Source organism: Coptis chinensis, chromosome 8 (genome assembly GCF_015680905.1).
Source record: "Coptis chinensis isolate HL-2020 chromosome 8, ASM1568090v1, whole genome shotgun sequence".
Classification (NCBI taxonomy): Eukaryota; Viridiplantae; Streptophyta; class Magnoliopsida; order Ranunculales; family Ranunculaceae; genus Coptis; species Coptis chinensis.
The window spans coordinates 6,741,469-6,995,234 of NC_141463.1; the positions used below are offsets into that span (position 1 = coordinate 6,741,469).

General features: G+C 36.8%; 18 protein-coding genes, 7 long non-coding RNA genes and 4 pseudogenes across 39 annotated transcripts; 19 read left to right on the forward strand and 10 right to left on the reverse strand.

Moving 5' to 3' along the window:
- Positions 1-1,061: 1,061 nt before the first annotated feature.
- On the reverse strand, positions 1,062-3,673 carry LOC147479590 (uncharacterized). The gene is made up of 3 exons (XR_015205276.1): positions 3,516-3,673; positions 2,995-3,070; positions 1,062-1,281 (listed from the first exon to the last, which is right to left on the reverse strand). It is a non-coding gene; the product is annotated as an uncharacterized LOC147479590 (long non-coding RNA).
- Positions 3,674-4,085: 412 nt separating this feature from the next.
- On the reverse strand, positions 4,086-7,962 carry LOC147479591 (receptor-like cytoplasmic kinase 176). Of its 2 annotated transcripts, none has more exons than XM_086578284.1 (6): positions 7,043-7,962; positions 5,845-6,113; positions 5,407-5,548; positions 5,179-5,324; positions 4,897-5,044; positions 4,086-4,387 (listed from the first exon to the last, which is right to left on the reverse strand). In XM_086578284.1, exons 1-6 carry the CDS (start codon positions 7,449-7,451, stop codon positions 4,104-4,106), a joined length of 1,398 nt encoding a protein of 465 aa, XP_086434410.1. In that variant the 5' UTR covers positions 7,452-7,962; the 3' UTR covers positions 4,086-4,103. The 2 variants fall into 2 exon arrangements, with proteins under 2 accessions (XP_086434410.1, XP_086434411.1); XM_086578285.1 differs by having other exon boundaries at positions 5,179-5,315; positions 7,043-7,959.
- A 5,982-nt stretch (positions 7,963-13,944) lies between these two features.
- On the forward strand, positions 13,945-18,979 carry LOC147479592 (uncharacterized). Its single transcript, XR_015205940.1, has 3 exons — positions 13,945-14,844; positions 14,965-15,310; positions 18,765-18,979. It is a non-coding gene; the product is annotated as an uncharacterized LOC147479592 (long non-coding RNA).
- Positions 18,980-33,599: 14,620 nt separating this feature from the next.
- LOC147479593 (uncharacterized) lies at positions 33,600-35,365 on the reverse strand. Its single transcript, XR_015205793.1, has 3 exons — positions 34,823-35,365; positions 33,727-33,872; positions 33,600-33,637 (listed from the first exon to the last, which is right to left on the reverse strand). It is a non-coding gene; the product is annotated as an uncharacterized LOC147479593 (long non-coding RNA).
- A 28,406-nt stretch (positions 35,366-63,771) lies between these two features.
- Positions 63,772-64,598, forward strand: LOC147479594 (uncharacterized). Its single transcript, XM_086576692.1, has one exon. The coding sequence runs from the start codon at positions 63,872-63,874 to the stop codon at positions 64,427-64,429; it is 558 nt and encodes a 185-aa protein (XP_086432818.1). The 5' UTR covers positions 63,772-63,871; the 3' UTR covers positions 64,430-64,598.
- Positions 64,599-74,235: 9,637 nt separating this feature from the next.
- LOC147479595 (uncharacterized) lies at positions 74,236-81,500 on the forward strand. The gene is made up of 3 exons (XR_015205225.1): positions 74,236-74,414; positions 80,539-80,723; positions 81,037-81,500. It is a non-coding gene; the product is annotated as an uncharacterized LOC147479595 (long non-coding RNA).
- A 537-nt stretch (positions 81,501-82,037) lies between these two features.
- LOC147479596 (ubiquitin receptor RAD23c-like) lies at positions 82,038-88,479 on the forward strand. Of its 2 annotated transcripts, none has more exons than XM_086580755.1 (12): positions 82,038-82,407; positions 82,979-83,140; positions 84,506-84,559; positions 85,448-85,503; positions 85,625-85,693; positions 85,816-85,993; positions 87,111-87,266; positions 87,381-87,449; positions 87,541-87,588; positions 87,705-87,817; positions 87,908-87,986; positions 88,126-88,479. In XM_086580755.1, exons 1-12 carry the CDS (start codon positions 82,342-82,344, stop codon positions 88,240-88,242), a joined length of 1,167 nt encoding a protein of 388 aa, XP_086436881.1. In that variant the 5' UTR covers positions 82,038-82,341; the 3' UTR covers positions 88,243-88,479. The 2 variants fall into 2 exon arrangements, with proteins under 2 accessions (XP_086436881.1, XP_086436882.1); XM_086580756.1 differs by having other exon boundaries at positions 85,819-85,993.
- A 1,367-nt stretch (positions 88,480-89,846) lies between these two features.
- On the forward strand, positions 89,847-93,064 carry LOC147479597 (protein NRT1/ PTR FAMILY 3.1-like). 2 transcript variants are annotated; one of them, XM_086575437.1, is made up of 5 exons: positions 89,847-90,004; positions 90,322-90,539; positions 90,651-91,210; positions 91,359-91,406; positions 91,598-93,064. In XM_086575437.1, the coding sequence occupies exons 1-5, from the start codon at positions 89,887-89,889 to the stop codon at positions 92,481-92,483; spliced, it is 1,830 nt and encodes a 609-aa protein (XP_086431563.1). In that variant the 5' UTR covers positions 89,847-89,886; the 3' UTR covers positions 92,484-93,064. The 2 variants fall into 2 exon arrangements, with proteins under 2 accessions (XP_086431563.1, XP_086431564.1); XM_086575438.1 differs by lacking the exon at positions 91,359-91,406.
- A 509-nt stretch (positions 93,065-93,573) lies between these two features.
- LOC147479598 (protein NRT1/ PTR FAMILY 3.1-like) lies at positions 93,574-96,423 on the forward strand. The gene is made up of 4 exons (XM_086575439.1): positions 93,574-93,871; positions 94,206-94,423; positions 94,539-95,098; positions 95,405-96,423. The coding sequence occupies exons 1-4, from the start codon at positions 93,778-93,780 to the stop codon at positions 96,288-96,290; spliced, it is 1,758 nt and encodes a 585-aa protein (XP_086431565.1). The 5' UTR covers positions 93,574-93,777; the 3' UTR covers positions 96,291-96,423.
- A 138-nt stretch (positions 96,424-96,561) lies between these two features.
- Positions 96,562-100,152, forward strand: LOC147479599 (protein NRT1/ PTR FAMILY 3.1-like). Its single transcript, XM_086575440.1, has 5 exons — positions 96,562-96,904; positions 96,995-97,135; positions 97,319-97,536; positions 97,762-98,321; positions 99,130-100,152. Exons 2-5 carry the CDS (start codon positions 97,060-97,062, stop codon positions 100,007-100,009), a joined length of 1,734 nt encoding a protein of 577 aa, XP_086431566.1. The 5' UTR covers positions 96,562-96,904; positions 96,995-97,059; the 3' UTR covers positions 100,010-100,152.
- A 1,494-nt stretch (positions 100,153-101,646) lies between these two features.
- Positions 101,647-106,710, reverse strand: LTA2 (2-oxoacid dehydrogenases acyltransferase family protein). Its single transcript, XM_086575441.1, has 5 exons — positions 105,326-106,710; positions 104,968-105,055; positions 104,798-104,868; positions 104,620-104,703; positions 101,647-102,056 (listed from the first exon to the last, which is right to left on the reverse strand). Exons 1-5 carry the CDS (start codon positions 106,478-106,480, stop codon positions 101,952-101,954), a joined length of 1,503 nt encoding a protein of 500 aa, XP_086431567.1. The 5' UTR covers positions 106,481-106,710; the 3' UTR covers positions 101,647-101,951.
- Positions 106,711-108,706: 1,996 nt separating this feature from the next.
- LOC147479601 (protein FAR-RED IMPAIRED RESPONSE 1-like) lies at positions 108,707-114,809 on the reverse strand (annotated as a pseudogene).
- A 1,850-nt stretch (positions 114,810-116,659) lies between these two features.
- LOC147479602 (AT-rich interactive domain protein) lies at positions 116,660-118,212 on the forward strand. The gene is given in 3 exon segments (XM_086581135.1): positions 116,660-117,038; positions 117,041-117,084; positions 117,820-118,212. Coding segments are annotated over 3 exon segments (558 nt in total). The 5' UTR covers positions 116,660-116,698; the 3' UTR covers positions 117,994-118,212.
- LOC147479603 (Bifunctional inhibitor/lipid-transfer protein/seed storage 2S albumin superfamily protein) lies at positions 117,928-120,963 on the reverse strand. Its single transcript, XM_086581134.1, has 3 exons — positions 120,624-120,963; positions 120,265-120,396; positions 117,928-119,727 (listed from the first exon to the last, which is right to left on the reverse strand). The coding sequence occupies exons 1-3, from the start codon at positions 120,961-120,963 to the stop codon at positions 119,579-119,581; spliced, it is 621 nt and encodes a 206-aa protein (XP_086437260.1). The 3' UTR covers positions 117,928-119,578.
- On the forward strand, positions 119,720-125,051 carry LOC147479604 (uncharacterized). The gene is made up of 4 exons (XR_015206595.1): positions 119,720-119,889; positions 119,978-122,157; positions 124,475-124,530; positions 124,626-125,051. It is a non-coding gene; the product is annotated as an uncharacterized LOC147479604 (long non-coding RNA).
- Positions 125,052-125,316: 265 nt separating this feature from the next.
- Positions 125,317-131,464, forward strand: LOC147479605 (serine/threonine-protein kinase PCRK1-like; annotated as a pseudogene). Its single transcript, XR_015206593.1, has 8 exons — positions 125,317-125,562; positions 126,436-127,081; positions 127,631-127,891; positions 128,009-128,131; positions 128,495-129,746; positions 129,853-130,488; positions 130,627-130,708; positions 131,207-131,464. The product of XR_015206593.1 is annotated as a serine/threonine-protein kinase PCRK1-like (transcript).
- A 7,848-nt stretch (positions 131,465-139,312) lies between these two features.
- Positions 139,313-139,912, forward strand: LOC147479606 (Copper transport protein family; the record flags this gene model as incomplete). Its single annotated transcript, XM_086578454.1, has 2 exons — positions 139,313-139,403; positions 139,522-139,912. Coding segments are annotated over 2 exons (267 nt in total), but the record flags the coding sequence as incomplete, so codon positions are not given.
- A 560-nt stretch (positions 139,913-140,472) lies between these two features.
- LOC147479607 (Protein kinase superfamily protein) lies at positions 140,473-151,951 on the forward strand. Its single transcript, XM_086580350.1, has 18 exons — positions 140,473-140,881; positions 141,184-142,289; positions 142,376-142,557; positions 142,747-142,904; positions 143,105-143,173; position 143,931; positions 145,250-145,321; positions 145,538-145,694; positions 145,785-146,076; positions 146,168-146,282; positions 146,408-146,571; positions 146,913-146,987; positions 147,098-147,278; positions 147,421-147,511; positions 147,890-147,957; positions 148,324-148,365; positions 148,465-148,489; positions 150,091-151,951. Exons 1-16 carry the CDS (start codon positions 140,582-140,584, stop codon positions 148,359-148,361), a joined length of 3,069 nt encoding a protein of 1,022 aa, XP_086436476.1. The 5' UTR covers positions 140,473-140,581; the 3' UTR covers positions 148,362-148,365; positions 148,465-148,489; positions 150,091-151,951.
- LOC147479608 (uncharacterized) lies at positions 148,379-150,117 on the reverse strand. The gene is made up of 2 exons (XR_015205896.1): positions 149,985-150,117; positions 148,379-149,828 (listed from the first exon to the last, which is right to left on the reverse strand). It is a non-coding gene; the product is annotated as an uncharacterized LOC147479608 (long non-coding RNA).
- A 617-nt stretch (positions 151,952-152,568) lies between the features above and the next one.
- Positions 152,569-157,092, forward strand: LOC147479609 (cytochrome P450 71AU50-like). 2 transcript variants are annotated; one of them, XM_086580348.1, is made up of 2 exons: positions 152,569-152,688; positions 155,751-157,092. In XM_086580348.1, the coding sequence occupies exons 1-2, from the start codon at positions 152,581-152,583 to the stop codon at positions 156,576-156,578; spliced, it is 936 nt and encodes a 311-aa protein (XP_086436474.1). In that variant the 5' UTR covers positions 152,569-152,580; the 3' UTR covers positions 156,579-157,092. The 2 variants fall into 2 exon arrangements, with proteins under 2 accessions (XP_086436474.1, XP_086436475.1); XM_086580349.1 differs by lacking the exon at positions 152,569-152,688 and adding an exon at positions 153,507-154,737 and having other exon boundaries at positions 155,735-156,784.
- Positions 157,093-158,174: 1,082 nt separating this feature from the next.
- LOC147479610 (cytochrome P450 CYP736A12-like) lies at positions 158,175-160,758 on the forward strand. The gene is made up of 2 exons (XM_086580029.1): positions 158,175-159,159; positions 159,768-160,758. The coding sequence occupies exons 1-2, from the start codon at positions 158,458-158,460 to the stop codon at positions 160,587-160,589; spliced, it is 1,524 nt and encodes a 507-aa protein (XP_086436155.1). The 5' UTR covers positions 158,175-158,457; the 3' UTR covers positions 160,590-160,758.
- A 13,892-nt stretch (positions 160,759-174,650) lies between these two features.
- Positions 174,651-176,918, forward strand: LOC147479611 (cytochrome P450 CYP736A12-like; annotated as a pseudogene). The gene is made up of 2 exons (XR_015204853.1): positions 174,651-175,359; positions 175,713-176,918. The product of XR_015204853.1 is annotated as a cytochrome P450 CYP736A12-like (transcript).
- Positions 176,919-179,619: 2,701 nt separating this feature from the next.
- LOC147479612 (Regulator of Vps4 activity in the MVB pathway protein) lies at positions 179,620-181,803 on the forward strand. Its single transcript, XM_086577936.1, has 5 exons — positions 179,620-179,906; positions 180,067-180,170; positions 180,321-180,492; positions 180,583-180,705; positions 180,800-181,803. Exons 1-5 carry the CDS (start codon positions 179,721-179,723, stop codon positions 181,646-181,648), a joined length of 1,434 nt encoding a protein of 477 aa, XP_086434062.1. The 5' UTR covers positions 179,620-179,720; the 3' UTR covers positions 181,649-181,803.
- Positions 181,804-181,889: 86 nt separating this feature from the next.
- Positions 181,890-183,605, reverse strand: AHP2 (Tat-binding protein 1(Tbp-1)-interacting protein (TBPIP)). The gene is made up of 6 exons (XM_086577937.1): positions 183,440-183,605; positions 183,342-183,367; positions 182,782-183,049; positions 182,576-182,646; positions 182,309-182,497; positions 181,890-182,216 (listed from the first exon to the last, which is right to left on the reverse strand). Exons 1-6 carry the CDS (start codon positions 183,465-183,467, stop codon positions 182,118-182,120), a joined length of 681 nt encoding a protein of 226 aa, XP_086434063.1. The 5' UTR covers positions 183,468-183,605; the 3' UTR covers positions 181,890-182,117.
- Positions 183,606-189,569: 5,964 nt separating this feature from the next.
- On the reverse strand, positions 189,570-190,457 carry LOC147479614 (uncharacterized). The gene has a single exon (XM_086578455.1). It carries the CDS (start codon positions 190,455-190,457, stop codon positions 189,570-189,572), a length of 888 nt encoding a protein of 295 aa, XP_086434581.1.
- Positions 190,458-192,243: 1,786 nt separating this feature from the next.
- Positions 192,244-195,701, forward strand: LOC147479615 (uncharacterized). 2 transcript variants are annotated; one of them, XM_086580937.1, is made up of 5 exons: positions 192,244-192,686; positions 192,798-192,891; positions 194,644-194,685; positions 194,789-194,925; positions 195,126-195,701. In XM_086580937.1, the coding sequence occupies exons 4-5, from the start codon at positions 194,790-194,792 to the stop codon at positions 195,539-195,541; spliced, it is 552 nt and encodes a 183-aa protein (XP_086437063.1). In that variant the 5' UTR covers positions 192,244-192,686; positions 192,798-192,891; positions 194,644-194,685; position 194,789; the 3' UTR covers positions 195,542-195,701. The 2 variants fall into 2 exon arrangements, with proteins under 2 accessions (XP_086437063.1, XP_086437062.1); XM_086580936.1 differs by having other exon boundaries at positions 194,649-194,685.
- A 5,664-nt stretch (positions 195,702-201,365) lies between these two features.
- On the reverse strand, positions 201,366-202,270 carry LOC147479616 (small ribosomal subunit protein cS23-like). The gene is made up of 2 exons (XM_086580959.1): positions 201,971-202,270; positions 201,366-201,783 (listed from the first exon to the last, which is right to left on the reverse strand). The coding sequence occupies exons 1-2, from the start codon at positions 202,223-202,225 to the stop codon at positions 201,502-201,504; spliced, it is 537 nt and encodes a 178-aa protein (XP_086437085.1). The 5' UTR covers positions 202,226-202,270; the 3' UTR covers positions 201,366-201,501.
- A 598-nt stretch (positions 202,271-202,868) lies between these two features.
- LOC147479617 (uncharacterized) lies at positions 202,869-209,171 on the forward strand (annotated as a pseudogene). Its single transcript, XR_015205002.1, has 12 exons — positions 202,869-202,988; positions 203,107-203,516; positions 204,171-204,417; positions 204,704-204,816; positions 205,104-205,183; positions 205,840-205,981; positions 206,152-206,232; positions 207,328-207,432; positions 207,531-207,715; positions 207,909-208,001; positions 208,313-208,452; positions 208,552-209,171. The product of XR_015205002.1 is annotated as an uncharacterized LOC147479617 (transcript).
- Positions 209,172-216,433: 7,262 nt separating this feature from the next.
- Positions 216,434-220,134, forward strand: LOC147479618 (uncharacterized). 7 transcript variants are annotated; one of them, XR_015206615.1, is made up of 9 exons: positions 216,434-216,728; positions 217,238-217,318; positions 217,538-217,629; positions 217,938-217,981; positions 218,731-218,912; positions 219,081-219,166; positions 219,481-219,620; positions 219,713-219,778; positions 219,900-220,134. It is a non-coding gene; the product is annotated as an uncharacterized LOC147479618 (long non-coding RNA). The 7 variants fall into 7 exon arrangements; XR_015206617.1 differs by having other exon boundaries at positions 216,440-216,728; positions 217,538-217,665; XR_015206616.1 differs by having other exon boundaries at positions 216,440-216,728; positions 217,542-217,629.
- Positions 220,135-253,766: the final 33,632 nt, after the last annotated feature.

The window sequence follows — 253,766 nt, forward strand, 5'->3', positions numbered from 1 at the left end:
TCTAAATGATATGTTTCTCAACTTAAAAAACTTAAGGGTTAAATTAGTTAGGGATTTTAAAACATATTAGGGATACCCGATTGCAAGATCCAGCGGTAATGCCTTTTCAAGTGACACGGAAAATAAAAATATTCAGGACATGGAAATCCTGCTAGATGATCTTGGACACTTCCTAGATTCATGAACTCATAGACTAGATGTCGGTGCTGATACTCCTAGCAGTACCCGACCAACCTCACAAGATTGGGATGGCATAGCTGCCCCAGATAGAACTTTCACGGGTATGACTATCATTATTGATCGAGCAATCATAGGATATGAAATACCATCCTGATAGCTTGAAAAGCTTAATATGTAATCAAGAAATGTAAGCGTTTGAAGTATTTAGGAAATCTTAGTAATCAAAATCCATCAGTTCATTACAAAGACAGTACAACTCCTAAAAGTTCATCGTAACATCTAAAACAACAACATACATGCCGAATTGATTCTATTTGAACACATTCGGAAAAACAAGTAGTCATATACTCATGGGTACCCTATACTCATTACTCAAGAGTAGTCTGTTACACTAAGATATACTCACTAACCATGCGCAATCCAATCGTTGTTCCTGCAGAAGCTTTTAGCAGCAATAAGAGTGCTCATAGAGTGTTCATGTATCCTTCCTTTAAACACTAGCCCATCTCTACTTCCCAAATGACACTCAGGGTGGAAACCATTTGTTGCAGATTCTAAATAATATAAACACTACAACAGAACTACCACAAAAAGACACTTTCAAAGCGTCTTTTATGGAGAAAAACCACGCTTTTTGAGTGTCGGATGGTGACCCGTTTATAGGCATGTCTTAATTTTTAAATGACGCTAACCAAAGTGTCTTTTATCTTGGAAAACACACTTGCCACTTGAAAAAAAAACCACTCCTAAGATAGCGTGGTTTTTTTAATAGACACTTATGGGGCGTGGTTTTTTTATTTTAGTTTTTTTAAAAAAAAACAGAAATTCGACCTGGACATTCAGGCTCAGCAGAGCATTCTGAAAAACAATTGATAATGCAATTTCTCAAAAAAAAAAAAAAAAATTCCTGGAAAGTGTAGGCAAAATCTGTCCACGACTCACCATTCCAAAAAATGATACAATCATCAGCTATTCTAGTATATGCAAATCAACAAACAACAAACTAATTGTATATCATTGTACATCATTGACTAATAACTATCAAGTCTTGTATATCCTTGTGTGAGTATAAGATGTCAAGCTAGAAAGTGCCTCAAAGTCCTGCAAGACATAAAAATATACACAGAAGTCAGTAAAGAACTTGAGTAACAACTCCACAACACCAATCATCATGAAACACAATACTCTGGGTTCGCACTTTGGACAAGGTATTTGATAAGACAAGATGTTCAATGTAATCGATAACACTGAGTCAACAAAATATTCTCCCAAAGTGTTCTCATGATGCTAATATTAAGAAAGAGTGAAGTGAGACAAGATGTGTGCCAACTGTAGGAAATTCAGCCATATGTCAGAGAACTGCACAGGAAAACAATATAGCAGAACAGGGGCTGTAAGAGATAAAGAACAATGGAAACAGCAGTGACATAACCAGAAAGTAGTTGTTTGAAGACTGATCACGGTGTGGAACTGTGGGGCACAACACTATCTGAGCATGTGCCTAAATAAGAGCTATTTAGGATCCTTTGTGTTTAGAGACTTGGTCTCTTTCACCCTCATAAAAAGTTCAACTCTATTCCTCTTCATATGACACTGCAATAGGAAACTGCAATTTAATTTCAAATTGAATTTACCTTCTCTAAATATTCATTCACAGAACAGTAGCTCAAGGAGTGCAACTTTGTCCCATACTCCTATAAATTACAGTGTGTATGTTACATAAGATATAGGATCAAAAAAGAAATTTTTTGACCTCTCAAGAACAATTTTGATATAAACATAGGAATTGCATAGAGAACTTCAGTAGGAGAATCCTGCCTAGCAGTTCCTGAAGGTGGTGAAAGTTTCACCGTTCTCATTTACTAAAAAGTGAATTTACAGGAAAAACTTTCTTTGTGCTATCAAACACATCCTTGAAGAAAAGATTTCTCTTCAGTGTTTACTATTGAAGATTTTTCCAATAGTCCATCTCATTTTTATACATTGCTTTTCTTGCCTTAGACTTGGTTCAAAACTTATACTCGTAGCTATATCATATCACCAAAGATGAAGAATTCTAGAAGTCTACAAGAAGAAACCTAAATAGCAGCTGTACAAGTTACAACTTACAAGTAGGCTGAATATGATACAAGCTTCATTGTTAGAATAGAGTTGTCCAAGTATGCTAAGAACTAAACACAGAATAAAGTGATGCCCATAAAACGTCAGGGGATAGCAAAACCAGTGCTCAAATACAACATGGAAGCAATTAAAAACAGAGAATAAGACCATATAAACTTCCATACAGTTAAACATCCCCTGCTAAAGTCATGGATAGAAGATAGAGATCCATGAACATCCATCACATTTAGAGAACCAACTATATAATGTGAATCCAAGACAGGGAGAGCTAAGAAAGAGACCTTTCCCCACCAAGTTAGTGGCTCATATAGTTTCAAGTCATATTGATGCAGGAAACAAGAGATATTATCTACCCTTTATCTGTTCTTACCAGAGAAAATTTCCTTTTATATATCATAACCAGCATATACATCAAGCACCACAGTCCACAGATAAACCATACTATTATAAATTCACATAAAACAAGTTCATACTTTTATTGATTTAGACTAAACTGAAAGAGGGATTACATTTACATAACATGGAAGTATTGCCCCAGAGCACATAAACAAGCCTTATCACCAAACATTCAACAAACCCCAAAAGGGGCATTTCTTAAAATCTCATAAAAGAAGTCCAACAAAGTTCCAAAACTAAAAAACAAACAGATCTGAATATAACCCAAGTAGTATGAACCAAAACAAAAGTATATACCTTTTAGTCAGCTTCTTAAAATACCATCTCTTTATACTTTATCACCTCACAACAGACAATAATCCATCACTCTTCTCTGCCAAAAAAAAAAAAACATAAAAAGTCAGTAAACATATACAATTTAAAAACCAACATAAAACAACCCCTTCTTCCTAAATCAAAAAAACACTAACAAATGTCAAAACAGAGAGACAAACAAAGACTACTAATATGTATGGAAAATTGTGTATCCCCGACTTCCCCACTAGATAGTCCCTCTGATTATTCAAAAGCATCGATTATTTTTTTTAAAATTTTACAAAAGCATCGATTATTCAAAAATACCTAAAATATTTACAAAAGCATCACTCATTCAAAAATATTTCTCAAATCAATGTTAAAATTCAGGTAAATAAGATAACTAAATCAAAATTATTCAAATCAACAAAATCAATGAATTTAACAATTCGATTTGAGGAGAACAGAAAATATAATGATAAAACTAGGGTTTCTAATTAGATTTGAGGAGAATGAAAACTCACCTTATTGAGTAAAACACCTTTGACAACGAAAGAGAGTGGAATCGCCTTAATCTTTTTTCGTAAATCACCTTTGAGTAAATCACCTTTCTGAGAAATGAAAAAAAGAAATGAAATGAAAAAAGAAAAAAGAGTCGGTGGTTTTTATTTCGTTTTGGGCTGTTTATATTGGGCTTTTCTTTTTTAAGTATTTCAAACAAAAAAATAAACGAGACTTTTGTAATATAAACGGCGCTGGTTACGGGTCCAAAGATTCGGCGCTAATATTCGCGTCTTTTAACCTGTCTTTTATTAACCAATCTGGTGTAGTGAAACTAGAGTGAACTAGTGTTACCCCCTACTAGATGAGCCAATTAGGATTTCGCCCCCACTAGATGGGAAATTAGGGTCTACCCCCTAAATACACACAAAAAAAAATCGGTCAACCCACTTTGACTTTTTTTTTGTGTGTATTTAGGGGGAGACCCTAATTGGCTCATCTAGTGGGAGGAGAATCCTAATTGGCTCATCTAGTGGGGGTAATATTGGTTAACCCTATAAACTATATGAACTTTAGATTTACATCCTTCATTCTTTTCTTCTTGTCTGGTGTTATATCAGTTTCTCCAATGCAATCACGACCTTATTCATATCTGGCGGCAGCTTTTCTTTCTTGGATACGCATTGTAAGGCGAGCTTAGCTGCCTTGATGGCTTTTATCTGTGGATATTGACCTTTCAGGCGTCTGTCTAGAACACTTGAACTTTGAACTTCATCTTTTAAGTTAAGATTAGCCCATTCCTTCAACGACCATTGATTTCCAGATAGCTCACCAGATAAAAGCTGAAGAAGAGCAACTCCAAAACTGTGTACATCACTCTGGGCAGTAAGAAGAGCTTCACAACCAAATAAAGAAATCAGTGCATTATAAAAAAAATAAAAATAAAAAATACAGTTAATTAGAAGAATATAATACACGTTCTCTTAGTTTACTTTAAATTTGTATATTCGTGCAATTATACTTTGAAAATTATTGTAAGTTGACTTTAGATCCCATGTGCCCAAAGGTTGTGCTTGATCGAACTTCAAATTTTTTGTGAGAAAAACTTGACATAGTTTTGGAGAATTTTCATAAATAGAACCATGTAAATATTGCAGTTTTATTAACAATTGAGGTAGGTGGGAGAAAGGGCAAGTTTCTTGCCTGAGCCAAGACGGTTTTAGTGACCATGGAATACAAAAATAAATCGAACCATCAGAAATTTTTAATATTCTCATGAAAGTTTTAGTGGCCATTACAAAGAAAAGAAATTTCCAACGAGCAAGGTTTGGTGCCAAACACGGTCTCAGACTCTCAGTTTACTGTTCCTGTTAAAAAAGAGTATACTGTATACGTTGAACATACCTTTAGGACAAGATTGGAATGCGGTAACTCCAGACACAACATCAAAAACTCCATGGACAGACTCCATTAGCCCAATAGAGGAATCGATTTTAGGACGAATTGGACCGTCATCTTCCACCAATGCAAAAGAAATCTTTGCATTATAATTCTGTGATTGAACACAAAACAAAAAGATAATAAAACCAAAGTCACATTATCAACCAAGAAACTAAATGTGTGTGCTTGTCGCCTTATCAGAGAAAAGGCCAAGTGTACGTAATATATGAATTACAAGTACCAGACCTTATCAAGAAGAATATTACAAGTCTTAAAATTTCCATGAATAACATTCGTTTTAGCACAGTGAAGAAAGGCAAGCCCCTTTGCAGCTCCAAGTGCGATCTTCATACGGAGACTCCAAGAAAGTGGTTTCTCTGCATCTGCATAAACTTTAAATCACATCTCATTCATAACCTAAAAAATGAACATAGTGAAATGATCATGAAAACGCTATAGGAATTAAGAACCTACTATGGAGGAGATTCAATTGATCCTGCAAGATTCCTTGACTCGTGAACTCATAGACTAGTAGCCGGTGTGGATCCTCTAAGCAGTAGCCAACCAGCCTCGCCAGATTAGGATGGCGTAACTGGCCCAGATAATTAACTTTTTCCTGCATGGGTATGACAATAACTGCAATCTTAGAACATGAAGATTCTCCCAATAAGGTTGTAGCTACTTTGAGTGCTTCATTTCTACCACGATATGAAGTACTGCTAGAGTAACGATCTAAATATCTACAGTAACATATTCATTGAACCCATTTTACTTGTAGCATTACAAAATATATGATAAGCACCCAAAAAGATATAAAATGAGAACTAGTATTTTTGTGGAGTAGCTTGTTACAATAATACAATTAATAAATGGTACTTACACCATCAAAAAAAAAATACATATGCTACTCACCAACCATGCTTTGTCGTCCAGATATCCTTCCTGAAGGAGCCTTATGACAACAATAGCAATCCCTGCCTCAGGCTCAGTTGCATCTAGTGTGTGTTCATTAATCCACCCTTTAAACACTGGCCCATTTCCATTTCCTAGTAATAATTTGGGGTGAAAATTCTTAGTCGCATTCTCGAGTTGGTTATAGCTGAACCTCTTCAAGTTGGACCATTGCAAAACTTCACCCTCACTCGAATCACAGCTAAGATTTTTTACATCCTTCCTAGCCCCTATCGATGCAAATTAATTGAGCTTAAGTTCAGATTTAATAACGAAGTGGTGAAAATCAGAACATTTGAAGAAAAAATCCTACAAATTTGCCAAATTTGGTAGAGCTGAACTAGCTTACTTAGAAAATACTTCAACCAGAAAGAAAAATAAATCATATAAAGTAGTGAGAAGTTGATGAATAAAGTGCATTCTCTTAAAATTTAGAACTGAACTAGCTTACTTACAAAATACTTCAACCAGAAAGGAAAAAATCATATAAAGTAGTGAGAAGTTGATATGATGAATAAATTAAGTGCACTCTCCTAAAATTTTAAAGATGCATTAGCCTAGCTATAATATAATCAAGTTTTTTTTTCTGAAAGTATAATCAAGTCCTCCTCAACAATAACTGATTTAACCGGCTATCCATTTCAACTGGAAGAAGAAGACTTCAGTTCAGCGGCTTGATTCTCTGTTGGGAGCAAACAATTTTATATGGTTGATGGTCCAACGCCTTGTGGTATTAGGTTATGTGTACTTAATCTTGTTAGGTTCTGTAGTGGAGGAAAATCTCCCTCACTACTCTGTTACCTTCTTGCTTGTATACTTATATTCCAAATATATAAAAAGGAAATGATTTATCCAAAAAAAAATCAATTGTATCAAGGTCTAGCCAGTACGCCTTAGCTTCAGCAAAATTTTGGAAATTAGGAGAACGCGTGCTTCTTGGCAAGATAAGGTGACATGTGTTAAGTTGATCTGTTGATTCTCCTAGCATCTTTAGTTTCCTAAATTCAATTTTTTCAGGGTGATCAACCATTAAATTGAATTAAACCTATTTCAGAATTACAGTCTAAAGACATCTTAGCACTTCAATCAACTATGACACAAGAATTATTTTAAAAAAGTAATAATAATAATAATAAATTAATTAATAAGCGTTTCTCGCCATTGATTGATCCTGGTGCAACCTGTTCCCTTTGCACATACTTTTGCAACGTTCCCAACCAAATTGGTTTTGTCGATCTTATTCTCTTTCCCATAAGTGAATTGACTTGTTTTTCCTTCTTTTTCTTTTGAACTTCATCTATAGGAGTACTACTCACATTCACATCATTTGCTTCTAGTTCGACTGGTGGTTTAACACAAGCAGAACATGCCTCACCGATCACTGAATACAACAACAACACTGTCACCTTTGCCTCGGATCTCTCTTCATCTGTAATAGGCTGTGAAAACTCGAGATTGTGTTCTTGCACTGAGAAAGCGGGCAAGCCATGTACGCTATTATCGGGTGATGAGGTTGAGACTGATTCATCGTCCCTAATGGCATCATAGAAGTAAGTTATATTCGTCATTTGTTCAGTACTTGACTATTTGCAGAATGAGGAAAGTTGGGGAAGGGGCAGGGCAGCCTGCAGAGCTCCAAAGACATCCTATGGAGTGAGGTATACCTGCTTGATTTTGCCGTCAAAGTCTTGAATATCAACATAATTTACGAATAGACTAGAAACTGGACGAGTCAATGATTTTTATTTCTTTTTGCCCGAAGTCCGAACCAACCATTCATTGTGTTTCAATGAATTGTCGCCGAACCCAATTTCCTCACCTGTTCAGTCACCCTCGAGGGACCATTAGCTTAAATGCTTAATCTTTCATGTCTATCCAAGGCTACTGTCTGTCTGTCTTCATTACCTTTACAAACATTAACGGCAAAAAACACTTTAACAGTAAAACAGTTCATGGCTTAAACATAATTGTACAATCTCCCTGACTTACTTTAAACCAATAAAATACAGTGAAAATGAGTGATTTGAAAAAATACTTCTAACTTCTTATAGAGTATAGACAACACTCTAGGCATGGCTTGAATCCAAAACAAGGGAATGATCAATGAGGAATTGTACAAGCTACAAATCAAAGACAAAGATGTGGGCAAATATCGTCAAAGCCGATATTTCAGCCCGTATTTTCAGTACTAACTCGAAATATCGACATAATCTCTCTTAAGTTCATATGTTGGGCAGAAGAAAGAAGAGAAAGGAGGAGAAAGATGGACACGTGGCAGCAAATTATTGGACATAAGTGAAAGAGGATGACTATAAAAGGACTGATTCATGAGAGAGAAGATCTTTTTTTTTTTGGTTGGTAAGCGAGAAAAAAAAAACCTTCTCTTTTCATTCATCTTGAATCTATTCTATCAATCAATTAACACAAATCCCTAGTAAATCGTCTTAGATCACTACATTGGCGCCGTCCGTGCATCAGAAGCTTGAGAGTTTAAGAGTTTGATCTTTCTCTCTTGTGTTGTACGATTCACTGATCAAGTAGTTAGAGTGATTCCTTTTGAGGATTTGCATATAGTTCAAAACATCAACATGCCTCCAAAGAAGATTTCCAGTAGTGAATGTAGTCAATGAATAACACAACTCACAAACACGAGTAACAAGGCGATCTGGAAGCATAATAGAGGAAGAACATGACAAAAGAGTAGAAAATATTCAAGAAGAAGAAGAGATCTCTTTGCAAGGATTGATCAGACGATTACAAGAAGTAGAAAAATAAAACAAGTTACTAGTAAGAGAAAACGAAGAGATGAGAAAGATGCAGCAAGAACGAAACAAAAAGTTAAAGAAGAATCTAGCTCTTTGTCCCCACATGTACAGAAGAGTGTACAATAAGCTATGTCTATAAAAGAAACACAGGGAGTGGCAAAACCACCCCAAATAACAAAAGAAATGATCAAAGAAATGATACTGAAACAATTTGGTGATCAGCTGCATGATAAGGCATTGACACCGATAAGAAAACTGGTTGACGATGTCGGTAGGAATCCATTAAGTAAAGAGATAGAGAGGATGCCTCTTCCTCCAAAGTTTAAGACTCAGAAATGCAATCAGTACGATGACACATCGGATCTAATGGATCATTTATTCGGATATCGACATCAGTATTCAGTTTACCAAGGCGCTGAATATCTCGATTCTTTGCTATGTAAATCCTTTTCTAGTAGAAAGTCAGCCTCTCGATATGCCTACAGAATCAACTAAGCAAGATACAAGTTTGTTCTGACTCAAAAAGAGCAATACATATTCTAACATGGAAAGAGGGAGCACCTTGGTACTGTATGAATACAGTTGGAGCAATATGAGAATTAGTTACTCTTTTGTTAGATGTAAAATTCAGTTGTGTCTACAGAGAGGTGAATAGAAGCACTGACTATCTAGCCAGCTTAACTTCTTCCCTCGATGAACATTTTACATGTAATATCCCTCCTTTTGATCTCATCTTAACAAATATTGTTAAGGAAGATGTAAGTGGAAAGATATACTTGAGATTCTAATACAAGTCTAAGGGTAAGCCTAACCCTATTAACTGTTTCAAAATAAATAAATAAATAATCGCCCTTTTCTTCTAGTCTCAAGGGGAAAGCTTTGAAATGGTTATGTTCTTTGCATGAAGGAACAATTTCTTGCTTCAGAGAGCTAGAAGAGAAAATTTTGACAAACTATGGGCATCAGAGGGTCAAGCCGAAGCAGGTATCAGTTTTGTTTCAATTGAGGCAAGGGAAGAAGGAATCATTAAAAGATTTCTTAGCTCGATTTAAAATCGAAACACAGTCGGTAGAGAATCTGGTCGAATCTAAGATGACGACTATCATGGCATTTCAAATAGGTTTGATACCAACATCAGATATGCATAAATATTTGTTGAGGAAAGAGGTTAAAAGTCTCCAAGAATTATACTATAAAGGGGAGAAAGCTATCTGCGTGAAAGAAAGAATTTTGGCTGCCACAATACAACTTGTACTACAAGTATTAGAATCGACTCAAAAAGAAATGGAGAGTCGAGACTGAGGTGATAATCGAGAATATGCATGACCAGACAAGAAAGGGCCTAGTGAGTCATTTGCAAGAACGGAGTTTCAACCTCCAGCGAAAAAGAGATATGATAGATCATTAAAAGAAGAATTAGATCCAAAGAACTATGTCACCATCAATACCACACCAGAAGATATATTGAGACAAGTGGGTAAGGAAGCTTATGTGCGACATCCACAGTTTACACCCAAAGAATTGGAAGACAAACATTATTGCCAGTTTCACAAAGTCAAGAATCATAAAACAAATAAGTGTTTGCAATTACTAAGGGAAATTGACAAGTTGATGAAGGATGAAAAGCTTCGAGAGTTTAGAGCTGATGCTCGACCAGAAGTATGTAACGGCTATGATCAGCTCCCAAATATGCATTTTATTACCTTTACATTACTGTATTACAAACCTTTTTACGCATAATGAACAGACAATTCATAGCTTTTACTATCTTTTTCAGATTACAGGCCATTTCATACCACTTATCATAAAAACTGCATTTTAGCGCAAAAAAAAGCCTTATTAACGTTTATTATGAAGACTCAAACTACTATCAAAAAGTGCTGAAAAAGTCAAAGTCAAAAGTTAATTACTCAAAACCAGAAAATTGAAAGTCATATCTTTAACTCAAAAAACTGGAGATGGATGACCTTGCTACAAAAGAAGACTTGCTAAAAAACCTAGCTTGCTCAAGAAGATATAGAAAAAGTAAGAAGCAACATAGTGAGGTGTCTTGATTGTAGAAGGAGAGGGCAAATCAATCTTTGGCAAAAGGTGTAATATAAAAGCCAAAAAGTAAGATGAGAGAATGCACCTAAACTTAATCTATGGTCATGTAAGAGTATAGTAGATTTTAATTTCAAGTCCTTTACATTTCAATTTTTTATTGTTTTATTTACTTTTTGTTCTTCAATTTAAGTTTGTTCTTCATACAAGTTTCCATTCAAGTTTGTTATTCAATCATCAATCCAAGTTTGTTCTTCAATACAAGTTTTTCCATTCAAGTTTTTAATCAAGTTTCAATACAAGTTTCCATTCCTTCAAAAACAAGTCATGAATTTTAAGTCTATACTACCTTCTCACCTTCATAAACTCTCATCAATCTATCTCTAAAAATCTATGGTGAACCTCAACTAATCCCTTACCACTATACAACTACTTCAAATGGCGTCACCGTCATGGATTAGAAGAAGTGGATTCATGGTAGAGCTCTAAGGAGAGAAGCAACATTCTACCACCTCCATTTCTTGTTTTTCATTTTTTTCGTCATTTTATTTCGTTTATTTTCAGTACTGATCTATTTTGTTTCAAATCCAGGTACGTAGTTAAACTACTGGAGAGGATCTAGAGCTGCTGATAGAAACCGACAAAACTTCGTAGGAACCGGATGGGCGACCGCCCATTGACCAGTGACCGCCCGGCCACCAGATTGCGACCGCCCAACCACCTCCAGTAACATCGACATAGTTTTTTGATAGTTTAATCTACTTTATCGTGTGGTTTAAACTTTAAACTAAAGATCCGGATTTTTTAATAGAATAGTATAAATTAGTGAACTTTGTTGTAAAAAAATTAAAAAATAAAAAAAATAAAAAAAACAAAAATATCAAAAAAATTAGTTAATATTAGTTATGTTATATTAGGATGAGTTGATCACTTGGTTGAAGTTGTGCAAGTTACCAAGAATTAGAGTTTTCAATTCATTACCTTAGAAAGTTCAAGTGTGCAAGGCGAGTCATAAATTATACACTCGCGCACTTTGAATCAACACTCTAATTACGATTAGCTCTAGTTAATCTATTAAGTATTAGTATTAGTACTAGTTTTACTTTTATGCTTTGGGCCTTTGAAGGCAAAGTTGTATAATTATTAAGAACCCAAACTGTAGGCTTTTTAAGTAGGCTTTTTTATAACCTAAAACAGAGAACACTCGAACGGTCAACGTGGGTGTGTTCTTGGGAACATAGGTGGAAGGCAGTGGAACCACGGCGTGTGATTGGGATTCTTGCCTGGAGCAGTCCGTTAGTTATCTTTTAGGTCTGATTCTTATTGGAATGATGTAATAATGTAGTTTACTTTTTGCATGGCATGAGAACATGGTAGTAAGGACTATTATTAAAAGAGTCTGTTTGATGTTTTGTTTGGACGGGATGATATCTTAATAAAGCAATGGCGGATAATTATTGGGATTATTTTAATTTAAGTTGATTCTTTTATGACATGGCTGTTAGGGTTTTGTATGTGTAGTATCCCCCGTCATAGTCTGGGTTTTTAAACAAGTGAACCTAGTGGCTTTTGAGATATTTATATTTCAAATATTCACTTTGTTATTGTTTAGAAATTCGGGCTGTGACAGCTTGATTCTCAAATCACGTGCCAACCAACGACGCCTTCACCTCAAGCAACGTGTAACCACAGCTTTAGAGGTAAACTCTAAACATCCTCGAAGCCCATGTAAAAGGATACCTTGAGTGTTATGAGCATGCTTATATGATTGTTTGAGTTAAATTTCCATACTATAATTTCAATTCATGCATAAGGCTGAACCCGAACCAAATAACAACCATTGGGAGATCATTACCCAATGTAGATAAGTCGGACGTTGCTTGTTACTTGAGGCCCAACCAAATAGACAAATTAAAATCAATCAACTAGAGCCTAAAGTAGTCACGCTCCTCCAGAAAATGGCAAAAATATAGCCACGAGGATTTAAAGTAATCAGTTACCAAATTTCGGTAGACCAACTACCTTCCTCAATCCCCTCCCTCAAATTCACCGTGAGTGAGTTTCTTGGTAGCACACTACTTTGTGAAGTGATTGCTTACTCTTTTGAGTCGTGTAGTAGATCCATCTTAGTTTTGAGCCCAATTGTTCGTTTGAACATGGCATAGTAATTTATAGACCAAGCTAACATTTTCAAAACTCCAAATTGCAAAAATAAATTTTGATTGTTTGAGCATCCATGGCATCGTTTGCGCATTTTTAGGTAGTTTTGATAATCTTGCTAAAATGCTACGTTCAGGCACTGGAAGGTTTAGCGAGCATAAAACTTACTCACGTAGGAGAGTATGTCGTCCTAGACAATCTCTAAATTCTCGTCCCCCACCTTCTAAGATGGTTGACGAAGTCGTGCAAGCTGAAGAACCTCTCTCAAACTTCTACACACCGTTGTAAAATAGACCTCCATCTTGTATACGACTCACACCACTCATGAGCAATTTTCGCATTCCACCAAACGTGTTCAATCTTCTATCCATCTTGCACGGGTTTGAACACGAGTTACCATACAAACATCTACACCGGATACATAAAGTATGCAATACTTTTCACCATCTGGGCGTCACCAACAATCAAGTGAAGCTACAAGTGTTTCATTTCACTCTAGCTGGTAAAAGTCACGCATGGCTTCTTTCTCAGAAGCCCAATTCTTTCGATACATAGGAAAAGGTTGTGTTTTCCTTCATGAAGAAGTACTTTCCACCGAAGAAAATAGAAGAAGTACGATACAATTCTTTAGACAGAGTCCGACTGAGACATTTTCTAAAGCATGGGATAGATTCTCTGACCTACTTCATTCATGTCCTCCCCATAAACTAGAAAAATCCACTCTTGTCAAATGTTTTTTCAAATGTCTTCTCTAAAGGACATAAAATAACCCTCAACATCATAAGTAATGGTAATTTTTTGGATAGAGATGCAACCGAATCTTTTTTGTTTTCTCCTTTTAGAACTAGGAAGTTGGTACCATAATACCACACCTGTCTTGCTAACCCCAATGACCTAAGATTCTAAGTTGAGTCCTTGAATATTTAGCACATAGTTGGGTTTTGCTAATCTTTAAGCTTTGTATTCTTTCTATAATTGTTTACTAATATTACCAACCCCCCCCCAAAAACTCCATTAAATATTGTTTAGGCTTTGACTTTATTGGGTAAAAGCACATATAATTATGTAGGAATAAGAGGGGAATTCAATTTAGTATTCCATGTCCAAGAGCCTTCGATAGTTTTCTGATGTGCGTCCTCATTCATGAATGAGTTTAGCAGTCATTCATGTTGTTTCACTATTCACACATGGCATGTTGGTTGTCTTTTGATGTATCGAGTGTTCAAAAAGGATTTGTACGTCATGTGGTTAACAATTAAGTTTTTTGTTGTACTATATCTTCAGACTTATGGGTGTTCGTGGCTAATTAGAGATAAAATGGTTGGGAGTGAATTTAGTTTTTGTAGTTTGTACTACATTAGATTTTCTTTGGCAAAAAAAAAAAAAAAAACAAGGGAAAGAAAACCCCCTTTATTAACTAAAGTTCCATTTTCAGTTGCTTTGTATGTTGTTCTTCAACTTGAAGTTAGTGTTCAAATGATGATAGCATCATTTCTTGGCTTACATTTTTTTTTTTTTCTTATTTATTTAGTTCTTTGTTTTCATTGTTGTACTTTATGATATGGAACGTTGGTTTTGCAGCTTTTCTGTTGTGCATTAGGATAATCTGATACTAAGACCAGATACTAACATATTTCTCCTTTATATGTTCTTTCTTTTGATAAATCAGCTGCATTTGTTAGACTATAATTTTTTTAACTATTGAGCAGGTAGAATGGTTGCAATATATATATATATATATATATATATATGATATTCAAACTTGGGGGGTTAGTAATGAAAGTGAGTGTGGTGATTAACCAAGCTCTGGGTACACGACTGATTATATACCCTGGAACTACAAGATTTTAAGAGATAGTATATAGCTGAGAAGATTTGAGTGATTTTCTGTCCCTGAGGTATCAATGGTTCAGTTTATGCTCGAATCATTTGTTCTTTGTGATTGCAAACGACGGAGTTTTTTTAGTTCCTCTCCAGCGAAGTTGTTATTATGGTACTCCCCTTGCTTGTTGTTATGAGTGAAAAGAAGTTAAATTATTGTTGCTTTCATAGCTATTACAATTAATCTATATAATATACATATTTCCTTAGAGTTTTTGGTTTCATTTCTAAGTGATAAGATATGAGGACGCCAAGGAAACATGTGCTGCAATAACTGGTGAAACGACATACATGTTTTCGGTTTGAGTATGAGAACTGAACCGTCGACATAACAACTATTGTTGTACACATCAAATATCAACACAAAGTACGAATTCAACACACTCAACGTGTAGACAATAAATTTTATTCATTGGGCTGATTGTTACGTTGTTTACAACTTTCCCTGATTCTAAAGCCAGGTGTCGGTGTTATTGATGAACCAAGTGGGCCCAATGCCAAACCAGCTTTATTGGAGGTGAGGAGATCGAGGACTTGGAGGGACATTCGTTTGAAAATGATTTTACGATTCGGCGGAGGTAGGTCTATTGGCTTTTAGATTAAGTTTCAACTGTGATTTCGTGTGATTAATCTAAATTTCATAATCACCTAGGTAGATAAGACTTGACCGGAGTTCACCTTCAGAGATCTTGATAAAGTCTTTATATGTAGCTAATACTCTCTGTTGGTGTACAAAGAATCATGTCTCTTTAAGACTATTAATTTGGCGCCCAGATTCAATTATATTGCTTTTTTTTTTTTAAATCTAGATATATGTCACGTTTTGAAGTAGGCTGTTACCGAATCTTTGCATTTAAATAGTGATATATTGCTTACTTCCATTAGACAATGCTCCAATCTTAGTCATTTCAATTAGTTTACTGACCAATCAATGCTTCACGTTGAAGGATCAACCTTCTCTACTCTCTCTGAATTGTAACGTTTCAATGTCTTTTGAATTGCTCATTTCTTATGCTTTAGTGTACACATTACAAAAATATTCCTGGATTCTGTTAAAATTTGGAGTGCAATGTTCAAATTTAATGGTATGCGTTGATCAATCTGTTTTGTGATAATGCAATGACCATTTTCTCTCACCTTCACTTTTTAATTTTTTGTTTTTTCTGCACTCAAGTCTGTACTTCAACACTCTTCCATTGTTTTTCTTCAAAGTGTATGTGTGTGTGTGTGTTTTTATTTTAATCAATAATTTTTGTTGGTGGAGTTTGTCATCATAGTGCTCTTTCTTAAAGATGAATTGGTTTAAGGTATTAACTATGGAGTAGAATTAGATGAAATTGTTGAATTTCACTATGAATCACAAGATTGTGACGTCACACTTTTTTTTTTTTTTTTTTTTCTTAAAGTATAGGGAACTTTCCTATATAACCCTGTTATTAGGTTTCCCTGTCCAAGGAATGTTAATTCCGTTTGATGACTTAATGGCTAAAATGTGTAACTAAACCTTCCGTTATTTTGATTAGTTTATAACGTGTCTACTGTATGTACTTAGTATGGTAAGGTCATGCCAGAACTGAAACTTCAAACGCCATTTTTCTTTCGAACTACTTCTTAGATGAGCATTGTTTGATCAATCAAAATTTGCATCTAATTTTTTATTGAGTGTTGGTTATGACTTTTATGATATTATTGTTTGATTGAATTAAAGTAGTTTACAATGAAATTGACTTAGCATTAATTGAACTAAGACCATAGCGAACTAAAAATGATATGTTTATCATGTTAAGTTCGTGCTGGTTTAATTTCATATCACTATATCCTATTTGTTACTGTTGAAGTTCATTATGTATTGAGTGATATTTTGTTAATCCAATCATTCAAAATTGAATTAGGAAGGCCCTCCTCCTAACCAGTGTAACATTGGTTTATACCTCATTTTGGTTGCGTTTAGTAATTACTAGATTTTGGACCCGGACATACGCCCGAAATCTTTTAAATATTTTGCCTCTTAAAATTGGAATGTCCAATCAATGTTTTCGTAAAAAACACATATATTAAAAAAAAACTTCTATTTCTTCATATTCTTTATCATTTTATACGTAATTGCCATGTTTCCACCATTAACTGTGTGCCAAAAAATTAAATGTGCTCATATACGTGCTCAATGGCATTTATGAAAATTAGTGCTCTAAGAGAGCCATCTAGCTAATTCTCAATAATCTCATTTGAGCTACACCTCCTAATCCAACCACAATAGTATTTATTATTTCTTGGTGTAAGAACCTCCCCTCATGATACTTGAGTTGCCATAAAATGCAATAAGAATCTCCCCTTCTCATGTAGGAAACAAAAAACTTTAGTGAGGAAACTATAAATCTCAAAACCAAGTTTCCTTGGGTGGTAATTTTGTTCAAAACTATAAAATTTTGTTTTGAACAAAGTATAGACTTAACCTACACTCTCAAATGGCTTCCCAAATATATGAACCAATTACTCCATCTATCACTATCACGTAGCTGATCGATTACCATGATCTATAAAGGGAGAGAATACAAAAAATTTGACATATATTTAATAACAAAATATTAATTTAAACTATAAAAGAATCTCTTGCTTTGAGGAAGACACGATCTATATTAATTACTCCACTGGTTGAACTTTGCAGAAGCAACATACTCTCGTCATTCCATTACCCAAGTCATTACGCTATCCCTGAAGTTTGAGGGTGTTGTAATACTTTAATTAGCTATATCATTGAGCATTGAGGCCATGCCATTATTTTTAAGAGTGTGTACGTTCTTAAGGTTCTTAGCATACTAAAAATTTTAAAAGAGAAAAAGTGATTAACTCATTAACGTGGTGACCATCAAACTGTCCATTAAAATTGAGTGACTTCGACATATTGCCAAATGGATATGCTACTATACATTAAGGCGTGCCCAATTAAATGGCGTGACACAATCTGTAACTATCACTCCATTGTACCAATTTACATCACATTAAGCTATATATATATATATATATATATATATATATATATATATATATATATATATATATATATATATATATATAAACTATATAATCATTAATGATGATGTATAACAATAATTTCTTTTTCCTCAAAAGTAACTACTTAAGTTAACTTTTAAAATAATGTGAATAAAAAAATATAATTTATAAAAATAAAAAAAGAAATTTAATAAGTTATGGACTTTGAAATAAATTCAAACCTAATTTTTTCATGTGGTTATTTTAAAAAAAACAGTTATTGGAAGTACCACCATAATGATTAATTACAAAGGACAACCAAAATTTATAGTGAAAAGTATCATTTTGGTTAGGGTCGGGCCTCTAACATTAACCTTTAGTTGTGACATTTAGGAGGAACAGGAAGATAAGACCATGTATCAGCTTCAATATCATAGCACGTACTCTCCCAACTCTTCAGGCTCGTAAGATCCAAAGACAAAAATCATACCTCTTCAGTGAAAGTGGCGTTGCGATTAGTATGTTTTGCTGACTGCATGGGTTTCAATGTGTAGTCCCAAGTTCCTGTACTAACATCCAAAGCAGTCAATAGTTTCGAAAAACATATCTTATAGGGGGTCTGCCCAAGCACCATCAGGCTCAAATTTGCCTCCAATGAAATATAGTCTTGATTTCCATACCACGATCATGTAGCAGTGGAGAAGACAAAAACCAATTGGGTATTCCGATTCACGACCTTTTATCATATGTAGTACTTGTTGTCTTGGAGTTCCATATATAGTCGCTTACTAACCACCAAGTATAGTAGAAATCAGGGTCATATAGTCCTCTATACATACGAAGGCAGATCAGCAGCGTATTCTCATTCTTTGCGGTTGATATTGATTCCCATGTTGATGTAATAACATCCCTTTTCCTTCTCCTTATTACCTAAGAGAATAGACATAGTTTATTTTATGATTTTCTTTATTTTCCATTGTCGATACTAGGATAGTCAAAATTCTTATGAAAGTGCTCTAATTCAACCTCCTCGTGTTGCAGGCCATCTGAAGTTATGCACTTGATTCCACTCGAGCTCCTTCTAGCTTGCTTACGCAAATTTTAGTTAGTTATTTCTCTTCACTCATGTAAATGGATGGAGTAATTAGTTAATTATTGTAACTTTCTTATTTAAACATGCCCCAAGAAGAAATTGTACTGCACATTGTAAGTTTTGAGCTCAATTCAAGATGGACAACTGCATCTTTGTCACTTTCTATTCTAGCTATTTGCGTTGCTAAAATGTAGGACAATATAATGGACATGCAGAACCTACGTTGAATACTTGATAGTATTCACCTCGATCTAGAACCAGCTCAGGTGTCAAACTATGTTGAATTGGTTAAGAAATAACTGATCATATGTGCAAATTTTGTATGTTCATGTATTACAATGAATGTGTGTATGTATATCTATGACAATCTATGACATTGTGCGTGAATGGGTTCTCAACTTACCAAGTTTGAAGCGTTCCCACGTTGAAAACCATATCTACTCTCTCTCCACCAATGACTTGATTCCATGACCTGGTGATTGGAACCAACATTGCTTCCATTAGGCCATGGGGTATTGGGGTCGAGGTAAATAATATCTACTTTCACACAAATATTGATTTTGGAAAGAACACGCACTATTATAATGCTTATAGCTACCTACTTCCAAGAAATTGGGATTGTCTAACTATTTAATTAGATTTGCTTTGAACCACGTGCAAAGCATGTGCATTGTGGATTTTGCTAGTTTAAGTAACAAAAAATCTATTTAGACTCCCTTAATAACTCCCTAGGGACTCCATATCTTAGGTGGCATCCAAATTATATTTCTCTTTCCAAAAATCAAAAAACAAAAATAGAAACAAATAAATAACTAATAACTTACCCAATTAATTAGCTAAAACTCAATATAGTAACAAATAAATAACAAAAAATTAAAGAAAAAACCAACGCCCAAAAAATTCACCTTCTTCATTATCAATCATCTCTATCTTTTTCTTGTTACAAAGTTCCATTTTTATCACTTTAGTTTATATTAATTTTGAATGGAGATTTTTTTTTTGTATGTTCTCTATCTATTGACTTGAACAAATGTATGAAGAAATAAGATAATAGAAGATTAATGTTTTGAATATGAAAATGGTGTGACTTAGGATAAAGATGCAGTAGAAAAGAAAATTAATTAACATTATTCAATATTTTTGGCGTTAAGTAAGATTGTTTCTTTCTTTATTTTATTTTTCAAGAAATTGGTCCCAAGGCCCATTTGCCAGTGAAAATCACTCACAGAACCGGTGTTTTTTTAAAATCACTCTCAATGACAAATTTCAGGTGTAAATAACCCAAAAAATCAATTTTCGAGTGAAAATAACTCGTAAGGACAAATAGTCCGAATTTTCCGATTTTACCCTTTCAGTCGTTTTACTATTAACAATAAGGTTCATACCTTATGTTGATGTATGAACATTAATTGTTCATACCTAAATAGGTTAATGTACTTCATGCAATATGTTGAGGTATGAACAATGATTATTCATAACTCATGTTGAGATATCAAAATGATTGTTCATACTCCAATATGTGTTCTTACGGATTATACATTATGCTGAGGTATGAACATTGATTGTTTATACCCCTAATAGGTATGAACAATGATTGTTCATAGCCCATGTTAGTATGAAATTGTTCACACCCCAAATAAGTATGAACAGTGATTGTTCATACTCCAATAGGTGTTCTTACTGACCATACATTACGTTGAGGTGTGAACAGTGATTGTTCACTGCACCATAACAGCTTTTTGTGACGCCATTTTGGTGTCACAAATAATTTTTGTGACGCCATTTTGGCGTCACAATTTGGCATCATTTTTTTTGTGATGCCATTTTGGCGTCACTAATTTTTGTGACGGTATTTTGGCGTCACAAATTTGTGACGACATTTTGGTGTCACTATTTTTTGTGACGGCATTTTGGCGTCACTAATCTGATTTTAGATTTTAAAAAAATTATTATTATTATTTGCTATTCATAGATATACCCATTTGCTATTCATACATATACCCCTGTAGAACTGGCCAAGACAACAAATTTAAAACAAAATTGCTCCATAAAATGCACAAGTACACCATAATTCCCATTCAAGAGTATAGCATTCATTCTATCACTGTTAAAGTTCTTTAGTCACTAGTAAACACTAAATATTTACATTTTCCAAAAGAAAAATACAATACAAAAAATACATTATATTGAGATTACAACTAGCTAGAAAGAAAATTTTGTTAGAAAATTTCCAAGTTGTTGCAGTATGAAGCACCTCCATTCTCCAAGGCAACAAACAAATGCCATATAGGTTGCCTGTTTCATTTAACAATAGAGTTTAGATATATTCACTACTAAAAAAAAACCTTTTATATAGGCTAAAAATGATATAAAAGACCTATCATATCGGTTTTTCAGTCAACTTCAAACCGATATAAATACCCACAATATAAAAAATGACTAAAACAGATAAACTAGCAAGCTATATAACTACAAAATTAAAAGGCAAGTGAATTAAATAGTTAGTGACAACATGAAAAAACATAATTAACTATTTGGAGAAACTGTTTATATATGCATAAAAACAGATAAAATAAATAAGTTGCAAAAAATAACAATATGTAAAAGAGTTGACTGATTTTATGCATTGTTACCTACGGTTCTAGCTATGTCAATAATGGTACTCAATAAAAAGGAACATGTGAAATTAGATCTGAGTAGATGTAACGCCCCAAATCCCAAACAAATATATACCTAAGATATGTGACTTTTTTTGGAAAATTTTCAGCAAAGTCTCTTCTGTATTATCGACATTTCATAAATATAAAACCTGTCATAACTTGAAAATTTAATAAGAATACATCACAACCAAATATAAAACCTCATACCTCAGTCATAAACCCAACTACTAAATGATATACCGATTCGTAGAACCAGCTACTTAACCATCTCGACCAATACTAATTAAGTCAAGTAACTAATCCTTGAATAAGAAGAGAACTACAAATATACAAACAACATCCCAAGAACCCTAATACACGTCTTAAAATCTGGGTGTGTTATATAGAATATAATGCAAGGCAACCTATTGAGCATTAATGGTTAAAACTTGAAAGCCCGACTATTTGATACAAGTCTTATAACATATGAAAACTACTTCGTAAGGACTTAAGAAGCTGCAAGTCTATAACTAAAAACAAAAATTAACTATTTGATTCTAGATGTTGTGTCCTAGGAAAGCATGCATAGAACCATTCTTTCAAAATAGTTAACAAATTTACTTCTTAAAGGAATCTTGTTTGAATCAAAGAGATTAATGTTAACACTAATTTCAGTTAACATGAAATATCAAATACATCAACACCAAAAAAGATTGCACTTAATAAACGTATTTTTATTCCTAATTGTAACAAACTAGATGCAAAAAATACCGAATCTCAAAAACCTATTTATGTACTAGTGTTAGCCTGGGATTATAGAGGGTTGATCATTCAAAAATAGATAAAATTTTATTACATCCCAACAACACTTCCCAACCAGTAAAATAATTTAGACCAAAATTAACACCCAAATCAAAATAAAGCATACGATAGCACTACATACAAGATGCGATATGGGTGTTGAACCCAAGGATATAATCACCCAATCGACACATTATTTAACAAAATAGTTTAGATAGATTTCTACCTTAAAATGTAACGAGAGATAGTTTAGTTCCGACATTGTTTATGCTAAAGACACTCATCAAGGCCTACTAAACATAAAACATGTCCTTTTTCAACCAACCCTTCCATAACACGACATTAATCAAGAACTAAAAGAGAGATAATAAGAAAAGGGGGAAATTTCAAACCCTAAAGTAAGGCCGAAACAATCAGTAGTCAACAAAGAAGCTCAAACATTCTTTAGCAAGGGACCTGATTTCCGAAACATAAGACATACTTTTTTTTCTTTTTTTCTCTTCAATTTTCATATGTAAGAGAATATAGGACTAACAATAAGTAGTCTTGGAATCAGACACCAATGAAGATACTCCAACTTAATGTAAAAAGACATGCAACATAGGAACATATATAACAAAGACCTGCCTCTTTTGATGCTCAGTAAAGAGTTTTGTGTCTTTGTTCACTTTTCTGAAGCCCTATAAACTCTGCTTAGCTTACATGGCGTTCACCTCCTATGCCCATTGGAGAAATAAGTCCACCCGTGCTCATAAATCCATTACAAGAAATCAAGAATATTTCAAATTCATATGCCTCTAGTTTATTTAGTGGTATTTGCTCAACAATAAATAGTTGTGCAAGAGCCCATGCAAGCTTAAGGACTTCCCTAAACAAAATATTTTATTCATTACCTCTAAGAAAAATAACTAATCGAAAACAGTTCAATGGTTAAAATTTGGACATTAAAATAAATAATACTGTTTTGACAAGGTTTGCCACACCAGTAGGGTCGGAAGTGATCTTTTTCGGAGGAGATTGCAAAGGAGATGGTTGTTGGGGAGAGTTGAGACTGGACTTTAGTTTTGAAGTTGCCTACATACCCAAAGATATTGCTTGGGATCAAGTTTTGATTGCGTAGTTCTGAAAAATGACGAAGGTTGGATTTTATAGGTAGGATTGGTGATAATTACTTTATCGTTCTCCAATATTCCAATCGTGGGATGAAGTTGGAGAATTGGCGGGAGAACTGTCACACGATATGAAGTTGATGGAAGTGAATCTTGAATGTGGACGAAATTGCGGAAGTTGTGGACGAAGTTGTGGAAGTTGTTTGACTCGCAAAACATGTGCGCAATTGATATTAATTTTACGTGTAGGTACGTAGGCTTTGAACATGGGCTCTAAGTGTGGGCTTTATTGTAGATAAGCTCTGAGCGTGGGCTTTTTTATAGATAAGCTCTGAGCGTGGGCTTTTGGAGCTCTGAGCATGAGCTTTATTATAGATAAGCTCTAAGCATGGGCTTTTTTATAGATAAGCTCTGAGCGTGGGCTTTTTGGGCTCTGAGCATGGGCTTTATTATAGATAAGGTCTGAGTGTGGGCTTTTTTACAGATAAGCTCTGAGCGTGGGCTTTTTGGGCTATGAGCATGGGCTTTATTATAGATAAGCTCTGAGCATGGGCTCTAAGTGTGAGTTTGTATTGAATTGGGCTTTTATTGGGCCACATTTGTGGGGGCCGTAACATCGCCCTCTTTTGTTACATGGGCAAAGCCTGTGTGGCAAAGAAGTAATTTTTTTTTGTTTTTGTTTGTTTGTTTTTTTTTTTTTGCAATTTCAATATTGGCTAGTGATGGTAGTTTGGTAAATATAACAGGATTAAAGAAAATAAAATGGTCTATTGGGCTTTGCTAATGTGCCTTTGGATTTTGTTGATCGACTTTACTTAGAGGATCAGCAAAAAAGAAATGAAAAAAATAGCACTCTTTGGCGCACAAGTTCTGAGAAGATTATTTTGAAACCAGCGGCAATTCGATCCCAGAATTCAAAATCGGGGTTCGAAAAAATAGCAGATTGTTCTGAGAAGATTGACTGAAGATGTATTCGAAAAAAATAGCAGATCGTTCGAACTTATTCAGCGGCAATTCTAAGAAGATTGACTGAAGACGTATTCAAAAAAATAGCAGATTGTTCGAACTTTTTCAGCGGCAATTAATAGGATTGGCAACTCATTCCGCGGCATACAGCGACAATTAACATGATTAAATTGGAAGATCGATATATTACGTCGTAGGTCACCTCAAAGGATCGGCAAAAACCAAAAGGTTTCTACCCATCAAGTTGATCGGCACTTCATCAAGTGGCAATTGAGTGATCGGCAAATAAAGATCTTATTCAAATATATAATTTAACCATTCAAAAAGAGATCGACACCAAACTAATTGTCAACAAAACAAACAAAACAAATAGGTCGGTTTGAGTCATTGATTGGGAATTGGATTGGCAAGTTGATTTATTGAGTAACAATTATTCAAACTCTGATCAGCACGTTCAAACAAACTGATCGGTTTGGATATTATCCCTCGGTTTATGAATGTGTTGTTCAAAGTTCAAAGTTCGAACCCAGCAAGTTATTCACTATTTCTGAATAATGTCCAAAGTAATCCGTCGAACCCAGCAATTAAGTTTGAAGATTGCATAATGTCAAAGCAAGTTCGAACCCAGCAAGTTATCCGTCAGTTTGAGTTATTCACTATTCAAAGTTTGAAGTTTTTGAAAGTTTGAAGGATCGGTTTCAAATTTGGTATGAAGGATTTGTTGAAGAAATGTCATTGCATGGATCTCCCTCCACACCACAGCATCTTCAGTACCATGTGGAAAGCTGAAAAACAACTTCAAGCTGAAGTCCAGTGACGGATTGGTGTTCAAAATGGGAGGGTGTTCTTGAGTTCACTGCCTGCCATGAAGGTGCCAGAAGCACACTGGAAGGCCGGAAGGATGCCTTTTTCTGGGGCGGAAGCTACCGAAACGAAAATAAAATTTGTGAAGGTAGAAGGGACTCAAGGTTGAGTTCGAAGAAATGCATGGGGTAGATGAACAAAAGTGGTAGTGGTAACTCCTATGCCATTCATAGCTACATCAGTTCAAAGTGCAAACCCATCAAAGTAGAAGGCCGGATAGTTGTGGTTTCCAAAATCCGTTAGGAATTGGGTATTCACATTAGATCGATATCTTTGATCGGCAAACAAGGCCATAAAGTAGGTCGGGTTTTTGAATGTATTGTTGGTCGGCAACTTGAAGTGGTCGGTCAAGTTTTGAATAAATTTTTTCTAAGTTTAACAATACTAATCGGATGTGGAGAAAGATTTTAATATATAAGTGGCTCAAAGTGTTACATATACTAGATTAGGCTTGCCTCCAAGACCAGCTTCTGCAAAGCTCAGAACTTCTTCAAAAAATTTGCTTCCACAGCGAACCTGTTGTTGGCACCAATGCTGGTGCAACAACTTCTGTCGATGGCACCATTGCTGGTGTGTTGAGTTTAGTATCAACTGTTGTTTGCACTAATGCTGGATTGTCGACTTCTGCGACACCAATGTAGGTGTGTCAATAGAAATATCAACGATTGTTGGTACAAATTCTGAAGCGTCTACTATTGTTGGCACTAATGCTGAAGAGTCAACTTTTGCTGAGGGCACCAATGCTGGTGTGTCAACAGAACTGTTAACTGTGGTCAGCACCAACACCATTGTTGGCTCAACTGTACCTTCTTCATTGCAGCCAAGGATGAGCGGCAATTCTGCAACGCCTGTGCTCATCACTCTAGACATGCAAGCCTTGACAATTGAAGGTTAGATGTTGAATAGTGATTTTTGTTGTATTTACTTATTATTATATATATTATTTTAAATTATTTTGTCTAATATTTCAGATCCAAAGTTATTGTGTTTGGATTATCAACGAAGTGTAGATTTTGTAAAAGTCGTTAATATGTTGAATTCAAAGCTTACAAAGTTAAGTGTGTGTGTGTGTGTGTGTGTGTGTGTGTGTGTGTGTGTGTGTGTGTGTGTGTGTGTGTGTGTGTGTGTTTTGGAATTTCATTTATTTGGTTGCTAAAAAAATTATAGTAACACATTATTTTTTATTTTCTTAGGCGTCGAAGCTTGGGGATTGTGCTAAAGAAATTTTAGAAGCAAAAGAAAATTATAATATTAAAACTAGTGAATATACGAGATTGGGAAATATTTAGAAAGAAAGAGAACTCATCTTTTAGGAGAATGAACGTATGAGAGGAGTACTTATGAGAAATGAAGTAGTTTTGCACGACTATGAGATGAAAATGAATATTATGAAAGCTAAATTGTCTAAACAGAATCAAAAAATTGTTATTCTTAGAGAGCAGAAAGTTTTGAGTGATGAAGTTGAGATAATAAAATGTGAGAAATTAGAATTGTCTAAACGAGTTTGCGAGGCTGAGGAGATTAGAGGAGACTACAAGGTACTATTGGAAGAGAATGTATTTTTGAATAAGGAGTTAGATGAATATCATGAGAAGGTGGAATATTTTAGGGTTGGGTGTGAAGAGAAGCATGATATGATTGAGAAGCATGCAGTTGAAACTAAGAAATCTGGGGTGTTGTTGCGTGAAACATTGGCAAGTGTTGGACTTTGGAAATCGAGAGATTCTGAGAAACGGGAAAAATTGCAACAGCTGTCAGATTATTATACTATGTGCTATAGGAAGTTGGAAGATGTATCACCATCGGATCTAAAAGGTGTTCCAGTTCCAGTGGAGGATAGCATTATGCCGCAACTTCTTGAGTGAAGTTTTTGTTTTTTATTGTTAGGATGATGTGAGGTTAGGTTACGGTTTTTTCTTTCTCGATTATGTTTATTTTTGCACAGTCTCATGATATTTAGATTTTATTTGTTTTTTATTAGATTGGTAATCAGAATAGATCGAAATATAAGGGGTCGGTCAAAAATATATAAGAGTTAGAAATTTTGCCTTGAGGTAGGTCGACAAAATAGATATAAGAATTAAGGATAACATAATTGGGGTGTCGTAGCCCCCATAATGTATTGATAACGTAATTAAATATGGGGTGTCGCCGCCCCCATAATATAATGATAACGTAATGAAATTTGGGGTGTTGTCGCCCCCATAATATAATGATAACGTAATGAAATTTGGGGTGTTGTCGCCCCCAAAGTGTAATGATAACATAATAAAATTTGGGGTGTCACCGTCCCCATAGTGTAATGATAATGAAAGTTGAGGTGACGCCCCCAAATTATAATGATCATATATTGAAAGTTGGGGTGACGCTACCCCCATAGTGTAATGATAACATAATGAAATTTGGGGTGTCACCGCCCCCATAGGGTAATGATAATGAAAGTTTAGGTGACGCCCCCAAATTGTAACGATTATATATTGAAAGTTGGGGTCGCTGCCCCCATAGTGTAATGATAACATAATGAAATTTGGGGTGTCACCGCCCCCATAGTGTAATGATAATAAAAGTTGAGGTGATGCCCCCAGATTGTAATGATTATATATTGAAAGTTGAGGTAACGCCGTACCCATAGTGTAATGATAATAAAATTTGGGATATTTGATCTCTATTAAAACGAAAGATGGATCGAATTTTATTGAATTATGAAATGATTACAATGAATGAAAAATAAACATTCAACGATAAAACTTTTTCAAATGAAAAGCATTCCATAGCTTGGCAAATTTTTCTCCATTGATTCGATGAAGGAAATAAGACCCTTTAGATGTTGGCCTATCAATGATGAACGGTCCTTCCCAATTCTCTGACAGCTTCCCAGATTCAATGAGCTTCTATTTTCGGCTAAGTACCCAATCTTCTGGTTCAAAACTTTTGAGGCAAAGCTTTCTATCATATTTGCGTTTCATGTCTGCCTGATATTTTATTAGACATTGTAAAGCTTCTTCTCGAGTTTTATCAATTGAGTCTGCCACCAAAGTTAGAGCAGCATCATTGTTTCTAGTTTGTACTGCTTCTATTCTTGTAGTTGGTGCAATTAATTTTGTCGGAAGGACAGCATCCATGCCATAAGCTAGGTTGAAAGGGGAAAGAATGCTTTGGAGTGGTGCGATAATCCCAAAGCACTGCTAGCAACTTTTTAACCCAATTTCCTTTTGCTTCATGAAGCTTCTTCTTCAAAGTCGAGAGAATCATCTTATTGGTTGCTTCTGCTTGTCCATTTGCTTGTGGATAATATGGTGCGGAGAAATTATGGTGAATTTTTAGTGAGGTGCAAAATTTGTGAATTTCTTCTGCATCAAATTGTTTACCATTATCAGAGACGATGTTAGATGGAATTCCAAAGCAACAAACAATGTCTTTCCATAAGAAATGTCGTACATCTGTTGCTGAGATGTTGACAAGCGGCTGAGTTTCTACCCATTTAGTGAAATAATCAGTCGCAACTAATAAAAATCGTACACTTCAAGGAGCCTTTGGTAGGGGTCCCACAATATCCAAGCCCCATTTCGTAAAAGGCCAAGGGCTTAGAATTAGGTGGAGTTTCGTTGCTGGAAGTTTGCCCATATTTGCATGTTTTTGACACGGTATGCATTTTTGGGCAAATTCCGCTGAGTGTCTTTGCATGCTAGGCCACCAGTATCCTTGAGTCATGGCTTTATGTGGAAGACTACGTCCCCCATAATGGTTTCCACAAAATCCGGAGTGTATCTCTTCGAGAACTAGATGACCTTGATCTTTGCAAAGACATCTGAGAAGAGGACTGAAATTGTTTGCCTTCCTATAAAGTAGGAGCTTGCCTTTAAAATTTGGAATTATGACAAATTTTCAGGCATCTCTTTTAATTTTGTAGGAAAGTGACGAATCCTGAGGTAGAGTCCCATATTGCAGAAATTCTAAATAAGCATGTCTCCAATCATCTGGTAAAGAATCACCGTCGATAGATTGGAGATCCAAATGTGGTACTTCTGGAGAATTATCTGCTTCATTGGACTCATCTTCCATATCAACATTGCTTTGGTCGGCATCATGTGTGAGTGGAGAATCACTCTCAACACGATGATCAACCAAATCTTGATGGTCGGCTAAATCTTCTTGAGCTGCTTCCTCTGAATGAGATTATGAACTTGTGCCGGCCGATTGAGCTAGCTCTTCTCTCTTTCTTTTCCTTGTTGTCACTACACCAGAAATGACTGAAAACGACGGTTAAATCCGTCCTAAATCGAGATTTGCTACGAGAAATAGTGTCCCAGAGTCCGTCGCGAATAGCCCTGTCGTTAATATTAACGACGGAAAAAAAACGTGATAAATTGAATTAGAATTGCGACGGCTATGAGACAGTATATGCTGTCGTTAAGTTTAAGACACTAGAAACCGTTGTAAATTACCTTTCCACCATAGCTACACATTCTCAAAATTGGGACATGCATTTCCGTCGCATTTTGTTTTTAGGAGTCAATTAACGACATTGTTCCCCGACGTATTAGTTTAAATCTATTTTTTTTAATAATTTTTTTTTCGAATCTATTTTTTCCTAGACACCTGCTGATAATTGTTATCTAATTTGAGATTTCTCAAATTTTAAAATCAATTACACAAAAGCTACGTACTAAAACAACACATTTCAAAAATTAATATATATAATCCATTGATAATAATTTCCAAAATTTACAATATTTTCAAACTTTTGGTTACCAACAACTAAGCTTTTAACGTATCCAAGGCAGAATAAAAACATAATAAAAAAAACAATTTGAAATTTGAAATTTCTATCTTCGTCACCTTTGCACATTTTGTTCTTTCATGTGAATCACACCTTTCGTGAGGGTAAATAGCCTTGAGAGTTTTCTAAAGATAAAACCAACTGGTAGCCCAAACATAGGCAAACAACGTTAACGCGGCAGGAGCATTATCAGTTCAGCGCCACTCCACACAAAGAAATGTAGCTAATTGCTTACCGCCTAAGCAAAGACATTGTCACTGAAGTAAGCACTGCTTCACAACACTAAGCTAATATATACGAGTCTCCCAGCCTTAATAACACTTGCAACATAGAGTAAGCTTCCAACCTTAAATATGAAAAAAACACTCCTTAAAAGAAACATTTATCCGCCTTAACACATGATAAAGCAAAAATTCTCTCTACAAATGGAGTTATATACTTGTATCAAGTGCATGCAATCCAAAAAATCATTATAAATCATGTAGTTTGAAACCTCCATCATGCACCTCATAATCAGTAGACCACATTTCTACATTAGCAAAAAACATAGAGTATACATATACCTCTAGCTAATTAAATTCAAGGAATCGCTAGCCATACGACTTACTTGGAAATAAAGTCTAAAATGGTGGAGTCCCATAAGGAATTCATAACAAAGAAAAGCAAGGGTCATGTTCTCTACCATTTCTGGTGTTAGATAATCTATAGTCCCACATATGGTTTGTCTTTAGTGTGTTGAGTGAACTAACAATCCAACACGTACTAATCTGACCATTGCTTGTTACAAGAACAAATACACAAGTATCTAATTAGAGTACCTTAAAAGAAAGAGCTATACGCATGTAACTTCTTTTATAATTAGGATTGCACAAAGTAAACAATATTATATTAAGGGCAAAGATGAAGAAAATTGAGTTAAATATCATTAGGGGACATACCATACTATATGATGCTAAAAAAATTATAAGATTATTTGAAGTAGAAAGCTTTATATCATTTTGGCCCGACACTAGCAACTTTGGTTCAGCTCAAGATAATCACGTGAACGGTTCTGGAACTTACATACTACAAACAATACTAAACAAATGAATAACAAGATAATGCATGACTGCTCTATTCAGAGTCTACTTCCACTAAGAAGTTTGTTTATTTCATTTCCCTGGGATCCAAAATTTGAAGATATGCAAGGGAGCCTGTGTTTTACTTTTATAACAAACACCATCCGGGTATAAAGGAGGTTTGGAAGAATTCTCTTACCTCGAGGTCAGTAGCATCATCTCCAATCATAACCATCTTCTTGTAGTCATGAGCATGCAAACCATGGCTTCCACATCACTACAATAAAATAACAAACAGTGGATTGATATTTAGTCTACTTGACAAAGTCTTTACCTTCCGTATTTGTTGAACAGCCGTCACTCACCCACCACTTCTAGAAGTGTGCTCATTCTTATCAAATCCACACATTCTAGAGTGAGCACAGTCTTAAACACTTGAAACAAGATTGCATGCATTGTTCCAGTCAAATCTAGTAGTTTAAGCTACGTGTCCAAACTCAAAAGCTATAACAAGTTAAGACACTTTTGTAATTAACCTAGAACTAACACAAATCACTTTTTAAGACACTTTAAAAGTGACTCTTTAAGCCCTTTTTTTAGAAATAGGTATAACAAGTTTCAAATACTCCTACAATAATATACATAAGGTTTTAGCCCTAGTGATGCACAATGAACCTATTAATTCAAAATTGCTCAAAATGAATTTTACTATAATTGTTCGGTATCCCAAAACTATCTTAAGATTCAGATCAGTTCCAAACAAAACCACCATCTAAAAATAAACTACAAACACTATACAAAACACCCAAGAAAAGTTTAAGAAACTCTATTCATTACTAGAAACATTTCCCAAACTAGGTTCATGCACATAAAAGAGTAGGTTTTCTAACCAACTTGTCATTGCTAAAGTTTTTCCTGCATTCTTGCAAATGGTACTCCACTTGATTATTTGAAAACTATGATATGTACACTTCATTTTTCATGTGCAACCCGAAGTCCTAATCTCGGCCTAACTATGAGTAATTATAGCGCAAACTTGGTAAAATTCCTAATTTTCAGCAAACTAAATTTTTTGACGCTATCTTCTAAATAGCACAACTCTTTCCACACGTATCCAAAAATGACAAGGTTTTTTGCGTTTAAAAGCTAACCCACAGACCTTACTCTTACGTGTTTTACAAAAAATCTAACTCTCCTCCTAACTTTATTAAAACTGGGATCAACCACTGCGCAGAAAACTGTTTTCTGACAGACAATTTCTGGCACGCATAATTGTCAAGGTCATTTCTCTTTCCACACTCATCCAAATTGAGTGAGGCTTGCTGCACTGGATAGAAGACTCTATAAGCTTTCATTAGGTTTTGGCCTTACACAAATCTACGAAGTATAGTGTCCTATACACTTCCTACAATACAACCTGTCCAGAATGTGTGTGCCAACAGTTGTTGTATATTGAAGTCAGTTTTCATAATCTTAATCACGAGTATGAACTCAGGTCAAAACACGAGATTGTACCTCTATAAGTCTAGATTCTACTGGTTTTGGAGTCGACACAAAAGAGTAAATTTTTATTTTATTAGATTTTATTACGCATACTGCTCAGTTTCAGTCCCAGTTTCTCAAGGCAAACTTCAGCTTCAATTTCAATATGCAAAACAACTAGATATGAAATTTTACAAAACACGAAAGTTGTAGATATGTGTTCTACAGTAAACAAGCATTGGATTCATATAAAAAAGATCAAAAACGAGTTTTCTATGTTTAAATTACCAAGAACAGTTCTGAAAATGAAAACCCTATAACAAGAATCCAATGAATTCACATCATTCAAAACAGTTACAGGCCTATATAATGCTACTAATCAATCAATAAACACATGGTTTACTCACCAAATTCAGATGCCTAAGAAATCAAAGTGAAAACAAGTGATACACGGCCGCACAACAACACCTCAATTTGAAGTAGAAACACGAAAAACAAAAATTCCATCTCCAAATAACCTTCTTTAATTCTTGATTGTGAAATGAAAAGTTAAAAGAGATAAAGAAGATGAAATCAGACCTCTAAGAACCCTTCTCTCTCTTTTTTTTTTTTTTTTTTTTCACGGTTGACCCCTCCCCTTTTTCTCAAAAAAAAAAAAAAACCAAGTCGGGCCCATCCACCTCTTTTTACTTTCCTATTATGGTATATTATTATAACAGTTTTATCGAGTGACATAACAAACAAATCAACAAGCATTACAAATTTTTTCAACAAGTACGTCAAAATATATAAAAAAGGGGTTTCAAAAAGAGGGTGTTACAGATCCGCTTGCATCTCGGTTGGCTAGATTCATGTCCAATGTGCATCCCCAATACAAAGACAAGTGTTGTGAGGCACTTTCGATAGAAGCAAAAGATAGTGGCAGACTTGCTTCTAACAAAACAATAAATTCCATGATCCATTTATACAAGAAAGTTAAAGACTAAACAAGGCGTGTTGAAAAATATTTGTCTTGACCCTTGTCGATTGAGCGACCTTTAAAAACCTCCTCATGAAGTCATGAACACATATGGGGTTGGAAATGCACATGTTAAACTGTAATATGTTAACAATGGACTTCTCCTGCAAGCAAACAATTTCAAACTTTAAAGCTTAGCAAAACATGAGAACACATTGGTTAATTGAAGGGAACAAACAAATTAAAAATATACCATGTCAAGAACTTCTGCTCTTGTGTAACCCATCTGAAATAATGATCAAGTCCTCCACGACAGGGACACTAACTTCTTCATATTTGCAAGCTAAAGTATAGTTGTAACTCCAACCAACTGAAGCCTCTTCTCTATTGCCTGGCGCTCTAAGAACCAAATTCACTTTTTTGCAATTTTGCCCCAAATTTACAAACTCTTATCAATAATATTCAATATTTAACCCAAAATTATCAAACAATCAATAACAAAATGGATTCACTAGATGAATTTCTTCAAATTACTTCTAATTGGAACCTAGATTGCTTGAAATACACAAAACAAGCATCAACCCAAACAAAATTAACTCTAAACAGAGAACCAAATCGCCGAACTTGCAAATTGATCGCAAGCAAAAACAAAGAAAAATCAAATTGCCATTAAAGACACATGACCGGTGTCGATAAACGTGTCTTTTAATCTTCCATCCGGTATAGTGCCTCCCAAAATAAATTCGCCTAGTAATTTCAGGAATTCCGACATCAAAATTTGTTTCTTAAATTTTTTTTTTATTAGTTCTCTTTCAAATCGGGTATTGGGGAGATGGGATTTCAATGGAAATCGCCTTTAGCTTGGAACTTGCGGAAAGGGAAAAGAAGAAAGATAGAGCGAGGGTTCTCAATTTTTTCTCCGTAAATGAAATAACACTAACAATCATAATCACCATTCCTCCATAATTCCTAAAGTATTACTATACCATTGCATTAGATTCTTGAGTTAAAACTTGCATTTTACAACAAAAATTAACTAGTTTATTCGGAACGAGAAAACAATTTTACTGTTCACGAGATTTGAGGTATAAGCATTATAGATTCAAAATCGGCTCAACAGGAAACAGAAGAGTGCAGAGAAAACTTAAATTGTGTTCATTCCAGCACCAAGTAATTCAATATCAATCAAATTAACATAACCCAAATACCAAAAAATAGATGAATATTTCATACCCATCAAAGAAAAATCGAAATAACAAATATCCATGATAGATTCAACGAACCCCATTTAATTCGTAGTCATAAAACAATAAGAAATGCAAAAGAATGAAGAAAGGAAAGAACTTTACCTCAATTTAGAGAAAGAACTTTGATTTGATCGAAGTTTCAAGTACCCATTTCAGTTTAGTGAACAATAAATCAATTTAACAAACAAAAATCAGTCGAAAATACACAAACTTGAAGCTTTAAAATCATTAAATAAATATTATTTATGTTTTGAGAGAGAGAGCTTACAATTTAACAGAAGCTCACAAGCTCTTTGCTTTGTTGTTCCTTGCCGAAGGTCTGAACGGTTTGTTAGAAGTCACCCCCTTTTTTCTCTCTCTTTCCACTGGTGTTTCTGGCTGTGTTGGTGAAAATAATGAGCGCGAGAATGGAAAATAATGAGTGGCGAGAATGAAAAGGTCGTGAGCCCAAGAAAGAAAAACCAGCCCCACCACCTAAGCGACGAGTTCCAGAACTACCTCTACCGTCGTGTATTTAGTACACTAAAACCCGTTCTCTATTTTAGCTTAGATCAGTACACGACGGTCTAATGCCATATACGACGATTTTTGCAGTCCTACATTAAGGACAGTCATGAGAGTCCTAAGCTGGTGTCGTTTTTCAGCAATTCTGGTGTAGTGTGTTACGACATTTACTTGCTCGAATTCGAAATTCCGAGATGTCGTCTGGAAATAGGTGTATATATATATATATATAAAGTTTTGAACATATTCTTCTATAATAGTTATGCTTGGAAAAGGTTGGAAATCAATATAGATTTTTCTTTCATTGTTAACATCACCTGCGGCAGAGAGATAGGCTAAGGTATCGGCGTGACGATTATCATTGCGAGAGCGCTGGTGAACTACAATAGATTTGAAATGAATGGATAGCTCATGCATTTTTTGGACATATGCAGCCATCCTATCATTTCGAGCAACAAAAGATCCGCCAAATTGATTCGCAACAAGCTTTGAGTCAGTGAATAACTCGATCTTTGTGATAACTCGATCTTTCTCGTCCCCAGGTCAAGTGTTGTTCGCATTGCATAAAGAACCGCTTCATATTCACCTTCATTGTTTGATGCGCAAAATCCGAGGCGAACAGATTTTTCAATTTTCTCGCCATCAGGTCCGATCAAAACACAACCAAGGCCTAAACCTGATTTGTTCTTAGAACCGTTCGTGTGTAGAATCCATAAAGAAGGGTCGGCACTTGTGGATGGATTGGCCGATCCTTGTTGTGGATTAGAAGGAGGTTCCTTAAACTGCTCTTCCATGGTCGGTATGTCATCGACAGGAAAATCAGCCATAAGTGATGTCATTGCGTGGCCTTTCTCAGATGATCGGGCTTTGTAGATAATTTCATAGGCACTCAAATATGTTTCCCATTCTGCTAATCGGCTCGAATCAGCATTTCGAAGAACTTTTCTCAAGGGGTATTCAGTGTAGACATTGATGATACCCCCTTGGAAATAAGGCTTCAATCTTCGTGCACTATGGACAAGTGAGAGAGTTATTTTCTCAATTTGTGAATACCTTGCTTCTGGAGCTGTAAGGGTCTTACTTATGGAGAAAATTGATTGTTCATTTTCATCATCAATGAATAAGACGGCACTCACAGCTATTTCTGATGCTGCCAAAAGAGATGCCAATTGTTTGTCCGGTGGTCGGACTAGCAAGAATTGGCGGTTGTACTAGGTATTCTTTCATTTTCTGAAAAGCTAAGACGTCACACTCATCTGTCCAATGTGGGGATCCCTTAATGGCTTGAAAAAAGGGGTGGAGCTGATCTGAATATTTTGAGATAAATCTACCCAAAGCGGCTATCCTACCCGTAAGTTGTTGGATTTGCTTCTTGGTTTTTGGCGAGAGCATTTCAGTAATTGCACAAATTTGATCAGGATTAGCTTTAATGCCTCGTTTGGTCATAAGATATCCAAGAAATTTACCCAATGCTAACCCAAATGTGCATTTTGATGGATTTAGACGCATTCGAATATGCACCATGCGATCAATTTTTTTTTTGCAAGTGATGAAGGTGGGAAGACTCTTCATGCGACTTGATGACCATATCGTCAATATAAGTTTCCATAAATTTGCGTAAGAAGTCTAAAAATGGTGTATTTATGAATTTTTGATATGTTGCCGGTGCATTTTTTAAACCGAAAGGCATTACCTTATAGCAAAACAAGCTTTAGTCTGTTATGAAAGTTGTAAGTTCTTGTTCATCTTCGGCTAATGCAATTTGATAAAATCCCATTGAAGCATCTATAAAAGAAATTCGTTTAAACCCTGAAGTGGCATCAACCATTTCAGAAATACAAGGCAAGGGATACAGGTGAACAGGACATTTTTTATTGATATCAGCAAAATCAACACGGATTCTAAGTTTCCCATTTTTCTTAGGGACTGCTACTACATTGGATATCCATTTCGGATATAATACAAGCCTAATAAAATTAACACTTAGAAGTTTGTCGATCTCTTCTTTCACTTTAAGCTTTCGATCAAGAGCCATTCGACGAGGCTTCTGATGCACTGGCTTTTGTGTTTTGTCAATATCTAGCCTATGACATGCAAGTGAATGATCCAGGCATTTGTTCAACCGTCCACGCAAACACAGTGCAATTTTTCTTCAAAATCTCAATGAGTTCATCTTGTTCCTTCTTGGAAATTTCCGCAGAAATAAAAGTGGTTTCTTCTTCCTTGTTCCCGATCTGTACTTCGAGAAGCCTGTCGATGGTCGGGGGGGCACCTAAACGCTGCTCCATAGCGTTTACCCGACCAATAGAATTTTGTAATTGTTATTTTACCCTATCGACATTTAGGATGGTGTTGCCCTTGACTTCCGAATCTTTATAATCTTCAAGTACAAACTCATGCCACTTCAAAGTTGCTATCTGATCACTTCAAACTTTGCATACCATACCATCACACCAGAACTTGATAGCCTGATGGAAAGTAGAAACGACAGCTTCCATTGAGTATATCCAATCTCTTCCCAGAATGACATTGTAGAAGGAGTTACAATCCAAGAGAAGAAAATCAATTGTAACTTCCTTGTTCATTAATGTCACCGGAAGAGAGCATCTACCAATTGATTTTGCTCCTGTCCCATCGAAGCCAATGATAGGATTTGGATCGGGAACTATCATTTTCTCGGGGAGATTGAGTCCTTTGTAATAACGCTTGTAGATCACACTTGCCGAACTACCTGTATCGATCATGATTTTCTGCACACGATGAATTCCAACAAAAGCTTATATTACAACAGCATCATAATGAGGATGGTGCACTCCTATCAGATCATTGTCAGTCCAACAGAGAGGTCCTTCCTTATAAGTTTCAGTACCTATACCGTGGAGAAAATCATATCCACTATAAACATAATGGTGGCTGAGATCAGTGATCTTGGAGTGATTGAAATTCTTGTGCTGAGTGTTAGACATTGAATCAACTCTGGCATGACCGACTTTGATTACATTGTGTGTGGTCACGACTAAAGCTTGTTTCGTTTTACCGAGCATGTAATCCTGGAGCATACCCTTCTCGATCAAACCTTGGATTCTACCCCTTAGAGATCGGCATTGTTCAGTTTCATGACCAAAATTATCGTGGAATTTGCACCACAGTGATTTGTCACGTGTAGCCTTGGTATCTTCGAAGAGAGGAAAAGGTGGAGATAAGATATTATTTCCTTTAATCTTCTCATAGATAACAGCATACTTCTCATTGAGAGTGGTAAGCTTTAACTCGGGAAGTTTCTTTTGTTCTTTGTCATTCCATTGTTGTGGCCTACCATCACTCTTGGACTTTTGATCGGTTGTTTGTTGAAACTTCGGTTTTTGACTTTGTTCCTGCAGCTTGCTTATTCGATCCCTATTTCTGTGAACTCGTGCCGATGCATTATCTTCAACTCGAATAAATTGTTGGGTTCGATCAAAAAATTCATAACAAGTTGTTGAGACGTCTTTTACTATAGAGTTGTAAACGTCGTCCCTATCATAATTAATGCCTTTCTTGAAAGCATAAATGACAAGAATATCATATGCATCTGGAATTTCAACAGCCGCTTTCCAAAATCTCGCAACAAACTTACTGAGTTTTTCATTCTTTTGTTGTTTAATACTGAATAGAGAATCAATATTTTTTGGTTCTTTCCAGTTATGACAAAATGCTCGGCAAACTTGTAAGCAAGATCAGTAAAATATTGGATGGATCTTTCTGGAAGCATGTTAAACTATCTCATCGACTCAATTCCAATGAGTGTGGACGGGAATAACTTGCAAAGAAGAGCATCGTTGAAAGTCCATAAGATCATCTTGTTTCTATAATTAACAAGATGCATCAAAGGATCTCCATCAATCTCATCATACTTTTTGAATTCTGGCTGCTTAAAGTCCTTGTGATGAATGGTTGTTTGGATTCGGAGAGAGAAGGGAGAATCGATACCACTCTCTATAGCGAGATTTCGTATTTTGTTTTCTCGTGACTCCTTATCATTAACAGCCTTCGGTATCATCTCATGGAGACGTCGTTCAAAAAATGGAACATTCTCTCGACGATGGTCACGACCGAACTGTGGACGTTTTGGCCAAGATTTCTTCGGAGGAAGTGGAGTGAGTTCTTGTTGACCCGTCCATGCAGGTGAAGGTGACCGAGCCAGTAGTGGAGATCGGTTCATTTGCTTCCTATGGTGAACATCGGGAGAATACAGACAGAGTGTTGGACTGTCACAACCATTTTCTTAACCTGTTACAAGTGAGTCTCTATCTCCATGGCTACCATTGTCAACATACTTTGGCCGACAATGAGCTCTTGGATTGGGACTATAACTTGAGCGACTAGGTTGTGAACTGGAACTGCTTGGTGAATAGTGTTGCTATCGAGATCGGCGTATACTGCTGTTGCGACGAGGACTTGCAGTGGTTTGCCTACCCCTCCTAGAGCTTGGGGTAGGAACTTCATTGGTTTTTCGTTGGTTGGGTAGTCTACCTTGCCGACTTATATGGATATTTTGCCGATCTCCCTTAGTACGATTCGAATCGGCTAAACCGGTTTTCGCCATGAGATCTTTTGTGAGTTGGTGATCCCTCAAAGGGTGGTCGGCATCAAGGTCGATAGAGGAGTTTGTAGATTCTCTTACGATTACAATGGAAAGTGTTGGCTTTCAGCGTTGCACATTCTATTTGCGCGAAGCCTTTTGTAAGTGACTCGCACGGTTTCTCTTAGTGCGGGAGTTTGTACTTGGAGTTTTTGACAGAGATGCTTCAGTGTTCAAACGATCCCAAAAACTTTTTGCCATGGACCCTGAATCATCTTTGAGAAGTTGACGCAGTTGTTTCTTCAGATTGTTATTCTTGCTCTCCAATTGTCGGAGACGACGGTCGACCTGAGTTGATGGATCGGATATATGAATACCCACTCTCTCAGTCGCAGATGGCCAAGGACCATCGGACTTGGAAAGTGAATTCCCAGTAGAAGGGGAGTGCTGAACTTGTGCGGTAAAAGGGAAACTTTCACCATTGTTTATTTTTCGAGAAGCCATTGATGTAAATTTTATTTTGTGGTTGAGGGTAGGAGCATAGACGGTGCCAAATATATTTCGACAAGATTTGCCTAAACACACCAGTTGGGTCGGAAGTGATCTTTTTCGGAAGAGATTGCGAATGAGATGGTTGTTGGGGAGAGTTGAGACTGGACTTCGGTTTTGAAGTTGTCTACGTACCCAAAGATATTGCTTAGGATCAAGTCTCGATTGCGTAGTTCAAAATGACGAAGGTTGGATTTTATAGGTAGGATTGGTGATAGTTACTGCCTCGTTCTCCAATATTCCAATCGTGGGATGAAGTTGGAGAACTATCACACGATATTAAGTTGATGGAAGTGAATCTTGAATGTGGACGAAGTTGTGGAAGTTGTTTGACTCACAAAACATGTGCGCAATTGATATTGATTTTATGTGTAGGTATGTAGGCATTGAGCATAGGCTTTGAACATGGGCTCTGAGTGTGGCCTTTATTGTAGATAAGCTCTGAGCATAGGCTCAGAGTGTGGGCTTTTTTTATAGATAAGCTTTGAGCATGGGCTCTGAGCATAGGCTTTATTATATATAAGCTCTGAGCATGGGCTCAGAGCGTAGGCTTTTTTATAGATAAGCTCTGAGTATGGGCTTTTTAGGCTCTGAGCATGGGCTTTATTATAGATAAGCTCTGAGCATTGGCTCTGAGCGTGGGCTTTTTGGGCTCCGAGCATGGGCTTTATTATAGATAAGTTTTGAGCATGGGCTCTAAGCGTGGGCTTTTTGGGCTCTAAGCATGGGCTTTATTATAGATAAGCTCTGAGTGTGAGTTTGTATTGAATTGGGCTTTTATTGGGCCACATTTGTGAGGGCCGAAACAAGTACGATCCACTAGTCCATTACTACTTGCTTGCAAAAGATGAAATCTTAAGTTAAGAAGGTTTACCCCTTTGGCGAATTCCACCACTATGCGACTTCTATCAAATTGTCGACCATTTAAGCTATATCTTGCATCATTAGCATCGTGCGGATCACTAAATTCATGTACATAAAAGGTAAGAACAAAGAGAAACATAGGAGAAGAAGCTTATAGTTACGTAATGTTCTGCTTAGAGATGCTTGAAACGCAACTACGAGAGAGAGAGCAAAAACACTTACAATAAAGGCGAAATCGTGCTTCAGATCTACATCATGTACTCTGCGAAAACGGTTGCCAAAATAGTAAGGCCATCATGACTTAAGTACCAAAGGCTTTTGATACTTAGCCCTTCACAGAAGAACTAAACACCAAGGGCACCAATAGCAACAACAGGCACTAGCAGGTCCATGGCAGCAGCAGACACCAACAACGACACCAGCAACATCAGGCACCAGCGGTAGCAACAACACCCAACAACAGCGGCAAGCAAGCACATAGTAGCGACACCACTAGTAGTAGCAGTAAGAAGGCACCCAGCAGCGACACCACCAGCAACAGCAGGCACCAGCAGGTTCATGGAAGCAGCAAGCACCATTGGCAACAACAGTACAACACCCAGCAGCAGCAGCAGGCACCACCACCTGCACCACCACACACACTCACACACACACACACACACACACACACACACACACACACACACACACCAGCTAGCAGTACACTCACATTACCACATGCACACACTCACCCACTAGCTAGCAGCACACTCACATCACCACCTGCACGCACTCATGCACTAGCTACCAGTAGCACCTGGAAGCTGAAGTTGCAGCTGCAGCAGTACCTGCAGTAGCAGTCCAGTACCACCACAAAATGATAAATAAGTTTATGCAAGTAAACGGAAAATCCAATCGGCCACTTAAATAAGAAATGATAACATGAACTAATTAATGGTAAACAAGTTGATAAATTAATGGTAAACAAGTTGATAACTAAACAACTTATAAATGACAAGGAAAACATTCATCTCAAGTAGCAATGGCAAAGATACTTATAATGTTTTTCTAAAAGAAAAAAAAAATCATTCAAAGAGCATATAACTAAGATCTTTATTACATCTAATAAACCCCCCGCCAAGAAATCAACACACATCCATAGTTAACTCACCTTAAGAACAATGTCAACACCGTCCAACCACAAAAAGGTTTATCAACCGCATTCAAACATATTAACACCAACAAAATGAATACCAAATCTAAATGATCAGCACATAAAGCAAACATAAATTCAACAATCCCCTAAAAAAGGATCCACTTACAAGTGCTAACACTATTAAAGATCCACTTATATATGTCCCCATGGATACTAGGATGCCCTCATGGGAGGTTAAGTTCTTCTCTCTTTCACATGGGGCATAGGAGAAATGGAACCTGCATGGACTAACCAGTATATGACCCGGGAATTCCAAATCAGTTCTAACTAATGGCAGATGAGTCATAGCAAAAATTCGATGCCAAAAAGAAACAAACCTTCATCCTTTTTTAAGCCTTCTTTTTCCTTTTGCTTTTCAACAAATCAAGTCTACATTTCGTACCCAGTGGAATCATCAATTGATGAGCTAGCATAAAAAGAAATATACATATATACATCAGAGAAGTTTAGAATGACAGCCCATCGTAAATAATCAATGAAGCTTGGAGAATGCCCCTTTTCACATTAATTAAAAATGCCAATAGTTTATGTTAATTCTAGTAATAAAAAAAATTAATTCGGGCATCAAATCAAATGTGCACCTTTTCTTTCCATATCAAATGTTCAACTTAGTGAAAAGACACCCACTCCTAAGAACCACTAGCGCTTTCCTCGCCAGTCAAATCCCAATGTGTTCTTAAAAACTTTAGGCGCAAAACTACCATTGTACTTCCAAACCAACAAGGCGTGAGAGTGCCACTAAATTCTCGGAGTAGAAAGCAAAAAAAAAAGTAGTAAAGTTACAAAATCAGATAGTTTTATTCCCTCGTTGCATTTCGACTTGACAAATAAAAGTTGCAAACATACCGGTTAAGTTGAGAAATGCCTCAGCATCAGCTACATGTTCTCTAGGCATTTGAACTATAAACCAACAACAAAATTCAACATATTAGCCAAAAAAAAATGACATAAGGACGCCACCCCCATCAAACAAAGCCCACGCACTTCCTCTTCTCATTCTTTTATAGATATTTTCTGTTAGGATGAGAGTCATTTGTGATTTCCAAATCCTCTCACTTACATATTCATTGAAATGATGTTCTAAATCAGATTTACCACGCACTTGATGTAGATGACAGAATTCCATTATATATAAACAACGCCAATATGATTAAACCTTCCCGCTATTGTGTGAAACTCGAAACTAACATGAAATTACAAACCCCAAAAATCAATGAATTGCAAACCCCAAAATCAATTTGAGAGAACCAATAAATAACCAAATTGAACGACACTTGTTTTAATTTTCGAGAAATTAAGGGATTTGAAATTAGGGATTGTAACCATAAAATTATTCTAGGGCTTCAAAATTCATATCAACCTGCGAACATGGGATAAATGAGAGAGAGAGAGAGAGAGAGAGTACTTTTGTGGATGTGAGTGTGACTCCTCGCGAATGGAGAAGAAGATGAAGAACACTTTTGTGGGGGGTGGGGGTTGATAACTATAAATGAGTAGTTTACCTACGAAATGAACGATGAATCCAAACGTAAGTAAACTAAACTTTTCCTTTTACGTGTCTATTATCAAAGCTTCTACTCTCAATGCGAATTGCACTAAATGGAGTACGAAGTTCGTTCCACTCCTAGTTCTCTAGCACGGATTGTTTTCTAAGTCTAACTAGTCGCCCTTAAGTCAATGAGAGCTTTACGGGGGTGTTATACTACGATGAAACTAAAATGAGTCTACGTTGAATTTAACTACGAATACTATGGAAATATGCTTGTTTTTAATCTAGATAAAGGATTAGAGGGAATTGAATCCACCTCGAATCCAACTTAATAACCTAGTATAGATTCTTGTATCTCGATTCTCACGCTCTTACTACGAAGAAATTCGAAGTTCTAATCCCTAGTGTTCATGGCATTTCTACCGAAAGTACTAACTAGCATGTGAAGTCGTCCACCCATTCTCATGGCTTAAACACGACCTTCTAGAGTGGAATAGAATCTACAAACAATTCTACACTAACAACTAAGTTTTCATCAAGGCTTCATCAACCCCTCTAATGGAGGTTTTAGCCTTGATTCATTAAACTAACATTTCCCATTGAATCTAAACTAAACATAATATAAAGATTCTAACTTTATGAAATTTAACTAATCTAAATTAAACAATAACAAAAATCTAATTAACAACTAAGCATTGAATAACTAGTAGTAAATGAAATTAGATCTAACAATTGTAATTGACAAATCGAAATTGAATCAAGAACAACTATTTTATTATCTAATTCAAGGGAGAACAATCATTCAATACTAAATTTAAAACAAGAATAAAACTAATTACTTTAATATAAAAACTAGATCCGAACTAAGGTTTAATGGAGGCTAACTAATCTAATTATTTTCTAACCTAACTATCTACCATTAACAAAGACTTAAGCTTTTGTTCTTATACATTCAGATCCAAAATTCGTGCATGGGCTTGGAGCCGGGGTTTGGGCCGAGAATCGGGGCCCAAAACCCAATTCTTTCAAATCAAAAGGCCTCTTCAGCTGCAGTTAACTTCCACAGACTTTTCGTCCACTTCTGCTCCTCTGATTGGGTCAAGGCTTGGACCATTACAAAGCTCTTTCCGAGCCGGTCGTTTTGACATAAGGTATGCCCAATTCGAGGTCTGAGTCCAAAGATACGGCTTTTAAAGTTCTGACTTTTGCTCCTCAGATCTCGCTAAAGTGGTACATTTCACATAATGGACTTTGAAGCCTGAAATGCATAAAAACGCGTAATCGGTGTTAACTCTTACTTATTATTCACATAATTGGTCTAACAAAGATGATTATTAAGGGGTTAAAACTACAGTTTTGGGCTCTTATCAAACCACCCCTTAAACAAAGATTTTGCTTGTCCTCAAGCAAATATGAGAAATTAGAATAAGTGACCAAAAATGGAGTTCTAACTACTCTCGTTTACTGAGTGCGATTGCATTGACCATATGCAACAAGGCCTTAAACCACTAGGAATTCCCTAGTGGACGAAGTTATAGCCTCGTGAGAGTTTTCCGATGAAAGGTACTCACAAACTTCATCTATACTACAACCACTAAGAAAATAAAACTATTGTTTCCTTTATTCATGCTCAACTATCTATACATCTCTATAGCAATTACATAAGAATAACAAGAAAACCCTAAGTTAATATATGCATAATAATCAATCATCTACAATACACATATATACAATTAGTAGTACTATCAAATGTTTAGCGGGGTTGTTTTCGGAGAACTTCGGAATAAGCGTCCTTAAGTAGGTTCTCACAATAATAGTCAAGAAACAACACTCGATTTTTCACTCAAGTTTCATACTCCGGTGTAATGCGGTGGGCACACTTTACCTTACAATCTCCATGACAACAAGGAAGCCGGGTCAATCAAACACATCCGCCACTTACTATCACACTAACCTATTCCTAATCGAGCTAGAGGTCTTTATTAGGTGTTACGGGGGATTAGGAGATGGTTTAAGAAGGAAGAAGAAATGGATATTCAAAAAGGACAAGTCCGAGATAATAGAGTCTTCGTAGTAGTATGTAACTTAGAGAAAACCTTGTTATTTTCTTTTGCTTCTACACTTTGTTTCCATCCCAAATAGTATTTTTTTTTTTTTTTTTTTTTTTTTTTCTCTTGGCTTTTATCCTTTTTATTTTTTTTTTGGTTTTTATTTTATTTCTATTTTTCTTTCTTTTGGATGGAAACTTCTTTTCTTTATTTTCCAAGCAAGTAACAATTTTGTTTACACGAGGTTTTTTTCTTCTTCTTTCTTCACTCATTCTATTCTCGGACTTATTCTAAATTGGGTAGGTTGATTTATTCTCTTTTTTTTTTTTTTTTGTTTTTTGTTTTGTTTTGTAAGGGGTAAAGGAATTGTGGTGTATGGAAGGCTAAAGAAAAGGCTCGAGTGGCGACTAGCGAAAAATAATTCATAGGTTTGAATTTCGGCTATATCGATCCAAAGAGCGCCCTAAATTCTCACTTAGGATATGGTTTAGTGATCAAGCAAGTGGACGTGTGATTTCTCTATCCGATTTTACTTCTCCCTTGTGTCATTTCTCAAATGTTTCGCTCATATAAGGCTTTTTAGGCTATATTCTCACAGATTTGTAGAATAAGTACTCTAGCCTAGATTTCGAGAAACTTACTTGCTAACAATCATAGATACTCATGTAATATATTTATAGATAGATGCAAAGATTATTACCTACGATTAACCTAAGTTTCTAACAATTATTCGATGCAACAGCTATGTGAGACTTCTAGATTGTTAAAAGCATGGAGAAAGAACAATACCAATATTCCTAAGTGTATAGCATAACTTATTTATTTATATTTTTAAATTTTTGAAATTTTTAACTAGAAAACAAATGCATATTATATATATTTATATCCTAGCAGATGTCTTAATTACACGTGTTTCTATGCCCCCCCCCCAAACAAGAAGCATGCTTTGTCCTCAAAGCATTTAAATAAAGAGGGTAGAAAAATACCATGGAAACGCGTGGAAATTCATAAACATCCGCAAAACAAGGTTAGAACGTACTAATATAGGAAATAAAAATTGACGCAACTCTATAAGAGTTCCACCCATTATGGGGTTAATAGAATTAAATTGCTTGGGACATAAGCAGACACTAACAGAAACTAAAACTTACCTCCACTCCCCGACATGCATATTATCTACCCAATAGCATCATGGGTGTTGTATTTTAGCGGCATGGCAAGTCCAAGAACAAATGCTTGCAAGAACCATAAGCGATCCCGAATTACGTGTGATCACCTCAAAAACCAAGCACCATAAGTAGTGCTTTGAAACAAATCTTCGAAGATTGTTCCGTATCAATGTAGGAGATGTCATCTCAAAACTACGCCCGAACAACAGCCGCAAAACAACCGGAAACTACGCCGAAAACCGGGAAAATTTCGGTCCGTAGAAGTCGCGCGGGCGCTTTTTGTATTTTTGATTTCCAGAACTTAGCTGGTCGCGCTGACTAGAAGCGCTGGCGCGCTTTGAGCAAAATTCAGAAAAAAATATACAGATTGCCGAAAAGTTTCGGAGTTGCTGAAAATTGAAAAATGAGATCAAACGTGGGGAGTGAAAGGTGAGTGATGGAAGTTAGGTGTAGTGTGGGTTGTGAGTGTAGAATGAATGAAGTTTATATAAAATCATCTTTGGAATAGATAACACCACCCCCAAACAGTTTGGGAAGGTGGGATCAACATTAACTAATCACGACAATGAAAATAACGACATTATATTAATATTGTCATTCAAACAACATTTCACTACAAAAGTCAAAATTAACTACGGAATGTTAACAACGTAACATCCTATCTACTAAATATATAAAAAACAACATCAAAACAACAAAGAAGGAGAAATCTAGCTACTCTTCAAGGGAGCGAGGTGGGGTAAGAATAGGAATTTAAGTGATCAAGAATGGAAAAACCAAACACACCCCACCCCAAACAAATTTTGAAAACAAGGTTTGTAAAAATTTGTTTTAAAACGGGGGTCTTTTAAAGTCAGATTCCCGAGACTTGCTAGATTACTATTTTTATAGCTTTAAACTTTTTTACTTTTTATGAATTAGGTTTAATATAAAGGAAAACAATAAGCAGTAAAGACATAATTCACACCATAGAAAACATGACTCAAAACCGAAAAACATGCAAGAGTGGAAAAAACGGAATTATGTGAAACGTGGACTTAGGATCCGGTACTTACAGCCACACACTCCATAGGGAGGGCCCGGTTACCTGAATGGTGCACTCAATAATATATTGAAATGAAAGGAAGTGCACCAAACACGAAAATTGAGTCGCTTATAGTCGATACTTTCGAGACTTTATCTAAACATATGTATGAACATGCAGGTTTATCATATATCAACAACCTAAATAGTTGTGGATCATTCCATAAATAAATATCACAGCAAAACATATCCAAACACAATCAAGCACCAAGATTTCCTAGGACACGACCTAGTGGAATGAAAGCCGCCGGATAGACCTATAACATAACCGAAAGCATACACCTTAGGTTTCATCTTTGAACGAGAGGGTGTCCTAGTGAATAAATGTGGAAAAGTGAATGGTTGTGGAAGATATGGTGGATTGGGATAAGTTTTAGAGAAAAAGCATGGAAAAAATGAGGATGTGGGTTTAGCACAAAACTCATTCATGGTGTAGTTAGGGGACCGCCTCAAGTCTGAAAATGAAGGTGTCAAGTGGTTTATCCTTGGAAAGTATTTGTTTACTAGGTGGATTTAAAAAATCATGAAGCTAATGGGAGAAACTAAAGGATCGAAAGTGCAAACTCGAGGTTCCTTTGAAAAGGTGGAGGGTGGAGAATATTGGTGATGGAAGGTGAATGATTCTCAGCTAGCGCTCTCAAGTCCATATCATCAGAAATCTTGATATATGCAAGACATTCCTCAATAGGTGGGTCAAAAGGATCACTGGGATAAAGATTGAAAAATTCATCTTCCGTCATAGCATCAAGTGATGAATGGTTGTTGGCAAGGGGGGACTCGCTGAAGTGGTAAAGAAGTGGTGCAAAAGAGTTGCGAATTCTTCTTCGATTTAAATCTACTACCAGGGAGTCATTGTTAAAGTCGGAATTTCCGAAGGAAAGGAATTTGTTAATCTATTTCTCTGTAAACATGCTTTTGAAGTAATCTTGAGCTAAGCTCTCGATCATGCTAACCTCTCCATGTGTAGATGAATCAGGATATCTTGGTCCTAGTTTTAAAAACATTTACCTCAACGTAAAGATGGCCAAAGGACAAGGACATCGAACCATCGCTGGCAGTTTATGCCGCCGTTGGCGCCAAGAAAGGACGCCCTAAAAATGATAGGTACAGAGTCGTTAGTGACTTCGTGTCGAGGATAACGGTCGGCCGGGTAGTAAAAATTTTGGACTTTAACCAAAGACGCTCTCAACCACACCCTTAGGATACTTAATAGACCGGGTCGACTAATTGCAACGCCATTTTAGTAGGTTGCATCTCCTCTAGACCTATTTGTTTATACAAATAAAATGGGAGTAAGTTAACACTAGCCCCCATGTCTAATAGCCGTCGTCGTGTGAGAATCTCCTAAGGTGCATTATGACAATGGGGATCGACCGTGGTCCTTGTACTTAACAATTCCATTATTTTCGATAAGCGTTGGGAATTGTTCTGCTAAAAAGGCGCCTTTTGGTATATTGGTCTTACGCCAGTAGTACACAACTCCTTAAGAAACTTAGCATGGTGTGGTAGCTTTTAATAGCTTCGAGAAAGGGAAGGTTTATAGTTAGATTTTTGAAACGCTCCTAATCTCCTCATAATTTGTATCCCTAGTTAACATGGCTAATTTTTGGGAAAACGGTGTTTTCTCTATAATTAGCATATGGATCAACAGGATGTTTAACCTTGGCTTTTGTTTCTTAGGTTGTGGTTTAACCGGTACCTCTACAACAGTAGGCTCTTCAGTTTCTATTTCGGTATCTAGTTCGATATCCGGCTTGTAGGAGTATCTTGATGGGGTAACTATAGGCATAGTTACTTTGTTATCAACCACTCTTCCGTAATCCGAGTGGTGATGGCATTTAGCTCACCCACGCTTGTAGTTTCCGCACTAATATTACCGCTTTACCTCAAAGGTCGTGTTTGCCGCTCTAGGGTTGGGTATCGCTTGGCACGAAACACGCCTTTGGTTGGAACTTTCTCTTGGGCTAACCGTTGGTTTAAATTATTAACAGATTGTAGAATGTGTTGGTTAGATTGAGCCATGGTTTGGAAGAGTTGTTGGCTCACTTGTATGAAGGTGTCAAGACGATCCGGTTGTGTGGGTGTAATAGTCACGGGTGGTGTGACTGAACTATCTCGCGTTGATTATTTATAAGCGGATTGTGATAGTTATTATTTCCTAACGATACCTCCATTAGCATTATAATTACTATAACTATATTGACCTTGTGCTTGACCTTTGTCGAGGTTGTGCTTGGTTGTTATAATTATTATAATTACCCCGACCACGCCCTTGTCTGGAGGAGCATGGTTATAAGCGTGTGTTGGCCTAACATGTTGATTATTGTACCACGAAGGTGTGACTTGTTGGTTATTTCTCCAACCGAAGTTGGGATTTTGTCTCCTCGGGCGTTAGGTTCACTATTAATGGAACAAGAATGTTCATAGGCTATAGGGACAATTAGTCGATGCTCGGGACTCAACCGAAACTACATGGATTTGAATTTACATTCATGACGGGGATAGGCTTTTTGTTGTCTGAAAATGGCCTCAACCTTTTTAGTTAGAGATTCGATTAAATTTTTAAGTTCTAGATCGGGTTTAACCTCAAACATATTGGTAGCCTTAATCGTGGAAGAAGAACTAGCGGAGCGGGGAGTAATCGCCACTACCCCCAGTTGTTATTTCGCTTTAGTTTGATCCTCTAAAAATTTGTAAGCCTCATTGGCTCCTTTACTTAGGAAACTACCCCATTCATTATGTCAAGGACTTCTTTATGGTGGTGTAGAAGTCCTTTGAAAAAGGCACGAACTAACGTGTCTTTAGCTAAGTTATGGTGTGGACACTCTATAAGCGGATCGGTGAAACGATTCCAAGCCTCGAAATGATTCATGAGGATTTTGTCCGGAAAAAATGAATCTTGGAAAGCATCTCATCCGTCTTTAGGGGTGGGTAAAATGTTCCATAAACAATTTGAACAAGTTTGGCCCACGAGTCCACGTGAATTAGGCTTTGGGCGCTTAACCAAGACGCCTTATCGGCTAAGGTGAAGGGAAATACCCTCGGTTTAATGTTCCGCACCAACGGTAGGATGATGGAATGTTGTAAGGACTTGTTCAATCCTACGACATGTGTTGGTAAGGTTTTTCATGGTCTAGACCATGGAAAACGGTAACAATTAAATATGTTTGGGGAATTCAAAATCCCGTTGGGTCCGCTAGAACGATGCAAGATTTAGGGCTATCGCTCAAAGCTTTATAAAAAGTCGAGAGAGAGAGTCTCTCTTCTTTCACCATAATATCGGGTGTAGTGTGTGAAATTCTAGATAGGCGTGTTGTATTTATTTCTACCAAAAACAAGCGATTATACTAGAATTAAAACTCCTCGACGGAAGATCGAGGAGTGGAAGAAGGAGTACTGAATGCCTCCTTGCTACGCCGTTTGAATAAGCGTCTTGTTTACGCGTGTTCGGTGTATATAAGAGATTAGAACACCAAAAACTTGACAACTCAAAGTTCGAATCAAACTGTGGAAATCCGAATTTTTCAGCTAAAATGGGCGCCGCTATCTTGGCGCTGGCGCTTCGCTTAATAAATTCGAAGTTCCAAGAACTTAGCTGGTCGCGCTTCTCCTTGGCGGCGCTCGGTGTATTGATGAAATTCCAAGAACATAGCTGCGCTGGTCGCCTCTCTTGAAGCGCCTGGCGCCCGTATTTTTTCCTCGAATTTTTCGACAAAACGAATAACCACAAATGAATCAAACAAGGGTGGGTGGGTTTAATGGGACTTAAAATGACTACTTCTACAAAGAAAACAATGCTAAAGTGCAACTAAGATGACAGCGGCGCCATTTGATAACTATAAATGAGTAGTTTACCTACGAAATGAACGATGAATCCAAACGTAAGTAAACTAAACTTTTCCTTTTACGTGTCTATTATCAAAGCTTCTACTCTCAATGCGAATTGCACTAAATGGAGTACGAAGTTCGTTCCACTCCTAGTTCTCTAGCACGGATTGTTTTCTAAGTCTAACTAGTCGCCCTTAAGTCAATGAGAGCTTTACGAAGGGTGTTATACTACGATGAAACTAAAATGAGTCTACGTTGAATTTAACTACGAATACTATGGAAATATGCTTGTTTTTTAATCTAGATAAAGGATTTGAGGGAATTGAATCCACCTCGAATCCAACTTAATAACCTAGTATAGATTCTTGTATCTCGATTCTCAATTCTTCTGGCAAGAAATTCGAGTTCTAATCCCTAGTGTTCATGGCATTTCTACCGAAGTACTAACTAGCATGTGAAGTCGCCCACCCATTCTCATGGCTTAAACACGACCTTCTAGAGTGGAATAGAATCTACAAACAATTCTACACTAACAACTAAGTTTTCATCAAGGCTTCATCAACCCCTCTAATGGAGGTTTTAGCCTTGATTCATTAAACTAACATTTCCCATTGAATCTAAACTAAACATAATATAAAGATTCTAACTTTATGAAATTTAACTAATCTAAATTAAACAATAACAAAAATCTAATTAACAACTAAGCATTGAATAACTAGTAGTAAATGAAATTAGATCTAACAATTGTAATTGACAAATCGAAATTGAATCAAGAACAACTATTTTATTATCTAATTCAAGGGAGAACAATCATTCAATACTAAATTTAAAACAAGAATAAAACTAATTACTTTAATATAAAAACTAGATCCTGAAACTAAGGTTTAATGGAGGCTAACTAATCTAATTATTTTCTAACCTAACTATCTACCATTAACAAAGACTTAAGCTTTTGTTCTTATACATTCAGATCCAAAATTCGTGCATGGGCTTGGAGCCGGGGTTTGGGCCGAGAATCGGGCCCAAAACCCAATCTTTCGATCAAAAAGGCTCTTCAGCCGCAGTTAACTTCCACAGACTTTTCGTCCACTTTTGCTCCTCTGATTGGGTCAAGGCTTGGACCATTACAAAGCTCTTTCCGAGCCGGTCGTTTTGACATAAGGTATGCCCAATTCAGGTCCGAGTCCAAAGATACGGCTTTTGAAGTTCTCACGACTTTTTTCCCTCGTATCTCGCTAAAGTGGTACATTTCTCACATAATGGACTTTGAAGCCCGAAATGCATAAAAACGCGTAATCGTGTTAACTCTTACTTATTATTCACATAATTGGTCTAACAGTATGATTATTAAGGGGTTAAAACTACAGTTTTGGGCTCTTATCAGGGGTGGTATGGATTGCTTGTTCCTTGCTCTTCTTCAAGAAATTGGAGTTGACGGAAAAGATGAGATCGATAAAATTTTGTTACAAATTTACAAGAGCTGCCCTTTGAAGTTGCATGACCTAACACGTGACTGATTTCTGACGCCAACAAGCCGTTGGTATGTTTTAGAATAAATGCCAAAATTAAATCGCGTAAATTTTTGTATTTTTCTCGCAGCAATTATCAATTTCTTGCGCCAAAACACCGTCACAACATTTCTAACGCCAATATGGCGTCACAATTAGAAAATGCCTAGTGTCACAAATATGTTGTTATGGTGTAGTAGTTCATATGAGCAATGAATGTTCATAGCTCATGTTGAGGTATGAACAGTGATTGTTCATACTCCATTTAGTGTTCTTACTGATCATACATTATGTTGATGTATAAACAGTATGAACAATGAGTGTTCATAACTCATGTTGAGGTTTGTTCATACCCCAAATAAGTATGAACAATCATTGTTCATACTCTAATAGATGTTTTTACTTATCATACATTAATTATATTGAGGTATGAACATTGATTGTTCATATTCATACCCCAAATAGGTATGAACAATGATTGTTCATACTCCAATAAGTGTTCATACTGTTCAAATATCACATAATGTATGATCAGTAAGAACAATAATTGTTCATATGAACAATAAGTGTTCAGCTCATATTGAGGTATGAACAATGATTGTTCATACCATAAATAGTTATGAACAATGATTGTTTATACTCCAATAAGTATTCTTACTGATCATACATTATGTTGAGGTATGAACTTGCATACCTCAACATAATGTATGATCAGAAAAACTCATAAAAATCATACCTATTGCTCATACGAACAGTGAATAATCAGATCGGTATGAACAATATGTTGAGGTATGAACAATGATTATTCATACATTAAATAGGTATGAACAATAATTGTTCATACTATATACAATGAGTCATTTCGATTGGGTTGGACCGCTTATTATTTCGAATTAGGGGTATATTTGACATTTTATCTATCCGAGCCATTTTTAATTTCGCGTCAAGGATATATTTGACCTTTCATATATCCGGTCCTTGGGAGTGAATAAAAAAAAATGTTTTACGAGTTACTTTCTCTCTCCTGAGAGTTTTTCTCTCTTTTTGTTGTGTTAATATTGGTAAGTTTTTTTATTTATTTGTTACTATTTATAGTTTTAATTATTTAATTATGTAAGTTAGTAGTTATTATTTTGTGTTTATGTTTGTTTTTTTATTTTTGGAAAGAGAAAGTGGAATTTGGATGCATGTATGAAATGGAATCCCCAAGAGAGTTATAGAGGGAGTCTGAGTATAAACGCTTTTAAAGAATTAAACAACCACGCGAGAGAGACATGTTAAGGTAAGCGTGTAATTTTGCCTAATACCAAGTCGGTTAATGGTTCAATTCTGAGTGCAATGACATATTGCGAACGGCAACCAATGGTCCAACCTAACCTGTTGATATGGAATACCATCTACTCAATAATCAAGAGTCTATATTCCGTCCATCTTTTTCATACCAATTTTGACAAGTGCAAAACTGTGTCTTATTAGGCAATGCTACGATTCTAGATTTTCCTACTTTTCTTTTTCATTCAACTAAATGTTGGTGAATGAGCATACAAGTCAATTCATGGAGGCAAACGCCATATTCAATGTGTATTAAGAAAATTTGTGATAAACTGGGTGGGAGCCCACTATATTTCTGCATTTTCTATGTCCAAAGTGTCATTTAGCCATATATGTTAAACTTATATCTTAAACTCCAATATGTTTACGGGCCTGTTTAAAAAGGAGTTGCAACTTTAGAGAGTTGCAATTAATTCTCTAATTATTGGGTGTTTCAGCCTATTGATAGAAACTCGCTAATTTACCCAAAATAAACCCAACTCCATTAGTACGTTGCTTTCAAAGACAGCCTTAAATGTATGTGGTTGGGCATACTACTTTTAGCTGTTAGACGTGATCGATCTGTTAAGTGGACCTATTGCGCTGCAAGCATACCCAATAACCCATCGTGATGCGATGATATCACTTGCACCACAGATCAAATGATGAGTTCACTAGATTGGCCTTGGTGTCTTCATAATTCCTTGCATATGGTTGATTCACTTGATTAGTACGTTGGAATTACAGAGAGGCAAGTTCTGGTGCTGATGCACTTGCTAACTTTGCCTATTCACTATCACGTACTAGGGTGGTTACAAATTTCAAATCAGTATGCAGAATCGGAAGATGAGTTCAAAGTTGTCCTGCCACATTACGCAAGAGTATGGAAGAACTATCCCCTTGAGTTTTTGGAAGGTGTTTTAAACAATGATCTTAGACGATGACATGTATGTACTGAACGTGTTGTATGTGTGTGAAAAAATTATAAGCCCTCAAAGTCTCAAACATTTCTATGATTTTAAATTTTGCTTTGTCTCAAACTTTTATTTTGTTTAGTTGTTGAAGCTAATTTTTGGTTTTGTACTTTTGTACCAAGCAAAAACATAACGCCATCACAATCAGTAGTACAGTTCCACACCATATGTTGTGTATTGAAAACAATAATTAGTTGATTTATCAAAGTCTAGTCTTGCACTCGAGCACTTGTTCCACACTTCCACAATGGTCTTTTCCATTGCTACAACTTTTTCTTTTGAAACATTCCAAGGGCTTTCTTTGGGTGATAAAGAAATGTGTACCAGAAACTTCTCGAATGACGAAAAACAAAGCCAGGTCATATTTCCTTTTAAAAAAAAGAACTCTTATCAGACCGACCGATTCTTACGTGTAATCAGCAAACTTTATACGACGATCCTTTTTTTAATGCCATTTACCAATCAATGAATCTCGAAACATGTTTCAGATTTTTTTCGATGTCAATTATGAAAAATCATTTAAAGATTCTCAACCACGAATCTCCAGCTTTATTAGTCCAACCAAACTTATCTGTCTTGAAATCATGAAATACAGGAAAGAAGTTCCTAAATTTAATATTATCAACATAATCACGAATCATTATTTGTATAGAGGATTTTTTTTATCACTTTGAAAGTGCATAAAGGCCAATCTATTTTTAGCGGGAAAGAAAAAATAAAATAAAATAAAAAGAAAAATCTAGAAACAGAATCAAATACGATAGTGTACTTTCAAATTTCAACAGTACATTAAAAGCTTAGCTATGTTAGCTTCTCGCCAAGGCAACGTAGACATGTCGCTATATGAGCCCCGAAATCACGCCATACTGCCCAAATTATCGTGGCAGTCATAGTTTGGTATTTCAGAATTCTAGAAATTTGGAAAAATGAAATTTACAATATTTCGATCGATATCCTGTGAAATTTAAGTGCTAATTGGGAGCAAGTCGCTCCAAAAGCTTATAGCGATTAATTGTATTAATTGCAATTAATTTGAATTAATCACCTTAGAGTATCTCTAGGTGGTGGTAGCATACTCTTCAAATTTGAAGAATCTTGAAGGACAATTTTTATCAAATTTCGACCAAATTCAGGTGGTTACAAATTAAATGGTCAAAAATTCATTTGGGGACCCACATTGCGATTATTAGTAAGCGCGCTTTTCATTGTCGCTAGACGATACGGATATCTTGGCGCCAAGATTTCTAATGTCGCGTCTTCTCGTTTTATTTAATGTCGCGCGACAGTCGGACTTTTGTCATTTTACAAATTTTTTTTCAACTCGACCACTCTAGTTAGTAGGAAAAAATGAGTTCGACGACGAATCCGTCTATAATAACCAAACACGATGGAGTGGTGGAGATGAGGAAGAAAAAACGGTGCATCGTTTGGGATAATCCCAGGTGATCTAGATGATGAACCAACCACTTGTCGAAATCAAGGAGTCAAGTCGACGATCCATTCTTTGCTTCAATATCGCCAAAGTCGATTTTGAATTTCCTCGGGAGGCTATTGATTTCACCCTCTTGGGCCCAAAAACAAGAGATTTCATGATAGGCATGTCTCAAGAGTTGTTCTTGAACAACGGGTATGTATTTTAATTTCATAAATTAGTAGTAGTAGTAGTTAATTTTAGTAGTTCAATACGATATTTTTATTTTTTATTTTTTAATTTTAGTTTCATTTTGCGTTACATCGAGATGTGTGTTATGTATCGGGTTGGTGCACTCCACGTCGCTTTAGGGCGTGGTGGGATGATATTAAGAAAGTCGGTGCACTTGACCATGTTAGAGATGCAATTTTAAACTCCTTTGCTCATCTAGTTGACATCCCTTATAATAAGACCGACATTCGGGGGAGTTATTAATGGTTTAGTTGAGAGATGGTGGGATAGTACACATACTTTTCACTTCCCTCGGGGAGAGTTGGGTTTCACTCCATTAGATTTTTGCATGATATCCGGTTTGAGTATAGGATTAGGTAATCCGTTGAGATGTAGCAATCAATTGAATTCGAGTTGTGCCCAAATGATGACTTTCTTCCCTTGTCGACCGAGGATATATGGCGATCTTTGGTGTTAGGATTTACGGTATCAAGGCTTCATACATTACACCGTTGACTCTTGATTCGAGATTGCGGTTTTGATAGATTATTTGTCACTTGATTCCGGCGATGGTCAAACACATGTTGATGAGTATGTAAGAGCTTTTCGTATGTATTTGATGGGTGTCTTCTTTTTTCCTTCCTCGGTCATTCCACGATTAATTTGGGATATCTAGCTAACTTTGAGCACTTGCATGAGTTAGGCGGTATTGATTTTGGTGGAGCCATATCTCATCATTTGTTGCGTTGTTTAGATAGGGCGCGCCTCGACATCTTGGTGTTGTCGGTGAGTCCCGGATGGGAGGGTTTGTCATTCTCTTAGAGGTATGGTTTTACAGTATTTTAGTCTTTTGCAAATCCTATCCTCACGAGTATACCGATGAGAGGCCTAGGCTCGGGGCTTGGCACGGACCTTGTCGAATAGCGTCGACCGGTGAGATCGGTCATAACATAACTCTCGAACCCCCATCGAGCTTAGCACCCCGTGGCTTCTATTGTTTGGAGGCCTTGGAGGACATCGTGCACATCGGTGAATGACAAATAGATATGCATTGTTCATTTCTCATAGGAGGATGGTATTCACTTGTGGGAGTGATATGGAGTAGTATTTATGGGATAGATGTTACTGGGCCGAATCACACCATACTTTGGTATCCCTCCCGATCCGCTACCCATGTATCGAGGCTAAGGACATGACCTTAGAGCAAGTCATTGAGAGTAGCGTGCATTGGACTTGGCTGTGGGCTTCCGACCTAGTTACATTGCGGACTTATGAAGCGATTACTACCGTTCTTGGTTCGGGGTGTCTATTGGTCATTTGCTCCCAGTGAAGTGGGTCGTCTATGCAACATTCATACGGTTAGCAATTTGGGTGTCGGGCGTGAATTCAGTTAGCCGGCCGTCCGCGACGACGTTTATTCTGGACTGTGCACACATTTGTTCCAAACGGATCCCCTCAATCGAGTGGCCTTGGGTTTTCGGTTTGAAGCGATCCGAATGGCGGACGATTTACCGACCTATTTCTTCTATTGATGCCACTTTCGCGTCGATGCGGTTAGAGCGACCTTGGACATCTATCTCACGGTAATTATTTTTATTGGTTTTGTTTTATTATTTTGGTTTATTATGAAAATGTCAAAATTATTAATGAATAATTATTTCGGATGATCTACATGAGATATGAGACAAGCATTAGTGTAAATGATGGCTTGCGCTCCCTCGATGATTCGCCTGATGTTGAGAGAGAGACTTCTTTCCCGGCTCATGTGGATTATGGCGATTTACAACGCCCTATTGATGAGTTCTGTGGCTCGATTGATCGCACAAGGGGTGAGTTCATCCGCGGCATGGACATGAATGAAAGAGTTCGAAAGACAAGGACGGTCGAGGAGGAGTTCAATTAGGCATATGTAGGATAGTCTAGGAGGTTGTTGTATAACGATTATTATTATGTTGTGTGATTTAGAATTGTTCATTTGATCATTTTGATATGTTGTGTGATTATTATTATGTTGTGTGATATGTTGTGTGGTTATTATTATGTTGTGTGATTTAGAATTTACTTCATTTGATTTAGCAAATGAATTACAATTTTATTAATAGAGCGACAACTAATACATGATTGCAAACACATAAAATAAAAATAAATAAATAAAAGATAACTATTACATATCACCCTTATTATATACTACTAGAGTTACTCTAATTATATAATAAATAAATAAAAGATTACAACAATCAATGTCGGTCACCCCCTAATGCTCCATAGATGCTTTCGACAAGGTTAAACTTTTAAGTCTATCATGCATAGTCTTTGATTGAACTTCGTGGAGTCCCTTCAATGTAGTGTTCCCGAGTAGGTGGAATCTGTGGTTGCCCTTCTGGATCAGGAATGTACCTCCTCATTTCATAATTTTTATTCTTAGCTCCGATTACCATATTGTGCAATATGATACATGCTCTCATAACAGTACCCATTGTCTCCACATGCCATAATTTGCAAGCTTTTGCCAAAATACTAAATTTAGCTTGCAAAACCCCAAAAGCTCTTTCAATATCTTTTCTTGCGACTTCTTGCATCGTTCTCGAACCTTAGTCTTAAGAGCATTAGGGTTTGAAATTGTTTGTATAAATGCGCATAGTCGATAGATACCATCGATAAATAATAACCCATATTATAGTTATGCTGATTTACATCAAAAGAAATAGGTGGAAAGTACCATTGATCCGCGTGCTCAAATCTTGGCGAGTTGTCCAACACGTTGATGTCATTGTGTGATCCCCGCATCCCAAAGAAAGAATGTCATATCCATAGGTCTTGGGTTTAAATGCAATTTCAGCTTCGAGAATAACATATGGTTTTCGAATCGACCATTGTAAGCACCTTGCCATCCAAAGTGACAGTTATGCCATTCCCAATGCATACAATCAATGCTTCCCAACATACCCGCCCATCCACGTGTAGCGTAATGTGCAACAAAAAGCGTTAGATATCTACAATATTTGGCCTTCGCCGTAGACTTTGACCGTTACAATTTGATAATTGTATCACGAAAATGCCTCAACGCTGGTTTCCACTTTGCTTTCGGAAATGTATAATTGATCGTCAAGTTGATCGGACAATCGTGCCATAACCAAGAATACGCCAAAAGTGCGACCACCTTGACCGGAGGATCTATACCGGGTTTACCGGCATTGTTAACTTTAGGCTGAAAAAAACTTAAAATGAATATCTGAATATCGTTGAAGATGTGAAGAAATAAAGATTTTTCATCTGGCGCCGTTTGAAATCCTCTTCTTCGGAAAAGACGGGACGATCGGCGAAGTAATTGTTCTTCAAGATTTCCAAAGTCGAGCATATTTTCTATGTTTAATTTTTCGACCTTTCTTTGAACCACCATGTGGTGCTTTTGAGCATGTACTTGTGCTTGTGCAAGTACGTCAAAGAATGTTTCATAAAGGGGCATGGCGTTAACAAATTCTTCATCAAGACTATCTACCGAGTCTTCCGTTTGGAGGAGATGAAGAAGAAGACGGCGATGAAGATGAAGATGAAGATGAAGAGGCTGAATATCTCATATACTTCATGATCCATTTTTTTCGCAATGTGTGTGTTTGTTTGTTAAGGATTGATGTAAAATGGTTGAGTTGTTTGAATACAAATGTTTGAGTTGAGTGTGTGTAAAATGAAGAAGGAGATGAGTGTAGATATAGAAGGTAGAAATCAGGCCGTTTTTTTGCCCGTTTTTGCTGTTGGAGCAGCGACATTAATGAATTGCATATTTGTACTCTGGGCGCTACGACGAGTTGTAATAATGGCGCTGGGGTTGTGGTCAAAGTCAATAAAGAGTTGCGCGACATTACTATTGTCGCTCCGCATCCGCATCAAATTGCCAAATTTATTAACAAGAATCTTGAACAAGCGGTGATCACGACCACGAATCGACCACCTAGAGTTGGAATTCCGGGAAATTCCGACGCATTTCTTCAAATTTGAAGAATGCGACCACGGATACGTCCACCTAGAGATGCTCTTAGTTAAAGAAGAAATGAATAAGACAAATCACAACAAATGAGTAGGACAAATTTGTTTCCCTGACTTCCTAAACAACTTATCAAAGTCCCATGATTTAGCTTTCTTCTCTTTATAATCACGCACTGATGTACATACTGCTAATCTTTTCTCCTCCTCCCCCCATAAATGATGTCATTCAAGAAAGCTTCTCTCACAATTATGTCGTCACGGATTGTTTTTCTGGTAATGTTCTTCTCTATCACTGCTTCAGCTCAGATTCGTATGTCGAGCTTAGATCCCAAAATCGATCCTTAGACTTAATCGATGTCTTCAAGTTCACGAAAACAGGCCATCTTGAACTCAAACTTCCTCACATCTCTTTATTTTCAGCACAACCTAACAAGACCCTCAATCTTTCAGAAGTTGGATTCTTCTTTACCCCAAAAAACAATAGGTTCTATGGTTAGATGAATAGGACAAATCACTTCTCAGTCTGCTTCCTCCAATCTAATAAATAGGACAAATCACGATTAAGCAGTGCTTTTGTTAGACCGATTTCTCAGAAATTGCCCGATTAAGCGGGACAAATAGGCCAATTTATGGCACCCGCTCAGGCCTCTATTTTTTTTTTTTGGGATTAGTCGAGTGGCACATAGCGCTTATGCGGCGCTTAAACTGCCCATCCAATATCATATTTTAATTTAAACTAATTTTAGAATTATCAATATTTCGATCTTATGTTGTTTTTTTCTGTTTTTTGAAAAACTGAAATATGCGGTGAAATTCCATTTAGAATCGTCAACACTGCATATATTATATCGACACCAAATGAGAAATTGGGAATATATCGAAAACATGATATCATATAATTACTTTATTTCTGTGTCTTTTCGAGATATATAGGATATAAATTTGTGCCCAGGTTCTCCTATAGTCCTATGATCTCAGATCTAGCATTCTAGCATGGAAAAGGCAATCCACGGAAAAAACTATATTTTTTGAATAATTCACAATGATAATTCAGCAAGGACATAGTTTTTGAAATAGATTGATACTTTTTGAGCATGATAAGATTAGCTGACCATAAGAATACTTGACTTTAATCTACCACAAACTTTATTCCAAACATATACCTTCACGTCTTATACAAAGTTTGCCATATACAAAAGGTGTTCAATAAAAAAAATAAATGGCCCTAAAAGTCAATCTATCTCTCGTACTCTCCCATCAAACACTTATAACCCCTCTCAAAGACTTCACAATTCAAGTTTTTGTATATTTCAAATAACAAATCCAAAATCGTAGGCGAATATTTGATTGAATCTTATTAAGTTAGATTACAAATTAAACATTACAAATGTCTGGTAATAATGAAAATAATTTGGTTTGTTATATACATAATAATTACATAAAAACATTAATATAGTTATCACAAATGACATTGTGGAAGGCATTAGCAAGGCAGTGGAACTGGAGTGGAAGCATATATGGGTGGAGTTGGATTATATTGCTGCAGTGAAGTCATTTAATAACAATCAAGTGTATTGGCAAGTGGGAGCGACATGAAGAAAAGTCAAGTATCTAGCCGATTTAGTTCTAATCACTAGCACATAGCGAGAGGTAAATTTTGGAGCAGACATTTATTCTAAAACTGTTATCACCTTTTGCAAAGGGAAAAAAATTGTGGGTACTCTTAATTTTCTACATAGAATTGAAGACCTACTATAAATTTGTAAATTAGCTATCTGTCAGAATGAAGACACAATATATGTATCAACTTTAACTCTTTTTTTGTAACTAGTAATATTTTCTTAATCAATACAATTATCTTTAGCAACATAAAAATAAAAATGCACAACTATATATTCAAACTAGAGAAGAAAATGACATCTGCCGGCAGTTACTTGAAATTAGGTGGTTGAAATTTTGATGATATCGCCACTTAATTTGATATTTGGAAAGTCAAATTAGAAAACGTGAAATTAAAAACCTAAAGAAACCGCTAATACAGATAGGCTTGAGCGAGCCAAGCTAACTAGCTAAGCCAAGTCAAAAGAACCGCAAAAGCCGTGAAAGAGAAGATACAATTAATGGACCACCGGATTTGAAACGTGTTATCAAAAGCAGTTAATAGTTAATACCACCCTAGGAACATGAGACACGAAAAAGATAACAAGAAATTAAAGGCAAGAGCGAGACGTGCGTGATGGCCGAAGCATCCGACCAACACGCGCCTGCCTTCGTTCTTTTCCCATTAAATTAAAACATTTCCAACCGTTACCCCCTCCCCCCACTATATAAACCCCTTCTCTTCTCTTCTCCTTTCTCCACATCACTCTCATTTTCTCTCTCCCCCTCTAAAACTCAAATAAATTCCCTTTACTACTAGCTTTCTCATTTTCCCTTCGTTAAATGGCACAACTTGTTAATGAGAAAAAAAGAGTCCGAGACGATTCGTCCGAATCAGATTCCGACTCAGTTGTAGCAAAGAGATTTCGAGACGATTTACTCGAAATACTCGACGACTCGGAAGTTAACACGGCGACACAAGATCTTGCTTCAGTGATGAAAAGTTTTGAAGAAGAAATTTCTATTCCAAATCCATCTAATAATACAGATCTGACGTCAGAGTCTGGTGAATCTCAACCGGAATTGGGCTACTTATTTGAAGCTTCAGATGATGAACTTGGACTTCCACCTGCTTTTTCCGGCTCTTCTTCTTCTGAAGAAGAAGAGAATTTAAAGAAAGAAGAGAATGATGTGATAAGTGTTCCATCATTTGCCGTTGGATTAGATCAGATCTGGAAATTTGAAGACGAGATTTCAAGTTATGATGAATTTGCTATCTGTGGTGATGAAAATAGTGAGTTTCTGGCTTTGGATGGATTGTTTGATTATTCCGACATGTATAATGGACATTCCGATTTTTCGGATTTTTCATATCGGGTTGAATCACTCCATGCTTTGTAACAAACAATTAAAAATAGCACTCCGAAACGTATGTGTCGTTTCGTGTGACACGTGGTGGGACCCACTGTTTATAAAGTCCGTTGTATATCTCAGGAGAAGTAGATGTAACCAAAGAGAAAATAGATGTAGAAAAAACCAATGAAATCGTGAGAAATTCATTTGTTCTTAATATCTCGTTATTTTGAATTTACTAATTTAGACAGAAATATGCTGGTCACTGATCTAGTGGTCCCACATGCAAAATAATAAGTGGGGCGTCACATCTACAATGAGCATGATCATGATGTCGGGTTTCCTGCATTTATTCCCTGTGGGGCCTGAGTAATTTGAATTTTTTTGGAACCCGAATCACGGTAATACCTAGATTTGGAAATATCTACATAAAGGTCATAAACGTCTAACAGAAGTATCTTTGTTCTGTACTGTACGCCTTACTTTATGGGATGACTTTCACGTGAACTGAATTAAAGGACCGAATCATGTACCTTCTGTCTTTAATAAAATTAAAGGGTGACGCTCTGCCATTCGTACAAGCAATTGCAGCTTTGCACCGTGCAACTTTCTGCTACGCGAACACTGTTCATTGTGTTTTGTGACTTTTGTCTCAACAAATTTTGGATCTGAAACTAGGTTTATGTTAACTATTCCAGAATCTTATGTAGGTTAAAATCTTATTAGTTTTAGTTGGAGTATTTCCTCAAACGCTCAAACATAAAGCAAATTCTTCAATTTCCCCTATATTTAAAGATTTTTTTTTCATACAATTATAATCATTGATTTGTGAATGGATCTAATACATTTACAAATGAACATACAAATTATTGAATGCACAATATTTGATTGATCTAATACATTTACAAGTTAACACACAAATAAAGAAATTATTTTCAAATATTTGATACATATTATCTATTGTTTGAAAAAAAAATCATCTCAGAAATTGCTCAATATTTAATTGGTTTAAAATTAAAATGTGTGAGATAGATGTGCATTTGCAAAGTCCTGAATGAGTTTCTAGGAGGCGCCAGGCGAGCTCTTGTAGTGGGGCAGTGGGGGCTAAGAAAAACTAGCAAAATAGATTTACAAAAAGTTTTGTTTTACTTTGTTTTGTGCACTGAATTAATAACATGTTACATGTGGGTGGGTTCTTATAAATGCATAGGCAATGTCTATTATAAGTTTATAACTAATAAGACCAATACATGTATATGCACTTTTGTATTTTTTGAGTTAAAAATCATGATAAGCTAAATTTATGTGAATGATGTAAATTCAGGGATTTGTAGTCTTGTGGTAGGTTCAATTTGAGAAAGTTGCAACTTGCAGCTCCAACTAGGGATTAATGATCGACATGCAAATTAAAGTCTTTCACAGGACTTGTAAACTACGGATTTGAGCTTAGTGGCAAATTTGAGGAAAAACATGGGCCCTAGGCGGTTGCCTAAATAGCCTTATCTCTGGGCCGACCATGTATGGCACTTGTATTCATAGTACAAAATATGACGATTTGTATCGAGGATTCAGAAAACGGGTGTGATACGTTATACAATTGACTGTAAGTACTGTTGATATTCTCAAAATATCATGATATATTGATATATTCGTGATATTATGGTATTGGAGATATTGGTGATATATGGATGACTTCAACGATTCTGGTTGACCATAACAACTAAATTTATAATTTGCGATTATATTTAGGCTAAATCTACCCTGCGCAAGGCGTATGGTGCGCTGTGAAATCACAGCCACTCATGCCAGGGGTGCGGGTGTATAGGACGGCAGAAGTACTGAATCCAACAGCCCAGATAACCTGCGCACAATACATCTCGCGCACTGAAGAACAGCTCTTATATTTATAGTAAGATATTGGAGATATTTGGATGGTATCAATAGTTTCTAGTTGACAATAATAAACTAAATTTATAACATGTGCGTATGTTTTTAGAGGATTGCTAGCGTCGTGCCTTTTAAAAAAAGACAGCAAATGGTGACTAGATACTTGTAGAAGTTTCATCTTTATTGATATTTCTTGTCCTCATATTTTTTTGATATGGGCTACCACGAGGATATCCCTATAGGGATGAGTGTTCCGAGACCGTTAGATCCGAGATCTAATTTTTCAAAACAAAAAGGAAGAGAGAATATGGGTTTGTTTTTATTTTTTCGGACCGTTGGATCTCGGATCCAAACGGTCTTTAATTTAATGCCCCTATGAGGATATCCCTTAGATTTAACTCTATTTTTTTGGATTTTTTTCTCCCTCTAGCTCCACACCACAACCCCATCTCCACTTACCAATATCAATTATATGGTTAATTTTTAAATTGAAAAAAAGTGTAATCTTCTAATAGTTTGATTGTTTAAACTTGATGAAGAGATTTTCCTTAGTTGTGCTCTTAATATGTTTTGTTTTTGGGATTCAAAACTCACTTAAAATTGCTCAAAATGTAGAAAATTGAAACTTATTGTTTTGGGTATATTGGCTCTTTGATAATTTACATCTCAAATTAGTATGCATCTTTGATTGATGCTACGATTTTATGTTCTCCCTCTAATTTCAAATGAATAAGATTGTAGGTGGAAGTGAGGATTATTTTAGTTATTCTCTTTTTAAAAAAAAAAAATTGATAAGATAAACAAAGAAAACACTTGATTGATCGGAATCCAGCTCGACCGGAGTAATGGATAGCAGTGTTGAGACCAGTTGAGAGTTGGTCAGATTGTTGTTGTGTGAAAGAGGAGAGAAATGAGTCAACTCAAATGATGAAGTGGAGCCTCTTAGAGTTTAGACTATAGGTGAACAAGTAACAATTTCTTGTCTGTTTTGGGTTAGGATGGTCCTACCCTTTAAATGGGCAAGATGCTAGCAATTCTCATGTTTTTAAGCAATATCGATGATATATCCACATATATCAAGATATAACCACAATCTAACAGTAGTTGTCGATATATTTTTCTGATTCCGGTTGATCCCCTCTAATTTCATGCAAGCCTAGGAAATCTGAGCACCTTGTAGAATGTACTTGGAAGAGCACACATATCGTGTATTCACTTTCTGCCAAGTAGTGCATTGTGGTTGAAGTGATGCTTTATGACCACGAACTTTGTCATTACTATTTGAGGACCCGTTCGAACTGGCAATTTTATTCTTCCCGCTGGCTTGGTCGAGCTTCCATTAAAACCGAACAAACTGAATTTTGGAGTCTTTAGATGAGTCTCATTGAGACCCATGCCTATGAATGCTTTCCAAAATAAAATATTAACATAAATACCACAATCCACCAGTACCTTTTGGACATTATATCCATAAATACGCAAAGTGATTAATAGTATATTATCATGTGGTAACATCACCTTAGACATGTCATCTAGTACGAACATAATTGTTCCTGGGATGCTTGCCGATACCAAACTCTGACTCACTAGAATAGGCTCGACATTGACCTCGAGCACTTCTTTTACTATTGAAATCTTTCTTATCTTATCTCTCATGATTTTCTTCTGTGGTATTTCCCCTTTGTGAATCATATTTATTACTCCAAGGGGTTTATCACATATTGTTGCTTCTTCTGCGGGTCTGCCATCAGCTCTAAACTTTTGCAATTTCCCATCCTTCATCAGCCTATCAATCTCCTTTAATATATGCAATCATCTATTAGTCTCATGGTTTTCAATCTTGTAGAATTGACAGAAAAGCCTACCCTTCACCTCCCTGATAGGGTATTTTGGCCAAGTCATGAAATCTTCTTTCGCTATCCTCCTCAGTATATCTTCTGTTGTAGTATTGATGGCGATAAAGTTACTATGCTCTAACTCTTCTTTCAATGTTCTCTCATATTTCCTTATTTGTTGTGGTTGATTATTTCGATTTGTATACTGCTCATGAGGTATTTTGTTATCTGACCTTGAGGAGTCTCGATTCTTGTAAAGTCATGAATTTTATTAAAGGTAAATTAGTAAAAGACACTTGAACCTTAGGGGCGATTATGTACGTGGCCATTCGGATAGACGGTTAGCCTGACGTAATGTAAATTAATTTAACACCAACCGATAAACCAAATTAGTTCCGGAAAACCACTTGAAAAGTTCTAAGATTTCATATAATTGGTTACTTAGAATATACGAAAATTGAAAAGAAGTTAAATAATAAGTGATAAAATAATTCGATATGTAGTAAACTTGTGGGCGCCTAACTAAATAATTTAATAGTCAATAAGAGTCTGTCGCCTGTAAATCCGGAAACTGTAAAACTGGAAATCATTCAACGATAGCATCGCAATTACGGTATCACGTGTGCAAACTTGGGCGTTGCACGCGAGAGCGGGGGATTCAAAACCTTGTTGGATGCTAAATTAGAAGGTAAGGGTAGGATGGTCTTTTGGCTAAAAATTAGACAAAATCGCACCAAACAAAATTATTGCACCCAATTTCTTCAATTCGTTTCTCAACTTAAACCTAGGTGAGAGAAAACCCAATTCTCTCAATTCCCATCGATTAAAACCAACAATTCTTCACACCCAATCCTTAGAAACCGTGAATCCAAGTGTGAAGATTAAAAAAAAAATCGGAATTTCGTCGTATCACATTGAAAGGTGAGTTTAATTTTGTTTCAAATAATTATTTAGACTCGATTTAGATAGCTTGGGATTGTATTGATGGAATTAATTGAATTGGGGGTGATGTACTTCGGCAGTAGCTCGTTTGGAGAAGATAGAGTGGATTGAAATTTGTGGAGTAGAGGGCTAAGGAGCTATTCTACTGATTTGGTAAGGATTACTGTATATTCAATCTATTTTAGAGAATTGATGTTAGTTCTAGGCTTTGTTAAGATCATGTTGAATTATGATTAAGGAGAAAGAACACACACTTGATTTTGATTAGTAGATTAAGGTGAAGTGAATAGTGGAATTTGTTTGTAGTTAGAGTTGGGGAAAATCGTAATCGTTAGTGGAATTGATAGATATGAGTAGTGTGGGCATAAATGCCTGTAGAGACCTGTCAGAGTAACAGTGCTAGAAATGGCATGTAGCGCTGTTGACAGTAGTTAGAGGAAAACATTTACTGAGACCAAATTCGTAGCGTTGAGATTCTTCTCGACTTAAGTTAGATAAGAGTTCTCGTTAGTTATAAATTCTAATGACCAACGTGTATATATGATGTTATAGGAGTAAATACGAGTGGATTCGGTTAAGTGGGCTCGATTCGGTTAAGTGGGCTTGAGGAGAACGGAGCTTGCTAATGTAGAAACCTACATACCAATATATAGCATGCTTATTTTTATGCATGATTTTATTTGTTTAAATTGTTAAGAGATAGTTTGTGTATCAACCATGCATGTATATATGGTATTCATATTTTGCATTTGTATTTTCCCGCGATATAAACTAAATATACGGATAGCTTTTGTGTGAAAAATGAGTTTGCGAAATCTGGGTAGCGGGGGATTAATTTCTTGTGTTAAAAGAGCAAAAACTGGTTTTGGGAAGGGGTTCTCGCCTCTTGTCTCGATGGAGACAGAGATGGATTTTGTAATGTGGGTAAAGATTACCCGGTTGTTTGTAAATATGTGTGAGGTTCTGGATTGTTCCATGGATATAATTTGTTGTTATTTAAGATGATTCGCCGTTTGGGAATCATCGGTTGTCATTTACTATGACTGGCCCATTTGGGAGTCATAGGTTGCATTTACTCGATTGTTGGAAATCCAAGAACTCACACATACAGAACCAGCAATTTTAAAGGAAAACCTAAATATGTAACTATAGTATTTGGAAATAATCGGAATACGAGTATATATATTACTATGCTTATCACGGGGGAATTTAAAAATGAATTGTGAATTCTTATAAAGAAAGAATTGTTGTCGCATTTCCGGATACGGCAGTTCGCTTTAGGATTCTAATTGTGGTGTACACCTTTCGAGGTGGTGGACCATCTTTAAAGGGATGCATCACAGGATGTAGCCCGGGAATTCCTTTTATACTTTTCTAGATAACCATGTTTGTACGTGTCACGCTGTATGGTGCTTAGCTTGTGTGAGGTTACATGTTACCTCGATGAGGTTTAGACGCGAGGAGTGAGAGTTTAGTCCACTCCTGGATGTGTGTCAGGATCCTGAGCAGTCTGCAGTCGTCGAACAGTTGACCACCGTAAGTTAGGTGACAGCCCGTATGGGGGTCGTGGTCACAGGGCCTACCTGAGCCCTAAAAGCTTTGGGGATTTTGTGTGTACGAACACAACAATGGCATTTCAGCTCTCTGCCAGTAAAATCAGGAAAACAATGGTGCATGGTTCACACTGGAAAGTACTGAACCGAGATTGCCTATGACTGGGGCTGAGTACCAGTCGTACCCTCACCATTCTAATAGGATGCAGTGGCCACAATAGTTGTATGATGTTTGTGAAAACTATATTTTGAATATTAACGAAGCATGTCGAAATGATTTATACTATTTAGTGATGTATTATATAGTCACGATATTATTATGGAAACCCTGCATGTTTTAAATGTTTTCTATAAGTAGACTATTTATTGGTTATGTGTGTTTCAATTGGGCATAGTTGTTTGCTCATCCTACATTAACATTTCAGCTGAGCCAATTGCGGAGGAGGTTTTCCCTACCATTAGTGAGGAAGGTTATGGGGATTTGGGCAGATTTTCTTATGCTTAACGAGGGACAAGGTCAAGTTATTTTGTGGTATAGGGTGAAATTAGTTTTTTTTTGTTGTATAGAGAGAGTTTCGCTCATTTTGATGTAATATTTGATGTATTTGAGTAGCAGTTACACTTAAATATTTGGTGGATGTATATACTGTTGTGTATAAGGTTGGTTTTATATAGATATGGTTGTTAAAAGGTTGTAGTATATGATTTCCAGGTTATGACAGGTTTTTTTTTGTATACAAACGTCGATAAAACAAAGGAAACTCTGCCGAAATTTTGTTAGAATTGGGATGGTGTCGGCCTCGAGATTCACTCCTTGTCCTCGGGATGTGTGTTGGGTCTCGGGGCGTGACAATTCTCATGTCGATCACCACTATCTTTATCTCTCTTCCCTGTGTCGGAGACTTGCAATACTGCTTGCACAGTGGCTGCTCTCAAACCCTCTTCTACTCTAATATCTCTGTCCGACCTTATCATACAATTCTTGCAAACTTTTAACTTCTTTCCTCAAAATGTATTTATGCATAAAAGATCCAGGTATCACATCTGTTTGGAAAACCATGACTGCAGTCATCTTAGACTCGTCTAGCCTTTCCACTAATTGAGTTTCGGCCTTGAACCTGGCCAAGAAATCCTTCAATGATTCCTTCTTTCCTTGTTTCAATTGAAATAAGACCGACACTTGTTTTGGCTTCACCCTTTGGTGACCGTAGTTGGTGAGGAATCTTTCTTCAATCTCACAAAACATGAAATGGTTCCCTCAGGAATTGTACAGAACCATTTCAGTGCTTTGCCTTTAAGGCTCGAGGAAAATGATCGACATAGTACAAAATCCCAATACTCGGTACCTTGATATATCGAGAACTGGTGTCGATAGCTAAGCAGATGGTCCATGGGATCAGAAGTCCCATCATACTGATTGAACTTTGGATTCCCTCTCTATATCCTTTTTCAATGGGTTTGACTCACATCGTCTGCTAGCTTCTGTATTGAGGCTAATACCTTTTCCAACAACTGGTCCCCAACTGCCTCTGCATCATCTCCTGCACCATTTCCTTCGTGATTGGCGCTTTTACCTCTTCCTCCTGTATTGTCTTTGGCGTCGGTTTCGCTACCGATTGCACCTCTTCATGGTGGCTTTTCCTCATTTTCTCGACCTGACTCTTCCTTATCACTAGAGTGCCTGAACTTGACGCCTCTCCATTTTTCTCATACATTCCGTATTTTGCACGTTTCTCATTCTCTTCTCTTACAACTTTATTTTCAGCCATTAAAATTTTGTTTTGCTTTTCTAGATCCTCCAACCTTCTCAACAAAGCTTTCAAAGACATCTCTTCTTCATGTATCTCATCTACTTCTTCCATCACTTTACTTGCTGATCGTCTTGCTCTCTCATTCTTAGACGTAACGTGAGAAGTACTTCCTTTATTCACCATCATTGCTTTACTTGTTGAAGTACGCTTTGGAGGCATCTTGATTATCTTCTTCAATACTTCACTGATCTTACCGAAGTTTCTTGAACACAAGCAGTTACTCTTTATCTCAAAACTTCTAATAAAAGGACTCAATCATCAAAGAAAGAAGAAAATAAAGAACAATTTTTTCTTGTCTTTGAATCACAGACAACGCTAATGTAGTGCTCTGAAAATCTATCTAAGATCAATGATCATAAAAGTAAAGAACTAAAGAAGGTTTGATATTGAAATGATAACGAAGTAAGCTTTTGTATTAACCAACAATGGCGGTTACAAGGTTCTCCTTTTCTCTCTACTTTGCTCTGGTTTTACAATTTTTGTGGAATGAATCTAATTGGTCCTCTATCTTCTTCCATCTGGTCTTTATATAGTGCTACAAATATAGTCTTGCTCAATTATTTCCTGTCACGTGTCCCTTATCTTATTCCTCCTCTTTTTCCCACTTTCAACCGCAACATATGAACTCAAGCGCGAAATATCGATATTTATATTGATATTTCGAGTTTAATTACGATATATGGGCTGGAATATTGGGTTGAGGATATTTGCCCACAACAAATGCTGTCACAGATTTTTTGCAAGGAAAGCCATCGAGTATGGGATGGAAATAAAAAATAATACTATCTTGCACTAGTTTTTTGGAATTTTTAGGTAATGTAAATATGTGTTATGCACATAGAAGTGGAAACAAAGTAGCACACATGTTAGCTACCTATGCAGTGGAAAACCCACAGCCCCATAGCTGGACACCTAACCCTCCATTTTGGCTTAAGCGTGCATAAATCAATGTAACACCAACCATGTTTATATGAATAAAATCGAAAATGATGACAAAAAAAAAAAAAAAAAAAAAAAAAAAAAAAAAAAAAACTAATACAAAATTAGGTAAAAGTAGGCAGGTAGCCACGCGTGGGGGTTGTTTGCACTTTTGGTGCACGTTCAATAAAAGAATAAAAGACAATAATATAGCTTTAGGTGGTTGCAAGGAAATTTTGTTCAATTGATTTGCGTTTAATTAGAGTAGGCATGATTTTGTTAGATAAAGTTCAACGGCGCTGTGCTATTAATGCCAACTTTGACAGCCGATACACAAAAATCATTCATTAGTTGGTTAGTTTTTCTTATATATAAGAATAAGACCTACCAATTGTCTTCACATGCCATTGGACTTATGGGATGATTTCAAAATTTCAACTACTCTTTGAGTGTTTGAAAAACATAACATCGCAAAAGGCATTATATGTGCTAGCAACGTATTATGGTTGTACAAGGAAAAAAAGGGGTCAAAAGAAGGACGATCACATTTCTTTCTAGTAAGAATAAGTCAAAACAAAATTTGTTGATCAAAACATGGATTATACTCGAGTTTGCGTGGTTTAGTACATGCATCAATCAAATAGAATAATAGATACAATGAACAATTGATGCATCAAGTTTATATGAAAGATACCCGGCCCATAGACCATAGTTTCAAATCCAAAAATGTCTCCCAAATTCAATTGAACTCACTCAACGCTCCTAATTTATTGGATTGGTTCCGGTGAAGGAATGGATATCCACGCGACTTAACCAAGGCCCAAAATATCCATGTCGGGTCATATTTCGGAGGGCCCAAATTCCGACACATCGATATGGCAGAATACCCACACAAAATTCCAATTTCAATGTCAAAACTCAAAAGTCAAAACTCAGTTTCCAGAAATTCCGACGGAATTTGAAATTTCTGCTTGGTCGAACTCCAGTCGGTGAGAGTCCTTGACTTAAAAATCATCGGGCTCGAAGGAGGTTAGCCAAATTCATACCGGATTTCGCTCGGTTAAACTCTGACAAGCGTCCAATAGAGGTATTAAAATCCTTGTCGTTTTCAGTTTTTTTAATCTTCTAGATATTGTTCTACTTGTAAAAACACAATGAAAACCACTTCTCTTTTTTCTTTGGTGATTAAAGTATACTGTGAATCAGCCAATGCCTAGAACAGAAGATGAGTTAGATAACAAAGAAGAGGTCAGTTGGTCGGATCTTCCAGACCCTCTCATTGCTGATAAAGTGATCAACATTAAGGATTACGTTAGTTTCGGTGCTGTTTGTCATGAATGGCGTTCCGTTTATAGTGATGAAAATAGGGATCATCTCTCTCGTGAACCTCGAGTACTCATGCTTCCTCCGGTTGAATTTGATATAAATTATGGTGATATCTGTTATAAAAACATTACTTAGTTTTTAATATGTATGAAACATGTCTTTGGTTGGGTTTGAACCCATGACCTTTTCTCTTTTACTACACTTAAGTGTGCGACTTTAGTCCCATATTGGAGAAAGAACTTGAGGTTCTTAACATAAGCCTTATGTGATTATGTCTTTCCATGGGTGTAGTGGTAAGAGAGATATAAGGGTGCTCACGCGCCCAGAAGGCCACATGGGTTTAGAGCCCCCCAAACTCGGGGAGCTCCAGAAAACCTTAGTGCGCATGCCCGCATGGGGGTTGCAAATCCCCAAAATTGGGCATCACGTGGGTGCGGGAATGGGCTTGTTTTTGCAAAACTGGTTTTGGGCTTTTTTCTTTCTTTCTTGCATTAGAAAGAAAAATAGTCAAACCACGTTTCTCCTCGTCCACACACGATTTCCTCGATCACATTGCGTGATAAGTGGATCTAGTTAACGTTCATCTTGATCTTTTTCTATAAGATCAACAGTCGAACCACACGGAAGAAAGACCAATTTTTCTTCTCTAATTACAAACTATCTTTTACTTATACTAGTAGTGCGTCTGAGAGTTCCAAGAGCCCACTAGAGTGCTGTCTTGAGGGATCATTGGTCGTTGAATCTTAGGAGGTGTGTGCCAGAGGCCGTCAATGTATATCGGTGGCAATTTCACCTTCAAGACATTGTGATTTTGCAATCGCTCGTTTGCTATTCTTTATAATTTATTGGTTCTTTTTATTCATTATTCTTTGACATCGGTAACAAAGTATACAAACCGGCCCAAACAGCCAGTAATGAATGAATAAATAACCAATAAATTATAGTAGTAGCAACGAACAGTCGAGGATTGTGAAATCACAATGTCCTGAATATGAAATTGCCACCGGTATACGCTGACGACCTCTGGCACACACCTCCTAGGATTCAATGACTAATGATTTCACAAGACAGCACACTCGAGTGGGCTCTTGAAACTCTCAGATGCACTCCAGCATAAGTAAAAGATAGTTTGTAAATTGAGAAGAAAAGTTGGTTTTTCTTCCGTGTCGTTCGACAGTTGATCTTATAGAAAAAGATCAAGATGAACGTTAGCTAGATCAGCTTATCACGCAGTGTGATTGAGGAGATCGTGTGTGGAGGAGAAATTGGTTTGACTATTTCTAATGTAAGAAAGAAAGAAAAAAACACAAAACCAGTTTTGCAAAAACAAGCCCATTCCCACACCCACGTGATGCCCAATTGGGTGGATGTGCGACACCCCCATCGTGCGCGACGTGTGTGGGCACATGCACACTAAGGTTTTTTGGAGCTCCCCAGGGTTTGGGGGGCTCAAAACCCATGTGGGCGCGTGAGCACCCTTATCTCTCTTACCACTACACCTATGCAAAGACATAAGCCTTATAAACATAAGAACCTCAAGTTCTTTCTCCAATATGGGACTAAAGTCCCACACTTAAGTATAGTAAAAGAGAAAAGGTCATGGGTTCAAACCCAACCAAAGACATGTTTCATACATATTAAAAACTAAGTAATATTTTTATAACAATCCCCCACATGTATGAAATTAGAAAATAATATAAGCTGAAGTGCGTTAGAAGTTATGAATGGGCTGAAGGTGTCATAAGGCTTAAACCTTTGCTTAGTGTTAGTCTGTTGGGTCTACTTGTTGACCAGTGAACTAAGTCTTGAATTATCCAACTTTTGTGTAAACTGCGTCAACAGATAACTCACATAACTTTCAAAAATCATCATAGAGTTCCTCGGTTGTGCACATAACGGCCAAGAGTTTCCCAGGTTTCATAAGTGCTACTAGGGACTAGCCTATCCAGTTTCCATAGGAAGTGGCTCCACTTCCTTACTTATATGGGTGTTTCTATCAGGAGTGTATTGTATCACTACACCCTACTAGATCCCAGCTATAGAAAACATTAAGAGTTAAAACTCATCCTTAAGAATATACAGAAGGTACTAGTACATCATAGGGATGGGTACAGAGTTTTCACTTTAGATTGTAGTACCCCCACAAATCACTCGAATAACTTGTTTTCCCATTGAACCTTATTTATGGGATCTCCATTCACTAAGGTTGGGTGACACTTATCCGTGATTTTAACAAACAGGCTTCAGTCTTTAACAGACTTTAACCCCATATCCATATACTAAAAACAAGCTCTCTAGCTAGGCCTTTAGTTAGTGGATCAGCTAAGTTATCTTTTGACCTCACAAAGTCAATAGCAATGATCCCATCTCGTAACATCTGTCACATAGTGTTTTGTCTACGACGTATATGTTGAGACTTTCCATTATAGGAATTATTTTGAACCCTCATAATAGCTGCTTGCCTGCTTGGCTATCATAGTGAATAGAAACAGGTGGAACAGGTTTAGGCCAAATACAGATATCCAACAACAAGTTCATGAGCCACTCTGCCTCCTCACAAGCTTTATCTAAAGCTATAAACTCAAATTCCATAGTGGAATGAGCAATGCAGGTTTACTTGGTAGATTTCCAAGACACTGCACCTCCTGCTAAGGTAAACACATACCCACTTGTGGACTTTAATTCCGTAGAATCAGCAATCTAGTTAGCATCATTGTACCCACCCCTCTAGTACAGTTGGATATCTGCCATAATGAACACCAAAATCTGAAGTATATTTAAGATACCTCAAAACTCTAATAAGAGCTCGGTGTTGTTTGTCATGAATGGCGTTCCGTTTATAGTGATGAAAATAGGGATCATCTCTCTTGTGAACCTCGAGTACTCATGCTTCCTCCTGTTGAATTTGATATAAATTATGGTGATATCCATATATGTCATATTTACAGCCTTAACAAGAATTGGATCTACAATTATCCTTTACCAGTGCCTAGCAAGAAATTTTTCCCTGGTTCTAGCCATGGATGGTTGGTAACAGTTTCTGATTATTTTGAAGTTCATTTGTATAATCCCTTCTTGTTTGTTAACAATGAGATACAGCTTCCACCTTTAACAGCGTTTTAAATTGGTGAAAACGATGTTATTCATGATCTTAACTTCTTGCATAAGGTCGTTTTGTCTGCGAATCCGTTATCAACCTCTACTTGTGTAGTTATGGCAATCTATGGTGCATTCTATTATTCTATAGATTAGCCTTCTTTATGTCTGGGAGTAAAGCTTGGGTGTCTATAGATTGGACTTATCAGCTTGTTGATGATGTTATATGCTGTGAAGGTAGATTTTATGCTGTCAACCATGAAGGACAAGTTTTTGTTTGTAATGTGAATGATCCTAATCACCCTGAGGTAAATAAAATAGCACAGCCTCATGATAAGCTTGGGAAGAAGTATTTGGTTGAATCTTCTGGGGAATTATTGCTAATAGTGAGGCACAAAACTCGTGGCTTTGGCGTCTTCAAGCTGGATAGGAGCACAAAAACATGGATTAAGGTCAAAAATCTTTCAGGGCGGTTGTTGTTTGTAGGCGATAGTTCTTTCTCGTCTCTATCAGTTTCGGATATGCCTGGGTGTAAACCAAATCGTATTTACTTCATGGACGACCACCACAATGGATTTTTAGACCCTAATTTAGAGTGTGTGTGTGCCTCATGACTTTGGAATCTTCAACGTTGAAGATGGGAGCTTTGAACCACTTCTGGTGTCAGTGTCAGAGTATGTTGTTCCAACTCCAATTTGGATCAAGCCTACAGTCTAAAAAGTGGTTAATTAAGATGAATAATATCTGTTCGAGTGTCTTATATGTTTATGTTGTTTTCAATTACTAATTGCTACATGGTTGGGGAAAGATGTAACCTTAAAAAAGTGTTAAATGTAAGCCATAACTTATCACATCCTTAATTCTTTAAGATTGTCAAACTTAATTTGGATAGAATGCTGGTATAACTCCTTGAACTTATCTATGTTCTTTTAGTTCTTCCTTGTGTTTGCATATTTTGAATTCCTTGGTTAGAAAGTGTTTTCACGTACATTTTTTTCCCCTTCTTTTGAATGAATAAATTTAAATGACGAGTGAAGTTGAACGAAGCTATCAGCGATTTGCTGAAAATTACTGTTTATTTATATCTTATGTAATACAACTGTAAATAAACAGTAGTGTATATCATTTTAGCATTATAAGTTTGGTGTAATTATGTTATCACAGTACTTGGTCTATAGTAACTCAGTTGAAAGATCATAACATCTACTAATGGATAATGCTAAAATTTTGTGTGTGTGTGTGTGTGTGTGCGTGAAGGGAAAAGTTGGTGGGGGTTATGGTAGTTCCGATCTTTTCCAAGTGTGTAAAAACAAAATGGCTAGAAATCAGAATTGAAACATTATTTTTTCGCATGTGGGATTGCGGGTCCTGTAAAAGAGAATGTTGAAAGGCTCATGGTTTATTTTGTGATAATGGTGTAATGGTCTGTTACAGATTCACTGGCTGATCCCAGTTGACTAAATGATTCTCCTTTTTTATTCTTCTATGTGATTGGAAGGAGAAATATAGTGTTTTCATCAATGTGAATTCTATATTCAGTTTCTACTATTGAATGCCACTTGTTCTGTATAAATGCAGATGTTCTCCATTTTCATTCTAATTAAACTTCCCAATCCACATAACGTGAATTTGGTTATAGTTCTTAATTTATGAGTTCTGCATTTGTTTTGATGGTTTTCTGAATCTTCAAGCCCCTAATCTGACATGCTGTAGTTTTCACTACTAAGGAGTGCAGAAACTATTAATAAACACCATCGGTTATGGTATTCTTTTTAAAAATGTTTGTCATAAGGATTATAAAGATTATTGTGGAATTTATATGCATTCGTTCTCTTCCCTCCATTATTTTTGTTAAGGCTCTACTGAATATGCATGCTATTAGGCCCCTTGTATTTTGGTTATGTTTCATTGATTCCTTGCAGGCTGTCAGGGTTAATTGTTGATGTTTTTGGAGATTTACCTGTTATAGCATCATCTGCTGCTTGGGTTGAGAATATAAACCAGTAATAGCGTCATGCATGAGTAGAATCGGTGGCATCAATCACGTGAAATGGAGACCTTCAATTGATATTCTAAAGGGAGAAGGATTAGAGTTGTCAGACTTTGATGGCTCCCATTTGTCTCCGTCTCTAGAAAGTAGCAATCCTCTGACATAATTACCAGTTGCAAATTTTCTAGTTGCCCTTTGGAACCTTTAGGCTCTCCTTACTTTTGGTATCAACTCGTGTCATGACATCCCATTCATTCTCCAGGTTTTTTAAATGGAATATCATATTCATCTCATTGGATGGTCAGAACACTGGATTTTATACTAACCAGCAAGATAATGGTCAGTTTATATCCTCAATTGCACAGTGTCAGAATGTCGTTGACATGTGCTGCACTGCTGCTACAGTGGCGGTTTTGCTCTAAATTCAGCAAGTGGCCGTGCTGAAATGTCATTGGTAACAGATTGCTGAGTTTTATTTCCTTCCATGTTATCATATATCTTCAAACTGGCAAGTTATTGTTGTTTACTCAAATGTAGACAGATAAGCCTAGCATGAAAACTTGAAAAGTCTAAGAACAGAAGGACAACGCTCAAAATCTGAAAGATGGCATTCATCTAGTTGATTATAATTCACAGTTAAAAATCAACAGCTTCTGGTATCACCACGAATTATGGAGTTCCAGTATTAAGAAGCTATCTTAACTTGAAAATTATCTACTTTAGTAGACATGCAAAACACATCCAAAACATGGCTAATAGAGAAGTCCTGTTCATAACTAGTATCTCTAATTGTTGTCAGGCATCGGACAGTTCATTGCCTGCTTTGGAGCTTGCATTGGAAATATTGCTCTAAACAACCTAGTTCCGGAGAGAATATCCTTTTTGAGAAAAGATGCAACTGAGTTCACGAAAGAGGTCGTTTCTAGGCAAGAATAATGGGATTTGGTAATTTTGGTATCTCCAAAACTGGCACCTCGGAGAAAGGTATGTTCATGTATTTAAGAACATTTTACTGAGTGTGCTGTTTGGTTTTAAAAAAAATATCGTTTGTTTCACTTCTTTCTGTGAGATGCATATTATTTCAGTTTAGTTGGTGAATCCCACAAAGTGATCATCGATAGCAAATAATTGTTCAGCTAAGCCTCTGAGTCTTCGAGCTGTATTAGCTGCAATTTTCATGCCCCCCCCCCGTGACCCAATATTCGTTAAATATCTCTCTTGCAGGAATTACCTACATCATACTTATTGCTTAATGACTAGTCCATGTTTCGTTTGTTGTTTCTTATATGACCTACAGGGTACGTCCGGAATGTATGGGAACTTAAATTCGTTAGCTATGTAAATAACGAAGAGAGGTGGCCTGCTCGTGACTTGTTCATGTTCAGAAGCTTGGACCCAAAGACAGTCACCATACGGCAGAAGTCTTGTCATACAACACAAGACCTGGCAGTCGCATGGCGAACAATTATGAGTTGGGCCAAATTCAGACCATCGGAGATGCTTTAAACACTCATGACTTGAGCTGATCTCATATGTATAAGATCCTCTTTGATGGACAATGTTCTTACACTAATCAAGTAACTGACTAAGCAAGGGTATCTTTATTTTCTCTGATAAAATGTTATAGGTCATTTGATTCATTCAGTCCAAGAACAAAGATTGTGCAGGCAACCAACCAAAGATCAAGTGTTTGTTTGTGTTAAACTTTAACAGAGTATGCAAACCAAAAGCAGATGCAACATAAGATTCCAACTTCAATGAGTTTTTTTTTTGGATATATTTTATTGAATCTCCCAAATAAATCATACAAGGGTAGTAGGGGACTGGGGACACAAGTGCCCCAATGTTCCTAATCCACAACGGAATCTCAGAATTCCATTAAATATTTCTATTTTTGGGAAAAACAAAGTAACAAACGGTATGGAAATATTAATATATAGGGTCGAAATTTAAATCTTACCACATAGGTCTAAATTAATTGAATATCCAATTTTTTGAGCTATTGAAATTCCCACAACTCCGAAATTTTGAACAATGAATGCACGGCCACACATTGCGCACATTGCGCTACAAGGCCCCAAGCAAACGTTACGTTGCTATTGCTGCTATCCATACTCATTGTAATATCATGAGTAACGCATGCCAACCGAATTATCATTTATTCATTGATTTGGCTATGGTCTTCAATTATGCAATTTTTCAGTTTTCAGAAAATAGAGAAATTCCCACAAATTTTCAAAATTTCACCCGTCGAAATTTCGATAAACACACCGTACCAGAGAATCTAGTTTCTTCCTCGGCACCTAAAAATACACCCTACAAAAAAAAAAATACAATACCGTATCCCGTCCATCTACTACACATCACACCATCCATTATCCTCGAAATCAACAAATCTCCCACCAGATCTAAAATCAACGGTAAACACATCAGGACAACACTCAACCCTAGTTAACACTAAATTGTTTCGCCGTATCTCATATATAAAACTCGAAATACTTACTAGCTTTTAACTTTGCTTGCTCATTAGTTTTTCTTTTTTCTCTCTCCTCATTTTCTTTTGCTGCTCTCCAAAAAGAAACGGAAGAAGAAGAAAAACAAGATGAAGATTAACGTCAAAACTTTGAAAGGCACTCACTTTGAAATCGAAGTAACACCGGAAGACACGGTAATTTTTTTATATTCTCACTCTCTATTTATTTTTTTTTCACTCTATTATTTATTTACTGTCGATTAGGTTTTGTTTTGTTTTTTAGTCTGTGTTATTATTGGCTAAGGATTAGGGTTTTATGTTATTATTAGTTTGGATTGTGAATTTTGTTATAAAGTTTAGATTTTTTGCTATTGATTTATTTAATTGAAGAAGGAAGTGGATGTGGACAAATTAAGTTGATTTGATAGTAATGACTTGTGAAGTTATTAAGTTGATTGTGAAGTTAATGTGTCAGGCATGTTTAGATGATTGAATTGGGTTAAAAAAGAGGTTAAGCTTTTATAATTTATTGAGAGTAATTTGTTTGTTTTAGAGAGGTTATGTTTTTGAGTTAAATAAGTCTTATTGTGTTAATGTATTCGTTTGAGATGAATGTTATGGCTAGTGAAGTGGAACTCCATTTTCTGGCAACTGCAAGCTTTGTGATTATGCAAGTGCTTTAAAAAAGCTTTTTAGTATATACTAGATTTCACACTACTTGTTGCATATGAATTATGTTGTTTAAAACCTCTTATGTTTTATGTAGGTCGCGGATGTAAAGAAAACTATTGAAACTGTTCAAGGCGCAGATGTTTACCCAGCTGCACAACAAATGCTTATTCATCAGGGGAAAGTTCTTAAAGATGGTACAAGTTTGGGTGAAAATAATGTTTCTGAAAACAATTTTCTCGTCATTATGTTGACAAAGGTGCGTCTGCTCTATTACTTGATGTATCCAATATTCCATCATATTTTAGTGCATATAGTGCTGCTCTCAAGGATGAGCTTTCTTCTGTTAGATTCGGTTTTGGGGATATCTTTGTGAGAACTTTTAGTTGGGAATTGATGGCATTGGTGGCAAAAAGAAGGTGTTGAGGACCAAATGATGAGTCGAAAATCATAAAGAAGTTATTAGCCATAGAGGATGTTTTGTCATCTGACTTCCTAATTGATTTCCTTTACTAGCCCAAGCAGAAAAGTTTTGGGATCGAGGTGCAATTCTGGTTTTATCTATATACGTTTAGATTTAAATAGACAAGTCTTTATTACACGTGTTTAGATGTAGTCAATGGGATTCATTTAACTGCAACTGGAAAGGACACACAGAAGCATGGTGCATGATCCATAGTTCCCTTACTTCCTAAAGTCCATATCCAGGGCTTGTTGAAATCTGAAAGGAGTCAATATATAGTTACCAAAGCTGTTTGAGAACCAAAGAGGAAGTCATTTATTGGTTGAAATCAGTGAAAGATGTTGAGAAATGAGAACCAATGTGCTTTAGTAATCCAAGCAATAATACCAGGTTGTTTTATTTTGAGGTTCAAGTTGCAATACTGGTTATATCTTGAATTATTTGGACATAATATTATTAAATCTCTAAGGCCCTAGGCCCCTATCAGTGGTATCCATTTGAATGGAGATGGTACTGGCATTGAGAAGCATGGTGCATGACCCTTATTTTTTATTAGTTGTTTTAATTCTAGATCCAGTGGTTGCACAACGAGAGTAAAATGTTCATACAGGTACTAGCATTGGGAAGTAAATTGTAAATTCACTCTCAGACATCCATGGTCAAGTCTCAACATTTTTGTTCCATTAATTAGAGTCCATCAAAAAATCTGGCAACACTATATTTAGGTTTAATCCATAGTTACTTGTTACTAATGCAAAAAATTAATTATACTCAATGACAGAACACACATAGTTTTGTACTCACTTATGCTCCAAAAATTTATAATAACCTAGTTTTCAGCTTATCCTGTTCTTATAACAGATAAGTGTCCGTCCATTAGATCCTTAGGTAAGGTTGATTTATATACCCTAGGCAGACCTGTTTCGGACTGGTTTCATGACTTTCATTATTAATCTGCATTTAGACTTTTACTTTTCTGGCACTTCCCTGACACTTGGAGAGTCTAGTTACTTACTCGACATCATTCTGTGTTTTTACCAATATGCTAATTGCATACTTATTTTGCACAATAAATGGTTTACAATCATAATGTTGGTTGATATCCTTTTAAAGTTTTAATTATTACTCTACTTCAAACACTATTTTCTTGAATGATTCCAGAACAAGGTTTCATCCGGTGGTGCTTCAACAACAGCAGCTACAACCTCGAATCCGGTACGTGATTTTCGTTGTACATTTTCAATAAATACCAGTTGCTGTTTGCCTGTTTTACATTTATATTGTTGCGTATAATTTTTGGATGAGGTATGAACAGTTGTAATTAACTACTTGTAACAAATGTACTAAGGAACATTATTCAAGGCAAGCTTCTATTCTACCTTATTCTCTTAAAACACATTTTTACTGTGGAGCTAATTGGAATTGCTGTTAGCAGTTCTTATATCAGCTTATCGATTACTTGATTTTTAATGTCACTCAGAGTTGCAATCTACAAGATCTTGCCTTTTGGTACTAAAATAAATGGACATTTTCTTACTGGGCCAAAATTTCTGGCAAGAATAGATAGATAACTTCTGAGATGCAAAGGCCGTGTTTAGATTGTAGGTAGTTGCTTTCCAGTGAAATTGGTTTTGTAAATAATCTGAACTCTGGTAAAGTTATCGCAGTGAGTCAGTGTGCATCAGCAGATGAGTCAACTTTAGGGGACCTATGCCTACATGCTGGATCAGATTAATTATGTCTCTTGGTTTTAGGTCCAATTGCAAACCCATTTGATCGACTGTCTTAAGCCCCCCTTTGAAACTGTGCTTGAGCCAAGTTAAAGTAGATATTCAATCATGCCGAAGTTTAATACACCCAAAAAGTTGTATGCTGAGTTCCTGCTACTTGCTAATGAAGTGAAATGTATTCACGATGTATTGCAGGGAACACATTGAAACTCTACCTGAATGTGTTTGAGGGTGGATTGAATGGATGAATCTTATTTTAAGTCAATTCGTTTGGCTTTTCCTCTGTTTAGTCGGCCAATTGATTTCATTTTTCCATTTTGAACTTTGAGTGGTTGTTTGAAACTAACCTAACAGATTTACTTCTTATGTTTAGGCCACTCCAGCTCCTCCATCAGTACCACCTCAAAGTCCTGTAACAACTGCGACTCCGTGAGTTTCTAGTTTCTTATCACATTTATCAATCATATTCCTTGCAAGTTCTATGAAGATACTTATAATTGTGAATTGAGATACTGATATAAAGATATTACGTTGTGTAACTTGCTTGTAGACCACCATCCGTCCCAGAACCCACTCCTGCTGCAGCTACTCCTGCTCCTGCTGCCACAGTTGCTGCATCGTGAGTGTTTTTCTGTTTGTTGTATTTTATTGTAAATATATAATCAAAAAGAAATTTTCAGCTGTAATGCATATATATTTCATTGACATTTTGATCTGGCTTTTATCAAACCTTTGCTGAAGCAGCACAGAAGATGTCTATGGTCAGGCGGCATCATCTTTTGTTGCAGGAAATAACCGTGAAGGGACCATCCAGCAGATTCTTGACATGGGCGGAGGGACTTGGGACAGGGATATTGTAGAGCGTGCTTTACGTGCAGCTTACAACAACCCAGAGAGAGCTATTGAATATTTATATTCTGTAAGTTGTTCCTTTTTGTTTTATCCCTTTATGCTCTTTGACGTAAGAAATAATTTGGATTGTAAGTACATATTATGTGTTATATATGGATGGGCTTATCCGTTTATGTTCTTTTTGCACTGCCTCATCATATCCTTTGGCATATACGTACATACATTCATACATATTGGATATGGGTTTGTCATAACAGGACTGAGTTTTGATGATCTTATACTTGTTAGCACTAGCTGTTTTAAATTCAAAATGTTCACGTTGCCCTTGTATAATATGGGATCAATGTGCACATGGTTTTTCTTGTACATGGGTGTAACTAGTAGCATCATAAGGCATAAAATTTGGGATCAGATTTCTCCTTTGACAGTTGTACACAAGGCCATAGTGACCCTACAAGGGCAACAAAGTGAACCAAGCACTAATATTTTGTTAAGGGTGTTGCGAATTGATTTCTTTTTCGAAAGGTAGATCAATGCAAAAGTTAAGAGCAACTTGTAAGTTTGGAGAAGGCTGGAATGGTCCAAGCTGACTGATATTTTATGAACATAATCACCATTATAAGAAAATCATCTCCACTCAAGTCTCCACTCTAATCTGGCTGTAATTCATCACGTCGGTTCCTTGTCTACAAATCCCTTTGTAAGCTGATTGGATAGTATCCAAAAGATAATTTTATGGACATTAAGTAAAACAAGATTGAAATTAGTATGCAAAAATTAGAAATATCAGCTACTCATTTTGGTGGTGTTTCTATTTGCCAAATTTGCAGTATAGTTCAAGTCCCACGTGGAGATAAATAAAAGTTTGTACTTCATGCTGGCATGTTGATCTAATTTCCTTTGTTATACATCCGATTGTATGCAGGCACTTGTTTGTTAGTTTTGTTATATCTCTGCTCTCATCTAGAATCATTCAAGTACCGGACTCTTAATTACTGGTCTAGTCCTACGTATGCTTAATCTTTCGGATGTGGGAAGTTTTGTGCACAAGTAACTAAGAGACTCCTGTTTGACATTTTGGGCAACGAATAATTCATTGGGGTTTACACATCCATTTGTTCCGTCTAGTATTATTCGGTTTTTTTTATCTTTTTCTTCTATAAATATGCTCTTTAATGTATCAGGGAATCCCTGAACAAGCAGAAGTCCCACCTGTAATCCGGCCTCCTGCAACTGGGCAAACTACTGCTGCTCCTGCTCAGGCTCCACAGCCAGCACAACAGTTGCCTCCAGCTCCATCCAGTGGTCCCAATGCAAATCCTTTAGATCTCTTCCCACAGGTTTAATTCGTTATGAAAAATTATGTATATGCTTATTTCAGTTATTTGAGTTTTAGGTGCTCCACTGCTTGTAACTATACCTTACCTGAATGAGATTTACTGTGTTGTCAACAGGGCCTTCCGAATGTGGGTTCTAATGCTGCTGGTGCAGGTACCTTGGAATTTCTACGCAATAGTCAGCAGGTACCCGGGTGCTCTCTGTGTCCATCTGTCTCGCTCCCTTACACACATGGATATTAGTAGTCATCTAATTTATTCTTCTTTATCTTTGTAGTTTCAAGCTCTGCGAACTATGGTACAAGCTAATCCCCAAATCTTGCAGGTATTATTATTATTATTATTATTATTTATATTTTAATTTATAAATTCTTGTCGTTTGCTTCTCATTTCCGTCTTTTCTTTATCCCCAAGACTCATAGCTTTTTTGTCTGTTAACAGCCCATGCTTCAAGAGCTAGGAAAACAGAACCCAAACCTAATGAGGCTTATTCAAGAGCATCAGGCTGACTTTCTCCGCCTAATCAACGAACCTGTTGAAGGAGGAGCGGAAGGGTAAGATGTGTTTTTCATAGTATTGCTTGTGCATTTTTCAAAGTCATCCTTGGATGTATATGTTGCTAAGTATGTAGTCTTGTATACCAGCAACGTACTAGGACAGCTTGCTGCAGCAATGCCGCAGTCTGTAACTGTCACACCAGAGGAGCGTGAAGCCATTGAACGTGTAAGTTTTCATTGCATTCATGTATATATTCTATAGAGTTAGTCTGCAACTTTGCATGATTACTAAGTTCTTTATGATCTCAAATGTAGTTTTGATGTAGACAGTCATTTAATATTGACCATCCTTGTACTTGTTACAGTTAGAGGCAATGGGCTTTGACCGTGCTATTGTACTTGAGGTGTTCTTTGCGTGCAATAAGAACGAAGAGTTGGCAGCAAATTATCTTCTCGATCACATCAATGAGTTTGAGGAATGAATGTTATGTGAACCATAGTTGCCCTTTTTTCTTTGTTTTCCATCCCTTTTCTATCGTCTACTTGCTTACTAAATGGTGGGAGGAAACGAGGAATATGTAGTGTGGAGCATGGTAGAGTATTTGAAGGACTATTGGGATGTTTATTTTTCATCCGCTTGTTTTTCCTTTTTTCTAGCTGTCTTATACACTATGCATAAATGTCAGTTGGGAATCCATTAAATGTATATTGTTTCTGCACGAGACCTGTTGGAACATGGGATTTGTTTACCCGCATTTGCATGGGCATGGGTTTGACTTCCAGCCGTTTGGGTTTTATAGGCACTCCTTTAGAGTATCAGTTTCTCATGTGGGTAATATAAGGCTTGTGCTTGGTCTTTGGTCGCTGAATGAAATTTTACCCAACAAGCTAGTCTTTCACATTTGTAGTTTATACCGAGGTCTCATCCTCTTGAAAGCTGTATGTTGCATGCTTGCAATTTTGTTGGATAAGGACTTGAGCCAGTTCTTTCTTTTTCTATCTCGAGAGCATTTTGGACATGAAAAAAACAGAACGAAAGTTGGTCTGCATTTTTAATTTGATTTTCTGAGATGGAGAAAAGTGTTTCTAAAACCCTTATGTTTTTTTGAGGTGGAGAACAGTGTTTCTGGAACCCTTTATCTCCAACTTATCATTGCCTAGTCTTGCTCTTGTTTCCACTCTTGTTATCCCATCTCTTACCACTGGTTGCGAGTTCTAATTATCTTGAACATTTTCTCGCAACTAGCCACATTGTCTTTTTTTATTCGATGCAAATGTGACATCGGATCTAGTTTGGTACTTTGGTGTTCTTTTGATGTAGCTCCACTAAGCATTAGCCAATTTTGTCTGGTAGTTTGAAGAATTGAAAATCTCGTGATTAAAATGAGTCGTCATATCTTCAGGGTGGCACAGTATGTACCAGTTTGTGGCTGCTCTTGGGCCCAACTCATGGCCGGCTTAGAGCAACCTGTGTTGTCTTATGTGAGTGACATGGGATTAAGCGGTAAGCAGCACCACATCATCAGTCGAAAAGAAACACCTGGGAGTGTGGGATGTGAGAACACCACCACTACAATTTGCTTCAGTTTGTTTGAGCTCGGCTTGTTTTAAAACTCGGTCTAAAATACCTTCATGCTCGTATAGTCATATGGCATATTACATGGTCCATAGGCTTGTCTTAAGCACCCACAAGAGTAGGCTGGGCTTTAGTTCAGAAAACTGGTTCGGTCCATTTTGTATAACAAGCAAACGATACCTCATGCCGGTCCCTTTGAAAACTTGATGCTCACATACTCTTCGCCCAGATTCTTCTTGAACGAACACGACTATGTTATATAGGCATTGGGTGAAACAATAGATTTGGTATCTTTTGGTTCATTTAAAATGCTCAAGAGAAAATCCAAAACGTACCCTTTCCAGTTTCCACTTCATCAAATTTTCATATAGGAACTTTATGTTACAAGTCAAAAAGAGTGTAAACTAAGAGAAAGAATGTCGTCTCTTTGTTGTCATTTTGAATTGATTAAACTTTATCTAGTGTAACTTTGTCTATTAACATCTAATGCATCATATGTACGTGGGAGTGTGGAACCATACCATGCATCCTTATATATGTTATATAAATAATGGACTCAAGGAAATCTAAGTGTCAGAAGAATCTTAAAGATACAATGGATGAAAAACGCGATAGTACTGTAGTTGAAAAGAAGAAAGGAGGAGCAAGAACATTACCATTCATCTTTGGTGAGCAATCACAATGCATATTTTACTTGGACGTACTGCTATGTTGCGCCTTAAATACAGTGTTACATGTGCAGCGGTCACAATCATTTGTTTTTGAATCCCCTCCTATCTGCTGTTAACAATTCTTCCATGGCCATTTCAATTTGAAGTTTGATATAGTCTGTGGTCAGATAAATTTACTGGACTGTCATTAATTTCCATTGGACTTATGAGCTTATGTTAAAATATTTTGACAGATTACAGTTTTTGTACAAATTTGTCCGCTGTGCTTTTATCAATCTTATGTTTAAGGATGTTGTTGTCTTTGTTTGGTGTAGCAAATGAGGTTTGTGAGAGACTGGCTGCAGCTGGTTTTTTCTCTAACATGATAAGTTATTTGACACAAGTGCTACACTTGCCATTAACCAAATCAGCCAACATTCTGACCAACTTTGGAGGAACTGCAACTATTACTACATTTGGGGGTGCCTTCTTTGCAGATTCTTACGGTGGAAGATTCTGGACAATCACTGTGGCTTCAGTATTTTACCTAATGGTTATGAACGCTTGACCTGTTTATACAACACATATTATAGTGAGTGTTTATACAGCCTTCAGTTTTAAGGAGATATTAACTTTGGCTTTTACGTAATCTTCATGTGAACAGGGGATGCTAACCTTGACTCTATCAGCATCACTTCCAAAGTTGACACCACCACCTTGTAAAGGAAATGAGGTGTGCATAGAGGCCACAGATCGTCAGTTATCACTCCTCTATGTCTGTCTTGTACTGATGTCGATTGGATCAGGGGGATTACGACCATGTGTAGTAGCATTTGGTGCAGATCAGTTCGATGAATCAGATCCCAAGCAGAAGGCCAAGTCATGGAACTTCTTCAATTGGTACTACATTGTCATGGGATTGTCCTTCCTCGTTGCAATAACTGGGATTGTGTATATACAAGATAATGTTGGATGGGGATGGGGTCTTGGCATACCCACTGTAGTATGGTTTTTCTCTATTGTAACGTTTGTCGGAGGCTATCGGATGTACCGAATCTTGAAGCCTTCTGGGAGTCCCTTCAAGCGCTTGTTGCAAGCACTGGTTGCTGCCATTAAGAAAAGAAACTTGCCTAAGGTTTCTAATCCAGCTTTGTTGTATGAGAATGACGAGCTTGATGCTTCCATTATTGCAAATGGAAAACTCCTTCACACAAAACAAATGAAGTAAGTCAAGATAAAACATACTCTTGTTTTCTTCAGAAAGTACTTTAACTAAGATGTTCATAACAAAGCGATTGTTTAGATTTGGTTCGATCAGACGACATGTACTCCGAAATAATATGCAATATGTCAAAATTCTTGTTATTTTCAGTGCGCTCGAATCACACTCTATCAAACACTACTCCAAAGCAGGAGAACGGTACAAACCTCTGCCCCTTCTATCACACAACCTTAAACAAGGGTGTCAAGGAAAATCAAGGACCGGCAAGGTGCCAACGGTTGTTGAAGTGTGTAGCCGGATAAATATTAAGATGCTAAATCTTCGCCAAACCACACTTGACTTGCCCCACTTAAGATATATTGTATGAACTCTAATACGGCACCATGCAGGTTTCTTGACAAAGCTGCAATCATGACTGATGAAGACAAACTCACTTCTGGAGAACTGAATTTATGGAGAGTAAGCACAGTCCACAGAGTTGAAGAGCTAAAATCAATTCTTCGAATGGGACCTATATGGGCTTCTGGCCTCCTACTCGTAACAGCTTCTGCGAACCAAGGGACTTTCACAATTCAACAAGCTCGAAGCATGGACAGGCACATCACTCCTCACTTTCAGATCCCTCCAGCCTCTATGTCTGTCTTCACGGTTGTGACCATGTTAATAACTGTGTCATTTTACGACCGCGTTTTCATACCAGTCGCTCGCCACTTCACTGGCGTTGATCGAGGCATCTCCTACTTGCACCGCATGACCATTGGTTTCACCATATCAACCATAGCCACCTTCATATCCGGCTTTGTTGAAGTTAAACGAAAGAATGTTGCTGCAGCTAATGGTCTAACTGATTTTCCAAATGCCACCATACCTATCTCAGTGTTATGGCTTGCCCCGCAGTATGTCCTTTATGGCGTGGCTGAAGGCTTCATGTCTGTCGGACACCTTGAATATTTCTTCGATCAGTCACCAGAGAGCATGAGGAGCAGTGCTACTGCATTTTACTTGACAGCGATTGCAGCTGGAAGTTATCTTAGCACATTCATGGTGACACTTGTACACAAATATACTGCAGGACCTAATGGTTCGAATTGGCTTCCAGACTACAATATAAACAAGGGGAAGTTAGAGAACTTCTTTTGGTTGATCACATTCTTGCAGGTTGTGAATCTTGTGTACTACACAATCTGTGTGAAGTACTACACTTTCAAAGCCGTCCAGATTCAATACAAAGGAGGAGAATCAGAAGGCGGAAAGGAGCTTACAGATCGAGTGTAGTTTGATCGGACTATGTTGACCGTTTCGATCTCAATCTATTCCCATATTTCCTTTATTAGTTCAATCAAATATGAAGAGAAAAAAAACGCAACATGTAGTTTTCTCCGATTAAGTGAAAATATCACAATGACAGGATGTAGAAACGTGAAATTTACTAGGAGTACCTAGTATACCAATTCACAAGTTAGATTGAAACATTATTGCAAAAATTGAATTAAATTTGAAGCACGACCACTGGACCACAAATCAGAGATACAAATTTTTCCAGAATCTCCTGAAGATTGAAAGTCTCGGACTAATCTCCATTCGAATGGAATCAACGCGTACTCTCAAAATGGTAGAGGCTTCTAAGCAGTTCGTTTAGTGGATATACATACCATTCTATGTTTCAACAAGGCATTATGTGGCACCATCTCCATCCTCCCCTGCATCAGATTACCCTGTTTACCTGTTTGAAGGACTAATTCGCAGGAGTTGGTGTTTGTTTATTTTAAACAGTTTCTAGCGAGGTTAGAATGTAACATATAGTTGCATGTGTGTGTCAGAACCATTGGGAACATGTTATTTCTTGGTTGTTATCTCATTTAAACCTATTTGCGTGACTGAGGGGGTTTAAGGAGGACTACTGGACTAGTCATTCATTTCTTGTATTTGCAGAATAAACTTGGTTGTGTGAATATTCTTGTAGAAATCACTCTCACAAGAAAGAAATCCCAACCAACACTTGGTGGGATTCAAACTCTCCCATGAGGAGAGAGGTACACAACCAATTGAGCTAGAATCTCTTGTGTGTGTCGATCAAACCTGCACTGCATCACCCTCCTCATGTAGGACAGTTTGCCGATCTATTGTTTCTATCAAGGTCCGTAAGCATGTAGACCCGGCTGTGCTTTCAACTCAGAACACTGGTTTGTTTCATACGTCTACAAGACTACAACCAAACAATCTTTCATGCGGGATTGCCGTGCCTTCGGGGCGCAGATGTTCCTCATTTCACATACTACTCTCCCATTGTTTCTTCAGCACCAGATATAAAATGTATTAGAGACATAAGGGAAATCCAACAAGTATCCTTTTCATCTCAACAAATTGCCATATAGCAACGTTATACTACAAGGAAAACATATATAGTGTAGAACGAAGAAAAATTTGTCGTGTACTTATTGGACATTATTGTGGTCTTGAATTGATCCAAGTCTAATGGTTCCAATATATGAGTATAAAATTACAACAGGCAGCCTTTTGATATGTTAGCGAATAAAGTTGGACTTAATAGAGAAAAATTAAGTATCAGATGAATGCTCAAGGAGAGAAGATGGAGGGAAGTCGCGATAGTATGGTAATCGAAAAGAAGAAGGGAGGGGCAAGAACATTGCCCTTCATCTTCTGTGAGTAACATCTCTATATGTTTCTGACATGGTGCCACGTATCTAGAATATTGTGTTCATTTATATATCTATTGGAAGATAAACTCGTATTTTATAATTACATTTCTTCCTTATTTCAGTTTATTTTGAAATCCGGCCTGTGTATGTATTGATTTCATTCGTATGTGCATCAATTATTGAAAAGCTCTTACTACATTGTTTTGAGGTTATGTTTTGGAAACTCGGACAAAAAAGAAAGATTCCCAAGTTCAACATTTTGATTTCTGACCCATTTACTTGATAATATATAACTTTTTGATCTCATGTATGACATTCTTCGTTTTGTTTGGTGTAGCGAATGAGGTTTGTGAGAGATTGGCTGCCACTGGGTTTTTTGCTAACATGATAAGTTACTTAACACAAGTGCTACACTTGCCATTAACCAAATCAGCCACCATGTTAACCAACTTTGGAGGCACTTCCACTATGTTTACTTTTGCCGGCGCCTTTATCGCAGATACCTACGCAGGACGATTCTGGACTATCACAGTGGCATCAGTCATATACCTAATGGTTGACCTATTTATACTTTTGCAATTTATTGTTCTGTAATTGTTTTGCCCCTGTAGTCATCCCGAAGTTTAATGAAATAATAACTTTGGTTATATATAAAATTTCATGTGAACAGGCAATGGTAAGCTTGACTCTGTCAGCAACCATTCCAGGGTTGACTCCACCTTCTTGTAAGGGAACTGAGGTATGCAATGTGGCCAGTCAGGGTCAATTATCAATCCTATATGTGTGTCTCATACTGTCTGCCATCGGTGCTGGGGGAATACGACCATGTGTAGTAGTATTTGGTGCTGATCAATTCGATGAATCAGATCCCAAACAAAAGACCAAGACATGGAACTTCTTCAATTGGTATTACATTGTCATGGGACTTTCGGTCCTCGTTGCAATCACAGTGATTGTCTATATACAAGATTATGTTGGATGGGGATGGGGTCTTGGTATACCAACAGTAATATGGTTTTTTTCTATAGTATTTTTTGTCTCTGGCTATCGGATGTACCGAACCGTGGAACCCTCTGGGAGTCCCTTCACACGCTTATGTCAGGTGGTTGTAGCTGCGATCAAGAAAAGAAAGTTGCCTAAGGTTTATGATCCAACTTCGTTATATGACAATGATGAGCTTGATGCTTCTATTATTGCAAATGGGAAGCTTCTTCATACAAAGCAATTAAGGTAATTGCAATTAACATACTATAAATATGTGAAAAAACCCAAGTGTGTCCCATAGTAGGGTATTTCTTGAATCAATCAGTAAACAATAGCCTGCAACACATAAAAATTTCTTACCTCTACCCCAATGGTGTCTTCTGTAGTGTTTTCCATGTTTTATTTCTAAAACACGTGAAGGTCAATAAACATTAATTCTCCAAAGTTATTCTTCATCTGTCGATCCAGTGAGTTAGGCAACTTAATAGGACTCAGCCACGCAAGTCTATAATGCTGTCCATTCTTAAGAGTTCTCAATAAGGTCTCATGCAGGTTTCTTGATAAAGCTGCAATTAGGACTGAAAAAGACAAACTCACTTCTGGAGCCCCAAACCTATGGAGGCTAAGCACAGCCCACAGAGTTGAAGAGCTAAAATCAATTCTTCGAATGGGACCTATATGGGCTTCGGGTCTCTTACTCGTAACAGCCTCGGCACAACAAGGAACTTTCACCATTCAACAAGCTAGAACCATGGAGAGGCACATCACTCCCTCTTTTCAAATCCCTCCTGCCTCTATGGCTGTCTTCACCGTTGTGACCATGTTAATAACTGTCACCTTTTACGACCGTGTTTTCATACCAGTGGCTCGTCGCTTCACTGGTGTTGATCGAGGCATCTCTTACTTGCACCGCATGACCATTGGTTTTTTCATATCCACCATAGCCACATTCATCTCTGGCTTTATTGAAATTAAACGCAAGAATGTTGCTGCATCTCATGGTCTAACTGATATTACAAACGCAACCATACCTATTTCAGTCTTCTGGCTTGTCCCACAGTATGCTCTTCATGGCGTGGCCGAAGGATTCGCGTCAGTTGGCCACCTCGAATACTTCTTTGATCAGTCTCCAGAGAGCATGAGGAGCACTGCTACTGCATTTTACTGGACAGCAATTGCAGCTGGCAGTTATCTTAGCTCATTGATGGTGACACTAGTACACAAATATAGCGCCGGTCCTAATGGCACAAATTGGCTGCCAGATTACAATCTCAACAAGGGGAAGTTGGAATACTTTTATTGGTTGACCACACTCTTGCAGGTTGTGAATCTTGTGTACTACCTCATCTGTGTGAAATACTACACTTTCAAATCTGTCCAGATACAGTACAGAGGAGGAGAATCAGAAGAAGGGCAGGAGCTTGTAGAACGAGTGTAGTTTTTCTTTTCATTGGACTAGTTTGAACATACTAAGTTTCTGTACAGAATTTAGTTAAAACAGTTGTTTAAGGTCACAACTCGTGTACATGCACCGGGCTTCCGACGAAACACCTTAAAAGTGAAATTTTACAGCCATGAAGTGTATTAAACCCAGATCCAATCAATGTGCTGCATGCTTGCTTGTCTAGTTCAATGCAAGTTATGCAACCAATTGAAAAATTACCTTATGACTGTCCGCTAGGCGGCGACAATGTTCAACATTATCAGCTGAAATAACAAGTGGTATATTTTTCTGTTTAAATTAACATGTGTAAGGACAAAACCAGCACATATGCAGGTCAACAGCATGGTTGGAGTCAATAGGATATGATGGGGAGTGCGAAGAACCCTATGCTGGATTAGCTCTTACTTCATTAATATAAACAAGCACATGTATAATTTATAGATGAAACTTCGTCTTTGAGCGATAAACAGACGATAAAGAAAGGTTTTGGTACAGGAACGGTATACCTACAAGCTAAGAAATATTGAAAATAAAGAACCTTGTTGCAGTTCAATTTTATCTTGAATTGATTAAATCAAATTTTCTATCACAATAATGTTACATGTAGGGTAAGAGACTATAATATGTGAACACTAGTGAAAACTGCTCATGCTGTTCTACGGCAAACAAAGACGACTGACAGCCTGACCTCGTAACAGGTTATAAATAATGGGCTTGAAGGGAAAACAAAATTTAGTATCCGAAGAATCTGGGAGGATAGTCAATGGAGGAAATTGAAGCCAACCTCAATGTCGTTGTGAAGAAGAAAGGAGGGGCAAGAACACTGCCCTTTATCTTCGGTAAGTCTCAATATCTATCTGGCTGTTTCAGGTGCAATCTACATGCACTACTATTTCCATGTCCAAAGGTCACAATTATTTACTATTTTTCTCAAATATTTCCCTAACAACACCCTTCTAAGAACACTATCTACTGCTTCTTGATCTCACATGTAGCATTCTCATCACTTTTGTTTGTTGTAGCAAATGAGGTTTGTGAGAGATTGGCAATAGCTGGTTTTGGTGCTAACCTGTTCAGTTACTTAACGCAAGTGTTACACTTGCCTTTAACCAAATCAGCGAACATTCTCACCAACTTTGGAGGGTCTACAACTTTGACGATGTTTGTTGGAGCATTCATTGCAGATTCCTACGCTGGACGGTTCTGGACAATTACTGTGGCTTCAGTGATATACCTACTGGTTAGACCTCAATTTCAACCTTCACAGTTAATCGAGTAACAAAACCAAAATATATATAGAAAGACAAATAGCTCTAGGAAATGTCAAGTAATCCCAGTCTGGCAAGTTAATTATCTAAAACTGAATGTTTATTAGAAGCTGATTAAAAGTGGTTCTTCTTTGATTATGTGCTCAGCCTTATTATTCTAATTAAGCTGGTTTTATCTATACTTTTTATGTGAACAGTCAATGATATGCATGACTCTGTCAGCAACCCTTCCAGGCCTGACGCCACCTCCTTGTAAAGGAGATGAGATATGCAAGGAGGCCAATGGGGGTCAGTTATCAGTCTTTTACTTGTGTCTTATACTGGCTTCGATTGGAGCAGGGGGACTACGACCATGCGTTGTCGCATTTGGTGCAGATCAATTCGACGAATCTAATCCTGAGCAAAAGGCTAAACCATGGAACTATTTCAATTGGTACTACATTGTCATGGGATTGTCTATCCTTGTTGCAGTAACTGTGTTTGTGTATATACAAGATCATGTCGGATGGGGATGGGGTATAGGTATACCCACAGTCATATGGTTTTTCTCTATAGTGTTTTTTGTTGGTGGCTATGGGATGTATCGAATGGTGGACCCTGCAGGGAGTCCCTTCACGCGCTTGTTGCAGGTGGTTGTCGCTGCCTTTAGAAAGAGAAAGTTACCCGGGGTTTCTGATCCAACTTTGCTCTATGAAAATGATGAACTCGATGCTTCCATCATTGTAGATGGGAAGCTCCTTCACACAAAGCAACTGAAGTAAGTTAAGACAACAGCCTCCTCAAGTTTGGTTTTACCATTGAGTCCGAATTTGTGAACAGACTTGTCCACAAACAGCACAATTCTATTGGTTAACAGTTTTTTCGGTCAGTTTATCGGACAGTAGGCATAGTTTTTTTGGGCAGCCACTCCACCAATAAGAAGCTGAGGTCTTGTGGACAGCAAACAGTTGCTTGTCCACAAATTTATTCTGTTTTACCATTGCTATATGCTATAGCACATTTTAAAGGAACCACTGGAGTGTTAAATTTTTTCTGGAGATAAAAAGTCGTAAAACTGAATTGCTTTTCTCAACTCTGTCAAGGGACATCTATAATTTGCTGTATTTGAGGGGTTACTGTGGGAAAACACACAAGAAGTTTAGTTTTCCTCATATATCTGACCAAAATGTCCCTATGTCTTTAATTTCCAAATTGTCACTCCATCACTTAAGTTAATATAGTCATCTAACCTGTCCCAATAGAGTGAATCCGATGGTGATTATATATCTTTTTTATCCACCACCCCACTTTCATTTCGATAAAAAAAAAGTTTTGGTTGGTGGTGGCGGAGGTGGAGGTGGTGGCAGGAGTGGATGAAGAAGATACCGTTAGTTACAAATTATAAAAAAATAATAGGTAGGGGTATTTTGGTCAGATAAATGTCTAAATGTATCAAATCATAAAAAATTGAAAGTTCGTGGTATTGAAATTTCATTTAGAAAAAAAAATGAAAATTCGTGGTACTAAATAGTTAAAAACTCACTAATTGTATATCAAGTTTGACAAGGTCTCATACTCTCATGCAGGTTTCTAGATAAAGCTGGAATGCTGACTGAAAAAGACAAACTTCCTACTGGAACACTAAACCTATGGAGAGTAAGTACAGTCCACAGAGTTGAAGAGCTAAAATCCATTCTTCGCATGGCACCTATATGGGCATCCGGACTCCTATATATAACAGCTACTGCACAACAAGGCACTTTTACGATACAACAAGCGCGAACCATGGACAGGCATATCACTCCATCATTTCAAATCCCACCTGCCTCTATGTCTGTGTTCAACACTATCGCCATGTTAATTACTGTCATTCTTTACGACCGAGTTCTCATCCCAGTCGCTCGTCATTTCACTGGTGTTGATCGAGGCATATCCTACTTGCACCGCATGAGCATTGGTTTCGCCATCGCCACCATTGCCACTTTTATTTCTGGGTTTCTTGAAATTAAACGCAAAAATGTTGCTTCAGCTTATCAACTAATTGATTCCCCAAAAGCGATCATACCTATTTCAGTATTCTGGCTCGTCCCACAGTATGTCCTTTATGGTGTGGCTGATGCCTTCATGTCCGTTGGACACCTTGAATACTTCTTCGATCAGTCACCAGAGAGCATAAGGAGCACTGCGACTGCATTCTACTGGGGAGCAGTTGCAGCAGGAAGTTATCTTAGCTCGGTATTGGTGACACTGGTACACAAATATAGTGCTGGTCCTAATGGGTCAAACTGGCTTCAAGACTATAATATTAACAAGGGGAAGTTGGAGTATTTCTACTGGTTGATCACGTTCTTGCAAGTTGTGAATCTTGTCTATTATATGATCTGTGTAAAATACTACACTTTTAAAGCTGTCCAGGTTCAGTACAAAGGAAGAGAATCTGAAGTGCAAAACGAGCGTACAGATTGAGTCTAGTTTCAATTCTCCGATTTAACTAGTTAAGCATCTGAGATTCCAATGTACCCCAGATTGTAGCGAAAATGTAATTAAAGATGTGGAACAGAACCATAATAGGTGCAATTTTCTCATCTAATGAAAAGTACGATTTCTCAGGGTTGGTAGTAGTAATTAGGACGCTTTACATTCTGAACTAGGTTAGCAGCTCCTTCTTGAGCTGCAAGAGCGCAAGACCCTTAAGTGATTTGTGAATCCACATGTCTCCCATAAACCAACCATCTTATAAAACTCCTATATGTACTTAAATTTATAGTAGGTTTCAATTGAAAATGCAAAATGAAAGACCAAAAGACATATGTCTTTGGCTTGACAGTCGAGAGGAAAAGAATGTGAACTACACTATACAAAAATATAGAAGAAAACGACACAATGATAAAGGTATGTCAGTACGTGTTGACTAATGACTATAGCATCAAAGCTCTTTGAGTGTCAAATTCCCTTAGTGGCTGGGCTCGACAAAACCATCTTACGTGCCAAATGGTAGGGCTGGTCATCAAGCCGAGCTGCTCACGAGTAACTCGAGTTCGGCTCATCGAAGGCTCGACTCAAACTCATCCGCGCAAAAGCATGAGTCAAGCTTGAGCTTAATTTAAAACTCATTCTAGATAGCGAGTAACTCGAGTAGCTCGTGAGCTACATACTCGTTCTAGTTCAAGTCAAGCTCGAGTTTTAGTAGCTCATGAGCTACTCGTTACCCAGTATATAATTTATAATTTATACCCAATTATAATTTATAATTTATACCTGTTTTAATGTTTTATACACTTTTTTTTTTCGAGTTTGAGCTCGAGTTCAAGTTCAAACGAGCATAACTGAGCTTGAGCTTGAACTTGAACTCAAGCTCGTATTGCAAAACGAGTCGAGCTCAAGCTACTAGAACAACTGGACGAGTTGAGCTTGAGCCCCATATTAAACTCGAAGTCAAGCTTCTAAAGGTGCGAGTCGAGCTCAAGCATGGCAAAACTCGACTCGGGTAGCTCAATGACCAGCCCTACCACATGGGTACATCAAGTTCGCATATGCTAAGGAACTAACGTTAATGCGCTTTCAAACACTGGAAACTGTGTAGGAATTCCAGATATTTGAAACAGAAGTTGTCAAAAAGGGTTAGGAGATTTGTTGTTGAAGATAGTTTGGGCCTAATATAGAGGCTCTAAATAGAAGAGAAAGTGGTTGTCAAACTATCAGCAGAATCCAAATAGTATAGATATTTATATGTGAAAGGATGACAACACACAGGTTGAAACAACAGACAAGGTAAAAATTCACACAAAGAATCACAAACAGATCTGAGATTTGGAATCCCAACACCTGTCAGCGAGTCGAAATCACCAATAAACAAAAAGTTGCTCAGCTATGGGATCTAGTTAGAAACTCAAAGCTGACTTCGGGAGCCCAAATATGTTTTCAGAAGTCCAAACCACCCAGCTAAAATGATGTATTTAACGTAACAAAACACTATATGATCATACGTTAAACATTCTTGAGCTACGGTTCACACTAATGCAATGAATGAAACAAGAACATATCTCTCCTGGTTTATCAAATGACATATATGAATGAAATGTAAGTATCATAGCACATAGTGATGTTTCTTAAAAAGATTATCCAATTCACCATCATTTTCCAATAAGCTCTTAAAAGTTGTTATTCTGTTTCAAGATTGATGTTCAACAATATGAAAATGAAAAAGAAACTTTGTCCTACTTATTTCGTTTTAAAATCATTAAACTAAATATAAAAAACATCCAACTTTTGAAGAAAAAAAATACCATAGGTAGTACAAACCAGGTACTCGTGACCGTGAAACATCTACTGAATGTAGGAAAGTATATCCAAAAGGAAAATGGGAGATCCAATATCAAGCAGTCCACACCAAGATTAACCCAAGTCGCTACAATGTTAAGCTCTCAGGGTTCTGAATGATCTTAGCAAACGTCTGAAGGAATGATGCCAAGTCAGCTCCGTATACTATTCGGTGATCAGCTGTAACATTGACCTGAAAAAACAATTGGCACGCCAACTTAGTCTAAGTGGAGAAAGATAATGATTCTTGAATCACAAGCTATGCTAGGGAAAATCCCCAAGAAAGATAACATGAAATATACAAACAAAGACTTCCATGCTTATCTCATGTCTTGGGGTGTCAATGAGGATAAAGTCATCGAGGGGTTCAGGTTATATTCTTCAGTCTTGCATACTAATTTCAGACAAATTCACTCGAAATAACAAGACTGTCATTAAAGTAGATAATGGTTCAAAAGAGTGCACTGTTATCACCTTTTTATGAGATGTCATTCGGTGTATTTCTTTAAAGGGCAATCAAAATTCCAGTGTCCAGCAATTATCGATTTTTCTTATTTCATTGCATTCTAGATATTTACTAGACTAAACAATTAACAGAAGTCATAAGAACAGCCTACCATTGGGGATTACACCTTAATTTGTACCTCAAGGCCAGCTCAGCCTTTAGATCCCTCAAGCAGATGATAAACCTTATTAATTCACTTATTATCTCTTTCTCCTCTTCAAGTGTCAATTTTGTTCAAGTGTCAATTTTGTGATTTTTGTCGAGGAAAGGCACACAAATGAAGCAAATTACTGCAGGACTATGGGCCCCAGAATAAAAGAAGAACAAGGAATTGGGTCAAGAGGACCAGGCTTTCAGGATGCCAACTTATAGGTGACACGTCTCTTCTAAAAGGATGTCGTGAGACCCCAAGATGAAATGAGAAAATAAAGCAAAAAGGACGGAAACAGTTATAGGCAACAAGCTATGGTGGTAGTTTGAGCATACCAAAGAGGGAATTCAATGCTCTACCTCTTAAACATTCAGGTTCCATTTCAGATCAAGGAAATGGAGCCTCCTCTCAGAGGAATTCTTAGATGTGAAACTCTTCTTATTGGGTAAGGTATCCAGAGATGTATAAGACAGGCAAAGGAACTTAACTTACCCAAATGTCTTCCAAAACCTAAACCTGCCACCTTACCTCCTTAAAGATGACACCAAGCTTGAAGTGAGGTAGAACCCCCATAACCCCAACCTGAGACCACACCTGAGGAATCTTTTATGTTGTTGTCCCACAAAAAGCCTCTACTTCTAGATCTCAAAATTTTCACCCAGCTATTTGTCATTTTGTCCACTCTCCCAAGCCACAACATACACAGCAGCAATGACATAATGAAACAGAAAACAAAGGATAAATCCCCAACATAAAAGTGTATGATTCCCAATACACCATAAGCTTCAAGTCTAATTTCTCCCAAAGAGACAAAAATAACCTTTGAAAAAGGACTAGCAGTGCCACTTGTGGCGCGCTTTTCCTCTAATGTGTGATTTAACATTTTTTTTTAAATGAAAGGGAAAAAAAAACATTTCCTGTGAATTGTAGATCTTAGTTTCATGTCTGTTGTGTGATTACTAGTTCTACGCTTATGGATTATGGTTTTGATGTCTATATAACAGATGTGACCATCAGAAGAATATATATGTATTCGTCATTTCATTTATTATGATGTTTCAATCTTAAGAAATCTATCCTACAGGTTTTCAATGACACCTTTCATTTCAAATGTAAGAATCACCAACTAGTGAATTACCGATTACCTCAAGTCAAAGAAGAAACCAATCATTTTCCTTCGCTTAAAAGGCAACTAGTTTTGCAAGATTGATGGTTTTGGTTTTTTAGAAATGAATGTGATACAAAGTTACAAGCAAAGATGGAAGCTAAAGTAAACAACTAACAGATATCATCAATAGAAACTTGAAAGATGAGCTCAAATTTATTAACATATTCATGTTCTTATCAATGGTCAGAGGAACTTCATTCAGCAAACTATTATCAGAAAAAAACAATGCATATGCTTATACGTAAAACCAAAAGGTGTGTCCATAGCATTTGAGGCAGCGCAAACCCCTGTCAGTCACTGATATGACCAGATCTAAACCTTCTACCCCTCAGGCTGTCTACTTTCTTTGAGAACAGTAACTTAAAAGAGTGAAAAGGAAGAAGCATGCAGGTATGATTTATATGATAATGAATATAATAGGCACTTCATAACAAGCAGTTTGAGACTATGAGCATCCTCAAATGTATGCAACCAAATTCAATCAACCAGTTCTCAGTACTACGTAGATGATCAATATATACTTAGCCCAAAGGGCAATGACTCCGTCTGCTTAGAAGACAAATACTGAAGTCAACAAGAATCAATAACAATGATCAACTTGGTACATAATTCCTGTGTTTACAGAACCCATACACATCTGCGATCTATTTATCAGCATATAATTGGTGCGGAAACACATTTAACTGTGTAGGTGTTTGATTGCTTTTCATTTAGTGATCTTTTTATGTGTTTAAATATGTGTACAGTTATCTGTTTATGTATGAGAGCACTGTAATGATATCAACATATTTTCACTGTGTCTATGCATAATTATGCTTAGAACTTCAGGGTTGCAGTCATGAATTTCGTCTATTTTCACTCAACCCAAGCCACGTAATTAAGGATGAGTGATGTCCAAAGAGAAAATAAAGAGTAAAAAAACTAGACTTTACCAGCATTTTACTCTTCACACTGAAGAATCCATCTGCACCTGTCACAACTGTAGGTTTTGATGCTCCAACGGCCATGATAGCCCCCTGTACATGTTTCAAGCATACCATGAAAAAGTAAGTAAAACAAGATAATACTATAAAGGTGATGGAGGCAAAGAGACTCTAGCATGTCACTCACTTGGCCTGGTGGAAGAATTGCATCAAATCTGTCCACTCCAAACATCCCCAAATTGGAAAGAGTGAATGTTCCTGAATTTACAATATTACACCCATGCAGTTTCTTAATATCACTGGACAGAAATTGTTACAAAGAAACTGAATGTACAAAGAACCAGATCAGTAAACAACCTGAGTTATACTCGTGGGGCTGAAGTTGCTTTGACCTTGCTTTCTCCACTAGCTCTTTCCATTTTTGAGATAGCAAATAAAGATCCAACTGCAACAACAAGAACAAGTTCTCTCATTCAAGACTAATTAAATTATTTGATGATAATGCAGAGAACACCTTCAATCAATTTAGGTAAATCCAGAAGAGAACGAAGGTTCCCTTTAAGAGTAAGAGCCTCATTTGACAATCAAGCAACAATTCGCTTCAAACTGAACAGTTGCAAAATCTCCTCATTACGAATTACAGTACGAAGCAGATATTAATCATTACAATAGTTTAAAACATAACGATTTAGTAAAGACATTACGTCTTTTATACCTTATCTGCATTTTGAAGAACAGGGGTTATAAGCCCACCGTTGATAGCCACAGCAACCGCAATATTAATACTGGCATTATACGTAAAGCTCTTCCCATCTTTACAGCTAGCATTCACAACTGGATGTTGAGCTAGTGCCATTGCAGCAGCCTTTGCTAGCAATGCAGTCATGGTAACACCCTTAGGGCTTAACCTGATATCATTATTAAACACATTTGAGTTAAAACTCCAAAATTCTAATAACAAACAAATAAAACTCTTACAGCAAAAATGTACCTTCTCATAAAGTGCATCAAGAGCATCTGTCATCACAGGGTACCCAACACGAAAAGCCGGTACTGAAAGACTCTCAATCATATTCTTCGACACTGCAGATTGCATAGTAGTAAAAGGAACAATAGTTGCCCCTGGAATTGGAGGTAGAGTAGCAGCTGCTTTCAGAGCAGCAGGAGTAGGAGTAGGAGTAGGAGTAGGAGAAACTACATTGCTAACACTACTAGTCTTCTTAGACGTAATTCCAGCAGCAGCCTCAACATCCTCAGGAGTAATTCTTCCAAAAGGTCCAGTCCCATTAACAGTCTTAATATCAACCTTATGTTGTTTGGCAAGCTTTTTCGCAAAAGGGGTTGCCACAATTTTCTTTGGTTCGTTACTAACAGGTGCTGGTACAGTAACAGGTGGTGAACTGACCTTGGGCGGTGGCGTAGTAGGTCCGGATGAGGACGATGCAGAGGCTTTGGCTTTGGCTTTGGCTTCCTCGATTTCAGCTTCAGTCTCAGCAAGTAGTCCAATAGGAGCACCGACAGGAGCAGTTTGGCCTTCACCAACAACAATAGCAGCAAGAATACCATCATAAAAAGTCTCAACATCCATATCAGCTTTATCTGATTCAACAACAACAACACTTTCTCCTTTCGATAAAACATCCCCTTCTGATTTAATCCAAGAAACAATCTTTCCTTCCGTCATTGTTGAACTAAGTGCCGGCATGAATATCTCACGGATCTTAGCTTGTATCCTTCGTGGGGGTTTCTTGTTTTGATATTTAATGGAATGTGATGGAAATGGGAGTAAGCCGCCATTTGTTGTTATGGAAGAAGAGAATGAGATGGAAATGGTGGGTGTTGTTTTGTAAACATGGAATGAAGATGCCATTGATTCAAGGAGCTTGTTTTAACGCTCTCTTTTTCCTTTTCTTTTGTGTTATGGGCAAAGAGTGTTGTTGGAATAAAATATGAAGAAGAAATGGGGCGGAGAAGACAATGAATATGAATACGAAGGTGATGAATTGGAGTGTTGTTAGTATCGCCCAATGTTGTGGAAGTTGGGAAAGGGTTCGTTATTTTGGTGCATCCAACTCTATACTTCAGTCCCAGCCTAGAAACTCTGCTTTTTCTTTATTTTTCAAAATGTCAGCTCCACAAAGCCCGATCCTATTTTAAAAGAATTGGCTACCTTGTTGGGTACTTGGGTTGGATCCTGACCTGAGCCGGTTTTAGCTTTAGTTGAGTTAGAGCATTTCTAGGTGGTGGTAGTATCACATGCAGATTTGCTTCCCAAATTTGACAAAACTTTCCTCAAAATCTGACCAACTCTAGGTGGCCGCAAAACTAATACAGAGGGATCTTTGTTAAATGACCTTAGGTCCAAAATACATGGTCACGACCCATCAGGCTCTAATGACCTTATGGGAGAACTTCAAAATTCTTTATTGTGGTAAGTAGCATAAGCTCCTTTTCTTGTTGCACTCATTGTATAACACTCTTCGTTTGTAATTGTGATTATGAACATGCAGATTTATGTTTAGAGCGTCAGAAGTATGGTTGTCTTTTGTGTGTGTGTCAGATCGTATTGCTCCACAATACCCTTTTCTAGCGGGAGAAGCGTCCTGAGGCCGTGGGCGAAAGATTTAATATGGTCTTTTAAGAGTGCCCCTCAAGTTTTTGGTAGTCCGATGCTAGATGGCGTTGTGAATAAATCTTCTCTCGGACAAGGAGATGGTGCTTTGGTTGAAGAATAAACCTCCAATATTTCGGGCCATGTGGGACGATGACCCGTCACGGTTTGTGAGAGGTCGGGGATGTTGCTAATTGACCCAGCCATTTTGTTTTGAAATGATTATTCTATTTATGTTATAACTACCCGTTGTATTGTGGGAGTTGGTAATCATTTCAAAACATCGTCCCTTGTGCTCATCTTCATTCAAATGTATAATTCTAGTTCTCCCTGTAATTTGTATCCATTATTTAGAAGCAATGGTTATTTAGTTTTCCGTTTTTTTGTTCTAATTAGAATATTCGTTTATATAATAAAATTCAGAGGCAATTTTCAATTGCCAATTTCGAGCCAGACTTGTAATGCTAATTGTTTTTTTGGCGAAGTTGGTCTGTTATAGAACAGTAACGCAATATGCTTGTATTTGGTGAAATTGATCAGTTGTTACAGACTGTAGTGCATAGAAAGTTACAGGCTAGAGCTATCATCGCCCCTTTCGGAAGTTTTACAATACAAATTTGAAATCATGGTTATTGACATTACAAATTACAAGCTGCAGTACAATATAGTTTGGACGGTTTCTGACAGTGTGGCTTTAATTTTAATTTCTGACAGTGCAATATCCTTAACTAGGAAGCAACAAATGTAAAAACAGAAATGACGGACTAAGAGAATAAACACTAAGGTTACCTAGAATGAAATATGTTAAGAATCAACAACAATCTTTTTCCAAATAACCAAAGGTCTCTAACATGATTCACAATTCACACATGAGTTCAGTGAAACACAAACAGCTACGACATGGCCAGCAGACCTGTGTCTATCTTCTTAAACTGATACTTAAAATTCTCAACCATGCTAAGAGACAAAACTCAAGTGCAAATAGACAAACTCAAGTGCAAAGAGACAAACTGCTCTCGTTCTTTCCCTATCACACGTACGTCTTCCATACAGTTTTACTTTCGACTAACTCTCATTCTTCATTCATGCCTACTAAATGCTTCCACCAAACTCCATAAGTTCTGCTCCACCAATCATATCCTACGTACCAAGAATATAAATCCAATTCATTGAAACAACTTAAAAAAAAAAAAAAAAAAAAAAAACAACAACAATAAACTATGATAAATAGAAACCTTTAATGGAATGCTTTCTTGTGTCTCGCCCGACTCCATAACTTCCGATCCACCAATTGGGTCCTACATATAACGTAAAATTCATATAAATGCGCAAATAGCTAAAAAAAAAAGTAAAATCATTAAGGTTGTTTGCTAACCTTCTCCAAATCTAAATCATTAATTGTTTTTTCAATTGCGCTCGTCTCTTTCTTCTTCTTTCTTGGTTCATTTTAGTGACTTATTCTCGCTTCCCCTCTTTCTTCTTCTTTTATTGCAACTTTTTAACAGCTTGTTCTACCTTGCTTGTCTTCTGCTTGAAAGGTGGACGACCTGCACCACGAACTAATTGAGGACTACGAATAAGGCCATTATCCTTAGTTGTAGTATGAACATTACCACTAGTTTCACATGCAATAGGCTGATCACTTCCACATGCAATAGGCTGACTACTCGCACATGCTCCTTCGCCTTTCTTTAGTTCATTATTCAAGCCCTTAATCTACTTCATAATAATATTTGTCTTATCTTCATTGTCGGTTGCCAAGTTTGTTGTTTCATAGAAGGCATTACACATCCTATCAAAACGTTCATTCTCAGGGTTTTGCATCCAATCAAAGGAACTGATTTTAACCTTTGTATGACACCTCTTTACATCTTTCCTCCATCGATGAAGAATGTACTTTTCAGGTATATTTTGAATATTTTTCTGAATCAATACGACAATAATGTATTTACATAAGATTCCTCTAAACTCAAACAAGCGACAATTGCACTTGATGTCACTGTCATCTGGGTTAAAGCAAACTGTAAAAGTAAGTTGTAGATTTACCTCTCCAACCATAACATATTCGGAAATTTCATACGCCTCAATGCCACATTCCTTTTTAACCGAAGACACGTCACAGTAGAGCTTCCCCGTTAACTCTTTCTGAAACTCTTTGAATTTTCCAGTTGTATAAGCATCCTGAAATTGTTTCTCAATTTTATAGTGAGTAATACATGTGTCACACCGCGAATTTCGACAGAATTCGGAAAAACATTATTTGTCCCCGACTCTTCGATATCCGAGGTGTGACTCATATCCACTCCCAAAAAACCCATAAAAACGGTTTTAAAATATGTGTGGATAATTAAAACCAATAAAAATTTTAACTTAAACAATGGTCATCTTCATTACCAAAAACAATTTACAAATGAAAATGCAAATAACCTTTTCTCAACCGAAAATCTATATCACCTCAAGGAAAAACAAAACTTATCCCGAGATGCAATGCTAACGCAAAACCACAAACTTGTTCCAATCTTCTTCATCACTAAACCTCATGTCAAGACTTATCAACTATGTTCATTTAATGAACACACCCGATAAGCAAACATGCAAATCGGTTCGATTATAAACAATCTTTGGTGTGAGTAGCCCTAAATATAACATATAATATATATATATATATATATATATATATATATATATATATATATATATATATATATATACACAAAACCATACGGCAGCTTAGTTCCTCCATCGAAGCCTTTTAACTTTCAACGACTAATATAACATCCTTAAGAATAATAATTAAGGTAGGTAGTTCCTCGAAGCGCCTTAACTTCCCACTAACCACACAACAAACTATACACATAATAAATAAGGCATGTAGTTCCTCCATCGAGGTTTTTAGGTTCAACTAAACAAATAACCAAACAAACATATTATATCGTGCACCTCATTTCATGCTCAATCACGCGAGTGGGTCGCTCTCTCCAAGTAATTAGTTTGACCCACCCTTCGCAAAACCATATATGATCATCTATCTACGGATACATCATTAACAAACATATTACCATAATTATATTAATTAAGGTTTTCTTTCGTGTCCCTAAAATCACGTCGTGTCTATGTCTTACCTAGTTTTCCGGCTACCACAATCGCTACCCAACGCCCGAACATGTACATCCACATGCCTCCCCTTATATAATGAACCACTCCGTGGCGTAACCACCCCGGCGGGATGCCGCGACACCGTGTAAATCCTCACACGCGAGCAATTATGTAAGTAATGCCACTATTCGCATAAAATATCGCGCATCATCGTTCTATTTTGCGAACGGAATAATCAAGCCACTATTCGGCTTCGCCAGGGAGGCCATTCGAATTTTATCGAACGCCGGAAGGGCAGCGCCCAAGGCCATTCGGATTAACTGAAACGCCCGGAAGGGCGCCCGAAGGCCATTCGGTCTTAAAGCGCGCGGAAGGGCCAATCACATGAGTTGTGGTAGTCGGGGTTCTAGGATTTTCGTTTCGTAATTTATTCAGTGTCATCGTTAATGACTCATAAACATTCCACTATATCACGTCGCGGTCAATTACCTTATTGCACTAAGCCACGATAATTAGAAATATCTCAATTATATCACCTAACCGCTTTCATACTTTCACGCCAATATATTATTGCACTATACCACACTCCCCCGTGGGCAAATATTCACCAATACTATGCTACCTCATAAGTAGCATCTCACATATATAACAATGGGCGTTTATATACATTCCTCCAAAAATATTACATTAATATATATATCCCAACATATTATATCATGTCACAATGCTTCAACGTGATCGCATACATCTTTATTATAACGTATTAGGAATATAATGTCTCCTAACATATCAATATCGTCACGTGTCAAAAAAAATACACAACATCAAGGTCAAATCTTTCTTAGATAATGACCACCAAATTATACAAGCTTCCATTTTATTTTTATTACTATATGTGTCCATATAATATACACATAAAACGTGAATACAAATAAACGATCCACACCCACAATCAAAGCCCAATATATATGCTTTACACACTACTTCTCACATCAAATCTAAATTAGATAATGACCAACCAAGTTATACAATCTCAACAATATTTTATTACTATATTTATCCATATAATCAAATATGTGAAAAACTGGAAAAGTCAACATTCCCAGTCAACGGTCAAAGTCAACGGTCAACAGCCAAAGTCAACGGTCAACGGTCAAAGGTCAACCCATCATGGTCAAGGTCAAACTCAACATGTCATGGTCAAAGTCAAAGTCAACATGTCCTGGTCAAAGTCAAAGTCAACCGTCAAAGTCAACGGTCGATGGTCAAAGTCAATTCATCATTGTCAAAGTCAAACCGTATGCGTTTCCGGGTGTTCGACGTGTTCGGTCATAGCCGGGGTTCATGGCTAAGGTCAAAGGTGCATGGCTCATGGGCTCATGACCAAGGTCATAGTCCGGACCTAACTGGCCAAGCCCAAACCTTAGAACCCGAAAGTTTAAACATTTAGAGATCCACTTAGATCTATTTTAAGTCCAATGGACTGGTCCCAAACAATATTAGAAACGGGCCCAAAACTTTAGGACCGAATCGAATCGCCCAAACAGCTAATTAGTTTGGCCCAAATCCAGAATAGAACTTCGGCCCACAACTAACACTAAAAAAAATTTCGGTCCAACCACTATTTGAAATTTCGCCAAGCCAATAAAACATTTCGCCCAACAACTTAACTAAAACCGCCAAACCAAACTAATGTTTTGGCCCAAATAACTTAACCCACACCCGGCCCAACCCAAACGACTAAAGCGCAAAGCCCAAATTCGGTCATCTTCCCCATCGGTTCTCCTCCTCCTCCACCAACCAAACCGACCGGCCACCACCACCACTAATCCCTCTTCTCATACATATCGGTTTTACACTAAATCCAAAACCAAACAACATTTGTTAAAACAAAACCCCAAATCCTACAATCCAACCCTCACCCAAAACTAGATCTACAAGATTTTTCTCCGCCATTAATGTTTTTGGAGCTTTGGCCCCCCTTTAAAACCCACTCAACCAACATTCCCACATACATCAACCACCCACCAAATCAAACAAAACCGTTCAAACCATTTTAAAACGATAACAACCAATCCCAATTATCCGCGAAGAATGGCGATGCGCCATTGACAAGTCTTAGGAGCTTCCACCAAGCTTCCCAAAGACCCATTCGGCACAACAATTTCATAAAATGCATACACTACCCCACTTCAACCCATCATCACCTTTCAAACCAAACTTAAAAATAGCAACCCAACCAACAAATTCGTGACCCGACCCAAAATGTGTCATTAACGCCTCCAAGCTTCATCGCCCCAAACTATAATGCTCGACCCTCATCGGTCCAACACTCCACCACGCCCACCTAACCTCATCCAATCAACCAAATAAAATGCAGTTCCAAATCACAACCACTAGTCCAGTTCACAAAAAAAAATAAAAACATAACGATTTATTGATTTCACTTAAAAGCCGCCATTAACGCTTCTGTCGAAAAACCCTTTCGACCAAATTTAAGTTCAGAGTTCAAATGATGTTTCAAAAAATACAGTTTAACCAATATATTTTTAACAACAACGATCTTAACGACAATAACATAAAATGAACCAAAACATAAAATCTAAACTTTTAACGGTATATTGGGTTTATTACGAAAACTATAATCCGGTGAAATAGCAAAATAGCTACTCACCAGATGAAAAATATTTTACAACTTCGAATCCTCCTAGCCCGATTCCTTTTCTCATCTCCCACTCCCACCTCTATACAATCCAAATTTTCATGCTTGATGCCTCCATTTTCATTATTTTATTATCTTTAAAACCCTATTCTCTAGAAAAATGTGCTTATATACTTGGGTCCAAACCCAAGCCCAACCTGATTTTCGGGCCCAAAACCAGGCCCACGTATCCCGAGTCCAATCCGACGAATTTTTAAAATAAATAATTTAATTAATTAATAAATAGAAAAATACCTATTAAAAAATACGGGCGTTACAACATGGGACCCGGGAGTTGAAGGAATTAAAATCTTCTTGGTTTTCTTTCTCAGCCTTGCTCCGTAATGAATTCTCATATTGCTCGACAAATTGTTTCAAAGTAGTCTTCGAATTGACATACCCGTCAAAAAATGCATTCATGCTCTCACTTCTTTGAGTACTTGACATTCCTGCCCAAAAAATATCTTTTACAAACGCAGGAACCCAACGACGACTCTCCTTATACAAACCATCTAACCATCTATTTTCCTTAAGATCATACTTCTCAATAAACTTGTTCCATCTTCCTTCGAATTCGGTGGTTGTTAAGGAATTATAAATAGTTTGTTGCATCGCAAACTTAATTGCCTCGTACTTCTTATGAGCCCGTAATTTTTGAGGTAACTTTTTCATGATGTGTCATATATACCACCTATGGTGTGCATTCGGAAACACAATTTCTATAGCATTTTGCATGGCTTTGTCCTGGTCTGTAATTATTGCATTAGGAGCATGACCACCCATACAACCAAGCCAAGTCTGAAAAACCCAAGAAAAAGTCTTGGTGTCTTCAGGCGATATTAAAGCACAACCTAATAAGATTGATTGGCCGTGATGATTCACACCCACAAAAGGAGCAAACGGCATGGCATGTCATACTTATTAGTTAAGTAAGTTGTGTCAAACGTGATCACATCACCAAAATCCTCATATGCTGCTCTGCTCCTTGCGTCTACCCAAAATAAATTACTTATTCTACCATTGTCATCTAAATCCATGAGGAAGTAGAAGTTAGAATTATCTGCTTGCATTTTTCTAATTTCGTAAGTAGTTACCAACGCAAATATAAACTACAACATCCCCATTGTCAAGCCTTAACCGTCTGGATTTCTCAACATAATTACGACAATCTTTACCTAAATACGGAAGTTTATCAAGTCCACCCGCTTCCACCGCCAAAGAAGAATAGCTTTTGTTTGGGCGAATACACGCTTGATCATTTATCTCAAGTTTTCTTTTGACATCGGTTCAATTTGATTTTTTTCTTATGAAATATATCGGACTTTCCTAGACTCAAACCATGATTATGATCAAGTACTACGGATGTCACCCGCCACTTTCCATTAGAATCTAAAGCAGCTCTAAGCTTCGCATTACATTGGGTTTTGGTAACTGGATGCAATTTGAAAGCATTTCTTGAAGTGCTCTCTGTCTTACCTGATTGAGAACATGTAAAAAACACCCATCGAACCACCCCATCATCTCCTTTCGACGAAGACCTTTTCTTTATTGGAAACCCATTCTCGATTACCGTTGTATTTTAGTGTAATATTCAAACAATCTTCATTAGATGGGGACCTGCAGATCAAACACCATTCCTATTTCTGGATCTCCCACTTTTTCTTCTTGAACAAATTCATTCTCTATACCCACATCAACACCAATTGTATCTTTGAATTCTTTATCATTGATGCCCTCATTCTCATGCATTTCTATACTTATATTGTCAAATTCAGAAATTTCTGGCTCCATTCATGAAAGAAAGAAGTAAAACAATTACAAATAATTAAAACTTGGGTATATTACAATCAATAATAACTTAGGTGTTATTTGGTGCGTTTTTTTTTAGTTTGGAAAAGAAGGGATGGGAGAGGGAGAGAGAGAGCGCGCAAAGGTAAGGGGTTTTTATTGCCCTATTTTATCGTAGAAACGAAAAAAAAAATGGTATGTTTGACTTTTGCTACGTGGACATGACACGTCACCAACCACCTCAATGTGTTGGTTGACTGTGTCGATATTCTGTGTCAGTGTAGTATTATTCATAGAGAGAGGAGAGGCATCGAGTGGTAAGGGGCGTAAGAAGTGAGCTAAATAAATTTTATGTAATATGATATGTTTTGGATCATTTTAGATATTAGATCATAATCATAGATTTTGGATTGCACAATTCTTAATTTATTTAATTTCTTTAATTTCTTAGATTTTGGATAAAAAATCTTAATTTCTTCAATTGCACAATTCTTAATTTTTTAACTTCTATGCACAATTCCTAATTTTTAGAAAAAAAGTGCATCATGTATAATTTTTTTAATGTGTTGGCAAAACCGCGCCATAGAAGCCCACTTAGCAACCCAAGCCCATACGGTGTTGGAAAAACTGTACGATTTTGCCAAAATCGCGTGAGAGATTTGGTACAACACCAAAGCTGAAACCAAATATTGGTCGATTTGGTGTTTGGTTTGGTGTTTTCATCAACATGTGACTCTCCTGAAGTTGAAAAAACACCAAATTGTTGATGAAACAATTTGGCATCAATAATTTGGTATTTGATGCAAGGAAAGTATCACTCTTAGGATAAAAAAATGAGTCCAATGGCTCATTATCCTCAAAAATAAAATGTGAAAAATCGAAACCTGGATGCTAAAGTCAATAGATTTTATTTCTCTCATCATTAAATTCCCTATATATAAAAGGAATTTATATATATAAAGGGGAATTTATGATAGAGAAAAATATCTAATATTTTTTCCTCAAAGAACAATTTCTATTTTTAAGGAATAAGAAGCCACTTTAGCTCTACTTTTAAGGGGATAAAAATTGGAGTCATTGGACTCAATTCTTTAAATATGCTATTAAGGGAAAATAATTAACAATTTTGGTTGACTGGAACGGTGTTAGATTATAATCTTATATCGGGCAAAGATATAGATGTAAGATTAAAATGCAAAGAATGTATAGACTATATGCTGAAAATGCATTGAACTAACCTTTAATTAACTGCACCAAATGCATGCAAATGACAAATAGTTGCAAATGGCATGTGATTGTATTGCATCCGATTATATTGCATCCAATATAACTTACTTGTTTGGATATGGTAAACCCAAGGCAAAATGATGTAAAATATTGTTAGTTACATTATCCCACTATTTTTTCACATCTTATAAACAACAAAATTGGTTTTACAGTGGTTTAAACTTTTATTTATTTTATTTTATAGTGCAATAATTTAGATGAGTGACTTGTTGCATCAACCGCCAACTATTTGCATTTTTTCTACCAAACACTGTTTTGAAAATAAAATAGGGATCTCACGGTTTATCATGGAAATAAAAGTGCAATTAATATTAATATATTTTTTTACTCATACATTAAAAGCGAAAATAAAAATATATGTTTTTTTCAAATCGAACCAAACCGAGGTTCAAAAGCATATAGGCATCTGCTAAGTCGGGATACTTGGAAATCGCCATCGATATTTGCTTTCTAAAGTGGCTTGAACAGGGCCTTGCGCTTTGAATAGAGTTTAAAAGGCCCTAGATGGGGATTATGGGCCTGTTCAATTTGGGCCCAAACTAACCCAGTTTTCACACCCTCTTATCCTCTGATGCCAGTTGGAAAGCAATTCCATCCAATCAAAAATGGCGCTAAACATAGCCATTAACGGTGCTTACACTAGAAACCATTTCTCACTCCACCACAACCAACAACCCCTATACTCAAAAACACCATCTCTTTCTTCTCTAACAAGAAAAACTACACCTTCTCATATAACTACAAATGCAAAGAAGTTATCTTCAAGAACAGGAAGGTTTGATAGCAAAAACAAGAAAGCTGATAGTGGAATCTCTACTACAACTAGACAAGAAGAAGAAGTTTTAAATTTTGAAGATATTGATGATGAAGTTGATGATGGATATTTCTTGCCTGAACTTCCTGGTGATAAGCCTGATCCTTTTGAAGGAAGCCAATGGGATGCTCTTGGTTTTTTGTTCAGTATCTGTGGGCTTTCGGTATCGTCTTCGCGGTAAATGTTCTTCGTTTTTGTGTGATCATTATAGCTGTATGACAAGTTTTCAGATTTCCAATTGCGTCTGTCCTGACAAGGACATGCCTTCCTTCCTTCCTTCAACCACTAAGTGAGAACGCCGATATGATAATGGTTCTTCAGAAAGATAGGGTAGTAACAAAATGTACAAGTTGAAATCGATCATGCTTCATGATAGACAGACATGGGATATCTTTTTCATCCTTTTTCTTAGTCTAAGGTGATGGCATGGAAATTGTTTCCAAGTTACTGCCGTTTCTCTTGGAATTAACAAAAATATTTTTTTGGAAAAGCATAGAGCATGTACATATAAACAGGTCATTTCGCACCTATTAGGTGTATGTGTATGTGTATGTGTTGACTAGAACTGAGATTAGAAATAAAACAATAAGAATTTGCAATACCTCAATTCTTCAGTCGTAGAAAATCTCTAGAATAAATAACAGAGTAAGTAATTCCCATAAGCCGTATGTTGAGTTTGATTTGTCATTCTTGTTGGTGGAGTAGTAGTCTCAAACTATAATCGGAATTGCTAATCTTGCATGATATTGTTAGACATTTATTTGCAAATCCGTGCACGTAGATCTTGGTCAAAATATTTATCCTGCTTGTTTTATTTCCTTTCAATTGTTTACTTTTGACCATGCTAGGTGGTTGCAAAGCCATATAGAAACACTGAAGTTAATAATAGGTTTTCCCTGTTTATTCTGGTAGCTAATTGGTTGTGGGATTGCTGTCGCCACTTACAATGAAGGAGCCACAGACTTTAAGCAGACTCCTGCATTCAAGGAGTCAATCCAATCCCGTGAATTGTTGGAAGAGCCAGAGGCATCCGACGCAGATGTTTTTGAGGCCAATCCTACTGAAGACGCACCCAGTTTAGATTGATCAATTGAGACAGATCCAAACTATATGTTGACCTTCAGTGCTTGAGATGATTCTGGAAAAAAAGTATGCAACTTGAGGTATTCTGAACATGTCTGAATGTACTAGTACTGTCTGTGATATGTAATTACTTCTTTTTTTGTGTTTGTATTGTATTGATGTATGAAAGTTTAGTTATATTTTTCCTTATAAAAGTTCTAAATGTCAAGGTTATTTTATCTATGCCCATCAGATGTTTATGTCCCGTGACCAACCCATGTTGTAGATTGTCATACATAGGATGTAGGTACACCTGTTTGAAGGGTCCTATAGAACCGATACAATCACCTATACAAGAACTTGCCTTTATGAAGTGAATCTGAACACCTTCTCTACACATTTTGATCTTCAGTCATCTTCTAATAATTTCCTGGACTACGTATGATTGTACGGTTGGAAACACCTAAATAATTGTATTGGTGCATGAGATGTTCAAGTTAGATCGCATCGTGGTTCCTTGTACCTTCGTATGTGGACTATGTAAACGACATAGAGGTTGAATTTAGAGGTTCTCCCGACTTGTGTAATTCTTTCTAAACATGATGGTCATTTTCGTTGTGAATCTTTTTGTCATTTAGCTCTATGTGAGTTATATACCATCAGCTGTCCGGACCTTTTCTCAACTTTTCAAAGCCTTTTTTACTTGCAAGGTTGCACCGAAATACACATTACTGGTGTCATCATTATAATTGTTATACATTCAAACATAATGTGATATCAGACCAATCTAAAACACATTTATTATACAGTCTTTCTTCCCCCTTTCGTAGTATTATTACTGAATCGTCTTATCATCCTTACTCCATATTATTCACTCCAGCAAGCTGTATCATGAATGCTGAATGTCAAATCCCTAAGTTATGGCTTTGGTTCCTAGATGCTGGTAAGATGATACTTGCACATCCTTTTAAACCAACCAGTACAGTGGTCTTTTATTACAGTTAATCTGAGACAGTTTCGCGTCTCTAAACTGGTCGTCTTCAAAATTCCACTGATCTATATTTATTCGGATCTTATTTCTCATAATATTCTCAAAACTTTAAAAGTTCTCTTTTGAGCTTATTTGGTTTCTCCCCTGCTTGGTATATTGTAGAAGATCATAGTCTGCAACTTTTGGTATTATGGAATCAAAAGTTGATTACTTTTTGCCACCTGAGGAATGTATGTTGCTGTTGCCTCTTAGCTCGTTGCATTCCCTTCCCATTGTTTAAACCATTTATAAAATAAAAACTTCTTTAAGATTCTTTTGTTGTGTTACTCCGCATAGCTCTCTCAGTCATCCTGCAATCTTTTGTAAAATACTTTGCCAGGTCCTTAGCCTGCATCTTTTGTAATCATCATACATTTAGTGTCCTCTTTTAAAATGCAAAATTTTTGTGTAAATGTATTGCCCATTAGCAATTTAGCATTTGTGGTCATTGTTCAATGAGAAAACATGATATTTGAGTAAGGCCTGAGTGCCAAAGTATAATCACATGATAGTCTGATTGAATTTCAAACAGTTGCACCAGTTAACTAAGAAAAGTTAAAGTCATAACTCATAAGCACACTAGAAGAACAAACTTACAACTCCTAGCATAATAAAAGTTGTGACTGCTGCAACCATTATGCTCCCGTCAGTTTGGAACTTTGCACTGGCACTCTGACTGTTTCCAAATCTGGCTCTTGATGCTGGTGGCAATGCTACTACTGGGGAGACTGAAGATTAAATGGAAGAGCATAAGAAGTTAAGCTTGCTAATATATGTAGATTCATTGGTGTTCGGTTCAATTTCCTAGTGAGAGAGACACTTTGCATAATCAAGGTTTAGCATCAGAGATCTTGATGGACAAGCCAATGTAGCAGGCTGTAGTATATTGTGTATGCCCTCCTGATCGAGTTCCGTTTTGTGCTTCTTTCATTTTATTTTTCTTGGCTATAATAATGATGAATATTATTACTATTACAGTCTGTTAGTATAATTACTGCTACTACTGCAAAATGGAAGATCGAAGATGCTTTTTAACTTTTAAGCACATGGCAGCATGGAATTGGAAACACTGGACGGGGGTTATCTTATTGGAGAATTTCTGTTTAGGTCAGAAAGTTGTAAGATATCAATGTTTGGGTTGTCTTTTGTATTGCTCTTTAGCTTCTTGCTAAAGACTTTGTATTTCCGTTTTCTATAGATCAAATAATTTACTGATCAAATGATAAATCAAATTGTAAGATTTAAAGTTTGTATTGATCACCCACCAGCTGCAGAAGTGTTTTTCTCAGCGCCTATAGGAATTGGAGATTGTAGCATATCACTGGTTGTAGGAGGATTTGTTTCGGCCCCTTTTGAAAATGGAGATTGAGGCGAATCAGGGGCTGTCGAAATCAACCCTGCAGCAAAACCAATAATTTGTTAAGGATGGTGAGATGACACTGTAGAGGAATATTATAAAACATTTCGACTGAAACAATAAATATAAACATCATCTGTAAAAGATGAGCCAACTCCTTGACTGCTACTAAGACTGATATCAACCATCAGGAAAAGTCCATTATTAGAACTCTAAGTACTACACATTTGGTGTTATATGGTAGTAAAGTTGGTAGTTGAGTACCACCTGAGCAAGTAGAGATGTTCATTGCAAGGCTGCAAAGAAGAGGCAGCTGCAGCGCAAGAGTCTGATTTATAGGGAAAGAGATAAACCGGGGATCATTGAGCAAACTGCAGAGGCAGTTGGGCTGCTGATCATAGATGTCAGTGAGACCATCACAGCACATCTGCCCTGGATTTGGCATGGATCCCTGCATGAATGGTGCACAAGATACAAGTGGCAGCAATCGAGGTCCACAGTCCAAGTCAGGAGTTAATGCCAGCGAGTCCGAGTCCTGGGTGTAAGCAGTGGGAGTTAAAATTAGGAGCAATGGTATAAAAGAGAGAATAGAAAAATTAGAAGCCATGGTGTCTGATTCTGGAGAGTACTGGGATTTTTTGTTGTCAAGAGACTAGATTATTAAGTCTTAATGGATGAAGATGCACTCTTAGGGTGTGACTTGCTACATGCCCGTTGCATGTTTTTTTAGTACATCTCTCTCATAACACACACTACCTGTGGAATCCCATTGAGTTTATGTACTAGCGTAACTGACTTGATCCACAAAAAAATTCGTGTTTTCATACAAGCAAAACAATGCTCTGAGTTGCATTTACCAAGATAAAAACTGGGCTCCTCAGTGCCTAAGAGAGATCACTAGAAAAGTGTGATTTTGAGATATACACAGATTCTTGAGATCTAGAAAGGCACATGTCATGTATGGGTGCGTAGCTGCTTTGGAGGGTGTTTGCACCAAAATGTTCATTGAGCTGTATGACTGTATCTTATCCTTTTCTTCTTCTTTTTTTGAGCAAGTATGTTAACCTTATCAATTGAAAAGATATGAGTGCTCATTTTGGATTAGAAAAATGTGACAATTTGGTGGAATGAATATAGTTGAGGTAGCTACTGCTCAAGGAGTCAAGGGAAACACCTAATACACCTTCAAGACAAGGCTTTATTCGTGCAGCATTGGTGGCTAATTAGCATTCCTCGCAGTTTTTTGTTACGGATAATTGGGAGAGCCGGAGAGTAAGAGATGTGGTAAAACAGAGTATATGTACAAATTTTCAAATATTCTTATCGTACAATATTATGTTTATTTTGATATTGAGTATGAACTATGAAGTATGTACTGACTTTAGATGTTGCAGCATAATGTCATCGACACAATGAGTGTAGAATCCATGCCTATTTACCAATTACCATCATAACATCATAACATCATAACGTTGAGTTACAATTGCAAAATTACTAAAGAAATCATTCCTGATCGACCTCCTCATTTTTTTTATTTTGACACACTAACAAGGCAACAATTGTTCTCTGCTCTCTCTCAATAAAACTAATCAATCAATGGCAAACCCAATTAGACAAAGAAAAAACAAATAATTTAAAGAGTGGTGTCTCAAAAGTCAAAACTACCAAAACAATATTAAACCGTTATGAAGTAGCCAATTGGAAAACCACAAGATATTTGTTTATCCCGTAAATCTCTTAATCTGTATTAGTTTCAATCAATTTGCTGCCGCTGCAGTGCAATCCCTAGCTACATAGCCAGGTACTACACAGTTAAAAGTTAAAATAAATTATTCTACTCTATTCTCATAATCTCATGTATGTTTCATGCTATCTATTATCCAAAAATCATATACAACAGTTTTTATACTCTTGATTTCCAAAAACATAGGATCTCTTTTATTTTCAACAACAAACTTCGAATTAAAATCAGAATTATATTGTTTTAACTTATTCTTATCGATCAATCGTATCAGGAATCTGGATCAGACTTTTGTTTGGGCTGTCTTCTTATTCGGGCTAGGCAAATCCCAAACTCCTGACTCGATTCGGGTCACACAGAACTCACTCAGTGAACAATCTTTTATAAAATCTAATTCCCCAATGGCGGGGCCTTTTTCATTAAGCATTTCTTCCGTCGCTCAATTTCCCGCCTTGTTCAAAAACCCAGTTCGGATATGGGTGACGGTTGTACTATGGTGTGATTCCACTTCGTTTAAGTAGCTATCTAAAGATCCTAACTATGAGTAATTGATCCACCAAATCCTAACATTAAGGCATTTTCTGGAACGTTTGGTCGTGGATTCCGTATGAACAGAACTCCATAGTTAAGTGTGCTAAGGTGGGAGTAGTCCAAAATGGAGGACCTCCTGAGAAACTGCTGTTCGGAGTCCGAAAACCCCACATCGTTGGATGTACGCAGTGGCTAAGAGGGAATAGTATTGATGTACGTGGTATGATGAGGCAGGTCATTACAAAATGATATTAGTGTCGAATATGACTAAATCTTAAAGTGGTGGGATTGTGATATCTCTGGGCGTAGCCTCAAGGAAGAGGTATGATGGAAAAACGCCTAGCTCGGGTTTGGGTGACGGGTGCGCCACGGTGTAATCCTACTTTGTTTAGGCGGATGTCCAAAGATCCTGACTATGAGTAATTGATCTTCAAAATCCTAATGTCGAGGCCTTTTCCGGAATGTTTGGTTGTGGATTCCGTGGGAAACTTCACAGTTAAGCGTGCTAGGGGGGAGTAGTCCAAAGATGGATAACCTCCTAAGAAGCTGCTGTCCGAAGTCTAAAAACCCTACATTGTCGGAGGTCCGTAGTAGCTAAATGGGGATAGTATCAACGTGGTAGGATGGGGCGGATTGTTTCAGGGAAGGTAAATTTGTTAGAGCATCTTTAGGAGAGAAACCAATAAAACACCAAATATTTGAACCAAACCAAAAAAACACCAACTAACTTTAGGAGCGATATCAAATAGTTGACATCAAATGACGCGGTTTTGAATAAACCGTGCCGTATAGCCCACGCAATTTTCGCAAAACCGCTCCACAGAAACCCAAGCCCACGCGGTTTTTCAGAAACCATGCAATGTGTCGCACATCAACTTTATTTTTATTATCTTTTTAAATCTCTTGCGCCATTTTCGCAAAACCGTGTGATTGAAGCCCACACTCTAGCCCAAACCCATTTATCGGCGTCAAAGTTTACACAGAAAGAGGAAGAACGGGAAATTTTGGGGTTTCGAGGGGTGTGATGTAGTGTTATGCGAGGTTTGATCTAGTGGTTTAACAATACTAATTCACTTTTTGAGGGTTTTTGCTATAATGCTTTGCAAGGTTTGGTTGAGACAGAGAACTCATTTTCTTTTTTAATCAAATATTGAAGAAAAAAAAAAAGATTTACAGAAAATATATTTAGGCAAAGTGAAATCCAGGAACTCAATTTCTTTTGAAATAGAAATATGTGAACCAAACACAATTGTTTGGAGTTTGGACATATATGCACATTATTGTCCTTGGATTTTTCAAATGTAGCTGATAAAAGTGTAAAGATAAAAATAATAAATAATAAATTAAATGAAAGTAGAAGCAAATAGGGTTAACTAGATTAGCCAATTAAGATTTCCCCCCACTATATAGGAAATTAGGGTCTTCCTCCAAATATATCTAAAAAAAATACACTTTTAATTAGTATTGTCCTTGGATTTTTTATATATATATATATTTAGGGGAAAGACCCTAATTTTCCATCTAGTTGGGAAAAATCCTAAATTGACTGTGGTGGGGGTGGGACGGTGGGTAGTGTAATACTAGTTAACCCGAACAATATATTAGCTTTAATTTTGGTCATATCTATTGTCATTGTTGTGCCTGTTTATGTGCATAGAAGATGATTTACGCACACCTCAATGATCGTTGCAATTATTAGGGTGGGCTTTAACTGTATTAGGTACTAGCTCTTGGATTCATATAGATAACCACTATCGGCTGTTTGTATGTAAAATGTACGAGGAGGAGGATGAGTTGCCAAACCATAGATATCATTCAGTGCTTCTAACCATTCTGTTTGGTGCAGCTTCGGAGCTTCCCAAATATGTTGGCTATGTAAAATCCTTCTCATTGTGTAGCACGGTAAGATTGTGCATATATGTATCTTTTTAATCTGATTTTTGCGATTATATTTTCGAAGAAAGTTTGTGTTCACGTTTGATGTTGTTCACATGCAGATGGATCCTGGTTTCCAGTTTCAATACAATCACTATAAAATAATATGGTGATGTAACAAGTTCCAGATGGCTGCAGATCAATATAAGTATGTAACAAGTTGCAACTAAAATAATATGGGAATGTGAGTTGTGTCATCAATGATGCATGAGATGGCTTGTGAAATAACTTAACTGATATTAGTGAAGGCAGATCGAGGTCAATGAGAAACCTATCGCCTTCAATTGAGTAGTCATTAACATTTTTGATTAGGCAGGGAGTTGATCGATGTTTCTCCAAGGAACTTAATGTACAGTGTAATAATATCCCATAGTCATCTCCAAGATGGTAGAGGATGGCATGCTGGTAGAGGAGAAGTCTTTTCGAGTTATTATTGTTTTCACAAGATTGGTGTCTTCTTACATGTAGCAGTCAGAAGTTGGTACCAACTTCCGTTAAGTATTTTTTTATTAGAAGACGTGCGGATTATTGCTACAGTTATGGAAAATTAGCAGGCGGCAGGAGCTGTTGCTCACACCTTTTTTGAATAGATAAATTTCATTTAGACTTCCTAAAGCAAAGGATTAGCAGCTACTCGTTCTTGGCCGATAAAATATCGTGTTTTACCGAATTCGAAATGTCGCGTAATGCCTAGAATCTTACATATTCGGGTGTCTCATTATGGAGTGTCATTTTCAGCTGACGCATGCATACTCTTTGAAATCTCAGAAGGACAACACCTCAAAACCGTCTGTCAACTACTTCGAAAACAAGTCCATCATTTTTAAATGTGGTATAATAATAAGAAACTGAACCTTTCTCACCAATACATGTATCCATCTTCCGTCTGCCCTTGCCTAGTCAGCAGCCCATCAATTAAATAATAATAATAATTCCTTCCTCTCATTTCATTTCCCAGCAAAACCCGGAGCGGAGTTTATAGCTGCACTGACAAGTCAGGTTAGAAATAAGATGAATTGGTTTGGATTGCTAAATTTATTGACTGTTTGATTGAATTCGATTCTTTGGATTGTTTCTTCTAGTTTTATGTTGAATTTGATTATATGCAAGGAGCTCCTAGAGTAGAGTAGAGGCTTATGAATGGCAAAAGCAATCGTTTGAACAAATAATGAGCCAGGGTGAATGTGAGGAGGAAATGTAAAACAAATTGGATGTAAAAGGAAAACCAACTTTTAAGGGTTATAGTGTCCTATGGCCTCAAGGCGTGCTGAGACATGCCTAACCACTGATTATATGTAATTTAATTTTCTTATGTTCTGCAGCTATTTGTTTAGCAAAACTGAAAACTTTCATATTTCGTTGGTTTGGGTATAAGAAGGAAGAATTGTACTTCTTCTTTCAGTTTTACAGACAACAGGCCAGATGTAATACTAGATCATTTGTTTGTGTTAAATTACCAATTTCTCCGTAAACTCGAACTTATGTGAAGGGTCAATTCTATTCATATATGAGAGGAGGTCTCGGGGACATGTGAAGGACTGGACATCCTCACATGTCAATACTCTCCCTTAACAAGTGGTTATTGTTTTTATTTTTACAACATTTCAACCTGGTGGTAGGAGTTGAACCCGAGACCTTTTAGAAACCAGAGGTTCTGATACCATGTTAAATTGTCAATTTCTCTATAAGCTCGAACTTATGTGAAGGGTCAATTCTATTCATATATGAGAGGTCTCGGGGACATGTGAAGGACTGGACATCTTCACATGTCAACAGTTTGTTTGTTTTCTATAATTGTAAATGGTTGTGTATGTTGAATGTTCAATGCTCTATCAATGTTTTAACATTCATCAGTATCTCTATTCTTTTCAGGTACTTCTTCTTCTTCTTCGCTCGGGGCCCATTTCGCTGCTATATGCTAGTATTTATATATGGATAGTTCCAAGCAAGGTGGTCGATCTATTCTGTTATGTTGAACATTCCCTCCTCATCCAAATGACCTGATCCATTAGCCAATTTCTTTGTCCCTTTCCTTTTCTTGTTTCTACGCATCCCTTTTCTTCAAGTAAACAAAAATGAAGTGCTTTCATTTTTCAAATGGAGAAAAAAGAGATGATAGGAATAACAATGAAGATGGAACAAGCTTCTCAGCTGTTTCTAGGTTTTCCAAAGTCTCATGGGCTCGTTCTCTCAGTGTTGCTTCCAAAGGCATTGGCACTGCTGTACGTTCCGAATCTGATTATTATTCCAACACCAGCACCGCACCAGCAGAGACCTGCTTTCGACTCGGGCCGCATTTCATGACTTCTTGTCTCAGAGGAGAGCTAATCATCTGCGCATCTTTGCCTTCTCTGAGTTGAAATCCGCCACCAGAGGGTTTAGTCGGGGTTTGATGATTGGGGAAGGTGGCTTTGGTTGTGTCTACAAAGGTGTTGTCGCTGTTTCTGCTGATGATGCTGCCTCTGCCCCCTCTAAGATGGATGTTGCCGTCAAGCAGTTGAATCGCAACGGATTACAGGCAAGTAACTTCTCTTTTCTACACTCACCCCGATCCCCCTTTTATCAGTTCTTTCTTTTTTGTATCTTACCGTATATATGAGAAAGTCTTTGATTATAATTTTAGGCTGAGTCAGTAGGTATGAATTGTGCGACAATTTTATCATTTCATTGTTGTTGCTAATTTGAGAATCCTCTTGTAATAAGGTTTTTGTTTTACCAACAATGGCCGATTGAGTTCAATAAATTGGATTAAGAAAATCAGAATAGCATAGTGTGAAGAAAATAAATTGAGCAAATGGATGAAATTAAATTGGCAAAACAACATTTTGACAGGAAGCACCCTTTCACCTAGATTGAAGCCAAGATCTACTCAAAAGAAACAGAAACAACCAACCTCATGTAACTTGTTTATCACATAATATTATCTTTTTTAGTTTAGATTCTCACCAACTAATCCAATATGTGCTTATAATTTTATGTACCTTCTCTGTCTTTTATCTAAGCAGTCTGGTTTGTGTTTTTTAATTTGTCTAATAGTTTCTTTGTTATTTTAATTTCTAGTTTTCAGGGGCATAAAGAATGGATTACAGAAGTGAATTGTTTGGGTGTAGTAAAGCATCCAAATCTTGTCAAATTAGTGGGATATTGTGCTGAAGATGATGAGAGGGGTATTCAACGGCTTTTGGTATATGAGCTTATGCCTAATAAAAGCTTAGAGGATCATCTTCTTACTCGAGTACCACATCCACTTCCATGGCCAATGAGATTAAAAATTGTTTATGACGCTGCCCGTGGTTTAGCATATCTTCACGAAGAGATGGATTTTCAGGTGGGTTTTTGGAATCTACATGTTTGTATCAGATGTCTGTACTGTAGTATTTGATTTTCTTTTATTGTACCTTTCAACAGTTTTTCTGGCTTTTAATTTTGTTGTCTGTTAATGAAGCTTATATTTCGAGACTTTAAAACGTCAAACATCCTCTTGGACGAGGATTTCAATGCAAAGCTCTCAGACTTTGGATTAGCTAGGCAGGGACCATCAGAAGGACTTGGCCATGTTTCAACATCAGTAAGCTTTGTGACTTGTTATTTTACAATTGAATTGTTAGTATAATACAATCTCCTTGTTAATGTAGGAAATTCCTTGCAAGGGAAATAATATTACCTTATGTGCATGGTCTTAGGTCGGCATAGCATTAGTCAACCCTCCCTCCCTTTTTGCTCAGGGGAAATGAGTGGGAATAAATTCCATTTTGGTGAAGATCTCCTTGGTAAGGGTAGGGGTTACATTGTAATGGTTTTGGACCCACCCTCTCTTCTCTGTGCTGTGGAACAGCTCTCTACTGTTCCATGTTATATGTTGTACTAGTCACCATACTACTGTGCTAGTGCTGTGTCAGTATGTTTACTTCATTTTATTAATTTGAAACAGGTTGTGGGCACAGTAGGATATGCAGCTCCAGAGTATGTTCAAACAGGTAGGCTGACCACCAAGAGTGACGTATGGAGCTTTGGAGTGGTTCTCTACGAGCTCATAACAGGAAGACGTTCTGTGGATAGAAATTTACCGAGGAATGAGCAGAAACTATTGGAATGGGTGAAACCGTATGTATCAGGCCCAAAAGGATCCATGTGATTATGGACCCACTACTTGAAGGACGGTATTGCAGAAAATCAGCTCAGAAGCTTGTAGGGCTTGCTAACAAGTGTTTAATGAAGCAACCAAATTCCCGTCCTAAAATGAGCGAGGTGGTTGAGATTCTAGGACAGATTATTAGTGAGACGGCGTCGTCATCAGATGTTGCCGTTTCTCAGCCCATTGAAGAAGTTGAGACTGCAAAGCAAAAGGAAGACAATGTGCTCAATACGGACTCAACAAAACAAGGGAGTAGTTATCGGAGAGTTGTATTTGATCTAAAAAGAAATTGTCAGTTTAAGAAATAGATCTAGTGGCAGATTAGATTGGAGAAATTGGGCTCCTGTGGTGAGGACTTGGTGATAAGGGTTGTAAGTGAAGAAGAAGTGGGGTCCGTATCTTGTTTCTGGTAATGGCAAATATATGCTTTCAGTTGCAATCGAGGTGTTATTCATATTCTGCTTGAGAAGCTTTACTGTTGATAATTGATATGAAGGGATATGTGTGCCATTGCTGGGTGGGTATCCCTATTGTTATATTTGCGAAGTTTTGTAATTTGTCTTGCAATTTTTCGCGTTGTGGCATGGATGCTATATATTCAGTTACCTTTTCAGGGCTCCCTCCTCTGCTTCTATTGTTCTGTTCCATGTCAAGCATCATTTATTATGAAAAATACTTCCCTCAACCAGGCCCTTGGGGTTGAGGAAGCCCTCAACTGCCCTCTAATAACTACCGCGTGAACGTAGAGAAGCAGGAAAACTACTGAAGGGATTTAACCATATTCAATTTTTGAAATCCCAGGTAACACAAGTAGTCCATCTTTTACCCTTTTACCCTTTCACCCTTATCTTCTACCTCAATGATTAATTTGTCCTCTGGAAACCACAGTAACTAACTCACTCTACTAAACATCTCTTGCCAAACATCTGCACGAAATCGCTTTACAACCTATGACAATTGCCACAAAGTTGCCTGCATTTGGTTGTGCCATGGGTCATAGGAAACAAGATACAGTATACGGGTCACGTTTTCTTTGTGTTGACTACAGGTGGTACATGCCCCAGAATTTACATATGACGCCAGTTTTGAGCGTCTAGAAAATCAGATATATTTGTCATGCTTACTCTTTATTTCTGTAATGTAATTATATGTAGGTGATCTTGCAATTCCCCTCATTAGCGAAAAAAAGATCTTGTAATTCCCCTTCATTTCATTGGTGCTCAAATTTCCACAACAGTGATTTCGTACAGCTGACTCTGGGAGATTACAACTTTTGTCAAGGCATGCTGACATACTCCAGAAGGAATTTGATATCCAGTGGGACATTGTACGTTTTTGCTCTAAATTGTCACTTTGCTAGTTGGTCTTGTAAGGAATCTACCCATAATAAAATGGAAAACAAGATAACCTGTGAAAGTGTTCATCATAATGTGGTGTTGTGGGGCTAGCTTGGGAAAATCTTTCTCAACTCACTTGAGCATTTTTTATCCTTTAATTTGTGCACTAAATAGCGCGCAACAGCAACTAAAAAGTTGAGAATGCTCAATCAATCTGGTCATTTAAATGCTTCTTTTGACCCTTTCTTCTCTTTTGGTTGGTGAAATGAAAAGTGAGGTCCAACTAACAGTCTAAGGATATAGGATTTAAATTTCTACATGTCTAATACTAGGATGCTAGATAACAAGGAGAAGAGGGTTGGTAGTTTTGGGATCAAGAAGTCTTCTTCAAAGAGCTTACTACTTCCTGCAACAACAAGTTTAGCATCAATTGAATCATTATCAATGCCCCAAGTTAGTCATTCATATCTCTTTATTGGTGTCACCTTTCTTCTTGTATGCCTTATTTTTTCCAAATGATCTGCTATTTTATCAGAATCTTACTTCTTGTTATATAAAACTTCTCAGACTTGTGTTTTGTATTGGGAACAGGTTCATGAGATTGTTCTTTCAGCTGACTTACGATGTGTTGAGTGTCAAAAGAAAGTAGCCGCCGTGATTTCTAGAACGACTGGTAAACTTCTATTGACTGAGATTATATTGTTGCTATATATGGATATGAATTGAATAAGCGCTCAAAGAGTGAAAGCTCGACTAAGAATTTCAAGATCATAGAGTTAGAGGAAGCCTATGGAAAAGTAAGATTATGTAGTTGAAATTTGGGAATAAAATAGTCGGACTTGTTGGAAACCTGAATGATCTGAAGGTTGTCTTCAACAGGATTCAACTTATTAATAGATACAAATTCCAACAAGTCCAGCAAATCCCAAATGGATTGGCAGCACTTGTAACTAGGATCCATATAGACTTGAAACAAAAAAGCAGTTTCCCTTATGGACGTCGTCTCTAAAGTCTAAACTAAAACTTAAACCCCTGTAGATCATCCTTAATAAGTTTGCTTATAGTAGAATGCATCGTTGTTCTTCTACTAAATAAAATTAGATCCTATTACAATGTTACAATTATTGGCGAAATCAAATAACTGTGGTATCTGTGGTTTTTAATTGAGCAGGGGCAGAGTCTGTGATAGTGGATATATTGGAGAAGAAAGTCACACTAACATATAGAACTGGGATGAAAGAATCATCCAACCAAGTGGTTTCCATTAACAGGACCACGCCTTTGAAAATTATCAAGAACTTCTTGTACATGGTTAAGAGTTGAGTATACTGTATTAGAGTCTCTTGGTTTGTTTGGATCCGTAAAAAATGCTGTACTAAAGATCTACAGAGTAAATCTCAAAATATACTGTGTTTAATTTGCTGGGTAATATGTGCACTATGCATCATCTCGTATAAGCCTAGCCACACTTTCCCTGGATTGCTCCTCTGTGGGAACCATGTGCTAGATCCAAGATTGTTGTCTGCTTCAGCACAAAAATCACAGACTAAAGGAATGGTAAGGGAGGACCTCAACAGAGCTAAGTTATGAACTCGATCAGTGTCCGCAAGTGCTAAGAGCCACCACACGCTATGCGGCAGACCAGGCCAAAACAATATCCCATATTTTGGTTTTCATAATTAATCTTATATGTAGAATTTGGATAGGGGATATTGCATTCTTTGGTCATTCAGTGCCTAGAGATAAAAATCTTTCCATGAAAGAGAAGTGAGGTTCAATTTGTTGGACAATGTTGCAGAACATCTACATCACATCGCTTTTAGTATGTTGAATCTTTTATCCTTTTTGTAGATTCAAAATTTTGCAATAATAGATAGAATGTGGCTTGGGAGCTACAACCAATAAGTCGCTCAACTATAACTGTGTGTATCACTATATTTGTACCCCACAAACGACCATCGACCGTCATTGGATACCACTATAGTACCGCCCACTAATGGGCGGCATATATTCGTTGTACATTAGTGCAGCATACCTATGTTGCCACTAGTGGCCTACATACGGCTGCCCACAAAGATGGCACAATAAGCTAAATATAGCAGGTTCAGATTTAAATACATATTTGTCAAGATATGCTTTCACATTGAGTTTTTGGAAAAAATTTACATAATTAGGGAAAATATTATAACAATTAAAGAAATTATATTTCTTAGTCAATAAAACTTAACTTATTGCTTATCTATAAATACCCTATTTCATTTCAACAAAGAACTACGGACACGGATACTTGATTATAGTAAACACTTTGGATATGTAGGCAGCGTATAACCATCACCATGGTTCAATCTCTCACATACCACAAACGACTCTCCTTACAGATTCATTAGTGTGTTCGGGTGATTTATTGTCTGAACAATAACAATCAATGCTACAAGAGTTATTCATGATGTGATTGTTGGAGTTATCCCTCACATGAGGAAGAAGGAGAAAAACATTACTGTTCGTGTGAAGAGGTGTAAGCGCGCGCATGTGCTCAAATTGGTCGTGACCAAGACGCGCTCGAGCCTTTGCCGTGAAAAAGAAGATATTTTTTTTTCAGCCTCTCATAAAACATGTCTACTGGAAGTCTTGAATAGAAACCCAATTTTGAGAGCAATCAAAATTGAGAGAAAACTCTTGTAAAGATAAAAACTTGTAAGGAGAGAGGAGTGATCTAGTAAGTTGGAGAGACTTGAGAGGAGTGATTGTAATCTTCCTTCCCATACTTATAAAAGGATTAACTCTTATAGAAGTAGACATCATTGGCCAAACCACGGTACATCTTTGTATTGTGGTATGTTTTACTTGCTTTATATTTCTATTGCTTGTTTATGATAGTTATATCCATAGTTTAAGTTGTGGTTGTTGGTTGTAGTGATTTTTTTATTTTATTTTATTTATTGAAGTAGTAGATTGTCCAAGTGCAAGCTATCTTAGTGGGGATCGGTTGATATCGTTTTCCCCAACAAGTGGTATCAGAGCCATGTTGGATTAAGCCCAACAAGGTTGTTATCCAAATCTTGCCAAGAAGGTGTTTGATAAAATTCCTGAGAGGAGGTTTGAGTTGAAATAACTTGTAGAGATGGACCATTCTGTAAACACTCGCATGACTAGTCTGAATAGAGCTAACTACATTATTTGGAAAGCCAAGATGGAAGACTTGCTCTATTGCAATGACTTGGCACGACCCATTGAGAATGGAGAAGTAAAACCAAACACAATAGTGGCGGCTGAGTGGAGCAAGCTTGACATAAAAACAATTGGGTACATTCGACAGTGGATTGATGACAGTGTCTTCCATTATGTATCCCAATAGACTACCACTTTTGGCTTGTGGAAGAAACTCGAAGACCTCTATAAGAGGAAGTCGGCTTGGAACAAAGTACTACTCATTAAAAAGTTTGCTAACACGAGGTACAAAGAAGGTTCTTCGATGTCTGAGCATCTTAATGAAGTATAAAATATCATCAATCAGTTGCATTTGATGAAAATTGATATGGGTGACGAAGTTGAGGCTTTATTCATATTAAACTCTCTATCCGACAATTGGGAGACGTTAGTAGTTTCTCTTAATGGAGCCGCTAAGGATGGAATCATTTATATGGAGATGGCTACCGGGGCATTGTTGAATGAGGAGACAATAAGGGGTTCATGAAGTATCTCCTCTCACTCAGAGATCCTTGTCACATAGAAGCGGGGAAAAGATAAGAGCAGAAAATCATTTCATTCTAAGGTGATGACAAAAGCAAATCTAGAACTTATGAGGCAGAGAGACAATGTTACTATTGTGCCACCAAGGGTTATTTCAGGTATGAGTATAGAACACTGAAGAGGGATGAGTATAATAACTGTGTACATGAAGACATAGTAAAGAGGAACTGAATCACAGGCAGAGATACTACCGCACTAGTCGACGATGATCTAGTGGGAATTCTGTCAGATTGTGATGAGTACTGTGTTAGTACCTCATGCCATGATACAGAGTGGGTGATAGATACATGAGCATCCTATCACGTCACACCGCACAGGAGATTCTTCACTACCTACAGCTGTGGTGAATTTGGTGAGGTAAAGATGGGTAATAGTGGCGTCTCGAAGATTATAGGCATTGGGGATGTTCATGTAAAAACTAATGTTGGCTGCACCTTGACACTCAAGGATGTAAGACATATCCCTGACATTCGGCTAAGCCTAATTTCCACTGGGAAGTTAGATGATGATGACTTTTTAAACTCATTTGGTAACGGGGTATGAAAATTGAGCAGAGATTCCATTGTAGTAGCCAAAGGAAAGAAAATTTGTTCGCTTTACAAGACACAGGATAGTTTGTGTAAAACATAGTTAAATGTGGCACAAGAAGAAGCTTCCTCCGAACTATGGCATAAGGGAGAAAAAAGCATGGAAGTTATTGCCAAGCAAATTAAAAGGTTTTTCCAAACATAAAGGTACACTTTTAAATAGATGTACTCATTGTTTGGTTGGAAAGCAACACAGGGTGTCTTTCCAAAGATTCCTTTCTCACAGAAAAGGACAATGTCCTCGAAGCTAGTACACGCACTTATATGTGGTCCTATGAAAGTAAAGTCCCACGAGGGAGTTTTGTACTTCTTGACTTTCATTGATGATGCGTCAAGAAAGATATGGGAATATAGTTTGAAGACCAAGGATGAAGTACTTGGCATGTTCAAGACTTTCCATAGCATGGTGGAAAGAGAGACATGGTAGCCTTTGAAGTGTATTCGCTCAGATAATAGGGGTGAGTATATTGGGCCGTTTGAAGAGTATTGCAAGAGTCATGGGATTCGTCATGAGCAGATCGTTCCCAAGACACCGCAACATAATGGTATAACTGAGAGGATAAACCGTGCCATTGTAGAGATGATGAGATGCATGTTGCCTCACTCTAAGTTACCTAGGAGTTACTAGGTAGAAGCAATGCGTGCAACTGTACATGTGATCAATCTATCGCCTTCGAAGCCTCTGAATAGTGATTATCCAGAGAGAGTATGGTCAAACAGAGATGTTGATTATGGATACTTGAGGGTATTTGGGTGCAGGGCATTTGTTCATATTCCAAAAGATGAGAGATCCAAGCTTGATGACAAAGCTAAGCAGTGCATTTTTATGGGTTATGGGGATGAAAAATTTGGCTACAAACTTTATGATCCGATCAACAATAAGGTAATCCGAAGTCAAGATGTTGTGTTATTGGAAGACCAAACCATAGCAGACTTTGAGAATGGTAAGAAGCTAGAAGCTTTCATTGATAATCTTGTTGATTTAGAACCAAAAGTTTCTACTGTGGAACGTGCAGAAGGCATTGAGAATGCAGAGAACCATGGGTTTGAAGCTCATGATGATGATCCTATAACTCATAATGGGATAGAACCTATTGATATAGAAGATGCAGATGAAGTGCATGAACCACCACCTGAGCAAGATGGAATGCATCCTCCTGAGCCACAAGAAGATGGGGTAAGGAGATCCGACAGAGAGAGACAAGCTTCAACCAGGTATCCACCACATACGTATGTTTTACTATCTGATGGTGGAGAACATATGTACTATCAAGAGGCTCTTGAAGGTAAAGACAAAGAAAAGTCGTTGAAGGCTATGCATGATGAGATGGATTCTTTGCATAAGAATCACATTTATGACTTAGTTGAGAAATCGGAAAGAAGAAAGGTTCCAAAGAATAAGTGGATCTACAAAGTCAAGCATGAGGAAAATAATTCATACCCAAGGCACAAAGCTCACCTTGTTGTGAAGGGATTCGATCAAAGGAAAGATATTGACTATGATGAAATTTTCTCTCCTATAGTTAAAATGACTTCTATCAGGGTGGTATTGGGTCTGACCGCAAGTATAAACCTAGAGGTTGAGTAACTAGATGTCAAGACAATTTTTCTTCATAAAGATCTTGAATAAGATGTCTACATGGACCAGCTATAGGGGTTTGAGGTCAAAGGCAAGGATCACCTAGTATGCAAGCTGAAAAAAAGCTTGTATGGGTTGAAGCAGACACCGAGACAGTGATACATATAGTTTGATTCCTTTATGGTGAAGCATGGCTATATGAAATCCGCTTCCAATCATTATGTGTTTGTTTAGAAATTTCCATATGGGAATTTCATAGTGCTCTTGTTGTATATGGATGATATGTTGATAGTTGGCCAAAACATCAACAAGATATCCAAGCTAAAGAAAGACCTTGAGTAAGTCATTTGAGATGAAGGATTTGGGTAAAGCAAAGCATATACTTGAGATACGGATCACTCGTGATAGAAAGAGTGGGAAATTGTGGCTTTCTCAAGAAAGCTACATTGAGAAAGTGTTGAAGAGATTCAACATGGATCAAGCGAAGCTGATCAGTTGTCCACTTGGTGGCTAGTTCTGCATGACCAAAGATATGTGTCTAAAGGGTGAGCATGAGCAGAGTCAAATGGAAAAGATTTCTTATGCATCCGCAGTGGGCATCTTGATATGATGTATGTAATGGTGTGTACAAGACCATATATTGCTTTCGTCGTTGGTGTTGTAAGTCGTTTTCTGTCAAATCTGGGTAAGGAGCATTGAGAATATGTTAATTAAGTGGATATTGAGATATCTCAAGGGAACTTCCAAAGCGTGCTTGTGTTATGGTGGAAGTAAGACCTTGATTGAAAGCTACACAAATGCAGACATGGCAGGTGATGTTGACTCGATGAAGTCCGCCTCCGGTTATCTGATTACTTTTGCAGGGGGAGCAGTTTCTTGGCAATTTAAGTTGCAGAAGTGTGTTGCCCTCTCCACTATAAAAGCCAAGTATATTGCAGCCATAGAGTGTTGCAAAGAGATGTTATGGATGAAAATGTTCTTCTATGAATATGGATGAAAAACAATTTGTAGTTCTATGTGATAGTCAGAGCGCCATCCATTTGAGCAAAAATCTGAGTTTTCATTCTGATCCAAGCACATACATGTGCGTTATCATTGGATTAGAGAAGTTCTCGAAGACAAGCATTTGTACATTAAGAAGATCTATACCGACAAGAGCGGGTCGGATATGATAACCAAAGTCTTACTGAAAGGTAAGTTTGATGTTTGTTGTGCTATCGCCGGAATGGTAACACACTCCTCTTGTTGATTTGTGAATGCATGGAGGTATCCCCTCTCACTGTTCGGGAGGGGGAGATTGTTGGAGTTATCCCTCACATGAGGAAGAAGATAGTTTTTCTTTTAGCCTCTTACGAAACATGTCTACTATAAGTCTTGAATAGAAACCCAATTTTGAGAGCAATCAAAATTAAGAGAAAATCCTTGCAAAGAGAAAAACTTGTAAGGATAGAGGAGTGATATAGTAAGTTAGAGAGACTTGAGAGGAGTGATTGTAATCTTTCTTCCCATATTTATAAAAGAATTAGCTCTTGTGAAAGTAGGCATCATTAGCCGAACCACGGTATATATTTGTGTTGTGGTATGTTTTACTTGCTTTATATTTCTATTGTTTGTTTGGGATAGTTATATTCATAGTTTAGGTTGTGGTTGTTGGTTGTAGTGAAAGATTAGATTTTTTTTTATTAGAGTAGTAAATTGTCCAAGTGCAAGCTATTTTAGTGGGGATCGATTGGTATCGTTTTCCCTAATAATGATGCCCTTGCCAGTTAACGTATGTATTCTTCGTGCTTTAATTAAATCATATTGTTTAATTACCCAGTGGTACTTACATGAGATCCTCAAATCTCATAATAGAAACAATGCAAACAACCATTACCATAGTGTTAATTCCTTTAACTTCCAAGATAGTTCCGTGCATTGAAAGTTTTTTGTTCTTGAAGACATGAATGTTCCTTGTTTTCTAGATGACCCAGATCACAACATAATGGAGCAAGTGTCATACCTTGTTGCCAAAGTTATTCCCACTTCTCCTTCTCCATCGTTGTAGGAGATTTTGGACCCTGATATAAAATGTAGAGTTCTTTTTTTTAGGATACTTTATTCTATCGTGCACCCTATGCGCCAAATGCACATGACAGTGTTCGGGGATTTACTTATTATACGATAGGTGATATGTATATTTCCGAAATGTATAAAAGATTAGATTTTAAATCATTTTGTAGGTGAAATTGTGGGTGTTTTAGTTTTCATACTTATTTAAGGTCTTTATTTAAGGTTTTTTTAGGAGCCAGACTATATATATATCGCCTTGGCTAGAGTGACATCTTTATAATGACATCTTTATTGTACATCCTATCAAAAAGTGCATTTCAACAATGAGTTAGTGGCTGATTTTTTGTAGATATATTCTACCCACCATGGATTATATCTCTACAAAAAATTAGTTCAATCCAAGACGTATATATATATACAAAAAGTTATTAGTCATAAGTAATCCAGACCAAGGTTTTTTTCTAAATAAAATTAATTAAAAAGAGAAAAGATCGGAGAACATTTATATTCAATGGTTCAATTCATTGTTGCTTACACCGTCACACGCTTTAGTGTTTTTACGCCGTTTCTCAGTAATTAACCAAAGCAGCCTGTTTTACACCGATGGTTAACCATAGGGCATTAGGAGTCAGATGATGGACCACATATGGACTACAGTCTACACATGCAAGGACCCAGGAGGTAACTTGATTTTGGTTTGCCTTTGTTATTGGCTTATTCCCTAGACTAGAAGAGGTGACAAACAAGGAAGAAACGTTAAGAATATTCTCCCCTACCAAGTACCAACACCATCCAATCTCATATTCCATATTAGCAATCTCCTTTAGGCAATCCAAAACTTCAAGCCTACAGCATTTCATCCTACTATCTAATGAGCAATCGTATATAATCAACAATTTCCTTAGGGGATTACATATAACCAATCATCAGGTGCTCAAAATTGGCCGCTAGTCGGCTTCATGAAACCTGAGAAGGCAAGCTCCAACTATCCAATACATTTTCATCTCATTTATTACCGTGAGGAAGCTCTCGTGGAATAATCATTCGAACACGGAATATCGTGACGGACTCTTTAGGAACATCAAGATATGGAAATACTTGTGATTATTTGATATCCTGACGTTCCATAAAAAGTCCCAACTTTCGATGATGATTATTCCACACGGGTGCCACTTTAGAATTCACAATACTACTTCTAAAAGGACCTTTTCATATATTTCCAAGCAAAAGTAAACATCCGATGTGTATTCCGTCCGTGCGTATGTAAAAATGCATTCATTAGTGTCACTTATGTTTTGATTATTTGTAATCATTGCAGTTGTGTTGCATGGTGATGAGAATAAACATTGACTGCAGTGGTTGTTACAGGAAAATAAGAAGAATACTTCTTAATATGCAAGGTATATAAGCCTGATTAGTAATGCAGAACAACTTTATTCTTATTTGTGTTCTCCTGAATTCTCTCATTTTCGGTGTTTAATTTATGTATGTATTTGTTTTTCTTTTTCATGAACTAAGAGTTGGAGACTCATCTAATAGAGAAGGCACAGTCCAGAGTAAGCGTATGTGGAAAATTTAGTCCTCAAGACGTTGCCATAACCATAAGGAAAAAGATGAATCGCCGAGTGGAGATCTTAGAAATTCGAGAGAGTGGCAACGGCGATGGTGATCACAAGTCCATGGTTAATACTTAGATACTAGGGTTGGTCTTTTCTTTGTGGATATATATTGCTTCCAAATACCATGAAATATTTTAAAAAGCTTGGTATTGAAGGATAGTTTGAGTTATTTGTAGAACTAAACTGTTCGTGAGTCATGACAATTTAAGAGGTGTAAATATTTGTTCGGATTGTACTCTGAGAAGTTTCTAAGTAGGAAGAAAAAACTTGGTAACCTTCAACTTACAAAATTGATCAATTTTGAACTCAATTTTAAGTACTACATACAAGATATATTTTGCCAGCTCGAAAGTTGTCATGAAGAGGTAAACATAACAAATGAAGAGCTTATGTCCAGCATTGTTTTTTGGTTAAACATCAAGTGCGCCTAGCTAGGTTGGACCCTGTGAAAGTTTGGGTGAGAAATTTGAGATCAGGTGCATTGGTGAGAATTTCACTTTGATCCTCTAGACTGGTACTAATCTTGTATTGCTATTCCGAAAGCCGATAGCATAAATGTGGAATACATATAATGTAAATCTCAAACTCACATCCCAAAAATATCTTCGAACGACACACATCTTCAAATTGAGAGACAAGACACACAAGCTACTTTCATTCAATAATAATTACCCAACACATTTTATTAGTGTAACTGGCTAGGTTTCAATGAAACAGTTTATTTGAACTTCATCCAACGCCAATAGTAACCGTACGTGAGTTATGTTTTAAGTGGGCCCCACTCTATTCCACGTCATCAAAACTGGTAAAAGAGTAATAATTTGACCTTTTTTTTTTTTTTCTTTATCTACAAATAGTTAAACTTTTTTCATTAAAGAAAAGAAAATCTCGAAAACAAAAAATTGAGAGAGAGAAAAAAAAAAATTGATTACGAAACCCTAACCCTAGAAAAATTAGCCATGATGGGAGAAGAAATTCGGAAAAAGCATCGTAGAAATTCTGATGATGGAATTGAAGAAGGTACGAAACGTAGAAAACACAGTCATCATCGTAGTAGTAGTAGTAGTCATCGACGTCATCATCACCGTCGTCATCGAAAGAGTAAACATGAGAAAGAAGAAGAAAAAATTGTACCGGTTGTTATTGATGATAATGATGATAAAGAGGAAGGTGAGATTCTTGAAGAAGAAGAAGAAGATAAGAAAGTGGAATCTGATGCTGAATCTGGTGAAATTAAGCCTGGAGAACAATTCAATCCGGTATATTTCGTCCCCGTGTTTTATCGGTTGAATTTTAATTGAATTGTTGGGAGAATGAGTTTGAGGCATGTTTAGATTAAAAGGATATAAATATATGTTTGTGATGATTGGTTTGATATGCATTTTGTTTTTATTTATTTAATAGGGTTTTCTGTTGGACTAAACAGTGTGTTAGATAGGGCGTTTTTTTGAAGAGTGAACGGGCCTATTAATTAGTAAGACCTACTTACATGTTTTATATAACTGAAAAAAATATGCAGAATTTTGGATTAATGTTGTTGTTATGTTACTTCATTTTACAGAGAGACAGTTCTTCTGGTAAAGCTGAAGATGAGATTGAGCGTAGAGATGTTTTAGTGGAAAATGATATCGTGTTTAAATCACCTGCTAATAGGAGAGACTTGGAATCTGGTGATAAGGATTATTATGAAACTGACGAAGCTGATGACAAGGATTATGAGTCAGTGGAGCTTAAGGAGAAGAAACGGGAGAAGCGGCACAAAGATAGAACATCTAGCCGTGTCAATTGGGACATCGAATACAAATCTCGTAAAGATGTTCTGAGGACAGAAGGAGGCTTGGACTCTTCTACTCATTTGGAAATACAATCAGAATCTGCTCATGGTAGGTCGAGGTCTCCAGTTTATAGAAAAGATGTTGATGTTGAAGACCTTGAGTTAGCAAGACATAGTTCGAGGAAGCATTCAGAACCAGTGGACATTGAAAGAAACAGTGTTGGACATCGAAGGAAATCAATGCCCCCCGAGGACAGAGTGGAAGACAAGTACGCAACTGTTGTGCACTCTCCATATCATGATAGATACCACGAAGATCGCCATGTTAGGAAGAGAACAAGGTCTCCTGTTCATGTGAGAGACAGAAGATCTCGTTCCAGAAGTCATCTACAGGATGATAAATTTCACAGGGAATTGGATGGCAAGTCTCTCAGAGATAGCAGTGGTCGAGCAAATCTGTTGGGTTCGAGAGAAAAGGCCAGGCACGAGTTTGATCTTCAAAGAGGTAGAAATGACAGGGATGACAGGCATGGAAGCAGAGATTGGGTGAGGGATAGGGAAAAAGAACGAAGTAGTAGCTATAGCAGAAATGGTAGGAGAGAGGACAGGCATAGCAGTTGGGATCCTCGTGACAGGGAGAGGGAGAGGGGGAGAGAAAGGGATAGAGACAGGCATAGGGATAGAGATATTGATCAAGATAGGCGCAGTGATAGGTCGAGAGATAGAAACAGGAGGAGAGTGCGTGAGGATCTATATCAGGATGGCTATAGGGATTCTAGGCGTTCGAAACAAAGTGAGGCAGAACATAACCATGACAGGAGGTCAAATCATCTGTCTGAGGTATCTAACAATGCACATCAGGACTTGGAATTGCATGAAGACAAATTAAAAAGGTACGTATTTATTCCTTTCTTTATAGGAGACTTAATTGTTAAACTTACTCTAAGAAACTGTTTTTGGCTATTACCTATGTGTTTAGAGATGAAGATGAGCAAGAAGACAATGAGGAAATGGTTGAATTTAATCTTGCTGCAGAGGAAGAGGAAGATGTTGAAAGAATTAAGGAAGAGAGCAGAAAAAGAAGGGAAGCCATCCTTGAAAAATATAGACAACAACAGTTGCAGAAACAGTGTGAACGCAGTTCTGAAGAGTCAGGAATAGGTGTGTCTTAATTATGTTAAGTTCCTTTTTTTATCTATTGTACTTGGAAGTCAATTTTTATGGTTTTATGTGATTTAGTTCATATTTTCAGCACAAATTTAATAACATTCAACAACTTTTGACAGAGGAGAAGGATATGTTAACTGTTGACACTCCAAGAAAGCAGTCTTCTCCTCCGAAAAGTATCAGTCAGTTCTGATCCTGATGGTGTCATTAGTAGGAATAATGGTTTGGATGGATATGATGCTGACCCCGTGTTTTCTGTTGGCAAATCGCCTATCCAAAACAGACCTGCAGCTTTTGAGCGGAATCCTGGTGCTGGGGGTCTAGGTGCTGGTACACCAAAGGTTGGTGCATATTTTCCTGTTTCTTGTAGGTTCTTTTGTACCTATCTATTATTCATTAAATTGTGGACAGTTGAGATTGAATTTACATGTATCTAAAGACATTCTGTTCATTTAATGTATACTGTATATGTCTTGTAAATTGTAATACACACACACATATATACATATATGTTTTTTATAGCTTGTGTTAATTTGTGCAGAGCGAAAGATCGGGAGATATGTTCTGTGATGACATTTTTGGAGAATCACCCGCTAGTGTTCGTAGAACGGTAATATTAACGATTTTGCTCACTCCTTTCTTTCATTCCAAATTTTAGAGTTTGTTTTAGTGAAAAGTCATGTATTGTAATAGTGTCACCTTCTTCTGCTCTGAGTGATTTATTGTCCTCACATTTTCAGACTCCCGAAATGAAATTATAGTCAATGCATCTGCATCTACTCCTTAGTAGCTTTAAGTTTTTGTGAAACCTTGCACTGCTTTTAGATATTATGACCTAGGAAGCATATTAAATATACGAAGGTTAAATAGCATCTGTGCAGAACTGCAGATTGCTGTTCATCATGAGTGATACAGACAATTTTGATGAAGTCATATAATCATTTGGATCATTGTGTTTTGCGTGCTCATATATGGCATTTGATTGGCTTTGTTTGGGGCATTAAAATTCTTTTTAAAAGTGCTTTCTGGAATGTTTTTCTACTTTATTTTTATTTGACAATCATAACTTGAGAAATGGCTCATATTCCTTTTCAATGGCGGACCTCAGCCTTCCATTGGAGAGTATATTATTCATTAATCACTACTCCTTTGGTCCCCAAGGGCATGGGGATCTTCTCTTACTACTGAGAGGATGACCTTGAAAAGCCTGATTCTATGGTTACGTGGTCACGGTATTGAAGACTTTTGTGACTCTCTTTGCTCTCTTCCAAAGGCAGCTGTTTGTTGAGGATGTAATTGGTGGAAGGAACATCAAACATTTTGAAGGGGTCTCAAGGGCTTACACAAAGTTCGTTGCTGACATCAAGGGTTCAACAGACTAATGGCACTTTGGGAGGTTATGAGGAACATCCTACTGGAGTCCCTTCATATGATTATAGAGGCTTATTAAAAAATGGTTAGGCCTTCTTGTTTTCCTCAACGGATCAACCTATATAACTATTGCAGGTCCTGTCGTTGTAACTAAAAGATTGTTTTACTGAAAAAAAGGATTACTACTGGGAAACAACTAAAAGCATTTGCACAAGTGCTAAAATTATATTGTTAATCGGAATGAGTTTACTGAGATAATTAATGCAAAGTTCAGGGGTATAGCAAGATGTCCAGTGACTAATCAAATTAGACATATAAAGTAGTTGAAAAAAGAACGAACACAAGTAGGAAAAGAAAACAGACACAACAAGAAACTAGCATTGGAGCAATTATATTATAGGTGAACAACTTCAACACTCTCAACATTATCACAGACACATACACTGCTCGGCATCCCCTCAGCACTTCTGTATTCTTTAATGATACGTGTTCGATGTTTGCCAATAGAAAGAAAGTGTAGAGATCAATACCATTGTTAGCATGTGTACCTCCTTTGATTTGGTCAACCCGCAGCCATAACCTGTGCACTCTCTTCTTGGCTCGGACCCCTGGTGCCCTACTCACATGTTAGAGCATCTGGAGATCCTGTCTTTAACCTGCGTTTATTGAGGAAGCCAGTATAGAGATCAAGGTGACTTTATGATATTTGATCTGAGCTAGTCTGCTTGTCAAGAGTGTACAGGTCTCGGTCCGATGATTTTTCATTAACTGACTTTGTTGGTTGTGTTTGTTTGATTTGTTTTTGATTCAGATCATCTGAGTTCCTCTGCACTCTTTCTCCTCCAATAATATATGATAAGTGATGCCCAAGTAGTGCCAACCTCTTAGGTTCCCTAGATTTTTGGTACCCAAAAGCTTCTGTATATACTTTCTGTTAGTTAAGAAAGAAAATATTAGTGTTGTTGAAGTAGGTTGCTTTATATTTGAAATTTAAAATTTACAAAAATGCAGCGTATCGAAGACCAAGTTCTCTTTTTCTTGGTATGTTACAATTGTAGCTGACTTCTTTTTGAGCTCTACATGGAAGCGAGTTTTTTTCTCCTGCATTACCAACCCAAAAGGCCAAAACATATCTTTTAAAATGTTAATGTGATCACTCAATTTAGTGTCAATGGATCTTGTACATTTTAAAAAATCTCTGCTGAGAAGACTATATTTGTCTGTTAGTGTGTGTGTGTGTGCCTGAAGCAAAATGAAAATTTGGATTCCTGTTTCCTTTTTTTTTTGTTTTTCTGAGCTTTTATTCGTCTTCCAGGGGAAAGGGAAGGCCTGCAAGTTGAAAGGAATGGCCTCAATGATAATTGGGATGATGCAGAAGGGTACTACAGTAAGTTTCTGTCAGATCTCTTGCTGTAATAATGTAATATCATTGTTTAGTTCACACACAGTTGGTCTCAATTTCTCAAGTGGCTTCTCTTCACTGCTTTTTGCATTGATTGATTAGAGCCTCCTGATTATTTTGTGCATTTTGCCTTTTCTTGGTGCTGTAAGTTTCTTCTGATCATCTTTCCTTGATGGTGGTATTTACAATATGTACTCACAGGCTATCGATTTGGAGAAGTACTTGATGGCAGATATGAGGTTATTGCAGCTCATGGCAAAGGCGTTTTTTCAACTGTAGTTCGTGCAAAAGATCTTAGGGCCGGGAAGGGTGAACCTGAAGAAGTAGCAATAAAGATTATCCGTAATAATGACACTATGTGAGCTCTCTCTCTCTCTCTCTCTCTCTCTGTATTCATTATTCATCCCCTTCTGGTTACATAAAAATTAACTTCTGTGCTAACATAAAGGTACAAGGCCGGATTGGAAGAGCTGGTCATACTGAAGAAGCTAGCTGGTGCAGATCCTGAGGACAGACGTCATTGTGTTCGTTTTATTTCAAGTTTCAAGTATCGTAATCATCTTTGCTTAGTTTTTGAATCTCTTCATATGAATCTTCGTGAGGTTCTCAAAAAGTTTGGTCGTAATATTGGCCTTAAGCTGACTGCTGTGAGGGCATATGCAAAGCAGCTTTTTATTGCATTGAAGCATCTTAGAAACTGTGGTGTTCTGCACTGTGATATAAAGCCGGACAATATGCTGGTAGATTCACCTTTCTTTGTATTGTTTCATAGGTGCTTGCATATTGTTGCAAATTTTGGACTGGCTTCTCACTGTTTTTTTATTTAAACAGGTTAATGAGGCAAAAAATGTGCTGAAACTTTGTGACTTTGGAAATGCTATGTTTGCTGGAAAGAATGAGATAACACCCTATCTCGTGAGCCGATTTTATAGGGCCCCTGAAATAAGTATGTCCCACTCTTTTTTGTTTACATCTTTAGGAAATATATGTCTTACTTGAATTGATTTTCACTGCTCAGCCTTATGTGATTTTTAATTAAATCAGCTCGTACTTGTGTTTTTGTTACCACAGTACTTGGCTTGACTTATGATCATCCCATGGATATTTGGTCTGTTGGTTGCTGTCTATATGAGCTCTATTCAGGGAAGGTCTTATTTCCTGGGCCATCAAACAATGACATGCTTCGTCTCCACATGGAGTTAAAGGGTCCTTTTCCAAAGAAGATGCTCCGGAAGGTCAGTTTCTTTGTTGCATGAAGTTTAGTAAGTCGCCTTTGTGTTGTTTGGAGCTTTTAGGATAGCATATCTTGTAGAGAGTTTAAGTGGCAGTTTTTTTAATGCCAAGCACTATCCGCTTGTTGGAATTGAGTAAGAGTTGGTTGGTTTAAGCTTTAAACATTAATTTCGCTCATGAATCACACTGTCCGGACCGGTTATAGCATATTCTCTAGGCTTTTTTGGAGGATTACTTGAAGTTTAAAAGCATGGAATGGGATTTATCATAAGCTTACAATGTTTGCATCTTTCATGTTTTTCCTGATCATTCCCATCAGTTATAATTTGTTAATATATTGCAGGGAGGATTTACAGATCAGCATTTTGATCACGATTTGAATTTTTACGCTACGGAAGAGGACCCTGTTACAAAGAAGGTGATCACTTTCAGTACTGCACTACAGCAATTACATTTAGTGTTTTTTGGAGCATGAAGACACAAATAAAGTAATTTTGCATTGATTTAGCCTTTTCTCATTTGTTGCAGGCCGTAAAGAGGTTGCTTCTTAACATAAAACCAAAAGATATTGGTACTATAATAACAGGCTCTCCTGGTGAGGATACCAAGATGCTAGCTAATTTTAAAGACCTTCTAGAAAGAGTATTCGTATTGGATCCAGAGAAGAGAATGACCGTATCTCAAGCGTTGAGTCACCCTTTCATCACTGGCAAGTGAACAAAGATGCTGATTTCTTGACTCAAGACATGCTGTTGAGCTAGATACATGTACATTATGATATTTTTATAATCATCTCTCTAATCATTGGGCATTTATCTGTCTTATTCGTCGCTGAACTGACCCAAGAGCAGTGGATACATTTTATGGCGCGGATGGAAGGCTGATGATGTTTTGCCTGGAGACCTTGGCAGTTCTTTCAGTGGGATGTGATCTGTTTCTATTGTAAGACAACTCGCCAAAGGCGTTTTTATCTCTTGTAATCATTCTTGATGATTGAGATTAAAACTTCTTTCCTTAGAATTTTATTTGTATGGTTCTTGGACACGAGTTCTAACAGTTATCTCAGGTCCTTGATACCAGAGAAGTATTGAAATGTGTCACTGATTTGAATCAGTTTTAATTGTCAATGTAAAATAATGATGCTTCTGAACTATTGGAATTATGGTTCGAGTATTATGCATTTTCATCTCTGTTTGAAGTTCTTTACTTAGTTGCATGCGTATTGCATTTCTGTTTCATTTCCAAATTATTATTCTGCATTGCCTCTTCCTTTACAAGGTGGTTGGATCCTGGAAAATCTAATGCTTTATTTCCTATCAGGGTTTCTTCCAGTGCTATGAGGCAACCATTTCAGTGCTTTAGATGCTTAAAAGGCAACCAAACTGAAGGTACCCTGGTTTGTTTATTGGGCAGTTTTATATGTGACCCTTGCACCTATATGATATTAGACTTTAGAAAAAGAGTAACAATTTGGCGGTAACTAGCAGACAACTGTTTTAAAAATCACTGTCAATCTTCAAGTGGGAAACTGTAGTAATGATGTCAAGTCAGGTTGTCTATTTGCATCAGTCTGTGCCTATGTTGTTGTTGTTGTTGTTGTTTTTAAAAAAATGAAGTTTGTTTTACTTAAGCTTTTGTTTTGGGATTATATGTAAATAATTTGTGTCATATTTCTTTGTACACCTTATAAGTTGTTTATATAACAAATAATTGTGTCTGATCCCTGCTTTGGTGGTTCTGGAGGATTTGCGTAGGGGGTGAATGGTTGGAGTTATTGTACTGGAAGTTATAAGCCGGTGAGCTCTCCCCTCAGTTAATATTACTTGCAATATGTTTGAACCTTGACCTTTTACAAGTAGAATATGTATTGACTTAACCTTTTATCTGTTTTTTAGGTTATTTTCTCATGTCTGCAACTCTGTAAGTGCTATTTATTTTTCCTTATCAGTGATCCGCTTTTGCCCATTGTGCTCTGGTCCACTAATTACTTGTTAGTTTCTACATAGATGTAAGGCATGCCAATTTCGTTTTTTGGTTGTGATATGTTATATTATATTTATCTGTATTATAAAATTTTGTTTTTGCGTGTATTATTCTGGGTTACCCATTAGGTGACTTGAGTAATCATTGTCTGGTATAAACGTTGTCAATTGATGCCATTAGCGGCTTAGTGGGTTTACCTAGGTACTGGAGGTTGACTGTTTGGTGTGCTTGTTAAATCTGTAACTTTGTAAACTTTTGTCACTCATAATTTGTACTAGAACAGGGGTTGAATGAGGGAGTTGGTAGGTGCTTCTGCCACCCAAATTCAAGCAAAAAATGCATAGAGGCAAAATTTTGGCAGTTCTTAAATGGCAGCAAATTTTTTACCTGGTTTGCAGCTCCTTTGATTGGGATTTTGGTAGTAGAGGCACCCACCAAACCTTATTCACACCTTTTTCACCTGCCCAAGCCCTTTATTTATCCCCTGATTAGTGAAGATTCTCTCATGAAAAAGTTTCCAAATTGACAGGGTAAACAAGCACATCCCCACTCATTACTTTTGGTTTCATTTACTTGAGGCCTTTGAGGGTCCTGTATATATTAACGAGGCAGATCTCCTCCCACACCTCTTTTTGTGTTTTTCGTAGTTTGGTGAGACTCCTTTTGCATTTTGCATCTGTGAGAAAGCACAAAATGCGTAGATCTTGTTGAATGTAACATCTAATAATAAGGCTTAAAGAAAATGATTAATGTACAATTGAATGAAAGAAAATAAGAGTAAATAGATACAATTGTACTTGTTGAATGTAACATCTAATAATAAGGCTTAAAGAAAATGATTAATGTACAATTGTATGAAAGAAAATAAGAGTAAATAGATGCAATTGTACGAGTATTTTTTTTTTGGGATAAATCAGCATCTTATCCTTGTTCCTTTATTTTTAAAATTTTGTGTATCATCATGTATTGTCAGTGTGTCAATAGTGGGTCCTGTGTTGTCAAAGGCTCCGCCTGGGCGCTGCTTGGGTTGCTAAGGCGGCAGGTTTTCAACTCCAACGCCTTGCCTACCAGAGGCAGTGGCGGCATTTTGTTGGGTGGGAAAGGCGTTTAAGAAATGAAAAAAAGTTTAAAGAAAAAAAAGGCTCAACAAAAGGAACTTAAAAAGAAGCCCAAACGGAAGCCTGCATTGTAATTAAAATTCTTTTATTCTAAAATCTAAACCCTTCTCTCCCAAACTCCTGAGCTATGCAAAGTATGCATGATTTATATTTAGAATCTTTTAGTATTACCCCCCTACTAGATGAGGCAATTAGGATTTACCCCAACTAGATGGGGAAATTAGGTCCCCCAATTTTGACTCCATCTAGTTGGGGAAATCCTAATTGGCTCATCTAGTAAGGGGGTAATACTAGTTAACCCTTATATTTATCACTCTGTATGATATTATTTGAAACTTTAAGGTTTGTAACGTCTTTGTGTGTGTGGGGACTATTGGTTGAGTCCAAGGTGTTCTGAAATTGGTCTACCGCCTTTCGCAGCATATCCCTGGTCACATCCAAATGCTACCATATTTACATTTGTAGGGCAACTTGTGCTCATGATGAACTGTCCATGACAAACTAAAGTAAATTCAGGATGGATATTTGTATCTTTAGCATTTCATCATTAATATAATTCTGTTTTAGCTTCTCCAAAAATAAAGGAAAAAGAAAAAAGCATTCTGGTCCATCTTCTATGCTATATTAAATGATTTTTGCAACTGGGGTTGTAGATTTTCCATTTTCAAATGGCATACAAGTCCTTCTCTTGGATTTGTGTATGTTAATTGTTGTACTTCAGATATGACAGTATGACACTGAGTTTGTAGTGGTATTCTGAACTGCATGTTTCTGAGGTAGAATCTACAGATATTGATATTTGAAAACGCATTTGTGTCATTTTTGCATTGTTGTGTTATCTATTTATCTAATAGTATTCCAGTTAAGAGAGTTCTGACTAATACAGTTTTTCTACGGAGCTTTTGTATATATATAATTGCTAGGGTTTGCTGAGGAAGTGTATTTTTTTTAGAGCCTGATGAGCATGCATCTTAGATAAACGCATTATATGTCCTTATATAGAAAAAATTTAATGCCATTCAATCAAATTAAATCAGAGAACGAACGTAACAACAATAGGTCTTAGTTATCTACTAGGTGAGACTAACCTATTATATATTTGTGCATGTACAAGAAGATTAGAACTGTTGAAACATTTAGCATAATGAAAAATTTGCACACAGAAAAGTAGAATAGTGGAAGAAGACTGAAATTGCATAGTGACTAGCCTGGCCCATGTAAATTATTATCCTGTACGTAGTTCATTAAAAACATAGAAGTTGTGTTAGATATGGTTGACAATAGGCTCCAAGGATTATGTGTATGGTTGGCGGTGCTTAGTGAAATATCGAGATTAACATGCGTGTACTCATGGGCTATATAAGGCTACAGGTTGTATAACTGAACGACTGAGCTGACAGCCAGGGAGCTCATAATTGCTCCAGGTGGGTTTCTTAGCCTATATTCTTGTTCAAACCGAGCCTTTAGGATTACCTTTAACTAGGCAGTGTACCCAGTTGGTACTGGTAGTAGATACAGGTAATTTGAACCATCTTTTGATAGACCTGCACGCCATGGGTAAGGATTTACTATATTCCCTTTTCCTGTTCACGACTTGATTTCTGAGTAAGAACAACCTGAACCTTTGTTTTTGAAGGTTCATCTAGGGATGTCCTGTTGTGATTTATGTTGGGGTAGCTCAGTGCAACTCTAAAGTGTTGCTTCAGAGTGTTTTGTTAATTGGAATATGTGTGCATTGCCCCCCCCCCCCACACACAAATGCTGAGTACCATCCGTTAGGCTTTCTCAACCCAAGTTGCAACATAATCACAGTTGTGTTCCTGTCGTGGAAGTTTTCGGCGAGCATCATTTCCTGTTTTGATTGACAAGAGATGTGATCGCTGGATTCTGGCAATGACACTTGGCGTTCATAAGAAAGGAACATGTGCTTGTCATCAGCAAGGGTATTATATGTATGTTTTGAGATGGCCCAAACTGTATATGAAGTTAGTATGGAAACTAAACGTTAGAAAATCAATGTGATTGAAAGCAAAGTCCTGTTTAATGAAATTGTTGAAAAAAATGTGCCAAATGCATGTATTTATGATCAAATGTTTACCAATGGCGAGAAAATTGTTAGTTAGCTGATGAGGGATCCCGTTATTTCAAACTGATTACTTGTACGTGAATACGTGATTCTTGGAAGAAAATTCGCTTTCAAAGGTGTAATCAACTTGGCACCTTCTTGTACATTTAATGTTATAGCCGGTATTTTTAATTTAATGGTGATTAACTTGAGCTCTTTTTTGGGTTTTCCTATCGGTTTGTTTTGCTTTTATTTGGCTGCTTTGGTTTTACATTTTCATTTTGTTGCTGCTGGTATTGCATTGTAGTCGTAGTCTTAATGCTATTAGCTCCTTCACGACAAATTAGCTCATTGTCCTAGCTAACCACCCACACAGGAGCTACCCATGCGAACTTTGAGTGTTAGTAAACTACTACATTTTGGGGAGTACTTTCTAATTTGGAAACGTTTCTCTTCATTCCTATAAAACAAAGAAAAAAAAGAGAAAGAGAAGGAAACAGAGTGTTATAATATGCATATGCTCTCTCTCGCCTACCTGCAGTTAGTATTTGATGTTCTTCCACAGAACCAATTTCTTTACGGGAGTATGGATGCATTTCCAATCCTGAAAATTACATAATTTAGTGTTCCATATTAGCCGAAATTGTGCAACTTAAGAGTTACTTGACAACTCCAAGGTTGAGTTCTTCTAGGCTTCTGGCCCGTGAGAGAGAACAGATAGCTATAATTTTGTTGAGTCAATATAGATCACATCTGAGTGACGATTCGTGGTTGTTAACTTGGTATCAGCGCTATGAATTGCTCATCGATGGCGCAAGTATTTGGAAAGATATTTGGAATCAAGAATGATGGTTTCAAAGAAACCATGCATTCATGAAGGTGCAAGGCTGGCAGGTGAAGGTTATTTCCATTTAGCTGGTTATTTATCTCTAATTGGAGCACTTGATCTTCAGGTAATTTCCCCTACCACATTTCCTGGGAGGCTTGAACAATGAAACATGCAAGAAAACACTAGCTAAGGGTACTTCATGGATTAATCTAGCATGCCTATAAAGTGAACAGATAATTATGGCCGGCAAACTTATGAGCGGGGTGGTTGGATACTTGGATTAATGTCATATGTCGTGTAGGGATGAAATGATCAATTCAGTAACTGGTTAGGAATTAAGCTTGAATTTCATACGAATCTAACACTGTTTTCCATAGCACTCCAATAACTCCTAAGTAACGGAATGAAATTAATGTTAGCGCCAAAGACTGTAGGTAAGTAACGAATCTAACACTGTTTTCCATAGCACTCCAATACCGGCAATACGCAGTTAGTTTTGGTGGGGCTTTAAATGTGGCGTATTTTTTCGTTTTTGATTTCGTTTTGGGTGTTGTTGACTTTTATTCTGTCCGGAATCAAATAGAGCACGTAAGCTAAGCAGTTAAAATCGCGATTAAGCGGTGGTTGAGCTATGTGTTTCTCTGATTTCTCAGAATGTGTTTCTCCAATTTCTCAGTTCTTACTCATTGGGTGATTTAGTTAGTAATGTTAGACCGACCCACTTATTTGACCAACGTTTTGGACCTATAATATGTCAAAAGTCTTAATTATTGATTTACATAGAGATACACAAATCAACGTTATTCAAATAGTAAGTCGCAATAGTAAGTCTAAAAAGTAAATCTGTGTACTCCGATTTAATCGGTCATATCGAAAACGAGAAAAGAACATCGTTGATTTTCTGGCTTGATTTTGATGCGCGATTAGTTGTAGCACGATAGGTTCCAGAAAATATTGAGACAGAGCAACAAAACCAGATCTATATTGAAGAGATTTTTTTGCTCACATGTCCGATGCTAACAGTGCTTTGAAGTTTTAATATCAAAGCAGGATATGCTCACAGGTCCGATGCTCACAAATACATTGAAATTGCACTATTAATATTACTTGAGAATAAATAAGTGATAACATGTATAGATAAGAACGAGAGTAAATGAAGATATTGTATATTTATATTTAATAGTATAAAACCAATTAAATTACCGATTAATCGCATATCACTCCTACACCCGGTTAACATATGAACCCCCTATGTGTGTGTTGTTTATATCTCTACCTCGGACTTGGGACACTTTTTAACTCATCATTGCATGTGCAGAATATATAATGCCAAATCCATATATAATACTTTGATATAGTCATATACTGCTTTGAATATAACGTTAAAATATCATAGAAAAATATATATATAATGTTAAGTTTCGTCAATGTATAGCTCTTGAATGAAGTCTTCTCTCCTCCCTCTTCAAATGCATCAAATAATGGTGTATGAGATTGCTGCCCTCTTCTTTGCTTTCCTGGCTGGCTTGTGGTCTCTATCATATCTTTTTAGTCCATTAAGATCAAAGAAAAATGGTTCATTAGGCCTTCCTCCTGGTCCAGTGGGACTTCCTCTACTTGGCCACCTTCATATGTTGGGTGATCTCCCTCACCATAGCCTACATAAGCTAGCTATGAAATATGGTCCAATTGTGTTCATACGCCTTGGTCTTGTCCCAGCAGTTGTCGTCTCATCTCCTGAATGGGCCGAGTCAATCCTTAAGACTCACGATTCAGTTTTCGCTAGTCGGCCTAAAATACAAGCAGCTGAGTGCATGTCTTATGGACAGAAAAATTTGGTGTTTGCAGAATATGGTCCATATTGGCGAAACATTCGCAAATTGTGCACCATAGAGCTGCTTAGCAGTTCCAAGGTTGAGTTGTTTAGGCCCATGAGGAGAGAAGAATTGGTTAATTTTGTTGAAACGATAAAGATTGCAGCTAAATCACGCTCTGTTATTGATGTTAGTTCCAAGGTTGAATCACTCATTGAAGACATGTCATACCGAATGATTTTTGGACTTAAGGATGATAAGTTTAACCTCAGGTCATGCCTCCAACAAGCTGTCAGTATCACTGGAGCTTTCAATCTGGCTGATTTTATCCCTTACCTTAGACATTTGATCTTCAAGAAGTATTTGTATATCTTCATCAATTTAGAACAATACGTGAGATCCATTTTAAATTGTGGTAACGGTGGTCCTTGTCTCCATATGTTTGAAGTATGGATTTGATTGTCTAAGAATCGCGATCTGTTAGTGAAACCAAGGCCCAAAATATAACATCTATTAGGCCTCAGGCATATCCGAAAATGAAGTTTTTTGTGTGGATACTTTCTAAAAGGACATGCCATAAAATAGTTTTCTAAAATTATAAAGGATAATAAAGCGAATAATACCGATTTTTGAATGATCCAACCTTGCGGAAGGTTTAATTAAATGTATATTGGGTTGGATATAATTGCTTCTTTTTCTAATTATTCGGAATTATAAGGTTTGGCTTAAATAAAATGACATTTGTATTATTTTTTCATTAAATAAAATTGTAAAAATAAAAATAAAAAGGTTATATACTTATATATCAAAATTTTAAATGTAAAATATATAGCCAATTTTAAAGAAATATATTAAATGGATTATACCCGAGTTAAAACACGTGATATATCGTTATTTTTACCGTTATTGCGTTTTATTGGACCCCAATATTTAAAAGTATTATTGTTGAAAATTTTGAATCTTAGCCCAAAATTAATAATTGACGTGATCGAACTTTTGAAGTTAACATATTTGTGGAATTTACTAGCTATGGGGCAGTTTATATAGTGTCTTGAATAACTTTTTAACATTTATTAACTTGGTTCGTGGGCAGTTTATATACGATATAATATAAGCTGTGCACGACACTATATAAGCTGCTCAAAATACCATATAACATGTCCGTTAACTGGCAGTCCGTTGAAGAGAAAGCCAGCTTATAGATATTATAACCATTTGTACAATCCTTTTGCGCCAAAAAGTGTTTCTAAACACCACAATATATAAATTTGTGTTAGTATAGGTAGTATTATATTATGGTTCAAATAAAAACAACTTAAGAAGTGTTTTTTCTTCCAATCCGTATGCTCTTATTAGAACGTTCCTTCTCCAGGGTTTTGGTCGCCGCATGAAGGCTGTTAATATGGTGTTGGATGGATTTTTGGAGAAGATCATCGATGAACATGTACAAGATGCAAAAGAACTACATGGAACACATAGGGACTTCATCGACGTGATGCTATCCTTGATAGAATCTAATAATACATGGGAGTTGCACCTAGGGCGAGACCATATCAAAGCAATCATGGTGGACATGCTTGCCGGAACAATGGATACTTCAAGTACTGCAATTGAATGGGTCATTGCCGAACTTCTAAAGAACCCGCGTGCTATGAAACTAGTTCAAGAAGAATTACAAATTGTCGTTGGCTTGGATAGAATAGTTGAGGAAGCAGATTTGATTAAATTAGACTATCTGAAAATGGTGATTAAGGAAAGCATGAGGCTTCATCCAGTAGCCCCATTGCTTGTTCCTCATGAGTCCATTGAAGACATAACAATCAAGGGATACTTTATACCAAAGAGTTCTAGAGTGCTTATAAATACTTGGGCAATAGGAAGGGACCCCAATGTATGGTCAAGTAATGCTGAAGAGTTCTTTCCCGAGAGGTTCATTGGTACCAACATTGATTTTCAAGGACGTGATTTTCGTTTTCTACCGTTTGGATCAGGCCGTAGGAAATGCCCAGGGATGCAGTTAGGCTCAACGGTGGTTGAATTAGTACTTGCTCAATTGGTTCACTGCTTTAATTTAGAGCTTCCGGGTGGTATGTCACCTAATGATCTAGAGATGACGGAAAAATTTGGTCTAACATTGCCAAGAGCTAACCATCTTTTTGCAGTCCCAACTTATCGCCTACGCGTCAACTTTGGAGCGTAGGGCAGTCCAGTATGGACTGTGGAGTATGCACTCTCGCTTTGTTTCGACTCTTGTATAACAGCTTGGTTACTTATTTTTCAGATTCTGTTTCTGCATCTAACGTTTTATACAGTGTATTGGTCAGAAGCTAGAATCATGTTACTATGGTGTTTTAATCGTTATCATATCTCAGAAATACTAAAAGTTGTAGAATAATTTTGAGATCAGTGTAGTTATTTTCATGCTTTTCTTGTGGAGTATTTGGTATCAGTTTCTAAATGACCAAGGGAAGTGAGGTGCTTGAGTAGGCACGAGCCGCAAGCTCGAGATTTGATTCCTCCGATCCCCACAACAATCAGAAGAAATATCAACTAGCAACTGAATCAGGATTCAGGAAATCTCCTGAATTTGTGCTTGTATTTTAAGGCAAGTATTTTGTGGTTGTAGGTTTGAGATTGTAATTAACTTGGTTCTTGTATATAGTTTCCTCTCTTCACTCTCTTGTTATCAAATAATGGGTACTTGGATTGTTGCACTTTTAACTGTGTTGCTCTGTGGTATATGGTCTCTTTTATACATCTTTAACTCCTTGAGAGCCGAAAAATGCAAAAAGTGTTCGTTGGGTCTCCCCCCTAGTCCAAAAAGGTGACTCTAATTGGCCACCTTCACGTGTTCGGTGATCTCCCTACAATATTATGCAAAAATTGGCCGAGAAGGCAAGAAATTCCATGTTATTAATTGAAATATCCATGTTATTAATTGAAAAAAAAAACATATTTTAGAGTACTAAAAACTGTTGATAAGTTTTTAAATTAGTATGGTTCATTCTTGCTTTTTCGTTGAACTGTACTGGTGCACACTAACAGTTTCATAATGGTAAGATGATATTATTGACAACTTGAGAATGAATTTAAACTGAAGGAAGAGTACTTCTACAGTGCCAATGCTTGCTTAAGGTTGTGAACAGATCTGATATAGAATTCCATCCAATTCCAACTCGCCATAGTTTGTTAGTCTTCTCCCAGCCATGGTCGTCTCATCCCCTGATGAATTCGTCGAGTTGTTACTCTAGATGTGGAACCTTGTGGACGATATTGCCCAAATATTTTCAAATGGTGCAACTCTGAGTTGCTTAATAACTCTTTAAGGTTAAGTTCTTTATGCCCCTGAGGAGAGAACATATAGTTAATTTCGTTCGTAAGACTACATCTGAGTGACGATCCTTGGTTGGAATCAGTGCTAAGGTTGAATTGCTCATACATAGATCAAATGATATTCGTACTCAGCAAGAATCATAGTTTCTAGAAGGTGTGAGCTGAGGTTGGCAGGTGCTTTAAGTTTATTGGCTGAAAAAATACCTTATGTTGGAGCACTTTATCTTGGAGTAAGAACACATTATCCAAGGTAAGTTCTTGGAGCTAGTAGTTAGTATTATACCTTACCGATGGATAAGAAAATCCTTTTGCACTCCACATGTTTTAGTGAATTTTATATTAGAATGCATTCTTTTTTTTCTTATGGCTAGCTTCTTGTAAATTTTAATTTCTTTTTTTGGTTTTATTTTCGTTGCTTTGTGGTTGTTGTCTTGTATTCGTCGGTGGTGTCGTTGTCTTAATTGCTGATCCAGGAATTAACAAAAAAAACAAGATATTCTAGAAAGATATATATTATGTAAAGAGACTAAGAGAGAGTGATTTGTAGCCCCATGTTTTGCTTCTTATATATCAACTAAATCGTGCGTTTTTAACTTATTGTTATTGCATCATGTGCAAAAATGGTTGAGTCAATATCAAATTTCCATATATAGTTTACTTGTATGTTTCTAAGACCATATACTGTTAAGTTTCGTCAATATATAGCTCTAGAGTAAAGTATCCTCTCTAGTCTCTTCCCTTTTCAGATGTATCAAATAATGGGATCTGAGATTGCTGCTCTCTTCTTTGCTTTCCTTGCTGGATTATGGTCTCTGTCATATCTTTTCAGTTCATTAAGAGCAAAGAAAAATGGTTTATTAGGCCTTCCTCCTGGTCCATTGGGACTTCCTCTACTTGGCCACCTTCATATGTTGGGTGATCTCCCTCACCACAGCCTACATAAGCTAGCTATGAAATATGGTCCAATTGTGTCCATACGCCTTGGTCTTATCCCAGCAATAGTCGTCTCATCCCCTGAATGGGCCGAGTTATTCCTTAAGACTCACGATTCAGTTTTCGCTAGTCGGCCTAAAATACAAGCAGCTGAGTGCATGTCTTATGGACAGAAAAATCTGGCGTTTGCAGAATATGGTCCATATTGGCGAAACATTCGCAAATTGTGCACCTTACAGCTGCTTAGCAGTTCCAAGGTTGAGTTGTTTAGGCCCATGAGGAGAGAAGAGTTGGTTAATTTTGTTGAAACAATAAAGATTGCAGCCAAGTCAAGCTCTGTGATTGATGTCAGTTCCAAGGTTGAATCACTCATCGAAGAAATGACACACCGAATGATTTTTGGACTTAAGGATGATAAGTACAACCTCAAGTCAAGCCTCCAACAAAGTTTGAGTATCGCTGGAGCTTTCAATCTGGCTGATTTTTTCCCTTACCTTCGAGCATTTGATCTTCAAGTAAGTAATCGAATTAGAACAATACGCGAGATTCATCTTTCATTATTTTGGTAATGGTAGCAGTTAATTTCTCCAGATGTTTGAAGTATGAGTTTTTTGTTTTCTTGGGGTTAAGGCAGACCCCTACCTGTCTCATTAAAACATAGTAAATTACATACCTTCTCTAAAGTATGAGTTTGATTGTGTACAGTTTTATGCTTTGTTAATGTAAACAAGGCCCAAAGTATCTACCGAGCATCAAGGCAAAAATGAAAAGGAAAAAAAAACGCAAAATTTGGTGTACATACACTGAAAAATTAATTAGCATGTCATACATTTTATTTGTAAGTACTAATCTCAGTTAATGTGACGTGTGATTGGGAGTTCAAAATTCAAATACATTTGTGTTTATTAAGATCCCAGCCATAAAACTATCTCTTTTGATATTAAGCTTCATAATCCCCAGGTTTTTCTTTAGTAAAAAGCAAATGCCTCAAGGAGCACAACATATCATTAAAGTTGTGTTAGTGTAGGTAAATTTATGGTTCAAGGAACAATCCATTTGTTAAGAATTGTTTTTTTCTTCCAATCCATGCTGTTATAGAACATAAGAAAATTCCTTTTTCCAGGGTTTTGGTCGCCGTATGAAGGCTATTAATATAGTGTTGGATGGATTTTTGGAGAAGATCATTGATGAACATGTACAAGATGCAAAAGAACTACATGGAACACATAGGGACTTCATCGACGTGATGCTATCCTTGATGGAATCTAATAATGCACGGGATTTGCACCTAGGGCGAGACCATATCAAAGCAATCACGGTGGACATGCTTGCCGCAACAATGGATACTTCAAGTACTGCAATTGAATGGGTCATTGCCGAACTTCTAAAGAACCCGCGTGTTATGAAACTAGTTCAAGAAGAATTACAAATTGTCGTTGGCTTGGATAGAATAGTTGAGGAAGCAGATTTGATTAAATTGGACTATCTGAAAATGGTGATCAAGGAAAGCATGAGGCTTCATCCAGTAGCCCCATTGCTTATTCCTCACGAATCCATTGAAGACATAACAATCAAAGGATACTTTATACCAAAGAAGTCTAGGGTCCTTATAAACACTTGGGCAATAGGAAGGGACCCCAATGTTTGGTCTAGCAATGCTGAAGAGTTCTGTCCTGAGAGGTTCATTGGTACCAACATTGATTTTCAAGGACAAGATTTTCGTTTTCTACCGTTTGGATCTGGTCGTAGGAAGTGCCCAGGGATGCAATTAGGTTCAACGGTGGTTGAATTAGTACTTGCTCAATTGGTTCACTGCTTTAATTTAGAGCTTCCGAATGGTATGTCACCTGATGATCTAGACATGACCGAAAAATTTGGTCTGTCATTACCAAGAGCTAATCATCTAATGGCAGTCCCAACTTATCGTCTGATCATCAACGTATGAGTGTAGGCCGGGCCACTATGCAGTCTCTATGCTTTGGCTAGCTATTGTATAACAATTTGGTTACTTATTTTCCAGCTTCTATTTTAGCATGTAAAGTTACATAGAGTGCACTGGTCGGAAGCCAGAATCATGTTGGTTTGGAATTTTATTAAATGTTTTCGTGCTGTTATTGGTATCTGTTTCAAAATGACCAAGAAAATGATGCAGTACTTGGTGAGCGCCTATGGTTTGCTTTCACTTGATGGGTGGGGTTCCTTTACAAGTTATAGGCGTGCGTTATAGGTTGTTTTTGATACGTGTTAAATGTTATTTGCGAGTTATTTGCTTTAGGTAGTTTGTGGTCCTTTTGAAGTTGTGATCAACTCAAAAAGTTATTTTGTCATGTCCTCATAAGGCCAACTTAGCGTTTTGAGAACACATTTTTCATTAGGGATCCCTTTTCATTATTAGCATTATTACTAGCATATTAAGCATTACGTGGCTATTTTCCAAACTTCTTCAAATTAAATATGATAGGGCCCATCGATGTGACAAAAAAACAACAAAAACTGTAACGTAGAGCCCATGATGTTGAAAAAAAAAATTCCTCTTTTAAAATAATGAAATTACAATTTTGCCTATATAAAATCTAAAAAATATATATTAAACAATGAAATTACCAAAATACCTCTGTGTCTAATTTTTTTTGACATAGAGTGCCCACATATGAGGACAATTTCAAAATAAAATTACAAAAAAAAAACACATGTAAAATTACCTTTTACCCCTTCCAAAAGTCAAAAATATATATTAAAAATTAAAAATGTGAAATGTCGAAATTACCCCTACATCCACACACAATCACTCTTCATCAAACCCCCATATTTTTTTCTATATAGTAAAGATTACTATTCTCAATCAACGCTTGGTTAAATATTGATTATTTATCATAGTTTCTTGGTTAAAGAACAATATTTAGGTTGTTTGAGAGCTAACGTCGTGTTTTCATATATTATAAAAGCAAGGCACTAGACTACTAGAGTAACAACCAACTCAATCGTGAGCTTATATGGAGATAGTGAGTCCTTAAGACAACATTTTGCTTCTTATAGACAAATCGGAAGAAATTTAAACTAGCAACTAATGAACTATTTGTGGACTACATGTTGTAAACAAGGTTATGTAATCGAATAGAAACAAGAAGGATAGAGGAAGAATGGACTATCAAGGTGTGTGAATACACTGCCTTTAAGAAGAGATTTCGCCCCCTCAGATAGTGTAAGGCTTCACAGACATCTCTACTCATAGGATTCAATAACAGAAGTAGACTAAGATACACTTCAATAGGCTACTGTCTAAAACAACAACACAATTCTCTCTGGAGGAAGAAGAGAAAGAAAATGTTTTTGGGTTTCTTAATTGAGTCATTAGATCTAGACATGAGTCATGTTTATATAGAGATCAAAGGTTTGTTTTTGTTTCTAATATAATATTAGAAGCCTACTATAATAAGGAATTCAAAACTTGCTCAAGAAACAAAACTAGTTTTGGGGATTGGCTAAGCTCACTAACATATCACACATGAGAAGCCCAAGCTCAAGCCCAAGCCCAAGCTCACTAACATATCACCCGACAAAGTTAGTGGTAGCTTACCAATGTGGGACTATCACACACACATAAAGTAGGAGGGAACATTCTTTGTTCTACTTCTCCACTTTGTATGCACAAGTAGTTTGAAATACACGAAGGGAAATTCCAATGACAATCCACCATTATTTCAAAATATTTATAGTCCTCTACTATTTTGGAATATAATATGACAAAAGGGTTAATGAAGTGCCTAAGATAATCGAAATTACAGTGTATAAAATACTGGTGTTTTACGGGTTTGAACCAGTCATAGAGCAACAAATCATATCTTACGTGAAAGTGGTAGATTAAAATCTTTGAACCAACATTCCCTTGTACCGAGATAGAGGACATACACCCACACTGCTCTTTCATTGTATTGTTTGTTCTGAAGTGTTGCTCTTTTTGGCATTGCTCTACTTTTGCTACATGAATGCTCTAGAATACTTGCTCAAATATCCATAAGAACCGACCCAATTCTACATTCACATGGGTGAATTTCCATCAGGTGTACATTGCAGTTTAAATACACCACCTTATTAAAATATGGGCTATGAAATCTAATAAGAGTTAAAGAACTCGTCCTTACTCATTACAATTCTAGTTATACAATGTATACTATAGTATAGTACCATCTCGTCATAGGGTGGGACGTCTCTTAAATAAATAAGACAATAGTACTTGTAATGACCTGGAATTTTACCTAAGGGTAATACTGCCATTTTACGTGTTAGTTTAGTGCTACTATAGGTAAGTTCAGATTGACGATATTTATTTGGTTATGTAATAGTATTCGACTTATCTTGTTATAATTGGTTTTTGATGTGAACTTGTGTAGTTGAATTTGACACGAATAAATTGTTAAATGTTTTACCCAATTAGTTGATGTGTAGTTATTATTTAGTGTGAATTTATTGTAGGCCATTAATTGGAATCCGGTTGGTGGAGGTTTAATATTTATATATTTGGCTAAGTTTGATATGGACTTGGATAGTTGTTTGAATTGGACCGGTTAAATTTTTAGACTTGCCATTTTATTGGGCATTTTCTATTAACATTAGCATGTTCTATTATTGGGCTTGTCTTATTATATTGGCATTGTTTTGTTACTTGGGGTTATGTTATTATATGGGCTTGTTCATATATATTGGGTAATGGGTTGGGGTGATCATAGTACAAAATATCCCGATATATCATGATATTTGGGGATATCTATCTAGATTTCAAAAAAAGATATATAAATATCACGATATGTTAAGAGATATATATCATTTGCAAATATCGGCGATATTTTGACGATATTTGCAAATATTTTGCGATATTTTTGTGTATATAACAATTTTATTTAATATTTACCATTATATTTTAAATAAATATAAATAATGTATCATGATATATCAAGAAATATCCACAATATCCACGATATTTGTTGATATTTTGGATATATCCACGATATTTGCATGTGAAACAATATCAAATATCTCCAAAGAGAGGGATATATCCACGATACATATCTAGAAATTGAATATCGATAAATACTCATATCCTGATATTTTGTACTATGGGGGTGATAAGGATCTAATTTTAGTAATTGGTTAGAACATGAAACATGTTGAATAGGCAAGTATGCCTCTTGCTTATATTTAAGCATGACCTGGGGAGAAAAATGAGGAAGGTGGCGGGGAAAATAAAAAGGGAACTGATTGATCAATCTCTCTCATTCTTAGTTCGAAATTTTTCCATGTGTTATAGTACCATGTTGTATAGAAACCGGTAAAAACTGTGAGTTGACTCGCGAGTTAATTCGAACCGCATAGAAATCGAGTTGACTCATTGGAAAAATCGGAAATTATGAAAACCGGAATAAATCGCATGCGATTTGTTTCCAAATCGTAAATCACGAAGTTAACTCTTAAATCTTACAATTTAAAATCTAAATAAAAGATGAAGAAGAAGTAAAATGAGAAAGAAGTTAGTAATCAAGGTACCTATTTACAACCCCATCACTTTCAAAAATATAAGCACATGAGGCACTTGAGAGAGCAGAAATGGAGAAGAGAGAGGCATAGAGATCGAAAGTGGTCGAGTGCTTGAACTGGAGAGAGAGAGGCGAGAGCAGATCGAACCAGAGAGAGAGGCAGAACTATTGAAGAAGAAGACTCCTGATTGTTTTATTTTCTAAGCCCAAGTGGGCATTTTTAATTGGTACTAGTTTGTAGGCTCGTGCATACACACTAGTTCTTTTGAAAACATTTAGATTTTTTTTAGAAAATTGGGACTATTGTCTTAGTTGCTAACCCGTTTTAATTTTCTAACAAATTATTTTTAATGAATTTTTAATTAAGTTTTAAAAAACTATTTTTTCAATTGGGAGAGACATTCTGTTTTAATAGGAGAAGGATTTCCGCTTTAATTAAAAGTGTTATAATTTGTTTTAATAGGAGATGACGTGGAATTTTAATAGAGCTCAAAAAATACTCCTTGTGGGAGTTTTAATATTAAGATATAGATTTGGACTTGTAACTTAAATGTTTAATTGGACTTTTATATATATATTTTTATTTTGGACAGACCTTTTATAAACAATTTCAGCCAAAAAAACTTGGAATATTGTTTTAAACCGTGCAACAATTACAAACCAAACCTTTTTTTATTGGGCCTACTTTAAAGGTTTATAAGTAACATGATTTTAAAACTTCATTCATGTATGAGTTTCTAATCATACATATATTTTTTGAAGTCTAAAATATTTGGAGAAAAAAATCTTACGATTTACGATACGGTTTAAGATTTAATCTGACTCTTAACCTCTACGGTTTAAGATACGAGTTACGATTCTACAACATTGTATAGTACTGTTTTCGGAAATAATTCCAACCTAATGGACAATTCTAGTTACTGTAGGGAGGGGGTTTAATTAGCTTAATTTTTGAACTCATGTTAATTGTGGTGCTGGTTGGTAGTATGTACGCTAGGTGGGAGGGATATTCAAGAACTGATCGATTGGAATGGTTATGTGAAACCATTTAGGAAAGCACCCACCTAAGAGCATCTTTAGGAGAGCTACCAAAAACACCACAATTTTGAACAAAAAAAACACCAAACCAAAAAAACACCAAGCAATTTTAGGAGCAACATCAAATTTTTCGACATCAAACTACGCGGTTTTAGATAAACCGCGCCATATAGCCCACACGGTTTTGCCAAAACCGTGCAGTTTTTCAGAAACCCACTGCGCGGTTTTCCAGAAACCGCATGCTATAACTATTTAACCCTCTTGGTCATGCGAGGTTCTCTTCATTTTTCATGTTCCCTCTCATCTAAACTCATCTCCTTGAGCAAAAAAAAAATAATAAAAAAATAAAAATACTACCAAAACTCTTGACGATTTTTCAATGGATCATTCATCTTCTTCTGATTTTTCATCGAGCTTGAGCTCAAACTCTTCAAATGATAACACTATAGTTAAAACTCATAAATTAGTGGCTATTGCTCTACCTTTGGTTCGACATCGTCTGAGTTTATTGACGCAAGAAGCGGAGTCTTCTTATAGACCACATGGTGGTTCGAAGAAATGAAGAAAATGTAAGAATCGTTAGTACGAGGCAACACTGGCTCGTATAAATGCTAACTACTTCGGCGCAAATCCTATATTTTGTGACCACGACTTCCGACGCCGATTTCGTATGGGTCCGTCATTATTTACTCGTATTTTCAATCATCTTAATCATAATGTACCATATTTTCAACAAAAAGTTAATAGTGCGGGTAAGTTTGGGATTAACCCAAAAATAAAAGTAATTGTTGCTATACGAATGCTTACTTATGGGACTGCAGCTGATCTAGTAGATGATATATTACATATTGCTGAGTCAACTGTTCATGAATGCATGCGCTATTTCTGTGATGGAATTATTAGAATTTTTGGAGGTGAATACTTGCGCAAACCAAATGCTGTAGATATTCAACGTTTGCTTAAAGAGTCTGAGGAATGTGGATGGCTTGGAATGCTAAGAAGCATTGATTGCATGCACTGGCAATGGAAGAATTGCCCATCCGCGTGGCAAGGGTCTCACACTGGCCATAAGCATAAACCAACAGTGATTTTGGAGGCAGTTTCCGATCGTGACGCGTGGATTTGGCATGTTTTTTTTGGAATGGCGGGTTCTCACAATGATCTTAATGTGCTTGACCGCTCACAAATATTTGATGATATAGTCAATGATGAAGCTATTCCTTGTAACTACACTGTGAATGGCCATCATTATGATATGAGCTATTACTTGGCTGACGGTATTTATCCTAATTATGCCACCTTGATTCAAACGATTGCTAAATCGACTATTGCACAAGACAAACATTTTGCAAAGAAGCAAGAAGATGCTAGAAAAGACATAGAACGGGCGTTTGGTATATTACAATCGCGTTGGGCTATTTTAGTGAATCCGTACATGTTATGGTATTTGGAGAACATGGCTACTGTTATGAGGGCTTGCATCATTTTACACAATATGATTGTGGAAGATGAACGCGAAACGAATATCCCGCAGTATATTCCTGATTTGGAAATACCAAGTAGAGAAGGTGCATCTGAAGATCAACGCCAATTTGTTCTATCTCGTTGGGCATCTGGCATCGAGAGGGTTCGTTCAAAAGTTGTTCATGATAGATTGAAGAATGACTTGGTCGAGCATTTGTGGAGTAGGCGGCATGCGTGGCCAAACTTGATTTCTATTTCTATTTGCACTTCATTTGGACTTTGTGTTTATTTATCGTTTCAATTTCTATGTATTTGTATTCCAAGTTTATTTCTATGTATTTGTGGTTTTATAAAATGATTTGTGTATATGAGAATTTTGAAAATACAAAGTAGACTCTGCCGAATTTTTTTTAGAATGATAAAAAGTATCAACTTTAAATTAAGGTAACTTAACTCAAATTAAAAGAAAATATTCAATTAAAATACATTCTAATTAAAATCAAAATACAAACTCAAATTAAAGTACGTTATTAATTAAAAGACAAATTAAAATACTCAAATTAAAAGACGTACAAACTCAAATTTAGACTATGCACTACTTTAACTACTACTGAAGATATTGGCAAGTCGATTCTTCATTTTTTGTAAAATTTTTGCCCTTTTGAGTTGCCAAATTTATTTCGCTTCTTGAAAGTAATCCTTCTAATTTCATTCCTAGTATTTTCAAGATCATTTTCATCTTCTCGAACTCGAGCACATCTTTCTTCAATTGAAGTTTTTTTTTTGGATTTGGAGCTTCCAATCCATCGAACTTTTCTTCAATTGAAGTTTTTCAATTCCATCTCATCTTTCTTCAATTGTCTTTGAGCTTCCAATTCATAGCCTTCTTTGGTGGTTTTAGAAAGCTCCACCAGAAAATCATCAAGTTTCTTAGCGGATTCCTCCAATTTAGAATCATTTTCTTCTTTCTCTTTTTGCCTTCTTTCTTTCCAAGAGACATATTCTCAAGCCCATGAACTTGGTGTGGATCATAATCCATTGGTTGAGTTATCGCAGTTGATATTAGAGCTGATGAACCTCCTTCCCCACTGTTTGACTTCGACTTTTTAGTGGAATGCAAATCATTTCTCAATTGTAGCCTCTTCCATTTGGGTGAGTCTTTCACCATATTATAGCATTGCATCCACTTCCAAACCCCATTATACATCACATATGCACTTATTGCTTCCTCAACCTACCAATTAAGCAAAAACTAAATTAGAATTGAAAGATGTATTTGTGAATCAAAATAACAAATAAAAAGTAAATATTTACCATCATATTTGTCATTATAGCCACTTGGAGGAGATGTTTGAATCTTAGAAAGAATAACATGAAACTTATTGATATTAGCTTGAATGAGAGTCCAACGGTGTTTCATGCCCGTCAAGTTGCGTTCGGTCATTCTTCCTAGATTTGCATGAAATGCATTTAGAATTCTAGCCCAAAAATCGTTCGACTTTTGCTCATTTCCTACTACACTATCTTGACTAACTTGTAGCCAACTATTAGTGAAAGCAACATCTTCTTCTTGTATCCATGAAGCCCCTCTAGATTTTGATTTTGGTTCTTGACTAGTCATTGTTGTTTTAAGAGTAGATAGTAGAGAAAAGAAGTGAGTGTAAAACTATGGTGTGAGTATTTCAATTTATAGGGTAGAAAGATATAACCGTTTTTTGCCCGTTGTTGTCATTGAGAGCACGCGGTTTTAGAAAAACCACGCCAGTTTTAAAAACTGCCCATAGAAGCCCATTTAGCAGCCCAAGCCCATGCGGTGTTGGCAAAACCGCGTAGATGATTTGATACAACACCAAACCTAGAACCAAATATTGGCCGATTTGGTGTTTGGTTTGGTGTTTTTTTGGTGTTTTTATCAACATGTAACTCTCCTGAAGTTGATGCTAGGTTGATATCACTCCTAAAGATGCTCCAATACTCAAACAATAGCTTCTCGCTGTACTTTACACAATTGCTATTGGGGCCACGTCAAGCCACTATCAAACCTACATGCCACTTGTCAGGCCACTATTGACCACCTGCCAAGCCACTGCGGGCCATTACCAGGCTATAGGCAACTTCTAACTACTTAATTAAATTATTGTTTGATTTCTCACGTAACTATATTTTAGTTAGCATAGTAATGTATTAATATTTTTTATTGTTATGGAGATTTTTGTTCATTTGCTTAAAATCGGGAAAAACCTTGAATGAGTAGAAATGAAGTGAAATACCATGTGGAATACATATTCAAGGTTGGGAATTGGTTAATTAGTGGCGTTACATAATTAACATATGAGTGAGGAACCCATACCGCCTTCCTCATCGGAAATGGCTTAATACATTCCTATAGAAACACCTTATCAATAGAAGAACTACGATTGCCTTGATCTCTAAATGGGTACGTAGACAGCCACCCGGCTCAGCCGCTTCCATAGGAAAGCCCCAACCCCTTGTAACAAGGAAATCGGTTATTATATATATGTTGTTACTATTTAATTCGGTTTTAACATATGATTCTATGTATTAAGCATGATCTTAATCTCGTTGTACGTAATATCTAACAATAATTATTAACGTTGACCGTTTAAGTGTTTTCTTAAATATTCATTAATTAATTAAGCACATGGGGGATTTTATAAGAAAAATGGTAAGCCAAACATTGCGATGTAGCTGAAAGGTAAGCCGTTAAGTAAATCTTGTCACCTGTTAATAAATTTAATTCACGTTGATTATTATATACTGGCTAACCATCTAACGTTGCGTGTTAGAGAATGTTCACAGAGATGAACATGCTCCCTATGAGACAGAAAAGGCATACGTGCTTGTTAAGAAAAATTTAACGTGCAACGCACTCTGATTGCTACGGCAGTTCTTTTAGCTATTTCTTTTAGTTATAAATGGATTCTTTGCATTTAAGTTGTTTTGTAATAACTTAACTATTTCTTTATTTGTCTTTAATTATGAATCCATATTAGAATGCATCAATTAATTAGAAATTATGAAGTTAATTAGCGATGCAAGTGTGATCGAAAGACCGATCTGGGGTAAGAGATCGGTTTCGGGATGCTACAGTACTGCAGGACAATGAAGTGACTTGTTTTTCCCTTTGAACATACTTCATGGGATCTCCAATCACATAGGTAGGGTTGCCATCAGTGTCGCCCTATATATGGGCATAAGTCCCATCCCCCTCGACGTATAACCACTTGCTTCCAAATAAGTGGTGCGGTCAGACATGTGGCCAAACTAAGTCCGACCTAACATAATCTCTAGCAGCTGCTTGATTGATTAAGTTATATCTCAAACTTATATGTATATTTTTCCCATTGCACATATTTCTTTATGTCTTAGCTATTGCAATGAGACAGTTGCAAAACATATACACATTAGGAGGATGTTTAGAGCCAATAGGAAGATTTGCCAAGAGGTTGCTAACCCAATCAACATCATCACATGCCTTTTAATTTCTAAGGCGATTAGCTTGGATGATATCCAAGACACTCGATTTCCACAATAGGTAAACACATAAACATTACTGGATCTAGTTTATTATAACACATTACCCTTCCAACAATGATGAAAATCTACTAAATATAAGTCCATAATCAATGGCTCTGCTATAGTACTTGGATAATCTGACAATATACATCCAATGTTCCTTATAAGGAAAATGGGTTATTAGCTCAATATGCCATTAATGTAGGCAATGTCATGTCTCACATATGTAATACATCAAGTACATTAATAAGCTACCAATGATATTTATATATTTAGTATGGGAGACACAAGTAGATTATTTTTCATAAGATGGATATTTGCCACAAGAGGTGTTAACACATGTTTACTATCATAATACCCATACTTTTCAATGAAAAATACTTCTACTAAGTGCTATAACAACATAATGAGAGCAACATAAGTTTAATTCCTATATTCACCAATCATTCAATTTTGTAATGCCCGAAATTCCCCTATACCATCCGGCCGGTCTGGTTTAAGGGACGCTGTGGGCTATAACCATATTCAAATGTTAACATCTTGACAATTGAATATAGCAGTTACAGAAATGAGATAAACAATATAATTAATTATCATATCTCTAATAACAGTCTATATATGCCTCAATAGGAATTTCTCTCTCTCATAAACATTCTCAATGCTAGCACTCATGATATTAAATCATCAAAACAAAAAGTGATTAACACATATATGTCTTATTTTATCCTAAAGAAAGTACACATCTTTACAACATTGTTATTTTGATATTCATAAGACACAAATTTAGTGTCGAATTTCTCATTCCATTTATAGGCGCTTGTATTAGCTCATTCAAAGATTTAACTAAATTGTATATCTACCTTAAGTTCATCACCTGGTACTACTTGGTATTGTAGTTCCTCAAGTTGATCCATATAATTTTCTTCATCAAGATTGTCGTATTTGAATTTTTTTTTAGAAAACCATTTGATGAATAAAATTGTGGATCACAACTATTCAACTGGAGTCTTTAGAATTCTGAAGAAGAAATTTTAGTTACATGAGCAAGGTTCCAAAATAGTATAAATTTTTTCTCTGAGTAAAACCCCTTGGCTATTTATATTATCTTTGTATTTTGCAATACAACTATCACGTTTTAGTTTTCTATTGAAGATCCAAATTCAACCTATAGATCCCCCAAGAGGTAAATTAACTACCTCCCCTTAATAATTGTGTAAATTAAGAGTCCAGTTTAGAGGAGTTGTATCCTTCAAAAAATGACACTTCTCATAAATAGACAAATAACTTATAGGTTAATTAATCTTCCTCAAGAAATATGTAAAGGTCATCACCGTGAATGATGGATATACTTACTGATAGTCATCCAAATTTCTTATTTAGAAATTATGGGGTTCTCTTATGTAGTTTATTATGAACAGTCAACCACTAAATGCCAATTTCACAGAAAACACAACCTTAATTAAATTAACATATAAGACATTCAATAATAATGTAGCATTTGCAAGATTGTTATCACTTATGACAACTGAAAACAAGCATCACTATTATGAGTTTAACCAATGAACATCTACTAGATAGTTATGGATCTCAAAAATATTTCTTTTAGATTCATTCACAATAGCATTGGCAACACCCCCCCCCCCCCTCGCCCACACATACACACACATTTTGAAGCATTTTTAAATAGGCCCAAGACTTTTCCATACTTTGTAGGCCAGTACGTGTTTTTCCAGTTATCTTGCGATGTAAACTATGGTAAAACAGTGTTATGCATATGAGTCACAACCCCCACAGTTCAATAGTTACTCAACCTAATCAAACTTACATGTAAAACACATTATACTGCAAACACTAAAAGAAACTACAACAATAATATGCACTCTTATGACAAGAATATATATTACTCAAGTCTATGATTATAGATCATATTAAACATAGTTATATTATGTTCATGCTATTTACATGAAAGAAAATCCACAAATGATTCTAATGAATCTTAAGGAATAGAAAAATTAGATGAAAATGTTTTCTCCAAGATAATACCATTATCAATCTTCTTTTCATCATTCAACATTCCAATTTTCATAGTGAGACAATCCACGCACTTGTACACCACCTTGACTATTTATCTATAGTTAAAGAAGGATAGTGCCTAATAAGACAATCCACAAGCGTTACATCTCATTGTCTAAAATAATCACAAGAGGATATTGTTTAATAAAACAATGCATAACCTTACATCTCCTTGACTAAATTAGGTTTAGGAGGATATTATATTGATTGTTTCACATATTGTTTCCTCTTGTAAACAACGATGTTCATTACTTAAAAAATATATGACATGGTTAAGCTTCATGCCAAAGGTAAAAAAGGCATTCATGCCAAACATACTTAATATCATATCATACCATTGGTCCAGGAAGAGTAAATTTTAATTGTATCATTCACAACAAAAGGTATATGATATTAAACATATCCAGCCAATGAATATGTAAAACAACAGAGAACGCCACCTCCTTTTCATACATGAGCTCAAGTAAAATAGAATATCATATCAACAAGACCTCAAGTGCAACCACAATATCTAATGGCTCAACCCATTAATGTCTTCAACTAGAAAAAAATTGTCAATAAACTATCATCAAGTTTAAAGTAAATCCACGATGATTAATATCTAAAGCTAGCATGCTACACAACTTTAACATATGCTATATTTGATATAAGCTACAAGTTAGTTCATCTAATATGTATTCTCACAACATTATAATTATAACCATCGTATAACAAGACATACACTCAATACACAAGATAAGCAATTATGCATTGAATATATTATAATTATTAACCAAGATTTGAATGACTATCTTAAGGTCTCTCTTAGACCATCTACATACATCTTCGTATGTACAAAGAAAATTAATATCATACTACATCTAGTTAAACCAAATAATATCATTAATGATAAATAAATAAAGCTCATCATATATAACTTGTTGACTAAGTTATTAATAGTAAAAGGTTTAAGCTTAGGGATTTCCCTCCTAAAAATAAAACTAGCATGCAACTCTAGGTAAGAATATCATCGTATAATCAAACCAAAAGAATTGTAAGAGAGTGAAAGAATATGATACCTATCCGATTGAAAAACTGGATTACCACGTTTTCCTCCATCCAGAAAAACAATCTCAAAGAACTGTGAAACTGAACTTGCTCAAGATGAACTAGATATCAAGCCATATACCACTGTAAAGCTCTTTGAATCAGTTATCCAACACAAAAAGCAGATTGCAAAACAGAACTCTGAACTAAAGGTTTTAGCATTTACCGTAACCAGTGACGGAGCAGTCTAAAAGACAAACTTTGACATTTTCTTGATTGAAAAACCCATATTTGACTCCCACAAACGTAGGAGAAATATATACAATCAATTAGGGTTTGATAAACCATGAAAGATCGATAAAAATTCAACCTTTAAATAGTTTCCCTAGCTAGTAAAACCGAAATTATTATAAAATTTCTAAATCCATAACTTATTAAACCAAACAATAATTAAAAGTAAAACACTTATCTTTTTTATTGTCGTCTGAAAGCACTATCCTTTGTTCCACGAATATCTCTTCTTAAGATTGTTGTAAACAGGGTTAGATAATCGAATAGAATAGAAGGACAGAGGAAGAATGGACTGTCAAGGCGTGTGAATACACTGTCCTTAAGAAGAGATTTCGCCACCTCAGATGGTGTAAAGGCTTCACAGGTGTCTCTACTCACATGATTCAATAACTGAAATAGACTAAGATACACTTCAATAGGCTACTCTCTAGAATAGCAACACAACTCTCTCTGGTGGCTGGAGGAAGAAGAGAAAGAAAATGTTTTTGGGTTTCTTAATTGAGTCATTAGATCTGGACATGAGTTCTGTTTATATAGTGATCAAATATTTGTTTTTGTTTCTAATACAATATTAGAAACCTACTATAATAAAGAATTCAAAACTTGCTGAATAAGCAAAACTAGTTTTGGGAATTGGCTAAACTCACTAACATATCACACATGAGAAGCCTAAACTCAAGCCCGTACCCGACAAAGTTAGTGGTAGCTTAATGTGGGACTATCACACAAACACAAAATAGGAGGGAACACTCATTGCTCTACTTCTCCATTTTGTATGCACAAATAGTTTGAAATACACGAAGGAGAATTCCAACACAACAGTGGCCAACAAGCAAAAGATTAGTCTTTGAGGAACTGGTTATGTCATGCATTTAGCATTTTAGAAATCCATTTTCTGTGATTACGGCATTGACACCCCAACTGGTAGGAAAAATTTACCGAACTCTAGTCTCCTGAATTTCTGCTTGTAAATTCGTGGCAAGTATTTTATGCTGCTAGGCGTGAGGTTGAAACTTCTTGTACATGTATTTAGTTTCCACTCTAGCTTCACTCTCTGGTTAGTAAATGATGGGAACTTGGACTGCTGCACTTTTTATTGCATTCCTTGCTGGACTATGGTTTGTTTTATATCACTTAAGCTCATCGAGAGACAAAAATTGTTCGTCGAGTCTACCACCTGGTCCGTTGGGACTCCCTCTAATTGGCCACCTTCACATGTTGGGTGTTCTCCCTCACCACAATTTGCGAAAGATGGCTAAGAAATATGGTCCAATTATGTCCATACGACTAGGCCTTATCCCAACCATCGTAGTCTCATCCCCTGGATTTGCCGAGTTGTTCCTAAAGACTCATGATTTGGTGTTTGCTAGTCGACCGAAATTCCTAGCAGCAGAGTACATGTCTTACGGGCAGAAAAACCTTGGGGCGGCACCTTATGGCCAATATTGGCGAAATATTCGCAAATTGTGCACCTTAGAGTTACTTAGTAACTCAAAGGTTGAGTTCTTCAAGTCTATGAGGAGAGAAGATCTAGTTAACTTCGTGGAGTCACTAAGGACCACAGCTCAGGATGGATCCTTGATTGATATCAGTGCGAAGGTTGAATCGCTCATCAATGATGTAATGTATCGAATGGTAGTCGGACTCAAGGATGACAGATTCAAGCTCAAACCAAACATTCAAGAAGGGGTGAGGTTGGCAGGTCTTTTTAATTTTGCTGATTATATACCTTACGTTGGAGCGCTTGATCTTCAGGTAAGTTTTCCAACTTTTATAATCATTTTAACTGATTCTGTAATCTGTACTGGTAGCTTGACTCACGTTCATGGCTTCTCTAATGAATTAATTTCAGATGGAAGAACGGTGAATGTGCCAAGTAACACATCTTTGAACAAATGACTGTACAAATATGCTTGCCTTCCTCAATGCGCAGAAATATTAGACCTTTTACTTCAAAATAAGAATAAAATTGTTTCTTCTTTGCACTAAAAAAATTCCTCCAGAAACACAATACAGATAAATCTTCACGACATTTTGGTTTTAATGAGAACATTAATTTCCTTTTATACTCTGTCTTCCTTAGCACTTAGAATTAGTTCATTTTTCAGGGCTTAGGTCGCCGCATGAAGGCCGTAAGCAAGATGGTAGATGAATTATTGGATAAGATCATCGAGGAACACCTAAGTGATGCTAAAGAAGTACAGGGAACACATATGGACTTCATCGACGTAATGTTATCCTTGATAGAAGCTAACGATTCAAGGAAGTTGCACCTAGGGCGAGACCATGTTAAAGCAATCACGTTGGACATGCTTGCGGCAGGAATGCACACTTCAAGTACCACTGTCGAATGGGTCATCGCTGAACTTCTAAAGCATCCACGTGTCATGAAACTAGTTCAAGAAGAATTACAAAGGGTCGTCGGCTTGGATAGGATGGTCGAGGAAACAGATTTCATTAAATTGGACTATATGAAAATGGTGATCAAAGGAAACCATGAGGCTTCATCCAGTAGCCCCATTGCTCATTCCTCATGAGTCCATTGATGATATAACAATAAAAGGATACTTTATTCCAAAGAAGTCTAGAGTGCTTATAAATACTTGGGCAATTGGAAGGGACCCAAATGTATGGTCTAGTAATGCTGAAGAGTTCTATCCAGAAAGGTTCATTGGTACTAACATTGATTTTCAAGGCCATGATTTTCGATTTCTACCCTTTGGATCAGGTCGTAGGAAGTGCCCAGGAATACAATTAGGATTGAAAGTGGTTGAACTAGTAATTTCTCAATTGGTACATTGCTTCAATTTAGAGCTTCCAGATAATATGTCACCTGATGATCTAGACATGACTGAAAAGTTTGGCATAGCATTGTCAAGAGCTAACCATCTAATGGTAGTCCCAACTTATCGGTTACTCGCCAACTTGTGAGCGATGGTTGCAATATGTGATTTACGTGTTAGATCAACTGTGGGAAATTGGGTCACTTCGTTTCTATCCATTTATTTGTGTATGTTGGCGTATTTCCTGTGAAGCCAGAGTCATGCTCTTACTGAAACAGTCATGTTCTCACTCTGTTTTAGTGTTTATGAAATATACTTGAAAATGATTATATATCATTATCAAATTAAAAATAATACTAATAATAAAGAAAATAAATGTATAGATCCCTCCTTTTTTTTGGGTAAAGATAAATGTATAGATCTTTGTATCCAAGGAAGGTCAGCTTAGTGATTGGGAATGGGATCATTATGCACCATGTAGAAAATGGAACTTACAGTTGAAGAAGATTGCCTAGAGATTTAGATGCTTAGATTTGATTAACTTCAAGAACGCTGCTTTTTTAGCGGGCTATAAGTCCACCTTGTACTCTGTGGCTCTGTGCACCTTTTTTTTTACTCTTATACAATATTTGCTTACTTAGAAAAAAAATATAGGGTGAACTAGTATTACCCCCCACTAGATGAGCCAATTAGGATTTTCCCCCCACTAGATGGAAAATTAGAGTCTCCCCCCTAAATACACACAAAAAAATTTCGGTCAACCCACTTTGACTTTTTTTTTGTGTGTATTTAGAGGGGAGACCATAATTTCCCATCTAGTGGGAGGGAAATCCTAATTGGCTCATCTAGTGGGAGGTAATACTAGTTAACCCAAAAATATATATAGAGATTTAGATGCTTAGCTCCAACGCCCGTCATGGGAAATCCCAAAAGCACCATATTAAGGAGGGTTTGATTCTTTCTTACATTGTCTGGAGGTGAACACATAATTTACATAAAACCTCAAAGTCTAACCAACCGAAATACTCAGTTCAAGTTCTTATCAACATTCTTTTCGTGCAATTAATAAGTCCTCTAACTACCTGAATGGAAAACATGGACCAAAAGTGACGTTTGTGAAAAATTAACTAGATCGCTGAGAGTGATTAGTGAAATTAAGTGTCACATTTCTGAAGTAAGGTACACTCAAAGTTGTGAAATATAAACAAGGTTATTCAAATTATACACTCTTTGAGTCATTCTGGAGTTCTGGTTTCATAATTAGATAGACACTGTAAGACAGTTTATTAGGTTGGCCTAAAAGTGTTAAGTGTTGTCTTGTGGCATACAAAGATTATCTAGAAGCAGAAGAATTCACCTCTGCTGCTTTTGCTTAAATTTCCCATGCTTCATTCCCAACCACTTTGGATTCTTATGTCAATTCTCATTTGTAAATGGATCAATTCAGTAAGTAGCTAGTTAGGGGTTAATCTTGAATTCCATATGAACAAGGCGCAGTGCCATATAACATTTAGAGGTTAGGTTAATCAAAGCTTGAATTCTATATGAACATGACACAGTGCCATCTAACATTGTTTTCCATAGAGATCCACCTACGTGTATTAACTGAAAACCATAATTTTCAAATACAGTGTGGGATGGCTATTTCAAACTATTTCAATCTATGTATATTTAATATTAAACTATTTCATATCCTTTTTTCAGTTTCATGGACTATATCAGATAAATTTGCCGGATGCTGGACTTTGTATGACGGGTACAACTGTACAACTTGAATACTATTTTTTTTCTTTCTTTTTTATTCAAAAATATATATTATTGAGTATCCGAAATAAAAAATAACAAAATTGTACTAAAGCTCAAGAGCGCTACAAGTTGCAGAATAGTTAGGTGCCTTGCTTTCTTAATTATTTCCGAGAAAAGGGGAAAAAATTAAGAAAATAACAAACTCTACTTTTCTTGCAAGGTAGAACTGTATAGAAGATACAAATCATGTTGAATTGGCATGTCGGCTTTTACTGAGCGCTCTTATGGTCTTCATATTTTAAAGGACCTAAGTTACAATTTCAAACCTTCCCACATTTTATATGTTGCCCTATCAAGTTATCAGTGTCCTTTTCAATTCATCTTACAAGTATTACATCAGTGGATGGTCCTTGAGATTTACATAACAGACCATCAAATGGTCCAAATCTGCAAAGGACTTGTTAGTTAAAAGGTCGAGATCCATATCTCCAAACGACTCCTTCTATGAGCTAGGAAATGCCCAAGAACCTTCCAAATATATTAGACAAAATGAATGATCAGCTATTATCATAACCAAAAACACATTCTTACAACGGTGATCTCTCTTTTGAGTCTTTTCGATCCGGCACCTATTTCTTTCATACTGCTTGCAAAATGGCATTCATGCGTTGGAGGCAAAGCATGTTTGAATCCCAATGCATACCGTCAGAGCACTTGGCTACATGGTCATTGTGGGGTTTGCTTAGATTAGGGGTGTCTCTTTTTTTCGAAAACCCAATTTTTCGGAATTTGGTCATGATATTTGTGTTCCGATATCCATAAAGTGATCTATTTCATATAGTTACTAAATTAAAACTGCAGATAATTTACAAACCAAATAAAAACTATAAAGAAGTAGAACATTGTCTCTCTCACAATTTCAAAAAATCAATATTGTCATTCTAATACATGTCTCAATTTCTCCCATCTTCTTATTTACTGAATTAATGCATTAACATGAAGAAAATACTTGTTGAATGAACGTGTTAAAAGGTCTAACTTGTTTACTAAATTAATATATTTCAAAATAATTGCTAAATGAATATATTAATTGGATAAAAATGGTTATCCTTAAGAGAATCCGATTATATAAATAAAAATTTCTAATTTACTCCCGTATTTTGCAGATTCCGAAATTTTCGAAAATTTTCTGATTTTCCGAACTTTCCGAATTCATCCGAAAAATAATTGGATCGGATTTGGAAAGGATATTGCCATCCGAAAAAAATTGGAAATTTTTCCGAAAGCCCTTTATCCGATCCGAAGTCACCCCTAGCTCAGATTAACTTCTTTTTGTCCACGGGACCAACTGATCACTATTCCACAACAACCGCGTTCTTTATTTTTCTAATTTGGCTTCTCCCACGTAAACAAAAGCCTTAACTCATACGTTAACATTTTTACATAGTTAAGAACGACCGCGTCACAGTGTGTACATTCACACGTCCTTTTGTACCTCATAAAAAGAGCAATTTCCAACTCATATGATTGTGTTGTAGTGCTCAAACAGAGAACGTCCTGTAAGTTCACCAAGAACAAGAGCAAAACATGGGTAAGAGGCTGGACGCTCTGCTTGGTAGAAACTTCAAGACCACCAAGTTCAAGAGTCTTGTTAACCTTGCGATTTCTCGCCTTGCTGTTCTAAAGAATCAACGTCAAGTTCGTTGCTCTCAAGCTCGTTCTGATACCTCTCAACTACTTAATCTTGGCCACCAAGATCGTGCTCTCCTTCGTGTATGTAGCTAATAATGCAAATACAAGTTTTGTTTTGATTCAATTAAATGAATACTAATAGTTCAGTAGACTCCAAGCATCTAGAATAAGTAGATAAATGTTTTGCTGATTCAGACTCTACTGGCCGGTTTTGTGTTCTGAACGTTTTTTTTCTTACCAGGTTGAGCATGTACTCAAGGAGCAGAACATGTTGGATGTGTTTGTTATGTTAGAAGGATATTGCCATCTCTTGGTTGAAAGAGTCGTTTTGATCGTAAATAACAAGTGAGTTTCAGTTTCTTATCATCACTTTGGATTCGAATTATGAGTTTGGTTATAACATATGTAAGTTGTATGGATGTTCTGTTATAATTATAACTATATATTGTAGTTTGTTCTAGTTCTACTGTGTGCTTATACTTTTCTTTTGTATAGAGAATGTCCTGATGAGCTTAATGAGGCAATATCAAGCTTGATATTTGCCGCTTCAAGATGTGGAGAGTTTCCAGAGCTCCAAGAAATTCGCTCTGTTTTTACATCTCGGTTTGGGAAGGATTTCGCTGCTCGAGCTATTGACTTACGAAATAATTGTGGGGTGAATCGGAAGGTAGGGTTCTTTGCTTGAACCAATATTACGTTTTTTTTAAAAAAAAATGTAAATAAATGATGATTACGAATTTACTTCATACGTATGCAGATAATTCAGAAGCTATCGACTCGACATCCAAGTTTTGAGAACAGGATGAAAGTATTACAGGAAATCGCTACTGAGAATGGCATCACTCTGCATCTTGAGGAGGAAGCTTCCGTAACAGCAAAGGTAAATACTAGATGTCAAAACATGAATCATCAACGCTAACTGGGAACTATTTGTTTCAGGTGCAAATGCTTATTACTTTGTTCAACTATTGCAGGAAATTTTGAACTTGAACCAGACACAGACACAGAACCAGCCTAAGACCAATATAACGGTTAATATGGATAATGCCAAAAATGGAGATCAAACTCCTGATGTGATTGAAGAGATGGACCAGATTGAGGGATCTTCTGGATCATTGAGAACAAGGAAGAGGTATTCAGATGTCGCTAGTGCAGCTCAAGCTGCCTTTGAATCAGCAGCTTATGCAGCAGCAGCTGCAAGAGCTGCTGTGGAACTATCTCAGGACAACTATCCCAATGATCGGAGAAGTCCTGCTCCTCGACGAAGAAATAGGTCTGATAGCGATGGATCTTCAAGATCAGGGATTAAAAATCACGTGGTGGGTACAGCTTCTGCAGAAGTTGAAAACTCGGAGGACAGGTTGGGTTTTGAGAAGATTCACTCTATTGAAAACCCAAGTTCTGAATCAGACGGTGAAGAGTGGCAACAAAACCACAAAAAATCGCATTCCAAAAATTCCAAAGGAAGGGCAAGCAAAGAAAGTTTGGAGAGATCACTATCTGCTTCGAGCTCGGATTCAGCAGGGGACTCAACGAATGAAACCAACATAGCTTCCACTATACAGGTCGAGATTAAGCCATCGGAGAAGATGGCATTTGACCAGAGTGATAATGAGACCGAGAATGAATATGATTATGGTGCGCTTCCACTGTCAGATGAATATCGATTTGGTGTTGGTGTGAAATCTGGCTTGTCAACTGATGAATTTCCAAAAGCTAGACAAAACAACACAACGGATTATGAAGAAGAGGTTCATTTGAAGGGTTTGAACATTGGACGAAGGCCAATTTCTGTCAGGACTAGAACAAGAAATAAGAGATAACAAGCTGGAGAACAGAGGAAACCCATATAAGTTTTCTACGATATGAAGCATGTGATATAGCGTACTGAAGCAGTTTCCCTTTATTATGTTCACAATTTTCCATTGAGATTTGAGTGTAAAGCAAATGATTTTGTTATGCAGTTATTCTTTACTTATCCAGCAGTGTACAGTATAGAGTTTGTGTAATGAGTTTGAGAGGAATGCTGTATCCATTGAGTTTATGCCCTTCCAAGATCATGAATTTGTCAATTACGAGCTCAATATAATAACGGTTTCGATATAACAATTAGGTTAAACTGACTAACCAATACAAAAAAGGAGGTCCTAGATAGAGGTAAAATTGACTAGCCAATACATAAAAGGAGGTCCTAGATCGATTCTAATTCCTTTAGAATATACAGCAATGCAAAGCTGAGAAGCTCTATAGAATTAACTCACATTCTTAGGTCTATAAACTTGTCGGAAGAATTCATTGACCTCTCCCTCTCTTCTTACCATTTGGCATCAAATCACTAAAATCCTGCAAGCTCACCCCAACATCTTCGTCATACTCTAATCCCAGTTCTTCCTGTAAACAAGTCAAGAAACTCTCCAGTAAAATGAGATATCAAAACCAAATTCAAACTACAGAAGAATAAAGATAGGGGAACCGTGTATAACCTTGAATTCTTTGACATCCTTGGATGAATTCTCAGTTATTGAATCCCAGAGATCTTTGAACATCCTTTTACGTTTTCTCCACTGACTAATTTTCTCCCGATACATTTCCCCAACGGCCTTCCTGTCTTCAGGTCTCACCAAAGTGACCCCTTCACGCAGTTTGCTTAATTTCTCTTCCATTTCATGAACCTAACAAAAGGATAATAAAAAAACCCTTAACAGCGATAAGTATGGTGTACTAGGTTAATGCACACCGTGACAACATACCTCAGTTTTTAATTTAACTTCCTTGGCGCAGATTTCTTCCAGGGTTAAATTTGACTGCAATGCTCGAATTTCTGCATCAAGAGTTTAGTATCTCAGTAGCAAAAGGAGGAAAAGTTTCGCAAGAAGACATCATAAAGAAGCCAATTGCTACAATGTTTTAAACGATTCACTTCAAAAGAGCACTATCTATAATGAAAAAGATATACCTCCCTCAACCTCGCTGATGGCTCTCTTCTGATCTTCTAACTCTTGTTGTAGTTTGGCATTGTCTTTCTTCATTTGATCAAGTTCTTCACTGCTGGGAATGTCAAATTGATCTTGACGAGCAATGTAGATTTTTTGCTTCCCATATTCTTTGAATGATATTTTCCCACTATCAGACAGACTATCCAATGCTTTTTGAACAGAAGTCTTCTTGAGGTTAAACTTTTGCAAAGCATCAGCGACATTTTGAGAATTCAAAGGTCTATTTTGCTGCACAGACAAAGCGACATAATATGAAGTTTTAAATACTTCAATACAGATGTATAATTACTCATCCATGATATAGTTATCTTGTTAAACACAAAAGCTTCTTTGTCGGGTCTTCAACAAACTAAATGTTCATACATCTACCAATTTCATTATTCATGCTTTATCTAAGTAAGATTATTATTTTTTTCTAGACAATTAGACCTACCACATTATAATTCGTTAACAAATCAATAAAAGGAGCCCATGATGAAGTGAGTAAAGTGTTGGAATAAATGCCAAAAAGAGCACTCACCTCACTAACGTAGTTCAATACAATACCTGAAAAGAAAAAAAAAATCAGAAACTTCCAATAAATAAGTATTAACATAGAGAGAAAGAAGGGGGTTTTACCTTCAGCATTGTCCGGTTTTGGCGCCATTCTATAAGAAAAGCGCGGGAAAACTTTGTGTTGGTAAAGTCAGTACAGAAACTAAAAAACTTTGACCGTTCACGAGGATGGCGACATTTTTAGCTTTCATTGCACGCCTTTTATGTGGGATTTTGAAATGATTGCATTGGGCTTGATCTTGGGCTTGCGTAACCTGATTAACCCAGACCCAAATATAAGTTTTATGCAATCAGGACACGTCTTCCGTCACAGCATCACGGAGATTGGAGAGTGTATTTTGGAACAAATTGTACATTCTCGTGGCCATGCATGGTTGGCAAATAAAATTTTAGTTTAAGAGTATGTCTTTGACAGTTTGACTTGAAGATATGGTTCTGAGTATATACAATTGAAATGAGCTAGTAGAGGGATTATGTTAGTCTACTAGAATTTAACCCGTGGCTACGCCACTTGAGTCATAATTAAATGAATACACGTAAATTTAATTTTTACAGTAGAATTATCATTTTTTTTTCTTTGACATTTAAATTGAACTTGGTAGTGTCATTGTGATACCCTTAACTGAATATGACTTAGAAAATCATCTTAGCCTAGTATATATATTGAGAACAATTTATTCATCCAGAAGCAGAGTGTACATAGACAACTTTAACTGTTCATTTCTTGTGTAATCCATATTCAATTTATACACGTTTCTCAAACGGTAGGAAAAGCTATAGGGTATTTAAACAATGAAACAATTATATAATTTAATATGTGAAATAACTACACCTGTTTGTGTGAAGAAAAGAGGAGTTTGCATGAAGAAAAGGGGTTTTAGATGTTTTTGTCTATTTGAGAGTATTAGGTAAATAGGACTCTTCAAGCAAACACTTTAGTATTAGGTAAATAGGTTTTGGAGGTTTGTCCATTTTAGAGTATTAGGTAAATAGGACTCTTCAAACAGACTAACTACACCTATTTGCCTGAAGAAAATAGGAGTTTGCATGAAAAAAGGGGTTTTGGAGGTTTTTAGTCGGGTTTTGGAGGTTTATTATAATTTGGATGTTTTTTTACCTATTTTAGAGTATTAGGTAAATAGGACTCTTCAAGTAGACACTTTAGTATTAGGTAAATAGGTTTTTGAGGTTTTTGTCTATTTTAGAATATTAGGTAAATAGGACTCTTTAAACACTCTTTAGTATTAAATAAATAGGACTCTTCAAGTATTAGCACAGATCCCGAGAAAATCAGGACCACCACTTAAACCCTTATAACTTTGCTTAAAAACTGAGCTGTTTTGTATTATAGATAGTATAAATAGGGATGTCCAAACGGGTACCCGACCTGGCCCGAATCTGACTTTTCAGGTTTTGAACGGGTATTGGGTTATCCAAACCCAGGCTGGTCAACAGGTTGGGTTCGGAGTAGGGGTGTCTCTTTTTTCCGAAAACCCAATTTTTCCGAATTCCAATCCAATACTTTTCCGAATTTGGTCATGATATTTGTGTTCCGATATCCAATTTTTTTGAAAAATAATTAGATCGGAATTGGATGTGTTTTTAAAATCCAATCCGATCCGATTTCCGATTAATTTTCGAATTTTTAACATATAGTGATCTATTTCATATAGTTACTAAATTAAAACTGCAGATAATTTACAAACCAAATAAAAACCATAAAAAAGTAGAACATTGTCTCTCTCACAATTTCAAAAAATCAATATATATTGTCATTCTAATACATGTCTCAATTTCTCCCATCTTTCTATTTACTGAATTAATACATTAACATGAAGAAAAAACTTGTTGAATGAACGTGTTAAAAGGTCTAATTTGTTTACTAAATTAATATATTTCAAAATTATTGCTAAATGAATATATTAATTGGATAAAAAATGGTTATCCTTAAGAGAATCTGATTATATAATTCAAATTTCCGATTTACTTCCATATTTTGCAGATTTTGAAATTTCCGAAAAAATTTCGATTTTCTGAACTTTCCGAATTCGGAAGAAAAATTGTCATCCGAAAAATAATTGGATTGGATTTGGAAAGGATATTCCCGTCCGAAAAAAATTGGAAATTTTTCCAAAAGCCCTTTATCCGATCCGATCCGAAGTCACCCCTAGTTCGGAGTAGGATATTTTGTTGAGAAGTGTGACTAAATCCTATTCTAACTCTATATTTTGGGTACCCATCGGGCTTGGGATTAGGTTCGGATTTCGGGTAAGATAAAACTCGGTATAAATGAACAAAGAAGACAATAAGAAACTTTATTTGAAATATATATCTACATTTTATTCCTTCTTCGGCTATCCACCAATCCTTCAAACAAAATAAAAACTTATAATGAACTTGGAAGTAATTATCATTTGGACATAATTATTTGATATAATTTAAAAATATATGGACTTGAAATAAACTATAGACACATGATCACGTGCAATTACTGAAAAAATTGGAAATTCTTACATAAATTTTTTCATAATCCAATATATTAAATAACTCATCATAATCCAAATATTTATTTAACTCATTCTTTTATATGAGATTAGTAGTATGCAATTGAAACCGGATTTGGGGTTCAATTTCGGTCCGGGTTCGGTTTCAGGTTTTTTAGCCCTTTTAAAGGGTTTAGGGCTAAATTATCGGTTCGGGCTCGGGTCGATCCGGGTTTAGAGTGTAACCAAACTCTACCCTATGTATTTGGGTTCGGGTTCAGATTCGGATTCGGATTCGGTGAGGGTATTTTGTTCGGATTTTGGCGGGGTTTCGGGCAAGATGGACATCCCTAAGTATAAATATGCAGAAGAATGAAACTTGATGATGTTAATCCCATCTGTATAACTTCCATGTTTCTTGGTACCCAAAAAAAAAACTTCCATGTTTCACAGATGGATATTACATCACCCAAAAAACACTTGATGGTTCGAGGTCTATGTGGCTATATGCCTATATTTTTTTTTGGTCGAAAAGCTAAATTCATTATTTATTAAGAAGTCTATATTTACAAAAGCCCCAAGCATCAAAAGCTATGACTGAAGCAGCAAAAATAGGTGAACGATGCAACCAAACTGAAGAGAAAGGAGGTAAAAAACTTAAGTCATCTAAAGACCATGAAGTGTTTTCTGCATCTGGGTGTTCCCTCCATGTATCTGACGATGCCAAACTAGCAGCATGAGAAGTGAAACAGTCAGCGCTTGAATTCCCCTCTCTGTAGCACCAATGAATTTTGAACTCCTCAAATTTTTGTAACAAGGAGAAGATTTCCCTGTTTATTTTCGCCAACATCCAACTTGTATCAACTGTTGTAGCAGTCATGTATTTGTATAACAATTGTGAATAAGTTTCTAATTCAATCTTGCGGATGCGAAGTCTTATAGCCAATTGGATACTATATAACATAACCAAAAACTTAGCCAAATTGTTGGAGGTGTGGAGTATTGGGATTGTAGCACCCATAATAAACTGCCCATTAGCCATTCGTAAAACACATCCAGCACCTCCGAATCCCGGATTAGCAAGGGCATTCCATCTTTGTTGAGTTTTGCCCATCCTTCAATAGGTGGATGCCACTTAATATATATAGTGATGAACTCCTTTTGTTCTTTTTCATCTAGGATGTCTTTAAGAATTTGCAGCTGTCCATAAATCTTTCTGATGTAAACAATAGGATCTGGACTGTTGCGGTTGAAACGTGAATCATTTCTTGCAAGCCAAACGAACCACAAACCCAATCCTAGCAGGCAAACTTGAGTATCCCCTTCAGGCTGCTTCCTTACTGTATTGAACATATGGAAAATTCTTTGTTTAAAATCCTGAACAAAAGAGTAGAGGACGTCGTCGATCATTGACATGCAATTTGTACCACACCATACAACCCTTGCAAAGCTGCATTCGAAGAAAACATGAAATGGAGTCTCTGAAGTAGTCTCACATAGAGTACACCGCGCATAAACTTGAAAATGAAGGGATGCCAAATGATCCACTGTGGGGATGACACCCTGCAAACATTGCCACAAGAAAATTCTGATTCGAAAAGGTAACTTGAGTCTCCATACAAATTTGAACAAAAACCTTTGTTCACACACCAAACTACTCCCGGAATTCACCAAATGTAGACATCCATTATATGTTGACTTCACAGAAAAACATCCCGAGCTGGTCCACTTCCATACGAGTTTATCACAATCAGTCGTGTGAAACAACAGAATGGAAGCAATCTTATGTACAAAATCAGTCGGCCAAAATTGACGAAGCAATTCCAAATTCCATGTGTTATTAGAATGGTTTATAAAATCAGCTACTAACTCCAAATCACATGCATGTGGTTTTGAAGGCATCGACAGACGTTCATTGTCATTTAAAATCCAAGCATCCTCCCATGCATTAATTGATGAACCAGTCGCAATGTTCCAAACACCACCAGCTCTAATCACCTTTCGCACCGCACAAAGTTGCTTCCACATGATAGAGTCATTACTTCGAATTTTTGCATTTAGAAAGCTTGTTGAATGGAAGTACTTGCCCTTCATCTGTATCGCCCACATGGAATTTTGCTGCAGCAAATCCCAAGCTTTTTTGGCAAATAGTGCATAATTTTGAAGTTGTAGGTCTTTGATGCCAAGTCCTCCATTACCCTTGGCAATACATGTTAGCCTCCAAGAAAAATAATGCATCTTGCGTTCAGAAGGAGAGTGCCCCCAGAGAAAAGATCTTCTTATTACATCCATAGTGTCAACAATTTTTGCCGGTAGTAAAGTGCAAGACATAGTGTGAGTCGGTATTGAAGATAAAATAGAATTTACCAAGGGTAGACGACCTGCTTGAGATATAATCTTCGACTTCCAGCCAGCAAGCTTATTTTGAAAACGCTGGAGTAACGGAGCAAATTTATGAATGCGGCCTCTGCCAGTAAGATTTGGTATTCCCAAATAGGTCGGCATACAGCTAGTGGATGGCATTTTGAAGGATTTGCGGAGAAAATAAACCAGCCTCCTGTGGAGGTTTGGATGATGAAGAATCTGAGACTTGTTTATGTTAATTGTTTGACCAGATACTCTGTAGTATTCTGTTAACAAGTTGTTCAAGTGATATTGTTCCGGCATACCACATTTCCCAAATACAAAGAGATCATCAGCATACATAAGGTGGGAAACAGCAGCACAATGTCTTGCAAGACGACAACCATGAATTAAACCTTGTCTTTGTAACTTCAGAAAATTCAGAGATAGAATCTCAGTGCATAGAATGAAGAGATACGGAGATAAAGGGTCTCCTTGCCTGAGACCCCTTGTTGGTTTGAAGAAACCATGAGCAGCTCCATTTAAAAGAATAGAATATGAAACTTTCTCCACACAAAACATAATGCGTTAATCCAATCAAAAGGAAATCCAAATTTGGTAAGAACAAATCTAAGGAAAGACCATTCAAGTTTATCAAAAGCTTTTTGCATGTCAATCTTTAAAGCAAAGAACTTGGATTTCCTATTTCCACGACCTCTAATTTTATGATAAAACTCATTTGCTAGAAAAGCATTGTCATGGATACTTCTCTGTGGAAGAAAAGCGGTTTGATAAGGGCTGATTATTTTCCTCATAATAGGTCGTAACCTATTCACAATAATTTTTGAGATTATTTTATACACAACATTAGTTAGGCTGATTGGGCGATAATGTTCAGGGGATGTAGGATGTGAAATTTTTGGGATTAATGCAAGGAAAGAGTGATTAAGTTGTAGTGAAAAAGATCCTTGGGTAAAAAATCTGTTTACCGCATCACACACCTGTGGTCTGACAAGATGCCAGAAATGATGGAAGAAAATTGCTTGGAAACCGTCTGGCCCTGGAGCTTTGAAAGGGTGCATTTGTTTTAAGGCGAACAAAATCTCCTTATTATCAATTGGCTTCACGAGACAAAGAAGATCCTCAGTGGACAAAGCTGGTGTCTCTACATTTAGAATTTCTGAATCAAGAGAAGGTTCAGAAGTTGTCATTAAATTTGCAAAGAAATCCGTCAATCTATCTCCAATCTGTCGCCTTTCTGTGAGTATAGCACCTATAGGGTCGCTAATCCGGTGAATGAAAGATCTTTGACGACGACATTTGACTAGAGCATGAAAATACTTGGTATTCAGGTCACCGAACTTGTACTAGTCAAAGCAAGATTTCTGACCCCAGTGAGTAGCCTGTTGGACAAGAAGATCATTATATCTTTGAATTTGAGTGTGCTCAGCCGCAAACAAATCATCCCCAGGGTCGGTTTGAGTAAGAATTTCATATTGAATTTGCTCAAGTCTGTGCTGCGCATCTTGCATTTTGGTGTCCAAAAGCCCGAAAATGTTCTTATTCCACCATTTGAGGTTCTTCTGACATTGCTTTAGCTTATTACACAAGGTGAAAGAGGGAGATCCTGCAGCGTCAACTTCGAAGGCCAACTGAACTTGTTCAGTATAGCTGCTACCTTGTAACCACATGGCTTCAAAACGGAAAGGTCTTGGAAGGTGATTTGGTTCATTGCAAACTTCGATGACCAAGAACTTATGATCATAAGTCATAGACATTTGATGATAAACATTTGTGTTCACAAAATGAAGAATCCAAGCAGCATTAACCAGAGTTCTATTGAGTCGTTCCCATATTCTTCGTCGTCCAACTTGTTTATTTGTCCATGTGAAAGTGTTCCCAATGAAACCCAAGTCGATCAATTCACAAGATGCAATCATATCCAAAAAAGGTATGGCTTGTACATAGTTGAAAGGTCGACCACCCCTCTTTTCAGTCTGGGTTGTTACATCATTAAAATCCCCCATCACTATCCATTTTTCATCATTTTGCGGCTTCAACAGAGGTAAAACAGCCCATTGCATCTTACGAATTGCCAGTTTTGGATTTCCATAAACACAAGACAAAACAAAACTCTCATCCTTCCCATTCATAGATAAGTCGACATTACAATGGATAAACCAGCTGTCAGATCCCAACACTTCAACCTTCACAAAACTTTCCCACAACAACCACATACCACCTGACAAACTCATACTTGGCACTACAAAGGAACTATAGCCACCCAATCTACGTATCATACTAGTAGCTTTATATAGGTTACTACATTTAGTTTCCATTACAAAAATAAACAAAGGCCTAATAATAGAAATCTTCTTTTTAAGCTCCTCCAAAGTCGAGGAACGGCCACATCCTCGATAATTCCAGCTGATGCAATTCATGGCTTGGGGTGGAGCTGCTATGGCAACAACTGCCTTCACCGTCGACTTCTCTTATGCCTGTCAGATAGGCACAAGGTATTACTATTTGAAGACATGGAATTTTCACAATCCTCCATAATTACATTAAGTGGAGTTTTTCGCTACTGCTCTCTTTCCCTGCTATAGCTGTCCACCCCTTCAGTCTGGACTTGGGTATAGTTTCCATCAGTATCAGGAACTTTTCCTTGACTAATTTCTTGCCTTTTGAACTGGTTCATCTGTTCCGCTTCCTCGTCATCAAACTGCGTAGTAAGATCAACCAAAGGAACCACATTAGGATTAGACGTTTCTATCTGTGATGCTCCTGCATAGAAAGGCTGTTGTAGAAGTGTATTAAACTGAATGACAGGGAGTTGATGGTTAAAACCAAGTTGATCAGGAAAAATGGCTTCAGAGTTGAAAGGGTTGTCATTGATCGTCCAGTCTTCATTAAAATGCAGACCTGTGCCCATATTAGAATCAGGGGTGTTTAATTCCATTATCATTGGTCCTTTACCTTTACCTGATGGTCCTGGATTGTAACCATCGTCATTTGGTCCTTTCATTAAAGTATACATCCCTCCTTCATTAAAATAGTTCATGGTGAGAAAAGGGTAATGTCCTCGAGGTGGTTCAGTTGGCGATATTACTTGAGATTCTTGGAGAGGGCGCTCAGCAATTGGTTTAGGAAAAATGCGATTCTTGGCGTTGTAGAGTTCAAACTTCAAACCAGTTGAGGTGAATTGAGGTTCAGCACAGAAATCAGCATTGTTGTAATTGCATGAGGCTTGAATATGTCCAATGAAACCACACCGAAAGCAAAATATTGGTAGATACTCATAAGCAAATTGGATCCATTCCGCTCCATTAATCGATTCCGGAAGCTTAAAACCAGGTGGAATAGGGTCTTTAACATCAAGCAACACCTTGACTCTTGTTAGTTCAACCATTTCTTTATGCTTTGGATATAGTTCTAAGTGTATCAGTTGGGTTGGTCCGAAACAACGAGATTCAAGTAAGTTGTTCTCAACTATTTCCATTTCCTTGTCCTGAAAAATCTCAGGAAAGTTTAGTAATTGAACCCATATGAGGAACTTATTGAAATCAAGTTCCTTGTTTTCCTTCACATCTATCCAAGATTCAATTTGCAAGATATACTGTGACACAATCCAAGGTTGCCTTTTGAGGATCAGTTCCAGTTGGTGTTGGTTCTCTAGCAAGACCTGAAAGATTTCATTTCTATAAAACTCCATCTTAACTATCTTGAAAGGCGCACAAAGTCTTTCCAGACCAGCACGCAGATTTCCAGCTACTATTTTTCCATCCAAGACACGAATAAAAATGCTTAGTTTATTATGATCCAACAGTTTTGATTTATATAAAAATGCTTATATGATGCCGTTCTAACTTCTAAGAAAATAGACTACATTTTACAGAAGCTTAGACTGAGTAGAAAACAAAAAATCTTACTGGACTACTACTCTACTAGTGGGTCAGTGGGCCAAGTGCTTTGCCAACGATGTTGAGTAGTGGTGCAGCTGTTCAACTCAAAATAATAAGACACCAGACATTTGGAACCACATCTTGGCATCTTGCACATCCACTCAGAGGTCGCAACCAGATTCTATTGGCTTCATTGTGGCCTCTCTTCTCCTTCATTTCAAATAACCTATGATTAAAGTAGTTAATATGGTGGTACCAGGAGTATTCTACAATCCCACTTCATTTCTCACAATAAACCCCATTCGTCCACCTCATCTTCCTTCTTCTCCCTCCTTTCTCATCAGTCCTCCCAAGTAAAAAACCCCAACAGAAAACATTCACCCACAAAGAAAGGAGGAGTATATCTTCCTTAAGGAGTACACAATATGCATGCAAAGCAATACAGAAAGCTAGCAACAACACTAGCCCTCCTCAGAAGGAAGAAGAAGGGAATGGTATATTATCACCGGGGTACTCCAACTTATCTTGTGGGCCACTGAGGGTGTGTACATCTTGTGGCTCTTTCTCCTTCCTTATGCCCCGGTATGGAAGTAATGTGGTTCTTGAAAGTATCATTTGTCATTAAAGTTTCAGTACATCTATACGTGTATATCAAAGTGTCGGGTGTTTCAAACCTACTTGTTCTTGAAACAGGGTGATCCAGTTTGGGCAATCAGTTCAGATACAGTTAGTTCTCTGGTGGGTCTTTCTCTAAATTTCTTCTTCATCTTGCCTTTGATGAACTTTGGTAAGTTGATTTATTGTTGGTCAGTGATTCATGCTTTCTTGTTGAAGATTGTTGGGGAATAACGATTCCAATCGATCCCCACTATACAGATAACTTATAATATGAATACACTACTACTCCAGACAAATTCTAAATATCCACTATAACCAACCTAATATGCCCAACTCTTTAAACAACTATTAACAACAACACAAAGATGTACTGTGGTATCCACAAGAGCTAATCCTTTTATAACGTGTGAAGGAAGATTACAATCACTCATCTCAAGTCTCTCCACTTTACTAGATCACTCCTCTCTCCTTATAGGCTTTCCTCTCTGCAAAGGTTTCTCTCCATCTTGATTGCTCTCAAAATTGGGTTTCAATTTGTGTTAGGTTTTCCAAAATCTTGTTTTTGGTTTATATACTGCCCTTTCAATTTCGCAGTTACTATAGCGAATTAGAAACGACAAATATAGGCATGGGCGGTACTCTCGGCAAGGCCAATTCCGAGCGCGCGCCCTCAAGTGCCTGTTCGTGACTTCCAATAACAAGGGCACGGGCGCGCCTTGGGCTTAGACCAATCTGAGCGCGCGCGCTCAGACCTCTTCACGCGAATAGTCATGATTTTTCTCCTCTTCTTTCTCATCCTCATGTGAGGGATAACTCCAACACAGATTTGTCTGAAAACGAATTTTATGGTCATATGGATGATATTTGAACGTTAACTCTTTAGGTTAATACATTTTTCTATGATCAACATTTTATTAGGCAGTGTGCAGATAATCTTAGTTCACGCAAACACTTTAAAGTCTAAATTCTAAGAGTTTGGATTACCAACATTGAAGGTGGGGTAAATGACTTTTAAAAGGGAAAAATCTGTTGATTTTCAAGAGTTTAATTAGCTTCACGAGTGTTCGTATATATATCAACCACTCTGAGTTTAATTAAGCGAATGTTCCAAAGGCTTAACTTTTCTCGCGATGCATTTCAGTACTGAAAAGTGAAAACCAAAGGCACACAAGTGCCGTGCTTACTCCATTCCATGAAGTGTTCTAGTTGAGACGCCAAAGAGTGCATATGTGATCTGAAGAATAATATCTTCCTCTAATCATCAATAGGCCAGTCACTATATCAACCTAAGGCATGAAAATTGAAATCCTATATGTTAGGCCAAGTAGTCGAAAAACCACTTATGAGTTATGACAAGGGTTACATTCATACTGCAAGTGGAAATTTGAAACATTTTAAATAAAAGTAGGAACACAAGCTCTCAAATTCTCAAAATAGGCTGTTGAATGTCCTTGTCAAGACCCAGAAACAGGGACCAGCGGCTCCAAGAATTGGATATAAGTATATAACTTGAGTTTGCTTAATGACTCAACTACAGAACTCCAGCTGGAAAATCTTTCCAGATTATATAGTATGGTATATTAGGCCTTTTACAAACATTGGAGTAACTGTTTGGAAGCTTTGTACCAAATGGTGATTTATAGTTTTATATGAAGCGAGAAATGGAAAAGTTGCTGATGCAATTTGTGTTTTTGTCGGTCTCCTAAATCAATGAGGGTGTCTTTGTTTGAAGTGTCACATTTATTTCAAGTGAAGAAGAGAAATGATATTCCTAATTAGACTGATAAACACACTGATCCGATGTTTCTTTTATGCAAGTATATTCTGAACCCTAGAAGTTAACTGTTAGCTCTCTTCCAATTTCCAGTTGATTTTCTGTGAATCCGTCATTGATTAACATCTTCGATGCATTTCTTGGCAGAGTAGTTGGCATTAATGTGATCGAGGCACCAGTACTTCACCCGTAAGGGCCTAGCTTGAAAGATTTAACAGATTTATGGAGGTACCGTATTTCGTGTTTGTGTGATCTATTCATTGATTTGACAATTGTGTAATTCTTTTTATCAGATGTCTGAAGGACTATTCAATTTTGTTATTGGTTGGACATTCATGTATGCTCCGTTGCTCTTCACGGATCGCAAGAGAAACAGATACATAGGATCATTAGGCGCTTTATGGGGTTTCCAGATGTTCCTTACAAACAGTATGTTCCACCCTGAAACTCTTAACTACATTAACTATTAAACAAGTAGAACAATACGGCCATCGCTCAGTTGGTGCACATACTTGTTATTTCACCACTGATGTTACAATCACATTTTGGTAATGAGCTTTTTGGCTTTGTTAAGATTTTATTCTAAAAATTTTCCACTAATTTAAAGTTAATTATTTTTGCAATCCCAGCATTCTTAATACCCTACATGGCGATTCGGCTAAATGAGGCAGAAGGCAATTACAGTCCCAAAGAACCCTCTAAATTCGGTGCAGTGATGATCAGTGGTGCACCAATTGTTGGACTGGTAGGAGGAGGAGCTTGTGTGATATCCACATTATGGGCCCTTTTTGGTAGAATGGATGGAGACTTTGGGAGTGTAACAGATCGATGGGATTTCTTGATTCGTTATCTTGGATCAGAGAGATTAGCTTATGCTTTCATATGGGACATTGTTCTCTACACAATCTTCCAGCCTTGGTTGATTGGTGACAACCTACAAAATGTTCTGAAAAACAAGGTCGGCATAGTTAGTAAGCTTAGATTTATACCAGTTGTTGGCTTGGCTGCCTATCTTCTTAGTTTGGATCCTGACAATGAGTTATGACAATCTCTAAACTTTTATCAGATCTCTCTTAATTACGAAAAGTGAACAGTTCAACTGTTGCTGTTGTGTGCATTTTGAGGGGTTTACATTTTTCTTTCCTTTTTTGTAATCCTATATGGCACATTTAGCATTTTGAAAAAATAAGACAGATTTAAGTGAACATGTTTTAAGGTATGTGCAAATGTGCAGTGCTGGTATAGTATTCTTTTCCCGAATGTAAAGGTTATTTGTTAACTCAATTTGGTAAAATTTCATTCAATGATATTCCGACGAAATTATCATTGTTGCAGAGCCAAACAACGCGAAAATGAAAGTGATTTTTGTATGTTACCCTTGCTTCCAAGTAATAAAAATTTGGCTACAATATTGAACCCCTTGTTCATTTCTGAAATCATCAAATTTTGTCATAGAGAGCGATTTATTGGTGGTGATGTCTAGTAGCCAGTTCAGAAATCATCCGACTTACTGGGGAGGTCAATTTGGGTTGTTAGGTAACTCTGGGAGTTGTAGCCAACCCAAATCACTATAGGTTAGAATCGTCTCTCTCTCCTCGGAAGGATAACTTCAAGGGTCTGAGACAACTAGAATCAGCCCTAGCAATAAATGAAGACCTACCCTGGTTTTACAAATTCCCTCGAGTTGTTTGTGACTATCCCACTCAAGAGCTCTATTCTACTTTTTCTGAAAGAGTTGTTATCCATTCCTACCAGCTCACTGGTTTACTGGAGTAGGGTTCCTTCTGCCTAAAGCTATCACTAAACATATGAATAGATTTTTTCATAAAACTAGGTTCAAAACCCTTATTCCGGTTTTTGAATTATGTCTAAAGTCCAACCAGTTTGTAAAAGTGCGAAATAAAGGTTTCGTTTTCAGTGAGTTTGTGAGAAAAAACCAACCGCACCTTTATTGTTTTTTCAAAATACCTTACATACCCTTTTATATGAAAGTTGTTACTTAATTTCTTTCTTCCTTAATTGGCAATGGTGATTTCTCATATCGTGATTTTGGACTGAAATTGAGACCATCTTTTCTCTTTTCTTCTTTGTTTTCTTTTTGCTGGACTTTTTGGAATTGTCACCACTAAGGTACATTTATTTATACCTACACTTCTATTATTATGTTATCTAGGGCAAGCAAAAGATGGAATTGACTACTGATAATTTAACTTATCGTCATCTCTGTATTTGATCATTTTTTTCATTGAATAATATAACTTGCACTCTTTTGAGATAATGGAATTGTTGTAATTTTTAGTTTCATTTCAATTTTGTGTTGTAGGATGGATTTTACTGTTCTTAGAGTTATATCCTACAAAAAATTTGACTCTCATGAAGTCGTTGGTCCGTCTTCTTCAATTATCGATGTCAAAAATGAGATTTCGACGAATTTCCCTTGCATACATGTTATTGCCTGTATTGGTAGTAAGGGTGATTCTTTATGGCTACATTGATGAAGGATATACGGTGATCGCTTCGGGCAATGCTATTCACATTCTATCAAGCCCGGTTTGAATGGTTTTATGCCAAGACACATGCCCCATTCTCCTGGTTTATCCGTGTAGTCCAAGATTGGTCCCGTAGACCCAAAAAGAAAAGAATTGAAAGCAATCGTGTGATTCGTTAGTCTATGATCGGTTTTGATGTTCTCGGCAAACCATATGTTTTAGTTGTCTTAATTGAGATTTTTAAGTTTGGTCTTTTGACATTTATTAATGAGAAATTGATATTCATTGTATACTTTTATGAAATGTTGATACTCATTTGAGATTATTCGCTAGTCGGTTTGTTTTATTTTTCATTTGTTATAATGAAATTTATAGTCCAGAAATTATTCATGTTGCGGCGATTGACAAAGTCAAACATTCATGTTGCGATGCGTAATTGATAGTGCAACATTCATGTTGCAGTCGTAATTGAGAGTGCAACATTCTTGTTGCAGTTGTAATTGATAGTGCACCATTCATGTTGCAGTTTGTTGTAGTCGTAATTGAGAGTGAAACATTCATGTTGCAGTTGTAATTGAGAGTGAAACATTCATATTGCATGCAATGAATGCGTCTTCGATCTTCTTGAACCCATCTCTTTTAAAGGAGACTTCTCCATTTTACAGGTGTCATGCTATGTACTGCAACTACATAGTTTGATGCTTCCTTTTAAACTTGGTGTTTTTGTCTTTGGAATCATGTACTCATAATGTAGACAAAGCTAACCCAATTTATTAGAAACTTGGAATTTAGGAAGCAATTGGCTGATGAGGCATTCAACGCCTCATCGATACAAATTGCAGGGATTGTAGGTCATCCCAGATAGGGTCTGAACTTTACTACACATTCACTATGATACCCACCAACACAACAAAACATTGCAACCCTTATTGGACAAGGATACCATTCATAACAACAATCACAATTCACAAGAATGAACCTAAGCACAAAATGGGATTTATGAAGTACCAAATTCTCAAGAAATGACGAAACGAAGCCTCAAGCATTCACAACCTTTCATCAATTTAGGCATAAAAAGTAACCAAACTTTACAATTATGCTAACATTTTCTTAATCGCCATCATTCCAATTCAAAATCCATAACCATCATCAATTATAACCTGGTTACGAAATTTACGCCAATAACACCAGTTGGCATTGTAATCAAACCATCTCGGATCCGAACTAGGTAAAACGAATGAAGAAATCAACCAAAATAGAGAACACCAGAAACCCTAATTTCATTCACAAAAGATCTAACTCTGATTCATAGGTTCCAAATCAACTATATATTACATCAACACCACTAACATTGAAACATTATAATACTAAATACTAAAGACAGAAACATTGAAACAAACCCTAAACAAACATCTTCAAGAACTAGTAAATTTGGTAACCGCCTTGGTGCCTTCAGAAACGGCATGCTTAGCCAAGTCAATAAGAAGAACAAGACGAACAGTAGTCTGAATCTCCCGAGAAGTGATGGTGGGCTTCTTGTTGTACCTTGCAAGCCTTGAAGATTCCTGAGCCAGCTTCTCAAAGATATCATTAATGAAACCGGATCGTATCAAACCGATAAAGACTAATAAGGAATTTTGTATGCCTTCAAAACTGACCAAACATCAATATTTGCTTTTATTGTGGTCTTAACATTCACCCTATTTTCAATAAAGACACTAAAAAGATTTGCAAACGGTGTATCTATCATTTTTTCCTTATGCACTTCCATTATATTAGCTCTAATCAAATCCATAATATCAATCATTGACTTTAAACTGGACCTATAATTCAACAACTCGCTTTTAACCAAATTTTCTTTATCTTTCTCCTCTATCTTTTCTTTGCCTTTCGTTTTTGGGTTTTTGCTCGTTGAGGTAGTTGCATCTTTAGTTTATTACGGAAGACTCAGTTTAGATTTAGCGGCCTTCCCTTGTTGCGTAACCTGAAAGAAAACTAATGAATTAGTAGCTTGTTGCAACCAATTACGACTGCAACATGAATGTTTCAGTGTTTTTTTTTACTACAACATAGATGTTTCAGTGGAAAACATACCTCAAAACTCAAACAAACATCACCAATTTAAACCTCAAACAAACAACACTCATGTTGCATTCGACCCAAAATACTCATGTTAAAGTGGGATTTGACACTGCAATATCCATGTTGCATTGGGATTTGATAGTGTAACATCCATATTGCAGTGGTAAGTGACAGTGCAAATGAAAATCTAAGTATATTTGATGCAACACTCATGTTGTAGTGAATACATTCAACACACTTTAACCAATTTTTCATAAAATGAAAATCCTAATATATCAAAATTGTGAAACTATCAATGAAATTTGGTATCTAACCTTTTTGCCATTTTGTTCTCTTTTTTTTTGTAGTAGATCTTGTGTTTGCTTGCACATTATCGTTTGAATCTTTTCTTTTTTCTTCATTAGGGTTCTTCATTTCGAAATTTAGGTTTAATTTGAGGAAACTAGGGTTTAATTTGGGGAACTTAGGTTTCAAAATTTGGGTTTAATTTGGGGAAATTGGATTAGGGTTTCAAAATTTAGGTTTAATTTGGGAAATTAGGGTTTTGAAATTTGCATATGTTGTTTACTGCAACAATGTTGCATATTTGTCTAGTTTGATTTCTGTTTAAGGGACAATTGTATAATATTGTCAACAAATGGACTGGATGGGCTTTTAATATAATTAGAAAAAGCCGTGTCTTTTTTCCGTAATTAAATTGGAACACTGGGCTTCGAGCCCATTCTCTGTATTTTTTTGATCCTTCTTGTGGTCTGTCCCCAGTCTTTGCAAAAAAAAAGAGAAATCTAGTGAGGTGGGATCAATGCTGCCTGCGAAAGAAAGAGGGACTCGGTATTGTTAACCTACAAACTTGGAACAGAACAGCTAGGGGAAAACTGGTGCACTGCCTCGCTTCTAAGCTTTAAACTCTTTATAGCAGCTAGCCAATGAGCACTTCATAAAGATTCACCATTTCTTGACAATGCCCATACCAGAGGACTGCTCACATGAATGGAGAGGTATTCTTTAATGCAGAGAACCAATGCGACAGCACACTCTTAATAGCATTGCCAACGGAGCTGCTACTTAAGTTTGGCACAAGTGAGAGATATTTAACTAGTAGAAGCAGATACAACTGAAACAAATGAGCATGTCATTTGGCCCCTTACCCTACTGGTAAGTACATTATTGTAACAGCCTAGCAAGTCCTCAGAGCTAGATTGAATCCCATCTATGGACTGACATTGCCTGGAATGAACTTACAATATCACGACATGCTGATATCATCACCCGGCTAGCAATGCAAGAAGCTACCATCACAAGATAAGCTGGAGTTCATTTCATTTTAATAGAATTTAAACTTACCAAGCAAAAAAAAAAGATAAGCTGGAGTTCGGCGTGTTGCCTGAAGTAAAATGTTTGCAGTGTAACCTAAAGCATCAAATTCCTCAAAAGAACCAAACAAGTACTAGATGCACCATCTCTCCAAGAAGATCCAAACATGCATTACAACAGTACAACCTGATATCCTACATATCTGCTCTCCTAGAATTGCTAATTCCAATGCTTGTAGGTCATCTCGGGCAAGCACTAGTAGAAGACCTGTTCTAGAGAATAAGAAACATCTTTCTTTGGTTGCTCTTTCTCATGTCAGATATGAAGTCCATACTTCATTGGTGTGGCATCAACAGACAAGTAACAAAAGCCAAAAGGGATTGAGTTTGGATCTGTAAACCCTTAAAGGGAAGTGATGACAGGAGGAAATTATCAAAGTCAGCTTTTGTGCTACTGTTTATTTCATATGGAAAAAGCAGAACAATCATATTTTTAGATATAGTAAGAGCACAAAGCAAATTCTGCTCACTGAGATCAAGAAAGCTGTCTGTCGAAGGAAAAAAAAACGTAAGAAAGAAAGATTGAGAAGGAGATTCTTAAGAAGGACTAGATGAATAGATGCCCACGTATATAGGCCATAGCAGCTCAAAAGTCTAAAGTGCAAGATCCTATATTCCCCGTCTACAATATGCAAATGGAATGGAGCATGCACCCTTTTGCTTACGATCGAAAATATGCAAACTGAATCAACATAATTGGCCCCTAACTACGCCTTACAAAACCCGTTCAAGGCTTACCTAGGATTTGTTAAATTCTCAATAACAATGAATGCATTATGAAATTTTCTCTAATTCATCTAGAAAATGGTAACATCTCCAGTTTTAGGCGTAAAGGCTTCTAAGGTTGCTCACCTTAAAAGTGGCTTGTAGGTCTCCTAAATCTATTTCAAACTACACTAAAACGTAACTAGCAAAGATAAAGAGCTCGATGAAATCAAAACTTCCTTGAAATGAACTTGCTGCTAAATGCAACATTCTGAAGGGTTACAATAGAGACGACAGTTATATATAACAAACATAATACCAAGTAAATTACAGAAAAAAGAAAGAAGGATAAACATTTACGGCAAATTCCCACCGCTTTGCTGCCATAAATTGATAATATCAGTAGCCTGGTTAAGAAGAATAATCATCCTCTTTTGTGAAATCCAAGGCTTACTCTCCAACTTCAACTTAAGCTCTTCCCAAGCATCTTTCCTTGGCCAAAAGTAGTAAGGACTTAATGGTATCGTTCCGTGACCCGGTATAACTTGATCAAGTGCAAGACCAATGTTCTTCTCCATCCAAATGAACTTCAAAACTAGTCTTGATTTTTCCATTGGCTTCACTACTACACCTAGCTTCTACATATTCACCCACAAAAATAAAAACTCATTACACAATTGCTAAAATAGCATAAAATAAATAATCTTTTTGCAAAAATGAGACTACATATAAAATACCAATTGCGAAAAAAGCGTAAAAAAGTGACTTCTAAACAAAAATGTGGGAAAAAAAAATGAAAAACAAAGAGACGGGTTGAGTGAAAACCTCTTTTTCTATAATGGGTTCGACTTCATCGACGGGTACTACCTGTTCTACATCTTCAATAGCTTCAACTGCAGCAGCTGAAGCAGAAAAAGTTACTTCTCTTTGTTTAGTAAAATGTAAAGAAGAGTGAGACTTTGGGTTGAAAGAAATAGAAGAAATGAAAGGTTTTGAAGTGATGAGTTTGTTGGTAGAAGATGAAATAGGTATGAAAGGTGAATTAGTATTAACTGGTTGAACCACTGCCATGGATAACATCTTCTCCTTTTAGTTTAAAGAAGAGAACAAGAGTGAGGTTGTTTTTTGGAAATTTGGATAAGGCCATTGCCATATCAATGGGCTCAAATTAGGGGTGGAACTTGGGTCGGGTTAGCCCAAGCCCGATAGACTAAAATCCGACTTTTATTAATCCTACTAACATGTCATATCTGTGGTCCGGACTTAGTTTTGTAAAATCAAAACCCGACTCAGTTTTGAATTAGGCTCGGGTTAGAATATCAAAAAATTGAAAAACTCGAAATCGGGTTTAGAATCTCTATTTTATAGAAAATAATATAATCAACAATATTATTTTCTTTTTCAAACAATCAATTTTTTTTTATTTCATTAGAAGATTTTAATTTTGGTATTTTCTTACTCTTTCTAATTCTAAAAAAAAATCCTAGAAGTTTGACCAATCTGACCTAACCTGAATTGGTCGGGCTAGAGTTTGGGCTGAAAATTTAAGGACGGACTAGGATTTAGTCCTGGGCTCGAGTTGAAACATTTGAAACTCGGATTATGACCCAACCCGCCCGAGTTCCACCCCTAGCTCAAATCTCCATTATGGGCCAGCCTCGAAAATCCCCAAACCCAATACTAAGCCCACTGCGAAGCCCAAGGCCGGCAACCAATGCCTCAAAAACAGATCACACTCACTTTTTCCTTGGTCCTTTATTTTTTTACATTCTCGTTTCTCTCTCCTCAAAAACTTCATTTCTCAGATTGGGAAAGAAAAAACGAAGTCAATCACAAACAACAGGTACTAGTTTCCTCGAGATTCGTTTCCAAGTAAATTTCTAGATCCAACTCACAGTTTTCGAGATCTAAGATCTATACTAAAAAGTAACATTATTTACATATCTTGTGTTTGATTACAGGTAATAGATAGATAGAAATGGCTATGATGGATGAACCGTTATATCCAATAGCAATATTAATAGACGAGTTAAAAAACGAGGATATACAATTAAGATTAAACTCGATTCGCCGGCTATCTACAATAGCACGTGCATTAGGTGAGGAGAGAACAAGGAAAGAATTGATTCCATTTTTAAGTGAGAATAATGACGATGATGATGAAGTGCTTCTCGCCATGGCCGAGGAATTGGGTGTTTTTATACCTTATGTTGGTGGTGTGGAATATGCTCATGTTTTGCTTCCGCCTTTAGAGACACTATGTACTGTTGAGGAGACTTGTGTTAGGGATAAGGCGGTGGAATCGTTGTGTAGGATTGGGGCGCAGATGAAGGAGAGTGATTTGGTTGATTGGTTTATTCCGCTTGTTAAGGTATAATTTTTTTGTTTATTTCACTTGTTGTTTTATGGTTTTATCTTTGTATGTATTGTTAGTTATGATTGTGAACAATGATTAATGAGTAGAAAAAGCCATGGTTATTAGACTAATATTGTATGTTGAGAGTAAATCTTACTACCTATGAAGGAGAGGAAGTTTTTGTTTTTGTAAAGTGTTCACTTAGTTACGAGTTATAACAATTATAGTTGCTTTGTTAAACCCTCAAAATTGAAAATATTGTTTGTTTAGGCCTCGGTTGAGTGATATTTGTCATTTGGACTCTGTGTTTTAATCTTTTTGGGTTTTTGTTATTTCTTGAATATACATTTTACCATTAGGCTAATAACTAATTAAGAGCGAGAGGAAGGAGTAGCAATTTTACTCTCTTTTCCCCACGTTCATTGAGGGGGTAGGGGTTTTATTATGTTCTTGGTCCTTTTTTCCCCACAATTTGTATATTGACAATTCATTACAACTTATCTGCTTCCCGCCGTTTGTAATTATGCGAAAATATCTTGATATGATTTCATCTTACTTTTTCTTTTGATTCGATGCACTTGTATAAAAAAAATATAATTACCAACTAAAAGGTTTGATTTTTTTTGGTACTGTTGTAAATGATTACATTGTTTAATTTCCTCTCTCCAGAGACTGGCAGCTGGTGAGTGGTTTACTGCTCGAGTATCTTCGTGTGGGCTGTTTCACATTGCTTATCCGAGTGCCCCAGAAATTTTGAAGACAGAATTACGGTCGATATACAGTCAGTTGTGTCAAGATGACATGCCTATGGTGAGGAGATCAGCTGCATCTAACCTGGGGAAGTTTGCTGCTACTGTTGAACCTTCCCATCTGAAGACTGATATCATGTCCATATTTGATGATCTAACACAGGATGGTACGTGGATTTTGTTTTGATAAACTGTTATCATGGGTGTATCTGTATATTACTGTCATTGTTTGATGCATGTGTTTAGTTCTTCATATGCTTGACCCTGATGTCAGGGATCAAGGTTCTGTTTTGCTGCTGTTGCTGCATATACAGTCACTGTATATTATTCTTACATATATTTTCTATGGGAAACCTGTTCCATTGCTTGTTTCTTTTTATGTCATCTAGGTCATATATCATAGAGTATGAGGTCAAGAATCTGGAGACTAACTATGTATCTTCTGTATTTCAGACCAAGATTCTGTTCGATTATTGGCTGTTGAGGGTTGTGCAGCACTTGGGAAATTGCTGGAACCCCAGGATTGTGTAGCACATATTCTGCCTGTTATTGTCAATTTCTCTCAGGTAAGTAATCAGGTCGATTAAGATTTGTAGTTTGTGGCTGTCTTCTGTACCACGGATGATATCATAAATACTCGATTTCATATATTGCGAAAGCATGAATCATATACTATGCCAGTGCCCAGTTGTACAAATAAAAAAATTAATAAAAGTTGTACTAAAAAGAGAAAATGAGAATGGAAAAGAATAGCATTTTGTTTGAGTTAGTAGTTTTAATAACCTCTGTGCTTTCTGTTGTTTAATCTGTTTTAAAATATACCTCAAATTTCATATTTCTTTCTTTGGAATAGGATAAGTCATGGCGTGTGCGGTACATGGTTGCAAATCAGTTATATGAGCTTTGTGAAGCGGTGGGGCCTGAACCTACTAGGTAATTCAGTCTTAGGAGCTAATGTCTATTTTTTTGATAAGAAGATTCCACGGTGCTGTAATTGAAAAGGAATTTTGTACTAATATGTGAAAAAAAAAGTTTAGGCCCTTAGACGGTTTATTCTATCCCAGTTCTTCTATACTTAAAAAAGCGGAGAAGTAGACCACTCTCGTACAACCACTCCTTAAGAGCCCTTCACTTAAAAGAGTGGACCTACGCCACAGATTAATGGCTGAATTTTTGTGGAGATAACCTTCTCCCCATGAAGGTCATCTTCACATAATATTAGCTCAATGGAATGTGTATAACATCATCAAAGGTTGTGTCATCATTATTATGATTTATCTAGCGGTCCATAGCTTTTCAACTCTTTTGCTGTGGCGAGACATATTCAAACTAGTTGATTTTTTGTGAGGAAGATCTTAATGGCAAGGGGTCTATCTCCACAAGAAACCATCCCTTAATTTGTAGGATAGGATAACTTTTTCTACTGGAGTGTACTTGGGAGTGTAAATAAGGGAGTGGCTCTATCCCTCCCCCTTAACGAATACTCCTTTTCATTGTGTATCTTGAAGACTTTAAAGATGTGTTGTGTAAAATATATCTCTTGTTGCGGTTCTCATAGAGAAGGTTTTGATTTGTGATATTGATTGAAGGGCGGACCTGGTTCCTGCATATGTCCGGTTACTTCGAGACAATGAGGCGGAAGTACGTATAGCAGCTGCCGGAAAAGTTACTAAATTTTGTAGGATCTTGAACCCGCAACTTGCAATTCAGCATATTCTTCCCTGTGTAAAGGTATAGATACAACCTAATCCTTTATGATTTTCACGCTCTTTTTTGTGGTTGGTTCTTTGTGCTAGTTGAAAATAGTAATATGTCAGATACGCTTCTGTTAGTTCTTTTTCCTTCCACCGCGTTTACTCATTGTGCAATTCAGAGACATACTTGGTTTTAATTGATTACAGGAGCTCTCGTCCGATTCATCTCAGCATGTTCGTTCTGCTTTAGCATCTGTGATAATGGGTATGGCACCTGTCTTGGGAAAGGTAATGACATTAAACTGAATTTAATTGTACTTCATAGGAGATCTTTTACCACAAATTAATCATATATGCATGACAAGATATCATAGCATACTAAAGAGTTGATGACAGTTTTCATGTCGGCACATTTTACGTGGTCTAAGGAATGGTAATCTAGTTGTGATGTTGTAGGCGTTATCAAGGTTTACAAATGTGTAAGAGCCGAGGTGCTATGCCTCCCAGAGGCTCAAGGCGTGCCTTTGAGGCGTAAGCCTTGATCACGTCTCAATCGGCAAGACAATCTTATTAACTTAATGAACTTTTTTGTGTGAGTATGGTGGTTTTGTTTTTTGAACAATGATTGTGGGTGGTTGCGAGGAGAAAATGTTTAATAGTTTTTTAGTAAAATTTCTAGTCACCTAGTGATGTCATACTGTTTATTTTGAATGTACGTTAGTTTGTAGGTCAAGCTTTAGATCAGTGTTATCAGACCCGGCCCGGCCTGGTGGGTTGACCCGGTAAACCGGCGAACAGGTCCCCTAACCGGGCTGGGTTGATAATTAGATCGTTTAAGCACTTAACCCAGTGCTGAACCGGTTAACTCGGGCGGTTTTCTGTTGAACCCGGCTTAACCGGACGGTAAACTAGCGGGCCGACTTATCACTCAACTGTTAAATTCAAAATTAAATTGTTTGTGGGCAGTCTCGAACCTTGGTTCCCAACATATCAGGCATCTTACACATCAAAAATTGCCAACATATCACTCAACAGTTACTGATTATTGGTTATATATAAATCTATATACTATATAGTCCAAATAGTGACCCACTCGGCCAACCACTAACCCAGTGACCCAGTCCCTTCACCGGTTTGACCTTTGGGCTGGGTCTGATAACACTGCTTTAGATTACTCATTACTGTAAAAGATAGCATGTTACATGTATATAATTATATATGTGATATCATGCTTTGTTTTATTTGGATGTTGATTTGAATTTTTTCTATTTCTTACCGTGTCCGCGAGTCAGTGATTTGGGTGCTCATGTTTATTTTTATTTCTTTCGCTATTTGTGATTTTGCATTCTGTTGTGCTATCTATCTAATTGTTGCTTTTTGTAGGATGCGACAATTGAGCAACTTCTTCCAATATTTCTTTCCTTGCTAAAAGATGAATTCCCTGATGTTCGGCTGAATATAATTAGCAAGCTTGACCAAGTGAACCAGGTTTGTTAGACACTGAAGCTCAACATGAGACTGTTTCTTGTTAAAATCTCCAGTTGGTCATGGCTCCCCGGGGATGCTGATACAAACTCTCCTTGCAGGTCATTGGTATTGATTTACTTTCCCAATCATTGTTACCTGCTATTGTTGAGCTTGCTGAGGATAGACACTGGAGAGTTAGGGCTTTGCGATAATAGAGTATATACCTCTATTAGCAAGTCAGTTAGGTGTAGGTTTTTTCGATGATAAGCTTGGTGCTCTTTGCATGCAGTGGTTGGAAGACAAGGTTTGTCAAGCTCTTACTTTTATGGTTAAGAAAGAGTTGATTTATGGTTCCCAGGAAGTGTATGCTTCGGTCCTATTTTTTCCTGTTGTGTTGGAAATAAACAATTGGTCATTTGGGTTTTTGCATGGATGTTTTTATCTTTGCGCATTGTTATAGCTATTCATTCCTTCTCTGTGGGTATATCTGATGGCAGGTTTACTCAATCCGTGATGCCGCTGCTAATAACTTGAAGCGCCTTGCAGAAGAATTTGGTCCTGAGTGGGCTATGCAGCACATAGTTCCACAGGTTTGTTTTCTTTACTCTGCTGTCATCCTGTATGTGTCTACCATTGTCACTCGGTCTGTTACCATTGTTCCAGGCTTCCAGCAAAAGTTGGACATTTTTATAACTTTTAACAGTAGTCAGTTACAAAATTCGGGAAAAAATGAAAATAATCTAGTTTATGGACATTATGAATGAAGTCTTGATGACAACCATGGTGGCTGTCTTTCGCATGAACCTGTTACCCTATCAATTTGCTGCATGGTCTCATTTTTCCTTCGTTCCTTTCTTTTCACTATATTTTTTTGACATTTAATGGCGTCTCTTCTTTTCAGGTTTTAGACATGATAAACAACCCTCACTATCTGTACCGAATGACAATTTTACATGCAGTTTCTCTCTTAGCACCCGTTATGGGTTCAGAGATAACATGTTCAAAACTGTTGCCTGTCGTCATTAACGCATCTAAGGATAGGTAAGCTTTTTACTATATTTCAATAGATTATGCATTGGAGAATTTTCTGTTGGCCAGCTGTCTTCTTGGATTGTTGTGCTAAGCATTAGTGATTTTCAGAGTACCAAATATCAAATTTAACGTGGCCAAAGTGTTGCAGTCCCTCATTCCGATTGTTGACCAATCGGTAAATTTCTGTCCATGTGTTTTATCTGTTTTATTGGTTATCTTTGCAAATATTTGTCCCCTTCTGCTAAATTTGGTATGCTATGGTGTTCTCTATGATGCAGGTGGTAGAGCAGACGATCCGTCCGTGTTTGGTCGAGCTCAGTGAGGATCCAGATGTAGATGTCAGATTTTTTGCCAGCCAAGCTCTTCAAGCTAGTGATCAAGTTATGATGTCTAGCTAGGGATACTCGTTCAAGATCATTATGAATCGTGAAGTTTGCAGTGAATCCATGTTTGTATTAAAGAATCTTCGTTAGCCGGGTGCTCGTTTGACATTCTTTCAGTTTTGTTGAACCTTTTGAGTGCCTTTGTATTAATATAACTTACTTGTACGAGCTTGTAGTTAGCATCATGTAGCACTAATGCAAGTCCGGTTCCTCCGATTTAGTCTCTGACAGACCTTCCACAGTTACTCCAGTCGAGTCGCACCACAACTCCTTTGATCAGATATCTTGTTTGTGTTGAATTTGGGTCTTTGGCCATTATATAAAAGTTGTATGTTGTTTAGATTAGCTCGCTGTTGTATGGGGATTCAGACTTTTTGTGAAGGGTGATCGGAATGATTGATAAGAGTACATTAACTTGTGAAAAAGAAGTTGCTGCCATGTTTTAATATGCACAGCAGTTCAATTTCTCTTTCAGTAGATTGGACTGTTCGGCCCGTGTGAGGCTTAAAATGTTTCCGAGAACTGTATTTAAATATATTCATCTGTTATTGCTGCAACTTGAAGGACACAATAAGTATACGCTACATATTTTAAATATGCATTGAGTTCACTTTTGTTAGCTTGTCGTGCTTCCAACGTTCCAGGGTCGCTCTACCTGGGTTCTCTTACTTTTATTGCTTTCCGCAAGGTTTTGGGCATCATCTAAATCTCATTACATAACAGACTCACAGTGAATGTGTTTAATATGGGTTCTTATCAAGTTGGTGAAAAGCCGTTTGAAGTTGTTCGTTGTCAATGTCTGGGGCGATGACCTTGGGGAGGTACTGAAATCCCGTGTTTATGTTATCTAGACCGTCTAATCGTTTAACTCTAGTTTTTCTACTTGGGAGGTACTGAAATCCTCATCGCCTCTTTTATGTGTATTTAGCAGATATTAGCCTCCTATCAGATTTGAATCTGACTCGATCAGAAATAAGTCTGGTAATATTTGTTTGGACGATTTTTTGGATTAAGATCCTTGTCAAACTAGGATATCTCTAATGGCGACTTTCATGCCTTGCTTACTCTCCACCATTATAGCTAGATCTCTTCGACTGTAACATAGTCCCACGTACATAAGGATGTACAGAGATGTGAATCAAGTTATCAACAGCTGGACAAGGAATGCAGCAAAAGTGCCTTCTCAGCTTCTCTGCACTTTATCAATCCTTTTAGGCTCGTCGCTTCCATGGGAATGAGTCACTGTAGTGGACATATATGTTAAACAAATCAAAGTGAGAATTTCTCCAACATATAGTGTTGAGTTTTGATCAGTTAGAGGTTCTTAGACTTAGAACGCTTGAATGATACTGGAACATGTATATGCACTTATATGTTGCATTCTCTTTCTATCTACTTTGGGAGGATTGCTAGCGTCCTGTTTTTAGGCCAGGTAAATAGTTTACATACATAAACACATTCTATTTCTCCCTACAGTAGAAATCATTGTCTTCCCACAGAAACGTGATCTACTGTTAGTTGTATGCTCATCATGTTAGTTGTACACAGAAAAAGAAGAATCGTGTTCATAAAGCTAAGTCTGAGTTTAGTTATAATTATGACAAAGGAAATGTAAAAGAACAATATGGCAAGACACCAAAGGAGCTGGTGAGTGTTTGAATGGTGAGTGTTTGTTGGGTTGTTGGAACCGTCGAGCCTTGCTCCGGTGTCCGTATGCCACGTTTACGATTTTTCAGTCTGATGAAGAGGGTGCACCCTGCGCTCATGCTTACAGAAATTTTTCACTGTTTCGGCCCAAGCCCATTTTCTCATCTTTTTCTATGTAAACCGATATAAAGGAAATAGATTAGGGTTTTGAGATAAACTTTGAGAGATTCATTTCTTGGGTATTGTGGGAGCTCTATTGAGCTAGGGTTTGAGTGAGGCCTCTTCTTCTTAATTCTTGATATCTCTTGTAAACTCTCCAATCTTTGCTATAAAGGAAACTCGGCTCTTGTGTGGATGTAGGTAACATTTACCGATCTACCTTAAATCTTTGTGTCTCTTTGCATGATTTACTTCCATTATTATTGTTTGCTTGCTATGGGTGATGATAAATTAGTGGCTTTGCTTGTTTGAGTTTGTTGTGATAACTACCAAAGTCTTGGTGGGTGATTTCCTTGGTGTGAGCTCCAAGTTGAAATCATTTGGGATAGAAAGTAACTAGATTGAGGTGTGACTTTCTAGTGAAATCTCCCAACAAGTGGTATCAGAGCACGGTTTTGAATGATTGGAACAAGGTGTGTGAGGAAAGCTTCTATCTTTAGCAGAGAAGGCTAGGTGTTTGAAGAAATTCCTCTGAGAGAGTCTCCACCATTGTGTTGGTTCAAGTGGAAGTCATGACAACCGAAAAGGAAAGCTACAAGATAGAGAAGTTTGACGGAACAAATTTTGGCTATTGGAAGATGCAAATCGAGGACGTACTCTATCAAAAGGATTTGATGGAAACATTGATAAGTGAGAAGTCTGAGGAGATTCCGCAAGACAAATGGGATTTGCAAGATAGAAAGGCCTTGGCCACAATCCGATTGAGTCTTTCGAAGTCGGTAGCCTTCAACATTAAGACTGAGAAGACGGCGAAGTCTCTCATGGAGACACTTACTACGATGTATGAACAACCCTCGGCCGCGAACAAAGTCTATTTGATCACCAAGCTATTTAGTATGAGAATGTCGGAGGGGACATCCTTCAAGGATCACCTAAATGAATTCAACCAAACTAAAGACCAATTGGAGTCGGTTGAGATTACATTTAGTGATGAGGTGCTAGCTTTTGCGATACTTGGACAAATGCCTCCAAGTTAGAAGGCTACGGTTGCCGCTATTAGTGGCTCTGCGGGAATGACCAAGTTGAAGTTTGAGCACGTTGTTAATATGGTACTAACCGAGGAAATCCGGAGACAGGATTGTCCTTCATCTTCGGGGTCAATTTCAGGGTCGGCTTTGAGCACTGAAAGTAGGGGGAGAAATTCAAACAGGAATCGTGGTAAGAAGAAGTGGAGGGGGAGATCGAAATCTCAAGCCCCCCGATTGCAAAACGTTGAACACAAACCTCGAGACATAAGTAAAGTTGTGTGCTATAATTGTGGTAGGCCTAGCCACTATAGCCCCAATTGCCCGGCACCAAGAAACAACAACAACATTAATAAGAACAAGAAAAAGAATCAAGAAGCTAATGTTGTTGAGATGGTAGATGACGCTTTGATATGTTCGATGAAGCACAAGAAGGAGTCTTGGGTACTTGATTCCAAGATCTTTCCATGCTACCTCACATCGAGAGTTCCTTGAGAACTACACCGAAGGTGACCTTGGAACGGTCTTTCTGGTGATGACCAACCTTGTGACATTGTCGGCAAAGGGGTGGCGTGCATGTCAAGATGAATGACTTCGTATGGTTATTGAGGGAAGTCGGACATCGCCCGGTTGAGGAAGAATTTGATTTCGTAGGGCAATTGGTAAGTGAAGGATTTGTTCTGATCTTCACCGTGATACTTGGAAGGTCTCGAAGGTTCATTGATTATTGCAAATGGCAAGAAAGATGGTACTCTCTACATGACGCACATGGTTGTGAGTCGATTTCCGGGCACATGGCAAAGAGGATCCGAATGTTTGGCAATCGCAGACTTACATGAGTGAGAAAGGAATGAAAATCCTTCACTCTTACGGTAAACTCCCAAAGTTACAAATGACCGAAATTGACTTACGTGAGAGAACCGTGGAAAGAAAAGCGGGGTGAGTTTTCGAGAATGGGTCGACTCAAAGCTAGAAGGCTTGAGTTGATTCATACAGATGTCTGGGGGCCAGCTAATGTCTCTTCACTTGGCGGAAAGTCATATTTTGTGACTTTCATTGATGACCATATTAGGAAGGTGTGGGTCTATTTCTTGAGACACAAGTTAAAAGTATTTGAAGTGTTCAAGACTTGGAAGGCCATGGTTGAGAATGAGACAAGCTTGAAAGTAAAGAAGCTGAGATCCGACAATGGTGGAGAGTATGAGGATTCAGGTTTTAAGAAGTACTGTGCTGACAATGGCATCAAGATGGAAAAGACTTTGCCAGGGACACCTCAGCAGAATAGGGTTGCAAAGCGGATGAATAGAACACTGGCAGAGAGAGCTAGGTGTATGCGTACACTAGCAGGCTTGCCCAAGCAGTTCTGGGCAGAAAGTGTTAGCACAGCACCTTACCTGATCAATAGAGGACCATCAGTACCTTTGGATTTTAAGATTCCAGAGGAAGTGTGGAGCGGGAAGGATGTGAACCTTTCCCATTTGAAGGTGTTTGGTTGTGTGTCCTATGTTCACATTAGTGACCAAGCTAGAAGCAAGCTTGATGCTAAGTCACTAAAGTGCACCTTCATTGGCTATGGCGGTGATGATTTTGGGTATCGCTTTTGGAATGATCAAAATCGGAAAATCATTCGTAGTAGAGATGTTGTGTTTAATGAGAAGGTGATGTACAAGGACAGAGATGAAGCACAAACCAAGGAATTGGGTACAGAGAGCGGCACAGAGTATGTTGAGTTGGAAGACTTCGATGTAAGTCGTGGTATAGTGGGAGCCCCACAGTCAGAGGATGACATTAGTAGTGACTCAGAGAATAATGAGGATACTACACCACCGAGTCCATCTCCACCTCGTGCCCCAAGGAAGACATCCAAGCCACATGTACCGAGTACGAGATATCCACCCTCCACCTATGTGAATTACTTGCTACTTACTGATGGTGGTGAGCCTCAATGCTATGATGAAGCATTGGAGGCGAGTGATGCAAGCAAGTGGGAGCTTGCTATGCAAGATGAGATGAAGTCCCTCATCTCTAATGGCACGTGGGAGTTAGTTATACTACCCATGGGTAAGAAGGCTCTACAGAACAAATGGGTGTTTAAAGTCAAAGAGGAACATGATGGTTCCCAGAGATACAAAGCGAGGCTAATAGTCAAGGGTTTTCCAGTGAAGCGCGTTGAATTCACGAGATATTCTCCCGATGGTGGTGGCCAATACCATTCGGTTAGTGTTGAGTATTGTTGCAGCGGAAGATTTGTATCTTGAGCAGTTGGATGTTAAAATTGCCTTCCTCCATGGTGACCTAGTTGAGGAAATTTACATGCAGCAACCAAAGGGTTTCATCAAGAAGGGTAAAGAGAATATGGTATGCAGGCTCAGAAAGAGCTTGTATGGTTTGAAACAAGCCCCTAGGCAGTGGTACAGAAAGTTTGATAACTTTATGCAAGGAAATGGCTACTATAAGTGCTGTGACCACCATTGTTGCTACTTGAAGAGGTTCGACTCGAGCTACATCATCCTGTTGCTATATGTTGATGATATGTTAGTAGCGAGTTCTGATATGTCAGAAATTGGGAGATTGAAAGAGAAGTTAGCAAGTGAGTTCTCTATGAAGGACTTGGGTGTAGCGAAACAGATTCTAAGGATGAGGATCATAAGAGATAGGTAGAAAGGTATTCTGGACTTGTCTTAGGCTGAGTATATTGAGAAGTTATTGAAGAGGTTCAACATGGGTAGTGCGAAACCAGTTTGCACACCTTTGGCAGTCCATTTCAAGTTGTCCAAGGAACACTCTCCCAAGACTGTTGAGGAAAGAAACTTCATGGCTAAGGTACCATACGCCTTTGCCATTGGAAGTCTTATGTATGTCATGGTTTGCACGCGTCCGGATATAGCCCAAGCAGTGAGAGTTGTCAGTAGATTTATGTCTAATCCTGGCAAGCAACATTGGGAAGCCGTGAAGTGGATATTGAGATATCTTAGAGGTACTATAGAGAAATGCCTATGTTATGGAAGGGGTGTTGTGAACCTGCAAGGGTATGTGGATGCCGATTTTGCAGGAGAAATAGATCGCAGAAGAAGCACTACTGGTTATGTCTTTACAGTAGGTGCTACTGCAGTGAGTTGGATTTCTCAGTTACAGAAGATTGTTGCTTTGTCTACCACAGAAGCAAAGTATGTGGCCGTTACAGAGGCAAGCAAAAAGATGATCTGGTTATAGGGATTGATGGAAGAGCTTGGGATGAAACAAGAGAGAAGTGTGTTACACAGTGACAGTCAGAGTGATATATATCTTGTTAAGAATTCCGCCTTTCATTCTATGACCAAGCACATTGGTCTCCGGTATTATTTTATCCGATCTCTGTTGGAGGATGAGGTTTTGGCACTTGAGAAGATCCAAGGGAGTGAGAATCCGGCGGATATGTTGACCAAGACCGTGCCTATTGAGAAGTTGAAGTTGTGTTCAACTTCGGTGGGTCTTCTTGCTTGAAGACCATGATGGATGAGCCGAGTGTTTCATTAGTAAATTGGATTTGGATTAAGTTGTTACAATTGAGATATGATGTGCATGAAGAATCTCAAAGGTTCCAAGTGGGAGATTGTTGGGTTGTTGGAACCGTCGAGCCTTGCTCCGGTGTCCATATGCCATGTTTACGATTTTTCACCGATGAAGAGGCGACCGCTACCATGCTTACCGAAATTTTTTACTGTTTCGGCCCAAACCCATTTTCTCCCCTTTTTCTATGTACACCTATATAAAGGAAATATATTAGGATTTTGAGATAAACTTTGAGAGATTCATTTCTTGGGTATTGTGGGAGCTCTATTGAGCTAAGGTTTGAGTGAGGCCTCTTCTTCTTAATTCTTGATATCTCTTGTAAACTCTCCAATATTTGCTATAAAGGAAACTCGGCTCTTGTGTGGATGTAGATAACATTTACCGATCCACCTTAAATTTTTGTGTCTTTTTGCATGATTTACTTATATTATTATTGTTTGCTTGCTATGGGTGATGATAAATTAGTGCCTTTGCTTGTTTGAGTTTGTTGTGATAACTACCAAAGTCTTGCGTGAGTGATTTCTTTGGTGTGAGTTCCAAGTTGAAATCATTTGGGATAGAAAATAACTAGATTGAAGTGTGACTTTCTAGTAAAATCTCCCAACAGTCAGCATTGGGTTGGAAAATATGTTAATTCCTAGAAATAGGTACTTACCAATGGCTCTCTAGAAGCAAGTCTGCTTGAACTTTGTACAAAAAGAGTCAATTGTGACATGAGCATTGCTAACATTCAGGACTGCAGCCACTATATCTCGTATAGGAACATAGCCATCACAAAACACTTGGAAGCATGGCCCAAAATATCGCCGAGATATCCGATATCTCGCCGATATATCTCGGTAAATTGGTACACCGAGATCGATATTTGCGATATATATCCACCGAATATTGAACCCCATTTTTCCGAGATATATCGAATTTCGATATGAAAGTTTATATCGCCGAGATAATCGATATTTCCGAGATAATCGATATATATCGGTTGACTTTTTGACCAATTTTTAATAATTTAATATTGAAATTTCCGAAATATCCGATATATCCGAGATATATCCGATATATATCGGCGAGATATCCGAAATATATCGGTGAGATATCCGATATATTAGAAACTTTAGATTAGTCACCAAAAAAACCGAGATATCCGATATATCCGATATATCCGATATATCTCGGTTTTTGGGTACACCGATATATGAACCGATATCGAAATTTTGGGCCTTGCTTGGAAGTAGAGCACTAGGGTTGGGCGGTTTGATCACTTGACCTCTCAAATCAATGGGTCCGTTCACTCGGGCTAACGTTCAACTGCCTGGATTTCTCAACCATGTGTTGTGTAACTGTAGAAAACTATGTTTCTTGCTGCATTTCTCTTAGAGACGGTTTTGACTTGTGAAATTGATTGAAGGACGGACCTGATTCCTGCATATGTATGGGTTCGTACAGAAGCCGCTGGAAAAGTGACTAAATTTTGCAGGATCTTGAACCCACAACTTGCAATTCACCATATTCTTCCGAAGTATGGATATATTCTTTCCTTTTGATTTATGATTTTCACACTCATTTTGGTGTCTGGTTCTTTCTGCTAGTGGAATAATAGCTGTGTCATGTTGACACATTTACGCGTGTAGGTGTCTGACACGGATATGGAGTGTCCGGCACAACAACCTATATTTAGTAGGAGTCGGAAACACAACAAATTAAAAAGAAAACTCTTACTATTCTTTTGTTACCCAACTAATTCCTGGGTTTAAGACCTTACGAAGTGCCTCCTTACAAGTAAATAACTATGATATTGGTGTATCATGGAGTTGTAACTATGTTAATAAACCTTAATCAGAAATCGTATACTCAATGTGTTCTTATGTATGTATGTCCCACACTCCCACTGTGATTTTTAAGAATATGAAGGGTCATGTTACTTAATTAGAAAAATAGTAATATGAGAAATGCTTATATTACATCTTTTTATGTCCATGTCATCGCGATAGTACAACTTCAATACATACTTGGCTTAATTGATTGCAGGAACTCTCATCCGATTCATCTCAACATGTTCGTTCTGCTTTAGCATCAGTGATAATGGGTATGGCACCAGTTATGGGAAAGGTAAGAACACCAACCTGAATTAAATCGTACTTTGTAGGAGAAGTTTTTTACCGCAAATTGATCATATATGCAAGACAAGATATCATAGCATAGTAGCATACAAAAGAGTTGACAATTTTCACGTGTCAAATTGCCAAGATATAGTTATTGCGTTTTCTGAATTGCATTGCAAGTAGCGTGTTATTTATATGATACTCATTTTTTATCATTTTCTTTCAGTCAGGGTATTGTGGGAGTTCCATTCTCGTAATGCAGCTTTGTATCTAGTGGACCGGCACATGCTACGTGGTTTAAGGAATGCTAATCTTCTTGTGAGTTGTAGGCGTTATCAAGGTTTTTAAAATTGTGTAACCCTCTAGTCTTATTGAGGCGTAAGCCTAGTTCTTGCCTCAATCGGCAAGACAATTTTATTTGTTTACTGAACATGTTTGCGTGGGTAAGGTTGTTTTGTCTTTGAACAAATATTGAGGGTGGTTGTGACTTGTGAGGAACAAAAGGCCTAGGCAAGTTATTTGTGGTTATTACTTATATCTTTCAGCCAGGTGTCACCTGCTTAAGTAAAATTTCTAGTCACCTACTGACGTGAAATCATTTGTTTTGAATGCTCTTTCGGCCACAGCTTTGAGTTCCTGCTGAAGTCACCTCTTCAATGATATTAGACTTGTGAGTACGCATCCACATGTCAAATATCGTTTAGATCTATTTAGTATCATTTCCTTCGAGTCTAATATCGTTTAAATCTAATTATTATAAAGTCATTCGTCCGCTGTCATCCTCCTCATAAGAAAACTAAGTTGTAAGAACACACTGTCAAATGATCAATGTATGTTTTAGCCTATGGTTCTAGTTTGTATATTTTGTTGTGTGCGCATTTTAGCTTTTAAATTTTAACACATAGGTCATGTAGAAATGTTATATATGTATGTGTGCACACCTTTGCCCTGTTCCTAATGGAAGAAGTAGATTTGGCAGTTTTATTGATTGAATGAAAAAGGTCGTGTCTCTGTTTTGTCTGATGCCTGTCCTTGGTTTTGTTATCATCATGCGTGAGCTTTGCGCATATTTATACCTTCCCAGCAAGTTGTGTCTAGTCGGTGCTTTGATTAATTATTTAGGTTTTTTTTTGCGTGTCAAGCTTTGGATTATTGGAAAAGATAGCGAGTTATGTATATATATGTGATATCATGTTTGTTTTTTTATTCTGTTCATTTGGATTTTAACATTTCTTGCCGAGTCTGTGAGTCAGTTCTTTTTGTGCTCGTGATTTGGATCTGTTCTGTGTTTGGAGTTCTTCTTGTAGGATGCGACAATTGAACAACTTCTTCCAATCTTTCTTTCCTTGCTAAAAGATGAATTCCCTTTGTCATGGCTCCCTTCTTTTACTGGGATACTGATACGAACCCTCCTTGCAGGTTATTCGAATTGATCTACTTTCCCTATCATTATTGCCTGCTATTATTGAGCTTTCTGAGGATAGACACTGGAGTGTTAGGCTTGCGATAATAGAGTATATACCTCTACTAGCAAGTCAGTTAGGTGTAGATTTTTCGATGAATAGATTGGTGCTCTTTGCATGCAGTGGTTGGAAGACAAGGTTTGTCAAGTTCTTGCTTTTTAAATTAAGAAAGAACAGAGTTATGGTTCCCAGGAGCTATAATGCTTCAGTTCTGTTTTTTCCCATTGTGTAATTGGAATGAGCAATTCATGTGTGGAATCTTCTTTTTTCAATGCTTCATGATATAGATGTTTTTATCTGATGCAGGTTTACTTTGTGCGGCTGCTAATAACTTGAAGTGCCTTGCTGAAGAGTTTGGTCCTGAGTGGGCAATGCAGCACATAGTTCCGAAGGTTTGTTTCTTCACTCAGACGGTCATACTACCATTGCCCACCCAGACTGTTGCCCTATTCCAGTTTAAAAATTTGGACATTTGTACTCTAATGTTACCAAATTCGATGACAAAATTGGGATAAAACTGAAAATAATATAGGTTCAGGGCATTATGAATGAAGTCTTGATTAGTAGTGTCTGTCTTTTGTACAAACTTGACTGCGTTAACGCATCAATATGCACTGTCTCATATTTTTATTTTTTACTTTCTATTTTTCTTTCACTATTTTTTTTTTTTTTTTTTTGACATTTCAATTGCATCTCTTCTTTGCAGGTTTTAGACATGATAAACAACCCCCACTATCTATACCGAATGACAATTTTACATGCAGTTTCTCTCTTGGCGCTCGTTATGGGCTCAGAAATCACATGTTCAAAACTGTTGCCTATCGTCATCAACGTGTCTAAGTATAGGTAAGCTTTGCACTATTTTTTATAGTTTATGAAAGATTTTTCCTTGGCCATCTGTTTGTTTGGGCTGTTGTGCTAATCAATAGTGATTACAGGGTATAAATATCAAATTTAAGGTGGCCAAAGTCTTACAGTCCCTCATTCGGATGGTTGACCAGTCTGTAAGTTGATTTAGTTGTGTTTTCCTTGTTTTAATGGTTGATCTTCGCAAATGTTTGTCCCCTTTCCCTCTCCCTTCTGCTAAATTTGGAATGCTATGGCGTGGCGTTCTCTATGATGCAGGTGGCCAAGCAGATGATTCATCCATGTTTGGTCGAGCTCAGTGAAGTTCCAGATGTAGATGTCAGATTTTTTGCCAGCCAAGCTCTTCAGGCGAGTGATCAAGTTATGATGTCTAGCGAGGCATACACGTTCAAGATCATTTGGAGTCCTGCAGTTTGTGGTGAACCCCTGTTTGTATTAAAGAATGTTCGGTTTCCGGGTGCTCGTCCAACAAATTTTCCCTTACTTTTGTTGACGCCTTTGAGTGCCTTTTGTATTCATCATATAACTAACCTGTGCGAGCTGATACATAGTCGGTCAAATTAGGGATTAACAATCCAAAAAGCCTAAAATACCATAATTGCGTTTACCAAACAAAAGTCTTCCACGTAATCCATTCCTAATATAATGGTGCACAGGCATTCCACTTGCACAGAGATGCAAGTATGCAACATCCAACATGACACGTTGTTGGACTGCCGGATTGAAGGGCAACCACTTGGCAAATTAAAATGCATTTTAAAATAGCATAGCACTACTAAAAATGCACAAAGCATATATCCTCCACATGGTAAATTTTAAAAATATGATGATCCACGCTACGGGTGAGTCTGAATTGTGGGAATAATTCCCACCATTTATTTATGAGTAAATTTCTGATTCGGCCATGATAATGTCAATGTGTTCTCAATTCGGCCATAAATTGCAACTCGGCACATTTTGTCAGCAACTAGTGGGGTAATGTCAGCAATTTTTTGCACTGAGTTGCTGACAATGGTCGGATTAAGAACAAAATGACATTATCATGGCCGAATCAGAAATTTACCCTTTATTTATTAGCTAAAACCCTATTGGTAAGTTGAATTTAGGAGGTGTTTGTTTTTTTGCTACTTATAAGTTAGTGTTTACTACTTATAAGTATTGCTACTTATAAGTTTATATAAGTCAAGTTTTGCTATTTGCATTTTTGGCACCTATAAATAACAAAAATATACTATAAAAAGGTCTACCACTTATAAACAGCTGAAAAACAAACACCCAAAAAAAAATGGCTTACTACTTACACTACAAATAAGTAATATAGGGAGTGACTCTCAAGGACAAAAATGCCGAAAAAGTAACTCTCAAGGACACTTTTTTATTTTTGTAACTCTCAAGGACCGGGTAGATGAAAGTTCAAGTATATCCTTGACGCGACATAAAAAACGGATCGGGTAGATGAAATGTCAAGTATACCCCTGACGTGAAATAATTAATGGCCCGGCCCAGACGAAACGACCTGGTGTATTTAGTATAAACATTGAATGTTCATAGTCTTTGGGTATGAACATTGATTGGGTATGAACATTGATTGGGTATGAACATTCGATGTTCATAGTCCTTGGTATGAACATTCAATGTTCACAGTCCTTGGGTATGAATATTGATTGGGTATGAACATTCGATGTTCATAGTCCTTGGATATGAACATTCAATGTTCACAGTCCTTGGGTATGAATATTGATTGGGTATGAACATTCGATGTTCATAGTCCTTGGATATGAACATTCAATGTTCATAGTCCTTGGGTATGAACATTGATTGGGTATGAACATTCAATGTTCATAATCTTTTGGGTATGAACATTCGATGTTCATAGTCCTTGGTCCTTTGGGTATGGACATTGAATGTTCATAGTCTTTGGGTATGAACATTGATTGGGTATGAACATTGAATGTTCATAGTCCTTTTGGTATGAACATTCAATGCTTATACCCAATCAATGTTTATAGTCCTTTGGGTATGAATGTTCATACATCAATATATTGTATAAGGTACATTCACCTATTTGAATATGAACAATCATTGTTCATACACTAGCAGAAGGTATGAACACTCATTGTTCATAGTAAAATGACAGAAAGGGTAAAATTGGAAAATATTTATTTTAAATCCGGGTCATTTGTCCTTGAAGGTTATTTTCACGAAAGGGTATAACTGGCATTTAAAAAAAATAAAATGGCCCGGCTAACTTATTTTGTCCTTGAGAGTTACAAAATTTGAAATCGTGGGTTCGTGAGTTACTAATTTCTAAAATTTGTCCTTGTGAGTTACTCACCAAAAAGTGTGTTCTCTAGACTTCATTTTCTCAAATATTGGGTGTTAGACCCAATTTCTTCTAAGTAAGAGCATTTGCAATGCAGGTGATAGAGGGGGGGAAGTGATAACTATCACCTACTTTCCTCTAAAAAGTCTTTGCAATCTTTGGGTGATAAACTCGGTGATAGTTTTCCCGAGTTCAAAACAAGGTGAAACCTTCCACCGAGTTTATCACTGACTTGTTAACTTCGGACGGGATGTTGGATTCCGTCTCGTGTGTTTTTTTTTAAAAAAATGGGTTTTTTTTCCGGACGGGATGTTAGATTCCGTCTCGCATGATTTTTCAGTTTTTTTTCGATTTTTTTTAAATTTCAGACGGGATGTTTCATTCCGTCCGAGATGTTTTTCAATTTTATGTCCGATCGAATCCAACATCCCGTCCGAGATATTTTTTATCACCTTTGCATTGCACAGCTTCACCTTGTTTTTCACCGGATTGGTAAAAAGGGGGTGAATAAGTGATGAGGTGGCGGTGATAGAGGGGGGGAAAACTATCACCTGCATTGCAAATGCTCTAATAAGCACTTACAAAAACGGAAAAACCTAAAAACAAACACCCCCAAGTCTTTCAAGCTCTTCCACTTATCCCTGTCGCTATTTGTAAAAAATTTCTTACAATTGCAACTATTGAGTTGGGAAAAGTCATTCACCAAAAAAAAGTTGGGAAAAGTCCCCCTCAAAATCAAAAGCTGACTATTAAAAGCTTAAAACTGAAATTTTCAATGGAATTTATTCCCAGTTTCCGACAAATCAAACCGCTTACGTTTTCCATCTCATTTACTTCATTTTGTCATTTTTTTGGATTTTATTTAAATTAATCATACAATTATTTGCTGTTTATTTTACTTGAAAAGTAGAAATATTTAATTATGTTTTACATCACAGGCTGGCAAGTGACAAGCAGGGGTGGATCCAGGGGCTGTAGCCCACCCTAACTTTCAAAATAATAATACTAATAATACTAGTATTAATAGTGTGTACAATTTACCCTAAAAAAAAAATAGAGGTGAAGAATAGTAGCAGCAGCCCACTTAGCTTGAGGATCCTGGATCCGCCACTGACAAGGGCATCCTTGAAGTGGTGCAGCTAAATGCCTAAGTATCACTTTCATTTGTTGGATTTCTAGCGATAGTTGCATCTAGATTTTATTGATTGTGGCAAATAAGTTGTTTGATTATGATTATGGTACCATGATATGATATGAGTTTTGCTGTTTGTGGTACCTAACTTGGCATTGGTTGGAAATGAACGGAGTCAATGGACACTTAGGGCCCAATGCTATTTTTCTTTAATCAAACTATGTAGCCTATCAGAAATCTTTGGTTGATTAAACTTGAGTCAAGCACGGCTCGCCTAACCAGTTATAATAAACGCCTAGATGTCCAGATGCTTGCAATTTTCAGCTGCACTAGTGCCATTACGACGTAGCAGCAATTTTCACCGTTAGAGCATACATATGTAGGTTGTCTTTTAGGAGACTTACAAATGAAAATAATAAAATACGAATGCTTCAAAAGTGTTTTGCAAATGTTGGAATTAACATATATACAAACTAATTTTATTGCTGATGTGATGGGCCATTAAGGGCGTAGTCTTGCTATATGAGTATATGATCAGCTATTCAGCTGTCTCCACAAGAACTTTTAGGAACTACAACTTTGAGATATACTTGCTGTTAGGAATAAACCAGATACAATAATAAAGAAAATACGAAATTTGCCAAATAAGAAACGTGTTCGTTTGAAATAGCTAGTATTACCAACTATAGTACAAAATATCAGGATATGGGTATTTATCGATATTCAATTTCTAGATATGTATCGTAGATATATCTTCCTCTTTGGGGATATTTGACATTGCTTCACATGCAAATATCGTAGATATATCCAAAATATCGACAAATATCGTGAATATTTTTTGATATATCATGATACATTATTTATATTTATTTGAAATATAATGGTAAATATTAAATAAAATTGTTATATACATAAAATATCTTCAAATATCTCCAAATATCGCAAAATATCTCAAAATATCACAAATATCGTTAAAATATCGCTGATATTTACAGTTGTATATATCTCTAAACATATCGTGATATTTATATATTTTTTTCTGAAATCCGGATAGATATCCCCAAATATCGCGATATATCGGGATATTTTGTACTATGTTACCAACAATGATTAATCCTATCACACTAACGCACTATGTCTTCAAGTTAGATTTACTCCTTCATGGTGTTTCAAGGTTGCTTGAGCAATAGTCTCCCAAGATAGAACGTATTTCATTCCAAGAAATGCTACCACTTCAATTCCAAAGAACTAGTGAACACAACATTATTATGTTTGTGCTCGAACAAACTTAGATATTTAGAGAGAGAATGCAAGAAAAAGATAGATTTTCAATGCAAAAAAAGTCCATTTATAGAAGAAATCGCAGCTTTTCGAAACAATGCAACGTTTCGAACTGTTGCAACTTTTCGAAAAGTCACATATCTTCTATGTACTATTTCCACAAAAAAATTGTATAAGCCCATTGGGCCCAAACGAAGGGCTTTTAAAAATGGGTCTTTTAAATAATTGGACGTTGACTATTTATTATTGCCATAACCACCAGTTGACCATTTATTCAAATACTGGACGTCATTGACTGTGGTTTTGGCCTCGTTGACCAAGCGGTTTTCAAATTTACAAATAATACCCCTTAAATAAGTAACCTAAAAAAACACTTTATTTACAAAACATACCCTTCACCAGTTGCATCATTTCCATGCATTTAATGCATGCAAAGTTTTTTTTTTCTCTCTCTCCTAAACAGAAGCAAACAATCGAAAAATATTTAAAAAAAATTAAATACACGTTTTCCGAAAATTGTACTCTCTGACCACACTACTCCTTAGAGGAAAAATAAGTTAGAGAGTTCATTGAAGAAGGGAAGCTTCTTCTTCAATTTCTGAACAACCATTGGTGAAAATCTTCTGTGTACTAGGTAGGTTATACAAAGCCGTCGTTATTGCATTTAATTTTTAGATATTCGTCCATGCATTTAATTTGTCATCTAAAAGTTTCAGTGAATTATAGGTCAAAATTTGAGTGATTATATAGGTGAATTATTAAGTTCAGTACTCAGTTAAGTTTTTGTTGTAGTCCTCTTACACTGTCGTTCGCATTTGGTTTTGTTGGCGTCTAATTACAGTTATGCAGATTAATATAGTCTTAGTCTTTATTTCAACGTTATTTCATTATTTAATTTCCTTTTATGTCTAAGGTCGAGGTTCTCCAGGATAGGTGGAAATGGCGACGGAGGAAAGTTTTCAATTCTTATGTAGTTATGATGGAAATTCGAAGCAGATGATACTGGTGGTGGTGGTACGGTGATAGGTACTCCGGTGGGGGTAACGAAGCTTCGAAGTTGTTTTGTAAACTGTCCATTGGACGATTTCATTATACTTCTTGAGAAAATAAGCAAAATTAAACCACTAAAGTTATGTTTTTTGGTTTATGGCCATCCATGCACTGTTGAAGAAGTGGATGACTACAAGGAAATGATTGAGTCGATGAGGTGTAAAAAGATGGGAGATTTACGGATTCTAATGTCTAGAATAGAAAGAAGTGATTTGATGGATGAGGATAATGATGTCGTACATTCATGTGCTTCCCTTGTGTACATGAATAAAATGAGAGATGGTACTGAGCTCGCCCCTCCCCCTTATTCCGTTTTAGTTTGTCTTTATTTGCGGTGAATTAATTTAAAAAGTGTGTTGGCAGATATTGACAAACCCACCGAAGTGGTTGTAGGGGAGTTTATTGAAGAAGACAGAGTAGATATTGGGAACGACACCCCTGGCGGTAAGTTGTTTGTTCAAAGAAATTTGTGCACTTTTTTAGTCATTTGATAAGAGTCCAAAACTGTAGTTTTAACTCCTTAATAATATTAAATTTAGACCAATTATGTTTATAATAAATAAGAGTTCGTATTGTTTACGTACTTTTGTATATTTCAGGTCTTGGAGTCAACTATGTGAAGAAATATATCACTTTTGCAAGAGAAATGAGCAAAGGTTGGTTGCTAAGAAAATCTATGGTTAAAGCCCAAGTTTCAAGAAGAAAAAGCATTTTTAAAGTCCAGTCAAAGCTGAAAAGTCAAAGTCAACGCGGGCAGAAATAGAGCATAAAAATCAATAGAACTTCCATAAGCCGTATCTTTGGACTCAAACCTTGGAATTGGGCCTATTATATGTGAAAATGACCAGCTCGGAAAGAGATTTCTAATGGTCTAGGCCTGCTTGATCCAATCAGAGGAGTAAAAGTGGATGAAAAGGTTTTCTTGCAAATTTCCGATGAAAAACCTTTTTTGGACTTAAATAATTAGGTTTTGGGCTTGATTTAGTGGCCCAAAACATAGCTCCAAAGCCCATGCACGAAATTGTAAACCTAGCCCTCTCCTATATAAAGAGGACTAAGGCAAAACTCTAACTCTCTCTCTTCCACTTAGTTTTAGTTTAATTAGGGTTTAATATTAGATATCTCCTACCTCTTTTCTTTAGTCTAAACCTAGTTTATGTTTTATTAGCCTAATCACCATTAATACAATTCAAGTTATTTATATTATTTTAATTATGTCTTCTTCTGATTTATTCTATGATGGTCTAATGAACCATAGCTAAACTTCCATTAGAGGGGTTTGATTTAAGCTTTGATGAAAACTTGATGTGTTAGTATATAATAGTTGTATTAAAGAGCTTCAAGTCTAGGGTTTTCTATTTTGCAATAAGTAAAATAAGCCTAGACTAGAGGGTAGTTCATTCACCATGAGAATGGGTTTTAACTTCCTCTCATACTAACTATTAGTTGGTTAGAAATGTCATGAATAATTAGGGATAAAAAGACCTAACTTTTATGTTGAACTTTGTGTGAAAACATAAAGATTAGGGTTGCAACAAACTCTATACTAGTATGTTAGGGATTAATCAAGGTGGATATCAAATCTCTCTAATTCCTTCTTCATATTCACATCTTATTATTTAATTGTCATAGTTTAATTTAGAATATATTCAATATTAGTTTTCGCCATATTAGAATCATTACTCTCATGCTATTTGTTTGTTAATCATTAGTGGAATTATTATTTTCTAAAGCAATTAGGAGTGGAACGAATTCTTACTCTAGTTTATTACATGATAATTGAGAGTAGAACTTTGATATTAAAAGACATGCAAATTATAGTTTACTTCTTCCTAGTATAATTAGCTAAGTAAGAGGAAAAACAATAATTTTTAGTTTATCAAATGATACCGCTGCCATCTTAGTTTATTTAGAATTAAATTCAGTTAGTTTTTTCAATTCTACAAATAGCCCAATTCACCCACCCACCCTATTGTTCGAAAGTGTTTGTTTCTTACTGTGTTTTCTATTTCTTGAAAACAGGATTTTGCTCCTGGAAATTTTTCGAATTTGTACTCAGAGCACGCCCTTCCTTCCTGTAAGCTGATTTCATATTTTTTTTCTAATTTTCAGGCCCAGCCCATTGAGAAACCGCTCGAAATTCTGTTTCTAAAAAAGGAATCACAGAGCGCGCACGCGCCCTTGTTGCTTTAAATTTGAGGACGCCCGTGCCCCTTTGAAGAAAGCCTAATATACACAGGTTAGTTCCATAACATCATTTCGTTTGAAATAATTATTGATTTAGTGTTCCAAGCTTCCACATGACATTGAGGTTCGTATTAAAAGACGTTATCCATAAACGTATCAAGGAGGCACTCAGGTCTCCTTCTTTCATTTCTCGTCTCTTATGTCAGAGGAGTTTAATTCTAGTATATCAGGTTGTTGTTTGACTGTTGTCGTGTTTTTTTTATATTGGACTTAGCCTTGCATGAGATTAAGGTCTGGTAAGAGAAAACCATCTAACATTATCTATCGTAAACGTCAACGCACACACCTATCTAGAATATCACACACTACACCTGCATCAATGGCTGAAGAAGCAGAGACTCCTTTCTCTGATTTTTACAAAGCCCTAAACGATGGCCCTAAGTCATGCATCGTTCTTGCAGACCCAGTAGGGGATTTTTGAATTCCCCCGAATATTTTTAATTTGTTACCCGTTTTTCATGGTTTAGACCACAAAAAACCTTATCAGCATATGCGTAGGATAGAACAAGTTCTCACTACATTCCATCATCCTAACGTAGGTTCTGAAAAAATTAAACTGAGGGTGTTTCTTTTCACCCTAGCCGATAAGACAGCGTCTTGGTTAACTATCCAAACGCCTAATTCCGTAGACTCATGGGTCAAACTTGTTCAATTGTTCATGAAACAGTTTTACCCACCACTGAAGATAGATGAAATGATTCAAAAGATTTATTTCTTCTGCCAGAACCCCCATGAATCCTTTTCAAAGGCCTGGAACCGGTACACTGATTTTCTTATAGAGTGTCCAGATCATAACCTTGCAAAAGACACGCTTGTTCGTGCCTTTTTCAAGGGGCTTTCACATCATCCTAAGGAGGTTCTTGATATAATGAATGGGGTTAGTTTCCTTAGTAAAGGAGCCTCAGAGGCTTATAGGTTTTTAGAAGATCAATCCAAGCGTAATAATAACGGGGGGTAACGATATTTCCTGCTGCACTACTTCTTCTTCCACAGCCAAGGCTGCCAGTATGTTTGAGGTTAAACCTGATCCTGAGCTTAGAACTCTAATCGAATCCCTCACAAAAAAGGTAGAAGCCATTTCTGTTCAACATAAGCCTACTCCTGTCATGAACAACAACTCTCTTCCATGTAATTTCTGTTTTAGTCTTGAGCATACCGATTCCTATTGTCCTCTCATCTATGAACAACCACCCGTACAGCCGGACAATGTTTGCTCCGTAAATAGCCTTCCTAACGCACCTTGGAGACAAAACCACAACTTCAGTTGGCGAAATAATCAATCAGTTACACCTCCGGGGTTTAACAATCAAAATGTTAGGTAATCAAACAATTATAACCCAGCTCCACCAAGACAAGTACAAGGACCAGGTAATTATAATAATTATAATAATAATAGAAGAGGTATCGTCCCAATTAATAACAACTATCACAACCCACCCATTAATAATCAACGTGAGATAGTTCCTATCACACCACTTGTGGCCGCTATACCTTCACAACCGAATCGTTTCGATGCCTACATGCAAGCTCAAAAACAGATTCTACTATCCATTCAACAATCCATACAACAGTCAACCCAAGATAAAGCCCAACCAAAATGTGTGTTTCCAGGTCAAGCTATACCTAATCCTAAAATGCCAAACACAGCATTTGAAGTAACCGGTAATACTAGTAACGAACATTTAAACTTAGGTGAGTTAAATGCCATCACCACTCTCCGTTCTGGTAGAGTGGTTGATAACACTGTAACTATGCCCATTGATACACCACTAGTGGTCATTGAAAATGAAAATCTATTAGATACAGAAATAGAAACTGAAGATCCTACTCCTGTAGAGGTACCAGTTAAACCACAACCCAAGAAAAAAGCGGCCAAGGTTAAAAATCCTATTGACCCATATGCTAAATATAGAGAAAACCCACTGTTTCCCCAGAGACTAGCCATGTTAAAAAAGAATACAAATTTTGATGAGATTAAAGAAGTTTTTAAAAATCTAACGATAAACCTACCTTTTCTCGAAGCTATTAAAAAATTACCACGACATGCTAAGTTTCTAAAAGAGTTGTGCACTACTATGCGGCAAAACAAATATTCTGAAAGACGCCTTTTTAACTGAACAATTTCCCATTCTATTTGAACATAACGGAATCGTTAAGTACAAGGACCCTGATCGTCCTACTGTACAATGCACCTTAGGGGATACTCACACGACAACTGCTCTATTAGACCTGGGGGCGAGTATTAACTTACTCCCTTATTATCTATATAAACAAATAGGTCTACAAGATATGCAACCAACTAAAATGACATTGACATTGCAAATAGCTGACTGTTCTATTAAGTATCCTAAAGGTGTTGTTGAAAATGTACTGATTAAAGTTCAAGATTTTAACTACTCAGCTGACTTCGTTATCCTCGAAGCAAAAGTCACTAATGACTCTGTTCCTATCATCTTGGGGTGTCCCTTCTTGGCAACTGCCAATACGCTCATAAATTGTCGCGATGGTTCGATGTCCATGTCCTTTGGACACCTTTCTGTTGAGGTGAATGCTTTCAAAATGATGCAATAGTTACTCGATACGACTATCGATGGAGAAGTTAGCATGATCGAGAGCTTAGCTCAAGATTATTTCAACAACATGTTTCTAGAGAATCAGATGCATCAATTCCTTTTCTTCGGAAATTCCAACTTCAATGATGACTCCCTGGACATAGATTTCCTTCGACTCTTTTGCAACTCTTCTTTGCCACCTCACGAGTCCCCCCCATATCAACATTCATTCATCCCTCGACGCCACGACGGAAGAAGAATTTTTCAACCTCTATCCCACTGATTCTTCTTACCCACCTATTAAGGAATTTACATATCTCAAGGCTTCTGATTATCTAAAACTGAGAACACTAGTTGAGCTCCATTCATCCACCTCACATCCTAATGTCACTCATTCACGTTCTATCACCAATATTCCCACCTTCTACCTTTTCAAAGGAACCTTGAGTTTGCACTTGACCCTTTTACTTCTCCTGTGCTTCATAATTATTTAAACCCTCCTAATACAGAAATAATACCCAAGGACAAGCCACCCGACCCTTTCATTTTCAGATGTGTGATTATACCAACCCATGCCACCAATGAGTTTTGTGCTAAACCCACATTCTCATTTTTTCCATTCCTTACTTCTAAAACTTATCCATATCCCATATATCTTCCACAATCATTCATTTTTTCACAATCATTCACTTGGCCACCCTTTTGTTGGATTAAGATAGACCATCAAAATGTTGTAGCAGAGGATCGGATGTACTATTAATTTCATTCACTGTTTGCATAACCATGAACTGTGCCTTTGCCACTATCGCGTCAGATTTTTCAGGAGTCTTTTCCGAAAAGTAAGAAGGCCCTAGCGGTTCATGACTGTTCCCCCCAATCCACTTACTACAATATTGGTTCTACCGGTGCTTGCTTTTTGAAATTGACTTTTCTTTGGGACTGTTCTTAGTTGAAGTTTTGTTGTGGTTTTTGGTTGGTGGTCTTGTCTGTTTTCCGCTCTTAGTTGATTTATTCTCACATGGTGTTATTGCCCTCCTCTTTGGAGGTTGAACAAAATCATTATCACTACTATTCTCATTATCACCCCTTCTTTTAGCACAAGGCCCGCTTCCTTTAATTAACTACACATACGAAAATACATATAAATTTACCAAGACACTATATCAGCTTCCAAAAAAATATTTAAGAGATGGGCTGGAGTACAAGAGTATATAATTAATTACCAATGGTTGTCGATCTTCTACATAATATTTTCTTCTTTTCGCTCGACGTTTCATTAATTCCTGCAAGGGCTGAATCCAAGGGAAAATTTTATTCATCTTGCATTTTTGTAGTGCAAATAATAACATACATTCAATAACACATAAAATCACCACATTTTCTTCATCATCTAGGACCAAATTTATTCATGTTTTAGTAGCCACCTTCCTCACTTCCTTAGTAGGCATTCGATTTAAATTCTACCAGTATAGGAGCACAAAACATTAGGTTTACTCATGAGTACATTGTGGCAATATGAAGATACATTACAGTACACATTACCACAGTTTGTTGCTCCACATGACCACTTCTAGTATTATGAGATTGCTGTAATAACAACTTTGCAGCCTGGGTTACGACCTGCAATTACGCGATCACAGATGACAAGCTTTGTCAGTGCTGAAATTGTTAATATCAATAAAAAGTGCAACACGCAAAAATTAACCTCAGCTCATTCTGCTTCTTCTGTTTACAGAAAATGTCTAAAGAAAAATGCTTCTTATCATCAAGTTCTTGTTGTAACAAATCATGAAATTCAGCAATAATAATAACAGAAAAGTCGTCCATCAAATCCAAAGTAGAAAGACTTATAAACCTTTAGTGTCTTTCTGTAGACTCTCTCTGCTTGCACCATCGAAGGAATATGTAACTTACCCAACACAGTCAATTTCTTGGGGTTGTTTAATTTGGACTCCAAGTTCTCCTACGGGTGGTTTCCCAGGGAAACCTACCCAACATTGAAACTAGGGGAATATCTCTCCATCCACCTAGTGGACATTCAAAGCGGGCACATGAAGGAAAAGCCAACACTCCAACGCTAGTGCACACCCATATAGGGTGTGTGCAAATGGTTTTTCCGGTTGAACCTGAAAGTGTTTTTCCATATCTATATGTAGAACCTCTGCACCATCACGAATGCCTTCAAACGTCAGATAAAAGTCAAACTTTGTCAAATCAACTGCAATATCAACATGTTTGACATCAACGCCCTTCGAACTGATTGGCAAGAGGAAAGCCCCGAGCACAAACAAACGGTTAAGTCGGTGGATGTCGTCACAGGTGTTCGGATCGCTACGTACCGAAACTCTCTTAGGTTTTTTTCCTTACTACCGCAAACTCGATCAGCAGAACGGCCCCAAACGGAGTCAAGCGTCTTCCCTCTAGCTGAAAGTACCTTAGACGAAAATTAGAAGGGCCAAACACGTCCATTTTGTAAAACCACTGAGGTGGTGTCTCTGTGGATATACCGGTAAGGAGGGCCACATCGGAAGGATTGAAAGTCAAATATCGGTTTCCTACGTTGAAAGTCATTGGCAAAATCTTTTTTTCCAAAACCTCAACAATCAAATTTGGGTAGGTAACCAAATGAGTTTTCTCACAGCCTTCCACATCAATTGAATTCATATCAAGGAGAAAACAAAATGGAGACTTTTTGAAGTGTTTGGTTTCATCTTTGTGGAATGTCGAAAACAGTTGCTCTTCCAGCATTTTTGGAGAACATCGACAAGTAACCTTGATGTTTCTTTGCGGAGGAGGCTTCAGCTTTTCCTTCTTCTTCGAAACAACCTTCTTGTTCACCTCATTCTCTTTCTCCACATAGTTCAAATTGGGCATTACTTTCTTCTTCCCCACACCCTTTTTCATTCTACAGAAGAAAAATAAAATTTCAATTTTGAACATTGTAACCTAAATATGAGAACGACCCCTATGATAATTTCCAAAATTAAAAGTAGTAACGGAATACTTTGTTTCGAATATTCAAGTCAATTACAAATTTTCAACTATAGAAATTAGGGTACAATTAAGGAAAACAAATATGGTCAAATTAACCGATATAGTTTAGTAAAGTTCATACATTTAAGGAAAAACCAAATCACCTTGTTCTGAAATTTAAATCCGATTTAAACGATAGAAATTTGGGTTGAAAAGTTGATTTCAATGTTAAGCTTTAGAGAGAGAACTTACGAAAAGACAGATGGAGAGAGAGTAACAGAAACTTTCCAACTTTTAGTTTCCCCCCAAAACTAAATATTTAGGATTGCTGAGGTGGTGAAATGTTGGTTGAAAAGTTGATTTCAATGTTAAGCTTTTGAGAGAGAACTTATGAAAAGACAGATGGAGAGAGGAACATAAACTTTCCAACTTATAGTTTCCCCCTAAAAACTAAATATTTGGGATTACTGAGGTGGTCCCCATGAAGCAGGTAGAAACTGAGTCCGAATTTGTTAACCCGGCAATTATCTTTGCTAGATTCCACCAAAGACTTTACTACTCCACGCCTTAAGTCAACAAATGGTTATTAGAGCATTCTAATTATATTCTAATTAATAATTAAAAGGGAAATTAAAATTATTCAATTTAAAAAGTTTACCCAAAAGGAAATGTCGAGCTAGTCCATCTTCTTCTTCGCAATTGAGCGAGCTCTTTATTAGACATCGACAACCGCTGAAGAGAAATTGTGGACTTAAGCAGATTTAACACGGACTAAACATTCTTCTCATCATCCTCTTTCATAAATTCTACAAGGATATCCAGTGTTGATGCTTTATTCCCAAATCAAAATGAAACATCTTGACATCAATGTTCTTGTGCTCTTATCATATTTATTGTTAGTTGGTCCAATTACAAGTTCTTGAAAAGCTGATTCGTGGGTTGGTGTTTGAGCGGTTATACTTGCCAATATAGCCTTATTATGACTTATGACAGTGTTCAGTATCAACAAAATAGAATTCTCCATTAGCCTTGAATGTGGCATAGGGTCTAGTTGTTATCGCGACCTTGTCATGTCGAGATCATCTTAACCTCGAAACTGTTTGAACCAAGTTGCCATGTAAGCTTCTGAACATAAGGGCTCACAAACCAGCATAGAGCTTTAGTGGTGGCTGGAGGCACTAAGGAATATGACAGAAGTAGCCACTGCACCTTTAAGAATAACATTCACATCTTGAGAACTTGGAAAGTCATGAAGGTTATGAACAGGTTACCAAATTGGTCACTACCGCCTGTTTGGTAAATTTTAATTATTAAATACTTTTAATAAAAATACCAGTTGTTGACTTAATACGTTGGAACGATTGAGAGTCTTTGGTGGAATCTACCAACATAATTGCTGGTGAACAAATTCGGACTCGCAGAAGCTGGCATCGTCCAACACTCTAACCTTACTCAAAATTACGGGAAACTAAAAACCATTTTCGATATATTGAAAAAAAATTCTCCAAAAAAAGTTGTATGATTCAAAAATTACGACCGTCATATAAACCGTTTAGAATTATATAGTTTAGGGCATAATATACAAGAAATGGTAGCGAGCTACACCTCTAACTTCTTCATACCTTGCCATATTACGAAAAGAAACTACTTCATACCAATTATAACTTCGTAGATAAAAACTGAAAAACTCTTTTTTCAAAAGTCAAATCCCAGAAGAGAACCTTTCAATATCATAAGACAACTCGGTAGATAGTATCACTGCCTACTCTTTCAAGTGTACCATTGCTCAGTTATAGTAGAAAACATTCACTAGAATAGACCATATACTACATTGTCGAACAAGTAAACTACATTGTCTTAGAAAAAAGAAAATATTTGATCTGCATATACAATTGCTTTTGAGTTTTTCCCAAATTGCACAGAGATAGTATCACGTCCTAGTTCTTCAAGTGTAACATTCCTTCACCTGTAGCACAAATCATCCATGAGAATAGCCTGTTGCTTTCCTCTCGACTGAGTCAATAGCTAAGAAATGGTAGCTGCGATAAAATAGGTATAACGAGCCTACACTACATTGTCGATCATCGTAAAAATCTGATTAATCTCGGTTAAAATTTACTTACCCCTCCATGTTTTGTAACCAAAAATGTAACATGCAGTAATGTTTACTCTTAAATATAAGGATCCGTAATTATAATTGCATTTGGGAAGTACATTATACGCATACTTAAAAGTGCTACACTTTTAAACAAATATTTTCGTTGTCAGCATCATCAAGGTTGTCAACACTACACACTCTAAATAGTGGAAAAAACATTCAGTTTCAAACAAGTAACCTTATGTCAATCTAGAACTTTCTTTAGCCAATGCTTCGTACTCACTTTCTTTAGCCAATCATTGCCGCATACATAACCCTTTCTTTTTCATAGGGAATATCTTGTTATTTTTCCTGATACTCTTACCCTGTGCAATGTGCAAATCCGTGTAAAGGCCAGTTTTAGTTATGGATTCATTCCTCAAATGTTTAAAAGTTCACCTGCATACTCTTACACTGTTTATTGCAGCATCGAAATTGATGTAACAAGACATACTATCTCTACCCACACTCAGCTTAAGCCAATTTTGTAATGAGCACTCTGACTGTCCAGACGAATCGTTAGCAGTATCCATGTCTGCATTATGCAAAATCAACATTTGAGCTTACAACAGTTGAGGTCAAAATAATTGAATTTACAGTTCGCATAACTTGTAAATATTTAAGACAAAAGTAGATAGAATCCTTCGAACAGAATAAGCCACCCACCCCTTCATCATAAATTGACTTGTTCAGATCAATTGAGATTTCCCCTTCAGACTGCCAAAAAAACAAGGGCAGAAAGACAAACAAAAAAGATAAAAGCATGGGAATACCAATTTTGCAGCAGTTGAAGTTTGTACTCCGCGACCACTGTTATCAACCACTTCACCTCCATTGTTCTCAACAACTCCACCACTGGTGTTCCGAACATTTTGCAGTTGAGAACCCTCAACGGACTCATTTTCGAATGAACTTATGCTTAAGACTTCATTGGGCAGGTATTCTCCCTCTTCACGTTCTTTTTCAATTTCAACAATATTCTTCTCTGTAATTTGCTGAGATAAATCATTATCATTAGAATGTTTTGTCTTTTGGGTCCTAGGCTTCTTAATAAAGGGTAGGATCTTCAAACTAGACTTGTGTGTGGTCCTCGCCTGCTTCACTAGATGTTCATATCGTGTGACTACAGGTTTAGTTGATGGTTGTCTCTTCCTCAGCGGTTCAGGGTTGTCTGAAACTTGCTTGGTGTCTGATTTTCTTTTATGCTTGAGAAGACTTCTCCCTCTTGGCAATCTTTGCCGACGATTCAACAAACGCATCATCACCACAGTCCTCCAGTACCACAGTTTGCCTCAACTTCTACAATGAGTCCAAAGAAATTTGCTTGAAAGCTCCCATAATATCTCCTCAACTTTTCGTTTAATCACCTGTCATTATAACATACATTATTGATACTTATTAGACTGATGGACCAAAGAAACAGAGGAAGATAAAAGATTACCTCTGTTTGCTTTGCTTGATGATAAAAAATGTCCAGAGGAACCTGATTATCAGCAGCTTCTCTCTGTAACAAACAACCCAATCAAAAACAGTTTTAATAGAAACAAACAAGGGATCCGTACTAACAAAACTAATTTACAACTTAACCTGAACTGCATCTTTGTAGATTCTCATTGCTTGCATCTTCCGTGGTACTTGTAAGTCATTCGCCACATGAACTTTTCTCATGTTCTTCAAACTGGGGTCCCACTTATTGCCCGTATGGTTTTTCTTGCAACTTTAACCCAGCCTCGAAACCACGGGAAAACATTCATATCCAATCGGTATGCATCCAAAGAGGGAATGTGAAGGAATATCCACAAGGTGAAAGCAAGTGCACACCTGTCTAGGGTGTGTGTAAACGGCTTCTCCTAAAAATTATTAAATTGCTTCTCCATTTCAGTGTTTAGAAGCTCCACACCAGCTTTAATGTCTTCGAAAGTAAGATAGCCCCATGGAAATGCATCAAACTGTTCTAAAACTTGTGCAATGTCGACATGAATTACACTAACTCCGTTCGTAGACTTTGGCATCAAAAAAGCCCCGACCACAAACAATCTGTTCAGGCGGTATATGCCATTCCTAGTCGTCTTATTCCTCCATACTTACTTTTGCTTAGCTAACGTCCTTGCCGTCGAAATCTTCGTTAGCAAAATATCGTCACAATAATTCTGCCGAAGTTTGGTTGTCCTGAAATACCTTAACCGGAAGGCGGTAGGCACCATTGAATCCACCCTGAAATACCAGTAAGGAGGTCGATCTGTGGATAGTCCAGTAAGAAGGACCACGTCCAACTCCTTGAAAGTTAAGTATACCTACTTTATTTTGTAAGTTAGTGGTAAAATCCTCTTTTGCAACACTTCCACAATCAGATTGCAGTGGGTAAGCATAGTATACCTTTTACTATCAATCAGATCTACTGTATTAATATTTAGAAGAAAACCAAAAGGTGATTTCCTGAAATAAACCCTTTCATCTTTATCAAATGTCGAAAATAACTTATCCTTGAACATTTTCAAACAACATCGATTGGTAACCTTGATATCACCTCGAGGTCAACCGCCTTCAATTTTTTTAGGTTTATATTTATACACATCTTTCTTCATCCTAGACAAAATAACATAAAACATAATAATATTTTTCTTCCTAATTAGGCAACAATTTCACCAATCTGAAACAATAAGCATTGTTTCCCCAATCAAAATACGTTCTCCACCACTACCAATAACTACAATAGGATATTCTCATGATCAAATGTAATTACCAAATTCAACAATGAAAATAACTAAAGCAGCATTGTCTTATGTGATGTATGGCAGATATTTATCTATATCGATCTATGGAACAACCTTAACTTGCACCCAAACTTAACCTAAAACGTAAAGAAATAATTGAAAAGTTGGACATGATAGAGTTACCTACCTCCGGTGGATGTACTGTTATAATGATCTATCCTCTCAAATTGAGAAGACAAATTATTATAACCAAACAGCCACTAGGATAACCAACTCTATCATAACCTTCTTTTCAAATATTTTCATATTACTACATGACAAAAAAATATCCGAAAAAAGATTAAGCGTCGTGACAAAAATATCTAGGGAATATCATAAACAACAATAGAGAAATGTCAAGACATCAATATGATTTACTGATATGTCTTGACATTATACTATTTAAGATTTTTCCCTTATTATATTCAGAACCCTATTATATTTGTCACGATGCTAAACCTTTTTTTATGTGATGTATCATTGTGACAAATATTTATCTATATCTATGGAACAACCTTTTACCCAAACTTAACCTAAAATGTAAGGAAATACTTGAAGAAAACCAAAAGGTGATTTCCTAAAACAAACCCTTCCATCTTTATCAAATGTCGAATACAACTTATTCTAGGGTATTTTCGGACAACATCGACTGATAACCTTGATATCACCTCGATGTGAACTATCTTCGTCTTTTTTAGGCTTATATTTATACACATCTTTTTCATCCTAGACAAAATAACATATTTCTTCCTAATTACCCAACCGTTTCACCTATCAAAAACACTAAACATTGTTTCCCCTAACTTCTTTTACTTTCGTTAACACTACACATTTGTTCACGAAAAAAAAAATGAGAAAATGGTGAAAATATAAGGGTTCCGAAAATATAATTGCACAAATACGAATACAATCATGTCAAATTAAAATCAAAACTTAAATTGTACCTTCCACTGCAGATGCAAATCGGGAATACAATTTCATTTTCAATTTAGGGTTTGAGTATGGTGTTTCATTAGGGGGTTTCAATTTAGGGTTCTGAAAAATTGAAGAGAGAAAGCCTCAAATAAGGGTTTTTGGGTTGGAGAGAGAAAAGGTCCTTTGGGACATTTGGAGAAAGAATATGCAAATCAAATTCCCTTCAAATTCGGACATTTGGGTTACGATTTTGAAATTTTATTGAGTCCCACAAAAATAGATCCGTTTAAAATTCTGCATTTAACATTAACCACAAATATAACCATAACTAGATATAACCCAACAAATTTAATGTGTACCATTACGGCAATGTAGTTAGCAAGAACGACAACAAAAATGTAAAGTTCATCGAAACAACGTACATATTATCGTCATTCTAAAACTTTCCTTCAAATTTGCAGTTTCTTGAAAAGAAAGAATTTGTGGACAGACACCTTAAATCTGTCCACAAGACAGTAGAGCAGAATCCCATTAGCATCACTGGTAACCTATTGCAACCTCCTATTGCCCTTACCTTATAAGACACAACTTCTTTGCCTTCTCAAATACCCGTCAATTTCCAAATTGCCAAGTCCTTAACAACAAACACAATTATATCAATTAAAATACACATATAATAAAAATGATGTCATTACATTGCTCCACAAATATCACATTTAACGATAAAAGTTTGAAATATACATATTAATTTTGTTTTTATTTGATATAATTGTGTTATTTTTAATCGAAATCGAAGTTCTATAAATTCCAAAAACATATCCCTGGAGACCCAGACAGACCACTCTATAGTGCACTAAATCCATATGGTGGAGTCGTTGAGAACTAGGATAATTGATGTGGTAGTGGCCTTTTGGAGTTCATGTCCAACCATAGTACAAAATATATGGATATGGGTGTTTAACAATCCTAAATTTCTTGATATGTATCATGGATATGTCCCTTTCTTTGGGGAATATTTTATATTTTTTGATATGCAAATATCGTGTATATATCTAAAATTTCGACAAATATCGTGGATATTGTAGCGACAATGAGGCATTGGCTAAGTTGCTAAAAAAGATTGATAGAATTATTGGCTTGAGGTAGCTCAAATATCTCATTCGACTCTACTGAGTTGTTTGTAAGAAACTAGAGCGAGACTACCAACCCGTTCACTTAATCCACCTAGCGAAGTTGTCCAAAGGGAGACCATTCAACTCCAACATAACCCAATAAATTCCATGTGTACTATTACGACAATATACTTAGAAAAAACGATGACTAAAACATATAGTTCACAGTTCATCGCTTAATTGTGATATTTGTGGTCATTCTAAACAGGATCCTACAAATAACATAAACCAAAGATTATATTTTCATCAACGTTAGGGACAAACCAAACATAACAAATTTCTTCAAAACAAACTAAAATTCTAACTTATTCACCATCATGCAGCTACTAAAACTCTGTTGGGTTCGGAAATGGAAGCAATTTTGGGTTTTAAATGATTTGGTTAGAAATTAGGTTTAGAATTTAAAATTACTGAAGAAATTCAAATATTAAACACTTCCTACTTGAAACTGCGACTGAAAAAGTTGGGATTCAATTTAGGAATTTAATTTGGTTATTCAATTTGGAACTAAAATTTGGAATTCAAATATGGGGCAGTTTCTCCCTCTTTATTTAGTGACTAAAAGGTTTTGCAGTTCGACCCAATCTCAGCACATCTTCACAATCTCCCACCAAAAAATATATTCATGTGCCCTATATACATCGTCTACTAATTAGCAACAACATCAATGAAACTTAAAGGGGTGCCTACTTGGACCTGTGATGACCAAAATTCCGATATCACGACATTGAAATGCTTATTTACTACAATACATGAGTACTCTGTTGTATTAGAACATTCATTATCTGGTACTTTAGTTTTTTCCAGTACTTAATAATTTAATTAACGGATAGATCAAATATTATTGCAGTATGCTGCAATTAGTTGTCCCTTTACTTTATTTCCCATTCAATGATCTGTATGTTCAATGGAAATGTTCAATTGTATACTCTGCATCAACATTATCTGATATAAGTATCAAAGACATTACATTACAATAATAGACACAAAAAGCAGTTTACATTGTTCACAATCTTTTACTTTCAAAAAAATGTATTGCCCACAAATGGTTTCAATTTAGCAATACATTGTCTCATTACCAAATCAGTTGTCTTAATGCCATTTGGCACGACCCTCCCTTGCAACTAATTCTTCTAGTGCTTCACTACATAATACATGCCATTTATTACTGGGTCCGTTGTTTAGTTGGTGTTAATTACATGCATCAAAATTTCAGAAATTAGGAAACAAAATGTGATAGATCAAATACTTATGCAATCAGTTCCAGTCACCTGTCACCAAACCAAATATATTTCATTAAACTTTTCTAACAACTAATATCAACCCACATAAATTCACCGTACCAAAAATATTTGATTAGGACGCTTTATTAGCTCGCTTTAATGACCCATGCATGCATGCAACATTAACATTCTCATCTTCTTCATTATTAGAAAATAGTTAAGTCAGCTAATAATTTATAAATACAAATGAGTCAGTCTGGATTCTTATTGTTGTATTTCTCAAGCAACCCTGGTCAAGACTGAGGGATGTTGAGCTGCCCTTCTATCAAAGATACCTAGAAGAGGTAGAAGGAATTTTTTGTCGCGATAGGCTACACTGGAATGTGTGGGATTTTTTGGTATTGGCATTTAAGTTATGCACATACAATGTGGATGTTCACAGTAAAAACATAGCAGCGCCATTGTTTATTCACATCTTCTCCGACTACAATGCCATTTTCAGGTCTGACAAACAAATTGTCTGGTTCGATCTCCAAAAAATTAAGGTGAAAAAGGTTGGGCGTTTAGGCCACAATGCCAAAATCAAGTTTCATTCATTCGCTTCAGATTTGGAGCCCTACAGTTGGCTTTAATGGCAATTATATGTATCCACATCTTCAGATTTGGAGCCCTACAGTTGGCTTTAATGGCAATTATATGTATCCACAGCTTCAAATCCAATAGACATTACCTTTTTCCATAAAGCATGTTTCCCCCCTATTTTTTATGATATTTAGATCATTCCCTTTATGAATCACATCTTGTAGTATTCCTTGGCTGATTTTGGTTTTTCTTTCGTTACCTTTATTCCGTATATTTTGTTGTTACTACTGTTTCCACAACTACTAAATCTCAATCTTAAAAATAGTACGATAAAAAACCAAATACAGCAGCATAACACGTCAATGTACTATGATAAAGACTGACTTCTTGGTCCACGAACAGAATGTCAATGTTTTGTTCATTGTTCTTTTTATAAGTCCAACCTATCATGCTTGCTTTGTTCATTAAATAACACTCACCAAAATAATAAGGGATCTGCATTAATAACTATACACACCATTCAACGATATGCAACACTCTTAAATTCCATCTATTCAAGTATCATCCACATTTGAGTTACTCAATATACCTTTTGCACATATTACATTACAAAATGCAAACTTCTAGCAGAGACAATTTGCTTAACAAAATGCAAACTGAGACAATGCGCTGACCGATTACAACATCATGACACATAGTTCTCAATCACCAGTGTTCCATCGCCAAGATTATAACTAATGAATTGTGCTTTCGGTGCTCCTGCCTTCATTACACGTGGTCTTTTCGTTAGCAATAATGCCTCATACTCCATATCTTCTTCAACCGTCATGGAGCAATCCAACTGCTCTGCTTTCCTTTTCTTCGACTGCACCAATACTCAAACAATTAAGGGAACAATTAATAAATACAATAAGAATGTCCACATACCAATAAAGGTAACTAATGGTTCATGTTGTAATGTAATGACCACAACCGACAATGAAAATAACTAATGTACAACTGTCGATGATGCAATACACGCTAGCAAAAACACAATGCAAAAACCTTCTCCACCTACCAATAACTACACCAAGACATCTCATGATACAATGTCATGGCCAAACTCTACAAAGAAAATATGAAAATAAATAAAGAAGCACTATCGACACAATATAATGAAAATGACCTTCTTAAGCGCTCCTTGCGGAGGGAGGAATTCTTGTGGGGGTTATTCATCATGGAAAACAAGGCTCTTATAATATCCAGGAATGTCAAACTTAGAAACCAACTCATAGGAAGACACGAAATAATCTAACTGCAGAAACTGCATCTCAAATGCCCATTGCGCATGCAATTGAGCTGAAAGTAAACCTCTCATAACAACCTTCCTTTTGGCATCACCATGATCAAACCTCACATAAAGGGCCTTGCAGAGCATTTGTATGTGTCTCAGACTTTCTTTACTGTCAGGCTTACATTCTTTACTTATCAATGACATGCCCCATGCATACTCATGACAGGTTGCACACAATTTGAAGTTGTCCATTTTCAATCTCACCAAATCCAACTCCAAACTCTCCAAATAGTCACGTTTCATTTATAAAACATACTTCAACAAGAATTTAATATCAAATCCCCAATACGTAAGCAAATCTAAGTCACTCACAATATTGCCAAACTTTCCATTCTCAAATATCATCATGTCCAAAGTCGGTTTATACAAGCGGTTCATCAGACTATGAATATTTCCCACATGTGGGCTTGGGTGTCTAAATCCACACAGTGAGGTGACACTATAAGAACAACTTGAAACCATTACTGTTCACCATACCAACAATCTCTTCAGAACTCTTACCCACCAGCCAGTACTCATCAAATGTCCCTATCTCAGCATGCCATCTCCACATTATGTTTGCCCTAAATCTACCCTCCTTCCTCCTATAAGATTCAAGGTCATTTTCATATTCGAAATCCACCACCGCCATTACAATATGACTGCCACAAAATAAGCTAAAAGATAGATGACAATGAACTGAATTAGGACGACAAGTACAAAAGTTCAAAAGGTATGAACTGAAGATAGATCCCCCCCAACTGAAGAACAATAAATAAGCTAAAAGAAACAGAAAAGGGTACAAAAAATGATGAGCTTTCAACTAAACTAAAGACCAACTTCTCTGCACAAAATAGCAAAGTCTGTGGGTCTTGTTGCAGTGGAAATTGGGAGGGAAAAAAGGGCGGGATAAATGAGAGGGAAAATTCAGTGGGAATGGGTTGGCCTTGATTTAACATGATCAAGAATTGAAATTCTGCTATAGTCCTTCCAAAACAAAGAGAAGTGGAGGAGAGAGAGAGATCTTTTGTGCATTCAGTAGATACAAACTGAGAGAAAGGGCAATTTAGTATTGGCACTGGAATAGTAAAAGTCAGCGAAAACCACTTTGACATTGTGCACGTCTTAAAAGTGATTAAAATCTTCTGACCCTGGTCAACTGGTGGTTTTGACAATAATAAATAGTCAACGTCCAGTTATTTAATTTTGCGTTTAAAAAATTGGTTGTCCAAAAATAGTATACACTACACACACCACCTAGCCTAGCCTTGCCAAGCCGACGGGGGTCGGGCGGCAAAGCAAGCTTTTGTTAAGTTTGATTATGTTCGCCTCCACCGGTACCCCCTAGGGCCAACACATAAAGCTAACGTAAAAGCCTTATGAACTCAACAACTCTTTAATGTTCTTTCCATGTGGGACTAAGTGTTTTACACTTCATTTCTCAAACAAAACTCATTACAAGTGGGTAAGTTGGGAGACAAATATATATCTCATTCATTTCTCAATGGATTTGAACAATTCCAAGTTTCTAGTGTTACACACACTAAGAACTTTGGAATCAATCCAATTTTCCAAAAAGAACTCGATTTTCTAGCTTGTAAAGGAAAATAGGAAATGCAAAATTAAATAGCGAATGAAATGGCCCTAAGCGCTCTAAGGGCCAGAAAATTTTGTATGTTTCTCAAATAATATGTGGGCATGTGGGTCTAATACTACGACAACACATGTTCTTTAATACTAACTATGGTTAAGTTTGTTAAACATGTCTTAATAGGAAATTATCAATTTTTTTCCAAATTTCATTCCAATTTTTTTTGCAACATATCAAATAATATCAATCAATCCAAGATACATCTATGACCAATCTCTATATTTAATTTCTTCATTCATGTTTATTTAATTTTTCTGAAGTACTTTGAAGTCTTCATGTAAAAAAGAAAAATCCATGGAAAAAAAATAATCAAGAAACTTCAACTATTTAACCTTTTTGTGTGCGATATCATAAACGAAGACTTAGCTAATAAATTTTTATTTTCAATTACAAGAAATAAAATTAGATTGGATTGGTCTAACTTTTACTTATTTAAAATGAAGTGGAGTGAATTTGAAAATTCATAAATATTTTTGTGATATGTGATGTTAGCACTTTTGCGGGGTAAAGATTTGAAGTTTTTTATCCATTTTCGTACCAACACTCAAGTTCCTTACTCACGTTCTTCGTGTGTATTGTTAGAGTAAGGGTTCGTTCCAACTTAAGACAAGGATGACATTGCAACTAGAATTGTTCAAGGAAAACTAGTGAGAAGGATTTTTTTTATGATTGAGTTATACTAAAACTACTTAGCTTACTTTTAGATTCTTAAATTAAGGTTACGTAAACATGCACCACTAAAAAAAGAGAAATGGATAGATAGAAAGGGGTGGAGAGTTAAATCTACTTATGTGAAGACAAACCTCTATTGATTGAATCTAGTTTATTGCATTTTTAATCTTTCTTATAATTCATAGACAAATCTTAATAAAGATTAGAGTTTTGATCCCTAACAATATAACTCATCTCTAAGATCATATTGCTAGCATGAGAAACAAAAATAATGACTTATCTCTAAGAAATCACCTCAATTCCTAACTAGACTCTACACCAACTACCATTTTGGGATAGGATATAAAGTCTAGTTTATTTGTCCTAAACAAATAACTAGAATTCAATAACAAAAGTTATTCCTCACATGAGCTTTATTAACCTTCCACAAAAGAAGGTTTTAGCTCATGATCATGGGATTACCATGCTCATGTGTTATGTTATTATGAAAGAGCAAGAAGAATAATAAGAGAAGAAACTAACTTTGCCTTAAGGAAATGTAAATTTTATTTAGAAGAACATAAGTGTTCCACCATTAAAACTATTACAAAAAACTTAACATAAAACAAGCAAAAGAAAAAATACAAGACAAGGAATGAATGCTCTCATTTTCCAATTTACTACATATGAGAGCATTCTCTCTTCCATCCCACATGAAGCCACCTCCCACATTAAATTCCATCCTATCTAAAACTAAATCAAGACAAAATAATCAATATTACAATAATCTAAAGTTAAGTCTTGCTAATTAATGAGATTCAAGGTGTTATGTGGTGCCATTGAATGAGATGCAAGGTGTCATGTGGTGCCAATTATTTGTTTGACTTGTGAGCTTGACTTGGAACTTGATGACTCATCCAATCTTGTGGGCCCACAAAGTGGGTCCACGTGTTGCATTTAGTGGCGGGCCGGTCTTTTGGCATTTTTATAATTTCCTGCCTTTGTGTAGTGTTCGTCACATTGATCGTCGCAGCTCTCTTGCCGAATTTGGAATCCTGGTTTAAAAGATATGAGCTTCATAAGCTTGATGCTTCTGTGCACGTAATCTCGTTTCTGACTTGATTCTGTCTATTCCGTGCTTAAATACTTGCTTTATCATTATTTTTACGTTGGTTGCACAAACCTGTAAAAGCACAAAAATACGATTATTTCATAATTATTAAGCACATAATTAACTGAAATGTTACGTCTCTACGAGGTTTTATAATAGAATTTTGGGTGCTTATCACACCACCCCCAAACAACACTTTGTTTGTCCTCAAGCAAAGAAGAGACATATATACAGATAAGTGGCCAAAAATGTGCAGTCCTAAGCTAATTCTCATTTTGCAGAGTGCGGTTGCATTGACCGTATGTAGGAAGGCCTTAAACCACTATGAATTCCCTAGTGGACGAGTTATAGCCTCATGAGAGTTTTCCAGAGAAGATACTCACATACTTCATCTATACTACAATGACTCAGTAACAAAAGCTTGTTTCCTAAATTAATCTCAGATATCTATACATCTCCTTAGCGGGGAATGAGGATTAAATCCTTTGAAACTCAAGTTAATATGCATACAATAATTAAAACATTTACATATGAACATGCATAAAGTGAACTTTTCATTGAAATGTACAAGCAGGGCCGTTTCTGGATCCTTTGGAGAGTGTCCCTAAATGAGCTCTCACAGGTATGTGTCGAAACACAAATTCGCTCATAATTTTTCCACTCAGGGTTTGCTAACTCCAGTGTGCAGTGGCACACGTTTTCTCACATCTCAATGACAATAGAGGAGCCGAGGTCGATCGATCACATCTACTACTTAATATCACACCATCCTACTCCTAATTGTGTTAGAGGTCTTTATTAGGTATTATGGGGCTTAGGTGGTAGTGTAGAAGAAAATGAGAATGGAAAATAAAAAATGACAAGTATGAGAGAATAAGGTCTTCATGATATTTACACTAAAGAAATCCTTGTTTTCTTTTCCTGCTTCTACTTGAGTTTTCCTACTTTGCTCTTAATCCTTTGGACTCCTTTTTATCTGATTTTTTTTTCAAAAGCTTAAGAAACATAATTCTACTGAAGCAAGTAACTGACTTTTATTTGGGACAAGTCTTTCTCTTTATTTTTCTACATTTCATCCTATTTCTCATACTCATCATTTAGGTAGGTTATTTTATTTAGGGTTAATAGATAGGTAAGGAATTTTTGGTGAAAGTGAAAGGTTTGATGAAAGGTTCAATGGAGTGACTATCGGTAAAATTTGTAACTGGTATGAATTTTTGGCTATGTCGATCCAAAGACGGCCTAAATTCTCGCATATGGTTCGGATGGTGATCAAGTAAGTAGATACGTGATTTTCTCTATTCGGAAAAACTACTCCTCTGTGTCATTACTCACATAGCACACATATCGAGGCTTTTTTGTTAGATTATCACAGGATTGATAGTTTAAGTAGACTATCACTGGGTTCCAGAAACTTATTGCTATGTACAATCGATGATACTCAGTGCATGAATACTCATGAAAAGATGTAAAAACTATTGCGTACGTATTATCTTAAGTTTCTTAAAAAGAACTTCTAATTCGAATACTAATATGAGATTTCTAGACAATTTTTATCATTGAAAAGGAAACAAGACTTTGTTACTAAGTACATTCACTAACAAGAAAATAAAAACTATATACAGCCTACAAGTTGCCTAATTTTTGCTACAGGTTTAAACTACCCCCAAACATAATAATGCTTAGTCCTCGAAGTATCAATAGATAAAAAAAAAATTACCTGAGAACCGTGAGCAAAATTAGGGTTGGATTGCTGGAACAGAAAGTGATTATAAGATAATTTATTATATAGAGATAATCAAAGAAAAACAAGAGCACACTAAATACAACTATATACAGTTAGATATATGTACACAAAGTCCTTCTCAAATTTACCATCCAGTAGGTCCTAATGTTCTGGCATCTTCATGAGTGAAGTGCATTCTTAGCATCGTGCCAAAAGATAATGGTTTGCCAAATGGTGCTCCATTTTTGTTCTCCGGATTCGTTCAAATGTGCCAACATTTTCTCATCGTTCAGGTAACAACGAACATGCCTCGTATCGCTCGCGGGACGCCGCCATTGCCTAAACCTCAATGAATGAATTATTTTGTTTGTCGGGGCACATAGAATCTACTTTTGATCCATCATGAAAAGTAGCTAAAAACTATGGGAAATGTGTCCTCATAATTCGCAAGCGGTTATAGGTAAAATATATACCGATCCCGAACAAAGGCGGGCTTTTTTCAGATTGGAGATAACACAGTTTAAGATATCAAACTATGTATGACCTTGAGCAAGTGCATTGAATACTACACAGGCAGCATCATTGGCAGTAGAAAAATATCAATCTCCCATAATGTTCAAAAAGATAAACAACATCGCATTCCCCACGTTCATGGTCATTCTTGCTAAGGGAATGATGATGTCTGGCCATCTGCCAGGTACAACTCCTTCTTCTTTAATTTCAAGACCATCACCGTATGTTGCGCGAAAAGCAGGCCATGAAAAGGAACGGGTAGAATTCTGGATGATGTATGACCATGTTGTTGCTGACTCGTGATATGGAAGATCCAAAGTTAGGGCAAGCGTTGGCTCAGAAAAGATATGGTGTGTCCCACCAACTTGGATTGTGAACTCGTCTAAAAAGAAGTCATGAGCATGGTTGAATGTTGGTATGTCTCCTATATTGGCATAAAAGTATTCAGCCAAACTTGGAGAATAAGTTTGGTCAGGTCGAAGAACAATGGAAGACCACCCGATGTTAGTGATGTAGTCAAGGAAGTAAAGGCCATAAGCATTGGAATACAGCATAGCCTGAAAGGATTGCTCATGAATGATTTTCGGAGTGTCCATGCTTGATGAAGATGATCTTTGATGGACTAGAGAGAGGGGTAAGGCAAAGATTCCTGGCAGACTATCAATCAGTGTGAGGAAACGTCCAAAATGAAGTAGCCACGTTACATAAAGCAACGCGAGGGTCCTATCGGAAGGAAATCAAGTATGTCTCCCATACTTGATGGATAAGGATAAATATGAAAAAAAGTGTCCAATAAAGTCTGACTGGATGGATGAAAGAGTATAGAAGAAGATAGACCCCACCTGTAATCAAATTTAAAATAACAGGTTAACATTTGATTGTTGGCTATTAATAACAACTTGAATTATGACAATCCTAGTAGGCATACTCATTAAACATTGATGACAGAAGAAGACACAAAGATAACAACAAATTATTGATTATTTGAGCAAACGACGAAAAACTTAAGTATTAATTAATTAATTAATTATTATTATTATTATTATTTTATTTATTTTTAGTTTTAGGAAATGTCATGGACCATGATGACGATGATGATGGTTATGGGGACGCAAAGCATGCATAAGACTATTTAGTTCATCAATTTGTTAGCCGAGCTGAAGTTGAATAGCCCCCTAGTTGGCAGAGAACATAGTTTGATTCTCCATTAGGGGAGCGTGATTTTCCAAAGACTGGGAGTGATTTTCCAAGATTGCCTCCTCTTCAATATCGTGCATTGCTTGATGTTCTTGAAATTCCAGAATACTTTTGATGATGATTTCTTGGCGTGCGTGTAGTTTTCGCATGCCTTGGTGAAGAAAATGAATGCCTTCCATAGGATTAAAAATGTTCTGCATGGCATTTTCATCAAAGAAATGTTCAGAGTATAAGCTATGGCCTTCTTGTTCATCCGTCGAGTATCCGAGAATCCAAATTAGCGTGCAATCTGTGGTGAATTATAGTAAGGCCCGCTTTTTGAAGAGGTACTTCTAGATAACCCCAACGCATCATAATTTTTGTGACTAGACTAGGCAGAGGTGCAAACTTTTTTTATGCCTGGCGATTGAGTTCCAGAGATATTGGTATATGCAAAAGTCATCCCTATGATTCTATATAATCCAAAGTAGGTGGAGTTGAGGTTTTGTCACTTCAGATGATGATGATGTACCTGCCACATTGTGTCCTAACCAGTGGAGCACAGCTCGTTGATTCTTTTTTAAGGAGCATTGAAGAACAACGTGATGTCTATTTCCGATTTTGCCACGAGATACAGTGGCATGTAGTATTTGTTTGACGGTATCAAATGGTGACTCTTGAATATGGAACTCCGGGTTATTCATTGGAATTTGAAGTATGTCGGAGATAATTTCCCTAGTCAATTCAAATTGTTGTCCATGGGCATGGAAATAGAATTTACCATGTTCATGTCTACTAAATTGGTAGAGCATCAAAACCAATTCTCAAGAATAAGCAGCTTCCGAATGATATAGAAGATGCATCCATCCTCGATGTACAATTTCTGTGTCAAAATATGGAGAAAACAAAATTCATCAAAAAAAAATAATAAATAATTTTTCTCGGGCACTATCTTTCTTGGTTGATCCATTTGAAATTATGAGTGAGGGAATGATAGTGAAGAATGCGTGAAATGAAGATGGTGGAAAAGAAAAAGATTTATAGCCAATATATGAGCCTTTATGAATCAGGATGGCAAGTGTAGTTAAATCCAGAATTAATATATGGAAAACACAAGTGAAACATGTGTTGTTATTACACATAATTATGTAACAAATGAACTATGGGTATCCATAGTAGGTCTTTTCATGTCGATTCCCAAAACAATTCTTGAGGGTTCACAATGTTAGAAAATACGGAGGAAAGTTTCACATGGCAGTTAGACCAGCACATATTTTCTATCTTGAGTTGTCAAATAGGGTATTGAAAATAACATCCCTAAGATTGTTACTGAGGTATACAAAGAGATAGAACGTACGGAGGTGAAGTAGCCACAGTATAGTTAGACCTACAGGTAAATTTTGAATTGATGTAGCAAACCTCAATAATGGAAGATGGATAGAATGATAGAGTTGCATGCGCTTACATGTGTTATGCCTACCATGTAGCTTGCACGACCTTTTTATGAACATAATGAGTCGAGATTGATTTATTTTTGTGAGTTCTTGATTTTTTTTATTTGTTATGTTTTTTTTATGATTTTTTTATGTTTATGATAAGGTAAAAATACAACTAATACACACAAATATTAAATAGGGGACTTCTCTATTTAATACGTAAACCGTACAAATATTTGAGAATTATTTAACACACCACACTAATATACAAATACATTAAAGAAAAAAGGAAAGATGGACGCGTTACATAGATCTACACATGTTGAAGGATGTTATGCATAACTAACAATATGATTATAATGATAAACAACCGTTATCAAGAAGACCATGGATGCAAAGATCACGCTGTCCTTTTCAATTTTCTCAATCGGATCCATTATGTTGAGAAAATGAAGAGGGGTGGTGAAGATTAATTTGTAGAAAGTGATAGAATGGGATGAGTGAAGTATGGGGAGGAGGGTCGAGTTTTATAGCAAAAAATCTGACCGTTTGGGGGGAAGCGTGCAAAATAAAGTTGTTGGACCTAGTGGAGAATCTATCTGTTGGGTGTATTATTTATGGATCAGTCCGTTGGACATAGTGATGGATCAGTCGGTTGGACTTGATTATTAGGCCCAACTTGTAATGCTTGACATGTTCGAGATTTCTTGAAAAACTTAAAATGCAGAATCCCGATTCATTTCAACTCCAAATTTGACAAATGAGCTACCAAAATTATCAGCATGAAAAATGTCATTTAATGGGATATGGCAAGTGCACATTCAAACCTCCTATTTTTTTTTTTTTTTTTTGTACAAATGTACAAGGGGAGATGAACGTGTTAACAACACCGGACAACCAGAAGACTCACCACATACAATAATCAGGCAATTATCATGTCGGCTCTGGAGCGAACCCAATCCAGCCAAACTATGGCTTAACCTTTATGTTTTAGGGGCCTAGGGTGCAGAACGGTACCATCCCTAACCGTTGTGCAATGGTCTAATAATAATATTACCCTTAGTACATATGGTATAGCCTCAAACTGCCCCAAAATGAAATCAAATAGCAAACAGCTAGGGGTTGGCCTGGTGAAATCCATTGCCCGTCCGAATTAGAGAACATCCGATGGTGCACATCACAAATCTCTTTGTGCACAATGCTTAGTGAAAAGGGAAAAATAAAAGACACGAGTATATACATGTTGAGTCTTTTAATGTTAGATCCTCAAGATGAATGTGAGTCTTTTAATGTCAGATTCTCAAGACGAAAGTGAGTCTTTTAACGTCAAATCCTCAAGACGAATCCCAACCTGAGGGAGCAACGGGGTGACAAAGTTTATCCTGCTAAGCTAGTGTCAGGCAAAAATATACTTTATACCGGCAAGTATCAGATAGTGATTGAAAACCTAGACAGAGTCGTCTTTGATAATACATACACCACCCCATCCGTCGTGCACGTCGTTTACGAGCAAAAATACTACGACCATTACCTAGTCGGGATGAGTGAGATTTACACCAAATAATTAACTGAAGTTCGCGAGGAAGAGAGTAGAAAAGGGAAGAAAAGGACAGAGGGGAAATTTTTCGTACCCATTGTTTACCAAAAGGCACATTTGCTCGATTATTAGAAGACATTTATACTTAGTTCTGAAATAGAGTTGTTGTGGACTACAGTTCCGGTGCTTGCAACCACTCACTCCAAGATAATAATGAGGGAAGAAAAGAAAAAAAAGGCCTGAGTACCAAAATGGAACACTCCCTTTATATAATAATGGAATGGAGTACACCGGAAAAAAAATAAGTCGTTTAAAATCAGAAGCTTGAGACATTAATCGAACCGTGTGGGGTCCTCAATTATTAATAAACAATTTATCATAAATCAACAACCAAAAAAGTTGTGGGTCTGTCCAACTAACACGTTTTTCACCCCCAAACAAATTCAGACACCAAGATTCGTTACCCCGAGGTTTAGTAGACCGAGAACCTAAACAAGAGTTCACTTTGGTTTTTCTCAAATGGAATGGTATTCGAGTAGATGATGATGAGAAAAACGATGCTTGTAAAGCACACTTGGGATATAAATGTTTTAGAAGGAATGAGTAATTGGGTTTAGCACTAAACTCATTAAATGAGTGGGGCTCTACTGTATTGTATTTGAAAAAGAAACG

Bases quoted from the DNA above. Each gene is read 5' to 3' on its own strand.
- LOC147479591 (XM_086578284.1), bottom strand. From the start codon at position 7,451: ATGACGAATATAACTTACTTCTATGATGCCATTAGGGACGATGAATCA. The intron at 6,114-7,042 runs GCGAGAAACGCT...TTGCATCGATAG, and splicing joins TGCACCAGGATCAATCAATG to GGGCTAGGAAGGATGTAAAA. The intron at 5,549-5,844 runs GTGAGTAGCATA...ATACCCATGCAG, and splicing joins TGGACGACAAAGCATGGTTG to GAAAAAGTTAATTATCTGGG.
- LOC147479594 (XM_086576692.1), top strand. From the start codon at position 63,872: ATGGCACAACTTGTTAATGAGAAAAAAAGAGTCCGAGACGATTCGTCC.
- LOC147479596 (XM_086580755.1), top strand. From the start codon at position 82,342: ATGAAGATTAACGTCAAAACTTTGAAAGGCACTCACTTTGAAATCGAA. The intron at 85,694-85,815 runs GTGAGTGTTTTT...CCTTTGCTGAAG, and splicing joins GCTGCCACAGTTGCTGCATC to CAGCACAGAAGATGTCTATG. The intron at 87,987-88,125 runs GTAAGTTTTCAT...TACTTGTTACAG, and splicing joins AGCGTGAAGCCATTGAACGT to TTAGAGGCAATGGGCTTTGA.
- LOC147479597 (XM_086575437.1), top strand. From the start codon at position 89,887: ATGGACTCAAGGAAATCTAAGTGTCAGAAGAATCTTAAAGATACAATG. The intron at 90,005-90,321 runs GTGAGCAATCAC...TGTTTGGTGTAG, and splicing joins AACATTACCATTCATCTTTG to CAAATGAGGTTTGTGAGAGA. The intron at 90,540-90,650 runs GTTATGAACGCT...TCATGTGAACAG, and splicing joins CTTCAGTATTTTACCTAATG to GGGATGCTAACCTTGACTCT.
- LOC147479598 (XM_086575439.1), top strand. From the start codon at position 93,778: ATGAATGCTCAAGGAGAGAAGATGGAGGGAAGTCGCGATAGTATGGTA. The intron at 94,424-94,538 runs GTTGACCTATTT...TCATGTGAACAG, and splicing joins CATCAGTCATATACCTAATG to GCAATGGTAAGCTTGACTCT. The intron at 95,099-95,404 runs GTAATTGCAATT...GGTCTCATGCAG, and splicing joins CTTCATACAAAGCAATTAAG to GTTTCTTGATAAAGCTGCAA.
- LOC147479599 (XM_086575440.1), top strand. From the start codon at position 97,060: ATGGAGGAAATTGAAGCCAACCTCAATGTCGTTGTGAAGAAGAAAGGA. The intron at 97,136-97,318 runs GTAAGTCTCAAT...TGTTTGTTGTAG, and splicing joins AACACTGCCCTTTATCTTCG to CAAATGAGGTTTGTGAGAGA. The intron at 98,322-99,129 runs GTAAGTTAAGAC...ACTCTCATGCAG, and splicing joins CTTCACACAAAGCAACTGAA to GTTTCTAGATAAAGCTGGAA.
- LTA2 (XM_086575441.1), bottom strand. From the start codon at position 106,480: ATGGCATCTTCATTCCATGTTTACAAAACAACACCCACCATTTCCATC. The intron at 104,704-104,797 runs GTGAGTGACATG...AAACATGTACAG, and splicing joins CAATTCTTCCACCAGGCCAA to GGGGCTATCATGGCCGTTGG. The intron at 102,057-104,619 runs GTAAAGTCTAGT...TTGTTTTTTCAG, and splicing joins GTGTGAAGAGTAAAATGCTG to GTCAATGTTACAGCTGATCA.
- LOC147479603 (XM_086581134.1), bottom strand. From the start codon at position 120,963: ATGGCTTCTAATTTTTCTATTCTCTCTTTTATACCATTGCTCCTAATT. The intron at 120,397-120,623 runs GTGGTACTCAAC...GTTTTGCTGCAG, and splicing joins GAACATCTCTACTTGCTCAG to GGTTGATTTCGACAGCCCCT. The intron at 119,728-120,264 runs GTGGGTGATCAA...TTTAATCTTCAG, and splicing joins GAAAAACACTTCTGCAGCTG to TCTCCCCAGTAGTAGCATTG.
- LOC147479607 (XM_086580350.1), top strand. From the start codon at position 140,582: ATGATGGGAGAAGAAATTCGGAAAAAGCATCGTAGAAATTCTGATGAT. The intron at 140,882-141,183 runs GTATATTTCGTC...TTCATTTTACAG, and splicing joins CTGGAGAACAATTCAATCCG to AGAGACAGTTCTTCTGGTAA. The intron at 146,077-146,167 runs GTAGATTCACCT...TTATTTAAACAG, and splicing joins TAAAGCCGGACAATATGCTG to GTTAATGAGGCAAAAAATGT.
- LOC147479609 (XM_086580349.1), top strand. From the start codon at position 154,007: ATGAAGTCTTCTCTCCTCCCTCTTCAAATGCATCAAATAATGGTGTAT. The intron at 154,738-155,734 runs GTATTTGTATAT...TGCTCTTATTAG, and splicing joins AGACATTTGATCTTCAAGAA to AACGTTCCTTCTCCAGGGTT.
- LOC147479610 (XM_086580029.1), top strand. From the start codon at position 158,458: ATGTATCAAATAATGGGATCTGAGATTGCTGCTCTCTTCTTTGCTTTC. The intron at 159,160-159,767 runs GTAAGTAATCGA...TCCTTTTTCCAG, and splicing joins TTCGAGCATTTGATCTTCAA to GGTTTTGGTCGCCGTATGAA.
- LOC147479612 (XM_086577936.1), top strand. From the start codon at position 179,721: ATGGGTAAGAGGCTGGACGCTCTGCTTGGTAGAAACTTCAAGACCACC. The intron at 180,171-180,320 runs GTGAGTTTCAGT...TCTTTTGTATAG, and splicing joins GTTTTGATCGTAAATAACAA to AGAATGTCCTGATGAGCTTA. The intron at 180,706-180,799 runs GTAAATACTAGA...CAACTATTGCAG, and splicing joins AAGCTTCCGTAACAGCAAAG to GAAATTTTGAACTTGAACCA.
- AHP2 (XM_086577937.1), bottom strand. From the start codon at position 183,467: ATGGCGCCAAAACCGGACAATGCTGAAG. The intron at 183,368-183,439 runs GTAAAACCCCCT...TTTTCTTTTCAG, and splicing joins AAAACCGGACAATGCTGAAG to GTATTGTATTGAACTACGTT. The intron at 183,050-183,341 runs GTGAGTGCTCTT...TTGTCTGTGCAG, and splicing joins TATTGAACTACGTTAGTGAG to CAAAATAGACCTTTGAATTC.
- LOC147479614 (XM_086578455.1), bottom strand. From the start codon at position 190,457: ATGAGTTTGTCAGGTGGTATGTGGTTGTTGTGGGAAAGTTTTGTGAAG.
- LOC147479615 (XM_086580936.1), top strand. The intron at 194,686-194,788 runs GTAAGGGCCTAG...TTCTTTTTATCA, and splicing joins GAGGCACCAGTACTTCACCC to GATGTCTGAAGGACTATTCA. The intron at 194,926-195,125 runs GTATGTTCCACC...TTGCAATCCCAG, and splicing joins CCAGATGTTCCTTACAAACA to CATTCTTAATACCCTACATG.
- LOC147479616 (XM_086580959.1), bottom strand. From the start codon at position 202,225: ATGTTATCCATGGCAGTGGTTCAACCAGTTAATACTAATTCACCTTTC. The intron at 201,784-201,970 runs GTTTTCACTCAA...GTGAATATGTAG, and splicing joins AACCCATTATAGAAAAAGAG to AAGCTAGGTGTAGTAGTGAA.